General features: G+C 35.3%; 12 protein-coding genes and 3 long non-coding RNA genes across 70 annotated transcripts; 8 read left to right on the forward strand and 7 right to left on the reverse strand.

The window, feature by feature from the left end:
* Positions 1–5,698: 5,698 nt before the first annotated feature.
* Positions 5,699–67,674, forward strand: pde4dip (phosphodiesterase 4D interacting protein). Of its 50 annotated transcripts, none has more exons than XM_073933495.1 (41): positions 5,699–6,007; positions 10,852–10,928; positions 15,560–15,683; positions 15,995–16,158; positions 16,273–16,417; positions 17,290–17,343; positions 23,590–23,727; positions 23,890–24,009; positions 24,326–24,418; positions 24,541–24,909; positions 25,092–25,196; positions 25,834–25,971; positions 26,064–26,243; positions 27,132–27,326; positions 27,756–28,034; positions 28,553–28,672; positions 31,238–31,307; positions 33,506–33,627; positions 35,276–35,445; positions 37,120–37,237; positions 37,316–37,475; positions 38,522–38,638; positions 41,057–41,489; positions 43,301–43,536; positions 43,606–43,660; positions 51,353–51,597; positions 51,705–51,848; positions 53,003–53,191; positions 53,748–54,017; positions 54,110–54,241; positions 54,354–54,479; positions 56,138–56,327; positions 56,417–56,538; positions 57,716–57,844; positions 58,387–58,479; positions 58,562–58,749; positions 60,082–60,213; positions 61,745–61,883; positions 61,963–62,009; positions 62,281–62,371; positions 66,220–67,674. In XM_073933495.1, exons 1-41 carry the CDS (start codon positions 5,864–5,866, stop codon positions 66,318–66,320), a joined length of 6,264 nt encoding a protein of 2,087 aa, XP_073789596.1. In that variant the 5' UTR covers positions 5,699–5,863; the 3' UTR covers positions 66,321–67,674. The 50 variants fall into 50 exon arrangements, with proteins under 50 accessions (XP_073789596.1, XP_073789600.1, XP_073789599.1 ...); XM_073933499.1 differs by having other exon boundaries at positions 58,390–58,479; XM_073933498.1 differs by having other exon boundaries at positions 54,357–54,479.
* A 2,778-nt stretch (positions 67,675–70,452) lies between these two features.
* si:ch211-63o20.10 lies at positions 70,453–73,917 on the reverse strand. Of its 2 annotated transcripts, XR_012395917.1 has the most exons (5): positions 73,872–73,917; positions 73,694–73,742; positions 71,599–71,725; positions 71,117–71,524; positions 70,453–70,760 (listed from the first exon to the last, which is right to left on the reverse strand). It is a non-coding gene; the product is annotated as a si:ch211-63o20.10 (long non-coding RNA). The 2 variants fall into 2 exon arrangements; XR_222732.6 differs by lacking the exon at positions 70,453–70,760 and having other exon boundaries at positions 70,985–71,524.
* A 3,582-nt stretch (positions 73,918–77,499) lies between these two features.
* On the reverse strand, positions 77,500–93,607 carry slc25a24 (solute carrier family 25 member 24). Of its 2 annotated transcripts, NM_001004606.1 has the most exon segments (10): positions 77,500–78,280; positions 79,443–79,593; positions 80,811–80,978; positions 82,139–82,246; positions 84,643–84,795; positions 85,019–85,177; positions 87,720–87,831; positions 89,562–89,649; positions 90,307–90,433; positions 93,378–93,607. In NM_001004606.1, coding segments are annotated over 10 exon segments (1,434 nt in total). In that variant the 5' UTR covers positions 93,564–93,607; the 3' UTR covers positions 77,500–78,098.
* Positions 93,608–94,943: 1,336 nt separating this feature from the next.
* elp3 (elongator acetyltransferase complex subunit 3) lies at positions 94,944–128,317 on the forward strand. 2 transcript variants are annotated; one of them, NM_001014322.2, is given in 15 exon segments: positions 94,954–95,103; positions 96,132–96,231; positions 96,479–96,617; positions 96,717–96,787; positions 98,723–98,786; positions 98,891–98,959; positions 99,142–99,296; positions 110,145–110,306; positions 110,745–110,871; positions 121,733–121,926; positions 122,891–122,981; positions 123,943–124,008; positions 124,099–124,326; positions 126,112–126,193; positions 127,659–128,317. In NM_001014322.2, coding segments are annotated over 15 exon segments (1,647 nt in total). In that variant the 5' UTR covers positions 94,954–95,081; the 3' UTR covers positions 127,736–128,317.
* A 1,761-nt stretch (positions 128,318–130,078) lies between these two features.
* On the reverse strand, positions 130,079–138,757 carry si:ch211-63o20.7. The gene is given in 4 exon segments (NM_001045121.2): positions 130,079–131,137; positions 133,721–133,946; positions 136,468–137,103; positions 138,601–138,757. Coding segments are annotated over 3 exon segments (1,074 nt in total). The 5' UTR covers positions 137,083–137,103; positions 138,601–138,757; the 3' UTR covers positions 130,079–130,904.
* A 7,366-nt stretch (positions 138,758–146,123) lies between these two features.
* On the forward strand, positions 146,124–162,608 carry pnocb (prepronociceptin b). Its single transcript, NM_001015044.1, is given in 3 exon segments — positions 146,124–146,206; positions 156,209–156,388; positions 161,744–162,608. Coding segments are annotated over 2 exon segments (702 nt in total). The 5' UTR covers positions 146,124–146,206; positions 156,209–156,265; the 3' UTR covers positions 162,323–162,608.
* A 3,708-nt stretch (positions 162,609–166,316) lies between these two features.
* znf395b (zinc finger protein 395b) lies at positions 166,317–184,851 on the reverse strand. 2 transcript variants are annotated; one of them, NM_001045115.1, is given in 10 exon segments: positions 166,317–167,436; positions 172,002–172,120; positions 172,218–172,307; positions 175,246–175,468; positions 176,214–176,314; positions 176,429–176,628; positions 178,798–178,904; positions 179,055–179,203; positions 179,318–179,435; positions 184,778–184,851. In NM_001045115.1, coding segments are annotated over 9 exon segments (1,164 nt in total). In that variant the 5' UTR covers positions 179,381–179,435; positions 184,778–184,851; the 3' UTR covers positions 166,317–167,324.
* A 256-nt stretch (positions 184,852–185,107) lies between these two features.
* Positions 185,108–192,947, reverse strand: LOC141379369 (uncharacterized). The gene is made up of 4 exons (XM_073933528.1): positions 192,885–192,947; positions 192,191–192,338; positions 191,762–191,837; positions 185,108–188,054 (listed from the first exon to the last, which is right to left on the reverse strand). The coding sequence occupies exons 2-4, from the start codon at positions 192,319–192,321 to the stop codon at positions 187,650–187,652; spliced, it is 612 nt and encodes a 203-aa protein (XP_073789629.1). The 5' UTR covers positions 192,322–192,338; positions 192,885–192,947; the 3' UTR covers positions 185,108–187,649.
* Positions 189,243–198,572, forward strand: LOC141379370 (uncharacterized). Of its 2 annotated transcripts, none has more exons than XR_012395951.1 (3): positions 189,243–189,352; positions 191,006–192,462; positions 196,904–198,572. It is a non-coding gene; the product is annotated as an uncharacterized lncRNA (long non-coding RNA). The 2 variants fall into 2 exon arrangements; XR_012395952.1 differs by having other exon boundaries at positions 191,951–192,462.
* paqr8 (progestin and adipoQ receptor family member VIII) lies at positions 196,656–198,791 on the reverse strand. Its single transcript, NM_183344.1, is given in 2 exon segments — positions 196,656–197,953; positions 198,638–198,791. A coding segment is annotated over 1 exon segment (1,059 nt). The 5' UTR covers positions 197,945–197,953; positions 198,638–198,791; the 3' UTR covers positions 196,656–196,885.
* A 1,968-nt stretch (positions 198,792–200,759) lies between these two features.
* mcm3 (minichromosome maintenance complex component 3) lies at positions 200,760–214,404 on the forward strand. The gene is given in 17 exon segments (NM_212567.2): positions 200,760–200,867; positions 201,031–201,143; positions 202,377–202,585; positions 202,676–202,806; positions 203,192–203,430; positions 204,235–204,343; positions 205,766–205,919; positions 207,180–207,311; positions 207,400–207,608; positions 208,217–208,391; positions 208,639–208,765; positions 208,982–209,132; positions 209,230–209,370; positions 210,097–210,209; positions 212,387–212,457; positions 213,457–213,532; positions 213,695–214,404. Coding segments are annotated over 17 exon segments (2,424 nt in total). The 5' UTR covers positions 200,760–200,792; the 3' UTR covers positions 213,894–214,404.
* Positions 203,571–231,987, reverse strand: stmn4 (stathmin-like 4). 2 transcript variants are annotated; one of them, NM_213401.1, is given in 7 exon segments: positions 203,571–203,899; positions 226,463–226,560; positions 228,042–228,233; positions 228,310–228,515; positions 228,630–228,725; positions 230,582–230,637; positions 231,895–231,929. In NM_213401.1, coding segments are annotated over 5 exon segments (567 nt in total). In that variant the 5' UTR covers positions 230,595–230,637; positions 231,895–231,929; the 3' UTR covers positions 203,571–203,899; positions 226,463–226,500.
* Positions 222,970–225,267, forward strand: il17a/f3 (interleukin 17a/f3). The gene is given in 3 exon segments (NM_001020790.3): positions 222,970–223,009; positions 223,690–223,919; positions 224,317–225,267. Coding segments are annotated over 3 exon segments (489 nt in total). The 5' UTR covers positions 222,970–222,994; the 3' UTR covers positions 224,561–225,267.
* Positions 231,988–245,013: 13,026 nt separating the features above from the next.
* LOC101884444 (uncharacterized) lies at positions 245,014–252,932 on the forward strand. Its single transcript, XM_073933527.1, has 7 exons — positions 245,014–245,098; positions 245,799–245,868; positions 248,926–249,145; positions 249,773–250,800; positions 250,901–250,970; positions 251,067–251,232; positions 252,315–252,932. The coding sequence occupies exons 3-7, from the start codon at positions 248,938–248,940 to the stop codon at positions 252,475–252,477; spliced, it is 1,635 nt and encodes a 544-aa protein (XP_073789628.1). The 5' UTR covers positions 245,014–245,098; positions 245,799–245,868; positions 248,926–248,937; the 3' UTR covers positions 252,478–252,932.
* Positions 252,933–268,730: 15,798 nt separating this feature from the next.
* On the forward strand, positions 268,731–276,932 carry LOC141379373 (uncharacterized). The gene is made up of 3 exons (XR_012395961.1): positions 268,731–268,901; positions 270,890–270,962; positions 272,122–276,932. It is a non-coding gene; the product is annotated as an uncharacterized lncRNA (long non-coding RNA).
* Positions 276,933–285,405: the final 8,473 nt, after the last annotated feature.

Raw genomic sequence — 285,405 nt, forward strand, 5'->3', positions numbered from 1 at the left:
GTATATATATATATATATATATATATATATATATATATATATATATATATATATATATATATATATATATATATACACACACACACACACAAATCTCTATGCTTTATTTTCTGGATCATTTGTTGCATTTGAAAGATTGATTTTGTTTTTTTTCACGGAAGAAGACACTGACAACGGATTTGCGGATCCAAATGAGGGATTTATCACAAAGAGATTGGTCAGGCAGTTCATGGTCATAATCAGGGGCAAATGGTACTATACAGGCAAATCCAGAAGAGTGGTCAATAACAGGGGAGTGGTCAATTCGGGTGGCAAACAACATAAAACTAACAAACAAAGCAAAACAATCAGCTTACAAGCCTCAGCCACGTGTGTGTTTGTGAGTTGTATAAATAGTCTGTGTAAGTTCTGAACAGCTACAGCAGTGTCTGTTTGCCATCATGGGGGATCTAGGCCAGGTGTGTGAGTGAAGTGCATGATGGGATTTGTAGTGCAGTTGAATGTTACTGTTGTCCAGCAGCCTACAAGAGCAATACTGCTAGTGATCATAACAGATCTATATATTTTTCCAAGTAAATAAGGTAAAAAATAAAAGTTTGGCATCAGTAATTTTTGACATCAGTGATTAATGTATTTTTGTAGTAAATCAAAACTATTAGAGGATTTTACAAGGATCCACGTGCAGTTAATTTAGGAATCATCAGGTAGGCAATGGTCAACCGGTACAAACGGTAGCATAAGGGTATTCCAGAATCATAGTCAAAAACAGGTGAATGGTCGGTACAGGCAGTGAAAACAATGGAAACCATAAAACAAGGCAAAGGGTCAAGGCAAGGCTTTGTAGAGTTACAGGTTAACAAGACTCAAATTGTGTTTGCAAGAGTGGTGTATAAATAGTCTGCGTAATGAGTCTTTGATTAGCTTCCAGCTGTGAGTGTGTAATCATCGAAGAACCGGAACAGGTGCGTATTAGCTGTATGGCGGGATTTGTAGTTCATAAGGTGACAGAATTATGAAAGTGTATATTAACCAGCGATTTGCAAGCCTGGGTTGGGTAATCGTGACAGAATGTAAAATTAATTTTCATTTGCTCATTCATTTATTTTATTTTCAGCTTAGTCCCTTTAGTAATCTGGGGTTGCCACAGTGGAATGAACCGCCAATTGTTACTTGCTGTTTATTTGTAATTGTGATTTTTTAAAGCATTTTCTAAGTGACTTTTTTAAAGATGCTCATCAAGACTGTACATATTTGATAATAACTAAGATTAATAAAAGAGACATTGTGGAAAAATCTCAATTTAGTCTTTAATAGTAAAAATAGTATTTAATCTCAAAAAGTAAAATACCTGCTTGCTATTGTATTATTTGTTTTTAATACTTTTTTTCTAAATTATTTTTATGATCATAAATAATGAAAGAAAAAAGCAGTACTTATTTGAAATAAATTTTGAAACTACATAAAAATTCTTTGTCATATTAAACAATTTAACGGAATGAAATAAAATAAAATGAATAATTTATTTTATACAAAATTTGACTAATCATACAATTTTGAATCCCATTGTAATATCAGACTAGATCTTATATACATCAATTGCATTAATTAATTCATCAATTATTGCCTTTAAAATAATTACAAACTTATATCAAATTTTTTTTCTCTTTTTTGCTGTTGTTTGTAGAGAAAGGCAGCACAATTAAGTCTCCAAGCATTTGCTCTTCACTTAATGTCAATACTGTCTATGTTGAAGAAACAATAGAAGTTATAAAGAGATGTTGTGGCATTTATATATAGTACAAAATGAAAACATTTGCTGTGCAAGTGTGTCTGTTTTGCACCCTGTGTGATCTACTCTCGTTACAATCCTCAATCCATTTGTCAGTGCAATATTTCCCCCCAAAAAACTGCTGGATACTGATAAGACAAAAGAGAAGCAAAGCAGCAGTTGGCACTCTAACACAAGGCGCCATTGCAACATTAAAAGCGTCTACAGAAAATGCAAATGAGGAGACATTCACCAAATCCATTCCTGCAATGAAACACGAGCGGCTTTGGCTTCAGTATTTAGATGCACTTCATTGCATAGAGCTTTTTTTTGCATAGAAACTCTGTTGTATTTTTAAAAGCTCATAATCATAGCTAGACGAATTTGATTAATAAGGCTTGGATCAAAAGCATACTGCGTGTCGGGGAAATATCAGACTAATATTATAGGATCTGCTGACTGAGTTTCTGTTGTTGCTCATTGTTTTAATACATAGTTATTACATTACACTGATTAATGACTCCTAGTAATGACTGATATAGACTTTCATTCCCAATTTTGAACCAAACGTCCATTATACAGTTTGTCATTGCTTTAATGGGAGACAAATCCCTTCATTTACATTTTCTTTGGCATGTGTAATCTTTTAAGGACTGCTCAGTCATAATATCTAAGCTCAAGTATTTAATAAGACTGCAGGTTAATGTATGCGTTTTAATGTCAGCATAGAAGCTCAGTGTCTTTGGCCTCCTAGAGTCAAACCTTTTGCCCCATCAGACAATGATGGAAAGACAGAGTCCAGACGGCCATGTGTCTCTTTACAAACATGTCAAACCTCCCATTTTCCCCAACAACGGAAAACCTCAGACCTGCCGAAGTCAAGTTTCCTTGCTTGACAGACAATCACATCCATGATCGGTGCTAGATGCAGAAAACACTATTGCATTTTAGTAATTCAGCCTCACGGCCTCTAGCAAAGCCGAACGCATTTGTGGGTAAGATTGAGCACAGATTTCCTACATTTGAAGGCAATATTATATGTATGGGCCCCTAATGAGTTTTTAGTGTTCTCCAGTTGTCTTTCCCAATTTTGCTAGGCTTTGAGGATTAGTCTGCCTAAGCTTTTGTGCATTTTATATTTCCTTTTGTAGTGCAATCAATCTTAGTCAGCTTCATTTTTTATGTTAAACATCTATTGATTTTTGATATTGATTCTTTAGATATATTTTTTTTTACAAATTTAATGTATGTTTTAAGCTACAATTGTGTATTGAGAATTGTAAAAATAGCTGTTGCCTGTAATTTTTTGTTGTTGAATCAAAGGAGTTTTTAGTCATCTCAAACTACTGTACATCAAACTAACTACAATTAATTATTAAGTTAAGCTTTGTACAATAAAAAGGTTAATATTAAAGTAACATAAAAAACATTTGTTTTTATGACTTTTTGTTATATTTTTACTGTGAGTTCTGTATGTATTATTTTACTAAAAAGTGTGTTTTGTTTACTATAATTTCTACTATTTAATCAAAACATCAAAGCTAAACAAATCAATAAAGAAATATTTCTAAAATACAATTAAACTGCAAAGTAAAAAGCTAATAATAATAATAACAATAATAATAATAATAATAATGATACATTTAATCATAATAAAAAATGATAAAAAGAAAAAATAAGATTATGTAATAGTTAATTATAAAATAAAATAATGTTAAATTAATATTTATTATTATTATATTTATAATATTATATATAAATAATTTTTTATAAATACACAATTAATATTGTAATAATTTCTATAGTATATACAATTTTAATAATAAATAATTATTAATTATACAAACGGTAGAAATGCAAAACTAAATATATATTATTATATAATACATTTACCGGCCACTTTATTAGGTATACCTTACTAGTACTGGTTTGCCTTTAGAACTGCCTTAATCCATCTTGGCATTCAACAAGGTACTGGCAATATACCTCAGAGATTTTGGTCCATATTGACATGTTACCATCACGCAGTTGCTGCAGATTTGTCGGCTACACATCCATGATGCAAATCTCACGTTCCACCACATCCCGAAGGTGCTTTATTGGATTGAGATCTGGTGACTGAGGAGACCATTTGAATACAGTGAACTCCTTTTCATGTTCAAGAAACCAGTCTGAGATGATTCACGCTTTATGACATGGCACATTATCTTGCTGGAAGTAGCCATCAGAAGATAGGTACACTGGGGTCATAAAGCGATACTCAATTGGTACTAATGGGCCCAAAGTGTCCTCACACTATTATACCACCACCACCAGCCTGAGCCGATGATACAAGGCAGGATGGATCCATGCTGTCATTGTTGACGCCAAATTCGAACCCAGCTATGGTTGTGTGTGAAAATCCCAGTAGATCAGCTGTTTCTGAAATACTCAAACCAGCACCAACAACCATGCCATGTTCAAAGTCACTTAAATCACTTTTCTTCTACATTCTGATGCTGTTTGAACTGCAACAGATCGTCTTGAACATGTCTACATCCCTAAATGCATTAAGTTGCTGCTATGTAATTAGCTGAAATTTGTGTTAACGAGCAGTTGGACTGGTGTACCTAATAAAGTGGCCGTTGAGCATATATACACATTACAAAAAATTTACCTTTATTTTAATGCTAAATTATATCACATTCTCAAGCAATGCTTGTAATAAACGGTTTTTAGTCAACTTGCGACAAACACTGTTCATATACTCGGCAGCAAAGATCATCGCTTGCATTTGACACTTTTATAGGGAAATAGTGAACCGGTCTCTCTCTGTTCTGCTTGTTTATATGTTGGTTAGGGTTTGAGAAGGTTGTCACTGTATGAAGGAGGAATCCCAGGCCAGAATTCCTCAGTAACAGCTGGTACAATTCAGGATACCTTCTAAAAATAACACTAAAAAGTCCTCTCTGTGGAGTTTAGTGCCATACTGCCCTCCTATGGTTAAACACAATAACAAATAAACATAAATAAAATGCACATAATATATGAAAAATGTATAAGTAGGTCATTCCTGGCATGCATTTATGCATTCAAATATGTAATAAAGTATTAAACTCATTCTTCTTTATACAGTAAATGTACAGATATTTTAAAGAAATCCCATATGTGCACAAAAGATACATTTTTTTGATCATCAATAGAGTCAAAAATGTCAATTTTGTGAATTATTACAATTTAAAGTAAGTATTTTCTGTTTACGTTAGAGGTCAAAGCTTAATTTTCAGCAGCCATTGCAATTAATAAGCGTTCAGTTCCAGTTGCTCCTTCAAAAATGTAAATGCTGATTTATTCGCATGTTAAAAAAAGTCTCATTCATCACGAAACTCACACACTTTTAAAAATATATAAGATCATTAACAGACATGCCAATATATCATTTTGTTAATTACAACTTATTCAACTAAATTAATCTTGTAAATTAATCTTCTAACTTTTATGTTTTAAGTTACACATACAGTTTTAAGTAATAGTTTGATACAATTTAAATTAAAACAACTCATAAGGTTAATTTAATACAACTTAAAAATTTAAGGCGATCAGTAATTTTTTTACAATGACAGTTTTTACAATGACAGCAAAAAAAAGCTTGAGGAAAAGTTTGAGCAACAGGTTTAGTTCTGTAAAAACTGCCAGATTAAGGACTGCAGTTGAAAAATCCCTTCACAGAAAGAGGAGTTTGTGATTTTTAACACGTAAGCGTCTACCTCTTTGTCTATCTGAGTTTCTATTTTATTGTCTGGATCAGTTCACACACATCAAGCATGCCTGTGAATTTTAGAATCAAGTGCTACTGGTGGCTGCTGAAGTAAAAAAAGACCCCCATATCACAGTGACAGCCCTCCTCATTTTGCACATACCTCATATGAGGAGGAGGACCCTCAGTGTGTCACTTGCAGTTCACACATTACATGTTGATGTTGTCTTAGAAAACCCACCACATCTGAATCCACTTCTGTAGGACTTCTGTGTAATTGCATTCATTGTGAATGTGTGATTTAGGCAGTATGGTGCAAGTATGAGGGGTCTGAGAACCCCAATGTAAAGCGAGCGGTCATGTTTAACGGCTACCGTACTATTTCACAGCACCTCAATGACCTGAAGAAGGAGAACTTCAGCCTTAAGCTTCGCATCTACTTCCTGGAGGAGCGTTTCCAGCAGACGTTTGAGGACAGCAGCAGCGAGGATGTTCACCGCAGGGTGAGTGTGTCCATTGTTTTCGGCAGGCAGTTATTAGCCACAAACAATCTATAATTATCTTTCAGAAAATAGCAAATGTTTTTTGGCACTCTTAATGATGAAAAGAAAAGACCGGAGCCAGTCCCACATTTTACTGGAGTTTACTGAACATTATGTTGATATTTTGTGACAATATTAAGAGGTGTGCGGTTATTTGTCTATGGTAATATTGTAATAGTTTTACCTTTAAACAATGTGTGAACTAACTATTGCACTCACTTTGCAAAAAAACATACAAAATGTGTTTATTGTCCCATAATATAAACTGTATAATGATGCCTATTAGAATGCTGTTAAATAGCCTCATAATTCAGTATATTAAAGCAGAAAATATCGCTGTATAATTTTGTATTTATTTTATTTATTTATTTATTTTTTATTTTATTTGTTGAACAGTTAAGATTGTTAATATACTCAATTTTTAAATGAAATGGTTAGAATGAACAATTCAGTGAATAAGTCCTAAAGACATCAACCATGACAGGCCTAAACCAGCACAAAAACACTAAACCCACATAAGAACAGTACTTTAATTATTATAAAAACATATATATTTAATATATGAAATAATATATTTAATATATTAAATAATAATAATAAAACAATGTGTGATTATTATACTCCCTTTGCAACCAAATCACAAAATTGTCCTGCATAATGAGGCCTATTAGAAAGGCCTACTAGAAAGCTGTTATGTTTCTAACTAGGCTTATTAGAAAGCTGTTATAATTAAATTAATTCTTTCGTTCATTCATTCATTTTCTTTTCGGCTTAGTCCCTTTATTTATCCGGGGTCGCCACAGCGGAATGAACCGCCAACTTATCCAGCACGTTTTTTAAAGCAGCGGATGCTATTCCATCTCTGGGAAACATCCACACATACTCATTCACACTCATACACTACGGACAATTTTAGCCTACCCAATTCACCTGTACCGCATGTCTTTGGACTGTGAGGGAAACCAGAGCACCTGGAGGAAACCCACGCGAACGCAGGGAGAACATGCAAACTCCACATAGAAACGCCAACTGACCCAGCCAAGGCTCAAACCAGCTACCTTCTTGCTGTGAGGCGACAGCACTACCTACTGCGCCACTGCGTCGCATATATATATATATATATATATTTTTTTTTTTTTTTTCTTTTTTTTCTTGCCATTTAAAATTGTTAAAACACTTGCTTCATTTTTTAATGAAATGATTTGAATGAAAAATTCAGTGCAAAAGTACAAAAGACACCAGCACCGCCTGCAGATTTTTCTGTCATATTTATGTTCAATGAAAGGCCTAAACCACTTTAATTATTATTAATATATATATATATATATATATATATATATATATATATATATATATATATATATATATATATATATATAATATAAATAATTACAATAAAGAGCCCCAAGATTATTGAGATTGTTGTTTTACAATACTTAGAACAATTAAAGACTATTATGTTTTTTTTTTTGTATATTGTTGTATATTGTTTGAATATTGAATATTTTAGGCTTATTGCACAAACCTAATATTATTGTAGGATGTCACAATAAAACCTATCGCTAATCTAATCTATTATTTTTACCACAATTTAAGAGCAATTGTGCAATTAAACAAATAAAAACTGTACCAACAAAATATGTCAGAGAAATATAGCAATTTATAAACTATATAAATATGTTTTGTTTCACTAAATCTGGTAATAAATTGTAAAGTACTTGTTTCCACAAGTGTCTTCTAGTTCTTCAGTATCTGTTTGCTTGCTTGGCAAATGCAAAAACCTAAAATAGCATGAACTGAACCTTCTAAGCTATGCAGTGTACAACAACTGCAGCCAGGACGTGTGGCTTTATTTAAGTAAACAACATTAATTCAGATCAGCAGTCTCCTGCACCTGTCACAAACTGACTATCGGCACGAGAAAAAACTGGATTATGAGTGATAGACTGACTGACTGACTCTGGTTGGGTCTGGTTACTCTGTGGAAGTGAAGGTGACACTCTAGCAGCTGCTGTCCTTATACTATTCCAGCATCCCTATGCATCACTATGTTTAGGCAGAATTTAGTTGCAAATACATGTCCAAAAGTCTGAGATCACAAAAACTGCGATATCACTTTAAAGACCACTGAATGAAATCTTCAAGATCCACATAAAATCTTTCATTAAAATATATTTTCTCAATTAAAGCTTATTATTTTTTACATCATAATTAAGACAATATGCAGATGTACTTAAATCTAGTGGAATACATTGTGTTAATCATAGGTATATGTCATTTATTAGATTTGAGAAAAGGTCTGCAATGGGTTTCCTGGTTGGAGCAACTTCAGTGTTTATTATTTTAGATTTTCTCTTTTCTTCCTGGAAGTGTCAGTTATTTTTTCCTGAAAACATGGAAGGGAAAGAGTTCTACTTATTAAACCAGAAAGGTTCAGTCAAATTCTAATGCTGGGAGAAAAAAAATCTTGCTGCCTTAATTTTTTTGATCAAATGAACTTTTCTAGTCATCTCAACTTTTATCTGTAATGTAAAGTGGATGCTAACAACAGAAGTGTGGATACAAATACAGGGTTTATTATGCAGTGAATGGTCAGGCTAGCAACAGTCAACACAGGAGCAAACAGATGTACACAGGCAAATCCAGAGACGTGGTCTTAAACAGGCAGATGGTCAAAGGTAGGCAGCAGACAACGTAAAACAAATAAAACAAAGCATAGACCAGTACAAGGCAAGGCAAGGCGTTACTTGTAATATATTGTAACATTATAACAAGACTCAGCAACAATGTGTGTGTGTGTGTGTGTGTGTGTGCGTGCGTGCGTGCGTGCGTGCGTGCGTGCGTGCGTGCGTGCGTGTGTGTGTGTGTGTGTGTGTGTGTGTGCTGTCTTCATAGCCCATTTGATTAGTTCTGAACAGCTTCAGCTGTGTGTGTTTGCAATTAAAGGTGAACCGGAACTGGTGTAAGATATGATGGAATTTGTAGTTTAATTGTTGGCAAATGTGTAGTTCTCCAGCAATCTAAATGGGCTAGATCGCTGGTGATTGTGACATTATCAATCAGACTGTCTAAATTATTAAGTTGAACTCTGCATAACTTAAAAAATGTATTTGAAACCAGATTAACTTTTTAAAATAAGTTAAAGTAACAAAAAAACAATTGTAATCCTGACTTTTGGCATATAATGTTTTTACAGTGTACATTGTAAAAAATCCTGGTTGCCTTAAATTTTTAAGCTAAATTTAAAGAATCTTATGAGTCCATTGAACTTATATTTTGTTAAACTGACTTAACTTGCGTAACATAAAACTTAGTCAGAACATGATTAACTTAGTTTAATAAGTTACAATAAGCTAAAAACATGTTGTCATGACTGATTGGTCATATAATTTTTTACAGTGTAGCCAAACAAATATATTAAATGATAAATATGCAAAATAAAATCATGTCTATTAGTGATCTCATACTTTTGGACCCTGTAGTATATTTTTATGAATAACATGTCAGTTAATATATGGAGGCCCATTATTCCTTAGTTGCATTGTTATAATATTTAAACAAGAGGTATTAATATTGTAATGAAAACCACATTTTTATCGCAGAGACTTGATTTGAACCATCTCATTAATTTTGATTAATTAGATGAGCTTGCATTCATGTGCACTTGGTCTTAAAATAGCTTTGCTTAGCTATACTCACTTACAACCAAAATTTATATGTGCTATTTCTGTGTGACCTTGTCATATGAACCCGATAAAACAAACATTAGTCCCACTGACCCATAAAGGCCCCATTAATCATTAAGAACAAACTGATACATGACAGCAGCACCTTCCGACAGTGCTGTCATTCATCAAACACAATTTTACCGGCAAAACTGCATGTCTGAGGACTGTAATGGGATGTGTATCATTTCAGAAACATATCCATATACACACACAAGTACTAGTAGGCACTGATCTCTTGGCAGATACATTGAGTAGCTGGTGGTGAGAGTTAAAAAAAAGTCTCTGTTGCTGTGGCCTGGTGCATTTTGGGAAGGGAAAAGTCGACGGGTCAGGTTTGAGTGCATGTCAGAGAGAGTGAAACAGCAGGTGTCTGGCGTCTCTTCTTCTATTTTAAGGTCTCTCTGTTAGCCACGAGACTGCAGCTGCACGTGCAGAGAGCTCACGCTGCCATATGCAGACTCAGCAGAGGAGATTCATCAAAAATTTACAACTCTCTTTTAATATTTTACATTTTGCATATTAACTATTATTCTAATAGAATATTTATTATGTCCTATTATCTAAATATATATTTAGCATGGAAACTCAACCACTTTACTGCTTGAATGCAATAGATGCAAATGCACTGCAAAGAAAAAATTTTCTTCCAGATCCTACAATTTTTAACTTTAGCTGGAAGAAGAGTTTAAAATGGGACTTTTAAAAATGTAAGAACATTTTAGAGCAATTTTTTTCAGTGAAAAACTGCAAAGGTCTGTTGGTAAAAGTAGTGTTAAAAATAAAGTTTGTGGCATGAATTTCTTAGAGAATATTTATTAAATTCTAATTTGTAAATATAAATTAGATTAAGGATAAGCAAATCAGTATGGTAGAGCAGCATGGAAATTTATGCACTTCAATGCTTCAATTCACGCAAATGCACTACAAAACAAAAACGGTTATCCCGATCCTGAATTATAGGATTTAGCTGGAAGAAGAGTTTAAAGTTTGATTACAATGACCTAAAAAATGTAAAAACACTGAAAAACGGCAAAACTCTCTTCATAAAATTTTTTATTCTTTTTTTTTTTTTTTCAGAACATCGAGCTAAAGGTTGAGGTGGAAAGTTTGAAACAAGACCTCAAGGAAAGACAGGAACAGTTTGACAAGGCACTGTAAGTAAACACCACACACGTCTACAGTATGTTATTAATATATTTTTATATACTTATGGAAGACAAATTATTCATGAACTGTACGGTGCAGTCACCATGTACTTTTACTCTTTGAAATATATGGTCAAAATGCATGTCTAAAAGAAATCCACACATTCAGGTGTTTTGAATGACTATGAAATACATTCACACAGCAGAATATGGTTGTCAATCCTTAGCATTAAATCTAGTTACTTTTACACACCTCAGTTATAAATTTAAGAGTGTATATAAGCCTTGTATATTCAGAAAAACAGTCTGTTTGTTCAGTCTGGAGATCCTCTCTTTCACTCTAAATGCTGGTCAGTGGCCAAATACTATCAGCATAACTGCCTCTATAGGCATATGTGAGTTATCTTGCTGACTTGCCAAATGCAAAAGACCAGAGCCCACCGCCAAGTCCATGTCAGACACTTATCAAGTTTGGGGTAACAGGCAACAATACCCTATGAAATGTCCACATGCCCCCTGTAACCTTTTTGTAACAGGTTTTTCAGTAACATTTTAGTTTAGGTAACAATTCATGGTATTAACAAAGCATTAACTTACTACTACTACTAACTAACTACTAGCTTAATAAACTTTATAATTAGTCAGTAAGGTAGAAGTTGGGTTTAGGTTTTGGGTAGGATTAAGGATGTAGAATAAAATCATACTTTAATACCATAGATATATACACTAGATATCGCATACGGACCCTGAGCATGCGTCAATAGCGCCGCCACATTTGTACAGTGCACCTAGGACAAATGTCATTCAACCGGACTAGTTAAGACCAAAACCAATGTGAAGATGCTGGATTAAGCGCTGTGTACGAGTGTAATTACAAGCAAACAAAGAAAACAAAGCACAAAGGCAGAACATTTCATCGGTAAGATTTCGTTTTTTACGTTTTTGTGTCACAAACTTTTGTGCTAAACAAGTATTGATGATAATACAGTCTCTTACTGCACTGATCACTGATCATAAGGCAAACACCAACTCGCACTAAATACTCAGCTTATGCTAGTTTTGTTGAATAAAATTAGCAAACCAGGTAAATGAAATATGACAACAAGATATTGCTAGAAACTAGAAACTTATCAGCTAAGTGAACGAGTCGTTCATAACGGGAACTTATACACAAATGAATCGCTCCCTCCGTTAGAATAAGAAGTGAAAGCAGTAGAGAGGGTGTGTTTCAAGACACGTATTAGATCAAATTTAACAGAGAGGGTGGATAATACATGCCCGTGCGGTCACTTATCCATCAATGTAGGTAAGTGATGTGAAATTATAATTTTCATAATTAAAAGAAATATTTGCATACTGACCACCGGGAAAATTCCTGATCATATATATATATATATATATATATATATATATATATATATATATATATATATATATATATATATATATATATATATACCATCACTCCGGATCGCCAGTCCTCCACTGTACCTTGGTCCCGCATTCATTTTAAAGAAGCGCTACCCTGTACTAAAATGGCAGCTCTATTGACACATTTCTTTCAATAGACAACAACAGGGTAGGCGACATCTAATGTAAATATCTTTGGTTTATTACTATTAAAGAACAGTTATTATCTTTTTAATAGGTAGGTAATAAGTCAGTAGTAAACCGCATGGATTGTGACATAAACTAAAGTGTTACCGATTTTTCTAAGAGGTATATTTTGCTGCATTTATTTGATTGAATAAGTATATTGAGGTTTTGTAAAATATTTGTCATCTATTTATTATACTTGTATGTTTACATGATGGTAAGACTGAATTTTTAGTCATGCTTCTTAATATGCTAATTTAAAACATTTATTATTAGTAGTATTAATAATGTTGGAAACAGGCTTAGCAGTGCTGCTAAAAGCTTTTTTTAAATTCTTAGATAAAAAAAAGTTCAAATGATTTACTTTTATTTTAATAAATCTTTTGTTTAACAATGTAAAAGTATTTGCTTTCTATACCATCTCAATAAAAGTGTACATATCAAGCCACAAAAACCTTAATTATACAAAACAATGATACCAAAACTGCAAAAAATAAAAAATAATAGTAAAATAAAAGTGCACTTGTCTATAGCAATTAATTCTCAGTAAAACATATAAAGAACTACTTAATCATCACATATGCAGGGTTCTAAATTTTTTACCTGATCGCAGAAGCTTTGCTTGTTCTTGTCTGGTTGGGTGGACAAGTGTCAGTAAAGTTTCAGTTTACAACATTATTCTTTTAGGGATCACCTATAAATGAGACCCCCTTCCTTTGTGTTATTGTTCAGGTGACATCATTGCTCTGCCGTAGTGTCGTTTCCATCACACGCTCTGTATGGCTTTGATGATGTGTTTGCCAATGACCTGAGTCTCAGTCTTTAGCCGTCAAGCGAAAATTCCCCTCGTAATTTCCCCTCAAACCAACATTGGGCTCTCTGGGGACTACAAAACCGAGCAGAACTGTATGATATCACTAACCAAACTAAATGGCATGTCTGTAGGCTGTGATTGCTAACACTAACTGATGCAGAGGCTGACCGGGACGATCATGCAGTAATGGATGTTCTGGCACAGCTTGGTTAAAAACCCAAAGGTGCCATTTGCTCTGGATCAAACAATTACAGTGGGGTCAACGCCGCAGCCATCATCACATTCAAAAACAGACCTGGAAAAGCCGTTATGAGGTGCTCGAAGGGGCTTTAGAGGACTGGGCTGAGTGAGAGGCTCTCAGACACTCCAGAATACTTAAAGTGTCAGAGAAACACCTTTCAAACTCAGAACAAACTATTAAACGCATCTCAAAGGAGGCATGAGCAAAGATGGTTACGACTCACCTTCGCTTCTTTTGCTTTAATAGCCTATGGAGGATTGAAAAATGAAATGAAACTCTTTTTAGAGTGGGAAAGGTATGAACGTGGTCAGGGACAAAGATTAAATAAGTCAAACATGACCAATTGTGGTGAATTCTCACTTTATTTTTTTCCAGTGGACACCAATAAATTAAGCCAAAGCTTGTGAAATGTGTTGTATAATAAAGGAATTAAATATATACATTTACATGTATTATGCTACGCGCTATTCTTTGTTTTTGTTAATTGTCAGCAAGTGGTTTTGTCATTTAATTTAATAATTTAATAAATTGTATTACAATCAGTTGTTGTTTTATGAATTTTAGTTCATGCAGGTCAGAATAAATATGTCATTTCATTATTATACAAATTTATCTGTAACACTTCACTATAAGGTTGTATTAGTTCATCTTAGTTAATGTATGTACAAACATAAATAAACAATGAACATTACCTTTATTGCAAAATTTATTCAACGTTGTTCATATAATTAGGTAATGAAAATAAAATTGTTCTTTGTTAGGTTGTTAACTCACAATGTATTTACAATTTTTAAAGAGCCCCTATTATGCATTTAAAAGGGTTATATTTCGGTTTTGGGGGTCTCCAACAACAGTCTGATATGCATGCAAGGTTTTCAGGGACAAATGTTGGCAGGTATGTGTGTGAGCCCAATGCAGGAGTGCGTCAAAGCAATGCAGTGTAACACCAGTATATTGCTCTATTTTTAACCATAAGTAAACATAAGTAACAGTGACACACATTCAGTGGCAAAAGCTAAACTATTTTGAAACTTGGCCGCCGCACATGTGTAGGAACAGCTGACGGAGGCCGTAGCAACGAGAAACTGCAGTGGATCGCAAGCTCAAAAAACATTTAAATCGGTAAATAAAGCAGCATGCGTCACATTTTCAACGTGGCTTTAGATGGGATATGAGAACATAAAGAGTTAACCAGATACAGTACAACCAGTTACAAGTAACAAAACACAATTAAATACATAATTTGCAAGCTAGAGAATACAAGGAGGCAACCATTATAATCGCACTTAAGCTACTTACACTTGTGAAATGGAGGAAGGAACTGATATATGAACTGTGTACTGTAAAGATCCTGTCAAGCTCTGACAAAGTCCCACACATCAATTGTCTCTTCTGATCCTTCCTTTAACAAACGGCAGAAGAATGCCTCGTTGTACGCCTGTAGATTGCTGTAGCACTCGTCAGAAAAATGACAGGAACACAGCACAAGGATGGGGCTATAATGCTGAGGTATTTTTGCAATAATAAACTTCAACCACTGACTCTTCACAGCCTTGTTTTTGGGTAGGGAAAATAACACTAACTTTCCCTCACACTTCAGAGCACTGCGTATATGCAACTTGATTCAAGCGGGATCTGCTACAGTGTTTGTGGGCGGGACCAGGGGGGTTACATTTTTTCCAGGTCTGCGCACACAGCAAATGGGCAGGCTTGAGTTCTCTATCGACGTCTCACTGGCTCGTTACATCGGCAATTCATTCAAACCACTATGAGTTGACTCTTTTATAGATGAATCAATAGTTTTAAACATGGTGCACTTTCAGATTAAGCCTAAGCTGGATATTTTACTTCAGCATGGCAGTAGTAATAATTTAGATTTAGACTCTCTGCTTTTAAACTCGCAGCTTTCAAAAGCAACTTTTTCTCACTTGTATAAATGGATTTATTTGTTCTTTAAAGCTGTTTTGTTTGTATTGTGTCACTTCACAGAACCACAGCAGAGAGTCTGAGCAGTCAGAATGAGGTGGAGGTCCAGCGCCGCTGTGAGGAACGACAGCAGGAGACCGGACACATACAAGAGATTCTGCAGACTAAGATCCAGCTTCTGCAGGAGGTGCTTCATGCTTACTTACTCTTGAACACCCATGACCACAACTGTTTTTTGTATTTTTTTGTTGTGTTGGATAGCCTTTTAGAATGATTTCTGAAGCATCACGTGCCCTGTAAAAAATCAGTTTTGCAACCACAGGAATAAATTACATTTAAATATATTAATAATTATGCTTCATTACAATTAGCATAACAATTTTTACTGTAATTCTAATCCAATAAATGCAGCTTTTTATTTTTACTCATTGAATTGTACTGTATTTTTTTCATCATCGCATTTTACTTCATTGAGTTTTATTTTATTTTTTTCTTCAGGAGGCTCGATTGGCAAGAGATGAAGCAGAAAAAATGGCTTCTATGGCTGAATCTGAGTCCCAGCGCTGTTTGGACCTAGAAAATAGGATGATGACAGTAATGCAGGATGGAAATGAAAGTTTGCCTGTCATGGCACAGTATGAAGAGATGGCAAAGAAGGACAGGTAAAATATTACAGCAGTGCCATTCAAAACATCATTTTGTTATTCTATGGTTTCTATTATTGAATGAAATTTAATATACATCTTTTAACCCATTCCTCTTTATCTTTCAATTAGGTTGATTGAGGAACTGAACGAAACCGTATGCAGGAAAGAGCGAGAAGCAGCTGATCTGAGTTCACAACGGGACGTCCTTACTGTAAAACTAACTCAACTGGAAGAGCAAGTGCAAAGCCTCCAGCAGAAAGAGAAGCACACACAAGTAAGATCTACGACAGGACGCTCATGCACTAAAACAGATTTCATGCGCTCTGATAATTAATAACATGTCATCACATGATGCTTTTGGGCATATACATACACAACCTTGCACATGAGTCAATATGAGTTATATGTGATCATTCATGCGTGATCTGGATCTACTGTAAATCAACACTCACTATAATTCAGCATCTAAGTAGGTCACTTTGGCCTCTGGCCCCTCTTCAACCCTCATAGAGAAAATAGATTCAGATATCAGACTGTATTTATAAACACACACACACACATACACACACACACACACACAGAGTCATGCCATTTCAAATAGGTCATGGCACCACGGCACATGCAGGAGTGATTCATTACAGTGAGGGTATAAATCACACACACATGGAGATTTCTATTTAGTTTGCCTTGGCTTCATATGAGTTTAAAATGGTTTAACACTGTATAAACACTCTATGATGTTTATAAAACAAGAAAATGAATGCTAATGCAAAGGAAATGGTTGAACCCTGTAAAACATACAGTTTTTGTTTGATACACAAATTAATTTGCTGAAAATCTCTGTCACTGATTGATAGTTTTCACTTAATATTAGTATTATTCTATACATTTCTTTTATATATTTTATAATTCATTTAGATGTTAATGCAATATATTGTTTGTCTGTCACAATTAAGAACTACAGTGCTTTTAACATAAAACTATTTAAATAGCACAGTTAACAAATATTATTGATTGACATGGAGTGCCGACAGATTTATTATTTACCTTAATGTGAGATTTTTTTGGTCTAAAAGTTCAGTAAAATTGTCATTTTTTTGGCATATTTTGTCAAGGCACGGGCTACATCATTTTACTGTTTTTCAGACCCTCAGAGAAGAACTTGTTCATGGAAAAAGCAGCACAGAGCAGGAGATGGAAGTAAGACTCTTTTAATATGTAAAAGTATTAATCTTTAATATGATTAGTTTAAAACGTATGCATAGTGTAGTGTAGATGCATGTCTATGATTATAATAAACGATTGTGTGATTTGAGTGCTGGTCCAATTTTTGTAAAATGTCTGTAAATGCTGAGAGTGACATCTGGTGACAGTGCAGGGTCATAACAAGCTGAAAAGCATTTAAGAAAATACATTTATATCCATTTTAAAACTTAAATAAAGGAATGCTGTATTTAGAAATAGAAGTTGTGATTTTAAATTCAAAAGTTAATACAAGCTATTTTAGTGTAGTTATTTACAATTTTGTGTTTTAAGTTTTTATTAGATTTTTTTAGTGTTGATCCTTAGTCGCCTGTGGTTAATGTTTTTTTTTTCCATGCCACAGGATAAAATATTATGCATATGCAGTATTTGGTTTCATGTTTAACAGGTTGGCAGGGCTATGATGTCTGTTTATAAAATCTCACCACTTTCTGTCTCGATGTTAAAATATTTCAAAGTACTTGGCATCACTCTGGCGTAGTGAGTAGCATGATTGCCTCACAGCAAGAAGGTTGCTGGTTCAAGCTTGGCATTTTTGAATGGAGTTTACATGTTCTCCCTATGTTTGCATGGGTTTCCCCTGGGTGCTCTGGTTTCCCCCACAAGTCCAAAGACGTGTATAGGTGAATTGGATAGGCTAAATTCTCCATAGTGTATTAGTGTGTATGGATGTTTCCCAGTGATGGGTTGCAGCTGGAAGGACATCCGCTGCTTAAAACATATGCTGTATAAGTTGGCGGTTCATTCCTCTGTGGCAACCCCTGATTAATAAAGCCAAAAAGGAAGTAAATGAATGATTTTCAAAGTGGTTTTTAAAAAAATTATTTTTATTATAGTTATTGCAGACATAGAAAAACAATGAACAGAAAGACAAACCCATCATAGAACAATAATCTGTGCGAAATGTTTAAAAAAAAAGCATGAAACAAGGGAAAATGGTGACATACAAGACATATATGACCTACAAAAAGACACAGCAAAGGATGTAAAGAAAGAGAGAAAAAAACGTACAATTCTTCAGAAAATAGAAAAAAAAGGACTGGATCCCTAATTTTCTCACATTTCGCAGAGTTCCCAGAAGTGGTATATTTAATTCTTTCCAAATGTGGAGGTAAGTCCAAGAAACCAATCAGAAAAAGAAGCCTAACATTTTTCTTCCAGAAACAAGAGACTTTTTTTTTTGCTGTGATCATGCCATACTGAACTGGTAACTGTACATTTCGGTTGAGAGTCTTCAGAAAATCTGAGCAGCCAAAAATTGCTACCATTGGGGCAGAGAGTAAAACACAAAGGTAAACTTTAGCAAAGAACTGAAATATTTCTTCAAAGTGATTTTTGCCGTGAATTTAGAGCTCAAAATAAACAATTACATCACGCTGTACACTGAATAATTATGAAAACTTGCAGTTAATCTTACCGTCTCTCCACAATTCCTTGTCGTCACTGTGACTGGCTGACGCAAACAATGAGAAAATGCTACATTTGCCTGATTAGAACAAATAGGTTTTTGATTGAGGCAAGTTTGTGTTTTGGTGTTCTGTCAAGGCTCTGTAAATTATAGAGACATTCAAAAGACAAATCCACTACACAAACTACCAGAACATGCAGATGTCGCTATAAAAACTGACATCATTTAGTTATTTCTTGCTTTAATCAGTAGAATCTGTATTACCTGATAAGAGATGGATCTGACTGTCTTCATAATGTGGGCGTTGATAGCAAATCTGTGTTTTTAAAACTTTGTAAATTATCTGTTGACATTCTTTATTGCTGTCATTTACAATCAGTGCTGAACTACAGTAATTAATAGACCCATTGCAATTACTTATGTATTATTATCAATGTTGATGCTAATGTAAACAAATATTCAAGTTTAACCATGAATATTAGGTCTAATAACAAATCTGTGTGTTTCACACTTTGTAAATTATCAGTTGACAGTCTTTACTGCTGTCATTTACAATCAATGCTGAACCATATTAATTAATGTTCTTATTACAATAACACATGTATTATTATCAATGTTGATATTAATGTAAACAAATATTTATGTTTAACCATGAATATTAATCTGTGATATACTTAACTGGTTTAGTTCAAGTATTTTCTAGCAATCTATAAAGTTAGATTAACAAACAAGCTGTTATTATTAGATTGAAACAAGAAAGAAGCCATGTAAATAAATCACTTTCCCAGCCGCACTTTCTTTGACGAAAATGGAAATAAGTATGTAAAGTAGTGTCATCTTTCGCTTGGCTTGTTCCCATTGTTTGACCGGTACCACTGCACACAGCGAGGGGTGATCGGATAATTTATAAAAACTCCGTTTACGAGCAATGACTGATACAGTTGCGATTTATGGCGTATCCCTAATATCGATGTGTGTTCAGGAGTCAACCGCCGTTCCTGCGCATTAAATTTGTATTATATCTTGTACAAACTGGTATTTTGACACCCCTCTTTGTTCTGGAAATAGTACGCGCCATTTTGTCTCTCTCTCTCTTTTCTTGCCACATCGTCCGCTGCTCAGCTGTGTGTACATTATACACACAAACTGCTGTCAAACCTTCTAGTGTGACGACCCGGGGATAGAATATGATATTATTTCCGTTTATACTCCGGGGTAATGGCGGTTATATAAAATGACACGTTTTTCAAACTGGAGTCGGACGGTGGGATTTAACTGATGTCCTGTCATGTCGGCGTCTTCACAGAAGAGCGAATGAAACGTAATCGGGAACGCGCGGGTGATGGACAAAACACGCGTCTTCATCTCTTCTGACGAGGACGAGCATCTCGACATCAAATTCGAGTTTTGTTTGCTGCTGTAAATCTGCCTAAAGAATGACCTCAGTGACATAATTAAGGACGTTTAATATTACAAGACAGAGGGTTGAATGGAATGAATTAAAGGCCTTATCTCATCTGTGATAAACAACCTGACTTAAAATTATAGTATCTTTAAATCAATAAATAGTAGTACATTTTAAAACCATAGATGTCTTCCTTTTCATTGGTGGACATTAAGGAAGAATTGAAAAGAAGGAACTTTACATGCCATGAGATTTTATTTCACTTTCACTCATGGTTTAAATTTGAAACAATCTTTAGTTTGTTATTCAATTGAATATTTATGATGTTGGACTCAAAGAGTAAGGACGTGTGTCGGATTTGTGCAAGGGAGCTGTATGGTAACCAGCGGCGATGGATCTTTCACCCAACTGCCAAGCTGAGTCTGCAGGTGCTGCTTTCCTATGCTTTGGGCAGAGAAATGACCCGGGATGGCCGAGGAGAGTTCGCCTGCAGCAAGTGTGCCTTCATGCTGGACAGAATGTACCGATTTGACACTGTGATCGCCAGGGTGGAGGCCTTATCCCTGGAGCGGATGCAGAAGCTCTTGTTGGAGAAAGACAGGCTCAGGCAATGCATCAGTGGACTGTACCGCAAAAACAACACTGATGAATTGGGAGTGGATGGAGGTGCCACAGACGCTACTGTGGTGGACTTTGCCAGGTTGGCCGAAGCTGAATACAGTGCCCTCCTGCAGGAAGATCTCACATACTCTGTCTATGAGTCTTGGGCTGAGCAGTGCCCTCAAGAGCAGATTCAAGACCACCAATGCCCTCTTCACCATGCAGATGCCGCTTCAGGTCCACGTCCCAGGAAGTGTAAAGGCTGCGCTGCATTGCGAGTGACCGATTCAGATTATGAGGCTGTCTGCAAGGTTCCCAGAAAAGTAGGTCGGAGCACTTCCTGTGGGCCCTCCACACGGTACTCTGGTAGTGTTCAGGACAACACTGAAGAGACTGTCCCATCCGCTCCTCCACCAGAACCCATCGAGAACAACCAATCATGTGAACTAAAGCCAGTCGGAGTGAGTCCTGCCTCCTCTGTGGAGTCTTTGGACACTGCTGTAGATGTTACCCAAGAATCTTATCTAAAGCTCCCACTTCTAGAGTCTGAGGAGGAACAATCTGTTGTCAGAAGGCCCGAGTCCAAACCTGGTTCTGTGTGTGGCCTTGATGTGGCCCTAAGCCTGCTTAAAAGCTGTGAATATCACCCTCTCCAGAGCCAGAGAGGAAGCCGGATCCCTGTGCTCCTCAAAACTAATACTACACCCATGGAAAGCCCTTACCCTCTGCTGCAAGTGCCTCACATTGAGATGGAGTGTCCACTTTTCCCCCAGCTTCCAGATGTGCCTTCCAGCATTCAGCAGGAGCTTCAGCTGGAGCTGGCAGAAATGGAAGACCAGTGGTTGGATGATTATGTGCAGTGCAAGCCATCAGGCCTTCCGAAGGTACATAAAAGAACCAGAGGATTGTCAGAAAAACGTTCATTACTGAGGAAAGGGAGGAATCATTAATGGTTGTTTGAAACAAATTTCTGCGGACTACATGAAGAATTAGGGAAGATGAATTTATAGAGCACAAATTAGATGAGAGGATGAAAAACTCCCCCGGGCACTTTTCTGTCCCAGAGCTCTTCAGTTCTCTGACTGCTTTTGATTACTAGGTTACTCATCATCCTCTTAGCAACTCTTTCATTGCAGCTGATGTTGTTAGCAACAGTGCATCATTCTAAAAGCTAATTCCAAAAGGATCCTTATTTTTTTGCTTGTCTAATGAATACATGCGAGACAGTATATGCACAAGTTTGAGGTCAGTTAGGTATGCTTTTAACTACATATATATCTTTTTTTAGCTAGGACATGTTAAATTAATCAAAGGTGACTGTCAAGACAATTATAAGGTTACAAAACATTTGTTAACAACAACAAAAAAAAAAACAGAGTTTTGGCTCTGTCACACTTTATAGTCTAGAACATACAGTTGAGGTCAGAATTATTAGCCCCCTGTTAATTTTTTTTCCCCAATTTCTGTTTAACAGAGAGCAGATTTTTTTTTCAACACATTTCTAGACATAATAGTTTTAATACCTCATTTCTAACAACTGATTTATTTTGTCTTCGCCATGATGACAGTAAATAATATTTCACTAGATATATTTCAAGACTAGTATTCACCTTAAAGAGCAATTTAAAGGTTTAACTAGGTTAATTAGGCAGGATAGAATAATTAGGCAAATCGTTATATAACGATTGTTTATTCTGTCGACATAAAAAAAGACTTACACACACACACACACACACACACACACACACACACACACACACACACACACATATATATATATATATATATATATATATATATATATATATATATATATATATATATATATATATATATATATATATATATATTTGCTTTTAAAAAGCTAAAAACTGCTTTTATTTTAGCTGAAATAAAACAAATAAGACTTTCTCCAGAAGAAAAAAGTATTGTCAGAAATACTGTGAAAACTTTACATAATTTGGGAAATATTTAAAATAAGAGAAAAAAAATAAATACAACTTATACACATACACATCTTTTTCAGCTTAATTTAACCCATCAAAAGGCAAATTCTGTTCAAATGAGCCCATGTCATGACAGATAAAGAGACAGGTAGAGCGAGTAATCTGACCCATAGTGCTCACAGGGTGTATTGTGCTGTTCACAACCACTTGTAATCACTGTATGCTACTGTAAACAAGAATAATTATCCTGTAATTGATAGTACCGCTGCTTGTTTATATAGTATTTTTGTCTGTTTATCATGGGTTTTATTAGAAACTCAGGCAACAATGATTAAAACACTTCAGTAACATGCTTTGAGAATCCACAAAAAAAAAGCTATATTAATGTAGCGAATAATTATTACTAATACAAAAATCGGTATATATAGACAGAGAAATGACTAAGTGAAAATGAAAAACAAGGAAATGAACGGCATGCCGCCATGGAAAAATAGGACTTCCTGAGGAAGTTGTAGAGTGCTGTAGAGTTATTGAGCTATAGTCATAACTGTTCGTTCAGCACTTTGTTCTCTCTTATTTACAGTACACTGCTGTATTTATTAGTGAATATAATCATTTAGTAATCACAGACTGCTATATTTTGCAGTTATATATTAAAACTAAAACACAAAACAATATTGCAGTATTTTTAACTTCAGTGCAATGAATATTCAGTCAGACATAATGAAGACTTATTTGAATTAGTAGCAGAAGCAGACAATTTGCATTGCTGTCTTTGAAACAATTGAGTTTTTAAATATTTGTGTGATCTGTCTGTGTTTCAGAGGTTGATTGAGGAGCAGCAATGTCATCTGGCGGAGTATGAAAACGCAGCGGGACAGTGTGTGAATGAGCTGCAGAAGGCCCAACAGCAGGTGCAGTCTCTCCAGACCAAGATCCGAGACAGTGAAGCCAGTAATAAGGTACTGATATTGAATGTATAAGCTTCAGTCATTTGTCTTTTGACTGTTGTGTTTGTATGAGGCACTGTAGCTGCAGATTCTGCTGAGGCTTTTTGTCTCAGCAGGCATGACAGTCATTAAATTGTTGTTGGACTGTGCTCTTTGTTTTGTGTGTGTGTGTAGAAGTTACAGCAGAAGCTTCGGGACATGGAAAATGAACTACGCTCTGTCAGAGAAGCAGCATGTGGTCAGGAGACAACAATACAGACCTTGGGTGACTCACTCAGTACTAAAGACTATGAGGTATGTCTGCAACTAAAGCAGTGATGAGAATTTCAATTAATCCTTACAGATGCATGCCTTGGGCTGCTATATAATGCATGAGGGGGGGAAAGAAAAAAATAATTATAACGTAGTATGACCACTTAGTTTATCAATAACTATTCGTTGTGTTATATGTTGTGATTTTTATTTTACATTTTTTTATTTTTATATATATATATATATTTTATATAATTTATTTTTTCACTGTTACTTTTAATTTCTTTAGGTAATTAAATATATATTTTTTTGTATATTATTTGTATTAATAATATAAAGCAATGCTCCTTTATGTTAGATTACTGATCTCCAGCGGGTCATTGAGGAGCAGAAGGAGCTTCTGTGCTCTCTAAAGCAACAGAACAACCATTACCAGCTTCAGCAGCAGCAGGTTGGAGTCCTTTTTCAATAAAGCTCATTCACATCAGTTCTACTAAATGCATTGCACCTACAGCCACGAGAAAATGAAATAAACCTATTTTGATGACTATATCTGGGTCTGTCTCTTTGCAGGTGTCTGGAGTTACTCCTAGTCATCTGCAGGCTGATCTGCTGGACCTCCAGGGCTCTCTGTTCTCAGCCCAGCTGGAGCTCCAGGGCCTTCAGAGGACACAGCAGCAGAGCCAGAGGAGGGAAGACGACCTGACCCGTGCAAACCAGCGCCTCCAAACTGACCTGCAAGGAGCCGTACAACGACACCGGGAGGCAGAGAAGCACAACCAGGACCTGCTGACTGCTCTAGAGAGCGCTCGAGCCAAACTACTGCAAACAGAGGAAAAATGGAGAGATGAAGGAAGACAGAGAGAGAACGAGGTGGAGGAAAGAGAGAAGACCATCCGAGAACTGAAGACCTCACTGGAACACAAAGAACGTCTGGTACAAGTAAGACGAGCAAACAATTTTTTATTATTATTATTTATTTGTTTATTATTATTATTCAATTACATACAAATACAGCTTTATATAGCGTATTGTCTGAGAGTTTGTGCTGATAGACCTACTGTAAGGAAGTTAATATTTATATAGCCTACTGTTTAATGCTAAATACTCTTCTGTTTAATCAGGACTACAGTGAGCTGGTGGATGGTCAGAAAGAGCCTGCTGGGAATAGAGACAACCTTATTCAAAAGCTCAAACAACGAATTCAGGAAAGAGATCGGGCACTGGAGGTAAATAAACACACAAACGTTATGAAACACTGTATGCGGAAGTACTTAATAGATTATTTATTTTATATTTTTGTTTAAGGATATTAATTAATTAATAATAATTGAAATTTTTTTCTAGTCTTTTATCTGTTGTTATTAAATATTAAACCAGCCTTTAATGCTCATGAATGCAGTTGCATTTATTTATTCAAAAACAGTAATGTTTTGAAATATTATTACAGTTTAATTTTATATTCTATATAAATTTAAAAAAAGTTTATTTAATTTTATAATATTATAATATAATTTTATCAAATATATTTTTTCACATTTATTCCAGTCTTCATTGTCACATGTAATATTAGAAATCACTTTAATGGACTGAGCTGTTGCTTATCATTTTATTATCAAAATAGTAGGCAGTTTTACATTTTTTGCAAACCATTGTATATTTTCTATTTATTTTGTTTTAGTTCCAAATAACAGCAGTTATTTAAAATGGATGGGATTATAAATGTAATTGATCTATTTAACACAACCTTGCTAAATTAAGAAACAATTTCTTGTGGGAAAAAAACCCCAAAACGTTTTGCTTAGGATTACTACTGTTATTGTTTGAAATATGCTCTATTAATAAACTTTGCCTTTTCTGTCTCAGCGTGCTGTAGACGAGAAGTTCACCTGCATGGAGCAGAAGGAAGACGAGATGCGTAAACTGCAGCTGTTGCTGAGAGAGAAGGAGAGAGACCTGGAAAAACTTCGATGTGTGCTGTCCAACAATGAGGAAACCATCATGGTATTATTTTCATCACATTAACCTTCTGTTAAAATGCTGAACACCGCTATTACGATCTGTTCAGAACTGTATTCATGTGCTCATCTGTGCAGAGTCTGGAGATGCTGCTGCGTGGTAAAGGTTTGGAGCTGGAGCAGGTGTGTGAGGCCTGGCGCAGTGCTCAGGGTGTTCACAGTGAAAGAGAAGAGTCATACATGCGCAGCCTGAGGGAAAGAGATGCTTTAATCAGTCAGCTGCAGACTTCACTGCACACTCGCACCAAAGAGGCAGAGGTGAACACATGCTACAGATTGATTGTATACTACAGTGAAGACTTGAGAATATAAAAAAAAATTCTATATACAATACAATTGTAAATAATATTATTACTATGTAAAATAATACTATTTTCTACATTTTAAAACTATTTTCTCTTTTATAATATAATTAAATGCAAGTTATTCCTGTAAAGGTTAAGCTGTTGTATTACACTATTTTTAAATGTCCCATAATCCTTTAGAAATCATTCTTATACAATGATTTTGGAGCACCATGATTAAAAATAATTCTTATTGTTTTCAATAAATTGTTTTCAGGAGTTTAAAAGAACGGCATTTATTTGAAATAAAAGTTTTTGTTACATTCTTAATACAAATATTTGAAGCAGCACATCTGTTTTCAACCTTTTATATTAATAAGAAATATTTCTAGATATATATGATGTATGATATAATATGTCTGAAGGATCATGTGGCACTTTAATTGTACTAATATATCACAATATTGCTATATGTTTAGCAAATAATAATCTAGATAAGACTACAAAGCAAACAAACAAAAACTCCATTGTTCCAATAAAGTCAAGTCAAGCTGAGCTTTATTGAACATACAGTGAAATGAAATGACAGAACCACTGTGCTATATAAAAAAACAAAATCATAAATACTGAATGTAAAACTATTTAATACCCATACAAAACCTATACATAGTTTACATACCGGAGCAGTAATCTAACTATACCAATTACTACCTATGCTTTTACTATAAATACTTAACTATACACATAACCTAAGACAGACTATACAAGTACTTTTACATAATACAGCACAATATTGTGCAAGATTTCTCTGGGATCATTAAATTCCGTTGGCCTCATTTTTATCTCGTTGACTTCTCTGCAGGAAATGACTGCAGTTTTGCTCAGTAAGGTGTCAGTCGGGGCCGGTGAGGTGGCAGAGGAGCTCAAGTCTCGGCTGCAGCTGAAGGAGCGCTTATTCCAGGAGCTTCTTTCAGACCGCAGCAGACAGACTCAAGAGCATCACTCACAGGTCCAGGACCTGCTCAACACCATCAGCTCAAGAGAGCATTACATCAAGGTGACATGCTATCACTCATCTAAAAATAAATATATTTTATACATTTGAAGTCAAAATTATTGGCCCCCCCTATATACTTTCCCCCGATTTTTGTTAAACGGAAATAATTTTTTCAGCACATTTCTAAATGTACTGTGATAGTTTTAATAACTCTCTTTTATCTTTGCCATGATGACAATAAATATTTTATAATTTTTTTTTTAAAATACTAGTACTCAGCTTAAAGTGACATTTAAATGCTTAACTTATAGTATATATCGTGACAAATTCCTTGCTCTTTTAAACATCATTTGGGAAATATTTGACAATAATTTTGACTTCAACCTTATATTTAATAAAATTTATCTTTAATATATATATAAGTTAATCCAATGTGCCTTCTGGACTTTAAATTTCTTTTTTTTTTTTACATCACAATCAATCTCGCAGGATTCGGCAGGGCGTGTAGGTCAGGTTATGGCCGAACAGACAGCTCGATTGCAGGAGCTACGAAAGCAACTCGGGTCAGCAAACCCTGAGTTGACCCAAGAAGACACACAAGCACTTATGGATGAGCTCCAGATGACTCTGCGCAGAGAAAGAGAAGCCCAGACCCAGCTCAGCATCCTGCGTGCCACCTTAGCATCCTACCAAGACCAGCTCCAAACCCAAACCTCAGATCTAGATGCCTTGAGCAGGACAGCGAGCGTCAAAGAGGAAATCATCAAGGTTTGTGTGCTAGTCTTTTACAATGGGGTATATGCACAGCTAGTGTTTTTCACCCACCGATAAACTTCCTGTGAAAGTTTAATGTGACTATTTTCAATTACATACGGTTCCTTTTACAGCATCAATGTTGTAATGTAATTAAAATCCATTCATTTAAATAGACTTAAGCATTCATTTAGTTGTTAAAGAGTACAAAATTTTAAACAGAAGCGCCGTCAGAAGCACCAGACAAGTGCAGGAACCATTGAAAATAACTGTGGTAAAATAAATTTCCATATTTTAAAGACATGGCATGAAACAATGTAGTTTAAAGCAGTGCTTCTTGTACAGTTTGAGACCCTCTTTATATTGTATATCAATCAGGCAGTGAAGGTCACTGATTTTTAAAGAAAACAGACCTTAAACACAGAAATAAACCGGAATTGCTTGTACTGGGTTACTGAAAATTTAAAAGTCCTTGTGCATATAGCCTATAGTCTTTCTTTTTTTGAGATATATTGAACACATTTGTTTATCAGGACCTTCAGATGCAGTTGGTGGAGCCATCTGATTTACCACTGGTAGAGCGACTGACTCAAGAGCTGCAGCTGCTGAGAGAGAAGGTGGAAAGTCAGGAAGCGTCCTGCAATAATCACAAGGTATTTAAAGGGTCACGAAACACCAAAACACATTTTTTGAGCTTTTGACAGTCGTATATGTGTCCCACACTGCTAAAAACACTATTAGGACACCTATATTTCACTAAAAAGTGTAAATTGGTTGTTTTTGCGTTATTTCAAGCAAATGCGTACTTCCTGTTTGAAACGAATTTTTGAAGCTGCGTCACGGTCATGACATAATAGCGTGTATTCCAGCGTGCAGACTGGGCGTCTGTGCCTGAGTGAGTCTTATTACGTCTTACAGTGTGATACATTAATGCATGAGTAAGGCTTGGTTCAAACCAATCAGCGCGCTCTATTGTGCAACTTCATTAATATTCATTTGTGTCACCGTGTTTACACCACAAAGACGCCACGTTGTGTTGGCAAAACAAGCGTGAAGTGTTACTTTTATAGTTTGCTGCCGTTAAGTTTCGTTTTCATTTTCTCTCTGTGAGAGCTTATCTGGATCACGTGTGGATTAACAGTGTACGCAACGCTCGACAACAATAATTTACGTGTCTAAGGAGGATTATTGTTTACCTGAGAGCTGTTCTCATCTGCAAACGCTGAAATCTGGATTTGCTTGTAGTATTCTCTCCATAAAGACGCGGCTCTAGTTGCTGGTGATTGTCCTGTCTCTACAGATTTGGTAAGTGAGCGACCAGTGCTCTTTGTTTATTCAGTTTGCTCGTATCGAATTAAGTTAACTATAGCACTGAGTGCAGAAATGTTAGCACCGCATTTAGTGACCGGAATAACACACGCGGCTTTCTGACGCTACCTGCCGTGTGCATCTAAGTTTCCGGGAAATGCGGAGTTTTTTTTTCTCTCATTTGCCGTGCGGTATCAAACATTGCATGAAAAATACACGCTTAGAGCAGTTCCTCGAATCAAATACCTCGTTTGTCGCGAGGGGCATGAATGAATTCCCTGAATGAAAGAGCCAAACTGCAGTTAAAGTCCAACATTTATTAATTCAGCAAATAATTCGACTACAGATGTCCATGTAGGTTAAACACCATCGCTTTCTCCTGTCTCTCTGTGTGTGTGTGTGTGTGTGTGTGTGTGTGTGTGTGTGTGTGTGTGTGTGTGTGTATTTTGACTCTGAAACTCGCGCGTGCACAAATAGACACTCCCACACCCTCCCACTTTAGTTCCTCCGACACTCCCCCCTAAACAGAGCTGGACACGCCCACTTTTCTGACTTTTTCGAAAGTAGAGGTGTGAAAACACCCTGCTGAAACGAGGGGGTTTCATGGCCCTTTAAGTGTGTCTACACAAGTGATTGAGCCTTAAGTACTATGCACATATATAGTTACACAGATTTCTGTTAAGTCAAACAGTGAAGAGTAAATGTATCAGAATATTATGACTGGCCCAGAGTAGACATCTTACATCGGTGCACTCTGTACGTGTGATGTATTGGTAATGTTACAACTTCTCATACCTGCTAATTGGGTGAGTTAATTGTATTTTTGAAAAGCTCCTGTTTGCACAATATATATTAATGACAGTTTACCAGGATACATGATGTGAAAGGGGTTAATGTCTTTATAGACTCAAAAGCTCCATATATGTTTAGTATTAAGATACATTTTTGACTCTAAATGAGTGTTTTAAAGTGTAAAAATACTTGTTTGTAAACCTGGACCTGGACCTTGTAAACTAGCCATAAATGTCATATTATTATCATATGAAACTAAATAAATAAGATTTCCATTAATTTTCTGATTATTTATTTTAGGATATGCCAATATTTGGCATCTGAGGGTTAATAAAATACTTTAAAAATCACCTTTAAATTTATATAATTAATAGGGTATCCGCAGGCTCTTAAAATGTTTTACATTTTTAAAATCAGAATATTAGTTCTTAAAAAATCTTAAATTCACTGATATATTGTGTTGTAGGTCTGAAATTATTTTAAACGGGTCTTAATTTTCCTACGTCCATGTAAAGCTACCCAATTGGGCCAACAACCATTCAATCACTATCATTCCACCTGAATAAAAGTTTTAACTAAAGTTTTTTTTTAATTATTTACTCTATTTACCAACTCTATTTATATTTATAAACATATATTTTAATTGTCTTCCTTACAAATACATTTGTTTTGATATATTTACAGTAGAGAATTAAAAAAATGTAACAATTGAATATTATCTTTATTTGCTATCCTAATGATTTTTCTCATAAAATAAATGTTTATTGTAATTATATGTAATTTTGTCTTATAATATGTTTTTGTCTATTGCAAGAAATAAGGTTTTGTCAGCCAAGATCACATTTTGTCAAATCTGTTTATACAGGCACAAAAAGCGTACTTCTAACACCACTAAATATGATCAAATCCTGTTGTACATAACATATTACAAGCCTTTTATTGAAAGTAAAAGAAATATTGGTATATTTCTACATTTTTCTGACTATTATTTTGAATGTGAGGATTTCTATGAATTATAGGGTTAACCCTGTATTTTAATATAGGGTTTAATTCCTCATCTAGTACTGTACAATTCCAACTTTTTATGCACATACCATATGATGATTATTTTTTTTAAGCAGGCTCTTTTGGATCCATTGGTGTCCATGGAAACAGGACAGGCAGTTCAACCTCATGCTGATTTTGGAGGTGGGGACGGGCTGCAGTTTGCTCTGTAATCTGGCCTCCCGGGCTGCAGTGGACAAATGAGGCTTTGTGCATTGCATTGTGTTTATAATTGCTAAATAAGCATGTTCTGAGATTAACAATGTGTGAATTAGTAATAACTGAAATCTGAATTGTGCAGTTTTAATTATTTAAAGCCATTAGAGTCTGTCTCGAACAGCGGATGAACTATTGTAATGGATTCTAACAACATAATGTGTAGTTATGTTTCCTTTTGTCTGTGTGCATGAGGTTTTTAACAGTCAATCATTTACATTTTAGTTCATTTAGTTTATTTTAATTTAATTATCACAGAATAAACTAATTTATTAATTTAAAGCGGAAACCTAAAACTTTAATATTTTATTGTTAAGGCTGTAAAATTGTCTTGTTTTACTGTCACAGTTTATTATAAAGAAAAACTTGAGTACCTAAAAAAGCAGTTTCACTGTAAGCACTGATGTGTTCATTTAGAGACATGTAGTAATTCAGTTCAAAGTGTGAAATATAAGTGTGTTTCTGCATGAAACTAATGTGTGTAGCATGTCATATAATTTGCACTTATTATCAAGGTGAATATATCCCATCACTGCCTTTCTGATGCTTTTATAAACATTTAATGTATGTGTTGTGCTGTTCTTTAGCAGTTTTCTTTTTTGTATACATCATGATCATTTTGACTCTTAGTAATTCATTCTATGAAATATACTTGAAGAGAAAAACACTGGATGTATGTGGTGAAAACTTGTCTGTTCTTTCTATACTCTTCTATATCTTTCTTTCTTCTCCATTTTGTCCCATTTCCCAAAGTCACAAAGCACAATCAATGCCCAAGAGGCCGAGCTACACAATAAACGTAATCAAACTCATTCCTATTGTCTGTTTATAACCAATTTAAACAGTATATGCAGTATAAATATATACCAAAAGTCCTGTTTTCAGATATTATACAACAAAAGAGCTTCAGAATCTACAAGGTTTTCAAATCTAATTAGAAGACAATACATTATTTATAGCTAATCTACATTACCAAGTTGTTAACATCATAGTACTTTGTTTATTTATTAGTCAGTTAATGCGAAATCCCTTAACTTCACTCTTGAGTGATCATAAATTTAAACTTCATGTTAGTCTGTTTCATGATGAATATGTTATAAATAAATCAATATAATTAAGTACTGATTTTTTAAATATTAAATAATGCCAGATAGTCGCAAATAATATAAGATTTGTCTTGTAAGAACAACTAAATCTTTGTACTTTATTTATTAGTAAGTTAATGCAAAATCCCTTAACTTCACTAATAAGTGTTCATACATTTATATGGCATATATGTTAGTTTATCCATTTTATGATGAATATGATATAAATCAATATAATTAAGTACTGATCTTATTTTAATATTCAGTTATGCCAGATAGTCGCAAACAAAATAATATTTGTCTTGTAAGAACAGCTAAACCTTTGTACTTTGTTTATTTATTAGTAAGTTGATGAAAAAATCCTTTAACTTCACTCTTGAGTGGTCATAAATTTACAGTGCATATATGTCAGTTTATTCATTTAATGATAAATATAATATAAATCGATCAATATAAATATGTATTGCTCTTATTTTACTACTTAATAGTGTCAGATAGTCGCAATAAAATAATATTTGTCTTTAAAGAACAGCTGAAGGTATTCAGTGTTGATTTACATAGTAGTTTCATTACAAAATGCTAAACATTTTTGACTCCTATTAGTCAGAATTTTTGGTCATATTTTAAGTCCTATTTTAGTCAAAAGGTTACAAATATAAGTATACCACTTATTCTGTTAACTCAAGCAAAATTTGAACTTACAATAATGGAATGAAACCAGAACAGGGCAGTGCTGCCACTCAGGAAATGAATCTTATCTGTTTGCTCTTGCTCTTCCTGTCTTCTGTTGTTGTTTTCTGTGTGTGTCACTGAGATTCAGAATGATCCTGTATTGGATGTATATATGGTGGACTAGCTAAGAGAATATGCTGTGGATGACAGGTTACTCGTAGGTTACTCGCTGTCCGTAAGACGAGCCTCATTCAGAGTATTATGTTCACTAGTCTCTATGGTAACACTTGCAACAGTCGTAGACACTTGCACCGTGTGAGTGTGTTTGAGTGTATTTCTGTACTTACAGTCTAGTTTTCTTTCTGATAGGTTTCACTTCAGATGATGGAGAGGAGGAGGAGGATGAAGAAGACTGCAATAGTGAGTTTGCAGGCAGCGGTGAAGATGAAAAGCGATCCAAACGGACAGCTCAGTCTCTGGTCAGCTTGCAGGTATGAAGGCATGCTAAATACATAATGGCTCTATGTGTTTATGTATTTATATGTTTTACTTTATGTGTGAAGATGCGATATGCAGAGAGCATTTCTCATTATTTGAAATCAAATTAACCACAAACATTAATATCCATGATTACTATGCTACTGTAATAGTGTATTGTACTGTACTATGTTGCACCATATAAAAAGTAAAAAGTAATTTACAATGGAGGAAATGCTATACTATATTTAAAAATAATGTACTATACTAGATTAATGGTAAGGTAGTTTATGTTGCACATTTTAAATACATTTTTAATTCAGAGTGCTTTATGTTTTGAACATTTAAGCTTTATATGTTCTTATTATGGGCGAAACAGTTAATAGTTCGCGTTCGCGTGGGTTTCCTCCGGGTTCTCTGGTTTCCCCCACAGTCCAAAGACATGCAGTACAGGTGAATTGGGCAGGCTACATTGTCCGTAGTGTATGAGTGTGTGGATGTTTTCCAGAGATGGGTTGCGGCTGGAAGGGCATCCGTTGCGTGAAAACTTGCTGGATAAGTTGGCGATTTATCCCGCTGTGGTGACCCCAGATTAATAAAGGGATTAAGCCGACAAGAAAATGAATGAATGTAATTATTATTGTTCATTTTGCTTTAGCTTTAATTTATTTCAGTTCAGTTTTAGTCAGTGTTATCATACTTGCCTACAACTATAAAACATAAATAGGTTATGTTATTTTAAATAAAACAGGCAGGGAAAGTTTTTTTTATATATATTGTACATTTCAACACAATGGTAATTCAAAGTGCTTTATTTAAGCAAGAATATAGGAAACAAGAAAATAAAAATGATTAAAGTAATTAAAAATGATTAAAAACAGATTAAAATGTGTTAAAACAGGTTATAAAAGAATTAAAAAGAAGAGAAAGACATAATAGTGCAATCTGTCGGACGTAGCACAGTGCTCATTCAGTAAAGGCACAGCTAAACAGATGAATTTTCAGTTTTGATTGAAACGTGCCTAATGTTGGAGCACATCTGATCATTTCTGGAAGCTGATTCCAGCAAAGTAGGGTAGGCTGATTCACCCTGCTTTGACTGAATTCTTGGTGTTTCTAATTTACTTGAGCTTAATGATCTGAGTGACCTGTTAGGTTTGTATTCAGTGAGCATATCTGTAATGTATTGAGGTGTTAGGCCATTAAGTGATTTATAGACCAGTAATAATACTTTAAAACGTATTCAGAATGTAACTGGGAGGCAGTTTAAAGACCTGAGGACAAGTGTGATGTGCTCTGATTTTCTGGTTCTGGTCAGAATCCTGGCAGCAGCATTCTGGATGAGCTGCAACTGTCTGACTATCTTTTTGGGAAGACCAGTGAGGAGTCCATTACAGTAATCTACCCTGCTGCTGATAAAAGCATGAACAAGTTTCTCTAAGTCCTCACTAGAAACAAAGCATCTAATTCTTGCAATGTTTTTTGGAGATGATAGTATGCTGATTTTTGTTTTTTGAAAATAAATGTACTGCAATAAATTGTTTTACCGGTCTTCAATTATACATCCTCAGGAAATACAGAATATAAAAATCATTGAGTCAAAAGTATTTATATTGCAGCGTTGCACAGGACGTTCTTCTTATGTTGTTTCTATGTCCACAGAGCTGTGATCAGCACCAGGGTCTCAGAGGCTGTCAGGATGCAGTAGCTGAAGGTCCAGGTCTGGCGGAGGTCAAACAGCTGGTGGAGCAGAAGAGGGCAGTAGAGAGAGAACTGATGGAGCTCAAGTCACAGCTGGAAAAGGCTGGTTTCTCCTCTCTCTCTCAGATGAGGTACAGATGTTCATACAACACTAGGCATATGACTGTATTTAATGACATCAGTATATTGACATAAGCTGCAATGAGGGTAATTTTGACAGGTATAATAACAATAAGTATACTTGTATACATTTTCAGAATAGACAAATGATAAAAACAAATTAAACTACATTCATGAACTAACATCTACAGTGAAAAATAGCATTTGTAACAAGCTGTTACAGAATTTATGCTAATGTTAGTTAGTTAAAATGAGATTTAAATAAGTTATTAAACATTAAGAAATTAAAATCATCAAAGATTAATAAATGCATTAGTTTAATTATAAAGTAAGCAATATATTTTTTAAAACTCTTTTAAACAGTGTCAGACTAAGTCCCAAAACACACTTGTAGCCAATCAGCTGTAAGGGGCATGTCTAGTAACTTTAACAGAGATATAAAAAGGAGGTATTGTTGGGTTATGGGCAAGTTTTTTATGCTTTAAAATATCAACATTGCTTTTGACAAAAAATGCTTAGTGCAGCTAAAATGAACTGGTGTCAACAAATGGACCCTTTTGTAAAGTGTTAAACAAAAGGCGCTTAAAGATTTAGAACTTTTTTTCTGTCAAGATCTCCGGCATCACATAGGCCAGATTAGCAAGTGAAAAAGTTTCAGTTTGAAAACAAATAGCCTATTCAGACCTTAACCATTTTGTAAGGCTTGATGCTTACGCTGCTATTCTGAATCAATAATCGGAAACCGAAAGTAGTTGAAGGATGGCGTGTTTAAATCCATTATTTATCTGACTCCATTGTAATTAATCTGACTCCATTAAAGTTGTTATCATCATTGATAAAGAGAAAGAATCTCTACGTCTTAAAGCAGGCAAAGTTGTTTATTAAGTTAAATGTTTAAATATACAGACAGTAGAATGAAACAAACTAACATACTGTATAAAGAAATTAGCTGTAACATGTGCACTGCTGAGCAACAAAGACAGTGAAACTTCCTTTGTTAGCATATGAGGCTAGGCACTGGTGTGCGGGAGATGCAGAGTAAAAGCCATTCTCCCAGATCAACACTTACCTTTCCTTATTATACCCTGAGCAAAGCATTGTCAAACTTGAGTGAAAACCAACCCCCCCAAACCAGCTGAACATGAGAGCAAAGTTGAGGAGATAAAGTGGGGGAGAAGAACATTAACATACTCTCCTCAGGCCATGACTCAGCAAATATATTGTAGATTGAAATACAATTAATCAATGTCTCTGTTGATTTCATCACTACAACACTGAAGTCATAAACGAAGTTACGTAAGTACTGTAAGCAAATGGCAGAGATGTGTATCGGAGCTGTGAGAAACTCTGCCTCACCAGGAGGATCCCATGCTTGGAATGTCTCAGTAGTCCTTCATTAGCATAGAAGTAAAAGTATATAATATTTTCTCAGCTTACAATTTGTTGCTGTGATGAACATCACTGCCAAAAACAATATTAATATTCTTAAAAGCCACTCTGAACATTTACATTATAAATGATTATTTCTGGTATTTAAAGTGGCCATCATAATAATCTTATACACACGTTCATTATCACAATAACTGTATCACTGAACATCAGCATGTCTATAAACATGCACAGATACAAGAGCCTTCTTTACACATGATAAATGTGCAAAAAATGTGTGTGTGCTCCCGAAACAGGAAAGCATTTTTCACTCTTCGCTCTCAAAACGAGGAACTCAAGGGTTTAATGAATCTTCAAAATGTTGGACAGAAGAGCACGTCCTGCGGGCAGCTGGTGGATACAGTTGGTGCAAAGGTGAGTTTGGCTGGATCTGATGCTACTGTAGCTACTATGTTTTTTTACTGCAGTGTTTCATGTATGCTTGTGTTTTAGGGTAAGGAAAGGGAGTCAGCGAGGGAGCAGACGGTGCAGCTGAAGTCTGACCTTGCACAGGTCCAGCAGGAGAGCAGAGAACTGCAGGAGAGACTCATGGTGTCTGAGGCCACAGTTCAAGCTCAAGCCGAACAGCTCAAAGACTACAGAGAACTCCTCAGTGAGTAAAACTACTAATGCAAATGTCTGTCTAGAGGTTTTGCACAGAAACCCAAGTGTATTTTTGCAAGCCTGTTTTGTTAAATTTAGTTTTATTTATTTATTAAATTTTTTCTTTATAAAAATACAAAATTAGGTTACAAAATGTGGGTTACAAAAACAAATGGGGTTACAAAAAGTGTATTTTTTGAGAAATTGAGATGTATAAATCAACTGAAAGCTGAATAAATAAGCTTTCCATTAATGCATGGTTTGTTTGGATGAACAATATTTGTCAGACATACAAAATTTGTACATAATTACAAAATACATTATTTAAAAAAAATCTTATCTAAGGGTTAAAAAATCTAAATACTGCAAGAGTTGCCTTTAAAGTTGTCTGCATTTTGTGTTTATGTAAAGAATTAAGTTTTAATAAATTTACAGTGGGAAATGTACAAAATCCTTTAATGGATGATTATCTTTACACTGTAAAAAATCTTGCTGCCTTAATTTTTTTGTTGACTCATGCACTTTTCTAGTCATCTCAACTAACATTAACCACACTGTCTATATTAAGTTAATATTAAGTTAAGCTTGCATAACTTAAATTTAGTTGAAACTAAATTGTTATTGTTATACAAATTACTGGCTGTTTTGACTTCTTGTAATTATTTTTTTTTTCAGTGTACTAATGATTTTGGCTTTTTTTTTTTACTCATACAATGTATATTTGGCTATTTCTACAAATATAAAGCTGTGCAATTTTAGACTGGTTTTGTGGTCCAGAGTCAATTATTAAATTAACATATTGTTTTGCTGTTTTTTAAATATTTTGGGTTTTTAAATGCAATTTGTTTTTGTTGATTGTTTGAATTTTAATGAATATATACAATTCTGTGTAATTTGACACTTTCTTGAACCATATATCTACAGAATATGAAGTGCATAAGTACAAATGTATTGTATATAATAAACAAAATTGTATTACAGTAGTGTACTATTATACTACACTTCAGTTTAATGTGCGAGTTTCTAAAACACTAGTTTGTCTTGTCTTTTGTATAGCGGAAACATCGGTACAGCAGGACAGTAAGCAGGTCCAGGTGGACATTCAGGATCTGGGCTATGAGACGTGTGGCCGCAGTGAGAACGAGGCCGAAAGAGAAGACACCAGCAGTCCAGGTGAACACATACACTGTAAACACTAGAGGGCAATACTGACTAAATCCATGCTGTTTAAAGGGATAGCTCATCTAAAAATGAAAAATTATATGGGGACAAAAGAAGTTATTTTGAAGAATGTTAAAACAGGTTTGAAACAAGGGGAGTAAATTATGACAATTTTCATTTTGGGTGAACTATCACTTAAATTTTATGGTTACACCTTAACTATACATGTACAGGGTTCCCACGCTTGAATTTCAGACATACGAATTCGAGGCCTGTATGGTACATAAAACAAACATACAGTGCTCGACATAATTGAGTACACCCCATCTTAAAAATGAATATCTTTATCTATTTCTCAGTGAATATAGGCAAAGTGCATTTAAACAAAACAGATTTATTAAACAGATATATTTATTCAAATAATATTTTAGTTATTAAACATATTTAAAAATAGAAAGATAATACAACTAAATTCAAGCTAAATAAAATAAAAATAAAATTACAACTTACAAAATTTAAACTAAATGTTTACATTTTTTGCTTATTGATTTTTCCTCTTTTTTAAATTTGTATTTAATATTTTTCTAAAACATAGATTTGGGTGTACTAGTTTTTGGACCGTTATTGTAAGTTATTTTGTTAGATAAGCAGGTTTGGCTTAAGTACTGACTAATCTAATTTGCACAAATATAATATTGTATAGCTTCCTGTTAAAAATATGAATTGAAAAGAGAGATCTGTGAGGGGTGTACTTACAGTATATATGCTGAGCACTGTAGGTCCTTGAAAGTGCTTGAAATAAAGTGTATGGTGGTATTTCAACAATTGTACTGTGCTGCTTTCAAAAACTGAATAAAAAAACAAAGAAATTCTTAATTTAAAAATCTTAAATCTAAATCTTGTACATGAACTAAGACAAATAATGCATTTTATCAATACTTAAGGATCCACATTTGAATTTTACCAGTAATGAAGTCAGCTAATTGTATTAAAGTTCATTGAACATAAACAAACGGTCAACATGCTTGAAAATGACACATTCAAAACATCATTATTATGATATTTTATTGTAAATAGTTAGTGTAAATTAAATATTAAGTACAGGAAGGACTTTCATGTTGCTATGCAGTATGCTGAGGGTGTGAATTACAAAGGTGCTTGATTTTAAATTATTAGTGATTTAAAAAGTCATTGAACGTCCTTTAATTTAGTTTCTATGAAAGAGTGGGAACGCTGCATATACAAGTACTGAGAAATATTTTTTGACTGAATGTACTTAATATATGGTTAATGTTAGTTACGAGTGTTGAGAGTTAGTTGCATGCAATTATGCATCCTTTATTACAAAAGTTAGTACATGGAACATGTGAACAGGGACACAGTAAAAAAAATATATATTTTGCCAGTTTAGCTTTTTCCCCTTTATTTATAGGATTTTTCACAAATTACAAAATATCAAACATTTTAAGGCAAGGCAAGGCTAACTTTATTTATAGAGCACAATTTTACACAACCGTAGTTGATCCATAGTGCTTTACAATAAAATAAACTAGACAATAAAACTAAAAATAACTTGTATTTAAAATACAAAGAAATATATTTATAAGTAATACTAAAATACAAATAATAATAAAAAATAATAACAATAAAAAAATAAAAAACACTGTTGTACATTTTGATATATTTAGAAAGAGAAGAAAAATAACCAAATTTCCATGGACCCAAAATGATTGGAACAATTATTGATTGGCAAAATATATATTCATTCATTCATATTCTTTTCGGCTTATTCCCTTTATTAATCTGGGGTCGCAACAGTGGAATAAACCGCCAACTTATCCAGCATATGTGTTACGCAGCGGAAGCCCTTCTAGCTGCAACCTATAAGGAATTACCCATAAACACTCATACACACTCATTGACACTCATTGACACTCATACGCTACAGACAATTTAGCTTTACCAGTTCACCTGTACTACATGTCTTTGGACTTGTGGGAGAAACCAGAGCACCCGGAGGAAACCCACGGGAACACAGGGAGAACATGCAAACTCCACACAGAAATGCCTACTGACCCAGATGAGGCTCAAATCAGTGACCTTCTTGCTGTGAGGCAATCGTGCTACCCACTGCGCCACCGAAAAAAAAAAACTAATTTTTTAAATAAAAACACAGTTGTGCCCACCTAAACAACTGTTTGCACAAAAGCTGAAAGTCTGATAACATGAGCCATTACAGAAGAATGTAAAAAGGATCTTCCAGTATGCAGGGAGTGTACTTTTCCATTTATCCATAGAGAGAATGCTATATTTTATCAAAAGTTCTTAGAAGAAGCTTTCAGTGAGTGTCTAATTCTTTCCAATTTGATGAAGTGTATTAAACTTTGAAGTTTGATTTCATTGACGCAAGCATGTCCTCCTCTGCTGCAGAGTTTGATGATCTGGAGCTCTGCACATCTCTCTCCTATCGGGATGCTGGCTCTCAGTGGTGGGCTGGTCCCGCCACACACAACTCTGGGAAACCTGAACATGATGTGACGTACCTGCAGCAGCTGGTGGAGGATCTGCGTGGTCAACTGTCGCGATCTCAGGCTCTGATTCGCAGCCTGCAAGCCCAGATGCGTGATTGCACTCCAGTCGGCACTCCTCGCAAGGTCAACTGGGGCCTGGATAACTCTGAGACGCAGAGTACAGCTGAAGAGGACGAGGGCTGGCAGTCGTCGGACGGTTTCGGGTCACTGCCACGGCAGCCCAAGCAGGACCGAGAGCTGCAGGAGCTCGTCTCACGTGTGACGTCACTGGAGGAGCAGCTCAGGAAGGGCAAAGGTCATGCAGATGATGGCAAAAATGGAAACTGGCCGGGGTGAGTACATTCATAATATAATATGTAACATGAGTAATATATCAATTTTAATTTTAAGATTTGATATGTTATAAAAGTTTCATATATAATAAATATGTAAGTAAATAAATGTAAGATTAATACATTGCATTACATTGCAATGTGCATTAAGTGTAAGCCAAAAATAGCAATATATTGCTTGTCATTTTTCTAAATATTTTTTAATTAATTTAATGTTTTTTTTATTTATATTTTTTATATTATTCATTTATTATAAAATATTATATAATTATTCACTTTTTGTGTTTATTTAATTCATAATAGGGCTGCACATTAATGGAAATATCTGGCATTGCGATATTTTGTATTTCTGCGATATATATTGCGATAAGAATACTGCTTTATTTGGAAAGAATTTTTCATTTTAGATTGATTTGGGGTGATTTTGTAAAGAAGTGAATCTCGAATAATTTAACAAATAACTTACAAGCATGGATAAATGCAATATAGCAAAGATAAAGTGAATTATAGATTTCTGGAGAGTCTAACAATATTCACGTTCAGATATTGAATAATGAACACTGCATAGTATTTATTCTATATTGTGTAATATTTATTAAAGTAACAAACAATATAGAATTGGATTGTATTGCCTTTACTTCTCTTTTGGCAAGACACTGGATTTTAATCAATTGGAAACAGTAATTTCCCCCTTCTTTTAAACAGTGGGCCAATGATGTGTTGCATTTCCTTAATTTGGAAAAAATAAGACTTAATTTAAATAGTTCTGGGTCCAAGTTCACTGCCATGTGGCATCCTTTCTTAAATGACTTCTAAAGCCAAATGTAATTGTAAGTGGACAAAAGGATGCTGATGCTATCAGGTTTTTCTTGTATTGTACTGATGTTGTCTTCATTTTACACAATGTTAAGGCATTATGTTTATATATGTGTTGTGTTTTAAGTTATGTTGATTAATAAATGTATGTTTTTTGGCTATTTAAATAATTATGAAGGGGGAAAAGTTACAAATGTTTTAAACTTTGAAATGTATACACAGTCACAGGCCTTAAAGGGATAGTTCACTCAAAAATGTACATTTACTCACTATTTAGTTACCCTTAGCTTGTTTTAAACATTTATTTGAGTTATTAAGATATCTTCTTCTTGTGTACAACATAAAAAATAAACTCAAAAAGGCTTGAAACAAGTGAGGGTGAAATGAAAATAGTGAGTAAAGTGAGTTTAGTTTTTGGGTGAACTTTCTCTTTAAAAACACATTCAGATGTTAAACTTTTACTCCATTTTAACTAAACTCTGCACTGATTGTAATCAACTAATCAACATTGCCTATCCTGCGATGTGGCTATTGCAGATGCACACATTGCAAAATTGATGCTGAAACAATATATTGTGCAGCCCTAATTTATAGTTAAGTAAATTAAGTTACATATTACAAGTTTACGTACTCTGTATATGGAAATGTCAATAAAAGTAAATGTAAGATAAAGTTATAATTATATATTTGATTTGCTTTCCATAATAAAATGTTTTTTCTACTTACAGAATTTTTTTTGAATATTAAATGATGTGAAAACATGAAATGTATAAAACATAAAAAATATTTTACATTTAATTTGTTACATTTTTTTATTTGTTTTTTTAAACAATGTTTTAATAATTTATTATATTTGTATATGTTTGTTTACTTATTTATAGTTATATACTGTATGATTCCTTATTAAATCAGCTGTAGGAACTACACATTTCACAGATCTATTTTCACCATTATATCGTTTTACAAACATCACTTTTTTCCCATTCTCCCTGCAGTAAGTTTGACACGCTGATCCAGGCCCAGGCCCGTGAGCTGTCTCACCTGCGGCAGAAGATGCGGGAGGGCCGTGGCATGTGCCACATTCTGACCCAGCACCTCGGAGACACAACCAAGACCTTTGAAGAGCTTCTGCGCTCCAATGACATCGATTACTACATGGGCCAAAGCTTCAGAGACCAGCTCTCTCAAAGCATCTCGCTCGCACAGAGAGTCAGCACCAAGATCAGCGGTCGTAAGTCACAAACATACATATCTCAATTCTCGTACAAAAACATTGCACTGAATTATTTCATCCTCGCAGGAGATCACTCTGAAGTCCCAGATGATAAATCAGGCCATGAGCTGCTTGCAATACGGTGAGTCAGCTGAACACTTTATTGATCAGAGCTTGTCGTTAAATCAGGTTTCCCTTTGCTGTCAGTAAACCAAATCAGCCAGAACATGTGATGAGTACAGCACACAGGCCATATTGATTGGTTGATATTTCTTTCCCATTGAGCGACTGGACTGACACAGTTAAACCCCCAATGAAGAGGTTCTAAGAAATGTCTTAGCTCAGCTTTTTAACTAAGTATAATTGGCTGCATTGTTTTGCTTGTTCACAAAGCAGGGCAGATTCTTATGTAATGATTAGTTTGGTTGTGTGTGTATTTGGTGGATGTTTTGGTGTCCTATTGACTTGGACACCAGCTGTCATGAGTTTTCCACACAGTGAGCATCATGGAAATGTTTGTCTGCGCTGGATGGGTCAATGTGAAAGATTATTTTAGTAATTAGACATGGTCAAGTCATTGACAAGTATCTTAATTCTGCAAACATCCTTAGGCTGACATTTTGACTGCAAAGTATACCTTATAATAGGGCTGCATGATATTGTAAAAAACATTGAGATATTTTGTTATTCTGCGATTATAGATCGCGATATAAATACGATTTCACCAGTAGTCTTTATAATAGCTTCATTTGGAAAGAATTTATCATTTTAGATTGATTTGAATGATTCTGTAGGAAAGTGCTTCTGCATAAAGTACAATAAACTAATTAAACACATAGATAAATACAATTAAGAAAAAGATACATTTGAAATAAGCAGTGTTTTACTGTTTTCCAAGACTAAGTGTTTAGGGACAGTGATTGAATAATAATTCAGTAAAATAAATAATTTATTAAAGCTACAAACACAAGTGACAAACAGAGTTTCTTATGCCGGAATGCTTTTAAAAAACCTCATACAGTCAAAGGCCTCATAAAACACAGGCAAATAATAAATTAATATTTATTATCCTTTATTATTGCATATCCTGCGATGTGACTATTGTGAATGGTGACATTGCGAAATCGATATGTTTTCAGCCCTACTATATAAACACATTCATGAAATACTGTGAATATAAACACCAATTGGAAAACATGAGATCAATTGGAATTTCTCTGTTTGTGTGGATTTATAATTTATAGTTAGGGGTTGAGTAATGTTTTTGAGTTTATGTTTTTTGTTTTATTTTTTGAACAACTGATGGCATTTCTTCACATTTAAAACAAAAAAGGTTCGTCTATTAGAGAATTTTGTATTTATTTTTAGATAACACAATAACATTTGGTGGAATTGTCCTGATTTTCAATCTATACAAATGGAAGGATTTCTTATTTTGACAAATTGTCATTTTCTGAAGAAAAATACAACAACAATATAATACATTTAATAATATAATATAACATGATACATATGAAAATATATTTTTTAATTTGATAGAAGCATTATAAAATATATAAAAAAATATAGTATATTTATATTAAAAATATAGTTATTTTAGAATAACACAAAAGTTAACACAAATGTAAAACCCATACATAGTAAATCCAGATCATTTCTGGTCTTTTAATTTGTCCATAGCTGAATGTGTGTATATACAGTTGAAGTCAAAAGAATACAAGAAATCAGTTACTAGAAATTAGATATTAAATTATTATGTTTAGTAATGTGTTGCGAAAAATCTCTTCTTTCCATTCAACAGAAATTGGGGAATAAATATACAGCGGGGCTTATAATTCAGGAAGGCTAATAATTCTGACTTCAACTGTATTTATTATCCAGAACACGACTGCCAGGCTTTCAGCTACTTTGCCCCCCACTGCTGAAATCAGCTTCCAGAAATGATCAGATGTGCTCCAACATTAGGCACATTTAAATCAAGACTGAAAATTCATCTGTTTAGCTGTGCCTTTACTGAATGAGCACTGTGCTACGTCCGACAGATCACACTATTATGTCTTTTTTTTTTTCATTCTTTTATAACCTGTTTTAACACATTTTAATCCGTTTTTAATACATTTTATTTTCTAGGTTTCTTTTATTTTCTATCTTTAGGTTTCTTTTATTCTTTCGTATGTAAAGCACTTTGAATTACCATTGTGTATGAAATGTGCTATATAAGTACACTTGTCTTGCCTTGCCTTTATACAGTATATGTTGATAAAGTGAGAATGGCAATTTTTCCATAATCTTATCCTCTACACCTCCATCTGTAACTCACTTACTTCAGTCTACCCTTTCGTGAGCACTGAACTGGACTTATTTGACTTTGCCTGCAGGCGCGGTTGAACGATGCTATACGCTAATGCTAATGTGAACTGTCAGAGGCTTGCTACATAATGTCACCGCTGGTTCTAGGGCGTCTCTGGGAGTTTAGGGACTCATGGGACATTTTAACGGAATTCATGGCCTCGTTCTGTATGCTGTCAGATCCCCTACAGGAGATGACCCTTATTTTTCTTTCCCCTACACCATTATGCATTGTGTTGAGCCAGCGCTAGTCAGTGAGTAAGAGTTCAGGAGCTGGGAGAATCTGTTTTTACAGTTTTTTTATGTAGATCAGAGATGGGATTCTTCATATATTTTTCAATATTTTAATATTTTTGAAGCATCTAATCATATTATACTGATTATGAGAAGCATCTGGACTCATTGTTGCACTCATATTTGGTGGAATTGAACTCTTCCACTTCCTTTTTTTTATGTGTGTCCATGTGTAGTACACTGTGTCTACAAGCACTCTGAGTCATCCAGAGCTGGGTTGGATTAGTTTGCTGGATGGGTTAGTTGAACGGAGGGTCTAATTTTGTAGAGAATAAAGAGAGAAAAACTCGAAATAGAGGTGCATTATTTATCTTTGAGAGAAATTTATTGTGTTTAAATTTATTTAGAGATTAACAGGTTTTAGACATGCAGTTTTACACTGATACATGTAAAACGATTAAACTAAATTAAAACTGATTAAACCAACATAGGCTCATTCTGAAAACGTAGCCCTATATAAATTTCTAGAGATCGCTAATTATGTAGCCAGAGGTATGTATGGCTGCATTTTATCTTCAAAATGAATGCTATGGGGTGGTATGCTGCTGTTTCTTTTTGCTGCTTACCAGCTGACTGCTTATCTCCGTATGGACAGCTTTCCTGTTGTTTCTAGTTTGTCAGGTAGCTTGACATGTACGTCGGCGGTCTTGAGACACAGAGCCTGTCGGACCACATCAACAGGGTTCAAGTCTGGTGAAGACAGTTCCAGAAAGCGGATAAGACAAAAACAAAAGCCAAAAAATAATAAACAAGTAAATAACAGGGTGAGAATGTGGTCAAATCTGTGGTAAAAATCAGGCAAGGGTTTTTCTTTTTCTGGATTGCTTTTTAAAACACTGCAGTTGGGTTTAGGGAACGGGGTGGATGGGTCAATCAGTGCTTTTGAAAACACTATTAGGGGTGGGGGGTGGGGGGGTTCGGTCGACCGGTCGTTTGGTCAGTCAGTCAGTTGACAGCAGCCTCTGATGGATTTATGTGAGAAGAGCAGGTGCTACTGGGACTTGCGAGAGAAATTTGAGATCTGAAAAAGCGTACACAGCGACCTCTGGTGGATTCGTGTAAACAAAAACTGCAAAAAAACATAGCTCTTGGGACGTATTTTGCTTTCTCCAGAAATGTATAAAGGGGTACATAATCATTAAACTGTTTTAAATGACTAAACTAAACTGATTATGTTCACAGCTACTGAGGGTATGCAGACATAACAAGGATCTTTACTAATAGCCAAATGTTTTTTATGCTGTTGGAACATTATTTACATGACAATAGTTAGGTTTCCATCACCCTATAATTGGATGAGAAACACGTGATGGTAACAACCAAATAAAAATTTGCAAAAAAATATTTTACTATTATAAAATATTAATAAAAATATTTATTAATGAAGCTGTTGAGGAACCAAAACCGTTGTGCGGAACCTAAATCGGAACCACTTTTTTTATTTAATGATATTTCATCCGTACCGCACCAAAGCATGAATAGTTTCCAAGGGATCATTTATTCAATAATATAATTAGCTTCTTACATCAGAGTGAGTCTGTCTTCACCCTAATGGCTTTAATTGCAGTTTAGAGTCATCTTTTTCGATCTGGTCATGCACATCACCTCCTTGTCCCGGATTTTCTTCATAGCTGTGTTTTGGACGCTCACAGCCAGAAAAGGATGATTTCCAGTGTGTAATCTCCTTCTGGAAATGTCTCTAATATCGCAGCCTTTAATGAGGTAAAAGAGAGTGAAAGGGTGCGCAGATGGCCAACCAGATGCACAGACTTAACCGTATTTGGTTGCCAGTCAGCTCATTTAGCCGGAGCTTGTAATTGAGTGAAAACGCAGGGGGATTTGCATAGGTTTGATGTCCTAAGTGTTTTCTGTATGTTTTCGTGTTCTCTCGAGAACATTTGCCCTGGGACAGAGCTGTCACATGGTTGGTAGCTGTGCTGTGACCAGCCGGCTCTGGATTGGGTGTTGACTTCAGCGCTAATCAGGTTAAGTTATTAAAACCTCATGAGTGAAATAGGTCAGAGGCAGCTAAAGCTGACAGAGAAAGACAGCGGCGTAAAGATGTGAAAACGGTGGAAGAAGAAGACCACATGCCAGGCCATGTGAAAGAAGACTGTGACTGAATGCCGGAAAAGGAGGAAACGCAGAACAAATATCATCCGTTTTTTTTTTCTGATCAATATCTTCATTTGGAATACAACACTATTCAGGAATAAGAAGAAACTTTTACCATAAACAACAAGGACATGTTTTGTTTCATGAAGATTTACAAAAGAATTTATTAGGGTCGTCTGATTTTACAAGCATGTAATGGTGTGGATATGCTTTATGTTTGTTAACTGGAACACAGATGTGTCTCTTTTGACTGAAGCACACTGTTTATGCACAGTGGAACACATCAGCCCAAAGGCAAGGACCTCATATACAGTACACTCACACACACCACCATGAGGGTTTGTTGTGTTTGAGAGCTCATGGGGAAGGACGTTACGTTTCAGGAAGACACTCTGATTACCCCTTTCCTCCTTTGGGAATAAATAGAAAAGCACAAAGGAACTGGTCTCTGAGTACAAGGACTGGCTGAGCATCACAAGCTTTTGTTTCTTCGAAATCCAGACTTTCAGCTTGGTTTTGCGAATTCTTGTGTTACGCTGGATATTATCAACCAACAGGGACTTGAAAAGAAGTTTGGATACAACCGACCACGTTGGATGTCACTACAGTAGGCTTACTATTGTTTCCGCTCTATGTGGATGCAGTAAAACTCTCCGTTGTGCTTGGGAATAAACAGATCAGTGTAATCTCGGGATTTGTGTCGCGCCCAACTGCCTGCTGGAGATTCCCAACTCCTCCCCCACCACTACTCACAATTCGGCAAACCCCGCTTGTTTCGTCATACAAATGATTGCAGCCCCATTACCACGGAGACCCAGTTGACAGGCGCTGCGTCGGATGCTGGTCCTGCGGGCCCTGACCTGCTCCCCTGTGTATCCCAGCCAGCCGTGAGTTCAGGGAGTCAGGATGAAGAGGCTGTGACCGGGTCTCAAGGGAGCGCTGGGGGTCAGGCAGGTCAAGGCGTCATGGCTCCGCTGTGGAGGTCCATGCTGTCCAAAAGCAGCCCCCTGTACCGCGACTCGCTCTTTTCCTTTTCTCTGTGGGAATGGCAGGTGCAGAAGAGAGAGCTGGCTATTCTAACCAAGCAGACAGAAAGGGAGAGGAGAACTTTGCACAGTCAGATTGAGAAGTAAGAGCTTCAAGGTGCTTTATGTGCGTAGGTTTTTAAAACAACTTGAGTATTTAAACCAATATTTGTGTTTTTACTGTGCTTTTTAAATTTTGAGACAGTAAGACATTTAAAATGTGTTTTAAAGTCTCTATTTGATAAAAAAAAATACTGTAAAAATAGTAATATTGTGAATTACTTTACTTTTTTCATATATTTTCACATGTAATTTATTTATGTGATGGCAAAGCCAAACAAGAGTAGTCCTTAGTGTCACATGATCATTCAGATTATTTGAAACATTATTATAAATGTTTTAATAACATTTATTATATTGTTATAATCAGTTGTTATCGTATAGAGGTTTTTTTAAATGTGCAAATTAATTTATAGCATTGAAAAATGCCTTTTAAAATTCTAAACAAATCATTTAAAGTATGTTTCTCAACCACGTTCCTGGAGGACCACCAGCACTGCATGTTTTGGATGTCTCTTTTGTCTGTCACACCCATTACAGGTCTTTCAGTCTCTGCTAATGAGCTGATGATCTGAATAAGGTGTGTCTGGTTAAGGAGACATGGAAAATGTGCAAAGCTGGTAGTCTTTCAGGAACGTGGTTGAGAAACACTGATTTAATAAATATACAGTATTCATTTTCTTTTTGGCTTAGTCCCTTTATTCATCAGGGGTTGCCACAGTGGAAAGAACCACCAACTTATCCAGCATATGTTTTTCACAGCGGATACCCTTCCAGCTGCAACCCAGCACTGGGAAACCCATACACTCTTGCATTCACATACATACACTATGGACGATTTAGCTTACCCAATTCGCCTTTAGCGCCTGTTTTTGAACTTGTGGGGGAAACCGGAGCACCCTGAGGAAATCCATGTGAACACAGGGAGAACATGCAAACTCCACACAGAAATACAAACTGACTTAGTCGGGACTCGAACCAGCAATCTTCTTGCTGTGAGGTGATCTTGCTACCCACTGCGCCACCGTGCTGCTATATATATACAATATATATTTTATTTTTACATTTCACATGATAGACCTTTGCAAAATAATGTCAGCTTAAAAGATTGTTAAAGTTGTCATATGTGCAACAGAATAAAGAACGACACTGTACTGAAGAACAACACTGTATTTTGTTAGTGCACAGCCCATGGCATTTTGTGGGTTATAACTTGTTGTTGGTGTTGTGGAATTATGGTGCATATGACTGTGTTTTCAGTTGATTATTTCCAGAAGGAGCACATGATGTGAGAGACATGACACAGATTTCTAGGATGCTACTGTGTGTGTTTTGGCTCAGACAGAACAAAAACAGGTCCTAATTAATCCAGCTTGGAACAAACAGTGGGTACAAAATTAGCCTAATGCCCTGCATGCGGGACACACCTGGCATTTGCCAAACAAAATATGGTGACAATTTGCATGTACAGCACACTTAATTTGGATCCACATAAGCATAATAAACCCAAAATTCACTTTTATCACAACCTGACATTTGCATTTATTTGGTCGACAGATTTGACTTGCAGGAGAGGAGAGTCCTCATCGTCAATTTCTTCATCAACAAGTTTTTGCTTCTACAGTATTTTGTGAATGTATTGTGTTCAATAAATGTGAGAGTGTTTATTTTATCTAGAAAGAAAATCAAGACCTCCTATTTGACCATGTTTATACAGTAATCTAACTATCATTTTAGGTAGAGATGTCATGTGTTTGCAGATTGTGGGAACATTTATTGTGTTCATGCAGTAAAATAAACGAAATCTCTCATTTCCCACCAAACAACAGTACATTTTGTTGATCACTATGTTCTGCAGCTGTGTGGCCCCATCACTCTAGTATCTGATTGGTCCAAACCCACTGTTCCTAATAAATGTTCATTTAACATGGCAGATGATTAGCTTTATTGGAATCCTCACTATGCTAAATGCCATTTTCCTCTGTTTACAGGCTGAGCAAGGAGCTTCAACAGAAAGACAAACTCATCGAGTCTCTACGGTCCAAACTTGACCAGCAACAACCCCGGTCAGATACACCTACAAGCAGTCATGCTTTCTCTGTAGCCACAGACCAATCGGATAGGACATCCTTTGTGTCAGATGACCACGGCTCAACCAATGAGGATCTAGAATTATGCTCTGAACTGGATGCTGCCAGTGAATATGGCCAAGAAGAGGCAGCAAGAAGTGCCACAGGTTTTTGATTTTATTACTATCATCATGGTTATCGGTTTTCCTTCTGTAATCACATCCAGGTTAGCTTCTCATCCACATTTCTTCATTGTTCATCTGTTTTGTTTCAGACCCACGCAATAATAGAGGCTCAGTCTTGTCACATCCATCCAATCCTCCATCTATCACTTCCTCTCACAGCCACAAGTCCACCAACACCTGTCCTAGCATACACTGCACACCACGTAGACCATTGGAAACCCAGGAACAAACAGGTAGGAAGAGTAAGAGACTATCAGTTCAATCATAGCAATGGCATTCTATCACAAAGTACACTATCATTCAGAAGGTTAGGATCACCAACAAATGTAAACTTTTGTTCAGGAAACATTCATTAAATTGGTCAAAGTGGCAGTAAAGACATGAATAAATAGACACAATAATAATGAATTAATAATAATAATAATAATAAATAATAAAAAAAAAATAATAATAAATGAAAACATTCAGTTTTAAATGTTAATGCTGATGTCTCAAACTTTGTTTTGATAGTTTTTATTACTTTAGCATTAAATAATCATGTTAGAATAATTTCTAAAGGATCATGTGATGCTGAAAACATCATGAAATGTCAGCTGAAAATTCATCATAAGTGTTAATAATATTTTAAAATATATGAATGAAAGGTATTTTTAACAATGTAAATATTTTTTTTGAAAATATTTTAAATGTTGTGGTGATCCCAGACTTCTGAGTGCTAGTGTATGTATGTATGTTATTCATATTTCAATAGATGTACAGCTGCAATCAGAATTATTAAATCCCCTTTATTATTTGTCCCTTTTTATTTTTTCCCCCAATTTCTGTTTAACCGATAGAAGTCTCAACACATTTCTAAACATAATAGTTTTAATAACTAATTTCTCATAACTGATTTATTTTATCTTTGCCATGATGACAGTAAATAATATTTTACTAGATAATTTTTAAGACACTAGTATTTAGCTTAAAGCGCAATTTAAAGGCTTAACTTGGTAAATTCGGCAGGTTAAAGTAATTAGGCAAGTTATTGTATAATGATGGTTTGTTCTGTAGACTGTCGAAAAAAATATAGCTTAAAGAGGCTAATAATTTTGACCTTAAAAAGGCTTTAAAAAAATAATAATTGCTTTTATTTTAGCCGAATTAAATCAAATAAGACTTTTTTCAGAAGAAAAAATATCAAATAAACTGTGGAATTTCCTTGCTCTGTTAAACATTGTTTGGAAATAATTAAAAAAAGAAAAACAATTTCAAAGGGGGTTTAATAATTCTGATTGCAACTGTAGTTTATTCCAGTGTAGTCTGTTCTAGACATAGGCAGTCAACATACCCAATGAAGTTAATAGCCGTGAGTCAGTAGCTCTTTCTCTCTGTGCCCTACCATCAGGCCTCACTACTGTACCTCTGTCCAACTCCATTCCTTTCTCCGCCTCCCTCCACTGTCCTCAAATGTGCTCTCAGCCTGTGTTTGACCCTCATGTTCACCCCTTGAGAACCCGTCACCCTTATGGTGGGGGATTCTCACTGGCAGAGGTTCACCAAGAGCTTCAGATGCTCCAAAGACAGCTTGGAAACAGTGAGCCTGCATCTAAGTGTGTGTGGCACAGAATGATTCATACTAACTATGACACTAAATCACTATTGGCAAGATGTTATCGCCAAAGAGAAAATCAGAAAGGAGACCAAAACATGCAATACATTTTTTTGTATCAAGCTTTGATAACTCAATAATCATTGATGCATTATGCAGTCGTTGATTGTGGAATCACTAACATGCATGCAAATCTTTTTCTTTATCTGTATTTTTCCAGTAAAAATAGTAAAACATCACAAAGACTAAATGCAAAAAATTATGTAAAAGTCTTACCTTACTAACAAGATTTTTTCTCGTGTTGGTTTGTATTTCTCAGAAATGATTTACTAGAAAATTAGATTGCATACAATTGTTTATTTATTGCACATAAATTTACATCAATCACTTTGTTATAGCTTCACTTACATACTGTATATCGAGCCTTCTTGCACCTTCTTGATTCATGCTACTACTATTATATTTTTGTTTACACTAACATTTGAAAGTTTGATGTTACTTAATGAAGAACTTAATGTATTTAATAATTGTCACATTACAGGTTATCATGGTCCTCAGATGAAACCTCTTCCTGCATTTCCACTGGGACCCCATGCTCAACCTGACCATAGCAGTTTACATCCACTATCCCATCATGCCTTTGAACAGTCACCTCTCAACAGCCAGCACACAAGTCCTGCTATGAAATCAGGGTCAAGCCTTCTGGAGAGCAGTGCAATGTGGGATATGATGTATAGCCCAAGACCTTTAAGACCAGGCCCATATGGAGATGTGTCCTCTGGTTCTTCTGGATATCAGTCAGGACACACAGGTCAGATCTTGGAGTTTTCATTTTAATGCAAATAGTTGGTGTTATATACTGTTATATCAAACTTATTCAGCTCTTTCTATGCTAAAATTTAGGGACAGACTTAATGGAGGAGCACCTTAGGGAAATTCGTACTCTCCGACGGCGTCTTGAAGACTCCATCCAGACCAATGACCGCCTGAGACAACAGCTGGAGGAGAGACTGGCCGCTTCTGCAAGAAACGGAGGTCGGAGACACACACAGTCATAATAAGTCACAGCACTGTGCTTAAGCTACTTTACAATGCTTATGTTTCACATTTTAAATATACTTGTACATTTTCTCTTATCTTCAACTAGCAGGAGCAGCGCCCACTAACATCTATATTCAAGGCCTTGATTCTGTCAGTCAGCTGTCCAATGAGATTCGAGTGCTGAAAGAGGAAAATCACACTCTGCAGAACCAACTCCAGCAGGCCAGGACAGGTAAGATCTTAAGGCTGATTTATACTTCTGCGTCAAACGCCGGCGTATGCTACGGCGCTGACGCATAGCCCTTCGCCGTGGCCGTCGGCGTCGCTGACGTGCACCTCTCAAAAATTGTAACTACACGTCGCAACGACACGTAGCACAAGCTCTGTGATTGGTCGGCTTGGTAGCGCTGACGAGTCTGAGTGGGACCGAGAGCCATGCGAATGGCGCGAGCTGGACGCGAGCCCAATGTAGCGATTGTTTACAAGTGTGGAGTTCCATGAAGGAGCTCCTGATGGAAAGTTTTGTTTTGTGTTTACCTCATAGTTAAAGTTGTTGCACGTCCGCCGGTTCCTGCCTCAAAATGAGCGAGTTTGAGTCAATTGTACATCCCGGAAGTGTTTAGGAAAAGCAAAACAGCAGAGAAGAAACTCGACACAGAGAAACATTAACACCTCACTGCCCACTAGCGTTTCGGAAGTGTTAATGCAGACCAACAGAGACAGTGTGCAGAAGTATAAATGCACAGCTACGCGCGTTGCATGCGCTGTGGGTAACGCCGGTCACTTGACGCAGAAGTATAAACCAGGCTTTAGTCATTCCATGTTTTTAAGGAAAGGAATGTTAGCAGTTGTGCTCAATTCCAGCTTTTATATAGATTACGTGTAAATGAGCAAGCATAATTCTTGTCAGTGTTTGCATAATAGTAGAATATTTAGTTGCTCAGTATTGGCATTTTTACTCAAAAAGTTTTACTTAGTTACTATCTTGGATTAAAAATTGTTAGTTTGTATCTCTATTATCACTGTGTACTGCCAAACCAATGTTATTTTAGTATTTGTGACACAAATTAAACATTATTTTGTTAGTCCTTTCAGTCCAAATGTAGTAATTTTGTTGTTTGTTATTGTCATTCTTATTTCCTTCTTATATCTCTCTCTCTATGTGAAGTTTATTAATAAACTAAGTCTCCATATTACTAATTCCTAAGTCTCCATAAAAAACCTAAGTTCATACCTTAGTCATCTTCGTTCTGAAGAACCCCCCCCCCTTTCTTCCCTACTTTTCCTCCTTTTTCTAGATGAGCGGCATAGCTGCCCCGTGGTTAACACTGTTGCCACACAGCAAGATCGTTACTGGTTCTATTCTTTACCAAGCCAGTCTTCTGTGTAGAGTTCACGTTCTACCTGTGTTCGCGTAGGTTTCCATCAAAAAAACATGGAACTTAAGTTAATTGGCTAATCCAAATTTGCGCTGTAGAAATGCTCCTAGTAAGTAGTTATATCTTCATAACAATCCCTAATTGCTCACTAGTTTTAAATGGCAGGGGAGTTTCGAGATCTACTTGAGCTCAAACTCCCCTCTCACCCTGCAAACAGGAGGGAGCCCCGGGCTTGAGGATCTTATGAGCTCAGGGCTCTCTACTGGGACAGCATGCCAAACACGGTTAATAATCATTCATCAGCTAAGTGTGAACTCTTGAAATATAGTTTATTTGAGGTGTTTTGTAATTTAAGTTTTTTATAATGTTTATATTGGTTCATTTTTGGTTTTTGTTACTTTAGTAAATCCAGTTAAAATGAGATGAAACTAACCCTTATTTCAGTTTATAATAAAGTAACTATTGTAGCCAATCTGCCCTGAGTCCTGATACGTATTGCATTTGCATGCAGATGGCAGTAAAGAGATGGAGCGATTGAGAGAGGCGGTTCTTTCTGTACGTGGCCAGTTAAAGCAGGCGGAGCTTGAGGCAGACAAGTGGGCGGATCAGTGCAGGCGAATGCAGGCTCAGATTAGAGATCAAACTCAGACTGTACTGCAGCTTAAAGAAGAGAAACAGAACAGCCTGGACAACAGCACCAGGTACAGAGGCAATCTTGAGAAAAAACTGCATTCTGGAAAAAACTGTGACAGGGTGCATTGAATATTCATGTGTAATCTTCTGTGAACAGGCTACAGCAGGAGGTGAATGTTCTCCAGCAGCAGTTGAGTGAGTGTCAGTGTCTAGTACACACACTGCAGTGTGAACTTCAAGTGTACAAGAGAGTCTGTGGCACTGCTGAGAGCAATGCAGGTAAGAAACAAATGCACCTGTCCGAAACTCTTCATCAGACATTGCTAACTGCAATTTTTTTTTTAATTACTGGAATTTGTGTAGAATGTGCATCCAGCATTAGATTAAGAATAGGTCTACCAAACTAATGATTCTGTCAAAATGGTTGCATTAAAAACACTACTGCTGCGGCCCAATTCGCATATTATCTGTCCTAAGTAGTATTTCGAAAATAGAATTAGCATGTCCCAAACCGTGTTATGGTGAAGAGTATGTCAAAGGTTCCTGGATGGTGTATGATGCTTCCATTAGAAATTCAAAGTGTAGAACTGTACGTACTCTAACCACAAATATTGCCCATGTTACATTGCACAGTAGATGTTGATTCGATCAGTACTATAACTATAAAAATATCTACTAAAATGGCAGACATTTGAGACCAACCATTATGTAGAGAGGCTTCAGTAAAGTTATTTAAATGACTATTAATTGATATATAACCAGCTGGCAAATATTTAAATCACATTTTCCATGTTATAAGTCATCTGCAACAACAACGTGAACTTATGAAGATGTGTTTGTACTTAAGTATGCATAATTATCCAAAGACCTATGAAGATTTTTCTGCATGAAAGACTTGTGAATGGCATATTAACCTTTCACTGAATCTCTAATAAGGTAGGTAATTAAATAATAAAAAGAAATGTGGATGATGTGTAGAGATGAGTGATAGGATGTAACTAAGAAATCTTAGGGTCTATTAATGAGGCAGTAGTATATCCCAAATTGCGTACTTTTCTGTTGAACTATTAAAAGTACAGAGTGTACCTTTTCTTCACACAAAGTAGTTTATTTTATTAGTATAAGTAGGCGAATTGAAACGCAGCGTACTTCTAATTTTCTATTTTGGTACACTTTTATCAACTGTGACCCTGTGATTAATAGAATTTTCCGGACAGCATTATGGGTAATGTAGTTTTTCTATGTGAATTTGGCTATTAAACCAAACTGTTTTAATCTAAGTTGAAATAATACAAACAAATGGGTTAAGAAAAAGCACATACAATTGATTAACAAACTCTGTGCTCAAAACAGGTCTGTCTTTGAAATTGTAATGTAGAAAATAAAATGAGCTTTTACTTTCAAAACCCCATTATTAGCACTGATGCACTATATTTTGCATCCTTTACTGCTTTAGGTTCAGGACTGACTTTGACCCTTGACCTGCGTGAGCGAGAGTCAAACATACAGTTGCTGGAACAACAGTTGAGAGAGAGGCTAGACCTTTGTATGCCTCACCCCTCAGCCAGAAAACAGCTCTTTCATGGTGAGATAATAATCATAATCAATAATTGTAAATAAGTTCATCTTGGCTTCAGGATACACATTTGTAACCCTAAACTACAAAACCAGTCATATTGGTCAATTTTTGGAAATTGGGATTGAAAAACAAAATCTCAAAGCTGAATAAATATTCTGACCATTGATGTGTAGTTTGTGAGGACAAAGAAGAAACAAATAAAGAACAAATAAATTCAGAATCACAATTAAATTTGTTTAAATTAGGCATGTTAATAATCAAAATTAAGTTTATATATGTTTATGAAGGAAAATTGACAAAATATCTTAATGAAACGTGGTTTTTACTTGATATACTAATAATTTTTGGTTCTTTTACGTTATTTTAATAAACTTTTACATTATATCTTTACAATATATTCACGCAAATATATCCCTATGCAACATTAGACAAAAGGCCTTGTGCTCCAGGGTCACATTTGATTCACAAATATTAATTGTGACATTCATAATATAATACACCCTTATATTTTAACATATATTTCTATTGACTCTGGTCTCTGTTTGCAGTAGACCAATCACCATCTCCTCCTGTTCGGGATACAGGGTTCTCCAGCCCTGCTTCACCAGCCATCAAACAGCATGACCCGAAGCCTTATAAGTGTAAGAGTCTTATATGAAACAGTCAATGCATAACAGTCGAACCACAGCAAACTGTTTCATCACTGCATGTCTTCTGATTTAGATTCTGGTGCTGAAGGTCTGGAGGGTGAGGCACCTGACGGCTCCTTCGCCTGCAGGACAGGGCGCCATATGATCAGTCACGTGGACGACTTCAGTGTCCTTCAACAGCAGTTACTGGAAGGAAAAGCAGTTATACGAAAAATGGAAGCAGCACTGCAGGCCAGCACAGAATCTCATGATCTACCAGAGGTCAGCAAGAAAAGATACTAATAATAATAATGGATGAATAGAAATGTGTTTAGAAGGGCTGTCAAACAATTGAAAATAGGTTAAGTCAGAATAAAATTTTGTTTTACGTGGCTTTACTTGTTTTCTAGCAGATAGTCCTGAAAACAATCCATGTTTATAATCCATGAAATATTATTCAAGTAATTCCAACAAAGTTTCTGGAGCGCCAAATAAAAGATGAGAATGAATGGATGGAGTAATCCTAATCCATAGTAATGTTCTGTAATTATTTGTATGTAAGCATCACTATATATATATATATATATATATATATATATATATATATATATATATATATATATATATATATATACACACACACACACACACACACACACACACACACATACAGTTGAAGTCAGAATTATTAGCCCCCCTGTATATTTTTTTCCCCAATTTCTGTCTAACAGAGAGAAGATTTTCTCTACACATTTCTAGACATAATAGTTTTAATAACTTATTTCTAAAAACGGATGTATTGTATCTTTGCCATGATGACAGTAAATAATATTTTACTGGAAAATTTTCAAGACACTTCTGTACAGCTTAAAGTGACGGTTAAAGGCTTAACTAGGTTAATTCCGTTAACTAGACAGGATGGGGTATTTAGGTAAGTTATTGTATAAAGAGGTTTTTTTTTGTAGACGATAGAAAAAATAAATTCCTTAAAGGGGCTAATAATTTTGACCCTAAAAACGCTTTTAAAAATTTTAAACTGCTTTTATTCTAGCGAAATAAAACAAATAAGACTTTCTCCAGAAGAAAAAATATTATCAGACATACTGTGAAAATTTCCTTGCTCTGTTAAACATCATTTAGGAAATATTTATAAAGGACAAAAACATTTAAAAGGGGCTAATTATTCTGACTTCAAGTGTGTGTGTGTGTGTGTGTGTGTGTGTGTGTGTGTGTGTGTGTGTATAATATTATCATTACTCTACACATTCATTCTCATATCCTATATATGGTTTATGGGTAACTAAAAAATAAAAAAGTTTATTTGTTGACTTATATTAAGTTTATTGATAAAAGTATTTAAATGTAACTTTTTGTGTATTATTTTACGTGTTGACTATTCCTTCTGTGGTATTTTTAAAATTGGATTTAAAATGATTAATTATAATTTAAACAATAAATCAAACAGCCTTTAAGTTTTTTTTTTTTTTGCTTTATCAATACTTCCTTTTATTTTCAAAACCTCTTTTTATTTTACATTTATTTAAATTAAACACATTTATTTAAAATGAAAAAAAAAAAACTTACTAAAAGTTTAAACACATTTGTTCTCTGCAGGGTTATGTAAGGAACTTGCAGGTCAGCACTAAGACGCTGAAGCAGATCCTGGAGGAGACGAGCTCTCTTTTAAGAATGTTCTGGAGGGCTGCTCTGCCCAGCACTGAGACTTCAGCCCAGCAGCTGAAAAAGGTCAGAGGGCATTTACCATCTGAACTTTTCAGTTATCACAATATTTCTCAGAAGTGCTACAAAGTTGTGTGCTCAAAACTAAACATGTCACAATTAAAGATGTCACAACTAAACCTTGGTGTGCACCAAAAGAAGCTGACTGAGACCTCATAAAACGTCAGTCTCTGTACCCTAAATGAACCAGGGGTTGGTTCTTCGCAAGTGGAAAACTCAATTAGCTGCATCTTTTTATTGACGATTTGACGCGATCCAGGATCGTTTCGATCTTTAACTCATCCGAGAGTTGTTGTTATAGTAGTCGGGTAGCTTAAACCTGTTCAGGAGCAGGCTTATTTCATATAAATAAGATTAGATTGGGTCTTATTTAACCAAAGGTATTACTGAAAGTATGTACCAAATGCTGATACTTTCTAACAGTACACTGCAAAAAATGCTTTTCTTACTTTCTTTTTTTGTCTTGTTTCTAGTCTAAATATCTAAAATTTCTTACACCAAGAAGCATTTTTTAGACAAGCAAAACATATTGCCTTGTTTTGAGAAATAATATGCCAATATTAAGTCAGTTTTTCCTTAAAACAAGCAAAATAATCTGCCAATAAGGTAAGCAAATTAATCTTGTTTTTTCTTTTGACGTAAGATTATTTTGCTTACCCCGTTGGCAGATTATTTTGCTTGTTTAAAGGAAAAACTGACTTAATATTGGCATAATATTTCTCAAAACAAGGCAATATGTTTTGCTTGTTTAGAAATTCTTCTTGATTTAGGAACTTTTAGATATTTGGACTAGAAACAAGACAAAAAATCTAAGTAAGAAAAGCATTTTTTGCAGTGTAATAGTAGTATACACTTGGGAAAATAATTTAAAAAAATGATAAATAAAACTTATGCAATCTGCACTCAGAAATAAAAGTACAAAGACTGTCATGGGGTGTTCCCTCCCCAAGGAGTTCTTTTTAGATACAAACGCGTGCTATTTTACGGTACCAGCTTATAGCATTGTATGATAATAGACACGGCCAATATTTGACTGTTTTTTTAAATCCTCTCTTAATGTAAAACTAAATAAATTGCTAAATACTTTTGACATGTGAAAGTGTAAAGCCTGTAACCCACAACAAATGTGGAAAATTACTGCATATTTAACAAGCCGTTTACTACGAATTTTGTGTTATTTTGCTCATATGAATAATTGAATATTAATCAGGTGATGTCATTACGCTGCTGTGCCATCAGCCAATTGTTGCATTGCTGATCATGATTTTGGGGATCGTTAGATCTGTCCTTCACAACACACGTAGCCATCTCAGATCAGTTCATCCAGACAATTTAATCTGATTCGCGAACTAGCCAGATATCAGTTATCCAGATTAAAAGATCCTGGATCTGTCAAATCTGTAAAGATTATTTATGAGGTATAAAGATTGGACCTCAGGACAAATCAAGGGAACCTAAATATAAATGTAAGAATGAATTCAGGAATGCGCCTTTACTTCATTAAACCACAATGAATGTTTTTTATGTTTATATGTAGGAGCAGTCTTTGAGAAAGGAGGTCATCGCATTGAGGTGCAAGTTGTCAGAACAAGAGCAGCTTCTCAGGGACACGATGGAGAATCTGAGGGCCTCCAGTCAGACTAAAGACAGCATGGAGCAGTTCATCGTCAATCAACGTACGCAACTCTCTTGTTTTTTTTTTTTCTTTTTCACGTTTAGCGTTCTTTTGTTCACTTGAGGTATATTTATTTCCAGTCTCAAGAACCCGAGACGTGTTGAAACAGGCTCGCTCAAATCTAGAGGTGAGTCCATCATTTTTGCATGCGTCTTTTTACAACCCAACCACAAGCAGGCTTCTTTTTCTGAAACAAGTTTCCTCAGTCGCACACCCAAATATGTGTAGCCCAAATTGATTTTGAATAGTTTTCAGCGGAATAGTTTGCACCACTGGATTGAAACCAAAAGGACTTCATCAAAAAATTGGCAACTACTAATAGCTCTATCTATCTGCGGCTCTATCTCACTGGGTTATTTTCCCTCTCCTTTTTATCTCTGTCTTCTGAGTTATTCCAGAAGAATGAACTCAAGATTGCCTCTCTAGGTTTCACCCCTCTCCCTTCATCCTCCTTTTCGGTTTCCTCCACTCCCTCCTGGTCTGAGAGAGGTACTGCACTCTGGGTATATGTGTGTGTGCGTGTTAGGAGCCATTCACAGAGAACGTGTGTTCTAAAATGGAATGTTTTTTTAAACAGAGCTCCCCCATTTAATATCAGATAAACAGTTGTCATACCAACTTGCTACTGTAAACAGAAGTTTGCAGTACTTGCCCATTCTCAGAGGTCTTCTGATTGGTCCACTGCTTTGGAACTGCTATTGCTGAGTGGAGCGTCATGTACAAGCTGAAAGCGTCTCAAAAATACGATGCTCATGTTTGAGGTGCTGCAAAGACACGAGTGTAAAGGTTGTGCACATTTATGTTGAAAAAGTATTGCTTCGAATTGGAAAAACACGTTCTGTGTGAATGGCACCTTTGTGTGTATGTGTTTCTTTTTTTGACCTAATATAACTTAAAATCCGACTTTTGACCAACCGCATGGTGTTTCACAGCTGTTTTTCATCATTTGTTTTGCACAATCGAATTCTATTTTGAAAGTTTGATAAAAATAACACATGAAAAACAATCTCTCAAACCTGTTTATTAAAGGTTCCATGTTATTAAAATAAAAAGTTTTTAGTTGTCTGTTTCAGTCTGTTAGTTTTAAGGACTTTATATGTTGGTGTGCTCCAAAACACCGAAAAAATATGCTTTGAGGAGATATAAATGACATCCTCATACTTCAGTTTCTCATCAAATCTTGACCAATCAAATGCTCTCTAGTGTCCTACGTGTCCCGCCCCCTTCAGTGCTGTGTTCAGTTTGCATACTTACACTACGCCCTAAAAGCATGTACTTTTTTTGTGAAGAAAAAATATATACTTTTGATTGTGTAACAAGAGCATATAATCTTTGGGACATACTACTTCCTCTTTAAAAGATCATTGTGCTGCTTAATCTTAGTTATGAGCAATTTCTGACCACGTTGGAGAAGCAGCAGCAGGATAATCTCCCATCCATTCCCTGAATTCACATCCATGCACAATGTACTGTGGGCAATATCAGCAGTTAGAGTATGGACGGATCTACACTTAACATTTTTACCGGAAATAGTAAACCATCCGGGAACCTTTGACATACTTTTTTCAATATACTACGATTTATGACATACTAACTCTGTTTTAAAATACTATTTAGGATGGATAGTTTGCGAATTGGGACCCAGTATTGCTTTTTATTTGATGGGTTTGAGCTCCACCATCTCACTGGCAGAACTGTGATAAAAACCAAACGCTATTGGCTGCTTTTTTAACAGGGGAGGGGCTACTCTACGTCCCACTCTCTCTGTATTTTAAAGTTGAGATTACATCAAACATTGAATTAAAATGCACATTTCTAAGCACTTCACGGGGCCTTTAACAATGTAGATCTGCTAACAAAAGTGACCATAAAATCAAAATTTGGAATTAGGTAAGACACATGCACACTAAAGATTCATTCTTGTATAGTATGAAGTTTTTTCTGAGGTTATGATCAATACAAATGTTTTGATATACAGTATCTATTCAGACACTTGTACAGCATCTATTCAGTTGTTTGCTTTATTTCTGACCAAGAAAAAAAATGGCCGGTTCAGTGTTGCCATCTTGTGGGCAAACTGAGTAGTGCCAAAACTATTCAGAGCACTTGTGCAAGCTGCCTTATGGGGGGTGCTCATGGCCAAAAGTCTTATGTTAATGTATGTTATGTTAATTTTAACCATGTTTGACAGCCAAATAAGCTGCTGTATTTGATTCTTAGGATGCAATGAGACCCCACTATATACATATGCAAATGTCATGTTTATTTGTGAAAAATATCGTAATACTACGCTGGCATGTACATGCTGGAAACAACAGATGTTTTAAAGCCTTTAATAAAAAATGCAGTCTCAACACTATCTTTGCGTATTACAGAAACGTGCACAATTGTCACAGAAATAGTCGAACTGTGTGCTGACCTACTTGACAATTGAATTTAATTTATTTTATTAAAGAATGGGTGGTTAAGTGGTTACTCTGTTTGCTTTACAGCAGTGTTAGTTTTGACAGCAAATTTTGATTTAGTTTCAGTCTTAGTCTTTTGACTAAAATTGCATTTTAGTTTTGGCTATATTTTAGTCTTCTGGATCATTTTAGTTTAGTTTTAGTTTTAACTCCAGATTTAGTTGACTAAAATATATTTGGATTTAATTTAAGTGTAATTTAATTAAATATCGTATACATTTATTTATATAAAGTATTCTAGCATAAATTAAATAAAACTGTGTCATTAAAATATGGTATATATCTTTTCCATCGAAGACCAAATATTAGATATGCAGAGTTTATTTATATGATAAGTAATGTGTTAAGTGATGTGTCGGCAAGAACAACAGACTACTAAAAATCCAGGATTGAGCTATTATTTAGCAAACCATTTTTTAACATGGTAAACTACTAGTCTTTTTGACCAGTCTGTTGAACAGTTTTAAGCCATTAAATCTTTGAAAGGGCTTAAAATAGTTTAAGTCCACTTTCCAATGTCAGTCTTTAGCAAACTTTACTGTTATAGTTGCTGTTACAGTGCATGGTGCTCAGCTGTATACCACTGAGTAAACAAATAGAGTAATGACATAAGACTGGCAAATGTCAAATGCACACACTCGGGTAAATAAAGAAGATAGAGTTTACCTCTGCTGAATTTCAGGATGATTTTCTAGCATGGTGATGTCGCTTTAGAGTTGTTGTTTTTATCAGCTATTTCCTCCCCATACGGTTTACCGTGTTTTTGTCTTGACATCAAATATGAATCTTCTTTTCTCTCAGCCTGTTGTCATCTCATTATATATAGTTTAATCCGACAGACGCCCCTATGGAAGATGATGTAATCGCATCCCGCGTCTACTGTAGATCAGTTACTTTTCAAATGTGTGTGAAAAGTGTATTTTCAGATTATTCTGATTGGATGTTTACCAAAAACATCCCTCAATCACATTCTCATGTCGTTTTTATTAGTCAACGAAAATGTCAGTATATTTTTATTATAGTTGTCGTCATCATCACTTAATTTTTTAGTTTTCGTCAGTTGAAACTTGCTCGTCACCGAAATTAACACTGATCACAGCAAGAACATTGCTGATTCGAGTCCCAACTGGTGTCTCAAAAACATGCGTTGTACGGGAATTGGATAAACTAAATTGGCCGTAGTGTGTAATTGGGAGTGTGTATGGGTGTTTCCCAGCACTGGGGATTATACTGTCAGTGCTGGGTTGTGGCTGGAAGGGTATTAGTTGTGTAAAACATATGCCAGAGTAACTGGCAGTTCATTCCACTGTGGTGACCCCTGGTAAAAAAAAATGGAATAAGCTGTAGGAAAGCGATTATTTAATAATTTTTGGCCCTATACGGTGACGCAGTGGGTAGCGCTCTCGCCTCACAGCAAGAAGGTTGCTGGTCCGAGCCTCACCTGGGTCAGTTGGCATTTCTGTGTGGAGTTTGCATGTTCTCCTCGTGTTTGTGTGGGTTTTCTCCGGGTGCTCCGGTTTCCCCCACAGTCCAAAGACATGCGGTACAGGTGAATTGGGTAGGCCAAATTGTCCATAGTGTGAATGAGTGTGTATGGATGTTTCCCAGTAATGGGTTGCAGCTGGAAGGGCATCCACTGTGTAAAACATATGCTGGATAAGTTGGCAGTTCATTCGGCTGTGGCGACTCCAGATTAATAAAGGGACTAAGCCGACAAGAAAATGAATGAATGAATTTTGGCCCTAATTGCCCTCCATACAGCATGCATACTGTACTAGTGACTAAATTTTGTGCATGGACTTTGTATAGATAATTCAGCTTATGCCAAAAAAATATATTTATAATGACTCTTCCTTGTCACTTTTGGTTCAGATGCGGTCTCAGGAGTCTCCCTCAAACATGCCTCCTCTCCTGGTTGGAATTTCGTGAAGCCTCACCTTCAGGATCAACACAAAATGATGACAGCCTCGTGACAGACATCATGTGCTGCAGAAAAGACTCCAGACTGAGAGTGCTGCCATCTCATATTAAAAGATCTCCAAGATCATGTAGAGATCTGTTTTATTTACAACATAACAGCCACCAAAAAGCTCTCAAAGTTGCTTTTGAGTAGATGAGTATTATGGACTTATTATTTGGATTTGCTGTCATGTCTTTAACCAAAGTGGCATCTCATGGGTTTATGTTTGGGTTTGTTTTGAACCAGCAACACTATTAATGTGCAATTATAATACTACTGTGCTACCAGCCAGACCTGCTACACTGTAAATGAAAGTCAACCCAGGGATGAACTGAAGACCGATGGTGCAATAATAGTTCAGTCAGCCTGCTACTGTAGTTTTGAAATTGGTATGTCCCAATACAGGATCTGTTCGTTTGTTATTTGCTGTTGCCAAAGTATGAGTCTGTTGCTTTTTATGAACTAACCCTTTGCTGTTTTTTTTGTCTCTGTAAATTTGAATCCCCCCATTTTGTTCCTATTTTTTTCTTGAACTGAAGAGTATCTATGTTTTGTTTTGTTTTGTTTTTTTTGGTTTTGTCCAAAAAATAATCCGTGTTTTATATTTCTATCTGCTGTATCAGCTCTTTTTGATGGACCATTTAGTTTTATTTTATTTGTTTATTTTTGTTTTGTTTCAGATTAAATTTTTGTTTAATTAATTTTTTTTTATTTGTTTTGTTTAATTTTGTCATTTTTTTAATGTTAGACTTGCAACGTCTTTAACTAGGCTCCCATGAGATAAAAGAGACTAACTCAAAGCCATTATTTTTAAGATACTAAGGTTACATTATTAAATTATTATCTTTGTTAGACACTGCTGATCATTTTGCGGATGTGTGTAGCTTTTCTGTTTAATGTGGATTTAAAAGGAAGTCTGTTGCTCTTGCATGAACTGCACAACTTTATGCTCTCACTGACAGTATTTCAGTTTTACTGCTGTATTAAGACACATCCTGCGGTTTCTGCTGTATGTATGAACTGATCTGGTGCCATTTGCTTTGTATCTTGTTTGTATATGAGATGGCTGTTTGCTGCTCTTATAAGGTGAGGCGTGCACTGCACACATTATGATTATCTTATGAGAGAAAGGAGAGCTGTGGGTCATTTCAAGTCAACTTGCACTCGTTTTATGACAATCAAATATCTCTCAAATGTTTGTAACTTTTGGAAAATATTGGTAGCAATGCAGTTTGATTCACCTTTGTAAATTAATGTAAATTGAGTGAGGTTTGTTTTTGAGAGGAATGCATGTGTACTTCAGGAAAATGTGTGTGAAGAAAACAAAAAAGGGACATTTTAATAAAAAGGGAAAAACACCTGTTGAATATTTGTGTCTATATTCTTTGATTAAATCAACATCAGTTTAAATTAGTTATGTCTTACTAGCAAAAACACACCTAAAATAGTTTTTGATTTTTTTTTTTGAAAAATGTCAATTTTATTAATGTATTTTTCATAATTTCTTGGTATATTTACACCTTCGTAACAACAGATGGCACAGTAATGTTACTCCACATTAATTCACAATTAATTAATACGTTTACAATTAACATTGCCCTTCTGTCATTCAAAACACTTATGTTCATCATCAGTTATGTTCATCATCAGAACACAAAGGAGGAAATCTAATCAAATCAGAGATTTCTGTTCTTCACTGAGTGTATATCCACCCAAAAATGCCATATACCCAAATAACAAGTCATATATGAATCCAATCAATAGGGTATATGCCGAAGTATTCTAAAGGACTTTTAGTTTGTCGGTAAACTGAATTAAGCGCTTCCGGTGAACTGTATACCATTGCAAAATCGGCAAATTTAACGTCTGTTTTCTTTTAAAAATTGGCAATCTCCAATGGTGATATCCGATATAAAGTGGATCTCAGATTATAGAAGAAGCACTGCATTAAATTACACTTTCCCCGCCATGTCTTTAAAATATGAACATTTATTTTACCCCAATATATTCAATGGCGCTTCTGCGCTAGCCTGTTGATTCTGACGAGCGCGTGCGAGTAAATGGCTTTTTGTCTCGTTTTACACTTGAGTTAAATAAAGGACAAAGTCTATTTAACTGATTGTATTTTATTATTATTACAACATTGATGCTGTAAAAGGAACCGTATAAAATGGAAAAAGTCACATTAACCATTCACCTGAAGTTTACCATTATGGAAAGAAACAATAGCTCCGCTTATAACCTATTCATTTTTCAAGAACAGACAATCGCATTAAGTTATGAATAGATTTAATTATTGTATAACTATACATATATAGTTTATAACTTTTAACAAAGTTCAATAGGCTATGTGCACACAGACTTTTAATTTTCAGCTAAGCAGCCCAATGGCTTCCGGTGAACTCTTTCCATTACAAAATTGTCACGTTTAAGATCTGATTATTTCTTTTAAAATCAGTGATCTTCACTGCCTGTTAGATTTACAATATGAAGTAGTTATCAGACCAAACATAAAGCCCTGCATAAAATTCCGCCGCCATGTCTTTAAAATATGAGTTTTATTTTACTCAAGTACTTTCACTGGAATTTCTGTGCTAGCATGTTGCTACTGATGGCGCTAGCGGTTCCAACGGTCTTTCCAACTCGTTTTATGCTTAAACAACTAAATGAATGCTTAAGTATTTTTAACTGAATGTATTGCAGTCACATTACAGCATCGATTCTGTAAAAACAACCTTGTGAAATTGAAAATAGTCACATTAAAGCTTTCACCGGAAGTTTATCGTTGGCTTGAAAACTCGAGTGGTGCCTAGTAGAGCGCGTGATTTTTTTTCCCAAACCAGTTCAGCGCAAACCACGCCCCCTACGCGAAAACCCCACCCCGCTGCTGTGACTCACGTCCGTGGCTCGATTTCATTGGTCCAGCAGCTCCAGCTTTATCACAATGGCAGCGAACACAAACTATTTTTTAATAAAAGACCTAAAATACGAAAGGTTAACAAAGTGCGTGTATGAAATAAAACGTAGTACAAACAACCTACAGCTTATATAAAAAGCTGTGTTTAATGAATAAAAATAGTGCCAAAAATACATGAAGTAAACACACACACAACAGCATCTTAACAATGAGAAAACTTTACTCAAGTACAAAAACCAGCAAAAAACACACAAACATAATATTTATTTAAAAAACATTTTTATATATTATTAATTTAACACAGCCCCTGCATGCAAACATAACCTCTTCATCTTTCGCTGTCTAGTATAAAATAGTTAAATTGAAAGATTTATTCTTACAATATCTTGTATTAATTCAGAGAAGTGGGATATGAATGTGTATAATTTGTTGTCAAAATTTAGATATTTTGCAAAATAACCCATTTTTTTATTAAAGAATGTTACATTTGTGGTATCAAATTTGAAAATATTTGAAATATATAATGTTTAATGAAACTAAAAGGTCCTGTTAGACTCAAATTTAAAGAATTAAATTATTTATTTATATTGTCTATGCTTTGGGATTTGTGGATATTTCTTTTATAATATTGAGTAATAAATGATTTACTGAGTAATTAAGTTTTTAATTAAATTGAATAAAAAAGTAATTTAAAATACAATTGTATTTATTTTTAAATTATAACTAGTAATAATCAATAATGAATTACGTTTTCAGAGTAACTTACCCAACACTGCACATAATCTGCATATCAGATGAAAATCAACTGAAGCACAAATACATTGAACTATACCTGTTTCTATACAGAGTTTGAATGTTTAATAACTGCAAATGAGACCAACATATGTTCTGCAGGCCTTTCAAATAAGGCTTTCATTTAATGCTGAAAACAAGTTAAAATTGATCATATGATTCCTCTCACAGTGCCTATTGTTTTACCTTTAATGACCCGAAAATGAGAATAATCAGTTGGACAGCAATAATATTCATTGTTAGAGCCCTCCCATAAAAAATAAATAAACAATACCCATTTTGGTAACACTTTATAATAACTACACGCTAATAATGTATTAAGCATTAGCAAATTTAATTCATCATTTGTTAAGCATTAACTCTACATTAACAGAAGTTAGTAAGCAGTTTGTAACTACAGATACAAATGCTCTATTCTTGATTTATAAGCACATCTATAATGTGCTTAATGATTGTATTTTCATACTTTGTTAATAATATTTTTTTTCAATACTTAAGTATTGTATCATTTACAAACCAATTTTTTGAGAGTACTTTGTGGCTTTTAAAGATCATTTAGAACGCATAAGTAAATAATAAACCATTCAAATTAACATTTATATATCTTATTATTCAGGCATTTACTAATAATTAATTTGTATGTTAATAAATGCTTTAGTATTTTAACTTCATCCAGTTTTGTGACCTAATCTAAAGTGAGGACTATTTATGCTTTATAAATCCCTTATAAATAACAATTAAAGGCTCAGTTATCTTCTAAACAGGGGAAAAAACACGACTTGATTTATTTCTTATCATTTGAAGATACATAAATGAATCTGTATCAAATAAAAAATACATTTTTGCAATCTTAACTAAAATAAAGTTACCGTACAGTTTAAACTTCGCTAAATAACATTATAATGTTGTATCATAATATATTGTTAAATTATTATATTGTTGTTGTTTTTTTTATCCAATTTTATGTCGTATTTTGACACTCCTGTTATTCGGCAATGTTTAAACTTTACAGTAATTTTATTTTTTAGATAGGATTACAAAGATGTACTGTTCATTTGACACTGAGCCTTTAATTGTCATTTATTAGGCATTTATAAAGCATAAATTGTCCTCACTTTAGAAATAGGTAGAGTGGCTCTGATAGGCTAGTTGGCTTTGCAGAGGTGGCCAATCCTGGAGCTTAGTTGGTGGCATCAGTGGCTCTGGAAGCGTTGGCTATGGCAGCAGCAGATCTGCCAGCTCTAGCACCACGGGCTCTGGCAGTTTTGCTGGAATGGGTCTGAATGTGGTTGAGGCTTTGTGAGCGGTTCTGTTGACAGTAACTCTGGTGAATCTGGCATCAATAGCTCTGGTGGCAACTGGCAGCTCAGGCTCTGACATGGTGGCATCTCAACAGCGTTAACTCTTGCAGTGGTGGCAACTACAGTGACCCCTACAACCTTGTGCCTCAATGCACATTGTACAAGCGCACAGAGGTTGATTAAGTGGGAATATGGGGTTCATTGTTCCTGAAAAATAAAAATAAATTACACAAAGAAACTTAAAAAAAAATATTTGTACAATTTTGACATTTCTAACTCACCTACTTGATCCTCCCCTTTTGTCTACAGTCTTTACCAAAGTGCAAACCCTTTTTGCCCCACAGCATATTTTTGGACAGCCGTTGTTGACAAGCCATGCCTGATCGAACATGAACATTGTGCTGGCACCTTTAATGAGCCCACAGAAAAAAATATAAATGTTTAAATGTTTAAGTGTGCAGAAATGTTAGATATTTTTATTTTACATTTAGAAATTTCAAACGTTTACAACAATGATGCAGCAATATTCTAAATGATCTGTCAACAAAACATACAGGAAATCTGTAGGACATGTATGTAGCATTTGTTTTGAGATTCATTCGTTATTTTAATGAAGCATTTTTACCTAAAGATCACCTCAGATGAGATAAGTGAGTGAAAGTTTACTTTGTTCTATAAAAGCAAGGTTTTGTTGTTTTTGTGAGTATCCACAAATAAAAAAAAAAACAGTTGCTGCTTTGAATGGTCATTCTCTTATCTTAATGACCAAAATGACAGAATATTTGAAGATTTACACTGCCATTAGAAAAAAAATACACACACACACACACAAACACACACACAAACACACACACAAACACACACACACACACACACACACACACACACACACACATATACAAGCATACCTGCAAGTTTGTCAATATCGTGAGTTAAAGCTTTTATGCAGTGAATATTGGATACTTTTAATTATTTAGCATTTAAATCAAATGAATAAATGCCCATCATCACAGACAAGCATGCAGGCAGTAAATCACTAAATGTCTCAGAAAGTTATATGTTTATTAATAAGGACTGTCATCAATATAACCATTGCAGCTATTTTATCTGCACAGACTTGTTTCTAGGTGGTCTGTCAACTCACAGAAATCATGTATATTTAAACTAATCAGAGGACGACTGAGGATCTTTAAAAAGGTTTCCAGAAAAGTGTGCCATATGCATCAGAAGTTGCTTGGCATGATGTCTGAGGCTGAGACTATATGATTTCAGAATCACTGTGGCTGTGCATATGAAAATCTGTCTATCCAGTCATCTATCCATATGACCTGTCCTAAGTTTATACAAATACTGGAGCCATCACAAGGGTAAAAATCTCACTGGACAATTACAAACCATTAACCAAGTCAATGTTAACTGAGATTTCTAACTGGCACACTAAAGCAAAATATATTAATAAACATCTCAATTTGTGTGAAGAATCTAAAATGTTTTGAACAGTAGAACTATGTATGTTTACAATATTTACTGTAAAGTTATTTTCAGTGTGTTACATATATATAATGTAACAAAGAATGAACTGATTTGACATTGTCCCTTTTTAGGTTTTGTCACTGCCACTCTCCAACTTACTCAAGACTCACTAAGTTTTTTTATCCATTCCTTTACTCCCCAAATCTCTCAATGCATTTTTTAGAATTGCTTCAAAACATGTGTGGCCCAAATGTGATTTACTGTTTGTACGGCCTAAGCGATATTCTCGAGGCAACCAGTTCTGTAAAAGTAGAAATAATTTACCTGAAAGAGTGTTCACCCATAAACATTTTAACTGAGAAATCCCAAAATTTTACAGTAAGCCAAGTTTATTACAATAAAAGTAATAATAATAATTTATATTATTTATAAATCTTTTAATGTTGTTCAAACGTTTGAGATCAATATTAGCTTTTTTTGCTCATCAAGGCTGCATTCACTTTAATAAAAATACAGAAAGTTGCATTATTGTGAAATGTTAATGAAATTTAAAGTAATATTTATATTTTGATGTAAATCGATCATTTATTCCTGCGATGTGAAAGCTGAATTATCAACATTATCACTCTAGTCTTAAGTGTCACACCATAGTTCAGAAATCATTATAAATGCTAATTTATTATCATTGTTGGAAACAGTTTAATTAAATTAGTTTTCAGTCAATAAGAAACACATTATTTTAACTTCAGCATTTATTTAATTCTGTATTTTGGATTAATTGAAGCATCCTTCTATAAACAAAATTACAATCCTTGCTGATCCCAAATTTTTGAAAGACTGTGTGTACTAAATTTGTAATTTGTGTGTTAAATAATAAAAAAAAAAAAACTATGTATTTTTTACCTTTAGATCCGCAGCTTGGTCTTTGGGACTACAATCGTAACTTACTCTCCTGAGGGCGATCGAAAATGATAAAATAAAGATAAAATAAATAAAATGAACACTATAAAAAAAAACATACAACTCACATCTCCATGAAAAAATTATTAATATTAAACATTATTAAGCAAGAAGTGTTTACCGTTTGTCAACGATAGATCCATTAGAGACGAACTTGATTGATGTGCACTCTGAACTTCTTTCTCAGACGACAAGTAACAACGTTGCCCAATGAAATCGCGCGTGTCACAGCTGCGGGGAGGGGTTTTAGCGTAGGGGCGTGGTTTGCGCTGAACTGGTTTGGGAAAAAAAATCACGCTAGTAGAGCCCATTAGCAAACATACCTGCTTGGCGTGAGGAGGACAAACCTCATTGGTTCAAACGTGCCGCGTGACACCAAAGGATGAACCTCATTGGTTCTGAACTGTCATGCACGTTTAAGCTTCCATGTCATTAGGTGCGTTCGACTTCATGCAGCGCTGCGCAGATCGATCGAAATCTGTCTTAAAGCGGTGCATTCTGGTTAGAAATCTTGTTCGGATTGATGCTGCGCTGACGCCACGTGACTGTCACATGTGGCATCAAAGTACCGCGACAGCGCTCCGAGATCAGACGGCAAACTCAGACCGTGCAGCTTCTGAAGAGCGACTGCAGGAGCTTTGATGACGACACGGATATTGCACGATTGGCCAAGTTCACCACATGACAACAAACACGTGTATTTCAGGTTTATAATTGGACAAATTCCGATTCAAAAGTTTCAAAACAAACAATTCACTTTTCACACCCTCTCTATCCTGTACACATCTTGCTTATTAAAAGACTACAAATATTTTACTGCAGTAATCATCTTTTGTTAAATAATCTGGTTATAAAGGTTGGCTTGTTTGCACAGGTTTATTTTTAACTTTTTTATACAGACTATTTACTGCATTCATCTCCATAAACGATTTAAATGATATATTTTAGTGTATATTTTAGTGAATAACCTAAATATGAACTCAAATAAGTCTTACAGACTTGAAATAAAAAAATCATCCTCATCTTACAGACTTGAAATAAAATAATCATCATCATTGATCCTGCCACCCTAAAGCTCTCTTAACAAATTAAAGTAAAGAACTATTTTATTAAATAATTATAAAATGGTTTTATTATTATAATATAAATATATATTTTATTTCCTGTCTAGTAGTTTAAAGGCTACCTGCTCTTTCTGGGAAACTTCTACATAGCTCACTTATTTTACCTTTTGTTCTTTTCAACACAATCTTTTTGGATTAAAATACTTTTTTGAAAATTCATCCATTATCCAAAATAATCTCATTTATTAAGACCTAATCAAAACACCTTGTTTTGCTTTTTACATTGGAAATTTTTTTATCTATAAATGTACATATATGCAAACCCCTTTTTTAGCATATTCAAACAAGAAGTATTAGCCTAAAGATTGATGTTTAACTCCTAGAATTTATGCTTATTGCTTTGTATGTAATAGACCTGTTCGTTTTAATGTTTATATTAACCTCTCATTTCCTCTTATTTCTCTCATGCATTTGTTATATATGTTATTCATAATTCTCTCTTATTGTTTAAAAAGGAACTACAGTTTGTAGTGACTGTATTCTGTTTTATTTGTAAATGTTTTGTTGTTATAAATAAAAATAACAAAAAAATATGATGACGCCATGTGATCGGTCATCATGACTGCAGCAACTTTGAGCCCCGAAGTGTCCAGCTGTCCGTCTTGACGGCTCCGTTTTCAACTCCGCCCCCACCTGCACTCGGCTAATCTCGTTGATCACCGGCTGCAGCTGAGCTTCATGTCGAACGCACCTATTATCTGAAAGCATTTAATACAGTTTGCTTATCAATATAAATATGTGAATTAAAGCCTAAATTAAATATATTATATTATAACAGAAAAGTGTAAAGGCTACTCAGGTGGTCTCTTTATAAACATTTTGAGTTTGGAGAGAACAGTCTTGGAGGGCATTTCGTTTTTTATTGCTGAATATGAACGAAAGAGGTTTGGGGAGGATGTGATGGTGAGTGAATTACATTTACATTTAGTCATTTAGCAGACGCTTTTATCCAAAGCGACTTACAAATGAGGACAAGGAAGCAATTTACACAACTAAGAGCAACAATGAATAAGTACTAAAGGCAAGTTTCAGGTCTGTAAAGTCTAAGAAGGGAAGTGTTAGTAGTTTTTTTTTGTGTACAGTTAGTGTGATATTCAAAGAGGCAATTGCAGATTAGGAAGTGAAGTGGAGACTAAATAGTTGAGTTTTTAGTCGTTTCTTGAAAATAGCGAGTGACTCTGCTGTTCTGATGCAGTTAGGGAGTTCATTCCACCAACTGGGCAGATTGAGCGTGAGCGTTCGCGAAAGTGATTTTTTCCCTCTTTGGGATGGAACCACGAGGCGACGTTCATTCACAGAACGCAAGTTTCTGGAGGGCACATAGATCTGCAGAAGTGAGTGCAGATAAGAAGGTGCTAGGCCAGAAGTCACTTTGTAGGCAAACATCAGAGTTTTGAATTTGATGCGAGCAGCAACTGGCAGCCAGTGCAAACGGACTAGCAGCGGAGTGACATGTGCTCGTTTAGGTTCATTGAAGACAACTCGTGCTGCTGCATTCTGGAGCAGTTGAAGAGGCTTGATAGAGTTAGCTGGAAGCCCAGCTAGTAGAGAGTTGCAGTAATCCAGTTTGGAGAGAACAAGAGCTTGAACAAGGAGTTGAGCTGCATGTTCAGATAAGAAGGGTCGGATCTTTCTGATGTTATAGAGTGCAAATCTGCACGATCGAGCAGTTCTAGAAATGTGGTCAGAGAAGTTTAGTTGGTCATCAATCGTTACTCCAAGGCTTTTCACCATTTTGGATGCAGTAATGGTTGCCCCATCCATCTGGATTGAAAAGTTATGGTGTAGAGTCGGGTTGGCAGAAACTACAAGCATTTCCGTTTTTGCGAGGAATTATGACGGAATGTTTGTTTTCATAGTCAAAAACAATAACCCTATCTCATTCATCTGTTTTGTCCAGTAGAAAACATGCATTATCTTACGGAGAACAATGGCAGGCTTAACATCCTGACTAATATTCAAATATGGGTATATATGATATTCAGAAGTATTGAAAATAATATGAGCTATTAGTAAACTGTTAAAAATGTAGATTTCCGAACTTGCTGCATTTGTTTGACCGAAAAAAGTTAAATGGTACTGCAAAATAATACTGCATTAAACAAAAAAATTTTTATATATTTTAGTCAAGAAGCTGAACTTTCCCCCGGAAGTGGTCCATTCTTAAAGAGATAGATGTCCCAAAATTTTTGATTTACTAAATAAAAATTTTTTTTTCTAACACAAGTGTTTCCAAACCTTTAAGATTTTGTTTATTCTGATGAACACTTTAAGATATTTTGAAGAAAATCTGTAACCATTGACTTCTATAGTAGGAAAAACTAATTTTATGCAAGTCGGTGGTTACAGGTTTCCTGCTTTCATTAAAATATATTTTTTTTGTTCAACAGATTAAAGAAAAGCAGAGTTAGAAAACATTCTAAAAGCAAATGTCCCATTTAACATTTTTGTTATATTTTTAAAACTGTTCAGGATTCGCCGATACAAGTATTATTTACAAAATTTATTTGAAATAGTCATAAAAGTTTGTGTAACATATGTCTTTACTGCCTCTTTACTGTTAAATGCGTCTTTCATAAATTAATTTATTGTAATAAAAATTTAATAAAACACATCACAACAAACTATTAAAATACAACCTTTAATGTAAACAGGAGTTTCTAAAATAACAAAACAATGGGGATCAAAAGGCAACACAAGTTCAATAACATTGATCTTTCCAGGTCAGGAATTAGTGAGACCCTCACAAAGACTGAACTAATGATATAAGGCACACTAAGCTCTTGTCATTGCGTGGCTCCCCGATTTGCATTGATTCTGTTTTTCTCATTTTTTAAATGTGGATATATATATTTTTCTGCATAGTGTAAAGACTCGACTGTGGCCCATCCTAATTCACCTAAACATTTATATTCATTTATATATATACACACATTTATATAGTGCACAATGGCTTCATCGTTTGCTCAGATATTACATGAATATCAAGACAAAATCATACAAATTGTAAAACATGTCATAAATGTATCGATTACATATAAAGGTGCAGTTATACATCAGTGTAAACAAGAATTAGGTTGGGCCCTGACCACAATGCAAGACACCATCGTGGCTTCTTTTTTTTTTACTTTGGTAAGTGAACAAAACATTTTGTCCCATCATGGAGGGTGTTTTCAAAGAGAAGTGAATGAAATTTGTGCGTGTAAAAACATGCAAGACATTCATCATTTAGAGATGCCTAACCCAGACCTCATATACTCATACACCACATAACTAATGCTGACAGCGGGGATCACTTTCATGAAGTTGGGCAGGATCCCACGATAGAGACCAAAAAAGCCCTCCTTCTGCATGATCTTCTTCACTAATTTGGACATAGACACCTGCTCTGATCCTTCCATTGACGCTGAGAAGAATAAAAGAAAAACATCAGGAAATCACATTCGCAAAAAGTGTTGATCACCAAAAAATTCAGGATCAGTAGGAATTTGTAAGGTTTTTAAAATAAGCATATTGTGCTCATCAAGGCTCAAAAACATTGAAAAAAACTTTACATTTAAAGTAATTGTTTTATTATTGAATTTAATATAAACTGTAAATTATTCTTTTGCGATTTAATCTGAATTTTCAGCATCATTACTCGAGTTTCCAATATTCTATTGTTTCAATAATGGGCGGCACGGTGGCTCAGTGGCCACTGGTTCGAGTTCACACTGGGTCAGATGGCATTTTTGTGTGGAGCTTGCATGTTCTCCCTGTGTTGGCATGGGTTTCCTCTGGATCAAAGACATGCGGTAAAGCTGAATTGAATAAACTAAATTGGCTGTAGTGTATGTGTGTGAATGAGTGTATGAGTGTTTCCCAGCACTTGGCTGCAGCTGGAAGGGCATCTGCTGCATAAAACATATGTCGGAATAGTTGGCGGTTCATTCCGCTGTGGTGACCTCTGATAAATGAGCCAGTAAGCCGAAGGGAATTGAATGAATGAATGTTAAAATGATCATTAGCACTCATTCATTAATTATTATATAGTACTTATAATTCCTGCTTACATCTTTTTATATCACTTTTTACAATTTTACTTACTATTTTTTGATGAAAATAATATCAGAATACAAAATAACAGAATCTACTTAAAACATAACCTGTTGTTGTGTTTTTAAATTAAAATCTCTTTACTTTCACTCTTGAAAAATGTAATATGTCCTTGATAAATATTAGAGAATAGTTTTTGAACAAGACTGTATCACAGTTTACACAATAATATGCAGCCACCAAATAGTTGTCAGAATCAGAATCTCAAAGATTTCTTGAGAAGATGGTACTTGAATGATTTCTGATGGCTCGTGTGACACTGAAGACTAGAATAATTATTTTAAAAATGATTTGAAAATACATTACCTAAGAAAATATTAACTTGTAATAATATGTCTGTAATAATTGTACCATTGTACCTATTTTTGTACCTCTTACTGTATTTCTGATCAAATAAACACAGCATGGATGAGCAGAATATTCTTTTTTTTTAAAACAGCAGTGTGTACTGTGTAGATTGTTAATGTGTTTACCCATGGCCTGCATGCGTGTGCGGATCAGAGCGAGAGGGTAACTGGCCAACTGTCCGCATGTGCTGGAAATGGTCCCACAGCCGAGGAGAACCAGCACTCCTGGGTTAGCAGTGTCTTTAGCATAGTGAGACAACCAGGTGTTCTTCAAGGTCTGTGGAGAGAGTCAAATTATACATCTTCATGCTTTACAATAAACACTCATGTTGCCATATAAGAGGACACCAGCACAGATGCATCTGGCACACAATGCAGATTTTCTATTTGAAATAGGATTACCAGTTTTTGTGCTTGATTATCTGAATTTATAAAAATACACAAAGGAAAACTAGTTACCCATTTATTAAAACTAATAGAAAACATGGCTAAAATGTTCTGTATTTCAAATAAAGCAAAATCCTAAACCGAAGTAAAGTTATATCTATAAATGAATGAAATGCTTCATTTTTTTCTAGCAAGTTTAATTTTTAATTTATTTATTTTTCTTTCACAATTTAACAACCTATACAAAGAGATATATTTTTCGACTAATTGCAGAACAAACCACTGTAGTCCAATTACTTGCCTAATTAACCAAATATGCTGAGTTAACCTATTTAACCTAGATAAGCCTTTAAATTGCACTTTAAACTGAATAAAAAAACTTCCAAAAGAAGTTGTAAAATACTATGTAGTCATCATAGTAAAGATAAACAAAATTAGTTATTAGAAAATATTTTTTAAGCAAATCATGAAAATATCATAATCATGAAAATAGTTATTAAAAAACATGTTTTTAAGCAAATCATGAGCCTGAAAAACTTGAAAATTCCCCAGAGGTGAGAACAGGTCTGAAAAAATGAAGCTGAAATATTCAAACACTGGATGTAGGCATGGTACGATAACCATTTTCAAGGTATACTGCGGTTTGGAAAAGTCAAAGTTTTAAAACTGCAAAATGTTCTGCAATACCCTTTCTAAGGTATGTGTACAACCTTTTTTTGTTTTTTAGGACAACAATATCTTCAGCAGAAAAGATATCAAAAGATGCCGTTTTAAATTGTAAAAAAAAAGTTTTTGAAACTAATAAAGACAGCAGAAGTCAATAATTCATTTGAATGATTTAGCCTGAAAATTTTACTATTCCAAAATATTTTAAATGTTTCTTAAAATTAAATATATTGTGTTTAAAAGGAAAAATATTTTTGTTTTTTACTCAGACATTTAAAAAGAATATATTTTAGAGCAGTAATTACAATACCGTGAAACTGATATTTTTATCCAAGGTTATCATACCGTCAGAGTCTTACACTGGCCCATGCCTAACTGGATGTGTAGTCTACCAAAAAAAAATTGAGGTATTTTAAACAGTGTTCCACAGTTTGTGCTCACCTCATACACCGCTAAATCTATTCCAGCATAAGGAATAATTCCCAGAATATTGGGCACATAGCCTTTATAAAAGGCTTTCACTCCTTCCTTCCTCAGGATCTTTTTGGCACAGTCAAACATCCCAGAGTACTGACCAGTCTTCCTCAGAGTAAGCCTGGTCTTCATTACCTACAATATAAAAGACAATATGATATAAAATAAAGAACTTTAAGGCAAGACACCTGCAGATACATAGGGTAAAAAAATTATTAGGATTACATTAGAAATTGAGTACATTTTTGTATTTAAGTTTTCTAAAAAGTAAATTTTTTCTCCAAAAATATTTTTATTGGTTTTTTTTATTCCTTCCTAATTCAGAAAATACTGCGGTCGACTGCCTGATCAAAAATAAAAAAAAACTCTGAAACTTCAAGAACAAATCCCTGAGTAAAGACCTTCAAAATGCAAATATGAATAGAATTTTGATGCATGTGTTGAATGTATGGCTGAGTGCAGGAGATAAAAACTCTTTGAGAAAACCGAAAAACCTTTTAAAATAAGTATTGTGATTGAAATCTATTGAACTTTTTCTGCAATGCAGAAGTGCGCTCATTTTTTGCGATTAAGTAATATGTGAAGAATAAGGTCAATAGACACAAATAGATCAAGTGTAACTTGACTGTAAGCAAAGATCAGCCTGAAACAAAGAATACACTATGAAAAGCAAAAATACATTATTGTTACTGGGAGTTCAAGCTCTTTTAAATGGACAATATTGAACTACTAAATTAATTCATGTACAGTGCTCAGCATATACAAGTACAACCCACACAAATCTATATTTTAAATTCATATTTTTAACAAGAAGCTATGTGTGCATTTACATTAGATTAGTCAGTAATGAATCTAAATCTGGAGCTTATCTAACAAAGTAACTTATAATAACGGTCCAAAAACTAGTACACCCAAATTCATATGTTATAGAAAAATATTAAATAGAAATTTTAAAAAGAGGAAAAAATCAACAACCAAAAAAATTGAAATTGTGTAGGTTGTAATTGTTTTTGCAATATTTTGTTTGAATTTAATTGTATTATCTTTTCATTTTTATATATGTTTGGTGACTAAAATGTTTTTATAAATCTGTCTGTTCAATAAACCTGTTTAAATACACCAAATACACTTAATAGTTTAAATGCACCAAAATACATTGCCTATATTCACTGAGAAATGGATAAAAATATTAATTTTCAAAATAGGGTGTACTCAATTATGCTGAGCACTGTACTTTAGATGTTTCCTACTTATTCTTCCATGAATAATCCACATCCGTGGGTCTCATTTCTCACCTCCATGGGGTAGATGGCTGTCTGAGCAGTAGCTCCAGCCAGAGAACCAGCCATGAACCTCTCGTGGGACTGGACTTTTCCTCCGTCTTTGCTCAGGAGCTTCTTATACTGTCCCAAAACACAGACACACACACACACAACAAAACATTATGCAAGAGTGATTTAATGTGCGAAAGCTTACAGATGGCTTTAAAACAATCTGTCCTCTTTTCATTAAGTAAAGGAAATGCGATCATCTTCATTTCAATTATACACTGTCCTCCACACCGGATTACAAATCCAGGCTTTTGTGAATGACTGCTGTTAAAATAGCTCTCTCTGACACGCTGCTTGTGTAAGACACTTAAGCAGTATCACATGAGCAGTCGGATTTACAGCTATGTTGATATTCAATGAAATAATTGCATAATGCGAACACTGAGTGAATGATGTTTTTCACACAATATGGCCAGTTGAAGGGAAAAAGTAGCTCAGAGATTTAGATTGTGGTAAGGGAAAATGCAAAAGAGGAAGTGGTTTTCAGTGTTTGTGGGTTTCTTGGTAACGCTGGTGTCTCAGCGTCAAATACACGAAGCATCCATCTCATCAAAAATGCAGGCCAGGCTAGTATTTGTCAATTTCAGATATACATGAGGTTTGTAGTCAACCAGTGTTGTTTTTGGTTGTCAGGAGCTCAAACATGCCAGACATCTGCATGAATAGGGAACATTTTTACTAAGCTGCATTTTTGTAATTTAAACAGAAAGCTGTAGGGGAAACCAACAGTTTTAACCCAAAATGAGCAGTCTGTCAGATGAAGAAGAGCCAGAGTCAGAGATTCAATTGAATAAAAAGTTTACTGAAGATAGTTTGCAGTTTCATCAGCAGGAGGCAGCTTCAACACTTGCAAAGAGTTTATAGGCCTTTCTGCTTACAATTTCAAAAAAACAACAATTATATTGTAGTGATGCAGCACATTCCTTTGTATTAAAAATCAAAACCACATGAAAATATTATACATGCTAGTGCAACCTGGAGCGGACATCCATCAGAAAAGCCACGCCTTCAAAGCACTTTTTAAAATAGGTGCCGATAGTTTTGTTGTTAAGTGTATTGACATACAGCCTCATTGTGCTCACAGCAATCTGAGTTCTATTCCCTGTTTGAGATCATTTGCTGATCCTCCCCCAGAGTGTTTGCGGGGTCTTAAAATGTCTTCAATTTCAAAGAAAAAATCTTAGGCCTTAAAAAGTCTAAAATTCACTGAAATTTTGTGTTTTATGTCTTAAATAGTTTTGAACAGGTCTTCATTTTCCTCTGTCCATGTAAAGTTACCCAATTACATTTGTTTATAATGTTTTTATAATATTTTAACTGGGACATTAGAAAAAATATTTAGCGTTTAGCCCTTTGTAAGTCTTCATTCATAATTAGAGTCATGTAATATGAGAAAAATATCTAATGGCTCGTTTCCACTGACTGGTACAGTACGGTATGGTTTGGGTCGGTACGGGTCACCTTTATTAGGCTTGCGTTTCCACTACCAAGGGTACCCTTTTGGTGGGCGTTGTGTATGACAAAGTTTCAGTCGCATCATTCTCGCTCGAGGAAATGTCTACAATTAAGCTGTACGGGTCGCTCACATATCATTTGAAAAGCACTTTTCACAAAACAGACACTTTATACACATAAATACTTCTGTATAAATGTTTATTACTAACTTTTCTATGAACAGGATTTGATTATAACTGTAGATCAATGACAGCGCGAAATAGCCTACTGTGACGTCTGTAATTATATTAAATAAATAAATAAATGAACATTTAATTGCTATTTTTTTATTGCGATTTTGATTTTAATTAATTTTCATTTATTTTGTAGTGAAACTTCAGCTCAATAATCTGTATTGTACTTCGTATTGCTAAAATGCAATGAGTGTTAGTTAAAAAAAGGAACTGAAAAGATATTAACTTACTCTAAGGTGCTGGTTGTTGTATTACCTCGTGCTGTAGCAACAATTCTGTGACAGCTCTTACAAATGACCTGGTTTTGTTTGGTGTCTGTGACTTTGAAACCAAGATATTCCCAGATTACTGACGTGCTGTTTTTCTTTAATATGAATTTGTCTGTTAATGCTTTTGAAGTGGCAGACGCCATCATCCCACTCATTCGCGCTTTCCTGTTTGTTTGTTTTATCGTGGGCTTTCCGCTTAGTTCAAATTTAAATGGGAAGAACAAAAATCTGCTCACTCATTTGGATAGTAAGACTATCACACACAGACGGCAGTCACGCATTTTCTCTGGGTGGGGAAATTATATAATACATATATATTCCATATTGCACCCTCTTGCGATTAGCTGATCAAATTTGTGATTCGATTTAAATTAATCGCACAGTCTATTCATAATGGTCTCAAAAAATCTTGATTAAACCTGCAGACCAATTGCCCATTAATGAATCAGTGTCTATGCATAAAATGTTTTCCAATTTTAGGTAAAAAAAAAAAAAAGACAGTTTGTCTCACCTGCTCATAAGCCATGAACTTGATTGCAGTTTCTGGGGCGATTTTTATAACGTTGACTCCGTTACCCCTCCACAGAGAGGCCACGCCCCCTTCTTTAATCATCTGCTTGAACCCGTTCACCAGACTGATTTTGTTGGTTTTTGAGGAATGAACCTGTAAGTACAGATTTACTCACTCGTAATGACGTTCAAGAATATATGAAGTAACTGAAATTCATTATATTGTATTATTTATCAGCCACTTTCCACTTTCAGTGTAGTATAAAATCATTAAATCCATTTCCACACAAAATATTTTTCTCAATTAACAAACATTTTTATAGAAATAAATATTGTGTGAAAATATTTGTGATTTTGTGTTCTAGAAAACCTTGTACCTGCATGAAGACTTTCATTCTGTCAAGGGGGGCGGTGCCTGTTCGAGAGACTGCCCCTGCCACACCACCAGCAGCAAGCTGTTTCCACCACATGCCGGTGGTCTTCTCCTCCTCGGTGAACTCATCTGGTATAGTCAGACTGTCACCTATGTCCAACACCTAACCCACAACAAAGGTGAAGTTAGTTCAGAGCCAACTACAGTATACTAAATGTCAGACTATAAGGCTCGTGTTTGAACTCTGTGCTACAAAAAGCTTCTTTGTTTTAGGTTTGGATAAAAATAATAAAACAGTACCCTGATAATGTTTTCTTACTGTAATTATGCAAATAATATGATAAAGAACAAACACCAGGCATGCAGTGTTACAGTGTTTTTGTGAAAGTTAGGTTTTGATATACTGTAGGTTTTTAATATAAGTGACATATATAAAACTGGCCGTTTTAAGTATATATAGTCAACATTTAAAGTGGATCAAAAACCTTTCATAAAAGTGGTCCTTAAACTAGTGAATAGTACCCATTCTTGTCTTAGGACGATTTTAACTAAAAACACATTATCCAAGTTTGTACTCAATTGCAACCTTGCTCCTAATCCAAGTGTAATCTAAAGTCATCATTGGCATTATCTTATGTAACATACAGTATCTGGACTGCATCAGGGACTAAAACAAGCAATCCTAATTTATTACTAATGGGAAAGTAATGACATTATTTTGCTCACGTCATTCTAAACCTTTAACACCTTCTTTTTTTTCTGCAGGAGAAATAAAATATATTATTTAATGTATAGATTATTGTTAAAAGCGTCAGTTTCCATTGACATTCATATTTGTCTATGAAATAGAGATCAGTGGAGCACAAAACAATGTTCAAATTATCCTCATTTGTGTTTGACAGGTTTGGAACATCATGAAAGTAAGTAAATGTAAAAGTAAACCAAATATTTACTAAACAATTTTACAATTGTTGGAAAACTGAGGGATAAGTGATCCAAAATATTTTATTCTGCTATCATTAACTTACTCTTCACTAGTCACAATCCTGTTTGAGTTGAACACAAAGGAAGATATTTTGAAAAATGTTGGAAATGGGTTATCATTGACTTCTGTTGTGTTTGTTTTTCCTACAATGGATGTTAATGGCTGCCGGTTTCCAACATTTTTCAAATACCTTCAACTGTGTTCAACAAAAAAGAAACTGGTAGGTTTGCAACTACTTTAGTGACTATTTTTTTCTTTTTTTGAGTGAACTGTCCCTTTATGTACTCTCAGTATCTTAGTATAACCTTTATATATATATATATATATATATATATATATATATATATATATATATATATATATATATATATAAGTTTATTATGCCATTTTGAATTTAATAAGGCTTTTAAAAAATCTCAACAACAAAGAGAATTTCTATAACCTGCCAATTTCTTATTATACATTTTTTTTATCTTTAAATCTTAAGATAGAGGCTAGAGCTTATTGGGCCAAAGCTGCGTTGGCCTCAATGAAATAATGCAGATCAGTTGACCTACCATATCTATATCCATCACATACACAGCCTCTTCGTCCTCAAAATCAATGATGAACCACTCTCCCCTGTGCTCCTGCAGTAAAGCCATGCTGACCGTCTGCTGCCAGCTCGTCTGATGCCACCGTTAGATCCTGACAACCGCAACCAAGACCTATTGCTCCTGCTCTCGTCGCAATGATACTATAACAATTCACTCCATCACTGCCCAACCTCAGCGCACTTCCATCAGTGCAGCAGTCAGATGACGAGCACATCCAGGGCTAATCCCTGTACAGGACAGTCTTAAATTAACCTTGCTGCAATTGGCTGTGACGACTAACCCTGACAGCTCAAAAATCACAAAATCGGTGAGTGGTTTTTGGCCCCAATTCTTCAGTTAAGCCAAAAGGACTTAAGATCAGATGAGCCCAAAATTTTCTATAATTTTAACCTTCTACTTATTTCATACACTCAATCATAGTGTTTATAATTAGCTTTATTTTAAAAACTATGTAATTATATGATATATCACCTTATTTGTATAGCTAAAGTGTGTAAGGGGGTAGTTCACCAAAGCATTCGAATTTACTCAGCATGTACTTTCTTTAAAGAGTTTTAAATTAGAGTTTCTTTCTTCTGTTGAACACAAAACAAAGTATTATTGATAATGTTGGAAAATGGTAGCATATTAAATTATTTTGGGGGAAGAAAAAAAACTGAAAGTTAATGAATTCAAATTTTTTTCAAAATATCTATTTTTGTATTTCATGGCAGAAAAAAAAATCTAATTTTATTTGGGACAAGTGGAAAATGTTATTAGATGATGACACAATTTTCTTTTGGGGGTGAACTTTCTAGTTGTCTTGCACTTTGAACAGTGTTCGTGTTAACATTTGACACTTAATCAGTTAAGAGACTTCTTATCCTTCCTGCTCTCAGCACTTTTCTAGTCATTCCCCAATCCTGCCCACTGACAGGAGGATATAAATGGCTGGCCAAGCTGATTACTGGACTACCTAACCATGCGCTAGCCAACAATGTGACTAGACAACTGAATGGAGGATTCATTGACCAATGACATGACCATAATATTGCATCTTGTGTTTATAACTGATATACAATTCAGATTTGATTGATCATGGATGTACAGTATGTTATATGTAATATCTCTGGTGTGGAACTTACAGTTGATTTTTTCCAGTAGCGTATGATCTGCTGAAGATCTTCTGCAGGGTTAAAGAGGAAATGCTCCCTCCATTCATTCCAGTCCAGAGTCATGGTTCCATCCACATCAATGCTGGAGGATAAAGGGTCAAAGGTCAAATCAGAACAATTTCCTGTGTGATCAATCTATACTTGAGTTTAATCTGTGAATCTGCAGAAAAGGTTAATGATATTTCTTCCTTGACCTCATATACAGTACACCGTTAAAGACATAAATATTAGCCCTTCTCTAAAACTTTAAAGTCCATGTCAAATCTAAATCTTGAATTTGCTAGCTCACATTGTTATTTGTAAAGTTCATAATTAATCTGTGCCAGTTAATCCTCAGGGAAAAATAAGTTTGTTCTGGTTATTTTTAATCGAAGTTTCTTTGGAGCAGGGAGGTCAAAACCCGGGGGCTTCCATACCAACTGCACAGTATATCAATAACCTTAGCCATGCCTCTCTTACCATTACTTTGCTATGAGAGAATGATGTGCCAAAAGAAAGTCCCACGCCATAATCAATATTCCATTTGAGTTGAAAGTACATCAACATACTGAAATAAAAGTCTCAGCAACTTCCGGTTGAATTGAAGTAATGTTTAAAAAGGCATTTTTCAAAGTATTTCCTATTGTTTTTTCTTACTGGGAAAAGACTTGTTTAGTTTATTTGGCTGGAATAAAAAATGTTAAAAGGTCAATATTATTCGATTAGCCTCAATATTATTATTAATATTAGCGCTAGGGCTGCACTTTATATAATTTCAGCATTGATAGCGCAATTTGGGCATCTGCGGTAGTCACATCGCAAGATATGCAATGTTGAGTCTGAATTATAGTTGACCAAGAGCCACAGAAAACCTGTGATTTGTAGAGTTTGCATGTCTTTTTAAGGCCTGTGACTGAGCATTTCAAGTAAGTTTAGAACATTTGAGCTTGAGTTTGGACTGGAAGTGTAACAAAGATTTATTTTATATAATTATTTAGACAGAATTGATGCGATTTATGCAACAAAAAAGCTCATTTTTAAAATTTTTGTCTTGTTTTTAGTCTAAATATCTACATTTTAAAGTGAAAACAAGATTATTTTACTTGCTACATTGGCAGATGATTTAGCTTGTTTTAAAGGGAAAAAAATATTAATTTCTTCTTCAGGTGAAAACTAAATATTTTTACTTGATCAAAGCATTTTTAGATATTTGGACTCGAAACTACAAACCATCTTTTCATATCGCAATTTTTCTCGCAGAACAATAAAATTCAGCAAAATCAGATTTTTTTTTTTTAAGTGTTGGCAAACAGTTCTGTTCTGTTTAACTGCACTTTAAGTGTGGGTAAACTAGTCAACTTTAGTATGGGTAAACTAGTCAAATGTTACAATTATTTTATTTTTTTCCAAATTTAAAATAAAAATAATGCCAGTTAAAACACTTTTATATCAAAATATGTCAGAATAATAACTTTTAATTAGCTGTGTCTGAAAGTTAGGGTTATTCCGGTAAATACTGCTTTCTTAACTCATCTGAAATGAAAACATTGGTATCGTGTTCTCTTGAAATTAAAGAGAGCTGGTGAAAATCTGAACAGAAGCATACAGTGTATTTCACTCATGATTGTTTTGCAAGTACATAAATATTTAAACTCTTGATCACAATCCCTACAATAAAGCATGAAAAAAATGTTATAATCTGTAATATTTATTAATTAAAGAGAGAGTTGTTAACTGTTTTGCTATAAATTAAGTATTGGATGACTTCTGATTTTGCTGTGATTAGGCCTTTAATATCAATTGTCACTCTTGGTGTCAGAAGGCCCAGAGTACCTGTGGAGGATCTTCTCAGCGTCTTTATCTGACAAGTTAATCCCGAGGTCTTTTAGTGACTGTTGAATCTCTTTGGCATCGACGCGACCTGCGTACAGAATTAATTAAAGTTCATTTAGTAATAAACAAAAGCAGAAAGTTACTTAACGACTGCCTCAATTGGACTCTCTAGGGTGTGTGCATATTTGCCAGGTTTGCTCTTATTAACACAAACTCTGGTGGGATTGCTGTTAGTGCAGTTCATTTAAAGAAGAGGAATCGCAGACATCTGAACCTCGATGTGCACCAAACAAATTAGATGTAATAGAACTGAATAAAAACACAACATCTCAACCAGGGGTGTCCAAACTCGGTCTGGGAGGGCTGGTGTCCTGGAGAGTTTAGCTTAAACCCAAATCAAACACACCTTAACCAGCTAATCAATCTATTACTAGTTATACTAAAACCTTTCTGGTAGGTGTGTTGAGGCAAGTTGAAGCTAAACTCAGTAGGACACCAGCCCTCCAGGAGCGAGTTTGGACATCCCTTATCTATACAAACTGGCATTGGTCATGGCGTCGCGATTAGTTACTGTGTTCATACTATGTCAATTGTGTCTCAAATGCGCAGCATTAATGTGCAACATTACAGAAATTCATAGTGTTGTTTCAATAATTCTTTAGTGCATATTGGGAATTGTGGAATGAATGATCCTATGAATGGTTAAAAGGAGGAGAGCAAAACACACACTGTACTTTAATCTTACCATCTTCATTTTTGTCCAGACTCTTAAAGGTCAGCCTGAGTTTTTTCTCATGTTCTTTCAGATACTTTGAAAACTCCTCAAAGTCCAGCCCTTCATCCTTATCGGTATCCCCTGAGGTAACGATTTTCTGAAAAAAAAAAAAAACAACAACACAGGAACATGAGCTTTCTGGTAAATGTGCCTTGCTGAGTACGAGTACAAGAAAACCCCTAAATATATTTACAGCTATGGAGAACATTAATAGGCCACTTGAAATCATTATTGGTTATTTGAATTATAGTTTGAATAAAATTTTGCTTTATTTGTAAAATGCTGATGACAATTATTCCAAATGTAAAATATCAATATCATAATTTTTTGTTTGTATATATATATATATATATATATATATATATATATATATATATATATATATATATATATATATATATAGGGTGATACAGTGGCGCAGTAGGTAGTGCTGTCGCCTCACAGCAAAATCGTCTCTGGTTTGAGCCTCGGCTGGTTCAGTTGGCGCTTCTGTGTGGTGAAGCCACAGGTGAATTGGGTAAGCTAAATTGTCCATAGTTTATAAAAACAGTGTGTATATGGATGTTTCCCAGAGATGGGTTGGAAGGGCATCCGCTGCGTAAAACATGTGCTGGATAAGTTGGTTGTTCATTCCGCTGTGACGACCCCAGATTATTAAAGGACTAAGCCGAAAAAATGAAAATGAATGAATATATATGATATTTGAAAGAAATGTTATGAGACCTTTATATAATAAAACATATAGAACATTTAGTTCAAACCCACACCTGCTGTAATAAATCCAAAATCCAGAGAAACTGGGATCTCTTAACTGGTCTATTAATCCTTTCATAACTGTACATTTCTGCACATTGTGATGTTCTAATGAAGACCCTATAATTATTTTATATAACAACAAATTTTTAGCCCATCACTAATTCTGTTTATTTACTTGAGTAAATGTGTGTAAATCTATATGTACAATGCAGTTTGTACAGTAATATTTTCTGTGTTTTACTAGATATATGACAAACTTGCTTTATTTACCAAATAAAGTGAATCTGATTGGATTTGCATTTTAAACACTACATACCAGTTAAAGAGATATAATTTTTTATTTCATATATTAAGGTTTTAGTTGATACTACCAAAAATTTTACCAAAATTTTTACCAAAATTCTCTGCAGATTGCAGAAATAGCAAAAAACGTCTGCAGATTCCGTCTGACCCTACCTATAATTTATCAACCTAATACTGACTTGAGCTAAAAAAAAATACTCACTACATTCTCGCCATATGTAAAACTGCTGAATTAAACCTGTTTCACAATGAAGAATTTCACTTTATCACTGATCTGAACTAATAGCTGAACCTAAATTATCTCCAAAGTTTAGTCTCCATAATTGATTTTGCTGTTTCCCAATGATATCTGTGATGATACTTTAACAATCTGTATTGAATGAACATATATTTAGAAAAATGTTGACCCGCAAAAAGTCTTTCATAATGATTCCTTAACTTTTTTCTAAAGTTTGCTCATCCATTGTTGTCATCTGGGTACAGAAATAATTGTCGATCATGGGCTGTTGAATTATTCGAAAAATAAGGCGCTAAATAAAACAGAGATTTTATATTTCCAGACATTTCTCAGGTTTTTGTCCTCAAACAGCTCCTGCGTATGTGTGGTATATTGAGTTTATTATGCATCTCATATTAAACCTTCAGTTTTGAGTTGATCTGTAGTAGGCTGTGAACTACCTGAAATCATTCAGCATAGTAGTGAGTGACATGGAACTGTAATGCAGTCAAGATTGTCTGGAACAACTTCAGCTAGACCTGTGTGTTTATCTGACAGTAATTGCACACCTTAGAGAATGTTCATCAGCCAATCAGGATCAAGCATTTAATAGCCCAATCCACAGCACACAACTCAGTAAACTGAAAAGCATATACAGTAGGCCTTGTAAAACAAATACGCAACAAAAGATCACACAAAACAACACAACTATTATAAATCTTCTGTCTGTGAGCTGATGAGTTTGCTGGCACATTCTGTGTTTGAACTTTGAGTCTCATTTGCTTAAGCGAGGTGGGGTTATCAGCTGTTTTAGTGAATGTCAGTGGATAAAGGAATGTGGGTTTACACAAGCAGCTACAGGAGTGTCTATACCCACCCTTCTGCATTATGTGCACTTCCTGAAACCAAATGGGAAAACTCTATTTTAACAGCCATTTTAAAGACAAATGATCTGTCATTTTCTGTATTCAAAGTTTGGTGACTTTGATATGTGCAGGAGTCACCAAGTGATTGAGGTCAAGTTGGTTTCATTTTGGCACATTCATTCATTTTAATGCTCCCTATATTGTTTAACACTTTGAATATTCTGTCTGAAATAGCATGCATTCAAAACAACATCAGCACTATTTAATTGACTGTGAACAAGATACTTTAGCAGTCATTGGTTGTTAATATAATTCCCTTATTTATACTTTGCAAATAATACTTTTTTGAAATTGTATTAAGAAGAAAGTCTGAATATGTGAATATAAAATCCTCAATCACTAAGTGTGGGTATGTTAGGAAAATTCTAAGGGTCCATGCAATTTGTGGCCCCCAAATGAGCTGTCTTTTTTTTTTTTTACTATTAACAGTACTTGCAGGGGCCCTAAGCTGACATTTTCCTTCATAGGGACCAAAATTGCTAGCAGCGCGCCTGAATATGTGCATTATGACTATAATAAATAGTACAATAGATGAAGAAGTGGAGGAGAAGAAGGATGTGGGCTGCTGGCACTCATGCATCATTTACCATCATTTCTTTGAACTACTGCTTATAGTATTTAAATGGTTCAGCTCATAGCCATTTTTTATATCTCTGCGTTTTTACATCAAACAAAATGGTGGATTTTCCTTAGTAGAACAGTAAATTCCCCTTGCATGCGAACAATATGAGAGCCTGTCAGCGTAGTTTATTGGTTACTGCGGTTTTTACAGAACCCAATGCGCTGATGTAAAACTAAAGCGCGTCAACAACAGCAGAAATGCAGTGAACTGGAAATACCTGCGCTTCTCCTTTGCCCATAGAGAAGCCCATGGCAGCCAGGCCCGTCTTGAGCTCGGAAACATCCACTTTTCCATCTTTATTCACATCCAACTTCTCAAACAACTCCGCGAAACTTTTCGTGTTGTCCTCCTCCTCCAAACAATGCGACTCGGTGAAGACGAATTTCCTTATAAGCTGATGCATGATGAATGTATATGCTGTATTTATGTATTTCTTTTGACCGATCCAAAGGTTGGAGCTGCGGAAGAGCACAGATGTTTATCCTGGGACGGAAGAAAAAAAAACAGACCCTCCCTAAACTATCTATGTTAGACAATCGTAGTCATGGTTTTATTGCCACCGTCTATTGAAACTCAGCACTGTTTCGGGTTTAATGTGTAGACCTGCAGGCTAGGCTGGGCTGAGCTGAGCTGAGCTGAAGGAGGGACTACATTACTTGCTTATTTTTCTGCGGTGCCTCCTCATTTCAGACGGACACACCCTAAAATGTACACAAGCCATTTTTTATACTACGTGAGTGACTCACTGGCGAGAGTTACTCAACTCAACAGAGGATTCATTTACTAATTTAGTTCCTTCCTTTATCATGGTATAATTTGAGCTCATATAATATAATATAATATAATATAATATAATATAATATAATATAATATAATATAATCCTTAAGATAAATTATTAGTAAATCTGTCTATCTTATATAAAATCTTTAGAAAGATTTAATTATATTTTATTATATTATATATTCATATGACTCACAACCTAGATAGACAGACAGAAAGACTGACACAGATAGATTTGCTAATGATATATATTCTTCTTATTTATTTATTATTATTAATAGTATTTTTTAGCTTGCATGTTACAGTTTGCTAAATGCACCGAACAGCTGTGTTCTATAAATGATCAAACTTTTAGTTTAATTTTGCACTAAGCCTGTTGTAGAAACAAATCTTTCTAAATATAGCAAGTTACTAAGATGTTCAGTTATGAATCGTGTAAATATAGCTTCAAAAGACTGCACAGCAATTATTATGACTGTTGTACAACAGCCTGTTACTTTCCTGTCATTTAAATTTCATCTAGTTTAGTTCATCTTATTGTGTTTGTTTTACTCAAATTATTATTTATTTATTGTTTTTACCACATTTTGAGTCATTAATTTATTCACATTTAATTATTTTTATTTTTCAAATAAGTATTGTATTAGTCATTGTAGCTACTAGAATATTTGATTTGGTTGTTTCATTATAACAATGTGTGCTTGTATATATCATAATAAAATGTACGTTTACTAATATTAATTTTAAATTTAATAAATATTTTATGATTAAAATATGTATTTTTTAATCAATATACTTTTTGTTGTTTTTAATTATTTAATTTTATATGTATTATTTTATTTCTTTGGTTTATACAATGATTTTATTATGAATGTTCTCACTATTCTTGAATGTCTCTACTATACACCTCATCTGAACACTAGAGGTCCTCAAGTATGTACTTCAGATCTGTGGTAAAGTGCTTGACAACTTTACGACAACAGTGCAGTGTTTCTTTACGACACACGTTTTCGTTTTACGGAAGAGTGTAGCATGTTAACAAATGTTGACAATATTATCTGCGAGTTCATGAAGTAAATAACTGCGCGTTTTAGTCTTTATCTGGTACGAGAGCTGGAGTGTTTGTAGATTGTGTATAAGATGGGAAAGCCAAAAAAGAAGAGTAAGTATTATTTGCTCATTTTTAGCTGGGCGTATTCTGTTACGTTGCTGCTGAAAGCATGTTGTAAAAACTAATCTTCCATCATATATTAACAGCTTTGTGTTTGATTTAATATTTAAGAGAATGTTACGTTATATAGTTACGATAAAAACTTGTTGATCTGGCAATGTTCGTCAGTATTAAAATAACAGATTGACAAAAAGTTGGAGGGATTAAATGCACATGTTTGCTTACTAAATGTACCTTTCTTATGGGTATGTTTTGTTGAGGAGATATAAATGCAGAACTACCATGATTTTATTATAGTAAAACTGTAGTAAGCAGCCATGTGGTTATTGTGTAGCAAAGCCTTATAGGCTATTGTGATTTTTGGTTAGCCTACCATGAGATTACCAAACCTCAGTAACCATGATTTTTTGGTTTATTTGTAGTAAAATTCTGGTTAGTTATCATCAAAGTATAATAATGCTTGCTGTTTTACTCAAAATAAGCAAGCCAAATGTCTGCCAGGGTGTTTATTTAAAGCATTTGGGGTTAAACCTTAAGTTAATGTTAATAGTTAAAGCTGTCAGTCTATTTAAAGTAATTCTATACTTTAATTCCTTACCATTGTGACAGGTATCTTGACACTTTATTGAGGTAAAGGTGGTTTTATATTCACACATTAGTTCATTTTTGAAGAGTTACAACTTGTGACACGGCCCCTATATTCTTTACCATGCTACTTTGAATATTCGGTCTGAAATCGCATGTAAGAATGACTTCAAAACAACATGAGCACCATCTAACTGACTGTGAATAATGTTGTTTTTTGATTGTCATTGACTGTTAATATGACTTCCCTATTTAGAAATGGCAAATAATACATTTTTGAAATTATATTATTAGGTAGAAAGTTTAAATGTGCAAATATAAATCCAACTTAACATCAATTGATGCTTTCTTCTGAGGCCGAGAAGAGCACAGAGTTTGGCGTTTTTCCCAATATGACTTGTCTGTTTAATTTAATGGTTTGTTTTATACGTCAGGTGACTTGAGTCGTGCAGAACTGATGATGATGACAATAGCAGACGTCATCAAGCAGTTGGTTGAGGCCCATGAAGAAGGAAAGGATATTAATCTGAACAAGTCAGTGCATTTTAAAAGATGTACTAATTCTATTGCTGTGTCACAGTTTGCATACTTGTACTACGTCCTAAAAGTATGTACTTTTCGTGTGAAGAAAGTATATATTTTTGAGTGTGCAACAGAAGAGTATGCAAGTTTTCCTACTTCTATACTAATAGTATGCAAATTGGGATGCAGCTTATGTTTCAAAAGCACAATTGTAAGTGTTTATTTAAAGACATTGACAGATAAAATCATGTCTTTATAGGGTCAAGACAAAGACCTCAGCTAAATATGGCCTCTCCGCACAGCCACGGCTGGTGGACATCATTGCTGCAGTACCACCACACTATCGCAGAGCATTGGTACCAAAGTTGAAAGCCAAACCCATCCGCACAGCCAGTGGGGTAATGATGGCTTGATGTTTATTTTTTGGGAGGTGATGTAAATTGTAATGTAGAAATAATTTTAGTATTTTTATATGTTTTAAAATATTTCTTTTGTAGATTGCAGTCGTTGCTGTGATGTGCAAGCCTCATCGCTGTCCTCACATTAGTTTCACTGGCAACATCTGTGTGTGAGTATGTCTAGCATAACATGTCTTATGTCAGACTTCCCACATTTCTTGTAAGACTTTCATTTCAGACATATTGATTCAAGCACTGGAAAGTACTTAAAAACAAGCTTGGGTCCTTGAAAGTGCTTGAATTAAATTTGAAATTAAATTTATGGTTTTATTTTAAACAATTGCACTCAATTTCAAGTTGGCTTTTAGTACTTAATTGTATCTGCACTAGTTGTGTACACTTTTTATGTTTTTCTTGTTCTCTTATTGCTTTTGTTTTATTGTACAGTGTCCTTAAGTTGCCGCAAAGGCAAAAAAATGTATTATTATTATTATTTTTATTATTATCGTCAAAGACAAAAAGAATAAAATATAAAATTCCTAAATGAAAAATCTTACATTTAAATCTTGCACAATAACAATGGCAACGTATGCACATTTGATCAATATTTCAGAAACCATATTTGAACATTACCAGTATTGAATTCTACATTTTTATTTAAGTTCCTTGAACATGACTTTTTAAATCAGTCAGTTTCTGAAAATTCCTCATTTTTAATGTAAATATTAAGTGTAATGTTAAGTACAAGAAGGACGTTTATGCCACTACATTTGCTGGGTATGAATAATAAAGGTGCTTGATTTAAACTTAATGGTGCTTTAAAAATTCATGAAAAGTCTTTGAATTTGCTGTTCATGAAAGAGTAAAAACCCTGCCTTGTGTTGCTTTTATGTAACTGTTTAAAAGATTGTCTTTTTAAAATGAATTATTATTTGGAATTAACACCAGGAGAAAAATACATTATCAGTTTTAAGCAATAAACATTAAATAATTAAAAAATGTGTCCTGGTTTTGCCAAACTGTCTGTGATTATAGTGAATATTTTGTAGAATTCCAATATATATATATATATATATATATATATATATATATATATATATATATATATATATATATATATATATATATATATATATATATATATATATATATATATCTTTCTCAGCGCTAAGGATTTTCTTGTTTTAAAAAAATGGGAGGAAAAGCAATATACTATGGAAGAATTTTTATGAGTGATTTATCCATGTAATACTAAACACAGACACATTCTAAATTAGCATGCAGCTATTTTAATGCAAAATACGCAGACTCCGTATAATAATGCACATCTACTTTCTTTCTCAGATGTTTATATTCACTAAAGGCACCATCACCTGTTGCTTGTACAAACCAAGATGCTTATATTGGCAAAATGTGTTTACATATTTAATGTAAAACAAATGTTAAAAGCATACTTTTTGTTACATTGAAGACAACACACAAAACCTAAATTCCGGGACATAAATTCTTGCACATGAAAAAAAAATGTGCTTAAAGTGTTTAAAATAATGATACATTGATTTTGACAATGTAGCTGTGCTTTAATTAGGTCGGTGAGTGATCCATCAACTTTCCCAAGTGTGTTGCCCAATACCCTTACTTAGTAATTATTGTGGAGCCCTACTACCAGATCAGTATATTAGAAGAATTTTTGAAGGATCACCTGCCACTAAAGACTGGAACAAATTATTTGCATAAAAAGTACATTTAATCTGGAAACCGTTAATACAAAAGAGTTATTTTACTGTAAAGCGGTATATTTCAGTTTTTCAAAAACAGTAAAACAAAAATCCGACCCTGCACTTTTAAACAGTAGTGAACATGTATTCATTCAGCCCATTATTGTGTACAAAATGACTAAAAAATGAGCAAACCCACAACACAAGCTGTTCATCCCAAATATCTGCATCATGAATATTTTACAGTACATATTGAAAATGATGTCCTGCATCTGGTTCAAGCACTAAACATTGTGTTCCAGTTGTAGTGGAGACATTTATGACCTTAATGATAAACCTGGCCTCACTTTTGATGTTTGTTGTTTTTGTTTTCATGTCCTCAAACAGCTATTGCCCTGGGGGTCCAGACTCCGATTTTGAATATTCCACACAGTCATACACAGGATACGAGGTAATTGTCCTTCTGTTTCCCAAAGCAATACTATCACAGATGTTTTTATGAGTTTTGCACTGGTGTCATTCAGTACGCTTGGTTTTGATCATCTATTCACTCAGCCCACATCAATGAGAGCCATCCGTGCACGATACGATCCCTACCTCCAGACTAGGCACCGAGTAGAACAGGTGAGTCATCTTCACAGTTCATAATTCATCAGCGCTGTACAGTGAAAATCGTAAGGCATCATAAAAGCTACTTAATGGTTTTGGTTTTTACGGTGTAGATCTGCAGGTTTGATGATCCTCTCAGCTTTTCCGCTCATTTAAATGCTGTTAATGTCATTGCGCTGCTGTGTTTGCACATCTAGCTCAAGCAGCTGGGACACAGCGTGGATAAAGTGGAGTTCATTGTGATGGGAGGCACATTCATGGCTCTGCCGGAGGAGTACAGGGACTATTTCATCCGTAACCTCCATGACGCGCTGTCAGGACACACGTCTAACAACGTCACCGAAGCTGTCAGGTACCAGCAGCCCATGATAAACTTTGTTTGAGTGATAGAATCAGGCCAGTCTTAATTATGAGCTTCGTGGCACAAATTCTCAGGGCCAGGAGAGGGCAACGAACAGTCAATCACCAGCTGGTGTTGTGCCTTGGGAAAGACAACACTGTTTGAGACATGATGCGCTTGTCTTCGTGAGAATTAGTTGGGGTGATTTCTGTTATCTATCATCAAATGTTTGTTTGGAGTCAACTTTAAAGGGCTGTGTATGGAATTCAGTAACCCTTGTTATTGTGATGACGAGAGCTATTAAGTGAGCTGCGGCCATAAAACTTATAGCTTGTTCTTAAAATCTTGCACACATATAAAAGATGGATCATGTTTTGATTCTCCAAGACACTAATGGCAAAGAGCTAATGCCTGTCCCATTCTCAAAATAAGAGTCCCATATACATAGTAAATATAATAAGCTGTGTTAAACTTAAAATAAGATTTAAATATTATAATTGTTTTAATGTCGCTAGGAAATCTTGTGGCCAATCAAACTCTGCCTGGAACATGCATATTAATGATGCCATGAGTAACATCAGTTGTTGTTTTTTTCTCAGATTGGCTTGTTTTTACGCAACGATTTTACACTAATCATATTTGCATGAGAATGAGGAAACGGTGGTGTTTGCAGCTCAATGTCTGCCATTTCCACATACTCAACTCTTGTTTAGCTTTGTCTTTGTATATCCATTTTTTTCTTTCTATAGCACCTTTAAAAAAAACTTTTAATCATAGCATTGTGGATGTTTGCATTCACTCCTAATTTCACTGGCCTCATGTAGTCAAACGTCATATTCTTTCAAGAGTTCACACTTAGCTGATGATTGATAATAAAGTGTAGTTAGTATGCTGTCCTGGGAGAGGGCCCTGAGCTCAGAATATCCTCGAACCCCGGGCTCCCCTCTCGTCCTTCAAACGAAAGGAAGTGTAAGCTCAGGTGGGTCTCGAACTCCCTTGCTTGTGAACGTGCTGAGATATAGCTGGCTAAGAGTTTGTCTTAGAATGCTACTTTTGAATAGTCAATTTACTTAAGGTGTATGTCTTTGGACGGTGGGAGAAAACCAGGAAACCCGTGGAAAAGAGCATGTGGAGAACATGCAAACTCTAAACAGAAACCGGCCCGGTGAAGATGCCGAACCATTGGCGTTCTTGCTGTAAGGCAACAGTGCTAACCACTGGGCTGCCGTGCTGCCCTATCAGGAAAAGGGGAGGCGTAGGGGTGGAAGGGAGGATTCTTCAAGACGAAGATGACTGGAGTGGAAAACTCTGGTTATAGTGTGTCAGTATTCGTCTGATTGGTGCAATAAACGAAGCTGAGGCAGTACCAGATGTGTTCCATCATAAGCACATGATCCTCTCAAAATAAGTATATAAACCACACTTAAATTTTCCCAGCAAAAGCAAGTGCCAGTATTTTAAATATATATATATTAGCGGTGTAACGATTTATCGTTGTACGATTTATTGCGATGCAAAAATGTCTCTATGCATCTTGGCGTTATGACGATCTGATTACGATATGACGTCCGTTTTCTCTTATTAGTTGAGCTGTTTGCACGTAAGCTACGTTCCACCTGCTGTCGCACGTGAGTTCAGATTGCAGCAGCAGTAATGTTAGCAGACCAAGATGAGTGGAGTTGAAATAGAGGATGGCCCATCCTCTCAAAATCAGACGTCTGGCAACATTTCGGTTGTACAGTCATTGCTTAAGACTCGTCCGCTTTTTGACACGCATACTGGGTCAAACATCCTAAGTTTTAAAGTCTTCACAGTGATTTACATACTTTGCACAGCGACATGGATACCTCCTAATGGTGTTGAAAGAGTCACATACTGTATTTATAAGGTACAATTCACCCTAAAATATCATTCATCAAAATCAAAATCACACATGACGTGAGCTGTTACTACAGAGGGCGGACTATGATAGACGCGCGCGTATGGCAAGCCGTTTTAGCATTTAAACCTTTGATCTGACTATCCATAAATATATTTAGAGATATCTCTAATTATATTTTGACTAGTCATAATTATAATTCGACTAGTCAAAATATAATTAGAGATATCTCTAAATGAATTTAATTAAATATGAATTAATATATTTATGGATAGTCAGAACAAAGGTTTAAATGCTAAAACGGCTTGCCATACGCGCGCGTCTGCTTCAGTGAACAAAACCTGCAGGTTGTGACTAATAAAGTAGTAAACAACATTCAGTTTGTGGAACAGAGTGATCTTTCAGGAGCCCGCGTGGGAAGTATGAACAGCACTTAGCAGTGGAAATGAAACTGAAAACGTACACCTTATTTAAACAATCATATCGCATTTTAGAGTTATGATTACGACGAGCATTAACCCTTTTGAGTACAGAGGTACACAAAAATGCACGTCAACATGATACACTTGATAGCGCCGACATCAGCGACGCCGAGGAAATAGTAAACCTGCCAAAACTGCTGAAAAGAGCCACGACTGTCCTGTGTAATGAAAAGACGGCCACACTGTCACTCATCATGCCCAACATGAAGACAGCCATCCATAAAAACCTCTCAGACAGATACACATAAGTTCAGGATTATCTTATAGAACTGCTGATTACCTGGAAATGTGGATTTTTTTTTGCACACACAAAAAACGCAAGTGACCAAGCAAAGCCTTAAGCTCTTACTGTTAAATTCAGTTGAATAGAAAGCTTTTTTTTGCACCTTTACTTAAATTGTTCCTTAATTTTGTCTCTGTCATTTCAATAATATTTTTAAAGAAGTTTTTAAATTGTTTTATTTTCCAGAGACAGGCCTGTTTAATTTATTTTCTTAAAGAAGGTTCAGTTTAACAAGTTGAAACAAAAGAAATACATAAAAAATAGTTCACTTGGTAAAATTTGCATTTCAGTTAAATTTTCAATTTTTATTCGAAATATCGTGATACATATCGAATCGTGAACATTATATCGTGATACACATCGTATCGTGAGCTGAGTGTATCGTTACACCCCTAATATATATATATATATATATATATATATATATATTTACAGGCTTCAAGTTATTATAAATTTTTGTTACGACTTCTCAATGTTAATCTAGGGACTGAAGTATGTAACATTTTTATTGTGACCATTCTGTGTGATTCGAAACTGTGCATCAACCAATAATACTGCAAAAAAAGAATAATTTATAATTTGTAAAAAAAAAATAATAATAATAATATATTAAACAAAACCAAAGATAAACAGAAAATAATAATAATAAAGATGAATAATATAGATAACAACAAAAACCATTTATTCATTCATTCATTCATTCATTTTCTATTTAGTCTCTTTATTAATCTGGTGTCGCCACAGCGGAATGAACCGCCTACTTATCCAGCATATGTTTTTCGCTGCGGATGCCCTTCCAGCTGCAACCCATCACTGTGAAACATCCATACACACTTATTCACACACAAACACTACATACAATTTAGCTTACCTACATAGCATGTCTTTAGACTTGTGGGGGAAACCAGAGCAACATGCAAACTTTTTACAGAAATGCTAACTGACCCAGCCGAGACTTGAACAAGTGTCCTTTTTGCTGTGAAGCAATTTTTCTACCCACTGAGCCACCGTGACACCCACAACAACTGACATCAAAAGGTAAATTATATACAATTTTTACACCATCAAAAATAATCCAAAAACTAAATCCCACAGGAAGAGGACAAAAGTGGTGCTGAAAAAAAAGAAAATAACAAAATCAAAAATCAAACTAACTCAGTATAACTCTTTGCCCTACCTGAAAACAATAATCGAAAGCAAGTCTTCCGCATTTGCGCGCCCTAACTTAGCTACTCTAATCTAACCAAGTAGAAAAATACAAAATACACTCCTAAACCTGGTGTGTCTTTACACAGGTTCACTAAGTGTTGTATCTCAAATCTCAAATTGAAAAAACAACAAAAAAAATATAGAGGGAAAAAGAGAGAGAGACACGCAGAAGTTTATGTATAACATATTTAGATTTGAGAAAAAAAAATAGAAGAATGCAGTTACAGACAGTCGTTTAGTAGTGTTACTAAATTATTAACGAGCATTTAATGAAAGCAGATAGCACTGTTGAAATGGGGTGATTCATTTATTTATCAGGGGTCGCCACAGCGGAATGAACCAACTTATGCAGCTTATGTTTTATAGCTTATGCCCTTCCAGCTGCAACCCAGTACTGGGAAACATCCATACACACTCATTCACACACACTCATACACTACGGACATATTTAGTTTATTCAATTCACCTATACTGCATGTGTTTTGTAATGTAATGTAATGTAATGTGTATTTATATAGCGCATTTATTGTGTATGGCCATACACCCAAAGCGCTTCACAATCATGAGGGGGGGTCTCTCCACACCACCACCAGTGTGCAGCATCCACTTGGATGATGCGACGGCTGCCACAGGACAACGGCGCCAGTGCGCTCACCACACACCAGCTATTGGTGGAGTAGAGGGACAGTGATAGAGCCAATTCGGTAGAGAGGGGATGATTGGGAGGCCATGATGTTAAGGGCCGATAGAGGGACTTTGGCCAGGACACCGGGGTTACACCCCTGCTCTTTCACGAGAAGTGCCATGGGATTTTTAATGACCACAGAGAGTCAGGACCTCGGTTTAACGTCTCATCCGAAAGACGGCGCCCACTGACAGTATAGTGTCCCCTTCACTTTTACTGGGGCATTAGGACTCACACAGACCACAGGTTGAGCGCCCCCTGCTGGCCTCACTAACACCACTTCCAACAGCAACCTAGTGTTCCCTAGTGGTCTCCCATCCAGGTACTGACCAGGCTCAGCCCTGCTTAGCTTCAGTGAGTAACCGGTCTTGGGCTGCAGGGTGACATGGCTGTGGTTTTGACCAAGTGTGCCGCAAGCCTGCGTTTGAGTGAAAGGATTTAGGCCGTTAGATCGCCCCCTGGGGGCTGGCTGCAGTACAAGTCATAAAGCCCGCCTCCTCCGTGTTAATGAAGGAGATTTGAACCCAAATAAAAAAAAATTATTACACTTGCAATAAAATGGTTCTGGTCGATTAAGGCACTGGTTATTGTGCTGAAATAGGTGCAGATCTTCATTTTTGTAAACAGTTTGTTTTTAGCAGTAATTTAATGCTGGGCGTGTCATCGTGATTGACAGCGGTGATTGACAGTTTCTCAAAGCAGCGCGTCTGAGCTTCGGCAGGAGACTGAAGTGTTATTACTCGATTTCTGTGTTATTTTACCATGACAAAATGAGTTAGGCAGTAAACTATAGTTTCTGACATACATGATCCTGGTGGAACACTGTTTATTCGCTAAGGTCAGGGCTTTTTTCGGGCTTTATTTTCTGATACGCGCCTAACCACCCAGATAGCAAAATACACTCGAGCCAGTTCCGGCTAGATTCTCGCCTGCCGGAGACTTAACCCTTTAGACTGACTACCTCTGCTGGACCTACTCCGGATGCCTGGACTCACTGCCCGATTCCAGCCCGAGTCAATCGAGCCAGATGCGGCGGCCGAGCGAGCCGGCGCTGCCGCATGCAAGCCGGAATCAGCCCGCGACGCCGCGAGTAGGTTATGCGCTGCAGCCCGGAGCTGGCGCGAATGAATATATAAAACCCTCATATTTGTTAACGTTATTACATCCATTTGTGTTGATATGACAGCAAACGCATGCTGAGAAGTTCGGGGGGGGGCGTGGTTGATTTTACATAAAGCTCGACTCCGCTCATTTTCGCGGCTCCTCCTCTGGCTCCATCAGACAGTCCTTCTGCTCATGTCTGGCTCCAATTTCAGCAGTCTTTTGCGACAGTTTGTGCCCGTCAAGCAGGCGTTTTGCCCTCAAGGCGTTCAATGGGAAAAGGGGCTGTCGCGTCGTCCATATTTTTTACAGTCATTGGTTTTGACTTGTGGGGGAAACCGAAGCATCCAGAGGAATCACACACGAACACGTGGAGAACATGCAAACCTTCATTCAGAAATACCAACAGACCCAGCCGGGACTTGAACCAGCGACCAGGGGACAGGTGTAACCACTGAGCCACTGTGTTGCCCGAAATGGTGTGATTCATATATAAAATTAATTTGGCTGAAATTTGAACTTGAACTAATGAGAAAAAAAAAGATGTTGAGTCCTCCTGACTTCCTTTTCTCATTCACCCCTCCCTCCCTTTAATCACTTTTTATGTTTTTATTCTCTCTGCTATCACATCTCAATAAAAAGAGCAAATTTCATAAATACCTGCTCACGTTTGCTTCAGTAGTAATTATACATAAATGCACTTGTTTTCAAGCCATTAAACAACTGGTCTGAGATCAGCCGTTACGTGCAGGAATTAAAGTGCGGGAGTTAAATGGAGCAGTTAGAAGGGAATTGAGCAGCTGTGTTGTCTTATGTCCGTCTGAGGAAATTCACCACTTAATAAGCTCTGATCTGGAATCAGTGCTTTTTGTTGTTGGATCATTTAAGTCCATATTGGCAGAATTAACAAATACTGGTCTTGGATCAGTTACAGCACGGTGCCAACCCCCCCTGTTGGGCAGATGTAGCAGCATGTCAGTGTTTAGAAGAATAACTGGTGTTTTTGAGCAGTCTGAGCAGCTGCATTGGCTCTGTTTTCTGACTAGTCACAGAACAATGAGACAGAAGGTGGCATTTAAACTCTTTGCTTAAATGATCACGACAAGATAAAGTCAGTTATTAGCCACATCTCCTGATATCTCATTTAACAGTTAGGCTGACATTAACTCAACTAACCAAGCAAATAAATTATTTTTTTGCATTTAAATGAATAACTGAATTCTGTTTACACACCTTTTACATGTTCCAAACCTGTTTAAGTTTCTTTCTGCTGTTAAGAAGTTATTTTTGAGAAATCTGGAAACCTGTAACCATTGACTTCCATAATATTTGTTTTCTCTACTATGGAATTCAATGGTTACAGGTTTTCAGCTTTCTTCAAAATATCTACTTTTTAAAGAGCCCATATTATGGGTTTTTGAAAATTCCCCTTCATGTAGTGTGTAACACAGCTCTAAGTGAAGTGAAGTATCCAGCTAAGGCTTAAATCTGTAAGAATACAGTGTTTAAAACGGTTGATTCATCTATAAAAGAGTCGACTCATGGTGTTTCAAACGAGTCGCCTTGATACCGATTCATTAGGTGTTTCGCCATGACGTACGAATGAAACCAAGTTATTCACGTGCACGCGCAAACCCGGGAGATTTCAAACCTGAGGCCCCGCCCTCTGACGCAGAAACCCAGACACACACACACACACACACACACGCACACAAACATGCCGGTCGTCGTGAAGTCACACTGCAGATGGACATTATATTGAGTCTCTACCCAAAGATGAAACACCAGCATTATAACCAAGCAGTTGGAAACTACTGGAAACCACTGGAAGCTACATGCTACAAAGAATACTTCATCTGAGTTTGTTAAAGGAAGGATCAGTAAAGAGTAACTTACTGATGGACGTCAGGATGGGTTTCTTCCTACCTTTCTCAAGTGTAAGTATGTGTGGTTAAAGTTGTTGCCTCGTTGACTCTAGCTTGCAAATGTATTTAGTTATGTTTTGTTACTTGTAACCGCGTGTACTGTATCAGGTTAACTGGCTATATTCTCTAATCGCGTGCAAAGTCACGTTAAAAACGCGACGCGTGCTGCTTTGTTTATGGAGCTCCGTGGTAGAGTTCTGCATTCCCGCGGCTGTCCCCGCGCCAGATTTCTGCGGCGCGGGAATAAATTTCAGAATAAATCGCGGGAGAGGTCGGTAACGGTTAGTCGGTTTTTATTTGGGACGGGAGCGGGCTGTCTAGCAATATCACGGATATTGCTATGCGAATGAGAAAGAGAGAGTCTGCTTGGTGCTTGTGTGTGTATGTTAGTGCGCACGCACGCGTATGAGAGAGAGAGAGAGATAGAGAGAGAGATAGAGCGCGAGCTTTGTGTGCTTGGTGCTGTGTGTGTGTTTATACAGACAGCTTGGCTGTCTGGACTGTATAGCTGGGTGTTTTTTGGTTGCGGGATCGGGCGCGGCGGGCAGAAAACGGAGCGGGTTCTCAGACTGGCGGGTGCGGGCGGAAGCGTTGTCGTCCGGAGGTGTGTGTGTGTGTTTTTGTGTGTGTGTGTGGCAGCTAAAATCCACGCCTACACTATCGATTGTGTATGAACTGTGATTACTTTTTATATTGCTGATTAGCTATTGGCCATTTCACTCTCTGACTGAAGGCAGTCGACCAATCGCAACAGACTGTCATCGGTCCAATCAGCACAGATTAGCTTCGCGCTAAGGAGGGGTTTGGGAACAAATGAATCACTGGACGATTCATACGGGAGTCGCTGGAATAATTAGGTAAAATAAATGCAGATTATAAGACCATGAAAGTGTTTTTTGACCTTACATGCATATTAGACTGTTGTTGGAGACCCTTAGAACCAAGATATGACCCTATTTCATGTATAATATGGGCTCTTTAAATATCTTACAGAACTTGAGGGTGAGTAAATGAGCAAAATAAACATTTTTAGTGAACTGTCCCTTTAAATATTTTTACACTAGCCTCTGTGACACTAGCCAAATGATTTTTAGAAAGGCATCAGTTTGGGCTAAGTGGTGACGCTATTGTGATGCTGTTGACCTCCAAAGTAAAATTATTTCCGTAAGGAAGGCCAATGTTTTGACGTAAAACTGATTGTAAGATTGTGATAGACTGCCACTGCAGGGCGCTGTTAGTTTATTCCTGAGGTTTTTTATTATATTTATTTTCTTGATAAGAGTGTGTATGTGTTTGTGTGAGTGTGTATATAGACAGGCGTCCACAGGATTGTCGGCACACCACAGCTTATCAGCGGGTTTGTTAAGATGACACGATTGCCATAATTGTTCCGGCAGCTAATCAGCCAGAGATGGGGGAGACAACAGTTCGATTTCAGGCACATTGCTTATCTCGGCGGAGGATGTGTGTGTGTGTGTCTGTGTGGGAGAAAAAAATAAAGAGAAGAAGTAGAAATGAGAAACACTCCATTGGTTTCATAACTGCGTTGTCTGAAATCTGGACAAAGAAACAAGAGCTGAGCGGACAGAAAGAGTTTTTGGGTTATTAAACGTCCATTAAATTTTCAGAACAATGTCAGGCGTGACAGGAAGCTAAAAACCACATAGTTCAGAATTAGTGTTAAATTTATGCAAGTATATTCAGTCGGCCAGATGACGCCAATTCAGTCGTGATATGGTTTCATTTCAACACCAGATACTTTAGAAAGGTTTTAGTTAAGTTTATCTGTTATTAATAATATGTATTCATTATTATATATAAGTAAGTATTCATTATTCAATATTATGTACATTTTGTAGATTGCTTCTATCATATATGGGAGTTTATGTATAATCATCAGTAACTGTAATGCATACGAAAAAGTTTCTTGTGTTTGCTAATTAACATTTAATTGATTTAAAAATACATTAAAAGAGAATTATTAAAAAATAAGGAAAAAATGTATGACCATTTAAATGTATTATTATTGTGATCCATTATAAAATGTAATTTATTCATTTCAGCATTAATATTATTAATTTATAGCATACCTGAATTGTTTAGCAGTCGTTACTCTTTGGCGTCAAATGATTCTTCCGAAGTATAAGCTGATTTGTTCAAGTAATAATCAGTTGTGCTGCTAATTTATGATAGAACTGTGATACATTTATCGTGATTCAGAACTGGAATTTCAGCAATTATTTAAAATTTGAATTGTTGTGACCTCTTTTAATTCCATTAAAAGATGTCATTATTAATCAATGGGCCCTATCATGCACCCGGTGCAATAAGGCACAAGACGTGTATGGCATGATTTGTTGCTATTTTCAGACCAGTGCAGCATGCACTTGCGTTTTGCGCCAGGTTGTTTAAATAGCAAATCCATTTGCACCTCTTTGTGGACTCATGGGTGTGCTGGAAAAAAATTTCTACATAAATATAAAAACCACTGTCAGTTTATTCATGGCAATTTGCATTTGTGTAATGTTAATTATAGTATTAATATTATTTATTATATGTATTTTTATATTTGTTTTAATAAAAACAAATTTAGATTTGTCTTCCTGTCAGGTTTTGGATATGTATACATCACTCAGTTTTTTGACCACACTCCGTTTTTATTGTTCATTTATTTGTTTGCTCAGAACTGAATTTAGAAATAGTTTTTAAATCTTTGCGCTTAACAAACTAAATTAAATATGTAGGTTATGGAGGTCTTCAGTGGAGTGCATGGAACACCGTTTCCTTATCCACAAAAATAATGGAGTAAAGTAGGAAGCAAAGAGGCCAAATGGTGAAGGCTCATTCTTTCTTCTTGTGCTGCAGATGCTCTGTTTTCTTGCTAGTTAAGCATTCAGTTTTTCCACTTTCAAAGTCCACAATGTAAATAGCAAATGCATAGCATAGCACAACGCAACTGACTCTTAAAGGGAATGTGAGATGAGACTCTGATTGTTTTAATGCATGTTATGCTCAAAACACACCCATAACTCATTAGGAGAATAAGCACAACCCTGTTAGACCATGCGCCGGGGCGCAAACCGTATTTTTCCCACCTTAAAATAGCAAACGTGGAATCTGATACGCCCTTAATGCTTTCGCACCATGCGCTTTAGACTTTGCGCTTAGATCATTAAAATAGAGCCCTATGTATTCTTAATTTGTCTGTTTTAGTTTTATAACACTTGCATTTGATAAAAATGCATCAAATGTATAACATAGCATCAGAGTTTCTAAGTTAATATTTATTTCATCAGGTACTCCGAGCGCAGTAACACCAAATGTGTGGGCATCACGATTGAGACCAGACCCGACTACTGTCTGAAGAGACACTTGAGTGACATGCTGGGCTACGGTTGCACCAGACTGGAGATCGGCGTACAGAGTGTTTATGAGGATGTTGCTCGGGATACCAACAGGTCAGCGTCTAATGCTTTTAACATCAAGGACTTTATTAGGAGAAGCCATAGAGTAAGATAAGTGGTGTTAAGACTTCAAGTGAGTCATTTTATTTGAGCAGTTTCTGCTCATGTTGGTAATTGCAGTTTACTTACTTGATTATGTGTCATTTAGGAATCGCCACAAGGCATCAGGAGACTTTGATAATCACTGTGCTATTAATTACACTGCCTTTATACCCTTTGGTCATCAATGTGCTTTGAAGGACGGTGGAATTTAACCTGTGCATAGATCCTTAACTTATAGCCAATAAAGAGGTATTTTTAATTCATCACCGAACAATGTGTATTGTTCTTGTTAGATTTAATTTCAGTGTTTCAGTCAAAACTTTGGGTGATTATATTTTTTGGAGATGCATGTGTCTTATGTTATTTTGCATGTGTATGTTCCTTTTCCAGAGGACACACAGTTCGGGCTGTGTGTGAGTCTTTCCACCTTGCTAAGGATGCTGGATTTAAAGTTGTTGCTCACATGATGCCAGACTTACCCAATGTTGGCATGGAAAGAGATGTGGAGCAGTTTATAGTGAGTACTTCCTGGATTAGTATAACAATGTAAAAATGGCATAAATTGTAAAAGGGATGGTCAACCCCCCACCACAAAAAAAAACATTCTTAAACATCTTATAAAACCCTTATGAGATTGTTATAAACCACTGAACCAAAAAGAAGATCTTTTTAGAAAGTTATAGATTACATTAGATTAGATTCAACTTTATTGTCATTACACATGTACAAGGCAATAAAATGCAGTTTAGGTCTAACCAGGAGTGCAATAGCAGCAAGTGCAGGATACAGGTAAAAGTTATAAAGTGTAAATAAAGAAAAGCTATGGTGATATTTACCGTTGGATGAACAGATTTATAAGAGATGAATATATGTACAGTTTGCTATTAATAACCAGAGGTATGTAGATGGATATTAAATATTATACATGCTTTTCGCTACATTCATTCTTCCATGGTGGGGCACCACGACAAACTTCATCCCTACATAGCTACATTACAGCTTCTCATTCAAAACATTTAATTTTTTTAATAGCGGGTAATATCGCACCTAAACATATTAAAAGATGAATGAATTAAAACAGTGCAAACTTCTCTGTAACCGTAGTAGTGCTGTGCATTTTTTGTTTACCTCGTAAAGGTTACATGCTGACTGGCTGACTGATAGGTGCATGTTGCGTGAGGCCAGCAAACACGACATTTAGCCGTTTCACTTTACTTCAGGACACATTAATATGGCTCTGTGGGTCTATTAGAGACATTCATAAAAATATTCCTTGCAAATCTATTAAATGCTGGAGACATACTTGTTACATAAACACACTAAATCGCACTTCAGCAGCGTTTATTTGAGAGCACACAAGAAGATCTGCGAGCTCTTGAAGCAGCTTATATTTGAGGGGACGTGCAAGAAGTTTTGTGCACGAGCAGAGAAAATTGGCGCGCAAGCAAAGAGATCCGCATGCTGTAGGCTATTACATAAATGTGATCTCGAATTGTAATACTGCGCTCACGACATTTGTCACTGAAATAACGCCACAGGTAGGTGGTAGATCTGTGTAAAAAAAAAAAAAAAATAGGAATGCTGCTATAGTTGGAAAAAAATCCTAGAGGAAACACTGTTATAGTATAGCCATTTATATCCATAGTGAGAAACAAACAAACTGTGGAAGTCAATGGCTACCAACTCCAGACATATTTCAGAGTTCTTGTGGTGTGTTCGACATAAGAATGAAAGTCAAACATGTTTAATTTGGACAGTGGAGGATGAGTAAAAGATGACAGAATTTTTTTTACTTAATACTTTTGAGATTTAGCTCATTTAAGGTATCATATTTTTTTTTGTGTGTGTGGAATGTTCTTACTGGTCATCCTACTGGATATTTTTATGTGAAAATGAGAAAATTCATGATTGTTCACTTAACGTTGAACCTGTTCTCATCATTTACAATATTTCATTTTGTTCCATAGACTTTTTTCTTTTGTTTAGCAAAATGTAGACTTGAGAAATAACAGAACCATTGAACCATTGAAATATCATCAAATTAGCAAAAAGAACTCATAGACTGATATATATATTTTTGTTGCGAAGTAAAAATTAATGGTGTTCTTTTGAACTTTCTATTCATCAAAAATATTAAGAGCCACAATTATTTTCATTATTGATAAAGTAAGAAATATTTCATGCTCACCAAATCAGCATATTAGTATGATTTCTGAAGCATCTTGTGACACTGAAGACTGGAAAAGTGATTGCTAAATATTCAGCTTTACCACGACAGGAATAAATCACATTTAAAACATAAATAGGAAGCTTGTTTTGGATTCCAATACTGTTTCACACTATTACACTATAAATATTGTTTCACAGAATTTTCAGATTTTTGCATCCAAGTTTTTATTTTTTATTTTTTGATCACATAAATGCAGCCTTGGTGAGCAGAAGACACTTTTCAAACGGTGCAAAAACGTTTTGATAATCTTTCCGACCTAAACTTCTATGTACAACAAATATTAGCCTCTGGTTTTTGTGTGTCTCATAACTGTGTTAAACCTGATTTATTTATTTATTTTTTTTAACAGTCAAACAGATTCATTTATAGTGAATAACAATTTAAAGGGTTCACCAATAAATGATCATTCTGTCATTATTTACTCATCCTTTACTTGTTTCAAACCTTTGAGTTTCTTCGTTTGAACCGAAAATAAGATATTTTGAAGCAAGAATATACACAAAAAATATATTTTTAAACTATGTAAACAATTGACTTTCATTGTAGGAAAATAAAATACTATGCAAGTCAATGGTTTCCATGGTTTAAACTTTCTTAAAAATATATTTTTTGTGTGTATATTCTTGCTTCAAAATATCTTATTTCCTTTTCAAACGAAGAAACTCAAAGGTTTGAGTCTTTTGTGGTCAACAGAAAATAGAAACTCAAAGGTATGGAAAAACTTGTGACTGAGTAAATTGTGAGAAAACTTTTGTATGTCTTCAGAGTACTTGCACTATACCACAATGATATTTTATGGTGTGTTTTTTTTTCTTTTCTTTAGGAAGACAATACTTAACATTCTTAAAGTTTCTTTTGGTGTTCCCTTGAATACAATAACAATGCAAGGGTGAGGAAATAATGACGCAGTTTTCACTTTCATAAGTGTCACTTCAGTAATCACGCTTAAAACCGTTTCTTCAAATAAGACTTAACCATAAGCTTCAAAAGGATTATGCGTAGTAGTACATTGTAATTCAAGGCCTTGCTGCTTATAACTGTTTATTTTGTAAGCTCTTTTAATGTAAATGAAGTGAGGAGCTGAGCGGCAGGCAGCCCAATCCTCATGCATTTGGTTATTTAAATGCACAGAGTTATCTCTGTAAACCTCACAGGATATGCAGGTGGTTTACAAAATGTCACTTTCATCAGCTGAAGGAGTTCAATTAATCAACGTTTCTGTGAAAAGGCTGTCGGGATATCCGAAATTTCCATTTAGCTTTCAGATGCTCTATTAACTTTGACACTGGAAGTAACTGCTGAGCCATTTTCGTCATCACTGCCCACAGGCATCCGCGTTAGAAATGAAACTAGAAAATATCTTTAGAAGGTATAAAGTGGAGAAATGTAAAGCAAAATGAAATGGTTTTCTAAATCACACAGCCCTAGAGGTAACACTTTACTTGAAGGTTCATATGACTGTCATTAAACTTTTAGAATGATGACATGGCATATGGATTTTATATATGTTATAACAGGTGTCATTCGCTCAGTTATGAGATTTTAATTGCTAAGATGATATTGTTTATGACAACTTGACATCAACAAATACATCACAATCTGTTTTTGTCTGTCGTGACAACTTGACATTATCAAGACTTAACTTGTCATAAGTCTGTCATAAACATGATGGAATCGTCATGAAGTCATTACACTCAAACAACTTTTGCTGCTCGTTCAAACTACTTATTTAAAATAAGTTAAAACAACACAATTCTTAAGGTTTTTTTAAGACAACTTAATTGTTTTATGTTCAATCTACTACAATTTGTAAAAACGATTAAGTTAAATTAATTGATTTGTGTTTGGACAACATTAAGGAATTGTGTAGAATTGTGTTTTTACAGTGCACAGATATTTAAGGAATTTAATAACACCGTCATTACTACTACTAACTACAGTGGTACAGGCTGATTTTGTAATTAAAATAACATTTAAATTTTAATGATACTGTTAAAAATCTTCAATAATGTGACTAAAATTGACATACTCCGCATGTCTTCATTCGATTTCTGTTTTGTTCGATTATTACTCTATTCAGATTAAGGTAATCAAAAATCACTGTTCACATGGTAGACTCTTAATCAGAGTTTTGTCTTTATCATATTAAAATTGGATTATTGGTGTCCATGTAAACGTACTTAATGTCATCTTTGGAATTTAAAGGGCACCTATGGTAAAAAATCTACTTTTCAAGCTGTTTGGACAGATCTGTGTGTTGGTATAGTGTATAGACCGTCATACTGGGGTGATATGAACACACCCAGTCCTTTTTTTTTCAATTTAACTACAAAAAAAAGGGTCGGCCAATTGGAGCTGTTTTCAAATCAATCGAACCATTATGTAGGTGTGCGATTCCCCCCGCCCACCGAATTGATTGACAGCTGCGCGCATTAACATGTTCCGGTAGTCGCGTGTATATGTCAACAAGACCAGGCAGACATACGCAAAGCAACCGGGAATAAAAGGTCTGTTCTGTTCGCTAGGATCAGCAATCATCATCAAATGTGATTAAGAGTAAGTTTCACATGTTTAAAGTGTTTTAAAACTAAATTACTGCGTTTTACTTCAGCTTTACTTCATCAGCACAGCCGCGTGTCAGAACAATTATAAAAGAAGACGCTTCAATCCCGGTTTGTGGAAGTTAAATCAGGTTTATTTTGTACATTAGCATAACAGATATCCACACTTGAGGTTAGCCTCAACTAGGCTAAGCGCGCTCTGTCTGTCTGCCTGCCTGCGTGTGTGTGTGTATCATCTGCGGTGTGTGTGTGTGTGTTTGTGCGCGCGCGTTAACTTTGTAACGATATTGTGTGTGACTCATCAATGCAACTTCACAATACTGATTATTAAAGGTTAGTTCTTACTGTAGTATCTCACAAACGCTACGTGAGACCTCCTTCCTTTAAGTCTGTCTGTTGTCTGACGCAGCTGAGGGAGGAGGCATGTAGAAACAGTGGGCGGGAAAGAAAAAGCTTAAAGGCGCAGTACGACAAAACCACCCCCTGCTGGAAATCAGTATAAAACAGCATCTTGTAAAAGGTATAATGAAAAATCTGATGGGTATTTTGATCTGAAACTTTATATACACATTCTAGAGACGCAAAAGACTTATATTAAATCTAAAAAAAGGGGTAACCTAGGTGCCCTTTAAAATGACATGACTGAGCGAATATCTGTGCTAGGGTTGGACGATATTGGAAAAATTTGATATTGCGATATTTTATTTTAATGCAATATGAATACAGTTTCACAAGATGGTTTGAATAACACTATTTGACAGTTTTCTAAAGAGTCCAACAGTATTCAGGTACAGAAATGGAATAATCACAATGCAAAAAATGCTTGTCTTTGTCTCATTTCTAGTCCAAATATCAAGTAAAAATATTGTTTTCAGAAGAAATAAGTCAAAATTAAGAGTTTTTCCTTAAAACAAGCAAAATGATCTGCCAGTGGGGTTAGGGATATTATTTCGTTTGCACTTTAAAATGTAGATATTTGAACTAGAAACAAGACAAAAAAGAAAGAATGTATATATATATATTTTTCATAAATTCAATAAATTTTGTTTAAATACAGTAATTAAATGCAGTTCTGTAGCTCCTGGTCCACTATAATTTACACTCAACATTGCAGATCTTGTGATGTGACTATTTCAGATGCGCAAATTTTGATATTAATGCTGAAACAATATGTTGTGCAGCAATAATCTGTGCATAAAATTTCCTTCACATTAATGACATGTCATGATTATAAAAATTTCATGATCGTCTTATGAACACCCCCTTCAAGTAAAGTGTTACCGCCCTGGATTATAATGTAAAGATTCAAACAGAGGTTGTACAGTACAAAAACACCGTAACCACAACAATTATCCTGAGGAGCATTCCTCTTTTATCGGGTGCAGTAGCTAATTGTTACGTAGCTGGAATGATGGGTGAATGTAAATGAAGTGGTGAAGTGATGTGCCATGGCAGGCTGCTCTTTTATGGCCTCTGTCAGTGTCCAGCTGTGACGCATTGGTTCACATTATCGGGGGCTTCATTATGTGAAGTGAATGGAGCATTCATTATGGTGGGTTTCATTACCGAGGCATGGAGATCCAATCAGCAACCCTGCTTTGGAAGCCATTCAAAGTGCTTCTCTCTGAAAGACTGTATTAAACACCAACCGGGAGCAAAATTCAGGTGCCAACAGGTTTCTTTGATGTTTTTTTAAGCGAAGGCTGTCGGTGCACAATCTCAGGAGTTTAGCCATTTTAAAGCTGGTGATTATTTCCCATTAGGAGGACAAAAGAGACCAGAATGAAGCGAGTGACGTTAATGTTGCATAAGAAACAGCGTGATTCAATGAGTACAATTATATAAATAATATTTTCCGCTAACGGTCACATAAATGCCACTTAACTGTAGAAGAGAGCCATTAACTTTTTATTGCAGTCATCCAGTCTCTGAAGGCATGTGTCTCTGAAGCAAAAAGTCTTCACTTTAGTTTTTGCATTGGTGTAACAAGGCCACTTTACACCTACCTCATTTCCCCTTGGGAGGCTCTTACTCGCCTCCCACACTGCTACAATCTACTGATGGCTCCCAAATATTTGGACAGCAACACCCTTTTTAAGCTGCGTTTCTACAAATTATCATTGCAATTAGAGGCTAATAGTACAAACAATCCATTTTATTAATGTTTATCAAAGTTTCTTTTAGAATCAGACATAGCCAAATATTGTTTTTTGGCTGTATGGTTGATCAATTTTATAGTGTTAACTCATAAATTACTGACATTAAAATTGTGGCTGATACCAATAATTGTTATTTTCAGTGGTATTTAAAAAGTCAGTATTAAAATTCTCGCTCACAGTGATTTTATTCTGATTACATTAGTCGTTACCAACTAGATAACTGATGTTGTAATCTGATTGATACAGAGAAAAGCTCAATATTTTCATCATTAATTTAACCAAGTTAGTTGTTATCCGATATTTACCTTTATTTTTGTATATTACACAGTATTTAACTGTAATATGAACTGTATTCGACAGTTATGCTGTATGTTACTCTATTTTAAAGTTGCATTGTGAAAACTGCTGTACATTTTACAGCAAAGTAACATACTGTAAAAACATATAGAGCCAGATAAATGGTGCTGTAAATGTGAATACAGTTTTTTTGCTGTAATTGATTTAAAGTAAATTAGCAGCTAACTGCTGCCAGTAAAATACTGTAGATTCTACAGGAAATTGTTAACAGTGTAACAGTTCACATTAATCTTGTTAACTGATAAAAAATCTGTTGTCAGTGATGGGAGACAATTAATTGTCATGTTGTGGTCATTAACTAAGAAATAGTGAAAACTAAGACTTAAATCTAGCAGTAAAATCTGTCTGATACAGATAATATTATTATTTATTATTGCTATGTTACTCAATAATTAATTGATATTAAAATACTAGCTAAAATTATGAGTTATTATAATTTAGGCAAATAACTGATATATGATGCACACAAAAATATAAATTCTAATGACAAATAAATTTAAAATCAGGGTGTGAATTAATATTGGGGTTGGGGTGTTTGCTGGCGGATTGACCCCTCACTAATTAGGACATCAAAACAAGATGTATGGGGGGGATATTTCTTACTCTTCATAGTAAGAAATATCATTCTTTAATATCAGCTTTCTTAAATAATAATAATTAGAATTGTGTAATATAAATATACATTTGATTAATAATTTGATCTAATTTAAATGCATTCATAAAGTTGATTTACTGAAGCATGTATTACCAAACTACTACCAAAACGGTTGACTCCCCCTCCCCCGTACTGTATATATAATATACCTAATACTGTATATATAATCATGACCACATCTCAGCAAACTGAAAATGGGTATTTGTCAGCATAAAGCGCCTACCATTTTTCTCCTTCCTGACCGTGTTTGCTTCATGCTTATTCTTGAAATAGTCACTTTGTACAGTTTTCTTTTTGAAGATAATCGGCTCATTGCCTTACTACTTTAATACCTTCAGCATATTATTCATACAAAAGTGTGAGTGTTTAATAATTCATCTCTCTCCACACCTGTTGCGATATCTCCATGATAGAAAGCCATAAGGAGTGTGTATGTGTGTGTGTGTCAGAGCGAGAGAGAGGGAGATTAATGGCTCTGGAAGGTGGTCTCTGACCGCGGCGCTATCAGCTCTCCTCCTGCACCACCACATGCCCACACAACCTCACCTGTGTCACCCACCGGCAGCGCTCGCCTGCTTTATCTCCCCTAACCTGCTTTCCCAAGTGCTCGTGTTCTCCTCTTCCCCTCCCACTTCCACATCGGCCCACTTGCTCTCCCTCACGCCTCCCTCCACCTTTGGAGAAGGGACCTGTCGCTGCTATCTCAGGACGAGTATGCGGAGGAAAAAAGCGTAGCTCTCTGATAATGAATCCCATTACTGACTCATCCGACTCCCCTCTCACTTATCAGACTGTGTGCAGACTCCACTCCCTACACAAAAAATAACACTCAGCGTAAATATATCACACAAACACTCACTTAGAGTACGGAGGAGCTCTAGTCGTGACTCGTAATCCGTGATTTCGGTTTGCATTTGAAAGGCAACTATTTATGTTTGTTTGCACTATTTAGAGCCACTGTTCGGTTTGTACTCATGCGATCTTTGGTTGAATACACTAGTGTCCGATCTGATGATTCACTTGGGTGTCAGGAAGTTGGACAGTGCCAATTAAATGACCACTGGGATTGTCTCTTTGATTGTAATGGTTTTGTTTCTGAATGTGCTCTGTGACCCCTGAGGTTTTTCAGAGTGACAAGGGTAAAATAAGTTTCTGCACAATTACACATTACTTGGAAGACGCAAGCTGGAATCTTTAAATAGCAGCTTGTCAAGTGAATTCATGAATGGGGCCGTTTTACAATTACATTTGATTCGTTAGGTTTATTTGAGGTGAAATGGATCAGCAGACATTTCATAACATGTTTTAATACAAAATCATTGGTAACACTTTATTTTGGTGGTCCATTTGAGAATTAGTAGACTGTCTGCTCAATATCTGTTGATACTGCTCCTTCAACAGACAACTTTTCAAGTACATGTCAACTTGCACTAACCCCAAACTAACAGTCTATCTGTAATCTAAAGAGAATTAGTTGGCATGTAGATGAATTGTAACTTAAATTTAACAAATGGAAAATCAAAATAAAGTGGACCCAAAACTTACAGCATACAATGAGCCACAGCTACCTTTTGTACTACAGTATGTGATCAATACATTGTGTACTACAGTATATGTGATCAATACATTTCTTCTAATTTAACTTGGTACTGTTGTGCTAGCTTAAAAAAATTGACATTTTGTCAAAATTGTCACCAAAATTTATACCGATTCCTGCAACTTTAAAAATCTTATTTAACAAAATGCACCGTTAAAGGGCACTTATTTTACTGCTTTTACTTTTTAGAATGTGTCTGTAAAGTTTCAGCTCAAAATACCCATCATTTCTTATAGCCTCCAAAATCTGCCCATTTTGGTGTCTGATCACAATATAGCTGTTTTTGTAGCCCATGGCTTTAAATTCAAATGAGCTTCATCTCCCTGCCCACCGCTTTGACGTGTGTGTCTGCTTTTCCTGTGTCGCATTAGATAAACAGCCGTCAGTGATTAAGACAGACGCGGAGACTGAAATAAGGTCAAGAATACCAAGTAAGTTTATTTAATGCATTCGCGGTGGAGTTTATTCAAGCCTTTCTGAAATGATGAGTCTCACACAAATGCCGTTGCAGTATACACCCACACAAACAAACGCACGTTTACTGTCATCATGTGGCTGTAGTAATTATAGCGGTTAAGAATTGCAAACCGATTTTACTCTTTATTACAAACATGCACTGTTTCAAAAATGTTATAAACTTGCGGGTGATCACAGAGACTTGTAAAATATGTTTTAATCCCAGGTTCTTTGCAAAAAAATGTTCTGTGGACATGTGTATACATGTAATAATGGAGACATGGCACGTGTGAATCAATTCAGTGGGGAAAACCGCACTCCTACGTCATGTTGAGGTGGGCCTCAAAATCACTGGGATTTGGATCTTATTTTAACGTCAGGAAATTTTAAAAAAGAAACTTATTGTGTTTATATCACTCCAATATGACTGTGGACACGCTATACCTACACACAGTTCTGTCCAAACAGCTTACTAAAGATGACTTTCATCATAGGTGCCCTTGAAAGATTTTATTAAAGCATTATTAAGCAGCATACTTAAATGTTTTGTTTTGTTGTTGTTTGTTTTTTCCAAATTGCAATGATTGCAACCATGATATTGATTTTATACAGATGTACAATAAAAAAGATGTTGATATTTAAGAACATTTACATTTTAGGCCTATTTTATAAACCATTATCCTCTTTTATCATTGAAAATAGTTCTAAACAAATTTAGATCAAAACTGTTGGCATTTCTCTTTCTAGTTTTTAAACAATCACCAGTTTTGAAGTAATCAGTTATGAAGTAATATCTTTGGCAATGTCTTGATATCAACACACTACTGTGGTCTTGGTTTAGGCAGTGTTGCCTAGAGCTGGGCAATTTGTCCTAAAATCAAAATCTTGATTACGATTAATGAACGATTATTTTATTTTTTTATTTAATATTTTTTTCCTTCATAGTTCACTGACAAGTTTTAATATGTCGTCTCAAGGCATCTCTGGCTCAGCTTTCAATCATCGTCAATGTAGTGCAAAGTAAGGCTCAAGAATGAGTCCATCGTCCTACTTGACCAGAGATCAGATGTGACTGCAAAGTGGCGGCAGAAGTGGAAATTAGCCACAGCCTTTTAACAGAGTAGGCTCACGTGATTCCACACACGGTAGGGAAAGTAATTGAAAAAATCGTCCTAGAAGAATTCGATTATAGGTTCTGAAAGTCGACTTTGATTACCTTTCAATTACTTGCTCAGCCCTAGTGTTGCCTACAAATTTAGTGTTGAATGTGGATAAGAAAATAATATAATCATTATCGGTCATAGTTGGCTCTAAGTCTCATGTTTGCGCTGCTTTTTCAAACGTCATTTGTCTCTGTCTGCAGGAGTTTTTTGAGAACCCTGCCTTCAGGCCAGACGGGCTCAAGCTTTACCCTACACTGGTGATACGAGGCACTGGACTGTATGAGCTGTGGAAAACAGGCCGTTATAAGAGCTACTCTCCCAGTGCCTTGGTGGACTTGGTAGCAAGAATACTAGCGCTGGTTCCACCATGGACTCGTGTGTATCGTGTACAGAGGTAAGATGAATGTAATGATGCTGTTACTGCACATACAACCTCTCATTGTATGCTCACAGATGAGTTTAGACCTACGTTTTTCTTGATCCAATCTCAAGTGGACCTGAAATGGGCTCTGAAGTGTTTTGAACTTGTCCACTTTCAGAGGTAGTCAAAAACACAACTGACTTTATTGATTTCACAGTATAGATGCTCAGGTAATAGAGAGTGTTCAATCAGCCACAAAACACTGTCCCATTCTTTGCCCACTGACTTTGACATCATGAACTTTAAGGAATGAATGTAGTGTTGAAGTGATGTAGCCAGACAAAATTTTAATGTGATTCCTTCATTTGTTAGTTTTAATTGGGGTTGGAACTAAAATATGCAAAACACCGGCCCTCCAGGACCGATTTTGGGCACCCATGTCCTAAACTCTGGGACCCGGTACTGGGTCCATGACATCATTTACTTCTGCATTCTTTAAATTTTAAAGGTCCGTACTGGCCCAATACTTCTATAAGTGGTTCCGTTTTCTCATCAGTTGGAATAGAAAAACTTTTGCATAGATTATGATTGAGACATTTTGGTTTTTTCCTATGATTACTGACATGTGCAGGAACCAACAAAATTAATTACAGCAATCTAGACCACACAGAACCTAAAAAGGTACGCTTTCAAATTTGAGCTTACAAAAAAAGCACCTCTTTTTTTGGAGGGGTTTACAGTATTATAAAACAGACAATATACACAATTATTTTAATCATTTTCAACAGTGTTTTTGAAAATGCAAAGGGTTTTCTTTAAAATGATACCAAACCTTTACTTTTTTCACCTTTGCGTATTGATTTGGAAAGCTTTTAAATTTGGGTAGGCAAAATCCAGGCAGAAACCCCAAAATAGCACTTGACTTAGAGGTTAAACAAATTTGCTCGTTTAACAGTGTTGAAAGGCTTACAATCTGATCTTCTGATCAATCTTTCAGGGATATCCCAATGCCACTGGTGAGCTCTGGAGTGGAACATGGCAATCTGAGAGAACTGGCACTGGCCAGAATGAAGGACATGGGCACTGAGGTAACATTCAGTTTACAGTTACTCATTTTATCCAAAGGGACTTCCAAGTGAGAATAAAAGAAGCACTTCAAATTATCAGGGATTATAGGTATTAAAATGCTGTGACAAGTCTTATTTTTTATAACTTTTTTAGTGTTCAATTCATCTTTGTTTCTATTGCACTTGTACAATGTAGATTGTGCAGCTTAACATAGAAGTTCTAGTAAATTGAAACTGCCTCAGTTCAGTTTTCAGAGATTAAGTTCTGTTTAGTTGAAATTTGACTGCTGAAAGTCCAAACACTGAAGAGCAAATCCATTAATGTGCAGCTCCACAATCGTCTCCTTAGAATTATGAGGTTCTATCTGACATTTTTGTCAAAATTGAGTTATTGACATGTATTCTTGTTAAATGACAACTTAAAGGGATGTCTTTTATATGTTGTTTACATTTTACAAAAACCCAAATGTTACACACATACTGAAGCAAACTTTGAACCTCAATATCTCAAAATCATTCAGAACGCAGATAGAACCTTATTATTCCAAGGTGACAAAGTCCCAAGCAAGCCAGTGGCGAAGAAAAAACTTTACCAATTGACGAAAGTGAAAGAATAAAATTCTAGAGAGAAACCAGGCTCATTTGAGCATGACCATTTTTTATCTGGCCAAACATGTGCAGAGCTGCAGTACTGATAAGAAAGTGTCTATGGGACTGGAGAGAGTGTCACCTACAGGTGGTTTGCCAAGCCCACTCACCTGTGTGAAGCACACTCAGAATTGCACAATGTTTTCATAAACCTGGAGTGTTAGTGTCTGTTTGTATGGAGAGGAGAGAGTGCCACCTACAAATGGTTTGTCAAGCACACTCAGAATTGCACAGTGTCTTCATTAACATAGAGTGTTAATGAGAAAGATCATCACTCATTTTATTTTCTGTATGAATTAAGTTAATGACAATGCCATGTTGTTGACTCCTACAGTGTAGAGATGTAAGAACCAGAGAAGTGGGCATCCAAGAGATTCATCACAAAGTTCGACCATATCAGGTAGCTCATGTTCGGCATCAGTGATCAGGAGGGTCTTGCTGTTAAACAGGGTACAGTGAAAGACGAAAAGAGTTTCTGTGCTTCTCGTAGGTCGAGCTGATCCGCAGAGACTATGTGGCTAATGGAGGCTGGGAGACCTTTCTGTCTTATGAGGACCCCGAGCAGGATATTTTAATTGGTCTCCTGCGTCTCCGCCGATGCTCTCCGCAGTCCTTCCGGCCTGAGTTGAAGGGTGGTGTATCCATAGTTCGGGAGCTGCATGTCTACGGAAGTGTGGTTCCTGTCAGCAGCCGAGATCCCAGCAAGTTCCAGCATCAGGTAATAAAAAAATCTTGGTTCCACTGGTAACACATGGAGAGTGTGGAAGCTCTTCTCTTTTTTTATTCTCTAACCAGAGAATAAAAAAATTATTTCATCTCAACTCTGCTTTACAGTTCTGATTTTTTTTTATAAGATTGAGTTTACAAATTAGTCACTTTTATTTCTCAAAATACTGATTAAATTTTTCAGTGTGTACTTTTTCTTCAGAATTCCATTTGCATTTACATCTCACATTTCTACTTTAGAATTCTGTTTACAACTAAAAGTTTTGACTTTTACTCAGATTTCTGTTTACAACTAAAAGTTTTGACTTTTACTCAGATTTCTGAGTTTATATATTTAAATTCATTTTGTTTTCTGATAAGATTGTTAAAAGTTCAATTGGGATATTTTTACCTCAGAAGTCAGACTTTACATTTCACATTTCTGACTATTCTCAGAATTATTTAGTATGTATTTAGCAGTTTTCACTTTTTAACTCTAAATTTTGGTTTTATAGCTCTAGTCTTATACACTCGCCGGCCACTTTATTAGATAAACCTTACTAGTATCGGGTTGGGCCCTCTTTTGCCTTCAGGACTGCCTTAATCCTTCGGGGCATAGATTCTACAAGATACTGGGTATATTCCTCAGAGATTTTGGTCCATATTGAATGATAGCCTCACGCAGTTGCTACACATTTGTCGGCTGCACATCCATGATGCAAATCTCCCGTTTCACCACATCCTGAAAGTGCTCTATTGGATTGAGATCTGGTGACTGTGGAGACCATTTGAGTACAGTGAACTCACTATCATGTTTAAGAAGCCAGTCTGAGAGGATTCACGACTTATGATATGGCGCATTATCCTGCTGGAATTAGGCATCAGAAGATGGAAGAGGGTTCACTCTGGACATAAAGGAATGGACATGGTCAGCAACAATACTCAGGTAGGCTATGATGTTGACTTGATGCTCAATTGGTACCAATGGGCCCAAAATGTGCCAAGAAAATGTCCCACACACAATTACAACGTCACCAGCCTGAACCGTTGATACAAGGCAGGATGGATCCATGCATTCATGTTGTTGATGGCAAATTCTGACTCTACCATCCGAATGTTACAGCAGAAATCGAGACTCGTCAGACCAGGCAACGTTTCAATTTTCTATCGTCCAATTTTGGTGAGTCTGTGTGAATTGTAGCCTCAGTTTCCTGTTCTTAGCTGACAGGGGTGGCACCCGTCGTGGTCTTCTGCTGTAGCCCATCCGCCTTGAGGTTGGACGTGTTGTTCATTCAGAGATGGTCTTCTGCATACCTCGGTTGTAACGAGTGGTTATTTGAGTTACTGTTGAACTGCAGCAGATCGTCTTGACCATGTCCACATGCCTAAATGCATTGAGTTGCAGCCATATATGATTGGCTGATTAGAAATTAGCTTTAACTAGCAGTTGGACAGGTGTGCCTAATAAAGTGGCCGTTGAGTGTGACTAATAATTCTGACGTTTCTCCTCAAAAAAGTTAATATTTTGTGATTCTGACTTATTTTTTGACAATTCTTAATAAGAATAGTTATGTTTAGTCTCCACCACAGAAAAAAATGCCACAAAATATAAAAAGGAGGAGATACTGTGTAAATTGCCTATGTTTCATGGCTTGTTTTCTATGTATTTTCCATGGAGATACAGATAATTGGGTAAAATATCCAGAGTATTAGAGTATTTTTCTGTCTTTTATCATTTCATGTATAGTCTTGCTGTCCAGCATTCTCATGTTCTCTTTCTCCTCTTGTGCATTTCCAGGGTTTTGGAATGATGTTGATGGAGGAGGCCGAGAGGATAGCCAGAGATGAGCACGGCTCCAGCAAATTGGCTGTTATCTCAGGTATCAAAAATATTCCCGGCCTTAACGGAAATGGCGTATTCATTTTGTTGGTTCCTCTCTTGCACTCGCTTGAAAAGAATGAATATGAAATTTTCACCTGCACCTCCCCAAATCAGCTGTAGGAAGGAGATAACGGCAATTGGAGAATAAATGAAAATCTGCATTCATATTACTCCAGCTCAGGGATGTTAGAGAGAAGATATGACACCTTTCTACTCGCGTCCATCAAACCAAGCAAATCAACAACAGTAGAGCATACAAGAAAATACAATAGGTTGTAAAAGGCTAAGACCGCATTAAGTATCTGGTATTGAGAATTTGATTTATTATTATATTTCATGCTTAAAATATTAAAAAACTTTATTGAAAAATGGCTGAAAATATGGATCCACTCAAACCTTCTTTTATGTTATTATTCAGAGTTTGGGGTTATATGTACTAGTGGTGTAACAGATCACAAATCTCACGGTTCATATCATCATTATGATTTTTCAGTCACGAACTGAACCGTTTTTATGATCAGCAGAAAAGGGGAGACAAATGTTATTTCCTTTCCATTTATAACAAAAACATATAAAAATATTACAGATAAAAAGAAGAAATGATCAGCTAAATAAAAATAAATTGTAAAATATTCAATACTGTGACAAATTCACTGTTACTACTGTTGCTGATAATAACGCTAAATGTAGAAATCTGACATTATAATTTGTACAACCCATATTTATTTTTAGTCTCATCTTCAATAAATGATTCAGTTTTTCACTCAAAAAACTTCATGTTTCATTGTTAGATATGTCGTTTTTGAAGAATTATTCAGTGGCATATTTTTGATGGCTGATTGTCGCCACCTACTGGTTCTATGATGTAATTGCTGCCTACAACTTACATTTTAAGCATCAAGTTAAATGCATATGATGGTGATTGTAATCTTTACCGTAAACATCAGTGGTTATATCGAAACTATAAACTGTTATCCCAGTCTTGCTGTGTAACTGATTTTTGCATTTTTCAAACACAGAAATGAATGCAGCAGTTCGAAAGATTAATAAACATATGCAAATCACCATCATTTATAATTTATGTCGCATGGGTGTTGAGATCCCGATCTTTTAATGAATAATCATGCACCTTACACTAAATACATTAATGCAGGCTAAACAAGTAGTGGCAGAAAACACCTTAAATAACCCACAAATGAATAACCATCACCTTCTCAAAAACCTGAATAACCCACCACAACTTCTTTTGTCATCATTATATTTAACAGGAAGGCCTAAATGCTTTCATACATGTGATTTAAATGACGCAAAAGGCCAACTTACAAATTTAGTTACAAATTTAGGATAAATCTACCAGTAAAAAAAAGTATTAATCCACGGGTCATGTGTTCAGGACCACTGGTTGTAATCCGTACAAATCATGGATCAACCACTACACCCCTAATATGTACTGTATTTTTCAGGTGTTGGAACGAGGAATTACTACAGAAAAATGGGTTATGAACTGGAGGGGCCATATATGGTGAAAAACCTTTACTGAAGCAAAGAGGAATCCTACCAAGATGCGTCATATTCCCTGGAGAATATCATCAGACATGCAGGACACTGATTTTAAGGGGGATCTTTACATCCCACCTGTAATTGGGCATGGCTTTGGGACTAGTGTGTGTGTGTGGTCAGCACAAAGCAAATGACAACTATTCAGTTACATGCCAGCCAAAGAGTGTATTCTGTACAAGTATTAGTGCTTGTTAGAAAGGTACACTATTATTTTACCAAGGTTTTCTCTTATATACATGCCAATGCATGTAATGCTTTGGAATAACTCTCATTTTTTTGGTCACATTATTTTTGGTTTCTATTGACAACATTGGGCATAATGGAAGAAAAGAGACTGCATAGACTCTCAGTTATCCCGTTATGGAAGCACATTTTTCATGTGGATTTGCAAGGAAGAAATTATTCATGCTTTCAGCTTGGCACATTTGACTAATCCATCGTTTATCCTGTCCGGTTAATTCTGAAGTTGGATTAATTGCATTTTTATGTTTTCTTGGCTTTGCATGAAAAAACGTTCATTTGGTCATTTTTATTGTTGTTAATAAAAGATATTTATCCAGGATTTCTCTTATCGCCTGATTCTACATTGTCATAAATCGCGGATTGGCACCAAGGCAGGCAATTTGGATGGAGTTGAATAGACATAATACAGCCATCACCGAACATTCAGCGGAATTAATGGGTAAGAAATCATCCACGGCGATCTCCTGTCCGGCTCCGATATGAAAAACTGTCGCCAAAATGATTGAAATTCAATTGCTTCTATTTCTGACAGAATGAAAAGTTCAGTGAACTACTCTGCCGAGGTTTAGTGCCTGTCACCACACCACCAATTTCTGAGAAACGCCGTCCGGCATGGCGAGAGCTCTCCTCCGTGGAAGACCTCATGATATGACTGCTGATGGGTTTTTACTGCTTCATTTGACATCGCAATACCCGATTATATCGCTATCTCTGCCTGTGAGTCAAGGTGTCAGGCGAATGATGACCGACCACCCTTTAAAGCCCAGCTCAAGTCCGATCGCACTTGTAAGGGGTTTGTCATCACTGAAATGGCTTCCAATAAATGGCAAGATGTTGTTTTGCCACCCCCCGCAATAAAGTGATGACTTAACAATCACTGAGCTCATAATTTCCTGGCACAGAACCTTTGTTATGACGTTTATGGCTCAATAACGACAATGAACAGAGGCACTGTCGTTTTGCAAACCAATCAGCAGCTTTCACTCAATCTCCAGAAGTTTTAACGACAATTCCAGATTGAATGTTGCTAATTTCCCTCGCTCATTACGGCCATCGTTGCTCGTGAGTAAAATCTTACCAATGCAGGATTAATTCTGATGATGACCTCAGTGAGAGGAAGACAGAGTGCCGTGTTTAGATGATGTGCATATTTGGCCATCGAGGTCAAGATGAGCCATCGCAGCGTTTCATTTGCAAACCAGCCAAGCGTGAGGTAAAGGGCAAAGTGTCTCCTGAGATGGAAATGTCACAGATGAGATCCACTTAGGAGGATTCACAGACGCTTTATATTATTGCCGGAGAGGCTGTAAGGTTTTGAAACCTTTAGCCATCTTGAAAGCCATTAATATTCAACTTTGACATTATTATTGGCCTTCATCAACTCAGCGCTGCAGTTAACTGCTTGATCCCGGAGATCTGTTTAAAAAACTGCACTTTTCATTCTGAAAACTCCTGAACACAAATACTTCAGGTTCAGCCAGATATCATTTATATCCATCACAAAAGGAGACTTTCATTTCCTTTAGAAGATGGAGCACTTTCTCAAACCAGAAAGCCATTTGAGTCATCCTTCCTTGGGCAAAACCAAATACAAGGCTGGCCACTAAAGCGTCAGATCCGGCTGGTGGAAATCAGGCGATCTGGATGATTGATACATGTGCCATTTTTCACAGATGCGCATTAGGGGGAAACCGACTGATTTGGCCTTCCGATCTAGATGTTGAAAATGCGCCACCAGCTGTGAAACTTCAAAGGTTTCAGTCATTTTGACTTTCTATAATTACACTGTCGCTTCAAGGTGGCGATTTGTGGTGTGACCGTTGTGAATGCTCTTTCTCCTGTCTGACAACACCACAGACACCGATTATGACGGGCTATCTTTATAAACATGAAGGCTTTGAAGCAAGTTTGAACTTGTTTTATATTGTTCTTTAATAGTCTACTCTATAGATACATAAAAATTATTGAAAATACCAGACATTTCTGAAAGTTATATACTAATTAGCCTGCATTGTTTAAAAAAAAAAAAACAGTGATATTGATCATTCTTTAAAATTTAATTCACATTTACAAATTAAAATGATGTAACCAGCATGTTTATGTAAAAGGAAAACAGCAGTGTTAACTGTGGCATTTTATAAATTAGTTTTAGCATTAAAAACAAACAACATCGAAAATATTCCACTAACTTTTTCACTGTCACAAGCCACTGTGAAATGCATATCACCATTTGCAATTGTTCAGACCTAAAGCTATGGACAAAATTAGGAGACCACTTGAAAATGTATTACTAGCTATAAGTCTGAGTAAAATGTAAACAAGTTTTTGTTCTAATAACATGTTTTAAATAAGAAAATCATATTATATTCCATCTCCCCCCTTGAAAATGCCAATTGGACAAAATCAGTATATAAAATGTTATTCCCATCGCTGATTTCTTAACTTTGTTAAAATGAATATAAATGTCTGAAGTTATTTTATACATTTTTTAATGTTCTAAATTATTTATTTTTAAATTAAGTCATGAGTAGTTAGTAGAACAAAACCAACATTTCATTTTACTCAAACACGTAAATATAAATTGTAAATTCAGAGAAACTAAAAGACAAACTATTTCCAATTGGAAATTCTCAGTTCATTCTCTTATTCCCATAGCTTTATTAGCAAATGTCATCCTTTTATCATATTTCAACACATATTTCTCTTTTTAAATATCAGTTTTCAAATAAATGAACAGTACCCAGGCTGTTCTGTTCTGTTCAATAACTTCCCTCTGCTTTATTTTCAAGTTTTTCAGTACATTAAGTAGTCTGGTGTTGATTTCTCCCTGTTTTGTGGTGTACAATTTAGCAAAAATTAAAAAAAAAAAATTTGTAATAGTCTGTTTGTTTAGCCTGATGTTTAGATCAGTGCAGCTTTAAAGCACACTGGACCCTCTCCTCCAGCTGGTCCGCGGTGGGCCGGGCGTCTGGGTCAACGTCCAGCATGTCCAGCAGAAGCTCACACATGGAAGGGTTTGGAGGAGGGGGCAGTGGAGGAGCCCGTCGAGTCCTCATAGGGATGATCAGCTGCAGGTCTGGATTCTCACACAGAGCTTCTGCTAATGGGGAGAGCCAGCGGCCCCGCATCACATATGCACCTACACACAATAAAAAGGAAACACATGTTATGCTTAATTCATTTTCAAGCATTTGGTGAAACAGGTCCTTCATTCACTGTTGTTACCTTTGATCTACCGAATACTGCATTTGAATTTGCCCTCTTCTTTATAGTCCAACACTAAAAAGCTGTGACTAAAATAGGTCAATTCATTTCTTCAAAGTATATTTTGGGGTTTTATGAGAATACTGGGGGCGGCAAGGTAGCACAATCACCTCACAGCAAGAACATCGCTGGGTCAGTTAGCATTTCTGTGTGGAGTTTGCATGTTCTCCATGTTTTGGCGTGGGTTGCCTCCGGGTGTTCTGATTTCCCCCACAAGTCCAAAGACATGCACTATAGGTGAATTGGGTAAGCTAAATAGGCTGTAGTGTATGGATGTTTCCCAGTGATGGGTTGCAGCTGGAAGGGCATCTGCTGCGTAAAACATGCTGGATAAGTTGGTGGTTCATTCCGCTGTGGTGACCTAAGTATTAGTAAGCTATGAGAATACTTTTGTGTGTACATAAAACAAAAATAATGACTTAATTCAATAATCACACACTCCCATTAATGTGCGCCCTATACTGACACTGAGGAGGAAAAAAATGTTGAATGAACTATTTTTGTTTTATGTGCATACAAAAGTACTCTTGTAACTGAAGACATGTTTATTTTTTAGTGGATGTTTATTAGGTGTTTTTCTGGAATTTGAACGAGTCAGGACTGCTGATGTCTATGGAGAATGAGGGTGATTTTGGATTTAATTTAAAATATCTTAATTTGTGTTATGAATACTATCAAAATTCTCAGATGTTTGGAATAACATGACAGGGAGTAATTAATAACATAAATTTCATTTTTGGAGAACTAGGAAGAGTAATAGGAACTATTCACTACTTCCCCTTTAAGTAACTTGCACTTTAAAGGAGCTGTATGTACGTTTTTGACTTTTCTAAAGCAAAATACCATAATATGTTTGCAGACATTGAAGAAAGATGCAAAGTGAACATTCTTGTTTATCTGAAAAAAAATGTTGAAGTCAGATATTCTGCTTTTAACCAATTATGTTTCAACACTTCAGGTTGCCTTGGTGAAAAACAGCATATTTCATTTATTCAGTCAGGAAGGCCCTCAAAGTGTGCATCAGTAACTGAAATGAGACGCAGATTCAGAGTTCCACATGAGGTGGTTATTAGCCATTCAGAAGCACAGAATATATATGCACTCTCTGCACTCCAACGAAACGGTAAGGTTTTTAATCTAATTAATACATATTAAACCTCTTTATCATTATCATCACAGCTATAAAGTTTAATATCAAACGGTTTATTTTTAAGATCTGAGGTGAACTCTATGCTGCTGCTTTCAGTAGTATGGCAATAAATGTCATGTAAAATGGCATTCAAACTCACATTATTAGCGTTTAACACTGAATAAAGCATATGACATGTACTTGAGGAGAGCATTGTCAGTTTCCTGTTGTTCAGCTGCAAAAAAAGAAAGTTTCTAAAATATAAATTTCAGGTGTTGGTTAGGACAAAAACTCCCATCACGTGCCTTTGCTTTTATTTAGAACACGATTTAAACCAGCTTTTATTGATGTTGTCAATCTAACAACCTACTCTTGCATGTGTTTTAAACCAGGGGTGCAATACCTAGTTTAACCACTAGGTATCAAACTTACTGCACCTTTAATCCTTTTCCTGGTGGCATTCACAAAATATTTATTGAATGGAACACTTGATGTTGCATTCAGCTGGCTTTCTATTGACTTTGTAATTGCGACCAGACTTTTGATCAGAGGGGTAAATTCCATTTTTGGGATAGTTCTTGTAAATACCAAATGTGCATGTCACAATTTAGCTTTCAGAAGGTGTTTGAAAGCCTCTGACAAAGTGTGGAAAAAAATCAGCAAGGATTTAGGGTGCAATCCCAAGTATTCTTTGGGTTTAAGAAATATGCCTAGCACAAATTCATTCTAATTCACAAAACTCTAAGACGAACACACCATACAGAGAGGTTAATAAGTGGAAGGATGCTAATTGCCCTTATATAAATAAGCTACAACATTTGACCTTTTAGTTTGCCTGCTCTCAGTTAAGCAAATCGCTGGGCTCCAGTAATTACTGAGGACTGCCTGAATAGCTTATGCACTCCATCCAAACCTCGCGTCCTCAGACCACTTTACATTATCTCAGCTATTACACATTAAGTTAATGGGCTGCTGTGTCAAGCACTCAACAACAAAGCTTTCTCACCAATCTAAAGTGGTCTGTATGAAGGTAACTAGTGAGAGGGGTAACCAAAATAGCCACCTGCCTGCCAGTGCCAGGGATGTGAGGCTCTGAAAACTTTTCTCTTCCATTCCTATTTCTGTTCCTTTTCTGTGACAATCACAGTATGATGGGTTTTATATTAATCCGCTATCATGAGACCTCATTTAACTGCCTATGCAAGTTCCTACTTTGTTTTAATCATAAAAATGCATGCATCGCGGATCGAGATTGATTAAATAACAAAGACATTAAAAACATTAAATGGCTGATGCTAAATGAGCCAAAGTATTTTCGACTCGACTAACCCAGCTGTTCTTGATTGGTGCCGTCTTCTAAGAAAGTGATTCTCTCCAGCACAGCCCAGAAAAGCACACCCAGAGAGAAGATGTCAGCCTGAGCTGTATAACTACGGCCTGCCCAAACTTCTGGAGCCATGTAAAAGTCTGAGCCGCATGTAGAGGACAGAGCCAGTCTGCTCTGAACACCATCTGTAGGATTGTCCACCATCTTACTGAGGCCAAAGTCTGCCACCTGGAATACATGAGGAGGTCATTAACATACACATTGTAGATGTGGGACTTGAAACAGACTTGTTGTATACAGGTTTCACATTTAATTTAAAGGGACAGTTCACCTGAAAATGAATATGTCATAATTTATTCATCCTTGTTACAAACCTTTACGAGTTTCTTCCATCTTTTGAACACAAAAGAAGATGCTGGAAACCTGTAACCGTAAACTTCTACAGTATTTATTTCCCTACTATGGAAGTCAGTGGTTACAGTCTTCATCTACTTTTGCGTTCTATGGAGAAAAGAACCTTTTACACCACAGGTGTCAAACTCAGTTCCAAACGGGCCGCAGCTCTGCACAGTTTATTTCCAACCCTAATTAAACACACCTGATCAAACTAATTGAGTCCTTCAGGCTTGTTTGAAACCTACAGGTAAGTGTGTTGGAGCAGGGTTGGAACTAAACTGTGCAGGGCTTCGGCCCTCCAGGAATTGAGTTTGACACCCCTGCTTTACACTTTAGGGTGACTTAATAGTGAGTAAATTTTAACATTTGGTTGAATGATCCATTTAACTAGCCAATGTCAAAAAATGTTCATGTATTAATAGCTTTTTTTCCCCCAATTTGTGAACATCTTATAAAGAAACCTAAAAAACAAGTTAAATTTTTGGTCAATGAAAGCCTGTAGACTGATTTTTTATGTAAAACGCTTAGGACATTTTGTTTTCTTTGGGTGAAATGTTTTCTTCTAATTAAAAAAGCTGAACTTTCAGTCTATCATACATTATTGATTTAAGAGCAAATCACACAGCAGAAACATTGGGAATCTAAAAGTGTGATGATGTTAGAAATGTACCAAATTTGAGCCGAAAATTCTTGCTGTAAGGTGACAGTGTTAACCACTGAGCCTCATTTATAATTATTTATTAAAGAGCAGTTTATTAGAGCGTTAAATAATCATGTCTAGGGCTGGGTAAATCTTTTTAATCACTTTTCCTACTGTTTGTGGAGTCACGTGACCCTGATCTGTTACGGCTAATTTATACTTATTATATTTTGATTTATACTTATTATATTAATCTGATATTATACTTCTGCCACATGTACGATCGGGTGCAGCCTTCGCATGTCCACGCACCTCTCAAAAACAATTTAACTGCACGTCACAATGACATGTAGTGCAAGCTTTGAGATTGGTCAGTTTGATAGGGGTGATGAGGGTGGGTGGCTTGGACATCCGTGTTTTAGGCAATGTATGTTTTAATTTCAGTAGTTCAGCGTTGATGTTAAATAAATATTGATAGATAATAGATAGTGTGTGTTTACTTCAATTATTTTAAAACCAATTCAAATTAATTAATTCAACTTAAACTTCATTCAAAAATCACTCGTAATATTTGAGCATATTTACTGTACAAAACTTGTCTGTAAACTATAAAGGCAAAAATAAATAAATAAAAGTAGCGTTAAGCAATTGTAATGGACTTAAATGTTCAATCAAATGAGACTTTGGTTTTAGGTCAAATCGCCCAGCCCTATTAACGTCTACAAAGACATTATGCATCATTCTTTGTCTCTGCAATAGAAAATATGTATATTTTAATACAGCATTTATAAATAGAATATTTATATAATTACATCTACAAAACCCGTTATACAATTTAAATAATTTTTTTGTTTCAGTATATAGGTTCCACTTAGAAAAAAAATACAGTCTAATATTATTAAAAATATTCAGTAAGAATTTGTCTAAAATAAAGCTTCAGTATGCTTGTTGGGGATAAGTTAACTACAAAAGCACAAATTTTTAACAACTGCAGATAACTCCGATTCAAGATAAGCCCAAGGCAACTTCCCATCCATATTTGTGCTTTGGATGGGCAATATTTGACTGGAATAAAGAGAATCAGTCTCTTCAAAGCACACTACACTGACTGTCTTTGAATGCAGTCAAATGTTTAAAAACCCTTATTATTTGAAAACATATGCAAGCTGATTCTCTTGCCAACCTTTTTGCTGTGGGAATGACATACACTGTCTTTGTAATGATTCAAGAAACAGATCAAAGTGTTCAGACACATTTTGTTACTATACAAATGACAATAACCCAAACGTATAACAACATAAATGGTCATTTACTCTTCCCCCTTCCATCTTAAAAAGTATTCCTATGCACTTTAAGTTGTGAACAGCGTCTTTAGTTTAGGGCACCACCCAAATCTGTCTACGTCTGTCATGCAAATACAACCTCAAAAGAACTTTTGTATTGCTTTGCTATATAATCACAACTGTAAGTGGAACATTAGCTATGCCTTAAGACTACAAAAAATATACATACATATCAAAAAGAAAAAAAAAGCTGCATAAGAAGTGGGCTATTTCAAAAAGCAACATGAAAGCTTGAAAATGCAAATCAAGCCCATGACAATTGCACTTAGCTTGACTCCAAATACGCCATGAGCAACCGGTTTTACTGTTTGTTAGAAGTAGCTGCTTGTAACACCATGATCTGTGAAATACTAACGTATGCAATTTGTACCTTCATGACTGGTCCCTCTTTAGTAAGACAGACGAGAACATTATCTGGCTTTAGATCCCGGTGCACTATCCCATGCTCATGCAGGAACGCAATGGCACTGCAGATCTGCCGAACCACGGTATTATTGCATTCAGCGTCCGGTGGCCTGGACAGAATATACTGGCCTAAATCTCCACCCTCACAGTACTCCATCACCAACCATAGCGCAAAGCAGCGCCTGGGAACCTCCTCTTTAGAAATCAGTCTCCTCTTTGACCTGGAGGCATTTCTCGTTTGGGTTTTGGAGTCTTTGTCCACAACTCTCCCTTTGAGAGCACTCTCCACCAGATCCAAAGGCAGCCTGCTCGATCTGAGGGGCTGCAGTGTTCGAGGGCCGGTCTGTAAGAGGCAGTTGTAGAGAGCGATGACATTGGGGTGGTTTCGTGCTGTGATTCTCATAGCCCATAGTTCCTGCAGGTAGAGCTCTATGCTCTCTGGACTACAGCATGGCAGGCGTTTGATGGCTACTGTGTCGCCCTTTGCACCCCACCAGCCAGTCTCAGTCACGCGCCCCTTGAAGACCACTCCATAGCTTCCCCGGCCCACTTCCTGCTGCAGTGTGTAGATATCATCCATCCTAGCAGGATCTGTTGTTTACTGCATGAGAATTTGCTGGTTAGTTTTTTTTTATTTTATAGTTCTGATATTGCATGCCAACCAAGTGTTATAAAATTACTTTTATTCAATTATCTTGTGTATATATATAATGTATATATAATTTATGTCCTATATTTGTGTCTGCATAAAGTTAAACTTATTAAAAGATTTCACAAACTTTGAAACATATTAAAGTAAAATAAAATATCAAATGAAAGTAAAGCGTCTAATATAATATTTCAATATTTTGTAAAAAATAATTTTATATGAATATTATTATACTTTAACATACAAAAGTATAATAATATTATACATATTATTATACTTTTGTAAAAATAAAATGACTAAATATGGGTGCAATTAAGCATGGGCTGGTATAAGATTCTGACGGTATGATAACCTATCAGTGTATCACGGTATTTTGATTACTGCTCTAAAATGTTCTTGTAAAATGTCTGAGTAAAAAATAAAACTTTTTTTCTCTTCTTTGAACACAAAATATTTTATTTTGAGAAACATTTATAATATTTTGGAGCAGTAAACATGCCAGGCTTAAGTATTCAAATGAAGCATTGACTTCTGCTGTCGTCGATTGTGTCAAAAACACAGATTTGTTTACTATTTTAAATGGCTTCGTTTATTCTTTGTATATCTAGAGATAAAAGAACGTAGATAAAAACATCTTACACATATCTTAGGGAAACTATAGCAGAAAATTGTGGGAGTTTTAAAACCTTAACTTTTCTAAACCGCGGTATATTTAGAAAACGGCATCGTCCCATGCTTATGTGCAATACTATATTGTTGCTTTACAATTCAATGTGACAAATACATATTTATTTAAAAAGGTTACATTTTATTCTGACCTGTATTCAAATAATATATAAGAGTTTATAAATAAAGTTTATTTTAAATGATTTACAATTTTTGCTGACATAAAAGCCAAACATAGTGTTTTAAAGAACAGCTCAAAGTGTATACAATTTTACATTACAATTAATAATAATTTAGTGTAATCGAACAATTTATATGGAGAACGAAACCTGCAAAAACAATAAATATGCAAATAAATGAATACAAATTCCTGCATAAATGAAAACTATAAATAAATATACAATTAAATAAATAAATGTATATAGAAATATCTTATTTATGCATAACTAAATGTATAAGTAATAAATAATGCATTTTTTGCATAAATAGTGCATTTTTATATGCACTATTTTTATATATATTTATTTATTGGATTTGCAGGTTTTGTCTTTATAGATTTAGTTTTAGTATGTAAATGACTGCAATACTTTAAAACATGGCAAAAAAATTATGAACTCTATATATATATATATATATATATATATATATATATATATATATATATATATATATATATATATATATATATATATATGGGCTTCGACAACAAAGACGTATCCCCCAACTTGACTTCTCCACTTCTGCTGCTTTTTGTATTTGATACAATAATATGAATAAACTTACCCATTAAATCGCAGTCACAGTCAAAGTTTCTTTGCTTTCTTGTTCACTTATATGTATATTAACGCGTATTTATAGCGTGCGATCTAAACGCACTCATAATACAACTCAAACGTAAACAGCATTTCCGTCATAACACTTCCGTATTTTTCAGATCTTCGCGCGTCGGGTGCTGTTCAGCGTTTCTATTGGTCAATGCAATCGCAGTCGATCGCATTCACCAATAAGAAACGAGAACATCATCGCCTATTCGAAAACTGGCCAATGAAATGCTGAGTACTCTTTTCCGTAATGGCCGTTTTAATAAATATCTTACAGAGGCGTTTTTTTTAAATGTTCAAGTATGTAGTTTGTCTACTGTTTTCTAATACTTTTATGATTTGATACATTTCCTCAACTGCGACGAAATCTACGCAACTTCGAGTTACAAGCTTAACGTTAGTCTAACGTTATTCATGTCTAACAAAACTTTTATATAAATTTCTAATTGTATCATTTTTGTTATTGTTTGGTTAATAAAACCTAACGCTAATTCAGACAAGCAGCAACTATTTATAATATGACGGTAGGTAAAAGTTCAGTTGTGCAATCAATCAGTCATATCAAGTACTTGACACGTCACGTTTTAAATGTTTGAACCGTTTATGTTGTGTTGTCTAATCAAGTGTAGGATAAATATCAGATCACATCTGTTTTAAATGTTAAACTTTGTGAATTTTTGGATCAAAATAAGACACGTTCAATACATTTCCTGACAATATGCAGTTTAATAGCATGTTTCATTGTGATAACTTACCTCACACTGGACATGTTGTAACAATTGCATTTCCTCTGGGCAAAAATGAACACGTCCAATAGTTTTGTGTTACTTTTACTTATTTTATTGGTTCAAAGCTTCTTCCTTTTTTTCTTTCTTTGTTTTCTATATATTAAAAACTTAACACCAGTGTCCCCATATATCTTGTCATAATCAAGAATTCCCTGTTGAAAAAAAAAATGCTGGTTTTAACTGTTCGACCAGCCTGATATTAGAGGGGTTTTGGTCATTTGGCCATTAGTCGTTGCTGATCAGGCAGGCATATGACCAGCTAAAACAAGCTTGACCAGCCTAGCCAGGCTGGGAGCTCAGCCAAAACCAGCTATGTTCAGCTTAAACCAGGCTGGTCAAGCTGGTTTTGGCTGTTCGACCAGCCTGGTTTTAAAGGGTTTTTGGCCATTTCCAGGCTGGTCTTAGCTGGTCAGGCTGACAGATGACCAGCTAAAACGAGCTTGAACAGCTTAGCCAGGCTCTGAGCCCAGCCGAAACCTGCCATGTCTAGCTTAAACCACGTTGGTCAAGCTTGACCTGTTAAAACCTGGCTGGAAATGACTGAAACCAACCCGGAAATGGCCAAAACCCCTCTAAATGCAGGCTGGTTGAACAACTAAAACCAGCCAACCAGCTTAGCCTAGGTTAAGCTGCTTTTTTCAGCAGAGTTATTCAACGTTAAAGGGATAGTTTACCCAAATCCTAAAATGTTGTCATCATTTACTCTCCCTGCACTTGTTACAAACCTTTATGAGGTTCATTATTCTGATAAAAACAAAATAAGATATTTTGAAGAAAGCTGAAAACCTGTAACCACTGACATGCATACTACACTGTAAAACCCAACAGTGAACTTTATCAAATTAAGTCTTGTTAACTCAAAATTTACAGAAAGTTAATCCTACTCATTTGAAAAGAGATTTGAACTCAGTATTAAAGCTAAGTTAATTAAATACCTCATTACTTCAACTTAAATGGAGTAAGTTTACAATACCCGTACAGATTAGTTTTTAACTCAAATTGTTTGTAGCAATCAGTTTCCTCAAACAGTTTATGTTACCTTAACTTATTGGGTTTTACAGTCCTCAGTTGGTTTGAGTTTTCTTTATTTATCGAGTTTTACTCTGCTCAAACTGCTTTATTTACTCAAATGGATTAAGTTCACAGTACTCAATAAGCTTAGCTTTTGAGCTTAAATGATTTGTTGCAATCAGTTTCCTCAAACAGTTTGAGTTACCTTAACTTATTGGGTTTTACAGTGCAGAAAAAACAAATACAATAGAAGTCAATGGTTTAAGGTTTTCAGCTTTCTTCAAAATATCTTATTTTGTGTTCAGCAGAATTAAGAACCTCATAAAGGATTGAGGGTGAGCAAATAGTGAGTAAACTTTCATTTTTGGGTGAACTATGCCTTTAAATGTGAGATTGAACTGCTATTTTATAGCATTTTGGTATTAAAAGCACTAAAAATCCCTCACAAAAATCTTTTCAACTTTTTAAAAGTGATAAAAAAAACCAATGACACAGGTGACTCTTTAATGCTTTTCTAAAGTTATCTTAAATGTCAGACAGAGATAAGGAAGCCTCCATGATAACACAAGAACATCCCTTGACTGTCTGAACAGGCTGTCACTCCCATATAATACTAGGGGGGAAAACTCAACCAATTATTTCTTTTATTTGACTTCTCAGCTAACTATAGCAGTATGAAAATGGCTGAAGAATTTCTTGTTCCTCTTGCAGTTGCCATCCTGAAATGCATTTCAACTCGATTTCTGAGTCTCATTAAAACTAGATTGTTTTTCTATTTATTTTAGTCAAATAAATGTACAAAATGTGAGAAGGCACTTTTCCTTGATTTTCTATAGCCTTGATTAAAACTTTCTTCAATATTTTTTTTCTCTCCCTTTCTCTCTCTCTCTCTCTCTCTCTCTCTCTCTCTCTCTCTCTCTCTCTCTCTTTCACCCACAGGCTTTGTATTCCTCTTATTTTGTTGCATTAAGTCGTGTCTTTAGGTTATTCTGGTGAAATCAATTAAGCTTCTAGTATTAATAGTCATCACTGAAAATTATTGCCAAGGGCTTCCCATAAAACATAGGGATGTGGGCATGCCTCAGTGCTCTTCATTGCCTCATATAACGATAAAACTTTGCCATGGAATGATGAAGGGAATGAAACAACATTGACCAGAGAGGCTCGCAATCATTCTGCGTCACGGAGGTGAATAAGCCCTCTCATATAATTGCATATCTTGCGTGGAACTGACTTCAATTTTACTCAGAGGTGGTAAAAACACACACACAGCTCATTCTGTGATTCAGCCACTGCTGTAATATGATGTGGCACAGAATCTGATGGGTTTCTCTGTAGCGGCAAGACGCATTGTTGTTTGTCTTTGTATAATATCTAATTCCAGGCTTACTGTATTGAACAGTATGCAAATCTATGGGAGCGGGACTCAGGTGATGGGTTATTTAGGTTGTTTATGATTTGACTATCGGACGCCTCAGATTAATAACTGGTTCATTTCCTCTGAGGCACAAATGCAGGACACATGGTTTTTTATATAGATGATCACTATGCACATTTAGAGATTAATTACAAATCAGGATTGGTGTTTATTTTTGTGTCCAATCCATGTTATTTAACAGCCTCTGAAATGGCGTGATTAGGGAGATCAAAGCAAGCTATTGTTAATTAAAATGTGCTTTTTTGTCAGACCTATATTAACTACTGGGCTTTTTCCAACGGGCTTTTCCGAATGCTGAACCACTTACATTTATTATGCGTCATTCAAAGTAATTACCAGCTAGGACACAATGTTACAGTATTTCAATTTTCCTGAAAGCTTTGGCTCAAGCATTTTTTGTGCGTGTTCTCTGTGTTTTCTATATAACTTGCATTCTTATAATATATTAATTAACTAAGATTGTAAGTAACGTGTCTGTTGGAAAGACCAGGTGTATGCTGATTTATGCTAGTTTGGTGCTGGTCTACACAGTAAAAAAAGATCTGTGCAATTTATGGTAAATAATTCACAACAGCTGTGGTTGTCTGATCTGCACCATAAAATATTATATGTAAATTAAAAAGTAACGATAATAGAAGATGTTTTTATTATAAATTATAAACTGATAATGCTAATATACCAATCTAATTAAGCACTAAATTATCGTTTGCACATTTGTAAAAACCAGTGTTTGGGAAAGTTACTTTTTTTTTTTTTTTTTTTTTTTAATATTGGTTTTAATGAACATACAAACGTAAACAAAAAAGGGCAAAGACAAATATATCAGTAGACAAATATAGCAGCAAAAGGCAAAGAGAAAAAAAAATCTATAATTAAATTATTTCAAAATAATAATAATAAAGAAATAAATAAACATACCAACAAAATACAAAAAAGAATACAAATAAAACATAATACACAAAGTTATGCAGTGATTAAGGTCACACATATTGTGAAAATACATCAGATGTGTTCATAGAGTCAGAGGATCATTAGAGGCATCCATATTTTTTGAAAGGCATCCCCTTTGTTTTTTAAGTAGTATGTATATTGTTCCAAGGGCATTGTTTCATTCAAGAGTTTTATAAAGAGTTCAAATGTTGGAGGTTTTTGTTGGTTCCAGTTGAGCAAAATGCATTTTTTTGCTAGATAGGAGATGATGCCGAGTCTCTTTATAGAAATAGGATCAAGTGTCTTGTTCAGTTCTGTACCAAAGAGGTATAGTGTTGGTGTGTTGTCCAATGGAACTTGCAAAGCTTTGGCTGTAAAGTCCTGTACTGCTTTCCAGAAAGATTTTAGCTTTTTGCATTCCCAAAAAACATGCATGATTGATCCTAAATAGGCTTTACATCTGTGACACCTGGATGATACATTAGGGTACATTTTGCTCAAACGAAGTGGGGTCAGATACATCCTATGTATAAATTTATAATTTTGTTCAGTTATTCTGTTATTGGAAAGGGGAATGAAAGTATTCTGGCATATAGCCTCCCACTGATCGTCATTAAAATTATATCCCAAATCTCTTTGCCACACGTTTTTGAGTGATCCCAGTGAAGAGTTGTAATATTCTAATAGTGCAGAATATATCTCCGAGATTTTTCCTTTTAAAGATTCAGAGTTCACCAAAATCTCCTCTATATTGGACAGCTTTAGGGATAGTTGACCTCTCTTTTCGTGACTAATTATCAAATGGCGAATTTGCAGATATTTATAAAAATCCTGTCTTGGTATCTTGAACTCTTGCCTTAAGTCTATGAAGGATTTAAGGGTATCATTGATAAACAGATCTCGGAACTGACATATACCATGTTCTTTCCACTTTATAAACAAAGATTTCCCAAGCGAAGGTGGCAAATCTGGGTTAGGGGACAGAGGGGCTAGCATAGATATTTTAGCAGAGAAACCACAAAACCTTTTTGCATCTTGCCAGGCCCGAAGAATGTTGTGGATAACATAGGTTCTTGTCACTGGGGGTAATTTTCCCATATTGTTAATGAAAGGAAGAGATGTCAGAGGTATAGGTGAGCAAAGAGCTTCTTCAATATCTGGAAAGTTACTTTTTAAAAGTAATGCATTACAATATTGAGTTACTCCCCAAAAAAGTAACTATGTGTTACTTAGTTAGTTATGCATTATGTTACATTATGCTTTTTCAGACCCGGCTGAGGCTTGATCTCTTTTAGAACAATTTTTTTATTTATTTATTTTTTAATAGAGGAGCTCTGCAATTAACAACACACTGTATAACACAAATATTTCCCTTAAAAAAAACAAATAAAAAATATTTTAAGATAATGTTATCTGAGAACTTCCTGACCCCAGAGCTATATGTGTCGTATATACAGATTATTGAAAGTTTTAAGCAATGTGTTTGCTACATTTGTACTATTTGTCTTAAGTAATATCATCGTCTATAGAGATAATCCCCTTTTCTTTTTCTTCGATGCTTTCAAAATAATGAGCACATTCTCTTATTAAGTGCGTGATTCATTATGACTGCATTCATTTTAATTTAGCAATTTATTTTTTAAAAGCTAATTAATTAAACTAAAAAGGAACCTGCATTACATTATCAAAAAAGATATTAGATATTATTCACTCAGATATTATGACTTTTTTTTTTTAAGTGATGCGGTTATTTAACAGCCCCAACACTGGTAATAACCATTGTAAAGAAGTTAAGATCTAATCACAAAAAAATTTAAAATAATGTAATAGACACTATTTAAAAAATAAAATGTGACATTAAACTTGGGCTGCACTATGTTGGAAAAACATGACATTGTGATATTTTGTTTTGCTGCAATATATTGTGATATGAATTCAATTTCACCAGATGAAATGAATGTGCTCTATTTGGAAAGATTTCATTAACTTAGTTCAGGATGATCAAGTCTTGTTCTATGCATTTCATCTGCGTCAATTCTAATAAACAACAATCAAAAATAAATAAATAAACATTGCTTTATGGATTGTCTAAATAATTTAAAAATAATAATATTTAATAATATATTTATCTTCTAATGTGACTATTGCAGGTACACACATACACACAAAAACTAAGAAACAGCAATATATTGTTTAATGAAAAACGTCAAAGTGAAATCTCAGGTAGGGGATACTGGGATGTTTATGTTTTATTTTACTATAAAACTACATAAAATGCAGTGTTGGATCTATTACAATAGGTTTAGTAAACTTATTGGTAACCAGTTAACATGTTTTAATATTAACATTTTTATTCGAATTGAAATGAGCTAACAGGATGCACAATTACATTGTAAATTTGAAAATGTCAGTAATGTAGAACAGTAATTTAGATCTGGAAAAGCAAATTTGGTTTATACAGATTTTGAATATTGATTTTATTAAGCCTTGTTTGTTTTTTGATCATATTTTTTAAAAGGTATTATCACATTAAAATTTGAACACTTAATTTCCCCAAATGCTCTAACTCTTTCTGCCATTTCTACTTAATTTCCAGTTCAAACTCCCAAGAGGTGTGAGGTTGAGGAGGAACTAATGTAGTCTGTTTTAAGACTGAGGTATGACCCACAATTTGAACACACATCAAATACAATTACCTTAAATGCTATACAAAAAATTCAGTTTATTCTTAGTAGCACAAGTCAACTCTTTTCAGCATCTTTCCTTCAGGCAAGTTTGTGTTGTCCTCATATACAACCCTTTGTTGCGGATGTGAAGTGTCAGCGTCCACCGAGACTTCCCTTTGCCTCTGGGAGATTTTGTTTTTCTTCTGTATGCACGGCTCAACTCTAAATTGCATTTCGGGCTTAATTTGCGAGCGCCGCTCCCAGGCCTGCATTCAGCTTGTTAAAGGCTCCTTATTCAAGTTTCAGATCATTACGTAATTGATAGGAACTATGTTTGGATGTATACAGTAAATATGTTACTGGATGAAACCAATCGATTTTGAGTTCCTTACAAGAAGTATGGGTATATGGGAATTAAACAAAGCGTATTTTTAGTTCAAGTCATATCTTCTGGGGTGGAGAAAGAGGTGACGTTGGTTGTGTCTTGTACGTCAGCATTGACTAAGGGTTGTATGGCTGTCCAGGTTGTGCGTAATACCCTGTAATACCCTGCCTTGGTGTAGCCCCATCCACAGACACTGGGGAGGCTGAACCACTGGAAGGGGTGTGTCGTTATAAGAGGGGAGAGAAAGGGAGCAGGCAAGCAGTTGAACAAACCCAGAAGCTGAAGATTGGACATATCCACCACACCTCAAGACTGAAAGTGACAGAGAGACCCCTTATCACCGACGGCAGGTAAAAAAAGGTGTCATTCTGATGCCTTTTGTATTTACAGTCTAGATTATAGGTGTTTTATTAGGTTAGTGGGTCAAATATTTTGTGAGTTTTTGAGATTGCTAGGTTCTTAATGTTAATATTTGTCTTGGCAGAAATGAAAGCAGTTGCCAACACAGTCATTGTTTTCTTATGGGAGTGTGATTGGGGTAATATTAATGTGTTGATTCCCTCAGTGACGTTTTAATAATTAGTGCTGCTCTTTAAGCAGTCTTTTTTCCATTACTCATGGATTTTACCTGTTATTCCTCTTCATGGCTACCAATTAACCTACATTAACCCAGTTGTTGCAGGAACCTTTTTTATTCTGTTACTTGTAAAGTTCTGTTAAGTTTCTGTATTTGTAGATACGTTTTTTACAGTTTAGTTTTGAAAATGATTATAGGTTTTATTAAAATAAGTTAAAAATAAGTAAAGGAAAAAATATATGTTTTTTAAATGAAGAATTTTTGTGTAAGATTAGAATACAAATGTATAAGTCCTCTTAAAATTTGACCCTTCTTACAATAGATGCTTACACTGCACAATGCAAATTTAGCAATTTCATTTAAAATTGCATATAATGATCGCATTTTAGACAGTACTATACAAATAAATTTAATTAAAAGCTTTAACGACTGAAACTCGAATGTGTGCACTGGGTTTTGAAGTCAGTCAAGAGGGAAGAGTGATATATTTTGGCTAGTAAATTTTGTAGCTGTAATTAAGCTAGATTTAATACAATGCATCCTCTTAGACTCCCTCTAATTACTAACAGAGCATTTTGTGCATATTTTTTTCAGTTTGATTATGTCTATAATTGCTGCCTGACAAACAGAAGTGCAACAAGTGTGCGACTCATTTATACTAATATTCCTGTTTCTTTAGTGACAGTCAATTTATGCTTATTAAATATCATCGATTGTAAGAAGACAGGTAAAATGATTGTGATCAATGCGAATGTGTGTTAATTATTTATTTATATTTTATAAAATACACAATGTGTTGTGCAGCAATGCAAATAAAAATTATAGTCAAATAGTAGCTTAATTAGTTAACATTTTGTAATCAATAAAATTTTTTTGACAAACTTTATTGTGTTTTTAGTAAACATGATTATCAACAACGGTAATAGCAGAAATCCTTAACATTGACTTGGTTCAATGTGTAAAGCATGGTTGATAACAATCATATATATATATGCATACAGAAACCTGTAAATAAGTAAAAAAAAAAAAAGGTAGAAAAAAACTATATACATAATTTCAGAGAAGTACATAAATGGAAAAAACGTGCCTAAGAAAGTTATTGTAAAACAGATCAAACAGAAAGTGTGAAAGTGTGTATAGTGTTGTCACCTATATCTTAAGGCATCTTAATCAAAGATTTAAGCGCCAGAATGAACCACCAGATTTAAACAATCTTAACAAATTTTTGTTCTGTTAATTAAGGCAGTGAACTGTTCTAACCAAACAATGTCTATAAAATAGTATACTGAATTGACAGGATATTAGGAGGGAACCAGGAATAATGATTGTTTCCTTTGCAGCTGTTAATCCTGAGACAAAAAGTTTTTTTTTTTTTTATAATTTTAATTTTTAATATTTTTAATATTTCAAATGTAAATTATTTGCCCTACATTAAGGAGAATAACAGAATAACAGTATAAGAGAATACCATATATCTATATAAATTAGATGTATTTGATTTATATTTTCTTTCAGATGTTTATCATCACTATTTTCATATTCCCAATGACAACTCTGACTCTTTTAAAGCAATCAGAATATCTCAAATGCGTCATTCATATAATTTAATTAGTGTATTTATTCAGAGAATAACACATTACAATTAGGTTGTATTAGTTAATGTTACTTAATGAATTTACTAACATGAACGAACAACGTACAAAACATTTATTAAAGCATATGTTCATGTTAGTTAATGAAAATACAGTTATTCATCATTAGTTCATGTTAACTGACAGTGCATTAATGTTAACAAGCATGAATTTGGATGTTAATAATGCATTAGTAAATGCTGAACTATGATTTATAAATGCTCTACAAGTAATGTTCATTATTGAATTATGTTAGTAAATAAAGTAACTAATGAATGTCATAAAGTGTGACCGAATAACTAGATGTTTGCAAAAACGGCTAACATAAGACATACACCAAGTCTAAATAAATCATCCAAATTGCACAGATTATGCCTCCCATCATAAATTCATGCAACAGTCCACTATAAATTTAAAGCCGCTTGTCTAATTTACTGCAATTATTTCAAAATTTTGTACTGCATTAGGGAGAGACTAGTTTTGCTCAGATTAATTACCTGCGCCATGTTAAATTGATTTTTACCCTAAAATCCATTAGAGCAGAAGTGTTGCATGCATAATTACATACATCTATCAATTAGAGTTGTTCTCTCTTACACAGGGAAGAGTAAATCTATTAAATCAGTTAATGCTCTCAATGAATTTGCAACATTTAAGCTCGAGCAACATTTTCAATATTAATTGCAATGATTAAAAAACAACTTTACAGGATAAAGAGATCGCTCAGATAGAACTCGTATAAGGTCAAACCTCCATACCTGATGTTCAGTTGTCAAACTATTTGTAAGTATGCATAATCATGACACCTAAATGATTGTAATTTGACTCATTTACTTATTTCAGATGCTCTTGAACTCACTAAATGCATCAAAGTTTTTACCATACTCATAAAAAATGCAGGTTTCCACACAATTCATTCAGGTTGTTCCAACACAAATCGATTAAGGTAACTTAAATTTAAGTCGATTGAACATAAAACAAATAAATTGTCCAAATAATACCTCAATAATTGTGTTGTTTAAGTTAATTTTATGTAAGTAGTTTGAACAAGCAGCAGAATAATTATTTTGAGTGTAGCCATCCAAAAAACTGCATTCTTATGTGGACTCTAAAGGGTCAGTTCACCCAAAACTGATCATTTTCTCACCCTTCTCTTGAATCCTTGACTTTCTTTGTTTCTGCTGAACACAAAAGATATTTTGAAAATTGTTAGAAACCAGTTACCATTTACATCCACAGTATTTGTTTTTCCATGGACGTCAATGGTTACTAAATTTTTTCAAAATATCTTCTTTTGTGAAAAGGTTTGGGACCACTTTAGAGTTAAAATCTCACATTAGGGTGAACAATCCATTTTCTCTTTTCCTGAAGCTTGCCTTGTTTAGATATTTGCCTTGAAATTGCAGACATTGCAATTGAAATTGTGACTTTCCATGAGTCACAGCGTGTAATGTATGCAATCTGCCAGTTTACCTTCACCTTTGCTTTTACATTTAAGTGGAGGTGACGGTGGCTTTTATCTTATTTTCTTCTCGCCAATTGAAATTGCATGCCTATAGTCTTTCAGAAATAAAGAGAGAAACTTTTTCGCTCCCTCCCCCTTCTCTTTATGGTAAATTCTGTGCTCATTGTCATGGCCACGGGGAGGATAATGCAATGATTGCTGCCAGTGTGTGTGTGGAGGGGAACCATGATCATCTGTAACGGGACCGCAGACTCTCAGCCCTCTGGCAGTTGCTGTGCTCTCAATTAAAGTAACCATGCGAATCCCCCTATTCCTCAACGGAAATGGTTATGACAATGAGAAGAGCTTAGATTATTTTGATACGATGCTTCTTGCGAAGGAAAGGGGGAAAAAAGAGCTAGATGTAGCAAACAGGTGAGCTATCATTTACTGCGTAATAAATCCGAGATGAAGTGCATTCGTCGTATAGTATTAATGTGGATGAGAAATGTGAACGAGGTCATGTTGCTCCTTCCTCCATCTGCTGTGGAACAAACAAACAAAAGTAATTGTTATTTGCCGATTCTTGACATGTCATGACACAGTTGGCTGGCAAGAATGGAAACGGGGGAACAAAAAACAGCCAAAGCTGAAGAAAAGCTTGCAGACTTGATTTCACAGAATCTGGGGGTGACTCAGTTGAGGCGTTTGTGTTTCAGGAATGGCGCAAGGACAGAATGAGAATAGGGTTTGGTGTTTACCGTGGAGGAGATACGATCAGGTGGCTGTAAGAGAGGGCGAGCAGGCTGGTCAAATCAGATTAGTCACATTCCCATAGATTAGTCAAAGCATGGACAGAGCATCCTCTCTGTGAGGAAACATGTTTGGGCTCACAATTCACATTTACTCAGTAGCAGCATGTCATTGTGAACCGTTTTAATCCATGCAGTGAAAGTCAACAGCGCAAAAAAAAAAAATATATATATATATATATATTGTGTTTTACAGAGGAAAGAGGCCTACGTTTGGCATGTGTAATCATATGTAATATAGCATATGTAATATATAATATTTCAAACAGGGTCCAGGTAGTTTACTGATTGGGGTGACAAGAGAGTGCTAGGGGTCTGAGAAATGGTTGGGGGGGAGGGGCAGCTGGGGTGGAAGCATACAGCACCTTGGGAAACCTGATGTAGAAAGGTACTATATAAATAAAGTTGATTGATTTATAAAATGTTAATAATATTAATAGGCAGCACGGTGGCTCAGTGCTCGCCTCACCGCAAAAAGGTTGCTGGCTTGAGTCCTGGCTGGGCCAGTTTGTATTTCTATGTAAAGTTTGCATGTTTTCCCCGTTCATATGGGTTGTCTCCGGGTACTCCGGAGGAACAGTCCAAAGAATGCTCTATAAGTAAACTGGATGAACTAAATTGTCTGTTGTGTAAGAGTGTGTGTGTGTGTGAATGAGTGTGTATGGGTGTTTTCCAATACTGGGTTGCAGCTGGAACGGCATCCGCTGTGTTAAACATATGGCGAAATAGTTGGTTGTTCATTTTGCTGTGGCGACCTCTAAAACAGAGACTATGCTGAAGGAAAATATATGAATGAATAATAATATTAATAAATAGTTTGAATAAAATTAATAAAATATGAAATATATAAATAATACACTTTAGTTTAACATATAAACAAACAAATAACTAGAAATAAGATTTAGATTATTTAAAAAATATTAAATAAAACACATATGATTAAATTAAATTTAAACAAATACTAAATAACAAATAAATAAATAATTGAAGTAAATCTAACAAAAATTACTTATTAGACTGAAAATAATAATGCAGTTAGGTTAAAATAAATGATAAAACTGAAAAAAAGGCTGAATATGAAGTTTAAACCCATTTATAACACTTATTATACACAGTATAAATTGAGTCTTTGGATAAAAAGCTATATACTGTGATTTCTAGATTGGGCCTTGAACAATATTTGATTTAAAAAATCCTACAAGTTAAATTAAATCCTGCAGGATGTCAATTAAACCCTCCACACACAGGTTGTCAATATGATGTCATATTGACGTTGTACCCCAACGTCGTGGTGATGTTGGAAATGAAATTCAGGTTGACGTTAGAACCCAACATCGGGCCAATGTCCAACCTAAAATCAACCTAAAATTAACCTAAAATTAACCAAATGTCAGCGTTGAATTGTTTTACACCTTGATGTTGTGTGGACATTACTACTATGACATCTATCAGATTTTGGTCACTTTCCAACACAAAATCAACTAAATATCAACATCATTTGACGTCGCTATTTGGATGTCAAAATAATGTTGTCCTTAGACACAGGCTAGACATTGAATTTTGGTCACCTGACGTCATGACCTAAATCTAACCTAATATTAACATCGTATGATGTTGTATGATGATGTGTGTTGGGAAAATAAAACTCTGGAAAATCTGGAAAGAAAAGAAATACTTATTACAAATATTTATTTATTCACTCACAAGAAATAAAATATACAGTGACTTCAGATAAGTTATCAATATTTCATTCTCCCTTGTATTTGTTTAGCAGCTTTTATTCTGCACATATCTTACGAAGGAAACAATTAAACTGCAGAGACCAGAGGTTTTACACTCTTAAGCACAACTCCAGAATATTCTTAGAAAATCTACATCAACAAAACATCAATATGTTTTTAAAAAGGCGGGGTAGAATATAAAACCCAACCGTCATTCTGGGATAAGCAAATTCAAACTAAATTCATACGAATTACCCACTAAATCAAAAATTTACAAATTGCCGTGAGATTGTGTTGGACTTTCCTCCAAATGTAATCATTGTCGTGACTCGTGAGAGGAACCCTCATCCTAAAAATGTAAAACAGATCTACTGAAGTGGCCAAAAGTGATTCTGGGCACTTCAGTAGATTCCTTTTACATTTTTTAGGATGAGGGTCTCTCTCACGTTTCATGGCATGTTAAAGATTGTATCAAGAAAGACAATTTACTCTCATTCTCTCTGCAAAATAACACATTCTCAGTATATCAGTACTGCAGATGACGGTCGATGCTTTCGCACTTTCCCTCCAGCTGTTCTCGTGTTTTCCATTATCTCGGAAAAAGACTTTTAATAAGAGATTATAGCAGGGGATGATCATAAAAAAAGTACCATCAAATCACTTTCCAAATTGAACTGTATTAACGATGCAATGGATTTAATTGGCCGGAAACTTTTCTTTTTTTTGGCATCCCTTTTCTTTTAGAGTGCTCTGGATACCCATGTCCGTGCAAAGGTCTGTAATTATATGCAGTCTTCTTGTTCATTGAGCACAGACATCTCAAGATGCTTTTATTGTCAACTTTTCATCACTGCTTTGGAGTTGGGCTAAAGAATTTTGTTGGCTTTCATCAAAGAAAGCTTTTAGAGGTGCGCTCATATGTGCGTTTCTCTCCTAATGCAGTCGTGACTAATGTGTGCTGGCGCAGTGCGTGAGTCAGAGTTTGATGGAAACTGCATTCCCGCTCTTTCTCTCCCGCACTCATTTCCTTCTCATTACGCCACACACACACACACACACTAATTCAGACATTAATTAGGGCCTATGATGAGTTTCCTTAATGAACTTCAGTATGTGTGGGGGAAAGAAAAAAAAACAGATGGTGGCTTCCAAATTTTGACATGTTTCAGTGGTGGTGATCCACATCATTATGTTAGACTTTCATGTGTGAATTTGAGTCACTTTGAGGATTCATTGTCATTGTCATCAAGTGATCTTATCTCCAGGGAGACATGTGTTTATCTTCGAGGAAAACTGGACCCATGTTTGGGTTTATCCTTAAAATACCAGGTTATCAGTCTCAATATCTGGGATTAGCAGGAATTCGTTAAGGTGATTGCTGGCAAGGGTGGAAAACATGTTTCTAGAGCTGATTAGCTACAGATTGACTTCTGATGTTCACATTCAAACATGTGAATGTCCTTGTGAAATAAGGAGCTTTAGAGCAGCCACCAGGATCAACAAATTACACTACCTTACCTACTGTAATGAGGAAAAACATGCTTTTCAAGAACTGTTCACTAGTAGGATTTTCAGGGAACAATTTTTGGCTCTTCATAGACATTGTTTTGTGATTTTCCCTTTTGGGATCGTTATTTTCTAGTTGGAATGTTACTTGCTTAGATAATTAGCTTAATGTTCATTCAGATGTTTACCTTCCTATTTGGTGTTCAAGAAACATTTATTAATTTTCCTTCGGCTTAGTTCCTTATTTGCCACAGCCGAACAAACCACCAACTATTACAGCATATGTTTTACACAGTGGATACCTTTCTACTGGGAAATGCCCATACACACTCACATTGACAAACACACTCATGCATTACGGCCAATTTAGTTTAACCAATTCACCTATAGCGCATGTCTTTGATTGTGGGGGAAACCGTAGGAAACCCAACGCCAACACGCAGAGAACAAACTCCACACAGAAATGCCAACTGGCCCACCTGGGACTCAAACCAGCGACCTTTTTGCTGTGAGGCAAAAAAATTATTATTATCATCAATGTTGAATGCCGTGCTGCTTAAAATGTCTGTGTACAACTCTGATTCTATGACTAGAAAGTACAAAAGAGCAGAATCATATTTGCAACATTTAACTTTTTTTTTTTTGTTAAACTTAATGCATTCTTGCTAATTTAATAAAACATGACTTCAATCATTTAAAAAGCAGTGTAGTCAGAAATCATAGTTTACTTAAAGCAAATAATTCAATAAAATAAATTTTTGGGGGTTCATGTGGCAATGAAGATTTAATTAATGATGCTTAAAATTCAGCTTAATGACATTAAATTATATTTATGTATGAATAAAAGACACAAACAATGTATAAATAAATGACATTTTAGCAGCACAGTAGTGCAGTGGGTAGCGAGCGAACTCGCCTCACAGCAAGAAGGTCACTGGTTCCAGCCTTGGCTGGGTCAGTCGGCATTTCTGTGGAGAGTTTGAATGTTCTCCCCGTGTTGGCGTGGGTTTTCTTCGGGTGCTCCAGTTTCCCCCACAAGTCCAAAGACATGCGGTATAGGTGAGTTGGATAAGCTAAAATTGTCTGTAGCGTATGTGTGTGAATGATAGTGTATGGGTGTTTCCCAGTGATGGGTTGCAGCTGGATAAGTTGGTGGTTCATTCTGCTGTAGCAACCCCTGATTAATAAAGGGACTAAGCCCAAAAGAAAATGAATAAATTAATGAATGAATGACATTTAAAAAAACGTTCACATAGAACAGTGGTTCTCAAAGTGGGGGTCGGAACATCCAGAGGGGTCGCGGGACAATGAAGGGGGGGTCGCCTGGTGATTTCCAAAAATCTATTTATTTTTATTAAACCATAAGAATTAACATTTTAATCCATAACCTATTAAAAAAATTGTCGTTTACAGTTACTATATACACTTCTGTAAATAGTAACTTTATAAGCTTATAGTTACTAGTTCTATTGGATTGCGACCCCTCGGGTAATAACATTATATTAAAGACTCAGTAATAGCGTCAGATGCAGCAGATTGATTTTATAAGACCAGGTTAAACTTTCTGGCACATTTAAAGCACCGACATACATTTAAAAAAAAAAAAAATAAAATGAAGAATAGACTTTGGTTTATTGGTGTGTGTGCGCCATTGCATGCAAGGTTTCTGTATTTATAACCACCTCAGAGGATATTGGGGGTCGCGAGTCACTGGCATTGTTATTTTGGGGGTCGCAAGCTGAAAAGTTTGGGAACCCCTGACATAGAAGACAGTTATTTTAAATAAATTTGAAAGCAAAATTGGTGGCAGCATGGTGGCTCAGTGATTAGCACTGTCGCCTCACAGCAAGAGAGTACCGACTTGGTCAGTTGGCATTTCAGTGTGGAGTTTGCATGTTCTCCAGGCGTGGGTTTCCTCCGAGTGCTCCAGTTTTCCCCACAGTCCAAAGACATGCGGTACAGGTGAATTGAATAAACTAAATTGGTCATTGTGTATGAGTGAGTGTGTGAATGTGAGGGTTTGTGGGTGTTTCCCAATAGTGGGTTGCGGCTGGAAGGACTTCAGATGCATAAAACATGCTGGAATAGTTGGCAGATCATTCCGCTGTGGCGGCCTCTGAAATAGAGACTTAGCTGAAGGAAAATGAATGAAAGTGAAATGATTTTTCTCAATATAGCTGTTTAAACTGTTCAAATAACATTCAGACCTGGAGAGAAGAAGAGACTTTCAAAATCACTTAAAGCTACCTTATTAATCCCAAACATATAATATTGTATATATACATTTAAAGAAATGTCATATAAATGTTAGAATCATCTTAGCAGAGCCACTAGAGTAGCTTTTTACACCTTGGTTGAAAACCCTGGAACTGGAGCCATAAAATGAGTACGAAGAAGCAGCCAAGGGGCAAACATGACTAAATTGGAATCCTGGAGCCAAATTGCTTAGCAAAAGAGTTTTTCAGAATATGTCTTGGAAGAGCTTCCATTACTTCCTGAACTTTCACTGTTTTAGCCACTTCAAAGTGCTTATTGAATCTGGAGAATCATTTGGTTGTTCTTCACTAGATCATTTACAGGAAACAAAATGTAAATTGCACTAGTTTTATGCTTGAGTTGATTACTAATCAGATCCCTCTGTTCTTGTCTCTCCTTCATCAGAGAGCCCAGTGTCTGATCTGAAGTTCCTGCCTCATTCCTTTGTTCTGTGAAGAAGTCATGAAGACTCCATTTTGGACCCTGCTGCTCTTATGCTTGTGCGCTTCAAGTCACAGCGACTGCCAAGGGGACTGCTTAACCTGTGGACTCATCCTGCCTGAACACCAAGCTTTTAATACACTGGTAGGTCTAACTAATTAAAAAAGGTTTCGTCATTTAAATTGAGAAGATTTCAATAGTCATTTTTGACCACTGTTTTTTTTCACTGTTTTGTCATAATAACGTACATGTTTTACAATATCATAGTGTTCACTATAGGTTGCACAGACTAATTGACTTAAAAATTCATGTGGAAATCAAAATGTTTATTTTGCTAGTCACATTGTTATTCTTTACATCAGGAGTTCCCAAACTTTCTCGAATCCCTCAGAGGTGGTTATAAATATATAAACCTTGCACACAACGGCGCACACATACCAATAGGCCAAGTCTCTTCATCATTTATCTTTGAAGAACACTTCTCAGAGACCATCCTCCATGTTTAGGTGTGGCCTGAAATGATTTTTAATGTATGTGAGTGCCGTAAAGGGGTCATAAGTTTAACCTGGTGCTATAAAATCAATCTGCTGCATCTGACGCTATTGCTGTGTCTTTAATATAACATAATCACCACAGGGGTCGCAAAAAATGAAAGATTGATGGTTTGATGATTGATGATTTTATTTGCATTTTTTTAATGTAACTATGATTTTCTTCTGTAGGTTAATTCTATTAGTTTAATAAAATGAATTAGATTTTTGCAAATCACCAAGCGACCCCCCTTCAATGTCTGTCTTCAATGTTTAAAGGTGAACAATTATTCTGTGCAAGTTAATCCACCGTTTGTTTTGTAATCTTCAATCTAATGTGACTATTTGCTTCTATGTGATGGCCCTTAGCCATGCCCCTCTTACCATTAGTTTGCTACAAGTACATGAAGTGCTGTACAGACCATGTGATTTTGATATGAACAACAAAGCAGCTTTTCTCACAGAATGTATTTTCCCTTTCCAATGTGCTATTTTTTCTTGATGGAAGTTAAAGGAGACCTATTATGCAAAATCACTATTATAAGTGGTTTAATCACAGATGTGAGGGTAGAGTGTGTGAATATAGGTAGCCTCTAATGGTAAAAATTAATTCATTCTATTTTTATAATCACACTTTATAAAAACAGAAAAAACACTTTGATTGACATTCTCCCTTTGTATGTGTCATCAGAGGGGGAAAGCTCTGCCCATTAGTGACAATGGGCCCTATCATACACCCGGCACAAGGCGGGACGCAATTGTTGTTTGCTAGTTTCAGCTTGACGTAAGTGTCATTTTGACGTGTAGCACCACGCTGTTTAAATAGCAAATGCATTTGCGCTCATATGTTTGCCCATATGTGTTCTAGTCTAAAAAAGGAGGTGCGTTATAGTGCATTGCTGGCTCGTTGCTATTTTGAGGATCTAAAATAGACTGCTCCATAGCGCAGAGAGGAGGTCTAAAGTCCAGCGCAGAGTGCATAAGTTGTGCGCCTCCCTTACACATTGCTTAATACACAATAGGATATACAGCAATAAACAAATATCTTTACAGATGAAAAATAATTAAAGGATTAAAATATTACAAAAATGTTTAATTTCTACATAAATATAAAAACCACCGCCATATGGGGCACAGCATGTGTGTTTGGATATAACTCAGTTTTTGACTACCCTTCATTATTATTGTTCATTTATTTGTTTGCTGGAAATTAGAACTGAATTTAGAAATAGTTTTGAAACAAATCTTTGTGCTTAACAAACAAAATAATTATGTAGGCTAATAGATGTCTGTGCGTACAACACGTTTCCTTATCCACGGAAGAGAGTAAAAGTGAAAGTAAAGAATAAGGAGGCTCATCACTTAATCTCGCGCTGCAGATGCTCTGTTTAACTGTTTTCTTGCAAGTGAAGCGCTCAGTTCAGTCCACTTATAAGTCCGTCATGTAAATAGTAAATGTGCTATAGCGCCACGCAACTGACTCTTAAAAGGAATGGGAGATTGGTTTATTCTCAAAACACACCTATAACTCATTAGGAGAATAAGCTTAACCCTGTTAGACCATGCGCTGTGGCGCAAAGTGGATTTTTCCGTCCTTAAAATAGCAAAAGTGGATTCTGACACACAATGCTTTTGAGCCCTGTGCTTTTGACTTTGCGCTAAGATCGTTAAAATAGAGCCCAATGTCTCCCTCATTAGCAGAAGACATTATTTTTGGTTTCATTTTCAATCTGCCACTATTCTGACCCACAGATATTTGTAGATCCAGAGGACCAATCAGAAAAACTCATATGCAGGGCAAGCATTGTGAGCTTCTGTTTACAGTAGCAAGCTGGCATGACAACTGTGTTATTAGATGGCAATCTGACATAGAAGGCTCTTTAAAAAACAAAAACGTTTCCTAGTGCTGAGTCTCACATTTTTAAACACAAAGATGCGTCCTGTGTAAATAAAGTTACAGACACAGTCAGATGCCGCAGTCACGCTAGAGTTTGAGGATGCAAAATTACATGCATACAGCGCTGCAAAATGAGGCAGTATTGACCAAGATGATTAGACATTTTAAAAAAAAAGAGCGATTGGTCCATATTTTCTATTTCTGTACACTGAGGTTATCTTCGATTGGTCTCACACAGTCACATGATGCGATTTTACAGGTCAGAGTTTACCAAGCTTAAACTGTGCAACACAGCGAACTGCAAAATTTGTCAGCTACATTAGCTAGCAGCAGCAACTTTTATCACAGAAATGTCGACTTAGTCGTCTCTGTATTTTTGGTATCCCAGACAGCAATATTTAAACAATTCATAAAAGTTGAAAAATATAAATGTTGACTGACTTTCTGAGATTAATCGTCAATTTAAACATTAAAATCATTTTTCTCAATAGTATTACTGTGCAGTGTAAACAGATATCAGTGCCATTTGTTTGCATCTGAAGAAGTGTATGGAGCAAGAAACTGTCAGATTAAACAAGTAGATTCCCATTCATGGTCTTGAAATCAAATTCATAACAAGAACACATGAATGGAGTGTTCACAACTGCAATACATTAAAAGATGTCTACAGCATGTTTTGCAGCAGGACTGGATTAGCAAACTACAACAGATCAACTATGTCAAAGTTGGTCACTGTCACAATAGTGGCTGTAATGAAGTTGCTAATGGCTTTGCAGAGCAAACAGCTGTGACTGCGGTGATTGGGTTATGTCTGCCTGTAATTGGCTGCCATTGTGTCATCAGCTGCTGATGTTGTGATTGACATTTGGTGAGTCCCAGTGGGCAAGATTTTCCTCTGACACCACAATGTTGTCAGAACCTTGAACATTCATCAACAGATTCATGCATAGTCAGTATTAACACTCACATACAGTACGCAGCCATACAGAAACATATGAAAATCTTAATATACAGTGCTTAGCATAAACAAGTTCACCCCATTTGAAAATAATATTTTTATCCATTTCTCAGTGAATATAGGTCATATATTTTGGCGCATTTAAACAAAGCAGATTTATTGAACAGATATATTTATTAAAATATTTTAGTCACCAAACATCTTTAGAAATAGATAGATCATACATTTAAGCAGGCATGTGAATTATTGCAAAAATATTACAAAACAAAGTTTTAAATGTTTTTTTCTTCTTTTTTTTCCACTTTTGTATTTTAATTTTTACATTTTCCTTAAAATATATATCTTCGGGCTACTAATATATGGACTGTTATAGTAAGTTATTTTTTTAGATTAGCTCCAGATTTGGCTTCAGTACCTACTAATCCAATGTATATGCACCATGGAAAAATGTCCATTTTTCTCAGAAAACATATTTTTAAAGGTGACGTTGAGTTAAATTTTTTACCAGATGTTGATAGCAACCCAAAAAATCCATATATAAAAATAAAACAAATCTAATTAGTTTACAATTTAAGTTATGTGTAATATAATGAAATGACGCAGGGAAATGTATTAAACACATAAAGATAAGGAAGTGTAGAAAGACGAATCTCATAGTGGTTCTTCAGCAACCCTCTGCCCTTTGTTATTGTAAATGAATATTAGCTGCTTCAGTTTAACATCCACATTACCAGGAAGATGAAGATGAAACTAGGGTGGACATTTCAGCAAGACTATGATTCAAACCACAGCCAAGTAAACTTTCAAATGCTTTCAGAGCAAGAAAATCAAGCCGTAGAATGGCCCAACCAATCACCTGACTTGAATCCAATAGAAAATACAAAATAAAATTCAGTTTGCATAGATGAGACCCACAGAAACATGAAGATTTTCACACTGTTGAAATTTGTGAAAAACTCACACCTGAGCAGTGCATGTGACTTCATTCTCCATATGAGAGGCGTCTTTAGGCTGCCATTAATTTTTTCCCATTTGGCATCAACATTTCATTTGCAAGGCCAAATACTTTCCATGCATGCAACTTCTTGTTTCACTTGAATGTTCTATGCTGCTACACGCTTTATGATTAGTTTTCTCCCTATTAATGCGAGATCATAAAACAGGCTTGCTTTCTAGATAATCCTCTTTAAAGAGGGCATCTTTAGAAAGAACATGCATTTGTCTACAGCTGAGCTCTGCTGATCACATACAAAATGAAGGTTTTTATCCCATTCTAGTCAGTCAATTATCATATCATTTCTTGCACCAATGCCACATATCATTTCACATCTCATTGCACTGGTAAGATGGCTTGCATGCAGCATTGTGCCATTAGGATTTTTTTATATGTACTTTTTATTACAAAGGGCAAATTCAAAAAAAAAAAAAAAAAAAAATTTCATAAAATCTACCAAATAGCGAAAAAAGACTGTTTTCCTAATAAGACACACACATATATTGTGGTCATCTATCTATCTACCAGGATATCCAGGACCACACAGTGGGTAGCACTGTAGCCGTACAGCAAGAAGGTCGCTGATTCGAGCCTCGGCTGGGTCAGTAGGCATTTTTGTGTGGAGTTTTTCTCCCCGTGTTGGCATGGGTTTCCTGCTGGTGCTCCGGTTTCCCCCACAGTCCAAAGACATGCACTATAGGTGAATTGAATAAGCTAAATAGGCCGTAGTGTATGTGTGTGAATGAGTGTATGGCTGTTTCCTAGTACTGGGTTGCAGCTGGAAGAGCATCCGCTGTGTAAATCATAAGCTGGATGAGTTGGTGGGTTATTCTACTGTGGCGACCGCTGAAGAATAAAGGGACTAAGTCGAAAAAGAAAATGAATGAATAATTGTTTAAAATCGTTTCTTTAAAACATTATGTTATAGAATTTAGTTTTTTTAATGATAAATGGTAACTGCTCTCCCTTACTTATCATACAGTGATTTCCAAATGATCACAGAACACTGAAGACTCAAGACATGACTGCTGAAAATTTGCCTTTGGCATTATCTTTCACTTTAAAAAGTAAACAAAGATTTACTTCATGCCATCACCCCCAAAAAATTTTTGTTTTGCAGGTGTGTATCCTGGAATGTGAAGCACAGGCGTCTCCGGCACTGACCTGGGATCTGTGTTACCAAGCAGCGGGTTTGAAGCATCTCCCACTGCCCTTGCAGGACGAGGAAACATCAAAGCGCTCGGATGATGAAGCGGAGCCTGTGGCTACAGTCAGCATAGAGAATGACAACGGTGTCGAATACACGGAGGCTTTAGAGCGCTTTCGACACGCTCTGCAGCCTTCAGAAGAGCTGGAGAAACTCACGGCTTCATATGACCCAGACCTCGACCCGCGGACACAGGAAGACCAGGATGATTTAGGAGACGAGAAGAGCGACGACGCAGCCGTAAGCGTGTCCAAACGATTCGGGGGCTTCATGAAAGGTCGTCACGGTTTACGTAAGCTGGTGAGCTCCGGAAGGCCTTTGCAGAAGCGCTACGGAGGCTTCATAGGGATCAGAAAGTCTGCCCGTAAGTGGAACAACCAAAAGCGCGTGAGTCAGCTCCTGCGCCAGTACCTGAGTTTAACGGGCCGGTCAGGTCGCTCGGGTCACATCAACAGCCTCTCCACCAGAATCCGGAGACAGAGCGAGGTGTAGGTGGCTGTTAACACAGGCCACGGTCACTTACCTCATCAGTAACTGTGAACATCTCCATCATGACATGCACCGCGACCCCAGAACTAACGTTAGATGTAAATCTGTGTTTAATCAAAGAAGAGGAATATTTTGTATAGCTGGGTTTTTAATCATTGACATTTCCATGGTGGCGACATCCCCCCAAAAAAGCATCTGTTAGGACGAATGTTGCTGATGATGAGAACTGATTGTTCATTTATCTGAAACTCCGTCAATTAACCTTTGAAGCATTGTGAATACAAAATAATAAAAGGCAAATCAGTGAAACTTGAATGAGCACGTGAATCCGTTACAGATGAGAGAGAGCGAATAGGCTGTGGAGGAGTTTGCTTCTGTTTGAGGTAAAAACAAAAAAAACAAAAGCACTTTATATTCTTACCTTGCACACTGCTTTGTGCTATGATTGGTTGTTTTGCACAGATTTGTGTTGAATGGAAGTGTCTTCGAAGACCTTGGAGCAATCAGACTTGGTTAAATTCAAAAATCAATAGGTGATTATGTTTGGCTCACCATTACAGGAGTGATGTAATTCGGAAGCTGTTAGATGTTTTTGTCGGGTCACTGCTGCCCCCTAGAGTTTATAGTCCAGATTATTGTTGGTAATATGTGGAATGCCAAGCATTAAAGCAGGGGTGCTCAACCCTGTTCCTAGAGACCTACCTTCCTGCAGAGTTTTGCTCCAACCCTGATCAAACTCAACTAAACCAACTGAGTAGGATCTAATGGAGTGCTTACTAATTAAAGACAGGTGTGTTTGATCAACGTTACAGCTAAACTCTGCAGGAACTCCAATAACAGGGTAGGGCACCCTTGCATTAAAGGGCTAGTTCACCAAAAAACAAAAAGAAAAAAATCCTTTAAATAGTTTCTTTTTTTTCTGTTGAACTGCCAGCCACCATTGACTTCCAAAGTAACTTAATGGGTGCCAGCAACCAGCATTCTTCAAAACATCTTCCTGAAAATGAAGGGTGGGTTAAAAAAAGGCAGAATTAAAAATTTTGGTTCAATTATCTCTAAACTAGGGCTGTGCGATTTGGGCGATTTATTTTATTATTATTTTTTTTTAGATATTGCGATTTGATTTATGATTTAATCCAAGCTGATTTTAATGTAATTCAAGCTTCAGCTCAATAATCTGTAAGTCGTGGCAACAGTTCTGCTCTTAAAAATTTCCTTGGTGTAGGTTGTTGTGGGGAGTCGTAAGCGACAAATGGGCGTCGTGACAAGATCGTTTCTTCTTGTGTAATGGCATAGTTCACGACAACCGATATCATGTATGCGAACCCTCACGACACCATTGCAGAAAGTCTAGCGTGTTTAATTTTCAGATGCATAGTGGATTTGTTTTGAAGCACGTCACCTCAGTTGTTATTCGTTATTTTTGTTTATATATACACATATATATTTTATATTGCAGTTACATGCGATTATATAATTGCAACGTTCCAAATTGCGATTCGATTTCGATTAATTGCACAGCCCTACTTTAAACCCTGACTGATGCTGCAGAAATAGTATGGCAAGCTGTTTTAACATTTTATCTATATACCAAACTAGCATCTTTCATGCTACTGGTGCTTGTTTTGTAGACACCTGTATCTTTCCTGTACAGTATGTAGTAGTACTTTTTCTTTAGAAACTAATACAAGTATATTTAAAAAGCAAGGTTTACAAATCTGGTAGCGCAATGTCCTGAGGCTATTGTTTTTTTTAGTCAGGCTACTAAAATCTATCTACACCGTGCCTGATTCTGCTCATAGATATCCTGCAAGGGCATGGTGTAGATAGATTATGGTAGCCCAACTAAAAATAGCCCCGGGATGTCAGGCTACCAGATTTTGCGAGCCCTGAAAGATACTAATACTAGCACTCATTTAAGAGTCTAGTAGTAATTTATTTGGTACTAGTACTTATTTATTAGACACTAGTATTGTAGTAGTGTAGATATCCTAATAACATCCTTAGTGAAGTCAATGGCAAGCATTTGCACTAGTGTCAAAACTGTAAAAATGTAATGACAAAAAGTCAAGACAGCTAATATTTTTATGTTGCTTTAACTTATTTTAATACGTCAATTACAATTTTTGAAGTTATACAAAGTTTAACTTAATATTTTTAGTCAGTTTGATTAATAAAGTTTAACTTAATATTTTCAGTCAGTTTGATTGGTAAAGTTGAGATGATTAAAAAAGTTCATTTGATTCGACAAAAAGATGTAAGATAAGAATTTTTTTATGTGTATGTAATTACTTATAATGTAAAATAATGTTAAAAAAAGTGTTAAATAACGTTAAAAAGTCGTTTGGTAAATTACTACTCTCTAATAGCTAGAATGTACTAAGATTATATTAAAAATTGACTAGTAAGTAGAGAATAAGAACTAGTGCTTAATGAAAAAGATAGTAGTACCTGGAAAAAAAAGTGTACTGCACTGGTAGCATGAAGATAGATGCTAATGCAGTTTATAGATTAAATGTTAATTGCCATTAACTAGGCAACAATACTAAACAAAACCAAATCTTACGGTGGCCTGTCCAAGTTAGCAATCAGAAAACTTGGGTGGTCTTCTCGGGCCAGTGGAGTGAGATTACCTGTTCATCCTAACCACGACAAAAAAAACCTTTTCAACTTCAATTTTGTTTTTCTGTTCAGTTTAGTGTAGCAGAAATATGACATTTAAAGCGATACTCCACTCAAAAAAAACTATATTTACTCACCCTCAAGTGGTTCCAAAACCTTTGTAACTTTCTTTCTTTTGTTGAACACAAAAGAAGATCATTTGAAGAAAGCTGAAAACCTGTAAACACTGACTTCTATAGAATGAAAGGAAGTGAATGGTTTTCAGCTTTTTTCAAAACATTTTCTTTTGTGTTCAACAGAGGAAAGTAAACCCAGCTGGCACAACATGTCAACATAACATAAGATTGACATTCTACTCCAACATCGTCAGATGTTGCATTTTGTTTGGATTTAAAAATTGGGTTGACGTCAAAACCGGACCTCAGTGTCCAACTACAGACGACGTTGCATTTTAGTCACTTTCCAACACAACAAAACATCAATGTCTATTAATGTTACAGATTGACGTTATCAAATGACGTCCATCAGATGTTGCATTTTGGTTGCCGTACCTGACGAATAAATGTCAGTTTTGACGTCAATATGACATTGGTTTAAGATAATGAGTTGAAGTTGGATTTTGTCCATTTTCCAACGTAACCTATAAACAACTAAATATTAATGTCTAATAATGTTACAGCTTGATATTGTGTGGACATTACCAATATGACGTCTATCAGATGTTGGACATTGGTTGGCGTACCTGACCAATAAATGTCAGTTTTGACGTCAATATGATGTTGGTTCTACGTTGGATTTTGATCACTTTTCAACGCAACCTACAAACAACACTAATGATAGAGCCTGACATTGTGTGGACGTTACCACTATGACATCTATCAGTTGTTGGATTTTGGCTGCCATACCTGATAAATAAATGTCAGTATTTGACGTCAATATGATGTTGGCTTAAGATGTTGGTTCGACGTTGGATTTTGGTCACTTTTTAACACAACCTAAAATCAACAAAATATCAACATCGTTATTGGACATCAAAATAACATTGTCCTTAGATGCTGGCGACCTAAACTTAACCTAATATTAACGTCTTATAATGTTGTGCGTCTGCTTGTAAGGTTGAGTAAATGATGACAGAATCGTTCCCTTATATTGTTTGGTTTAACCTGGTGGCTATTTAGCACGTGTTCCTGCTTTCTGCAACTGCATGAACGTAAACAAACGACATCATCATAGTCCTCGACAGACCCTTACACACTGGAAAATGTCAAGGAATGGGTTCACTAGCAAACAGTCTTTCTGGACAGTGTTCTGCATATAAATGTTCATTTGTGTCTGTGTCGACTCTTTGTGAAGAATAACGTTCATTTCAGACACATTTTTTTGGAAAGTGATTTTTTTTTTATTGTTTCAATCCTTTCCACTTGTACATGAAATGCACACAACAGGCCAATAAAATAATTTGACGATTATTCCTGTTATTTGTCATGCACAAATGACAAGCGTTTGAAATTTGCATATTCAATCTTGTGTCTTTTTAATTATACAGTACATAATATCTCTTTGTTTTTTATCTGATGTTACACTTTGAAATCCTTTTAAATGTTCCCAAAGGAATGATCCAGTATTGTACAAGACCTAAACACATTTTTTTTGTTAGTTTTTTTTTTTTGGAAGGATGACAAGAAACATAGAAAAGGAAACAAGCCCGATCTATAACTCGGGACAGTATTCAGTCTAGCTCCCTTTAAACTCTTTGCAATAGCACTTTGGTATTCAATCAAAAGGTTATAGCTGCACTTTTTTTTCTCCATCAGACAACACACCGTGACCACCCGTGTGGCCGACGACAACATTCACTTCATCTTTCACTCAACACCACTGTAGCTTTATATCTGGCAGTTTAGATTGATTAGGAAGCGCTATGGCAAACGACCTTAGTCAAACCTTTGCGAAACAAAGTAAATACGTAGAAAAAAAAAGACAATACGTGACAATACACAAAAAAAACAGCAATAGAAAAACATCATGAAAATGCTTAAAGCAATACATTGTCCACAGTATACAAAAAATAAAATCAACAATCACTTAAATATCTGGGCTATGGTTGAAGAAGTGCAGGAGTAGGGTTAAAAACACCTTGTTCAGATACAGGATTACACTTTAGACTTGTGCGAGAGGGCAGAATTCACCTTCGAAGGGTCGGGATCCTACAACTCCACAGTCTTGACAGCTAGTACCAGCGTTCACTTTGTGGAAAAACAGAACCAAAACACGCACAAAAAAAAGGTAGAAAAGTGAAAAGAGGGGTCCTCTACAGTGCAGGAAGTAATTGGAGGACAGAAAGAAAGTAGAGATTCTTTCTCATCTCCTCAAGTCTTTTTGTTTAGTCTGGAAACCGCTGACAAGCTTTCTTCCAGCGGCAGGCGGTGCACCATTGGTCCCTGCGCTCCACGCCATACACTTTTCGGCACTTTTTGGCCTCGCCGCGCCCCTTCCTGAGCACACAGAAAGAATGCATGCAGACTGAGAAATTGTAAACATCAAGTGAAGTCAAAATTGTTAGCCCTCCTGTGATTTTTTTTTCTGATGATGATGATGTTACAGAGCAAGGAATTTTTCACGGTATTTCCTATAATATTTTTTTCTTCTGGAGAAAGTTTTTATTTGTTTTATTTCGGCTAGAATAGCAGCAATTAATAAAAAAAAACATGTTAAGGGTAATAGGGGGGGTGTCAAGACGCTTACTCCATCAGACGAGACGTGAGGTTGGGTTCATGTGAACAAGACAAGATTTTTACCCTATTTTTAAGAAATCTTCAATGATGAAATTGACTCTTATTTAATTATTTTAGTCTCTTATTCTCTTATATTCTTATTTTAGTCTCTTATTTAACTGCAGGAAAAAACAAAACTATTTAGCTTTTTTAAAATGAACTTGTAATGAATGATATTTTTCTTCTATTTTAATGAGTTCTAGGCCTATGCTAAAATGGACTTGCAAACATAGCTAAATATTTAGCTATAAACTCTACTGACTGGCTTCTCCCCAGTACAATTTCACATAAGAAATCAAACTTTTTTTCCACAAATGGAACTTTTTAGCGTGTGTTCTGTGATGATGACGATGGGTGTTTGTGTCTCCAGGAGTTTACTGTGTCTGTGGTGCGCACTCAGAGAAGATGTGTGTCTGTGGTCCATTACTGACTCTATAGGTGCAGAACACAGTGTCAAACAGCTGTGTGTGTATGCCTTTTTGCAAAAATGCGGCTAAAAGTCCTACACGACGGTTATAGTTTGATTACAGCGTTTTCGTGTTTGTCCTGCACTTGGCCTCAATTCGAATAAAATAGGAATACTCCACATGTCTTATTTCCATTTGTGTTTATGACGATTATGACTTTCAGCATACCTAAAGTGCTTTTCCATCGCATGGTTATGAGCCGTGGTAAATTTGTGTCGCAGCAGTTCTTTTTGGATGCGACAACCTTTGAACTCCGCTGAAAAAGGCGGTTATGTCACACCCGCCCAAGCAAAGGAGTGACCCGCAACACCGAGGCAGCCCGGGTTGCTAGGTGTGTGCAAAGCACTTGATGTGCAGTTTAAATCCAATCCTGCATCCAAGCTTCAGTGCTAAATTCACCCTTACACTCAGATAACATCAGATAACATCAGATCACAACTCACGTGACTCGCAAGATTTCACACCTCAACGCCGCAAAACAAACCACTGTCGTACAATGACTTGCCCAATTACCCTAACTAACCTAATTAACCTAGTTTAGCCTTTAAATATCACTGTAAGCTGAATACTAGTATGTTGAAAAATATTATGACATTAAAAAGTATTAAAAGGTGATAAATCAATTATGAGAAAAGGAAGGCCCTTAAAAGCTATTAAAGTCTTAATCACATTTTTACAAGGTCTTACATTTTGTTCAAGTGTTGTTTAAAGTGTTTGACTCCAAAAAAGCATAAATATATTTGTTTTCCTCCTAATATTAACAACGGCGTGCTTGATTTACGCAACTGGTTCATGCTGAGGCGCATTCGGCTAAGCTCCTCCGTCCGGGTGATGTTACGTAATTTGCGACAAATTCGGGAAGGTGATGAGACGCTCTCCACATGTAGCGAAACCATAGAGCGAAATAGACGGCAAAATGGGAAAGTTTGTGTGCTCCTGGTAGGAGAAAGACGAGTTTAAACAGTGGCTGAAGCCTGTCGCTGAAAACAACAACGTAGTTTATTACGTAGCTTTGTTTCTTCTGAGCTTTTGTTTCTCCATTCATTTATTTAACTACAACTGCTTATTAAGTTAAAGGTTTGACACTGATTAGATCTTGAAGTGGCGACGAGATCTTAAAATATTCTGAGAAAAGTCTTTAAAAAGTCTTAAAAAGGTATTGAATTTACCTTTAGGATTCTTGCATATACCCTGTATTATGTACTGTCATCATGGCAAAGATAAAAGAAATCAGTTATTAAAACTTATGTTTGGAAATGTGTTTCACATTTCACAGAAATTGGGGGAAAATATACAGGGGGGCTCGTAATTCAGGAGGGCTAATAATTCAGACTGTAAAGTATATAAAGTGCCCACTTATCCTACTTTTAGGTTGCTGATTTAGCTTTGAATGTGTCAAAAAACTAAATTTGCACTAATACAAAGACTGTGGCCCATGCTGCACAGATAGCGCTTTATATTTGTAAGCCGCTAAATGATTTTTAGGCTAATAAATACAAATCAAAACCCTCATGCAATACATATAGAAGTGGACCAACTGCCCACTGCTACCAACTGATAACATTGTAAAAAGAAGACATTTTCAATTTGATCACCAATATTTTATGCGTCACTAATTTGGTCAATGCAGAATCAGCTCTTTTTTCCCAGTGTCTGAAATGGGGATTTCAAGATCCCTTTATATCTCTCCTTTTTGAGAGCCCACTCTGCTGTGACTGGTCTATCATTTACATTTACATTTACATTTAGTCATTTAGCAGACGCTTTTATCCAAAGCGACTTACAAATGAGGACAATGAAGCAATTTACACAACTAAGAGCAACAATGAATAAGTGCTATAGGCAAGTTTCAGGTCTGTAAAGTCTAAGAAGGAAAGTATTAGTAGTATTAGTATTTTATTTTATTTTTATTTTTTTTGGGTACAGTTAGTGTGATATTCAGAGAGGCAATTGCAGATTAGGGAGTGAAGTGGAGACTAAATAGTTGAGTTTTTAGTCGTTTCTTGAAAATAGCGAGTGACTCTGCTGTTCTGATGCAGTTAGGGAGTTCATTCCACCAACTGGGCAGATTGAGTGTGAGCGTTCGCCAAAGTGATTTCTTCCCCCTTTGGGATGGAACCATGAGGCGACGTTCATTCACAGAACGCAAGTTTTTGGAGGGCACATATATCTGCAGAAGTGAGAGCAGATAAGAAGGAGCAAGGCCAGAAGTCACTTTGTAGGCAAACATCAGAGCTTTGAATTTGATGCGAGCAGCAACTGGCAGCCAGTGCAAACGGACTAGCAGCGGAGTGACATGTGCTCGTTTAGGTTCATTGAAGACAACTCGTGCTGCTGCATTCTGGAGCAGTTGAAGAGGCTTGATAGAGTTAGCTGGAAGCCCAGCTAGTAGAGAGTTGCAGTAATACAGTTTGGAGAGAACAAGAGCTTGAACAAGGAGTTGAGCTGCATGTTCAGATAAGAAGGGTCGGATCTTTCTGATGTTATAGAGTGCGAATCTGCACGATCGAGCAGTTCTAGAAATGTGGTCAGAGAAGTTTAGTTGGTCATTTACACAGTGTCCACAACACAGTCAAGCAACCCGACGTGACTAAAAACAATGAAACTCATTATAAACAGTTGTTCAGACTTCACTTGATTTGACAGTTAAATGACTTGCAATGGGCGCTTTATTGTACAACCTTTGTAGCCTAATAGGCTTTATGCACAGTAAGTGTTTTTCAGGCATTGATACACTTCTGGTGAAAGGTTGATTCCTTTTAAAGCATCGATAATGTAACTTCATTAAAATACAATCAGTTAAATAGACTTAAGCATTCCTTTAGTTGTCCAAGTGTAAAATGAGGTGAAAGACGGTTTAAGGAGCGTGGTCAGGAGCATCATTGAACCCCATTGAAAACACTGTGGTAAAATAAATCTCCATATTTTAAAGACATGGCAGTACACAAAGCAATGTAATGCAGTGTTTCTTGTCTGGTGTGAGACTCATTTTATATTTTATGTCAATCAGGCAGTAAAGTTCATTAAATTGTTAAAGAAATCAGATCATAAATGTGGCGATTTTATAATGGCATCATCGTAAATGCTTGAGCTGGCTTACTGAAAAGTAAAAGCCCCTGTGCATACAGCCCATTATTAGACTACGCTATTCTATGACATTAGCGATGTCATTTTTCATTCATTTGTTTCTTCATCTATTTGGCCACATTGTTTTAAACTATGCTTTATAGCTGTGTGTTGTGATCAGACTGTCAAAACTAGTTTGCTTTTAATTCTTTAAATAATGCCATTCCATCATTTGAATTATTTTGATTCACTGAGAAAATACTATAGATTATTTTATGTATTTATTGTATTAGATCAGATAAATGTTTAAGCTATCATATGGTCATGTACAATGTGCCTAATGTTGCCACATTTAACTCTCCCGATCTTATGACGTATATGCTCTAATAAATAAATTAAAAGCACATATTTGGACTTGATAATTTTGAGATAATTAAATGTTTATTCACAAAAATCTGAGAAATTCAAAAGTGTTTTTGTTTTGTTTGTGGGTTTTGCTCTGCTCTCACCTACTAACTACAAGAAATGTTTTATCTAAAAAAACCAAAAAGGCATACAGAAGGCCCTATTCTTATAATAACAAGAATACAGTATATATATATATATATATATATATATATATATATATATATATATATATATATATATATATATATATATATATATTATTATTTATTTTTTATTTTTTATGCTTTAAGCCCTAATAGGATTTTTTCACGCTGTTCCTCTAGAGGGCAGCATCGTGTGCAGTACCTGAATGAGCAGTGTCCTCTGGATGGAGATGCACTGATGGTGTGTGATCTGGTGGAGGTGCTGTTCCTCTGGAGCCACTGCTCTCCCACACTCACCGACCGGCTGCGAGGGGCTGGAATCTACACATCAATACAGTGACAAAAGGCCAGATGCCATAAGTGATTCAGGTTCTTAATACACTTTAAGATGCGGAGTGCTTGTGGATATCAGACTAACCTGAGGTTTCTGCTGGACGTCTCCAGGCGGAGTCCAGCTGCAAAATGTGGGGGAGCCCGGAGAGAGCGTCACCTGAATGGGTGAACAGGCCTGCAGGGAATGACACAAGTAAACACACTATTGACACAACTATAGTGTATATTACTTGGACAAGATTTTAGACTAGGCAGAAACGATATACTTAAGATGCTGAAAATCATACCCAGAAATGACTTTGTTTATTTTAGTAATTATTTTGGAAAATTGTAATGAGATTTTACCTAAACAATATACTTATTATAGAAGTTATTTATTATCATCACGTAATTATATTGAATTAAACAAACAAAACTGATTTGTACCAAAAATTAATTGAAATGAAAAAATGAAAATTTAATATTTCCATTTTACTTTGTCGGTAAAATATTTAAACAATGGCTGTAATAATTTGTTGTAAAATTTATTCAAAGACTGTTGATAGTAAAATGATTGCCCTCCTGTGATTTTTTATTATTATTTTTTTTTTAAATATATTTCCTAAGTGACAATTAACAGAGCAAAGACAATATTTTGCACAGTGTTTCCTGGGCAGGGCTGATAAAACGATATCTGTATTTATTGACCAAACACCTTTGTCAATATCGATTAAAAAATGGTGAATAAAACCATGCTCCGTGCACTTTCCACACACTTTTAGATGCGATGTGTGAACAGATTTCAGGTTGGTTGAGGCATCGCTACCTCAGAATAACAGACATGAAAATGAGTGCCATGACTAGCAGCAGTAAGGAGATTGTAAATAAAAAAGGATACAAGGATGTGGCTTTTTGGTTTCTTTTCTTGTGCATCCCAGCCACTAGTAGCACCCCATCTGAAAGATTGTTTAACTTCACAATTTGTAATGTTGCAATATGTATTTGAATAATGATGATTGGCTCCTTTCCTTAAAAGAGTTTGAGGTTTACTGTATAATTATTATCTTAAGCCTGATTTATACTTCTGCGACAAGTGATCTGCGTAACCCACGGCACATGCAATGCACGTAGCCATGCATTTAAACTTCTGCGTGCTGTTTTGTGTTCCTCTGCAATAACACTTCCGAAACACTAGCTGGCAGTATGTGTTAATGTTTCTCTGTGTCAAGTTTCTTCACTGGTGTTTTGTTTTTTCTGAACGCTACCTTAATGTAAAAGTGGCTCAAATTCGCTCATTTTAAGGCTGGAATCTGCGAACGTGCAACAACTTTAATCATAAAATAAACACAAAACTACGGTGTCCATCTGGAGCTCCTTCACGAGACTCCACACTTGTAAACACTCGCTGCATCAGGCTCACACGGCTCTCACCTCCGCCCACACTCCTCAGAACTATCAAGTCGACAAATAACAGAGCTTGCGATAAGCGTTGTTGCGACGTGTAGTTACATTTTTTGAGAGGTACGCGTCAATGTTGTCGACGGCTACAGCAAATGCTATGCATCCACGCGTAGGTTACGCTGTAGCATAAGTGTGCGCTTGACACAGAAGTATGAATCTACCTTTACAGATGTTGATCAACTTTAAAGTTTGCTTTGAAGTTTAAGAGTCTCCTTAACACTTATTTACTTAGTTTTGATTGATTTATTTAAATTAGAATAAAGTGATTGAATAAAAAAATCCTAATATTCCTAAATGGATTTTAAAAAAATATTTAATTATTAATACCAATATCGATATATGAAACATTATATAGTGATCTTTTTTTTTTTTTTTTGCTGTATCGCCCAGCCCTATTTCCAAATATATATTTTTTCTTTTGAAGAAAGTCAGTTTTCATTTAGTTTTGGCAAAAAACCTTGCCTAATCAACCAAACCTATCTAGTTAACCTAATTTGTTCTCTAAGCTTAATACAAAAATCTTGCAAAAATAAGTTATTTGAACTATAATTTCTAAAAATGTGCAGAAAAAAACTGTGAAAACTCTCAATGAAACAACATAGGAAATATTTTTTAAGGAATCAAAATTTCACATGAGGCTAATAATGTTACCTTCAACTGTACATTTAAGGATGTAAATGCCACTAACAGGTTGAGTAAGAGTATATGAATGCATAATAAAGAGCAGAGAGAGAATAATCTCAGTATTTTTTATAACAGCTGTTAACCTGAATGTAGGCCTGACAGTAGCTTAATTTACATTACTTAACGATAAACTGTAAACTAGGGTTGCACGGTTTACCGGTACTATGGTAGTATCGTGACACTCTGGCACCGAAATACTGGTGGTGCCATTGCAGATTGTAAATGATAATCATCATCATTAATGGTTTATCTACAACAGATAATGTTGCATATGGAAAAGCCACTAAAATACTCAGGTTTGTGCAACAATAAACCACTTTATTTTAAAAGTCTGTGGAGCCCTTTAAGGTTGCACATTTTCTGATGTTTGCTCATGTCAATCGCACATCTGAATGGGTTGATTTCTGTTCCTCTTAATATGAACTTGTTTACTGGTTGAATCTACAACAACCGCAACAATCTCTTAAAAAGAACGACTCACAAAGTGAAATTTTGAATTACTTTGGATTGTTACCTGATAGGACTGATTAAAAAACACTGGATGAAAAACCCAAAATAGCATCAGGAAACATTGAAACAATTTTTTGGCCACTTCATTTAGCCTGATTTTATTGGAAAATTAGACAAATTTAATTTGGTATAATTTGTATCATTATTTTAATGTATGTTTGTTGGCCAGTTATCTACAAAATAAACAAAAAAAGAATGAATAATTGTAGGTGAAGTGACATGCAAATAATACTTTTTTTCAATAATAAGGGAATTATGAATTAAATTCAAGTAGACCTATTATAACATGTAATATAGTATTTCTGACAATTTTCTTTATAATTTGAGTTATAAATTACTGTAATAATTGCAATACTATTTGCTATTGTGATACATCAGCTGGTATTGTATTGTAAGATGAATTAATGGTATCGCGACAACCCTACTGTAAACCTAAAAAAAAAGAGCAGAATTCAGCAGCTATCTTAGCGGACCTGTACCTGATAGAGGTGTTCAGTGTGGATCTGCCAGACACTGCTGGGAGCGGATTGGCTGAGAGGACTGGACAGGACTGTTGTATCCTGGCTTTGTGTGGAGCTGCAGGATGTCCAGGCTCCACTGGAGAAGGAAGGCGCGGGAGATGAAGGTGCAGTGTCTTCATCTTCAGAGGAGACCTCTGTGTAGTAGAAGTCTTCCTCTCTGTGGGACTGCTCTGAGCCTCCACTGTTTGACAGAAAACAAAATCATGCCAATAAAAACAATATTTCTAGCTTATTCTTAGAGGGTCTCCTAAATAATTTCTCTTTCTAATTTGTGCTTAAAGAGAGAGATGCACATGAGTATTTTTAAATAGAGTTCACATACACCAAAATAAAGCCATTTTTGTGCCAAAATAAAACATTCTGGACAGAAATCATAAAATGTACATCCAAATTGGTCTTTACAAAAATGCATTTGCTAAAAAAAAATCAGAAATGGCTCATTGCTGATAAAAGGTTCCTGACCCCTGCATTAGGTGGTGTAAATACAGCTTATACTGGCTTTTCCAACCATGATTAAACAAAAAAAAGATGTTTAACACAAGCAGTCAAGCCGCTGCTAAACAATTGGGTCGTTTAGTGTGTGTGCACATGAATTGTGAGTTTTGACTTTATATCACCTGCAATTTACCCATACAATATGAGCTGGTACCTAGCTGAAATGACATGAAAATCGCAAAGAAATAGCCATCAACCTCGTTTTAGTCACACAACTCTCCTTCCCACCAACACTCATCACTGATAGGAAGCCAAACAATTATAGATTTTTCCCTCCATGCTGTTCCGACATGTAATTTTATTTTTTAAAAGCTGCAAGTCAGGGTACTGTGAACGGTATGCGACCCTAATCCTACCATAAGCATGCAGAAGTATAAACTGGCCTTTAGGTGTTAAAGATGTATCATTTGGGTTTGCGCAAGCAAACTCACCCGAGGTGAAGAATGCGAATGTGCCGCTTCATGCCGACACGCGATGTCAGCACTTTTCCACAGCCCGGCCACAAACACCTGTATGCTCCCCGGCTCAAGCTCTGAGAGCAAGAAAGTAAAACAACAAGTGAGTCACACAAATTTTGAAAGCATCAGCTTAAAGTGCTGCATGTTTGCCCTCTGGGTCAGCAATCTGACAGTCGTCTCTTTCTCACCTTGCACCTCCGGGCCTCAGGCTCCTCACATGCACCTTGGTCCAGCTCCATGTGCAGGCCCTCGTCTGTGGGTCGGCCGGGGCTCCTGTCCATCTCATTGACCGATGGAGACGGGGCTGGGCTTACATTTCCATGGTCCCAACTCCAGTAACCACTGCTGCCACTGTCAGATAGATCACCTCCACAACACTCCATGTCCCCTACAGTTACAGAAGCAGAGAGTCAACAACACAGGTGTAAACAGTGGGATTACTCAAATTCATGGTTGGGTTGTGCATTACACTGTTTAATAAGATAATACGATTTAATAGTCATATAATTCAATAAGTGCACAGTCAAAAATAGAAATTCATAAAATTATATCTGGTGAATAAACCATACAATTATAGAAACGAATTGTTGGGATTTATGTAAAAAAACAGCGTAAAATAATAATTTAATATTTAGAAAATCAAATATATTTATAATAAAAAAGCAACATAATGTATGATTGTTGCGTTGTGTTACAATGTTTTTTCAAAATATTACATAATGATCAAATACGTAACCCTGGACCACAAAACCAGTCTTAAACCTGGTTTATACTTCTGCGTCGAGTCATGCATTTATACTTCTTCATGCTGTTTGTGTTGCTCTGCAAAAACACGTCTGAAAGGCTAGCTGGGAGTAGGTTTTTATGTTCCTCTGTGTCGAGTTTCTTTGCTGGTGTTTTGTTTTTTCTGAATGCTATCTTAATGTACAAGGGGCACAAACTGGCTCATTTTGAGGTAGGAACTGGCGGACATGCAATAACATTAATCATAAGGTAAACACAAAACAAAACTTTCCACTTGGAGCTCCTTCACAGGACTCAACACTTGTAAACACTCGCTGCAATGAATTTGCGCGGCTCTCAGTCCTGCCCACACTCGTCAGCGCTACCAACCAGACCAAAAACAGAGCTTGAGCTATGCATCGTTGCAACATGTAGTTACAGTTTTTGTGAGGTGAGCATCGGCAACGGTCCCGGCGAGGGCGACCACACGAAGGCTGCGCTGGAGCATATACGTGCACTTGATGCAGAAGAATAAATCAGCCTTTAGGTTGCATGCATATATTTGTAGCCAAAATTTATTGTACGAGTCAAAATTATTGATTGTAGTTTCATGCCAAAAATATTAAGTAAAAATTATCTTCCATGAAGAAATTTTGTATTGTTTGTTTGTTACAGGAACGCACCACTTTTTTGTAGAACTGGACTCATTTTACAACTCTCCAAGTTAAACAGTTGATCTTTAGCATTTTTTAATCGATTCAGCAAAGGGCGTAGAATTGGCATGGATGTGTCCCCACCAATATCCACCAATACCTGAAATGTCCCTACTAATAATTTTATCAACTTCAAAATCAAGTAATGCTCCTTTAACTCTTAACCTACACGTGCACAAAGTCAAGTACGGGTTCACCGTAATACTATCAACCAAGGCTGTGCACTTAAGCAAAATTCAGTTTCGATTATGGCCTCGATGATTATGAAAAACAAGAATCAGGATAAAACTATTAAACTGATTCACACACCTCTCTAAATTACTCGACATTCATACCTCCACAAAGCCCAGCTGCAGTAAAATCATGTAAATTGACTTTTGCAGCATGGGACATGATTGTTATTTTTAATATTAAGTGTTTATTTTATTTTATTAAGTATTTTATTTATGTTTTTAAAAGCGCAAAACAGATTTTGTGCTGTTCAATGCATGAGCTCAAGGGATGTATGTCCCCACCAATGCCAAGAGCGAATTTACGCCCATAGATTCAGCTGATCTTCAGGTCTGGCAGGAGCATTTTTAGCTTAGCTTAGCATAAATGACTAAAATGGATTAGACCATTAGCATCTCACTCAAAAATGTCCTATTTAAAACTTGACTCTTCTGTTGTTACATCATGTAATGATACAGACTGAACATCACTGCCGATATTATGCTGCACTGTTACTTTGTTAGCTAATGGGAACTATTTTCAGGTGCTGCAGAATATCACTGCACCTGCTGCAGCCAATGGAATGGCAGCAAACCTCCTTGATTATTATGCCAGAATGAGAGTATAGTTCCACAAAACACCATATCAACCCAATAACCAAATAACCCGTCAGTCTTAGTACCGGCTGCAACAGCAGAATAGTCAAGCTTTTAAAAGGAAAATTGCCTAAACTCCATATAGACATTTTTGAGCGAGATGCTAATGGTCTAATCCAATTCAATGATTTATGCTAAGCTAAGCTAAAAGTGCTCCTGTCAGACCCGGAGAGCAACTGAGTGGATTTAAAAATGCCTAGGGGAGTTGCAAAATTAGCCTTTGTTCTTTTAAGATTTCCAAAAAGTGAAATTCACCTGGTAGGAGGTCTTTTTGCGGGGGGCTTTGGACCACTGGACTGCAGGACAGACTGGTGAGCACCATCGCAGCCATGATCTCATCCATCTCCACTGATTCAGGACTTCTGAGCCATGGCAGTAAAAAACACAACAGTTCATGAAAACAGAGCAATACTCATCAGACAGAGCTAAAAAATTAAACGTTTTAGAAAATGAATCGTTTTTGCCTTGGTAAGACAACATACTACAGAGATTAAATGGATGTGCATGTTAACCTGTAAGGTAAGTCCATGCCGGAAGACCTTGGGAAGGACATTAGGTTTGTTTGCTGTGTGTTGGCATCGACAGACCAGTCTGTGGTGGCAGATCCTGCATTCAGCTTCTTCTGCACCCCTTCTCCTTGCCCACAACACTGCATGTAGACCTACAGGATTAAAAACAACCACTTAACGCGAACATACACACTAGCTACCCTTTTCTCATTTAACTTGTAACTTAAAAGAGCATATTTCGACAATTGAATGAAATTCACACATACCAGTCCATCCTGGCCGTCAATGCCCATCGTGTCAAGTCCTGCTCGGGATCCTACCGCTGCCATACTGTGTCCTCTCAGCTAAAACAGACGGCTTTGACTGAGTCCGCACAAAAAACAGCTACAAAGAAGGTAAACTTGTTTAAAACAGTGTTATTGTGAGGATTGAAACAACACGCGAGCTCTGCGACAGCGCCATGAGGCCACGAGAACGTGCTACAATATTAACTAAATAAATATATTTACAAACAACATCATCTAAGGCAAACCAATCCGCTTAAATATGTGAGAAATTAATTACTTAACCTATTGTATTCACATGAAAACGCCAATAATGTAATGGAAAAAATATTAAAATACCTTTGTCAAACACGCGATAGATTTTTTTTGCAAACAGTCAAGCAGCGCAGTCGGATATTGCTTTACTTTTTTTTTAGGGCAACACACCCCCTGACGGAGAGCCTCTCACATACTGTAACTCTGGATTTATGGAGTGAAATCATGGAGATGGCGAAAACACGGAGAGGAGTTCGGATTCATTTTAGTGATTCAAGTGTTTTGCTAAAAGTATTCGTCCAGAGGTTATTTATCTTGCATATTAAATCATTATTTGTGCATATATATATTTTATACTTTATAGTACGACAGTCCTAAATGTCACTGCTTGGTGTAGGCTATATATTATATTTACCGAATGCGAAAAATAAAAATCGCAAGTTTTAACTCAAGTGTTTACAATCCACAGGCCACAAAATATGATCATCCTAGTGCAAGGGTCCAACATCCGAAACATTTAAAAGGTATCTGTATTATTTCTTTCACAAAGAGCCTTTTTTACGAATATTATAAATGGGTCTAAATTATTATCAGGAAAATGTTTTGTTTTGTGGCGAGGCAGTGGCGCAGTAGGTAGTGCTGTCGCCTCACAGCAAAAAGGTCGATGGTTCGAATCTCGGCTCAGTTGCCTTTTCTGTGTGGAGTTTGCATGTTCTCCCTGCCTTCGCGTGGGTTTCCTCCGGGTGCTCCGGTTTACCCCACAGTCCAAAGACACACGGTACAGGTGAATTGGGTTGGCTAAATTGTCCGTAGTGTGTGAATGTGTGTGTGGATGTTTCCCAGAGATGGGTTGCGACTGGAAGGGCATATGCTGCGTAAAAACTTGCTGGATAAGTTGGCGGTTCATTCCGCTGTGGCGACCCCGGATTAATAAAGGGACTAAGCCGACAAGAAAATGAACAAATGAATGAATGAATGAATGTTTTGTTGTTATGCAGCATTATTCGTTTCTGCTCATAATTATTTTAAGCTGCTAAAATATTTTAGTCATTCATTCATTTTCAGCGTAGTCCCTTTATCAGGGGTCGCCACAGTGAAATGAACTGCCTTAAATATGTTATAATTATTTTTTTTGCGTTTTTTACCTTTATTGATAGGACAGAGGAGATTTACAGACAGGAAAGTGTGGGACAAGATATAAGGGGAAGGACAGGCAAAGAACCTCGAGATGGGAATCGAACTCTGGTCGCCATGAGCACCTTGGTGCTATGTGTCAACTTACTAACTACTAGGCTTTTATATATTTCCAATTTGATTTAAATGTGTTACTATTTTTTATTGACTTGTTTTAATCTAATGGGCAGCACGGTAGCTCAATGGTTAGTGCTGACACCTCACAGCAAGAAGGTCGCTGGTTTGAGTCCTGACTGAACCAGGAGGTCTTTCTATATATATATATATATATATATATATATATATATATATATATATATATGTAATATATATATTGCACCAGGTCAGTAGTACCAGGATGGGAGACAGCATGGGAAAGCTAGGTTCCTGCTGGAAGTGTTGTTAGTGAGGCCAACAGGGGGCGCTCTCCTTCTGAAAAAAAAGTAGGGGTTTAACCTTGGAATCCTGGCCAAATTTGCCCACTGGCCTCTATCAATCATGGCCTCCTAACCATCCCTATATCACAATTGGTTTCATCCCTCTGTCTCCTCTCCACCAATCAGCGGGTGTGTGGTCTGGCGCAATATTGCTGCCGTCACATTATCTAGGTGGATACTGCACACTGGTGGTGGATGAGGAGATTCCCCCTTGTGTAAAGCGCTTTGAGTATCTAGAAAAGCACTATATAAAATGTGCTCATTTTAATAGGTGAATAGGTTATGGGTGAATGAGAGAGTGTATGAGTGTTTCACAGCACTGGGGGTTCAGGAGTTGTGGCTGGAGGCCATCTGCTGCATACAAACATATGCCAAAGTCACTGGTGGTCCATTCTGCTGTGGTGACCCCTGATAAAGCATGGAGTAAGCTACAAGTAAAAGAGTGCCTACTTTTAAATTATTTTAGCACAATTTTATTTACTTTACAATCATTTTTATTTTATAATACCTTTTTTATAATGATTACTTTATTATTTATAATAGTTTGATATATGATTGTTTATTATTTAAGCTTTTTAATTTTTTTTTTTACAAATGTTTGTATTTATTATTTTTATTTTTTTAACATTCTCTTTATTATATATATATATATATATATATATATATATATATATATATATATATATATATATATATATATATATATATATATATATATATATATATTTACATCAGTACAAATTATAACTTACATATACGTTTTTTCTTTTAAGCAAGAAGTTTTAACATCTTATTAATATTTTATGAATACAAGAACTTTTATGTATACAATATTTTATGTATACAAGTTAACTTTTCTTTTTCTCTAGTAAGAGGCATCCCTAGACCTCCTAGTGCTCTCTTGAGGTCTCCAAGTATCCTCAGACCACATCTCTAAGTTACATCATTTCATTGGTATTTTTGTATACACAAATGAGCAGAGAGACCTGCGGGTATTTTTTATTGTGTCTTGTGACTCAATGAATCATTCACTCATTCTGTTGGTTAAAAACAAACAAGTGGTGACTTTTTTTTTTCATCTGTTTCATCAGTGTTCATTCGTTCTTCTACATTTATTTGAGCGTATATGGCAGTTTTTTCATCTTTCAACCATCATTCAAGTTTTAATCATTTATCATTATTTTGTCATCTCAATCACAGCAGACAGAAAGTAATTTAGTTTACAGTAGTGTACAGTATTTCTCTTAAAACATAACACCATTCATTTGCTGCCTTTCCAACACTAGCATTTTAGCCAGAAAACCCAACTCTAGTTTAAAGATTTGATAAAAGTTAGTTTTTCTCAGTGGCTGTTGCATTTCTCACAACACTAATTACATCTGCACAACAGTTAATGCATTTCTCAATACAATTAGTGCAAACTGCAAAACTTAGTTGATAACTTGCAAACGTGCGTCACTTGCTCAAAACGGATAGGTCATTCCTCAAAAGCAAGTATTCATGCTAATAAAAGTGTCGGTGTCAAGATGAAAAGTCCTGACACTATTGTTTATAAACCAGATGTTCAAATGGCTGTCATGTTTTTATCAAGACAGTTTACTCTGGACATTATTTCCAATGCAAAAAAAAGTCAGATTTTGGTGACACTTCCAGAAAATGCTCAAGACAGCACTTTATGCTATTTGCACAGCCATTTGAAAACTACAGTAAATTAGACATCACTGCATTTAATGAGGTTTCCGAGTACAAGACACTGAATATGTATGTTTCACATTTTTACTGCATTTGCTCTTTGTAATTCTAATTTATTCACAGCATTGTGCAAAATAATAAACACACCCTTATTTACAACAAACATATACTCCCTTTGGGTGAAGCTGTGCACAACTGTAAACAATAGCCCCTTTCACACATACAGACCTTTCCGGAAAATTACCGGCAATTTTCCGGAAAGGTTGTATGTGTGAACAGGTCCTTTTTGAAAATACCGGTAAATTCGTTCTGGCTATTTTCCGGAAAGAGAAGTTGTAACATTACCGGCAATTTGCCGGAATGCTGCGCTGTGTGAACGCAGAAGGAAGATTTCCGGAATAAGCTCGTGCACGTCTAGAACGTGCTGACGTAAGACTTCTGCTTTAGCCAATCACAACAGTCAGACGCATTTACGTCCACGCGGTTTGTGAGAATAAAAGCCTTTGAATATTTTTCCAGACACATTTAGCTGCTAGAAGTTAGTCAGATCACGTTTATATGTTCTTCTTAATGCCAACTGTGCAAATAATCATCGATAAGATGCTTATGATAAGCCGTTGTTTGTTTACCTTCAAGCTTTGCGTGTGCCCATGAAACAGCCTGTGAGCGTCAGCACACGCACATATTATGAACATCTCGACATGCGAATATGATCCTGTGAAAGTTGTTTACAATATTGATCATCAAAAGAGTTTGTAATTTAGTCAAATGTTTACAAATACAAGCGCAGCCGTTTAAAGCTCATTTGTGGTGAATGATGTCAGAATTTACCGGTATTTTGGAATGGATGTGTGAATGCTCTTTTCCGGAAAATTTCCGTAACGTCCTCGCCTGTGTGAACAGCGCTTTTTTGAATATACCGGTAAAGTCGTTCCGGAAATTTTCCAGATATTTACCGGTATCACTGTGTGAAAGGGGCTAATGTTGCAGTACATATTGGAACTGAACTTACAACATACACAGGTCTGCAAATCATTCATGAAATTGTTCAATTTAGAAGACATTTAGGGAAGAAAACTAGTACAACATTTTTGCATGTAATGACTCAAGAAATGAAATGAGGACTGTTAGTTTTATATGGAATGACTATTCAGCTTTCACAAGATTAGTTAATTTTGACTGACACGACATAAGCAAATGGTAATGTTGTGAAAAAACAGAGAGTTGAATGAAAGCAATTGATGCATGTCTAAAAGCATTTGCAATTTGTTGGAAGGAATTAGAAACTGCTACTATGCGCGCAAAGACTAATTGTATTGAGAAATGCCTTAACAGTTGTGCAAATGTAAATAGTGTTGTGAGAAATGCACCAAAGCCGCTGAGAAAAACTGTAATACACAAACCCAGCAAAAATCCAGATCCACAGTTTATCTGCGACGCTTCTAATGGGCGTTCACAACAAGCGAAAAACAACCTTCCCACTGGGGCAAAAGCTGCACTCTGATTGGCTGACGCGCTTGCTCAAAGGACACACCTTTATCCAGCAACGTGTGCGTACACGAGTTTCTGCTCAGCCCCCATTAATGTACACAATCCAGTAGAAAAAACAACAAACAGTTGCAATACAATAAATCACATTAGCGCATATTTTTCACGAAAACGCAACCTTTAAAAGCCACATACAGTACACATCCCCGCCAAACAGCTCATTTTACACAGCGCATTCAATCGAAACGACCGCGGTAGGATTAAAATCACAACAGTTCGTATAAACACCGGCTACGTGATTGTAACAAGAAGAAAATACGCAAGCACGCACGAATATAAAACTAGCCCAGTGTTTGCAGTATTGTCAGTGAAAAACCGGCGCGTTTACTGGATTTACCTCGGTTGCTTTGGTGGAGATGCCGCCGCTCCGCTGCTGCTCTACCGTCAGTCAGTCATCAGTGAGGGGAGGGGGGGACTTTACGTCGCGCTTACGTGCTCTCATATCGCTCAGCTATGCCGAATGACAGCTGCTTACAGCAACATGCCACAGCCGTGTTAATAGAGCTTAACGCGGTGCTACACAAAGAATGATTCGTGTTATTGTGCATGTCACTATTCGTGATATTATACCACTATTCCTGAATCACGCGGGGTTTGTATATTTTATGTGTTTACTGTGGTGGATGATGCTGCTATATGCATGAAAATTACAGTTTGTAACTCTTGTGAATTCAATAATATATTTAATTCTATTTTCCACTTTTATTTTCAATGCAATGTATACATTAGCCTATGCAGAACACATTATAAATATGCATAACATGCAGAACACTATTATTTCATTAACATAGGACAGACAGACAGACAGACAGACAGACAGACAGACAGACAGACAGACAGACAGATAGATATATAGATAGATAGATAGATAGATAGATAGATAGATAGATAGATAGATAGATAGATAGATAGATAGATAGATAGATAGATAGATAGATAGATAGATAGATCAAGTCAAACTACTTTTATTTTTAATGTAATGTAGATTAACAAGTACAACCAGGAGCGGATTTACTAATATGAGGGCCCTTAGCAATTCCAGATATGGGGCCCTAGCATTGAAACTCAAATCATTCTCTTTCTCTGTAGATTATTGTTATTATTTATTAATTTTGGTAAATAAACTGCATGTTTTAAAAATATTTCAGTGGAATCTTTATCTTCCTAATGTGAAATTAAATGTAATAAATTCACAAATAAAAAAGCAAGTTCGCAAACTAAGCAATTAATAAGCCATATTTGTGATTAGATTTTAATATTTTGAACATGAATACTTTAAAGACTTTAACCTGCTGTATTTTCTTAATGTAAAATGAAATCAAATTTAATCCCCAATCAATCAAACAAATCTTTTCACGATTTTTTCATATGAACTGAACAATTGCTTTTTGTGAATCTGCAATAATCACTGTTCACTGGGAAATTATTTTTTATTTGAGCAGGCCCTCTCTTAACAAACTCACAGTGCTCATCATCTGACAGGTGTTTGAAAGAGACGGTTGAAAAGAAGCAATAATGTTAAAATCTTAATGGTTATAGACAGATTTTACAACATTTATTTGTTTATTAATTTATAAATGAGCGATCTGATTAATATAGGCTTCCTGGCATTGGTCGGGGTCCCCTAATTCTCCGAGGCCCGAAGCGGCTGCTTACCTCACTTATTGGTTAAGTCAGCCCCTGAGTAAAACAAACATTCCACATTATTTTTTATATTTAGAAAGATACACAAACATACATTCATTCATTTTCTTTTCGGCTTAGTCCCTTTATTAATCTGGGGCCGCCACAGCACAATGAACCGCCAACTTATCCAGCATATGTTTTACGCAGCAGATGCTCTTCCAGCTGCAACCCATCTCTGGGAAACATCCATACACGCTCATTCACACACAAAAACAACAAACAATTTAGCCTACCCAATTCACCTGTATCGTATGTCTTTGGACTTTGTGGGAAACCGGAGTGCCCGGAGGAAACCCACGCGAACGCAGGGAGAACATGCAAACTCCACACAAAAACATCAAGGCTCGAGCCAGCGACCTTCTTGCTGTGAGGCATCAGCACTACTTACTGCGCCACCGTGTTGCCCACACAAACAGTCATATAGACAAAATAGATAGATGGATAGATTGATAGATAGATGGATGGATGGATGGATGGATGGATGGATGGATGGACAGACAGGCAGAGAAACAGATAGATAGACAGACAGACAGACGGACGGACGGACGGACGGACGGACGGACGGACGGACGGACAGACAGACAGACAGATAGAGACAGGCAGAGAGACAGATAGACAGACAGACATAGAAAAGATAGGCTGATAGACAGAGACAGATAAAAATAGAGACAGACAGACAGACAGACAGACAGGCAGAGAACAGATAGATAGATAGATAGATAGATAGATAGATAGATAGATAGATAGATAGATAGATAGATAGATAGATAGATAGATAGATAGATAGATAGATAGATAGATAGATAGACAGACAGACAAACAGACAGACAGACAGACAGACAGAATGATAGATATATAGACAGACAGACAAGTAGATAGACTGATTTACAATTAAAATTCTGAATTAAAATGAAATTTTATGTACAAATATCAGCATCTATCTTATATCTGTCCAGATTCATATACAAACAACATATGTATGACAACAAAAGAAGTATACAGTGCAGAATGAATGCATAACATTTGTCATGTACAGTGAAAAGTCCAGTTTAGCCAGCGATCTGCAGTTTGCACTGGCGCATCACCTTTCACCTACATTGTTTGCTCCATTTGCTAAATATTCAGCTTTGTCTATTTGCAAACAGAGATTTGGAAGAAACCGCTCATCATGTAATGATGTCTAGGGATTATAAGCTTTCTTCTGTCGGCAGCCGTGGCCGACGGACTTCATCCTCCAAAAGGGGATTTTAGGTCTGGACAGCAAAAGCATGTTGGGTTTCAGTCTCTCAATCCAGTCTGGGTATTGGCTGGAGGCATCATGTCATGTGACTCACGCTGACCTACAATAACCCAGACACGCTTGGCTTCCTTTAAACAGTTTTACATCAAGTCGCGGTGTATTTGGAACAGATATATTTATTATTCCAAATGATTTAGATAAGCATTAAATACATTATTTGTGTTTGTCTTTTAACAAAATATGAATTTAAAAATATGTAAATTTAAATTAAGCTATATTAAAACTAGAAATGTTTGTCTGGAATGGGAGGAAGAGCCTCACAAACAGTTCCCCTCATATCGAGTTCAGTATCTGCATAACACAGAGGTGTAATGCTCTTCTGGCTCTTGGTTTTCCAGTTGACTGAGGCGTAAACAGCACTGGGCTGTGAGTGGCTCTGGCTGTCAGCTGAAGTGAGAGGCTTGTTTACTGGTCTGCTGAAGGCTGAGATGGAGTGATTATCATCAGGCTTTGTCATTGCTGGGGAAGGGCTCTTATTCTGCTCTTCAGCGTTGTCAGGCTGTAATGGAGGCTCGCTGATGCATTCATAAGGATTTTCCTCATTCAGTTCAGCCTCCAGGATTGGGAATGTATGATCAGGTCGATCTGTGGCAGATGGCATGCATTCGGCACTCTGCGACAAAGCTATCTGCAAAAAAAGATACATTTGTGAGAATCTAGCTGTCTGTCTGTCTGACTGACTATATATCAGTCTGATTATCTGGATGTTTGTCTCTGTCTGTCTGTCTGTCTGTCTGTCTGTCTGTCTGTCTGTCTGTCTATCTATCTATCTATCTATTTCTCTGCCTGTCTGTCCATCCATCCATCCATCCGTCCGTCCGTCTATCTGTCTGTCTGTCTGTCTATCTATCTATCTATCTATCTATCTATCTATCTATCTATCTATCTATCTATCTATCTATCTATCTATCTATCTATCTATCTATCTATCTATCTATCTATCTATCTGTTTCTCTGCCTGTCTGTCCATCCATCCATCCGTCCGTCCTGGACAGATATAAGATAGATGCTGATATTTGTACATAAAATTTCATTTTAATTCAGAATTTTAATTGTAAATCAGTCTATCTACTTGTCTGTCTGTCTATATATCTATCATTCTGTCTGTCTGTCTGTCTGTCTGTCTGTCTATCTATCTATCTATCTATCTATCTATCTATCTATCTATCTATCTATCTATCTATCTATCTATCTATCTATCTATCTATCTATCTATCTATCTATCTATCTATCTATCTATCTATCTATCTATCTATCTATCTATCTGTTTATCTGTGTGTCTGTCTCTGTCTATAATTTCATATCAAATAATAATGTTTGTTTTTTTTGATAACTTTTCCTCCATTCCATGACTTATATGTCAGTCTTGAAAAACACACTTTTTTTGCATCAGTAGCTTTCTGTGCTCTCCATTACAGTGTCATTTCCTTTAGAAGATTAATCCAGTAACTCTATGGAAATTGCTTGTCCTCTCTTGCTGATTCACTGCAATTTATTACTAAATGATTTTAATTGACCATAATAGGATGGATACGGTTCAGCAGTCTCAAAGCATGAAAAATAAATTCTTCTCCAAGCAATCTGTCATCAGTAAAGGGCTGCATGACATTGCAATATTTTTTGCAATATGCATTGTGATATGAAATATACAATAGTATCTGGATGCAGCCTTTATGATGCAAGCTGAGATCGCATCACTCAGCGATGCAATGCCAGACACAATGCACTCAATGGAGTGAGTGACATCACTGTGACGGGTAGGGTTAGGGGTGGGGTTAAGTGAGTGCATTAAAAAGCATTGGATGCACCTCAGACTGCTCTGCACCAGGTCTGCATTCAGACCCCGCTCGAAATATATACACCAGATGGATTGAGTAACTCTATATAGAATTTATTATTTCAGAATTGTTGGGGAGGATTTCATAGGTGAGTGCATCTTCATTAATAATTGTCGACTGATTAAAATTAGAAACCATAAACTATATTAAAAACTTACAAACGAAATAAATAGTGCTTTATGTTTCTGGGAAGATTTGATGGCAGTCAGGTATATATATGAAATAAAAATATAGAATATCAATATTTTAATGTAAAATAACAGTTTTCAGTGTTTGCTATGTAAATTACGTTTAATTAATCTTTGTTAAATGTTATTTTTCTTTTGTCTGGATGCTTTAAACTCATTTAATGTTTAACAGAAAATAATGCAAATTCATTCATTCGTTTTCCTTAGGCTTTTTTTGCTAATGTGATTTTGATATCGAAGATCCTGCAATGTGACCATTGAAGATGTGTTCATTGCATTATCAGTGCTGAAACTATTGTTGAAATTATTGCTGACAATGCCTTAACCAGTAGTCATACACGATTCAACATAAGGTTTGTGTACAGTATTTGTTAGGGGTCAAATTAAAAATAAACTTTATTTATTGTATCTACAATTCCTTGAAGAGGCTTTAACATTATAGACACTTGAATAGTGGTTCATTGTGGAAACAAAAATTGTGGATTTGGAGCATTTTTTTATTTTTAAAGGGACAGTTTAAAAAAATCCTCAATTGTTAACTTTTTTTTCCCTTCAGTATTAAAGAAGATGATGCAATTTATTGGCTTTAAGGACATTGAGTGTCAACAAAAAATACAGTTAAAACAAAATTAATACATATGGCTCTTGACAATACAGTAAAGCAAAATGATAATTATAAATCAAAAGAGTGCAGTCTACAATCATCTTATCTTTAATCCACAGTCCTGCATTTATGACAGTCTAGAACCCAAACCTGTTCAGTTCCTCATTCACAAGATCTCAATGTATCATGAGACATCATGGGTATTCATTTTGTTTAGCCTGAAATTGTTTATTTATTAATTTTACTCTCAAAGTGCTGGAACCCATTGACCTGCAGTTTTATGAATCAACATGGACCACAGATTTAGCTAAAAATCTCATTTAGATTCTCTTGAAACAAGAGTAAATTTTCAGTTTTGACTAAATAACCCATATGTTAGACAAGACTAAGAGTGTATATGTCGTTAACTAGATAAATGATTTCTGCATTATCTAACTCTTGCACCCTAATGAATGTAACAGGATTAGTTTTTAAGATAGATAATAATTTGATTTGAACAAAATAAGGTGATTTAAGTAGACACCCATGACATGGGTTCAATTCTGGCACCTCTCCTATTCAACCTGTACATGCTCCTTCTGAGCCAAATAATGAGAAAGAACCAAATCTCCTACCACAGCTAGCTGACTAAACTCAGATCTACATAGCCCTATTGTAAAATGACTACACCCCCATTGGCACCTTCTGCCAATGCATGTATGAAATAAACAGTTGGATGAGCCAAATCTTTCTTAGGTTAAACAAAGAGAAAACTGAAGTCATTGCGTTTGGGAACGGAGATAAGGCTCTTAAGGTCAATGCGTACCTTGGCTCTAAGGGTCAAACAACAAAGTCATGTCAAAGCAGTCAGTAAATCAGCAAATATCATCTTAAAAACTTTACAAGAGACTAATGGCTTTGTTTCCAGTAAAGACTTAGAGAAACTTGTATATGCTTTTATCGCCAGCAGGATGGATTACTGTAATGGACTCCTCACTGGCCTTTGGAAAAAGCTCATCCAGAACGCTGCTGCTTGGATACTGATCAGAACAAGAAAATCAGAGCGCATCACACTTGTCCTCAGGTCTTTAAACTGGCTCTCAGTTACGTTCAGAATAGGTTTGAAAGTATTACTACTAGTTTATAAATCACTGAATGGTCTAGGACCTCAATATATTACAGATATGCTCACTAAATACAAACCTAACAGGTCACTCAGATCATTAGGATCAAGTAAATTAGAAATTTTAAGAGTTCAGTCGATGCAGGGTGAATCTGCCTTCAGCAACTACGCCCCTGAAACTCAACTTCCAGAAATGATCAGATGTGCTCCAACATTAGTCACGTTCAAATAAAGACTGAAAATCCATCTGTTTAGCTCTGCCTTTACTGAATGAGCACTGTGCAACGTGTGACAGATCACACTATTATGTCTTTCTTCTCTTTTTCATTCTTTTATAACCTGTTTTAACACATTTTAATCTGTTTTTAATTATTTTTATTTTCTTATTTCTTCTATTCTTGCTCATGTAAAGCACTTTAAATTCCCATTGTGTGTGAAATGTGCTTTATAAATAAACTTGCCTTGCCTGAGAAAAATCACATTATTTACAAATCATTGTACAGTGCACTTCAATACTGAATGATACTCCATCGTATCAAGAGCCAGTATAATACTGATATATCTAAATTTAAGCATTAATGGTGTCTAATGTCAGCCTCTTACGTTTTGAGGAACTGCAGATGGGATATTTGTACTTTCTCTCCTTTCCAAATGCCTGGAGGGTGCACTATCGGACAAACTGAAAAACATAAAAAGAAAAATTCACTATTTCACATGTCCCATTTGTTTACATAGTTTTGCATGTTGTGATGTTATCAGTCCATATAATTTTTCCCTGATTTACATTGACAGAAAGTGTGCTGGAGTCGACAAACAGGTCTCTGCTTTTACTACATTAACACAAACATTAATGTTACTCATTGTGTGTGACATGACATCTGAACCTGCCATTGCACATTCCACCCATTTACTCACAGCATTCCGTCTCAATCACTCCCTTCTCCTGGGTGTGTGTTTCAGATCAGCACAAGATGTGATAACGAATAATACACCTGTAAATATATGAGAGAGAGAAAAAATAAAAAGCCTTACTTGTAACAGCTTGCACAAAGGCTGTGGAGTGTGACATAAATGATGATGAAGAGAGCTGACACAACGCTGATCTGAAGGGAGGAAGAAAAGCTTGATAACCAGGTGATCAGACCCTCCTCCGCTGGAGCCATCGCTCTTCATCCAGAGTCTGTATTAATGAAAAGACAAGAACTGAAGAAGCTAAAAGTTTATATTATATAAAAATATTGAGTTGGATGAAAGGAAAGCAAATATAACCTCTTGTGCTTCTCAGAAACACGACGATTACACAGGTGAGTACTTGTACAAGTCACACCTCTATTTCATGTTAACATAAACAGTCAAGAGATACTTCAATTTCACGTATAACCATTTTAAAAATGCTATCAGTGTAATTATTTTTTTATATTATAACAATAAACTGTTAAAATACTTCGATGAATTAATTACACTGTAAAAAATGCTGGGTCAAACATGGACAATTATGTTCAAAAGTGTCACTTAACTTTAGTTGATAAAATGAATCCAACATTGGGTTTGATCAGATTTGTCCCATTGTTGCTTGGGTTATAAAAGCCCAGCAATTTTTGCGTGTAAACTTTAAAATAAATATAAAAATTAATCATTAAAGTCACTAGCACATTTTTTTAGGAATTAAAGAGTCTATAAACAATTAAAACAATAATAATATTAATAAAAGAGAATATATCCTTACCTTTGATCTCAGATAGAGGATCCAAGTTAATTTGTCATCATCTTGTCTTTACCGCAACACACTGATCCTACATGGATTTGACAAGTCACACTTCCTCATACTGGATTCCAGCCTTTCCAGTGCCTGATCCATGTCTCCATATAAATCCCTCAATACAATTCACTTCATTTGCATTTAACTTCTAGTTCTAGTTTTTCTTTGCATACTGTAGAATTAGGGGGAACTTGTTGAGCATGAGATTTAAAAATAATGATAGTGAAAAAAATAAATATACTTCAGTTTTGAACGGAACGCTGCTGCCCACTAATGGACAAAAAAGGCGTAACTGGCTGAAGTTTAACTGAAGTGTTTGGTCTTCCTGCAAATACTACTGGGTTATTTCACACGACGAAGCTTTAATAACTAAGAAAACACTACAAACTTGTTTGTCATCAAATACAATCAAAACTCACCAAAGATTTGTTGGAATACATTGATCGTAATGTTAACATTTATTGAAATACAAATCAGTCAAATGTACAAAGCAGAAACGTGCAAAGGCACATTTGTGTTAATGGTTAGTTCACCCCAAATTGAATTGAATTAACATTTTAATTGTTCCCCACTGAGGTAGAAATGATTTATAAGGCGAAATAAATGCAGTCTTACATAGAAAGGGGACAGAATACATTTCAGTACTTGTGAATTAGTAGAGACTATAGACTCAATGTGGCTGGCCCATTGCTTGTTACCCATTGTATCCTGCTTGTTACCCAACTTTTTCATAACTGAAACAAGAGGCACTTTTATTTATATTAATTTTAAAATGGCTGCCATAACATAATTTATCAATATGTGAACTGTTTTAGATTCTTAATGTAAACCCGTCGGTCCCACACCACCCAACGCTCTCTGAGCTGGGATCGAACTGGCGACCTTCTGCATGAAAGTCAGTTCCTCTAACAAGGAAGCTAAAGACAATGGTCTCTAGCATTTGTCGCTAGAGCACTTTTAGAGATCAGAGAAGCTGCACAGCACAAAATGTAATACAGGAAACACATTATGACTGATGTAAATTGTTTACATCCATCAAAATGGTCCATAAAAAGTTCTAAAATATGTGCTAATAATGAGATAATCAGCAATATTTTATGTCACAATGTTTTATTGGGATTTGGAATGCCAGATTTCCATTGTTCCATGTTTGGATAGATATTTTTTTCTATTAGTTCTGTGTAAATGTTCTTGAGCAAACAAGAGTCTATTCGTTCCTGAACCACAACAACACTGCCCCGACTACGCTGTGTGCAAATAAAAGTAGCCTCTTTGTTCCTCTGCCCCTCCAACTCTCCCTCTTTCTAATTTGGGCCAAATCCAGCTCTGCTCCTTCATTTGAATGTTTTTTTTTTTTTGCCTTATGCTGCACTCTCAAAACTGTTTTCAAGTAAATAGGCCAGTTATGCAAAGACATACAGTACTGGATCTCAGAGGAATGTCGGCTAAGTGGTAGATTATCCTCAGCAGCGAATTCATTTGTGGGAAAAACCCACTTAGTATTTGTGTTCAGGACCATTAGTAAACGTATTTGATACTCAAAAAGTAAGATGCTTTTCTGAGGCTGATGTCTTTCACTTTTATCCTTTTAAAAGACACAACTAAGAGTTATTACTAGGACCTTAAACTAACCATGAAATCAGAATAGACTATGACTATTTTCTTAGTTTATAATGGTCAGCTGACATTAAATGAGTTTCTGGAAGAAATGATATATCTGCCTCCAGACTCTTTAAATGGGTAAGTACCTTATTGCGCTTAGTGAAATAATAATAATAATAATAATAATAATAATAATAATACATTTTATTTGTTATGTGTTTTTCTCAAGCTCAAAGCGCTACAAGGCAAAAAAACAATAAATAACAGTATAACAAAAAGTAAGATAACAATAGATCACGCATTAAAAACACTACTAAAAAGGTGAGTCTTAAGAAGCTTCTTAAAACAGTCCAGTGACAAGGCATTCCTGTAGCGTGGCTGGAACAGAGTAAGACCCGAAACACGAAGACAGTGAGCAGGAGTAGAAAGTGTCAAAAGATCACAGATGTAATCAGGAGCTAGCCAATGGACTGCTTTATAAGTTAAAATCAGAGTCTTAAAACCACTATGTGACCTAACCGATAGCCAATGAAGTTGCTGGAGAACAGGTATATACTGTATGGTTAACCCCTTTCACATTCCAGTACACTAAGTTATAAAAATGTAAATTAGTATTTTCCTTCTTATTGTGAAAAAAGTAAATAAACCGAAAAAAATGCTGAGTGAGAAGCTTGATTTTGTTCATAATGAATTGATTGCAATGTCAGAGTATTGTGGTTTGTTATTGGTTAATCAAGTTGTCCCACCCTCGTGCCAGTGTACATGAGATGAAGTTATTTGACTAAAGGCACATTAATTAGAACACAGTTTGTATGGATAAGTAATTTACAATAGTGCAATACCGCGTTATTGTCCTCGTCACAGAATAGTCTTGGTTTACACCTGGTATCAATATGCAATCTGGTCAATCAGATCACAAGCAAATGCAAAATATAAATGGACATTACTTACAAGTGTACAAGGGAGACACATTCTCATTTACACCTGGAGATTTAATGCATTATTGTGATCACTTTGCTGATTTGTTGAGGGGAGGGTGATTATGGTCAAATTTACAGGCACGTTTAAATCCCATCTTGCTATCCTGTTTCAACAACACATCTGGTAATGTTTAATAGGGCTGCATGATATTGGAAAAATCTAGCATTGTGATATTTGTTTACTTTGCGATATATATTGCAATATGAATACAATTTCACCAGATGACTCAATATCTCTGGAAATCAGTTCAGATGATTATGCATCTCCATAAAATCTAATAAACAATCTATTAATTTCCTGTGCTATTTGCAGTGCATTTCCATATATGCATGTGTTGTGAGTATTTTCATGCATGTGGTTAGGATGAATTGATGTTTACTAGCATCTCCATAAAATCTAATAAACGATATATAAACGTTTTGGGGTCCCCTGACACATTTTCACTGTGGTCTGTGCTATTTGCAGTGCATTTCCGTATATGCATGTGTTGTGAGTATTTTCATGCATGTGGTTAGGATGAATTGATGTTTACTAGCATCTTCATTAAATCTAATAAACGATATATATAAATGTTTTGGGGTCCCGTGACACATTTTTATTGTGGTCTGTGCTATTTGCAGTGCATTTCTGTATTTGCATGTGTTGTGTTGTCATGCATACCAACCAATCTATAAACACAATCAAGAAAAAGATACAACAAAAATAATTTATCATTCCAAGTCTAAAGTATACAAGTACAGTAGTGAATGATAAAATTAAAAATAATTCAATAAAATTAATCGTAGTTTAGGCCACAAATGGTACAATTTCTTATGCCTGACTGCTTTTAAAATCATTATACAGTTCCAGGCATCTAAAACACATGCAAATGATAAATAATAACAAACTCAACTTTGCAAATCCTCCGATGTGTCTATTGCGGATGATCACATTGCAATATTGATGCTGAAATGATATATTGTACACCTAATGTTTAAAAATGAGTTCAGCAAGTGGAGAGTAGATGTCTTTTGTGGCTTTTCCAATGCATTTGACTCCATGAGCATCAACACTATGAATTTTGACTAGCTCTGGATGTGTATTTTAATCCCATTTGGCACCATTTTCTTGTAATTAGACAAGAAATTCCACAAACAAAATGTGTAAACAGTGCCTGAATGGTACATATAAATAACTTTTAATATGCAACAACTTTTGTGCTATTTTTCAGGAGCAGGTGTGGGATTTCAACATGACACTTGGACTTTTAAGATTTAAAATAAAATCAAACAGACATCCCATCACAATTCTCATAATGAATGCACTTCTATAAAGACAATTCAAAATGGATATCAATAAATACCTTTTGGTACTTCATAACTAACCTAATCTTCAGACATGTTTGTTCACTCTTTTTTCCTCAGCTGTCTTTGCACGGCTCCCCTCATCAGAACTGCAGTCAGAATGCTGCACAACACCAACAAGAAGAAGGATCCTCCGGCCAGTAAGATGAAGTGCTCTCCGTGCGCATCTACAACAGACTGCTGATGTACTAGGAAGTCTCTAAACATTGCCTCCAGCTGGCACATGGTGCACAAGACCAGGAAGATGTGAAAGATCTGATGTCCGTGGCCTACAATATCACACCTTCCTGGAAAGAAGCGCTCAGGAACAGGGCACGAGAAAAACAGAGCTGCCAAGAGGAAAAACGCCACTTGCATAGCGTGAAACACCAACACCGGCTCATCCCAAGATTTGGTGAGCAGGCGGTGCGCTACAGGGCTTATGTCAAGCAAGTATGCCAAGCTGGTGGGAATGATCTGGCAGATCTTCCGGTGAAATGGGTAAGGACGGCGGTAACGGAATTTGGAGTAGCAGCAACTGGCACAGGACAACCAGGCCAGCATGGCAGCACCAGGAAGAAACAATACACCAACTAGACTGTGTCTCCATTCTGGCTCAGAACAGTAAAAATAGTGGCCCATTGAGCAGCCATATTGGTAAACAGCCACACCAACGTAGTCTACAAAGAAGAGGGAGTAATGGGCCAGTTCAGAGTGAGACTGCAGCAAGTGGGCGGCCACACTGAAACTGAGGTAGGTAAGTGATGACAGCACATACAAGAACAGAGGCAGAGAGGCCAGATTGAGCTTCAGCCCCCACGCCCCTGCGAAAAAAGAGAACTGCAGTAGAACGGCAGGGATGGCCAGCAGGTGTGTCCACACATTCAGCAGCTCGTTGTGACATTGGAAGAGGCTACAGAAGTAGCTCCGCCATTCCTGATGCACTGGACGATAACCAGACAAGATGTAGGGCTCACGAAACAGGCTCGGCACTTCAGAAGCGTGTACTGTGGCTTGACATCTAGGCAGACGAGGCAACCAGTTCGACAAGTGTGGTAACTGACCCAGCTGCTGCAGACTTAAAGTCAGTGTACTCAAACGACCCAAAACTCCACTTGACATGTTGAAACTCTGGTGAGATGGAAAAAAAAGAGCTGTAAGAAGGAGAAAACAGCACGTGGGTAGATCCTATTGACAAATCAGTATGTCGTGATTCATACCTCTGCCTGACAAAGAGCCAGTTCTTGCTGAACTAAACCTCTTAGACTTGATAAGTTAATAACTGGCCTGGTTCAGCTGACCATTGTGTTTACCAAGCGCTCACAATATGCTCTGCTTTATATTGCTCCAAGACCTCTTAGTTTTATGTTTGTTTGTTTTTTTGGAGCACTTTCTGTCTCTTGAAACTTTGGCATGTATTCCTAGAAAGCATTGCTAGAATACATAGTCTTTGATTCGCTTATTATTGTTGTCTGGGCATGGAGCTCACTTTGACACACTAGTTATCGATAATGTGTGCATTAGGATTAGGGTTTTGTTTTAAAATATACCCTGTTTTAAAATATACCCCTAAACACTTTTAGCCTACTTGCCTATTTAAGGCAAAAGCATGAATTAACACGTTCAGTCAAACAAATAATAAACAAAACAATGTATCCTAATAAACAAATGTGCCTTAAGCTGTAAAATGAAACATTTATGTGACATTTTGCACACCAATGAAATACAAAACACCAGAAACTGTGTATGTAACAATAAAAGAGAAAAACAAGAATCGTTCCTATCGTTTTTATACACATTAGTATTATTTCTTACCTATGCAGAAAGTAGCTCTTCGTTCTTCTCAGTTACTTTTTAAAAGTTATAAGTGGTTTCATATCATCTGAAGGATTAAGTCTAGTTTTCAATCTTGAGCATTTTAACCTTGGTAACAGCGCTGAGCATGCCAGAGTTTCTACCGAGGGACCTGTTGTGCAGGCTCGTCAATCCGGGCGGGGTTTCAAATGACTCAGTTCAGATTCAAAACTCAGTTCAGTTCAGACAACAGACTCAGTTCAGACAACGAGCGAAAATCTAAAAAAGGTATATGACATATAAAAGGCACCACAGTAAAACATGTTTACATAATTATAAGATAATACCATTATATATCCAAATACTTATTTTTATTACAGTTTTTTTCAGTCTTATGTGCATTTCTCACAACACTTTGCACTGCACCGAGTCTGCAGCAAAACCCCTCTCATTAGCCCCTCTAAAAATGAAAAATGCTTTTGGACATGCATCAATTGCTTTCATACAACTTTCTGCTGTTTTATAACATTATCGTTTGCTTATGTCATGTCAGTCAAAATTAACTAAACTTGTGAATGCTGCTGAATAGTCATTCCATATAAAACTAACAGTCCTCATTTCATTTTTTGAGTCATTACATACAAAAATGTGGAACTAGTGGTCAAAAATTTTCAAACGTAAATTTTATAAACAATTATATATATATATATATATATATATATATATATATATATATATATATATATATATATATATATATATATATATATATATATATATTTTTTTTTTTTTTCCCCTGATAATGTCTTCTAAATTGAACAATTTCATGAACGATTTACAGACCTGTATGTTGTAGGTTCAGTTCCAATATGTACTGTAATTTTATTGACAGTTGTTCACATCTCCAAAGGGAGTTTGTTTGTTGTAAATAAGGGTGTATTTATTATTTCTAACAATGCTGTGAATAAATTAGAATTACAAAGAGCAAATGCAGTAAAAATGTGAAACATACATATTCAGTGTCTTGTACTTGGATACCTTACTAAATGCAGTGATTTCGAAATTTACAGTAGTTATTTTACACGAGTAAACTGTCATAATTAAAACATGACAAAGCCATCTTGTTCATAAATAATGGTGTCAGGACTTTTCATTTCGATGACACTCACACTTTCATTGATATGAATAGAATACTTGCTTTTGAGGAATGACCTATACGTTTTGAGCAAGTGACACGCTTTTGCAGGTTATCAACTAGATCTTGCAGTTTGCACTAATTGTTTTGAGAAATGCATTAACTGTTGTGCAAATGTAAATAATGTTGTGAAAAATGCACCAAAGCCACTGAGAAAAACTAGTTGAGAGAGATAAAGAGAGATCAACCACGAGATGGCGGTAAAGCAGATACATCTACTCTTTGTATAATACAATTACTTGTTCTTAAACGCAAAAATATCGACATGATCAGGAAATGTATTCAATAAAAGTGCTGAAAAGGTAAAGAAAACATTTTGTTAGGCTTACAATTTTTCAGTCATCACTATCATTACATTTTCTTTATTCAGTGAAAGCGAATGGTGACTGAAGCTATCATTACGTTTTAAACCATTTGGTACGGAGATAGGACAAGTTCTTCACCTGCAGTCAAACATCCATATTCTGCAATAGGCCCGTATTTTAATTGTGAATGAATAAGCCCTATATTGGTCATAAGCGATAAAAAGAAATCAAGCCTATCTTGTACTTTAATTATATTCAGTATCATTAATTGTAGCAAACAAAGTTTGTTCTCTCATTCTGTATATCATAGGGAAGTAAAATTCTTGATTTGAGAATTAATAAACGAATTTACAGGCAAAGGACAAAAAATGTCTGCATCCATTAGCTCTCAGATCTGCTGCATCTCTGGCTGTGCGCGCATGCGCAAAACCGCCTCACTTTTCGCGCGAAATACTCGAGTGGGTTGGGAAAAATCTTCCTTCCGAGGATTTGATTGGACGCCGCAACCCAAGAGGCAGAATATGTTACTGAGTCACTGGTGTGTTGGCCAATCAGTGCTCAGTTTTAACTGCGAGAGAAGTCTGGTGGCGCGAAAAGGCACACAACAGTGCTGCGACAGACACGAGGTGTTCTGCACTGAACTTTTCTTCATACTTTAAAAAGATCTGTAGCAAAAATGGCTGCTGAAGTTGTGGACGATCAGGAAATGAGGGAGGCTCAGAGGGATTACTTGGATTTTCTTGACGACGACGTAAGCATAAATAAGTTATTATATGTTTATTAGAGGTTGAATTGCTGTAGTAAAGGTGCCTTATAGGAACAAAGGCCCACACCCACGTAACATTTTTCGTAGAATTTTTAAAGCATATTTTGCCTGTTTACAACTTTATTCTTGCGTTTTTACTCTTTTCCAGCAAGACCAGGGCATCTACCAGAGCAAAGTACGGCAGATGATCAGCGAAAACAAATCCAGGCTCATTGTAAACCTCAACGACCTGCGACGACGAAATGAAAAGCGAGCAGCAAAGTATGTCTAGTTTGTTCCCCTTCACTACTACACCATGTGCACATGTATGATCAGGTCATGCTATTATAATTTGCAAGTATATTTCCACGCGTAATAACATCATAACTACACGCATTTTATATTGTACCGAAATTGAAGGGGTAGTTCACCCATAAAATGAACATGTACTGATGTACTCTCCCTCAAGGGGTTCCAAACGGTTTTTGGTTTACTTTTTCTGGCAAACAAAAGGAGATATTTAGAAAAATGTTTGAAACCTATGATCCTTTACTCGTAGGAAAACAATAAATACCATGTAAGTCAATTACATGTTTTCACAATTTTATAAATAAGTTGATTTATGTTCAACAGAAGAAAAGAAACTTAAACAGGTTTGAGACAATAAAGGGTGAGTAAATGATGATGAAAATTTCAGTTTTCGGTGAGCTATCCCTTAGTTAGTTGATCTCACAATTAAATTGTCACCATTATGTTGTTTTAGATGCAAAAGATGAGATACTGAGATACTGGTTTGAAAGTATATTAACATAAAACTTGTCATAAAGATAGTAAATAAAACAGTCCACATGAATTAAGCCGTTTAATTCAAGTATTCTAAAAACACAATTGTTTTTTTTTTCAAGGAACAAATTTGAACACATAAATATCTTACCATAAACAGAAGCAACCTTGCTTGATTAACACTGGAAAGCGTTGGTTCTTGTGGAAGCCACAATGTGTCATGTGACATGTACGAATGAACCCTACTGGTCCTTATACATCAAGCATGCTTGAGCGTCTGTGACCAAATCTCAACAGGACAGAAATCAAATCAAAGTCCAAATTTAAACCAGTCGGAGACAAAGTATTCAATATGTAAATGTAAAACACGTCCCTCTGCAATAGAAGTCTATCTATATCCCCGCCCCTTCTCGGAACCTTCATTTGTTCAATGCCAGCATATCGTAAAATCGAATAGTTATGTTTCAGTGCATTAAAATGAACAGAACTAGGACTTCATTGATAATTTAATGGTAAATTCTGTGTTCAGAAATTCGTGGTTTAGCTTACATCGGTGAAACAACACATCGTTTTTCCTGATTATTATTATTTTGTTTACTGGCTTGTTGGTTGATTGGTGTGGTTTTTGTGTTCTTGGTGTGAGGTGTAAAGCTTGACTATTTGTTATTTAAGACTTTAACATTATTAAGTGTGACCGTGTTTTCATTGACACGAGCATTCTCTTTCCCTCAGGCTGTTGAATAACGCTTTTGAAGAGCTCCTGGCATTCCAGCGAGCCCTGAAAGATCTGGTGGCTTCAATAGATGCCACTTACGCCAAGCAATGTGAGGAGTTCTTCATTGGTTTGGAGGGCAGCTTTGGGAGCAAACATGTCTCCCCTCGAACCCTGACCTCTCGCCTGCTGGGCAGCATGGTGTGTTTGGAGGGCATCGTCACTAAATGTATGTCCAGCAATATTTATAGGAATTTTATTGATTTGGTATGTTGGATGCTATGGATGGTAAACTGATTCTTTCTCATTGAAACAACAGGCTCTTTGGTGCGTCCCAAAGTAGTACGCAGTGTGCACTACTGTCCAGCCACTAAAAAGACCATGGAGCGCAAATACACCGATCTGACTTCTCTGGATGCCTTCCCTTCAAGTGCTATTTACCCCACCAAGGTATAGAATTTGTCACAGTTGATCACATTGATTAGTAAAATCATGCAAACATATTTAGGACTAAGGCCATATATAGGCTGCTATATACCATTTCAATTTGTTTGGGTAAATAATATTACTATTATTAGAATGAGTTAATGATTAATGATGATAAATAGTTTTTTTTTACCACTGTTATTGAAGTAGTCTTTTAAATATCACTCTAATTTCACAGTATAAATGTAGAAACTATTTTATTAGTGCATTTCTAATATTTTTATCAGAATTTTTGGATTTTGCCCCCTCTTAACAGCTGTTATGAGCTCCTGTTTGATAATCCCTAATAATGATGGTTCAAAAATAGTTTAAAAGTATTGAAAGTCCTCTCTTCATTTGATCCATTCAGGATGAAGAGAACAATCCATTGGAGACAGAGTTTGGTCTGTCCGTCTATAAGGACCACCAAACCATCACTATACAGGAGATGCCGGAGAAGGCCCCTGCTGGTCAGCTGCCCCGCTCTGTGGACATCATCCTGGACAATGACCTGGTGGACGCCGTGAAGCCTGGAGACCGAACACAGGTGATCGGCACCTACCGCTGCCTGCCGGGCAAGAAGGGTGGCTTCACCTCGGGCACCTTCAGGTACAGCTGCTTCATAATGTCATCATCGTAAAACCTACAGGTGTAATGGTTTACTGAAGTCACGGTTCAGCACGTACCTCAGAATTGGGGTCACCGTTGGATACGGTTATGGTACAAAAGGAATAATAACAAATCCCCAGTGCTTGCTTTTCCTCTTTATTTTAAACAGGCTATGTCACAATCAGCTACCGAACTGAAAAGCTACCAGAAGTACAAAATATATAGAAATATGAATTATTAAACTTTATAATTAAGACTTTTAAACTTTTAAAAGTTCAGCCCGACCATTTAATAACAACAAAAGCACAGTAAGTGTGCAGAGATTCAGTAAGCTTCAATCTCTGAAAATGCTAGCACTGACTGGAGGTTTGTTCATAACAGTGGGTGCAGCGGACAACATCTGTTCAATCTTGTGTGTGTGAAGAGACAGGACTTGGACGTAAGTGACCATTCACGTCTTCTGCAGCACCTAGCACACAAAAAGCACCAGGTTTGTTAGACAGCGTGTCAAGATAAGTGTCAAAACCTTCATAGCAGTGTTCATTAATGTTAGTTACACAGCAGTGAGCCTGTCAGATGAACTCGGAAGGTGGGGAAAGCATCAAGACTGTCTGTTTACAAGTCCCAAGTTGACATGACAACGACAAAATGGCAAAACCACTTATGAGAGCTGCATCTTGCATTTTCAGGCATGAAGTTGTTGCACTGCTGTGGTCTTTTCTCTTGTTAAAACAGTGTTCTGGAATTCTTATACGAAATGTATTGATATTCATAGTATAATTTGTCCCTTGTGTGTTTCTTCAGGACCATCATGATTGCCTGCCATGTCAAACAGATGAGCAAAGAAATTTCCCACTACTTCTCTGCGGATGATGTGGCCAAAATCAAGAGCTTCTGCAGGTCTCGCTCTAAGGTTAGCCGATGGAAATCATCATACAGTCTGGTTAAAATTATTGGCACCTTTGTTAAATATGAGTAACAAAAATTGAAATAAATTTGAAAAATAATTTATCTTTTTTCTTTAATTAAAAAAATCTTTTTATCTTTCTTAAAGATGAAAATATATACACTTCGGATATGTTTGACTCATAGGAATATTTTTGGGGTGCCTTTAAATTTGGCTACTGAATATTGGCAAAACCTACTTTTAATGAGACCCCCCTCCCATTTTAATTGATTAATTTCCATGAAAGTTTAGGTTTTTTAATGAAACAAAAAAAATCAACAGAGCAGATTTATTACAAATATTCTTTGCTTAAATTTACCAAGTGTGCCAATAATTTCGAACATGACTACTATTTTTATTAGTTTCAGTTGAGTTTAACTGGTTAAATATAAACAGATATCCATATTAGAGTTGGGTCGATAGACAATGCCATCATCCATCACCGATGGCCGATAGACATCACAATGCTGAGACTACAATGCGTTCGCCGTCTCGCCCCTGTCGCAGCAGCAAACCACTCACGAATGGTCCTGTTTACATTAATACAGCTTAGTTTTAAAATGGCATTTTAGAACGAAACGATCCACGGCGACACTGGCGTTTCATCTAGCATTTCTGAAAAGCCCTGCTTTCACACTATACCGCTAAAAACACACATCACGTGACCACATACACACAGGAACTCTGTCATGCTGCAGCGTAGACGCACGTCTGAGCTCCAGCAGTAAGCGGGTGCTTTGAGCAAAACCAGAGTTTTTATCAAGCATGTATCGCTGGGTTGCATCTCACTATAGTTATTAAAACGTGATATTTATTTAATCTTATCACTAATTAACGATACTTCGGTCTTTTGAGTCTATCAGGTAACTTGTCACAGCGTCAGTACACAGCTTCAATCTATCACTTTCATGCTTATACTTAGTAATTTTAACGAAAACCTGAGATACTGTTGATTGTTCACCTTTTTTACCAACCAAGTTTGTCAACGCCATTATAACAACACATCACTCTGCCTATTCATGCCAGAGGCCTGTGGAAAAAGTGATTGTGTGTGGTAATTTGTGTGTAACTTATCTATCTTTATTCATGATTTGCTTATGGGTAAAACAAAGACTATGTGGGTCAGGTAGTTGAAACGGTAGGCTACAAATTAGTTCGTTATGAGTTAATTAATTATTCATAAATAATTAATTCACTGCAGATGATGCCATCGTCCATCACGATTTTTCACTTTCGACATCGCCCAACCCTAATACAAATGCACACGCACTTGCAAACATTTTTGTGCATATATTCAGTGCATTACAGATTTGCTCATGTAACAGTTTTGTGATCTTGTTTGTGTGTGTTTCTCTAATGTGAATGCTGTATTTGTCTGTTTTCCTGCAGAATGTGTTTGATCAGTTGGCTCGCTCTCTGGCCCCCAGTATTCACGGTCATGAGTACATAAAGAAGGCCATCCTGTGCATGCTTCTAGGAGGAGTGGAGAAGGTGCTGGAGAACGGTTCGCGTATTCGAGGAGACATTAACGTGCTTCTCATAGGTAATTGCCTGCGTTTTAATTGCACAAACAATGTTGCACAATATTGAGACACACTTAGGGTGAAATGACTGGTTGTGAACATGGTGATAGCTTTTTTGTAATTATAAGTTGTAAGTAGGGCCAAATTAAGTATCATTTATTTTGGAATTTTCTGTATTGGGTAAAGATTTAAAGATTTCGGTATATTAAACAACGTGACAAATATAAAGCTGTATAAACTAAGTTTGATGTTTGTAAGATTATAAAATGAACTAGTTCCCTGAATAACAACAGTAAATTTTGTTTTATTTTTATTACTAAAATATATATTTTGAATTTTAATATTATATTTAATAATATTGTTAAGACAATATCATAAGCAGTAGTGTTAAATTAAATTTTATTCCCTGATTTTTAATTGTTTTGTTCTGAATTATTACAATAGTGGAGTTAATGTATTGCATTAGAGTTTTGTCTCTTTGCTAACATCTGATTGTAGATATCCATTTTGATACCAGGCGAACCAGATAAACCAGCTTAGTAAAAGTAGTTCCGTACTGCTGTTATTCTTTGACCCACCAGATGGCGCCATTTATCAGTTTCCTGTATTATAAATATGACAACATGTCATGACGAACAGAGCTCATTCATTCACGACTTAGTCCCTTTATTAATTCTGGTCTCCACAGCGGAATGAAATGAATACAACTATTGGAATATTTCTTAATCTTCAGATATGGAGGGAATAAATATATACAAAAATGTATTAGTGGAAGATCATTATTGAGAGTAGTATACTCTAATAGTAGTTTAAAGGTGCCATGAAATTAAATGTAAGTTTTATAGATGTTAATTTGTCTGTTTAAATCTATAAGCGAGTGTGCTCCAAAACAGTGACAAAATTTGTGTTTAGAAGATATAAACTGATATAAACATACAATTGCAGTTTGTAACCTCCGCCTAAATGGATCAACACATTTTTATGTTACAACATCAGTATCTCATCTAATCTTGACCAATCAAAGGCTTTCTAGTATCTGACGTGCCTCATCCCCTTTAAAACCCTTGACATTTGCTTTTTGTTTGATGCATTTGAGCTCAACCATTTTCACTAGCAGAGCTGTGATGAAAACAATATTGATTGGCAGTTTTTTTTAGGGTGGGGGGAGCTACTCTATGTTCCACCCTCTATTCATTTTTCAGTTGAGATTATGTCAAACATTGAATAAAAAAATCCTTTAGATCAATTTAACGGAAATACTAAATATCTGTTCTTCTCAGGTGACCCATCAGTGGCCAAGTCTCAGTTGCTCCGGTACGTTCTTCACACTGCTCCTCGGGCCATTCCCACAACAGGCCGTGGTTCATCAGGTGTGGGTCTGACCGCAGCCGTCACCACTGACCAGGAGACAGGTACTGCCGCTCATACACTAACACACACAGTAAAATCAGCTTTGTGGACTCTGCGTCAGTGTTAAAGCTGCGTCTGTCTGTCTCCCAGGCGAGCGGCGTCTGGAAGCTGGGGCCATGGTTTTGGGGGATCGAGGCGTTGTCTGCATTGACGAGTTCGACAAAATGTCAGATATGGACCGCACTGCTATACATGAAGTCATGGAGCAGGGCCGAGTCACCATCGCTAAAGCTGGCATCCACGCTAGACTTAATGCCCGCTGCAGCGTCCTGGCAGCTGCCAACCCCGTCTACGGCAGAGTGAGTTCTGTGTTAATAAATTAATTATTAGGGCTGCACAATATATTGTTTCAGCATCGATATCGCAATGTGTGTGTCTGTAATAGTCACATCGCAGGATGTTCAATGTTGAGTTGGGATTATAGTTGATAAGCACAACATATGTGACATTTGTGTAGTCTTTGCTTTATATAACCATACCAGAGTGAAGTTTGATTATTTGCTTGCGTTTTAAAAGCATTCCAATAGAGTTTAAAGAATTTGGGCACAAAAAAATTTATCTGTAACTTTAATGAAGAATAATTTTACTGAATTAATACAATGAAGACTATATAGAGGTATTTTACATACTAAATTAAACTGCTTAACAGAAAACGAACAAACATCTTTAGCGTCTGCACGGCATATCTAGACTACGCTTCTTTTCAAAAATGTGGGAAAAACTTACAGCGAGTGGTGGTTGTGTACTGGAACATGACAATTTAACATACATCTCGGGTGGTGGTTAGAGCAATGATCTGAATTATAGTTGTTTTAAATAGCAGTTCAACATTGCTAGTCTTTTCTGTACAGGTGATGTTTCTGAATCTGTGTGTGTGTTTTGATGACGTGTCTGTGTTGGTCTGCAGTATGATCAGTATAAGACACCCATGGAGAACATCGGTCTGCAGGACTCTCTGCTGTCTCGTTTTGATCTGCTCTTCATTATGCTGGATCAGATGGACCCTGAGCAGGACCGCGAGATCTCGGACCACGTGCTGCGTATGCACCGCTACAGAGATCCACATGAGCAGGACGGGACAGGTATAAACTCACACACTACTGTTTGACTGAAGAGCAGTGTCTTCAGATACAGAAGTATAATTGATATAAGGTGGCTCAGTGGGTAGCACTTTCGCCTTGGAGATACACTATGCAGAGCTGTGAGTTTGAGACCACTGGTTTAAACAATGATTGATCATGGAAATTAGTACAAACTGACATCCCCACTAGGAATTAATCATGTTGCAGTTTGTGTTTATTGGACTCATCATGCGTTTGTGTGTTTCAGCTCTTGCTCTTGGTGGTACAATCGATGCTTTGGCCACAGAAGACCCTGATGCTACGCAGGAGGAGGAAGAGGAGCTCCAGGTGTACGAGAAACACAATCCACTCCTCCACGGCAGCAAAAAAAACAAGTATGTGAACACGTATTTCATTAGCTCGACCTTCTGTGTTTTCTGTCTCTAACGCAAATCACAATGGCTAATTCGGCTCTGACTGGTTCACTTACCAAATGAAATGAAGCTTTTTAGTTGGCTTAAAATGTTTTGTTTTTCTTTGATATAAAATGTTTTAATCTTTTGTTTCGCATACTTGAACGTCCATTATTAAAAACACTTTCTTTTTTTTAGGGATCGAGTAGTGAGCAAAGCCTTCATGAGGAAGTACATCCACGTCGCCAAAGCCATTTCTCCAGTTTTGACCCAAGATGCAGCCAATCACATCGCAGAGGAATATTCACGACTGCGCAACCAGGAGCAGCTGGGCTCTGACATCGCACGGGTAAATACAGGCGCTTTCACAAAGTGTTGCCAGTCATGTATTAGTAGATCAATTTTTGGTTGCTAACCTGATGAATCTGCTTTGTTTTGTTACTCAGACGTCACCGGTCACTGCCCGAACCCTGGAGACTTTGATCCGTCTGTCCACGGCTCACGCTAAAGCCCGCATGAGTAAAGCTGTGGAGCTGGTGGACACTGAAGTCGCCGTGGAGCTCGTGCAGTTCGCTTATTTCAAAAAGGTCTGTTTGCACATACTGTAGCCCATTAATCATAACAAGTCAGTTAAAGATGGACGGCATTCAGTGGAGCATTTAAAAATATATACAATCAAAACTTGACAATTTGAGGGTTTTTACTTTAAATAATTATGTTTTGTACACATATTAAGGAAGGCATTTAGTAAGTCATTCTTGTCAATAGACTACTAATTTTAGAAAGGGAAAAATGACATAAAGCTGAATTACAGGATTTGTACTGTGTACATATGGCAGCATTTCCACCAAAGTGTCTTTTCCTGAGCTGAGCATTTGTTTTCTGTTGTTTTCATTGGTAGCACTGTTTTTTGAGTGCATAGAAGTGTAGCAAGCCACTGAATTTTACAGTCATCGCTCTGAGCAAAGCGCAGCGCCAATCAGTGTCACTTTTGAGCTAGCCAACCAATCACAATGGAGGAGGGCTGGGACAATACCACACAACTGTCAACAAATAAAGACTAAAGACTTTCAACTTGTTCACAAAATCTTGCATTTTTCTAAAAACTAGGGCATATAGAGGAATATCTAGCGAACATTTATCTAAAACTATACTTTTATTAGTTTCATCCATAACACATTCAACAAAAACACCACTTCTTTCTGGCACCTTGCTTTGTTTATTTGTACATTCTCCCTTATTGGCTGATTTTAATTCAATAAAACATTTCCTGTACATGATTTGTTGAAATTAATTGTTTTCCCTCCCTTTAGGTTTTGGAGAAGGAACGTAAACGCTCTAGAAATGGACAGCAGGACGCTGCTTCAGAAGATGAAGAAGAAGAGGAAGATGAAGCTCAAGACACACCACGACCACCCAGAAAAAGGTCTGGTGTTATTCCAGAATAACAAAATCTTTAATCTTTATCATTCTTTACAGGTGATGACAAAATGATTAGCCCTCATGTGAAATAGTAATTCTTTCAACTCATTTTTAAACACAATAGATTTAATGAATAATTTCTAATCGCTTAAATGTCTTTGTCATGATGACAGTACATGCTATTTTACTAATTAATGATAACAGATGGATGGGGCAACCATTACTGCATCCAAATGCATCCAAAATGGTGAAAAGCCTTGGAGTAACGATTGATGACCAACTAAACTTTTCTGACCACATTTCTAGAACTGCTCGATCGTGCAGATTCGCACTCTATAACATCAGAAAGATCCGACCCTTCTTATCTGAACATGCAGCTCAACTCCTTGTTCAAGCTCTTGTTCTCTCCAAACTGGATTACTGCAACTCTCTACTAGCTGGGCTTCCAGCTAGCTCTATCAAGCCTCTTCAACTGCTCCAGAATGCAGCAGCACGAGTTGTCTTCAATGAACCTAAACGAGCACATGTCACTCCGCTGCTAGTCCGTTTGCACTGGCTGCCAGTTGCTGCTCGCATCAAATTCAAAACTCTGATGTTTGCCTACAAAGTGACTTCTGGCCTAGCACCTTCTTATCTGCACTCACTTCTGCAGATCTATGTGCCCTCCAGAAACTTGCGTTCTGTGAATGAACGTCGCCTCGTGGTTCCATCCCAAAGAGGGAAGAAATCACTTTCGCGAACGCTCACGCTCAATCTGCCCAGTTGGTGGAATGAACTCCCTAACTGCATCAGAACAGCAGAGTCACTCGCTATTTTCAAGAAACGACTAAAAACCCAACTATTTAGTCTCCACTACACTTCCTAATCTGCAATTGCCTCTCTGAATATCACACTAACTGTACACAAAAAAAAAAAAAAAAACTAATACTACTAATACTTCCCTTCTTTGACTTTACAGACCTGAAACTTGCCTATAGCACTTATTCATTGTTGCTCTTATAGTTCTGTAAATTGCTTCCTTGTCCTCATTTGTAAGTCGCTTTGGATAAAAGCGTCTGCTAAATGACTAAATGTAAATGTAATTATTTTGCAAGATATTAGTATTCTTAGATTGCAATTGAAAGGCTTACCTAGGTTAATTATATTAACCAGTTAAGTCATTTGACAACTGTGGTTGGTTCTGTAGCCAATCAAAAAAGTTCTTAGAAGGGCTAATAATATTGATCTGAGCAGTTTTTACATTTAAAAAAAATATATTTGTTTAGCCAAGCAAAAAAATATATGAATTTTGCAAAAGAAAGTAAAATAGGAAATACTGTGAAAATGTGCTCTGGTAAATATTTCTCTTTGGAAAATTTTGAAAAATAAATAAACATTTCACAGGAGGGCTAATAAATTCCTCTTCCACTTTATGTTTTGAGATCAAAAGATACAAGTTTAAACATTTGAGGTGGGTAAGGTATGTTAATGTTTTTGAAAGAAGAGTCTTACTCTCACCAAAGCTACAATTATAAAACAAAAGAAATGCAGTAAAGTCAGTCATATTGTCAAGAATTATTAGAATTAACACAAATATTTCTACTGTGATTTATTAATGTGATGAATTTTCAGCATCATTTCTGCCGTCGTCAGCATCATGTAATCCTAATTTGCTAATTTCTTTGCTCTAGAAAAAGATGTCTGCTTAATCAAGGGTTAAAAAACAGCATCAATTTGAAATAGATTATTTTGTAGTGCTGTTTATTTCTTGAATGAACTCAGATGTTTGACCAGTGCTGTTTCTGGTCATGTTAAAATTCTGACAAAAAGTTATAACAATTTTTTGTCACCTTAGCTTATTTTCATAAGGTTTTAACTAAATATTTCAAGTTATACAAACTTCAGCTTAATATTTTAAGTCAGTTTGAGTGAAGTTTAGATGACTAGAAGATTTAATTTGATAAATAAATGAAGGCAACAAGATTTTTATTTTCTTTTTTTACATTATTGAGATCATGAAGTGATGATTCATTCATAAAACTCTTATTACACCGTGCTGTATGACCTTATGAAATAAAACTCAGTCCAAGTTCAGTGAATACAGGTCTTTACCCTTTGTCATATATGTAAGTGATGATTATTGATGTGTGTGAGAACTCAGCTGAGATTTGACCACTGACCATGTTTTCCTTTGTCCTGTAGGCGCAGGGGATCTCAGGGAAGCGAGTCTTATGACCCCTATGACTTTGACACTGAGACTGATATTCCACAGAGTAAGGCAAACACACAAACATTTCCTTTGCATTATTTTAAAGAAAATTATTTTGTCAGTTTCATAAAGTTTGTCAGATTAATGACAAGAATCAAAACTTAACATTAAAATGTTTCTTTTATAGCACTTCAGCAGTGTCTGTAGATTCAATACTTAGTTTTGAAAGTTCTTTCCCAGAATTGGTTTGTCTGTTCTGTGCCATAAATCTCACCAACACGTCTTCTGCATTTTGAAGGTCTCACTTGGAGATGTGCTCATACATCATTTGCCTGATTATAAACAACATTTTATTATTAAAAAAGAAATGCAAACATATATGTATATACTGGCTATTTGCCCTATTTTCTGAATTATGGAGTGATAAAAAGAGTGACTGAAATGTCAACAAAACGAAACAAGAATTTGGAGCCTGACTTAATCTAAAGCGTAGATAAAATGCAAATGCTGGAGATGCAAATTAGTTCACATTAAAAAAAAAAAAAACAATAACTCCCTTTATATAGTTAACATGACAATTCAGAAAACTTAATACAAAAAGTTTACTGTTTTTAATATAATAATTGAACTGGGAAAGTAAAGTGATAACTAATAGTTCTTATCCTATTCACATGCAGTCTATTTAAAATACAATTTTTAACATTATAAAGGAAATTGTATAATTGTATATAAGTAACTAACATTTATCATCTAAAATATTAAGTTACTTTGATAATAATTAATTTATATATTAAGATATTGTAATTGTAATTAAGTAATCTTATTTTATAGTAAATAATTTACATAGTAGGATAATTTGATTGTAATTAAATAATCACATTTGATTGTAATTGTTAATTGTAATTTTGTAAAATTAAATCATATTGTAAATATACAGCAAATCACTATTTGTTTAAAACTATTTATTTTAAATATTTAGAATATTGATTTGTATCTTAATTAAACTATTGTGTTTAACTATAAAATACATGCTCATTTGTGTGTGTGTGTGTGTTTTTCTCAGTTCAGTCTCCGGCTCCTGCGAGGCAGGGTGATGAAGAGCCTGATCAGAATGGCCACACAGAGTTGTCTGAGGACAGGTAAGCTTTCAGGATTTTCGGTTTTATTTATTGTTTTCATTTTCAGAGGACTGCTGAATTGGTTTAAACTCTTGTTTCTTAATAAGAAACTGCTGAGTGTTTGAGATGCTCTAATAAGAACATGATAAGTGTAATAAGAGTGTATGTGTGTGTTTGCTGTAGGTTTAAGGAGTTTAAAGCGGCTCTGCATAAGGTTTTCCGCTCTTCTCACGCTCAGTCGGTGGGTTTGATTGCTCTGATGGAGAGCATCAACAAGTCTTGCCCATCAGCGTTTAATGAAACAGACTTCCGGGCTGCTCTCGCGCGCATGCAGGACGACAACCAGGTCATGCTGGCTGATGACATCATCTTCCTGATTTAAACATCTTTTCTGGACAATATCAGTGATCCTCCTGTTCTTGCATTCATCTGTTTCAGAAGATCTGCAATATGTTTGCTTATACTGTTGCAAGCATTTCTAAAACTAACTCTCTTCAACATTGAAAGTAAATTGTTTGCTGTCTATTATTTTTCGCATGCTCATCTATGCGTATATTGGCATTCAATGAAAAAATAACTAGGTTGTATTTTTGCCAAGAAATGATAGTTTCTTTTTATTTCTAAACAGGCATGTTTCATGTTTTTCAACATACTCAAACCTGGCTTATGTTCTACAGAAATGAGCTTTCTGGTTGTATTTCTTCCTTTATTAAATGGTTGTTTTTTGTTTTATTAATGGCTTGTAAATACAGATGTTTTTAAATACAGATGTTCCAAACTAAGAAAAAATACAAATTCAGAAAAATGATAATGGTCAACATTTGTTTTCTGTACTTATTCCAATATTTCTTGTCTAGTCTGTTGCCTTTGTCAATAAAATTGTCAAAAATGAAGAAGGGGTGAAGAGTATATTTTTTTAACTACTTTCTTAGCAGCTTTATTTTTCAACTGACATACAATTAAACATTTAATACTATAGTTTTACTTATTTTGCTGTTTTAAATTGAAAGTTGTACTTTTTGCCACTTATATTATTTTATTTTTAGATATCAAGTTTTCTGTTTTTATTTAAATTTCATACTTGCTTTCCACTATGAAGCCAAACAAAATGAAAATCATAAATGCTACACTGGTAACATTTGTATGTTTATATGATCTCAAGCAACGTAATTGACTTGATTTTTTTGTGTTAATTTTAATTCATTTTATTTTTATATTTAATGGGCTGTGAATATTTCATCACACTTTAGAATAAGATTTCATTGTTAACATAAAGTAAATATGAACAATACCTGTACAGCATTTCTTAATCACGTTTTAACATTTACTAATGCTTTTTAACATTCAAGTTCATGCCAACATTAGTTAATGCACCGTAGGAACAACTATTTTCATTTATGAATGTAATGTAATGAATGTATCGTTTATTTTTTTATGTTAATAAATGCACTAGGTAACAACCTAATACAGGGGTCGGCAACCTGTTTTCCTGGAAAGAGTCATTTCTGATATTTTTTGGCAAATGCACTTTTTTGGGGTATATATACACCCCAATGTATACTACTACTATAAATAATACAGGTTTTAATAAAACCACAACTCAAAAATAAACACATGAAGCATCATGTGCATGTTGAGCAAAGGACAATTTATTTAAATTCTGGTAAATATTTTTTTTTTTCTGAAAAGCAACATAATTTAAAATAAACATTTTACAAAAAATAAAATAAATAAACAGTTACTTCTTATAATACAAAATAAAGTATGCAGCAATAATTTTGGCTAGTTTTGAGGAACATATATTAATTTCGGCTAGTTTTGAGAAACAAAAATTATATTTTACTATTGAGAAAAATAAAGGGTAAATGACAAATTTCTATAGTAACCACACGTACGCGTTTGCCCTTTATTGGTGTCGCAATTCAATTTTATCCACTGCACTACACGTGCATTGGTTGAAAGGTCCTTTCATTGTAAGCTACATTTTTATTCATTTTGCTTTAAAAAATACAATGAAAAGGGAATTGTAAATGCATTTTCAATAGGAAACTGATTTCTAATGATGGCTATAATTTTTTAAACTGTAAATAATTATTGAAGGGAGACAGCTGGAGAGCCATGAACTGTATTTTTGGTCAAAGAGCCATGTGGTGCGTGAGCCATAGGTTCCCTATACCAATGACCTAATACCCTAATGCCCTACTGTCAATTGTTACTGAATATTTTGATACCAATAAAACACAAAATAGCTAAAATTTCAATACATCATTTTACAATTTTTGCCATATTCATTAATGATAATTAAATTTTATAACCTAAGCTAAACAAAAATGCAACTAGAATTTAACTTGGTGTATTTCATTTCAAGTAGGCTAACACATTTTTTTCTGGATTTATTTTTACCTAACTATAACAACTTCATATATGACTACAACATACAAGATGACTAATGATCCTTATCTAGGGTCTGATAAATCTCTGCACATTTACCTAACACCAGAAAGCCGCATAACCTCAAGGCAGTTGTGCATTGGCAGTCATCTGAGCTGTTTTCTTTCATTGTGTGATGTGGCCAGAGTCTGTCTCTTCTCTTATGACTGTCACCGTCTCAGATGTAGAGCAAATATAATCATCTAAATGCAAAAGTGCAGCTTCTCGCTTCAATAAAGCTTTCAACTTATTTTGCTGCTCTTCAGCGTCTTCAAAACCGGTTGTCGAAACTTTTATGTTTTGTGTGGGAGATCGAGGAGCTTTTATAATCATTGATGTAAAACTGACAGAAAATATTCAGTCTTATTTCCCACGTAATTCTGTGTCAAGTATATTAAGACATAGCCTAGATAGTTCACCCAAAATTTTAAATTTAGGGGGAAAGTGGAGACCGTTGGAACATGGGGCAGTTGAAACAAGACTTATCAGCCATATGTGACCATTCATTCAGTATAAAACTCATTTATAGGGGGTTATGTTTAGAAAAGTATCATACTGTCTAATCTATTTTAGTGAAACATTATTCGTTCATACAATTTAAATCACTGTTTGCAATACCTAGCTTCAAATAGGAATAGCTATGAAGTGTTAAAGCTATTGTATCTCCCTATAGCATAGAAGATTTAATCAGGGTTGACAGAGGTGAGACAGTTGCATTATGCTGTTACAATTACACAATTGGTTTTAATGCTTGTCATATTAACAATGTACAACTTGAATTTTATTACAGTTTAATGTAATTTAATTTGAAAAAAAAAAAGTAGTTTACTCTCAGAAAAAAGTACATGGTGGTACAAATAAAGTTCCTTAAAGAACAGTTTTGTACCTTTGTAAAAGTTGTTCTTTATGTGGTACGGAAAACATTTCTTATAAGACTGTTCTGTATAGTACAATTGAAATGTAGGTTCACAATTGTTCTCATAAAAAGGTACATGTTGGACAACTCCTTTATTGCAACATCTATGAAAATAATTAAAACTGGAAAGACAAAGTGATTTATGAATTAAACAAGAATCACCATTTAAAAGCATATGTTTAAAGAAACTCATAAACATTCATTATTAAGTTCTATAATACAAAACAAATGGTAAAACCAAACTATAGGTATTGTAAACTAAACATTTAAGACATTTTTAATAATTGTTAGAAGCATTTTCTTATAAAGAGTTTCATTTTTGATATCTGCACCTTTTGGCGTTTTCTTTCCACTACACACGAGCTGGCAAAAGTCCTGCATAAGCAAAATGCAGACATGCAGACATTTTAGTATTGTAAAACTCAATCAAACATCTTGTTACAATACTTTTGCATAATTCTATTTCTATTTTAAAATAAGTAAATTAAATGTACTTTAAAGTGATTTCAAAGGTATTGTGTGAAAATTGGAGAAAAAAATGTTTTATTTTGTACATGGGAGAATTTACAGTGTTTCTGTAACATTTTTGTGGAAAGTGTTGTGAAATGTTTAGCAAAAACAGATCTTTTAATTTATGTTAAATTATTTTTCATTCTTTATTGTAAATGGAAAAGGTGCATTTACACAATAAGAAACATTACAAAAAATGTTGTTTAAAACTATTTGATGTTTTATGTTTACTGAAAATGAACACATTTTTGATATACAGAAGCAAAATGCCTTTAAATAGTTCTTGTAGGAACACATTTGACACTGTTAAGATACAAACTGTCTTGTCACTGTAGTGGTACCTTCATGGATCAGATCTGTACCTTTGATGAAGGTACACTATTGTATCTGCAGGTTTTAAACACTAAAGGTACATTTTGGTTTCCCATGGTACAAATAATGTCCTTAATGGTACAAACTGCAATGGCACAAGTTTGTTTGTTTGCCTTAAGGTACAATTTTCCCCATGAAAAGATACTGCCCCGTGACAAGGGTTTTCTTTTGTTACAACATTGTACCAGAGTTTAGTAAATATTCAGTCTAGATTTTTAGTAAAATATTGTTTGTTCAGATTTTTTGTTGGTCTAATAACTCATAACTCTAATAACTCAACCAAAACATGGTTGTTGCTTGTTCTTTTAGTATTTTGTATTTTTATGGCCAATGTATTTCATTTAACATTTTAACCTATTCACATTTAGTCTGTTTAAAATAAATAAATAAATAGATAAATAAATAAACAAATACATAATAAATAAATAGATAAATAAATAAATAAATAAATAAATAAATAAATAAATAAATAAATAAATTTCCAACATGTTGTTTTAGATTTTTTTTTCTTATTACATTTTAATGAATTTGCAACTTTGTTCGAGTTTAAATCCTGAATATATGTACACATATTATAGCAATGTGGGGTGGGGGATGTCTGATAGATGTCGGTTTATTATATTAAAATTTTGGGTTTCCACAAAAAATTGTCCAAAAAAAAAAAAAAAAAACACAAGAAACTAAAGAAAATGCAAAAAGTTTTGTGACTGTCCCCACTCTCGCCTCTTATTTACTTTCCCTCAAGTTGTTCCAGGCCTTTATGAGTTTCATTACAATGTTGAGCATTGTTGACTTCCATAGTATTGGTTTTTCCTACTATGAATGATGTCAATGGTTACAGGTTTTTAGCTTGCTTTGTGTGAAACAGAATAAAATAACTCAAACAGAGCAAGGGTGGGTAAATGACAGATTAAAAAATTTGGGGTGAACTAACCCTTTTATAGGCATAGTCTTCCATAGAGCACCTCAGAAAGATGTCATATTTAAATTGAATCTTGTCTTTCTGCATTTGCTTTTGTGCTCTGCTACCGTAACAGAGCATTGTTGTTTTAATCATCATGTGATGTCATTTCTTGTAATGACTTTACCATCTGCTTGTGGCCGTGTTTATTTTTTGCTGTTTCAAGAACTCAGTCAGCACTTCTGTGACCTCAATACCTACTGAAATAAAGGGGGAGAACGAGCATTGTGCAGTGTTACAAGTTTGTACCTGCGGCAAACTGAACTCTGAATTGCCAATGTTGAGTTTCATTAATTGTTGGCTGATGAAATATTTAACACCAAGTAATTCTTAAAACATTAATGGTAACACTTTACAATAAGATTGTATAATGTCAGTAATGCACTTACTAACATGAACGAGCAATACATCTAATAATGTTTTGTGATGATGCAAAGAGCAATACATTTATCACAGGACCGTAGCCAGCCGGGTGAAATGGGTGCTTCTTATTTCTCAGAAGACAGTTATTCTCCACACTTTTCTATTTAATTAGGAGATTTAAATACTGAATTTAGGTTTAGACATTTTAAGCACTATTTTTGCTGGATTCGCGTGTCGGAGGGTCATCATAACCACACTTTTTGATGTACCAAATATATTTCCTAAACATTTAGAATAAAGAAATATGACAAATATATATATTTTTTTTAAATACAAAAATAAATACATCTTATATTATTAGAAAATGAGTTTTAAATTAAAGGCTGTAGCCCTATTGTAATTTAAAGCAGAGCTTCACACTTTTGTAGCCTCTATTGTAAAAATAAAAGCACATTTGAAAATTCATGAATAACAACAATAGCCAAAATAGTATTCAAATTAATTTTAATATTGGGTGCTTCACACTTTTTTAATGGTCATTTTTTTCCAAGAATAAGGTCCAAGTTTTAGAAAAAAGTTGCTTGACAAATGTTCTCTCTATTAAAAACAATACAGTAGCGAAAGATGACCACTTATGTCAGATGTTTTCTTGCACAGCTGGATGTTGGACTCCTGGATTCCGCTTCGTCTTAAAACCTTTTTTGATAGGTTATTTTTACGATGGAATAGCAGTCGAAATAGGATAAATGAGCTCATGTATGGGACAAATTCTGGACTTTTGTCAGTGAGGGATGGGTCTTCCGAACCACCTGAACCCCTCTGGCTACAGGCCTGTATTACAATATTTGTTCATGTTACTTTACATTAGTTATTGAAAACACAGTTGTTTATTGTTTAACCACGATGGATTATCCAATGTTAACAAGCATGAAATTGCATTTTAATAAGGCGTTAGCAAATATTAAACTATAATTAATAAATGCTCTGCAAGTTTTTTCATACCTGATTCATGTTAGTAAATACATTAGCTGATAAAAACCTTATTGTAAAGTGCGAAAACATTTATTAATGATGAATACCACTACATGTATTTAATTTTGGGGTTGTCGTCGTCTTGTAAAATCAACCAGTTACATCTATCAAACACATATAAATACACATTGAAAAAAACTGAGATAACCTTGTAATTCCGAGGTGATGAGTTATTAAAAATTCGACAAATATTCGAAAAATATTGATGTTTTCATTTATATTTATTTCTTTTTTAACAAAGTCAAACTAAATTGGATGTTGCATTAATAACAAGGTGTCTGCAGTTAGCACTAATTCTGATGCAGGTCTTTTTAAGACCATTAGGAATAAAATTTAGGACCTATCACACCATCTTAAAAAAAAATAATAAAAAAAAATAAAATAAAAATAAAATAAAAATAAATAAATAAATAAATAAATAAATAAAAAAATCAATACATTTGAATAAATTACTGAAAACAATACTATAGAGCAGTGGTCACCAAACTTGTTCCTGGAGGTCCGGTGTCCTGCAGATTTTAACTCCAACCCTAATCAAACACACCTGAACAAGCTAATCAAGGTCTTACTAGGTATACTTGAAACACCCAGGCAGGTGTGTTGAGCCAAGTTGAAGCTTAACCCTGTCGGGCACCGGACCTCCAGGAAGGAGATTAGTGACCCCAGCTATAGAGCATTTTTAGAACTTTAAATTAGAGACAGTTTATTTATAGTGAAAAGTAGGGCTGCAGGATACTAGAAAATTACACATTACAATATTTTTATTCTGCAATATGTATTGTGATATGAATAAAACTTCACTAGATGAGTTGAATAAACGTCTGTAAAAAATCTATAATTTTAGATTGATTGGGAAGATTCTGTAGGGGAGTCCATAAAATATAATTTGAGTAGTCTTGTATAATAAACATAATATTTATATTATTAAGCACAATATTTCTATAATAAAACATCTGCAAGCATAGATACATTAAATAAAGAAAAATATGCTAATTAAATATACAGAGTTTTATTGTTTTCCAAACAGTCCAAATGTATTCAGGTGTACAGTAGTTGAATTATCAAATGTAAAATAATCCTGCATATAATCTTCGTTTATATACAGTTTCATGAAATAATTGTTATTAATTGTTTAAAGTAACAAACAGTACATTTTCTTATGCCTGAATGCTTTTAAAACCCTCACACAGCCACAGGCCTCAAAACACACTTGCAAAAAGATCAATTATAATCCAGACTCAACATTGCTTATTCTTGCGGTGTGATTATTGCGAATGATCACACTGCGATATCGAAATATATAACGAAAATAACAAAATATTGTGCAGTCCTAACAGAAAGCTTTTTTCTTTAAAATATTAAAATGCTATCCAGACACACACACACACACACACACACACACACACACACACACACACACACACACACACGCACGCACGCACGCACGCACGCACGCACACACACACACACACACACACACACACACACACACACACACACACACACACACACACACACACACACACACACACATACACACAAACACACAAACACACATACACACACACACACACTTTTTTCCAGAAAATATTTTTAAAAATTATTTAATAATATTTCACATACTTTTAAGATTTTTGAAATTCTCTGTCACATTTTACATGCCAGAGGTTACGACATGCCATGGTAATATACGTAAAGGCATAGAAATGTTTTCCTTAATCCCCACTTAGACCTTTCAGAGTAGTTGAGTAGTTATTAGTGATAATCTGAAGAATGCTGAAAACCAGTAGCCATTGATACCATAGTAATTTTTTTACCATGGATGTCAATGGGTACCGGTTTACAACATTCTTCAAAGTATCTTCTTTTTTTACCGACCTAGCACTACTTTCATTTAACTGTGGGAACCTTTTCGCAAACATGTCCTAACTCTTCAGCTTGACCCTGTTACTTCTTATTGAGTCAACCCCCAACTCCCAGCTTACTACCTCAGCACATTGTAGACCTGTATTTTCTGCATGTAAGATTGCACTAGTGTTTTTCATTTATTTTTTTTGTTGTATGGCGCAAATCCTCTTCAGTGTATCTGCTTATTGTTAAATGTTTGTGTTGTCATTTTTGTATGTTTTTGTAATGTATTTTTTACAATGTATAAATACAACATTCTTAAAAATCTTCTTTTGTGTTTCTTTACGGAAAAAAAGAAACTCTGAAAGGTTTGGAACCATTTGAGTGTGCGTAAATAAGTACATGATATTTATTTTTTGGGTGAACTATCGTTAAAGCTCTTCATGGAACCATTAATACCAATATAGAGCCTTTATTTTTAAGAGCCTATTGCTACTTGCGCTTCAAGATCAGCTAAAGACTCGGCTTAGGCTGCTAAGTTTTTTATGTGCATGGCGATAATCAATGTGATGTGCATTTGTGGGTGACTGTCTCATATTATCAGTAAAAAGTCTTTCAGAAGCTGTGAACATATCCTGTAAAAGCAGGTGACCCATATAAAGTGCATCTCAGTGCATGAAGATGTGAATCAGACGTCTGCTCATGTGTATGTGGGTGAAACGTGTAATTGTGGGAGAGTGCAGTTAAGTGTTAAACCCATAAGGGGGTTAAGGTGAAATTTCTACCCCACCAGAACACATTAGTTTTTGCTGAGGGGGACCAAAAGCTGAAATATATAAATGCATAAGGACAGAAACCCAATGCCACTGTTTGTGAATGAGGAAAAATAATTACGAACCAATTTGCATATCGGTCTTCATTGTCAGTTGAGTGATCTCAGACAACGGTCTGTACGTGACAGTTTGTACATCAAGATCAGGAAGCTGAAGACTTTCTCATAAGCCCATACAAACAGAAGCAGGACGCAAAGCTCAGCAAACTGACGGTGGAGATGCGGCTCTCACGGGTGAGTTTCTCACAAGTTAATAAAACTGTTGATTAATTTAGTTAAATGTAATGTTTTTTGCATTCTCACGAGAGGGAAGAAGTATCAGGTGCAAAAGTTCATGCAGGTTTTTTTTTTTTTTTTGCTGAGTTCTTGAGATCTGCATCATTTATTATAAAGATTTATTTTAGCAAAAGAAAAACATGCAATGCAGTTTTATTCTTTTCTACTTGAATGTCTCCTGTTATTTGTATTGTTTATAATATATGTTGATATATGATATATTTTTACCATGCAACAATATACCAAAAAAATACTGACATGTTAAAAATACACACTTTTCTTCAGGTGTTATCCTTTTGTCAGCAACTATAACAACTTAAAATATATATGACAATTCAAAATCAATCCATTGCTCTTTTATATATTTTAATGAAGTCCAGACAGAATAGAATTTAACCAAATTTGACATTTTATTTTCACAAAAAGTTATTTTAAACAATAAAGCTGATATACTTTACTTTTATTTTGCTTTCCATGTACATAAAAGGACTTTTGTCAATTTAATTGGATGGGATTTCACTGTTGGAAGCTGTCTGAGGAAATCCTTTAAGATTGTATCATCTTAATTGCTCAAACAAATCGTTTTTGTATGTTTTTGGAGTTTAACCCTCATGAATTCTTTGTTTTGGTCTTGTCAGGTTTTCAGAGCTGTGCTGCTGCTGTTTCTGCTCATGCTTTTGTTAGATGCTGCTCTCTCTGAGAATAGGACTAAAAGAAAAAGATGTTCTGGTGTGAAGAAGTGTACTAGTGCTGGATGTAAATCAAGATGTCAAAGAAAGACAGCTTGGGTCATTCTAAACTCAGCTTGGGACAATATAATGAGTGACACTCCGTCTCCAGACAGATCTCTGTCGCCTTGGACATACACGTGAGTCTAATATTAATCTTCTTCATTTAATCTTCAAATACATGTGTGAAATGTGGAGCTCTTGTAATTATTTTTTTTAAATCTTGCAGTTAAATTTTTATCTACATTTAAGTTGTAAATAATAACAATTAAAAATACAAGAAAATACTAAAAATGTTAAATAAATGCACTGATTCAAATACTGAGTTGGTTTAATCCATTGTTTAGTCAAGAATGATCAAACACAATTTTAACCTAATGGTTGTGTTTGTTTATACAGTATTCAACCCCGTGTTTGTTAAAAACAGCCCAGCAGTTTTCAAAGTGTAAATCAAATATATTCAAGCAATTTCTGAGTGAAAACGTTTTGAAAAATGTGATTAAAGGCTGCTTTGTACATTTTTGTTTTCATTTTCAGAACTTCTGTTGATGAGTCACGAATCCCATCAACAATCTCAGAGGCAAAATGTGAAAAAAGAGGCTGTTTAACAAAAGACGGTGAGGAGGACCTGGGTCTGGAGTCCCAACCCATTTACTACCAGATCAACATCCTGAGAAGAGTGAAGAAAAAAAATTCTACATTTTACGCTCTTAAACTGGAGACGAAAAAAGTTAGTGTTGGCTGCACATGTGTTTTACCAGTTGTTTTGCCTCAGAACTAGTTTGTTTGATGTGCTTCTAAGCACATTCTGCTTTATTGTAATATTAATCTGCTTATAGTTATAGTTCTGTATACTTTAGATGAGGTTTGCATTAATTAAAGCTGTTGTACATTACTTTGTATTTATTATATCAGTTAATAAAAGAATATACAGCGCCTATAGAAATAATCACTCCATTTTTCATACAGCCTGAAAACGAATCACATTGTGTTTTTGTAGCCCTCTCCTTTCTACAACTTTATCCCAAAGGTCTTTTGAAAGCAGGGTGAAATGTGAGTAAAGGTGTAGATTTTCACAAAGTATGATGACTTTCTATAGGCACTGTGTATATGCATTATTGAAACATGGTGTTGATATTATTGTAACACCCTGAAGATCATGTAGCACTCCAGTAAAGATGTTTATTGCTGTTCAAGATTTGATTATTTCACTTCTTCATTGTGTTGTACCTCAAATTAAAACACATGTAGTTCAGTTAAATGCAAAAAAAAAAAAAGTTTTTAATCGGTAACTATCATGAATAATTGTGATTAGCATAACATTTTCCAAAGTGGTTGACTGAAAGTTTGTAATTCAAGCTAAAGTACAAGTTTAATAAAGCAGGTTGTCTACTATAGATAGCTATTTTAGCATCTTATTTAGAAAAGTTCAGCCGTTTTTATGAAAGTATCCATGTTTTATTCAAAATAAAAGTTTAATTTTATTGATATGTGAACTATTGTTACACTGAATTATATTTTAATGGTGTATATCATAGTAAAAATGTCTGATGTTCATTATTTTGTACACAAAACAAACAGAAAAACAAAGTGAAAGTTGTATTTTTCGTATTTTTTGGAATCTTTGACCCATAAATAAACTCACTGCAAAGAAAGACTTTGGATTTAGTTAAGAGAAGCATTTATTGAACTGTTAAACTAGAGAATTTAGTCATTGGGAAATTACAAACACAGAAAGCATAGACGTTTCATTTTCTTACTCGTCGATTAACATCACTTGTCACCATTGCACAAACAACGGCTCATTTTTTTTTGCTTTTGACGCTGCATGTACAACATCAAACTCCTTTATCTTTGTTTCTGATAAGTAAAATAAACAGAAAAAAGCTCAGTGTCATGCCAAAGCAAAGTGCACTATTCACATCCAAACCATTTCCCAAATCCAAACAGGATCTATTGTTTTTCCTCACAGCTTAATACATTCATTTCCGAGATGCTGCTATGTGTTTTCCTACTCATAATACAAAATACTATGGATGAAAAAGCTAAATGTGCTTCTGAGTTGTGCTTAAAGTGTCACTGTGCTCCACTTTTCATTTGTGACAGGGATATGAGCTTTCAGATTTACAAACATCTTCTCATATATTATTAATTAGATCATATTTGCATCCTCATAGCGGGGAATGTGATACTATACTAATTGCCTGATTATTGTGTAAGCATGCGTCAGATTTCATGAATCTCTGAATATTAATATCAAAAGATAGTTAAAGAAGAATGAGACAATGTCACAGTAGATGGTGCGTGTTTTAGGAGTTAGACTGCAAAGATATTGCCATTAGTAAAGGATGACTTTAAGATTTATGTTAATGCATTCATCTGAAGCATCTCTTCAATGATTCCACTTCCTGTCCTACTTTCAGGTCATTTCAAAAAGATCAGTTTGGTATAATATATATACGCATATTTACGTATATCTCCTCTGAATCAACCTTTTGTCCTGCACCAAGCGACATACAACCCTCTCAGTGCACCTTGCATTGCCATCTGGACAATACTTGTCCTGTTTTTAATAATATGAAGTAGTTCGGATGTTGTTAAACCCCACAAAAGCTTGGTGTGTTGCAAATTGTCGTTGTCAATATCCAATAAGTCCCCCTTTTTTTTGAGATGTATTGGCTACCGTTTGCTTGGTTTTCATCAGCTGAAGTGCTCGCTTCTCTACCGACAGGCCTCCTCCTTCAGCTCTTTGTTCTTCCTCACCTCCTCTGCGTGTTTGTCCTGAAGAGACGCACAAAAGGAAACTTTCCTCAGTCTGTGTACATGCATGTATTAGGGTGCCTGAGGGAAACTAAATGCAGCCGCATAAACAAAGTAGAAAAACAAACCAACCCCTTTCTAATGCAATATTCATAGCCATTTTATATTTAGACCAGGAAGGGACTTAGATGCACAAAGGCCAGGAACTCAATGAATATGCAATCATACAAAATTCTGGGAGTTTTTGTAAACTTTTTTCTTTCTATTTTTTAAAATAACTTATACATTTTTTGTTTTCATTTGAAATAGAAAATCATTATATAAACTTATTCTTTTTTAATATATATATATTAAACTATATATATATATATATATATATATATATATATATATATATATATATATATATATATATATATATATATATATATATATATATATATATATATATACATATATAGTTTAAAATGGTTAGTGTAAAAAAACAGGAAAAGATTAAATGTATTTTCTGTTTCAAACTAATTTTAAAAATATTTTTATTGTTTACATTTTTGTATTTATAGTAAAACAATAGCAAAAAATCCATGTTTTTTGTTTGAATAATTATTAATAATTTAATAAATAAAGCAAAATAAAAAGTATAATAACTATGCATTTTATTCATTTATTAATTTTCTTTTCAGCGTAGTCTCTTTATTATTCAGGGGTCGCCACAGCGGAATGAACCGCCAACATATCCAGCATATGTTTTACACAGCAGATGCCCTTCCAGCTGCAACCCATCACTGGGAAACACCCATACACACTCATACTCTATAGACAATTTAGCTTATCCAATTCACCTATAAGGCATGTCTTTGGACTTGTGGGGGAAATCGGGGCACCCGGAGGAAACCCACGCAAACACGGGGAGAACATGAAGACTTCACACAGAAATGCCAACTGAACCAGCTGAGGCTAAACCAGTGAACTTCTTGCTGTGAGGCGACAGTGCTACCCACTGCACCACCCATAATAAATATTATATTAAATAAAAATATATAAAAATATTAACTTTTACTAAAGTTTGGATCAAACAAATGCAGCCTTGGGGACTGTGATTTCCATATTATTTTCCATAATTGATTGTAATTTTTAGGCTAAATTCCATTTAAAGTTGTCAATATACATTGTAATACTGTAGCTGAATATATTCTAACAAAATACCTCATTAAGTATCGAGTTCTACTTTGAAATGTACATTGAAAATAAAGAGTTCAGATGCAAAAACATATAAGTGCAGTCTGAAAATGTCAGCCTCCTGTGTTTATGATCAGATATTTCACTATAAATAAGATAAAACTAATATTTGCCAAAAAAGTGAAATGACTGAACCTAAACAAACACAAATCATTTTACAAAACAATTTAGATAGCACTTTGCATCTGAACTCTTCAAATATAAGTAAAATGCAAACAACATGTAAACAACAATTTCTTTACACCCTGTCAGTAAGTTTGTACCTTTTCCTGTAGCCTCTCCAGCATGGCAGCAAGCAAAGCCTCGCGGTTCTCTTTGTTGGCCTCCATCCTCTGCTCCAGCTTTTCTTTAGCATTCTTAATGAAGTTGTTGTTCTCCTCAAAGGCCTTCTGAATGACCTCTCGCTCATGCTCTCTCTTCTCAGCAAGATGCTTCAACATCTCGGCCTCCTGGAACTAGAGAAAACAGTACAATTTCAGCAACAGAATCAGACCACAGACAGACACAGATAGATTGTGTTTAATATCCAACCTTCCGCCTCTCCTCGGCTGCTTCCAGTTTCTTTTGGATCTCCTCCAGCGACGGGTCTTTACGCTGGGGCATGGATGTGTTAAGCTCGGGTGCAACATCAAAGGAAGGGGGTTTCAGGATCACCTCAAAAGCCTGACCCGAGGTCCGCTTGTTCAGCTCAATGACCTCCATCTCTTTGATCACACACCAGTTGAGATCCACCGCATCTTCAAGTAGGATCAATTACAGTCAATATCCTCATTATATTTATGCTCATTACACTGTAGTGTTTGAGAGACATTTATGAAATATGAACACAGACTGAGAAATGTGTTATTTACCCTCGGCCTTGTATGTGGGGTTTTCTGCACGGTTTGAGTTGATGCAGGAGCACAGAAGTGACACTAGAGGGAGCTCCTTCACCTTGTCTCGATATGCTGTGCAGAGAAACGTCAGGTGTAGAGAATATCGGACATAAATATAAACATAATTTTTTATTACACATAAGGCTAAAAATATATCATTTTAATTATTTCATAGAGTTTATCCTACAAAAATATTTATACAAAAAATTTAAATTGATATTGAGTTAGAATGCTGTTTTTGTGACAGCTTTAATGGAACTATTTCACATTTATTTTAGTCTTGCCAATTTACTCGACTTTTTTGGATTAATGTTGAAGATTTTATGGCTCATAATATTTTAAAATCATTTTACTTATCTTATAAACATGTGATTTAGGATTATTATGTTAAGGATCGCTCTTTAAAAGATGCTGGTTTTATTATAAACTTTATTTTATTATTATGTGAACTTCACATACATAAATCCAAGTTTGCCAAAAGCAAACCTTTCTACATGGTGCTGGAAAAAGAGATTCAAATTGATATAAAATTTATGTCTAAGTCTGAACATAGAAAAGCAATTAAAACAGTTAATATATGCTCCTCCTTTAACATTTTTGCATTAAAATGTTTGTATATATGCATTTTCTGTAGTAAAAGTGCATTTAATAACTAAAATTGGAAAAATGTGTGTAATATTTGTATGTAATTTGATAATTATGTACCCTCTCCTCTGTGTGTGTGTTTTTGTATTTATTTATTTTTTCCCCTTATTTATTGTATTCTTGTTAAGAAATGTAAAGTGAATTTGTTGTATAAGAAAACTGTACATGCTGGTTTTTGTTAATAAAAAATATAAATAAATAAATAATAAAGAAAGAAAGAGAAATAAATAAATAAATAAATAAATATAAACAGAATCAAAAATCATATTCTGCTTGGAGAAAAAGATGCATTTAAAAGTAATCTGCAAAAAAGTAAGATATAAGAAATATAAGCAATTTTTAGCAAATGAACATGTGTTACCTGTAGATTATTTTTTTCTTCAGTCAAACATTAAAGAAGATTTTTAGCTATAGTCATTACATAATTCATAGCAAAAAAAAAAAAAAAAAACAAATTATTAAATACAAATTAAATAGCAAAACTCCTGACAATACATTAAAGGAATAGTTTACCCAAAAAATTAATTTCTGTCATCATTTAATCACCCTTTGGGGGACTGACAATTTTTTTTTGGTAATAATAGTTTGTGTAACACATCCTTCAGTCATTTATGTATTATTGCATCTAATTTATTAATAAAACATATTTAAGTTTTCAGTGTTTTGAGGGGGATTTAGTGTATTCTGACCTACAATATCCTCTGATTAGCTATTCTATTACAATGTGATGATGCCATTGGCCCATGAACATTTCCTGTCAAACTATTTCATAACTGTATCAAGGGGCAATTCAATAATATCTTAATGTTAAAACAGTTGCCATAACATTATTGATCGATAAGTGGACCTTTTTGGATTTTCTGAAGCCATAGCAATTAAAAATGTAAAACAGGAAATAGGTTAGCACCATTGGTATTGTTTACATCTCTCAAAATGGCCTATACAAACTATGCGTCTAATTTGACATTACTTACAGGCTATATGTAGAAACAAACACCTATTTTATTATAAAACAGTCTTGTAAACACCATGTCTATCGGTGCTCTGCAGTTTCAAACTGTTGAATACATTTTCTTCCTTGCATAGGCTGATTAGTGCGATTATGCATTCACAATGGTATGAACCATAATAGGGGTGGTCAAATGTATATTTATATAATCTATTATTTTAATCATTAACATTACATTATTATTTGAAAAACAGATAAGAGTGAGCTCTTTCTCAGTATTAAAGGGCTGTAAATAAATAGTTTGAGTATCAGGTCAGGGCTGACTATATCTTACCTGCCAAGGTCATGTTTAAGCAGAATTGTGTTAAGTTAAGAAGTCTTCACTCTGTCCTGTTCAGAGAAAAAAAAAAGAGCAAGAGATGATTAGGAAAGAGTGTGGGCTTTTAGCTAATTGACCACATTTTCAAATCAATCTGTAAATGTTTTAAAACAATTATGTGTATTAATACAGCAATTAATATACTTCTTAAAGGAAAATCTGAAATGCATCTATTGTGGTTGAGATAAGTCTGAAAGACGCTTGTTTTATTGTGGCGGGACACTTGGGGAGAGAGAGAAAGGAGCATGAATTCGGATGAGGATCAGCAGGGAGTGTCACGCACAATCTCTGTATTGTTGCCCTCCCTGAAAGCTGCCTCTTATCAGAACACAAAACAAATGCATCCTTGAAAAATTACACAAATCCTAAAACAAAAACACTGCATATGATTTTAAACACCCAGACCGATGCCCGCCCTAATGCCATCTCACAGCAGGTATAAGAGCATAATGAAAGGGCACGGCCAATGCTTTGTTTAGCTTGGGGAGAAATAAAAGCTAAAGACGATCACCTGCTGATGTCTGTCTGTCTCAACCTATAATCATGAAGAAAAACTGACACGGACCCCTGTGGAGAGACCATACTGAGAGAGAAGCATTGCCCTGCCCTGATCGCCACACAATACTTTTGTACACACACTCAATGGCATTAGGATCAGTGGTCACTTACTGTTTATTTACAGCATGTTATCTGTAAATGAAGTAGATATCGGTATAAACTTTTAATTTAATACCACCATATTCTCACAAATTGAACATAACTCCCTTAAATAAATATTACCTCATTTGGCATATATAAATAATATGAGGCTAATCATAAGTTAAATACACCCTTAAGATGCTGTTTAAGTAATAATAAGTTACAAAATCCTTCTGAAAACAATCATAAATGCTGCAGCAAATGCGTATGTGTGTGTGAAAGGTTGTTTACAACGTTGTTCTTACGTTTGAATGACATAATCTAGTAGTGCATTAGAATTATGTCATCTTTTAACACACTGATGCACATCTATACACATAGATTTATGCCGTTTTAATATTTTTATGTGCAACAAATATTTTATTGCACATAAAAGATGCTTTACATACATTATTGATGGCAGACACAGCATGTTGTAAGAACACCGAGTTCCCTGTAGATGTCTGCTGCGGTATGTTTAATCTCAAACATAAGATTTTTGCTTTTAATTATCAATGCAAGGTAAGTCAGTGAAAACATCGGAGCACATGCAGTGACCTTTATTTTAATTTTGTGATGCCCACACTTACCTTTTCTCTTTGATGAGGTGTTGTCCCGATCTCCCCCTTTCTCTCTCTCTCTCTCTCTTTTTCTCTTTCCCTGGTATCCTCTCTTCTGCTCCTCAGATACAAGAGCTCAGCAGCATCAGCAGCAGCTCCCTCCTACCGCATGACATCATCTTTCAGGGCTGTGATTGGTTGAGGTGGAGCAGAGCACGGTGGGCCAGCGTTTCTCCATCACACTGAAGGACGGGTGGTGTTAACTCTTTGAGCCTCACTGCAGGTGTCCCTGGAAAACAGAGGATGGGTGTATTCCAGCATATACTGGAGATGACAAAAACATTGACCAAAGAGTAAAGGTTTGCTATTATTACTTTACTATCATAAAGGATGGCATAATAACTAAGTTAGAAAAAGTATTAGTAATATTAATACAGCAAATAAAAAAATCAAAACCCTTTTCGGAATCAGATTGTTAAATTGTATTATATTATATTATATTATATTATATTATATTATATTATATTATATTATATTATATTATATTACATTACATTATATTATATTATATTATATTATATTATATTATATTATATTATATTATATTATATTATATTATATCATATTATATTATATTATATTATATTATATTATATTATATTATATTATATTATATTATATTATATGAACTGTGGATAAGTGATTAGGGAAAGGATTGTTATTCCATTCTGTTCTATTATTTTATATTTATTCCCCAGACTTTGGACAAATTATTTGGAAATATATGGCTATTTTATTTCTATTCTATTCTATATTCTTTTCTATTCTGTTATTGTTTAATTCTAGTTTTATATTCTATTATGTTCTTGTGTTTTCTATTCTATTACCTACATGAAAGTATGGATATTATAAAAAATACAAAAATATATAATATGAAAAAAATAAATTCTTTAAAATGTATTTAGATTACACATAGTTCTATTTTATATTTCTTTGTATTTTATTGTGCATAACTAATCAATGCAATAAACTTAGTCTGTCCTATAGGCTATGTAATGCACTACTCAGTGTTGCCAGGTCTGTATAACAACACTAGCCCAATGGGTAACTCAAACAGCCTAAAACAAGTCCAGTGATCATATCTCCCCAAAATAAAAATAAAAATAAAAATTTAATCTGTCACTCCTACACCTAATATACAGTTGAAGTCAGAATTATTAGCCCCCCTAAATTATTAGTCACCCTGTATACCCCCCCCCCCCAATTTCTGTTTAACGAAGGGATTTTTTAAACAGATTTTTAAACATAGTTTTAATAACTAATTTCTAATAACTGATTTATTTTTATTGTTGCCATGATGACAGTAAATAATGTTTTTACTAGATATTTTTCAAGACACTTCTATACAGCTTAAAGTGACATTTAAAGGCTTAAATAGGTTAATTAGGTTAACTAGGCAGGTTAGGGTAATTATTAGAAAAAATTATTGTATAATGATGATTTGTTCTGTAGACTATTGAAAAAATACAGCTCAAAGCAGCTAATAAATTTCACATTAACATGATTTTTTTAAAAATAAAAACTTCTTTTAATCTAACTAAAATAAAACAAATAAGACTTTCTTGAGAAGAAAAAATATGGTAACACTTTATTTTGAAGGTCCATTTGAGTATTAGTAGACAGTCTGCTTAATATCTGCTGATACCACTCCTCCAAAACACATTTAACTGACTATAAGAAACTTTGCAACTACGTACATGTAAACTTACACTAACCCATACCCCAACCCTAACCCCAACCTAGTCTACTTATAATCTAATGAGAATTAGTTGGCATGTAGATGCAATGTAACTTAATTCAACAAACGAACCATGAAAATAAAGTGTGAACAAAAAAATTATCAGACTTACTGTGAAAATGTTCTTGCTCTGTTAAACATAATATTTCTAAAAAGAAAAAAAAATCAAAGGTGGGCTAATAATAGTATAAATTCAATGCAGCATGTCCAACAATATTTACAGCAGAAAATTAAATAAATAAATAATAACAATTGCACAGCAACAGTTTACAAATTATGCGGTTTACACAGACTTGGCAACCCTGCCACCGCCCCTTCTTACAGTACTCCACAACATAACCTGTATGATGTCATTCAGAACTATGTCCACTTGCAGCACAACATCAGAGGAAGAGAAAACAAAATTAAAGGATATCAGGAAGCTAAAAGGTTGTTAGTTAGGGACGGATACTCAAGTATGGGCTTTGTCTCAGTACTGTGCTGCAATGCAATACAGATAGATCGTTTTGATAACAGGAAAGATCTTTGGTCAGCCACAGTTAATCATCTAATGACCTTAAGACTGCCTGGAAAGAGAGAGGGACATCATCACAGTATAGGAGATCAGATGAAATAATACAGCCTTCAGTAGCCAGTGTATTACAGTGTATCCTGGATGTGTAGACAGTTTTCAAAGGAGTGGCTTCCGGTGTCATTTGTTTTAAGCTATTTTAGCTGCTTGACATTACAAGCTGTAATTATATTTTATAAACTCACAAATTTGTAGGATGATTCGTTTTACCATTTGTGACCTGGACTGAAATGAACTGAATTGAATTTTTATTTGACAGATTTTAGACAAGCTGTACAAAAATACAGTATCCCATACATTTTGAAATAAAAACTGTCGAGGATAAAAACAAAATAAAGCCCTAGGCTTGTTTAGCTTGTGGACCACAAAACCAGTCTAAATTTAAATTTTTTTAAAGTTAAGTTTTACACAGCACATAAAAGCTGAATAAATACACTGTTCGGTATAAGACTTTAAAATAATGGTCCATTAGTTAATTTTAGTTAATGTATTTTCTAATACATTTCCTATGGTATTAATTCATTGTTGTTAACATTAGTTAATGCTATTTAAGTTAATGTTAGCTAATATAATAAAATAAAAATAAAAAGTGCATTAACTAATATAATACAGGAGTCTGGATTTTAATAACACATTAGTAAGTGTTGAACTATTAATAATAAATGCTTTACAAGATAATTCATACTTTGTTAATATTAGCAATAGCATTAACTAACATTAACCAACGCACCATTATTCTAAAGTGTTACCTGATGTATGGTTTGTTAGGATAGGTTTATATTTGACTGAGAAATTGAAACTGTAATTTGAGAGTTAAAAAAAAATCTAAATATTGAGAAAATCACCTTTAAAGTTGTCCAAATGAAGTTCTCAGCAATGCATAATACTCATCAACAATGAAGTTTTGGTATATTTATGGAAGGAAACTTACAACATGCCTTTATGGAAAACGATCTTTACTCAATATCCTGATGAATTTTGGCATAGAATGAAAAAAAAAAAATAATAATTTTGACCCATACAGTGCCTTTTTGACTTTTGTGGTCCATATCACATCAAAGACTATAAAATACACACTCTTTTTGAGTTGAGAAAAGTGTAACTGTCAATATGGTAAATAAAACCATGCCTATAGTATAGGAGCCAATCACCGATTGCTATATGGTGAAAAAAGCCTGCCTTCTAGTACAGGAGCCAATCATCGATTGCTATAGAATATAGATGATACTCTGAGGGAGGGGCTTGGACAAGATGTGAGATTCTGCAGAAGTTGTTTGATTTGGATTTTTAGAAATGAAACTAAAGACTCAGTTGTTGTTTAATTTTATTGGTGATTCCTAATATAAAGTTTAATCGTAAGCTTGGAAAGCAATTTTTGAGAAGTTGATGTTTCCCCAATCAAACAGAATGCCTGAGCATATGCCGAGAGGTGTTTCAAAGATGGCCACTGAGTGAAATGACCTGCCTTAAAGGGACTTTGGTCACATTCAGTAGTTATTCTTTCATTTTATTCGACAACTAATGCAACTGAATTCTTTTATATTCACTAATTGTGCTAAATCATTAGATAACATTAACGGCACTAAAACAGTAAAGAATTTAACACATTTCTGATAATCTATAACATATACATTTTTATTAATGACAAAAACAGTGGTCTATTTGGACCACACTGAATACCTTTTTAACATCTGCCAAGCCCCAGAGACATACTGTAAGCACCAAGACGTGACTTTGCAGTGTCCCCAGGTGCTGTCTGTGTATTGATCTTAGGGGAAGGGAATAGTTGAAGCATAATGAATAAGAATCCTAATTAAATCCCACTGAGGTGTGACAGAAATTAGACAGTTACTGGAAGCACACATTCACTAAATCTGCTTTTTTTGGTAGCAATATGCAATATTCATCCTAGAAGCTTGTAGCACACATCTCCTGATATACTCCAGCACAAAGCATGACTCACTAAGCTAGAGCTGCGAATATGTAATCTGACATCATCCTGAGCCTTCTGATGACTTCATCCACAGATATTGATTCTACTTCAACAATAAGATCGCTTCTTTAAACCTATAACAGCAGTAAACGATTCTAATAGTCGGCCAAATCTAATTTATCTGACCCACTTCAAAAGTGTAATCAGCCTTTGTTAGATCTTTGACAGCTTGGTTATTTCCTCTGGTTTTATCTTCCTTTTCGCTGCAGTATTTAGGCTGAGATTTCTAATCAGAGGAATGACAACAGTGATGTAATGACACTGGACAGCAGTGGACATCGAGAGAGAAAGAGAGAGAGAGACTGATGGGACGAGATTAAAAGGGCAGGAAATGGATTTTTTATTTCCGTGGAGATTTGTAATTAAAACGAGAGATCTTAGTGCATACTAAATGCGCCTGTTTCTTTTGATCTTTACGCAGGCATTTATGCAAAACAGTTAGTCTAGCACTGCACTGAAAACTGCCATTTTTGTCTCAAGTAGAGATAATGACTCATCCATCTGAACAGAAATCGAATCAAAATAACTGTAATTCAAATATATTTATGTGTTATAAAAAAAACACACTTGTTTTATTCATACAATGTAAAAATGCAAAAAATGTAAAAAAAAGTGAAGCCAAAATGCACCAGGTATGGCCACTCTCATTGTGTTTGACCTACGTATGATGTCATTTGAAGTCCAAGTCTTACAGTAGAGATCATGAGTTGGAGCTGCAAACTCAATTATACAGTTGAGGTCAGAATTATTATTCCCCTGTTATATTTTGTCTTTATTTCTGATTAACGGAGAGAAGATTTTTTTTTCAACACATTTCTAAACATAATAGTTTTAATAACTAATCTCTAATAACTGATTTATTTTATATTTGCCATGATGACAGTAAATCATATTTTACTAGTTTTTTTTTTTTTTTTTCAAGACACTAGTATTTTGCTTAAAGGGCAATTTAAAGGCTAAACTAAGTTTATTAGATTAGGCAGGTTTAGGTAATTGGGCAAGTGAAACAAATAAGACTTGCTCCAGAAGAAAAAATATTATCAGACATACTGTGAAATTTTCCTTGCTCTATTAAACATCATTTAGGAAATATTTAAAAAGAAAAAATTCAAAGGGGGGCTAATAATTCTGACTTCAACTGTATTCACTCATATAATTTGGACACAACACTCCATTTTTACAGCATTGATTACCTAAAAACGGGGTCTTTTTTAATTCTTGAACAAATTAACGGACAAATTTTTTGGACAAATTTATTTACATATTCTGCTCATCTCAACCCACTGGCGTTCATTTTCATTTAAAGTGTTAAGTTACTTTCTAAAGGTGATTTATTTTATTGATTGTTGCCATAAACATTAGTGTTTATATCCTAAATATAAACTTTTATCTCAGTACTTTATTTTAATTTAGTGAAAAAGAAATTAGACTGAAATTAAAGACACAAAACTAGTCTTATGCTGCACTTGGATATTCATTTAATAAAAAATAAATAAAAATCTTTAGAAGTAAATATCAAAATCCATGTTTGTACATCCCAATTTTGTACATATACACATTTTATAAATTCCAGGTGAAATAGTTGTATGTCAGATTAATCATAGCAATGAAAATATATCTCATTTTACAAAAAAATTACCCTTTTGACTGGTTTTGTGGTCTAGCCAAACTATATAGGACAACTGTTTTCAGTGGATGTGGCAAAAAAAACAACAACATCTGAATGTTCGCTGTGATCAAACTTTGAAATGTTTAAGACACAGTGTAAAGAATTTTAAGGCCAAAAAAAAAAAAAAAACAATTCTTATTTCTTTTCACTTTTTCTTGTTTATTCAACTTTTGAAAACTTCAGCTGCACTAACCTCAAATTATTTGTCAGTAATACAAAAAACATTTAGTTGGGTATAACAACAGAGTATTCATACGTGAACTTCTCTACCAACTAACAATTTTTTGTCTGCAGAACTGGAATGCCTGAAAATGAGACAAAAAAAAAAAAAAAAAAAAATCCTTATTTCCTTTAGTTTTTTTATGTGTTCTCAACATCTTAGTAACAATTTCCAAAAGAGTTTTTTGTTCACTCAATTTCAGACATTTTATGTCAGTGCAGCTAATGTTTTCAAAAGTTAAGTACACATTGGCGCCAACGGTGTAGTTAGTGTGTCGACACATGGGGCTCTGATGTTCAAGGCAACCCAAGCTGAATTCCACCTTGAGGTCCTATACTGATACTTCCCCTCTTTCTTCTTCACACACTTTCCTGTCTACTGTCCTATCAATTACAGGTAAAAAAAAAAAAAAAGTTGAGTACACGAGAAAAAACTAAAGAAAATAAGGACTATAAAATATTTCTGTTCTTACCTCTCCAGAAAACGAATAATCTTATGTTAACCCAACTAAATGTTTTTTGTATTACTGAAAAATAATTTGAGTTCAGTGCAGCTGATGTTTTCAAAAGCTGAGTGAACAAAAAAAAGCTAAAGAAAATAAGGATTATGTTTTTTTGTTGTTTGACTGACTTTTACAGTGTTGTCAAATTGCTGTCAAATAGGAATAAAATCAAATCATATTTAGCCATAAAATTATAAAAATTACAAACACTATATATAAGAGTGCATTGCCTGGCCTCTTTTTCAGCAGAAATGGTTTCAGTTTATTCCAATTCTTTTTCCCAAAGGAATTTTATCCTCTGAGGATAAAATGAATAGAGATTTTACTTTGCAACCCAACAGTTGCACCTTTTAGCAAATTCTGGGACTCCAAGGAATGTTTACACTATAGTTTCTAAAGTCCCTCCCATTCATCCTCCCTTTTTGACCACTCTTGGACCCGTGGACAAGCCAGATGCTCCCTTCTCTCGTCTCAGGCTCGTTGCCATGGACACAGTTTTTCACCATCTACAACTGTCTGGATATTGTTGACAGCTTTGAATTAATGGCAGCTTTGCTACAGAGCTTCAAATGTCTGAAATCATTAAACCGACCGGAAACTTCTCCAAGGTAATTTCAGGGCCAACACAAACATCAGGCTATCCGTTTCAGTTGCGGGTAAACCCAATATTTTAATGAAAAATCTGATTGCAAAGGTCATATTAAATTCAATCCATTCAGTTAATGAGTGGTTAACCTCAGAGAAAGTGAAATTCTTTGGTCTTTCTTTTCTCCCTGTGTGGACCTAAAGATCAATTCTGTAGCAATAGAAAACATTTTATGTCAAATATCTCATCTGATTCCACTGACCAATGTAATTTCTGAAAAATACAAAACAATGAAATGCCATGAATTCCTAAAGTCTCCCAACGCTTTTTCCAGATGTTCCTTATGACTTCCTCCTGTCAGTGACCTTAGCAGGTAAAATACAAAAAGGTGAATTTGCTACTTGCATAAAACGGCTTTCATGGGAATTAAGTTATGATGGGTCACTGCCGGAGGTCACGGTTTATGGGTGAATTGAACTGAACTTTAGAATGCAGTGTTTATGGACAGGATCTCCTCAAGTTCCATCAGATTCTCCTGCTCTTTCAGATTGAATACAGACGGTGAAGGTCTGATGCTAAACTCACACTTTAGTTTTTTTGTTGTTCACAGAGTTTTAGTTTAGTATGCTCAGAACTGGAAATAGTTTGTGGGAGAGGATGATGGGTAATCCAGCAGATTGTGTCTCATGTCAGATAGCAGACGGGCAGGAGATTTGCAGATTGCAGGCATCATCATGTTCAGCACAGGCCGTGATGCTGCCACTGCCAGCTTGGATCACAGATTCGCCTTCTCCCTCTCTATCTCACTGTAGACACAGACGTCTGGACAAACATCTGTGTACATTGTTAAATCCGTTATTTAAAGTTATTTTTTTTCGGCAGCTGGGGTGCCAGGTCATTTATTAAAATATTGTTGGGTGTTTTACAGGCTTTTACATAAATATAACACAAAAATATACTGTGAATTCAAAAGTAACTTCTGTAATTACTATAAATAAATAGATTAAAACTATTGAGTGGTGTCCAAAAATCTGGAGTATCAAGTGTAAGTATGAAAAAAGAAATCAGCAATGCTTCTAATAAAGCCTCCCTCTAGTGGAAACAAATGAACATTGCATCTCTGACTATCTATTATAATAGTTCAAGAGTTTGGTTTGTTGAGTTGAGAGTAACAAATTCATTAAAACAATCCTGTCCATGTCACCATTCAGTGATTTATTTGATATTTTAATGCATATGTAAAGTAGAGCTCTCTGACAAAAAGCACTGGAGCTCTATTGAAAGGACCTGAGTGACTTGAGCAGATTGAAATGTTACAGAGGTGGGTCACTGTGGACAATGTGCTACCCTGTGACTCTCTGACCTCTGTGTGTGTTTGACTGAAGGATGTCAAGATGCTCTTGCCACTAAAGGTCCTCCTTACAACTCAATTTCAGCACCTGTCATTTTCTCTTCTCATTATTGTCCGTTAAAAGCACATTATTACATGTAAGAACTGTGTATATAAATAATTGTCACACTGAAATACAATTATTGTTTGCAAAAATAAATTAATAATTGCATTGTAATGTATGAATCAACAGCATTTAACAAACTTTAAATCATCACTGACACTTTGTAACACCTGAATGCATGCGTTATGAATACAATTTCACGCTTGCATTTCAGTTATTTGTATTTTCTCAGTTTAAGCAGAAAGAGAAGCAGATCATACTGTTAGTTGTCTCAAGCGCTGTGTTATGGCCTTCAGGTAGCTCAGTTCACCCTTAAGACTTGTGCTACTGGCCTCTTGAAGAGGGTTAATAGAAACCAGGTCTTGTGCTTCATTCCAAGACCTCTGTGTGGAACTTGATCATTTCAGCCTGAGGTCTAGAATGTGTGCTACGTGTGTGTTTTTTTTTTTTGGTGTAACAAGACTCCAGTGCACTAAATCAAATAAGATGTAACCCTCCTGCATTGTCCGGGTTGTGGCCCAGAAAAGAAAAGCAAGGGAAAACCAAAGACACCAGAAGAAGAGCTAAAATAAACAAACTGTCTGTCTCCTCTGTCCAAAAGAACATTTCTTTCACTGTTTGTGGAAACCGGTCATCCTCACTTAAGAATTCTGAAGGAAGTCATAGGAAAGAGGAAGTTTTTCAAAACAAATATTAAATAAACTAAAAGGTAAAAATGAATTAAGAGAATTTAATTAATGGTATATATCAAAAATCTGCATTTGCATAATAATACAAGGTTTACAATTTATTTAATTATTTATTTTAACTTGGACAGTGCTCATTAATCAACAGTGAAATTTGTAAATAAGCCATAAGAGCTAACTTTTGAGGTATACTTTTTAAATTTAAACTATTTATTTTACTATACTACTTTAACCTATATTAAGTAATTACATGTTTGTACTTACTACACACATTTATGTGTGTAGTAAGTATGTATAGGCATTATATATACACACAACAGTTCTGTCTGGTCTTGAATCTGATTGGCCGATTGTCGTGTGACATTCTGCAATATCAGCACTTATACAGTCTCTTCATCCTTGTGTTTGACTCCGCCCACATGACAAACAGAGAAATAAAAATAAACTCACTACAGTTTGACAAACATTACAGCTGTTGGACAACATAATGTACTTTTGAGGGTTTTTTAGGTGAGGTTGTAGTTGTCTAGATTACAACTTTGCAGTTTATTTATAAGAATAGTGCCTTTTAAAAATATTTATTATTATTGAATGTTATTAATTTTCAATAGTACCTGGATGCAGCCTTTATGATGCACGCTGAGATCGCATCACTCAGTGATGCAATGTCAGACACAATGCACTCAATGGAGTGAGAGACGTCACTGTGATGGGTAGGGTTAGGGGTGGGGTTAGCTGAGTGCATTAAAAAGCATTGGATGCAGCTCAGATTGCACTGCACCAAGTCTGCATCCAGACACCGCTTATAATTTCTGAGATTCAGCATGTTGGCGGCCATTAGCAGAGCAAAGAAATTGACAGTTGACAATCCACCACAAGATGCATAATAAGCCCTAAGGGAGAAAAACTCTGAGAAAATGTCTAACTATAGCTGATCAAATTATTATAATCTATATTATATTCTAAGTCGATTGCTCTCTTTTGATTTTTGTAGTGTTATATTTATACATAGTAATCTGGTAGTGTTTGCTGTGCTTTGCTTTGGCTTTATTGTTGTTAACTATTGTGAACTGCCGATTGCAACAGAGAAATACTGAGACTTTTCTGTAGACTGATGACATTTCATGCCGTTCAGCCTTATTATAATCTTAAACGGTTTTGTCACCACGTTAGACATTATGCTAGACAATCATTAAAATGCCTAATACTAAAGTGACATTTATTAAGTAGCAACGGTTTCTGCCGTTCTGACGTCAGCTGCAGATGTGAATGAATAGCGAAAGAAAGTAGTTTCTCATACAAAAGGGTTTTTAGACTCATGTTTGATTTTTTTTTTTTAAACACACAATTATGGTGTCAAACTGTTGTATAAATGCAATATCACACTCGTAGCAGTGCGATATGGCTGTGTATCGTCACTGGTGGGACATTAAGGAACTTTGCCTGCGGCCTTGAGCCAACGCACACCTCCCAACACCTCCCTCCAGTGCCGATAAAGCCATATCGCACTGCTACTCTTGGGATATTGCTCATAAATATTCAATTATTCTATTACATAGAACTTCACGGCATAGTTCAATAATATATTGCCTAAAAGTGTAATATTTCATTTAAAAAAAGTAAATGAAATATTTTATGTAACAATTTATTATTTATAATAACGTTGTAAGTGCACATTATGCAACTTTTCATTGATTGTTATAATGAGCACTAAGTTATAACAGCAGTTTTATCCCCTTGTAGTTTAATTGGCTTGTGTTATAAATGTCACGGTTAACAGCCTGCTAATATACCTGAAATATCATTGGAATAAATAAGGCAGTAGCTAAAAGCATAGCAATTATCCCTGTTCTACCCTGCTTGCTGCTTGAAAGAGCATCACCAAACATCCCTCTACTTGTTAAAGAACTTTGATAATTGAAGCTGTTATGAATAATAGATGAAGCAAAGTGACTGCTGAGTTCACTGTAAACTAGGCTACAGAAAAACGCTGAGTACACTGTAAACCAAGAAGAGCTCGGCACGGCTTATCTCACACAGCAGAGATATCCTACTATAATTCACTCAGATGAATATCATTTTGCCGGCAGGCCTGCTGTACAAACTCATATTTATGGCTGAAATGCTGGAATCCCAAACTCAGTCCAATCTATAAACCGATGTCTTCAGGGAAAATCCAGTCCACTTTTTTTCAGAGTCAACTGTGTGCTATACTGGATTTGATAAGACAGGAACTCCCTAATTGAGATAGTGAGTAAATTGGTCAGCTTATTAGCACTGTATGCCGTGCAGGCTGTTGAGAAAGGTTCTCAATGACTCGATCTGAGAGCAAACTAAGCTGTTTAGACATTATAGGGAGGGACAGGAAATTTGTGGAGTACAGGAACCATGAGCTGGTATCTTTAAAACAATTTGAACTATCTATGACATGCAGAAGTTACATACAATAGTCTAATACTGCTAAATGAATAAACCACAGTGTAAGAAAAACTTGTATTTGCATTGTGCTTTATTTCAGCTGTGAGCTTATTTCAGCTTTAATCACAATATATCATGCCTTGAGTATCTTATTGCTTTTATTAAACTACATACAAATATTAAAATATTTTTATTGTTAATGTGTTGATTTTTAATAGATGGTGCATCCAAATTGATGCCTGCACTGTCCATTAAAAAAAACTAGAGCAAAGTTGTGTTTCCTCCGATAGAGTATGTTTTTTAAATACCAAGATGATGCATTTATTTATCCAAAAACTAATTGTGGAATGTTTTACACTTAGTTTTTTATTTGCAATGTGGAGTACTCACACTTTTTCTTAGATACTAAATAATGCATGCGGTCACACTTTGACAGAAAAGTGTTTTCTCATCAGCAATACTCTGATTATTTCATTTTTGAAAAATTCTTTCACAGCTTAAAAGTTTAGCCGAATCAGGTTATTTCTCTAATAACTACATTAAACTGTATATCAGTGGCTTAGCCTTCAACACTAGCTCTGAAAACAACAATTTGGTATTAGCAACCATGCAAGGCCTAGGATGAGATTCATAAGAGACTAGTCAAAGTGTTTTATGGACAAAACATTTGACAAATGTTTGAAAATACAACATCTAAAATGTGTGTTTATGTGTATTGACATTAGTATGAAAAGAATATATAATATTAATTAAATAGTTGACCCCGGTCTGTTTAATTTTTAGAAAATAGTTTACTCCAAGGACTCATTGTCATTTATTTGCAAAAAAAGATTGTGATTGAGACTGTGCTCTTTTCAAAAGAGGGCGGAGCTACAAATGAGAATACGTCAGCATAGTGGCAGATTCAAAATAGGACTATTATTTTCTAAAAACAAAAATGTCAAACAAAAGGGTCTCAGAAGGAAGCAGTTCATGGAGACAACGGTGTTGATTTTTCTGCATCCTAAAACTCCACATTTTTAACCCTACACTGTAACAAATTGCTGTAGTTTTTACAGCAAAATTATACAGGAATTTATTGTTTTAACATTTCACAAGTTATTATTGTAATTCGCAATGCATTATGGGTTAAACCAAGAGTTACAGTTGTTAACTGCAAATTTCTACGGGGACTGTAAATTAATATACAGGTAGGAGGTGTGTCAATGTAGATTCTGCGTTTTTACAACAACATGTTGTAGTGTGGAATTATGGGATTTCGCGGGCTGATGCAGATTTGAAATATGGTGAACTGGACAAGCGGGAGAAAACAGAAGGCATTATTCGTTAATTTCAAGGTAAGTTCATCATATTAACGTCTATAAATGATAAACATATCTTCTTTTGTTTATTTCATGCTAGCGATTCATTAAACATGTAACAATTGTTAACGTAATGATTTGTCACACTGATATCACGGCATTTTAATTATATGTAAAAGTTCCAATCGTTTTAAACTTACTTGTTTAGTGAAGCATAGTGTCGTTAAATTAAAATGTCTTCTTTAGTCGGCAAATAAAGCCGTGCATGATGCTAGTTAGGTTGCAGGATGCGGTACGAACCCAAACGACAAAGGCAAGTGACTAAAAACATAAGTCATTAATGCTGATGAATAATCGTATTGTTTTAATACCATGTTTTTCACCTGTCGTCAAGTGTTTTTTTTTATTCGAGCATGCCTTAAGTTAGCAGTTTGGCTAGCGCAACGTGAGAGTTTGTAAGGCTAACGTTAAGTTACATTAATGTTACATTATGCGGGCAGTCAGATTCGAAAAACAAACAAATATAACGTTAATGTTTTTATAGCTGGCTGCTGGATTTTGTTGGATCGATCATTTAAATGTAATTTGCATGTTTCGATTTATTGATGTGATTTGATTTGTGTACAACGTGATATCAGTGCATTTAGTTGCATGTAAAAGTTCCGATGTTTTAAGCTAGTTTGTTTTGCTAGTACGTTAAAGGAGATTGTAACTCAAATGCAATATCTTGTTTCAGGAACTTTGGTGAAAAAATCAAGACGTGGTGAATTAGGTTGTTGGAGGTGACTCGAATCTGATCGATAAAGGTAAAACAAACACATTAAAACATTATAGCCCAAGTCTAATGCTAATGAACTCAACGTATTGCCACCGTGTTATCGTGTTTTTGTCGTCATGTTGTTAACGTTAGTGTATTAACAGTTTGAAAAGCGCCACATTTTTCGAAGGGCTTGTGGCTAAACATAATAAACAAAAGTTTTGTTTTCGCATCACAAATATAATGTTTTCATAAATTGGATGCTGGATTCACATGTTGGATTTTTCCATTTAATTTTACTGTTTCAATTTCTGTTTTGAATTTGCAGAAGGAACGTTAACAAAGCTCTGTGGCGTAACAAAATTTAACTTAAAGCAGAAAATTGCAGCGATAAGATAATAGGCTATTGGTCCAAATAATTATTCACTTACTACACTTAATTCAGATGAATATAGACGAATAATGTATCTCTGTAAATTATGTCAGCACGAGAGCAAAACCATTCTTGGTTATACTCAGCATATGAAAGTGCACAGCAATTTTCCATACTGCTCCTTCACCTGTGGTGTACCTGACTGTTGCCGTGTGTTTACAAAATTTGCAGCATTCAAATCTCATCTATATAGAGACCATAAGGGGTATCAAAAGTCACATAGAGGTGGCAGATTTAACCAGTCAGACATAACTTTAATCTGCCAGATTGAATATTGTCTTTACAAATGTACAAGTCTGAAGGATTTGATTAGGCATTTAAAAGATCATATAGATGAAGGAAGGGAAATAAAATGCCCTTTTAAAAGCTGTGTGAGGACATTTAGCGTAAAATCCACTTTTGCTTCCCATATCTCAAGAACACACAAAAATGATCAACCTGAGCACCTGCATGATGCAGTTTTAGCAAACCCATCACAGCTTGAGTGTCAACCCTGTACATCTTTAGATGAAAGTGAAGAGCCTGAGCCAGGTGAGATTTTTGAAAGCGTAGATGAAGATTTATTTCTGAAGAATTTGACTTTGTTTTATTTGAAACTTCAAGCAAAACTTCTATTACCTTCATCTGTAATTCAAACAATAATTGAGGAAGTCCAAGGAATACATGATTTAGCTCAGGCACATGTTTTTCTAAAACTTAAGGATAAATTGTCTGAACATGGTGTTTGTACTGACACAATAATAAATGTAATTGAAGAACTAAAAAAAAATGACATGCTGAAAGCAGGCAATTCTGTTTTGCGTACAGATCAATGTCGCAAAACAGTCTTTAAAAACAACTTCAATTATATTGAGCCAGTTCCTGTGTATTTGGGTACTAATGACTTGGGGAAGGATTGCTTTGCACAGTACGTGCCTATAAAAGAAACTCTCAATGCCCTTTTTAAATCAGAGGAATTCAAAAGGCAATATGAACTATCTCATTCTCGCTTACCAAAAATGGATTTGTTTGAGGACATATGGGATGGACAAAATATTGCTAATAGTGCCTTATTCAAAATGGACAGTTCATCTATAGCATTGATCCTTTATCAAGATGCTTTCGAAGTTGTAAATCCTCTGGGATCAGGTCGAAAAAAACACAAGATTTTTGCAGTTTATTTAACACTTGGTGATATTTTACCACATAACAGATCAAATATCGATCAGATGCAGCTTGTTCTTCTCTGCAGGGAACAGGATTTTAAGTGTTTTGGACAGGAAATAGTTTTTAATCGATTGATTAAAGACCTAAAAGACCTAGAGGACAGTGGCATTGTACTGAAGGATGGCAAAGTTATTAAAGGGGCTCTGTGTGCAATAGCAGGAGACAACCTTGGGTCGCACGGTATTGGTGGTTTCCTGGAGAACTTCAGCAGAAGTACTTATTTTTGTAGATTTTGTGATGTAGACAGACAAACATTTGAGTGCAGTCCATTGTCAGAGGGTTCAAAAAGAACAAAGCTGTCATATCAGCAAATTATAAAAGACCTAAGAGAAACCAACTCTGAATCTGTATTTGGTATCAAATTTGACTCTGTATTCAACCAACTGCTTTATTTTCATGTTTGTGGGCCTGGTCTTCCACCATGTCTAGGTCATGATCTTTTTGAGGGTGTTGTTTCCAGTGACTTGGCATTATGTATCAACCACCTGGTAAACAAAGGGAAGCATTTCACTTTTGAAGAACTGAACAGAAGAATAAGTCAGTTTACCTATCTTGGTAGTGAAGCAAATGACAAACCTCCGGAGTTTTGTCCAAATAGTGAGAAGTTAGGTGGGCACGCAGTCCAAAATTGGTGCCTGTTGAGAGTCCTTCCTTTGTTGGTTGGTGACAGGATAAAAAACCCAACCGAATGTAGTGCATGGAACATGATTTTGCTTTTAAGAGAAATAGTTGTCCATGTGTGTTCACCAACTATTACAGCTGATCAGGTTGCTTATTTGGGTGTCCTCATAGAAGAATACATCCAGTCTAGAGTGGAACTATTTCCAGGTTTTCCCCTTAAACCTAAACATCACTATCTCTGTCACTATCCAGAGCTCATAATCCAGTTTGGCCCTCTGATTCGTCTTTGGACGATGAGATTTGAAAGTAAGCACACTTACTTCAAACAGTGTGCAAGAAAATTGCACAACTTTAAGAACCTGTGTGCTACTTTAGCAGAGAGACATCAACTTTTACAATCATACTTAAGTGCTGGGAATCTTTTTCCACCTGTAATTCAGGTAGGAAGAGGAAATGAGTTTTATACCAGTGACTACAATGACAACATCAAGGCAGCTACTTCAGCATTCAGTTTCACTCATGAATCCACTGTAGCTGCAAATGAAGTCATTTACAAAGGCACAAAGTACAAAAGAAACATGTACGTTGTACTAAATCAAGATGAAAAAGGTCTACACATAGGTGAGATTCAACTGATTTTAATTCATTGCAATGAATCTGTCTTCTTTGTTGTGAGGAGGCAGCAGGCTGTGCAACTTGTTGATATGGGTGTCCATTGCATAGTAGAGAAAGTTGAAGATTCTAACTACCTGTGTGTAAAACAAGAGAATCTCCTTGATTATTATCCATTAGCACAGTACACGATGAACGACTTACCAGTGATTGTTTTCCATCACTCTTTTCCAGATTTATAAAGGCATGTCCACGTTGGATGAGGACGTACGAGATGCTGTATTGGCAGTCCTACCTGGGCTATCAGAGGAGAAACTAGTGTCTCTTTTGAACAAATTGGCAAGCATAGGAGTTGAATCCAAATCTGACTTGCAGTTTGTTAAAGAGGACGATCTTCCTGATCACATCACACCAATACAGTGTCGTCGGCTCCTCAATGCATGGAATATAGAAGGTATGCCATAGTCATCTTTATGATGACTGGTGCAAAATTGCTTGACATTACAGATTGATTGGTATACTTTGCATAGATACAATTTTCTCACCTACATGTTGTCTCAAACACATTCAACATTTCCTTTTTTATGTGTGGAGCAGTAACAAAGTTTTATTTATTTATTTTTTTAATGGAGAAATATGATTTTGTTTATACAGTGCATGTCAATGTGGCCCAATTCATCCCAAGTTAAATAATAAGAAATTAGTCATCATAAAGGTAATTAAAAGCATCCATGTAACATAATAGAATATTTTACTGAAGACAGTTTAAACTGTTTAAACTTAGTTTAATAATACGTGATTAAATTGGATTCAGATAAATAACCTTCATGCTTTTATTTCTTATTTGAAACTGAACAGTTTAAGAGCCCAAGTAAGGACCCTATTGACTTGCACTGTATGGATGTAAATCACAGTTATTTTAAATTTATTTGTGTTCCACTGAAGTAAGTTGTGTCTGAGACAACATAAGGGTAAATAATAAATAGCTTGAACTATGTCATTGTTCATAGTTGATAGGTCCTGAACTGTATTAAGATATTAAGGGCAAATGTTTATTTTTTTTTGTGTTTTTTTTTTTCAGACAAAACAGTTTGTGCCAAAGTATCACCTTTAGAATCCACAAACATAGTCTTTGATGTATCACCAGTAAACTCACCATCTTCAAATTTCAGTTCCTCGTGTACACCAAGTGTCTCTAGCACAAACAGCTCCAGTTCAACTGTCGATTTAACTGTATGGCCTGAAAACTTTGAAGTTCCATGGAATCGGATGTCTTCTGGTATTAAAACTGCCACTGCACTGGGTAGACGCCCCACAGCTAAAGAACGCAGAGAAATGGTGAGAATCATTGTTGATGAGATGAGACAGACAGAGTTAAATCCATCAAAATCACAATGTCTGATTGTTGCAAAGAAGATTGTTAAACAGTACCCACAAAGCTTTGCTGATGTTTTGAAAGATGGCACAAGAATTGGGACTGGCTATGGATCCCTTTTGATACAGCTAAAAACAAGAGTGGAGCATGTTAATCGTGGCTGCTCATTTTCGAGACGCAGGAAACAAAAAAAGACCTCAAATTCACCACCCGAGGACACTGGACCAGGGCCTACTGACCAGTATGGATGTGTAAGGTGGCAGCCTGAGTGTCCTGTTGATGATACTGAAGAAAGTCTCCAAGAAAAGCAGGAAGAAATGAAGGACCTCTATAGTTGTGAGGGGCCAGCTGGAGCTCAAAAAGGACATCTAAGTCAATTAATGAAAGCTACATACTACCTCCAACGTAAATCGATTAATGCCTGTCCACCACCATCCATTGCTGAGTTGAAAAATGAGTGGCCATATCTTTTTACACCCAAAGAACTGTATAGCCACTTTAAGTCACTTACCAACATCAGCATTTTGGAAAGACTTGAGAAGTCCATGGAAGAAAAAGGAAAGATGATTCTTCAGTTTTTCCGTCAAAAGCCAGCAGGGACCAAAACAGATGAGATTCAGCGAATACTTCTGAAGTTTGATGATAGTGGAGCTTCAAGTTTCATTCCATGTGTGGTCCTTGTGCTTCTGTCACACTTTAAAGAAAAAAACGATGCACTGATTCTTCAGACGGATGTAAGTCTTATAGTGTATTTTTAAAGTACATATTTTGTTCTTATAACCGAAAAGTAAATGCATTTTAATCAAACCCCCCCATCTCACTTTTTTCTTGTAGGTGTCAGCAACAGCAGGTGATGTGGAGAAAAGCTTGGTGCTTCCAGACTCTCCAAGACTAATTGTCTTAGGTAATGTACAATGTCCTGTAATAAATCTGTAAATTTATTAAATAAACTTTGCAAGCATTTTTGTGTAAGTGTTGCTTATATATTTATTAATTTTAGGGGACATTCTCACTGCAACTCAGTGGATGCTGAGCATCGAGGGACAAGTAGTTGTTGGTCCACACCCCAATTTCATAGCTGGATTTGCAGCTTTGTTTTCAAGCTACTACAACTTCAATCTGGTGTACCAGGAGCAGGCGTCTTGCACACTCGAATTTGTTCAAAGGTAAGAAAATGACTTAAATAGAAGTTCTGTCATCATTTACTCTTCCTCACTTGTCATAAACATCTTTTAGTTCTCTTTGCTTTTGTTGAACACAAAAGAATATATTTTGATGAAAGAAAAACACTTCTAATCATTCACTTCCAGAGTTTTTAGGTTGAACTACACCTTTAATACAACTCAAATGCATTTTTTATTCATTTATTTACCCTCAGGCTATCCAATATTTAGGTGACTTAATGATTTATTATAGTCTCATGCAAAAGTTAAATTATCAGTCTTTGCAAGAAACTAATTATGATGATAACTATTCTACTTTTAAACCATGTACAGGATAAGCCAGACAACTCTGGAGCTTGAGTTTTCTTTCACAGAAAGACATGTTAATTGTAAATCTTGTGTGAACCAAAATTATTCTTATTTACACACATTGTACCTCTGTTGTAAATAATAAATTCAGTTCATTTATGTTTCTGGTTGCGTGTTCCATCATATGACAGAAAGCTTGAGCTCTGGATTAGTTTGTTATGGCAGTGCTGTACAAACATTTTTTTGTACAAACTGATTGTTTCCCTTCATATGACCACAATATATCTGTTATATCTATCTTTTTATGGTAGTCATTTACTTTCATTATAAAACTCACAACAGACCACAGTATCAGTTAAAACCTTAATTTTCAACTGAAGGAAACTACACTGCAAAAAATGCTTTTCTTGCTTAGATTTTTGGTCTTGTTTCTAGTCTAAATATCTAAAATTTCTTAAATCAAGAAGCAATTTCTAGACAAGCAAAACATATTGTCTTGTTTTGAGAAATAAAATGCCAATATTAAGTTAGTTTTTATCTGCCAATGGGGTAAGCAAAATAATCTTGTTTTTTCTTTTGACGTGTAAGATTATTTTGCTTACCCCATTGGCAGATTATTTTGCTTGTTTTAAGGAAAAATGTAAAATTTAGGAATTTTAAGATATTTGGACTAGAAACAAGACAAAAAAAAATCTAAGTAAGAAAAGCATTTTTGCAGTGTAGTTTTATTTTATTGTAAAGCTCCTGTCTTTATTTTATGACTGGTCTTTGTGCAGATGCTTTGTTGGAATCAATCCACCCACTGGGACCAAGGCAGCCACAGCAAAGATTGGAGGAAAAAAAGGTGGAAAGGTGTCAGAGAAGAGGAACCACACAGTCAATCCTCATGTTTGTACTCTTCTCAGAAAGCTAATGGACTTTGAATGGTTAAGCATGTAAGTGAGTTCAAAGTTCAAATACAGGACTTCTGCAAAATGAACAAACTTGTTATAGACACACATTTATAATATTTTGATTGTTCAAGAACATCTTAAAGCTATTTGTACTTTATTTTTTGAAATTTTGAGAATGTTTTTCAGCAATGTTCAGCAACAGAAATGTTATTTTACAAGTTGAACTCTTAGAGTGCTCTGCTGTCAGTTTTAAAAAAATAGTTTATTACAATTGTTTGTATAGACACGTGATGTTGTAACATTTGGGATATCTTTGGGATATCAAAATATCTTATTTACTGCCACTTTTGACACTTTGTGAATATAGATAATTTTGTTAAAAGAAATTGTTTAAATGTGGTAAAGTGTTTTGGCATAGCTGATTCACTTTATTGAGTTTTAATCAACCCAGAATATTGCTTCAAATTTAAAGTCTTTAATAAAAAATAAATACTGTTATTACAATAATTTTGCATTTGTTTTTTTTTCTTATTATTAAAAATGTATAGTGTATGTTTGGTGTATAGTGTAATGCATTTAAAACAACAAGTAATAGATTTGCTTACTGTAAAAAAATCATGATTTACAGCATTTTCAAGGTAAAACTATTACAACAACATCTTGGGTTTTGGGGTATTTACAAGATTTTATTGGCAACTTTAGTTGCCAGGTAAATACTGTAATGTAGTGGAATTACAAGAAAGTACTGTAATGTAAAATACAAGTTAATTTTGTATTGCTGTAAAAAACACAAGAAAATAATGTATTTCAAATACAATTATTAGCTGTAAATGGATTTACAGTATTTTACTGTAATCTATTTTACAGCAATTTACAACATTTTTACAAGACATTATTGGCAACTTTTTTGCCAGGTATTTCCTGTAAATTCTACAGTAAATTTTTTACAGTGTATGATTGGGGCTTTTCCCCTCTGATGACACGTATGAAGGGAGAATGTCAATCAAAGTGTTTCTGCAGACTGTTTTTATCAACTGTGATTATAAAAAATAGAATGAATTCATTATTACCATTAGAGGCTGGCTATATTCACACACCATTGACACACAATTGAGTTTAAAGTCCCAAGAAATCAAAACTAACCATATGATTTTGTTGGCTCCAATTGTCCGTTTTGTGGTGAACCATTCATCTGTGCATGTCATTAAGAAAAAAAAAAAATTGTAACCTTTCATTGAAATCTGAAAATTCACTTCCTGTTTGTTTAACATACTTAACCATGCTGGTTCAACTGTCAGTTTTGACAACAAACAGAAATGGTGAGCAGGGGAAGTCTTTTAGGTTGTAATGACTCTTTTAAAACCCCTTTCCTGATCTTTCTGAATAAAATGCCTATTTACTACATCTATTCAGCCCGCGGTAGAAAAAACAAGCCACGCTCACTGTTTGCTCATTTAAAATTCCAGTTCTAAGAACTGCCTCACAATACAAAACAAAAATAAATAAATAAAAAACAAACGATGGCAGCATCCGGTTTATTGGGACTTTAAAGCTCTTATAAAATAGATTTTTGCAGATAAGGTCCCCTTTCATATTTCTTGAGCGTTAAATCAGCATTTGAGAATAATTTCTAAAGCGCCACGTGACTCCGAAGAATGACATAATGACTGCAAAAATGTAACTAAATGCCACCTCCGGTATTTTTAAATATATTACTTTACTATATAATTATAATATCCTGTCTTTACAGTATTTTGATCAAATACTTGGGTTACAGGCTTTGATTTAAAGTAAATGCCGAAACTAAAACCTGTAATCATTTTACACTGAACCAAACCCCTGATTCATTAGATTTACAACTTGTTTTAGTGGTTGCAAATAATTTTTATGGGCTCAATTTAAACAAACAAATTAAGTTGAACATTACAAAATATTTTTTTTTGTTTAAATCCAGTCATTTTTCAGTATATGGGAACATTACAGTGAGGTATTCAGATTTAAAGCTTTATTTGGACTATATATAACATGCTGTGTAAATGCCAAGGACATGCCAAAAGTTGTGTATATTTGTGTTTTTGTTATAAACTAAAATTAATTTGTGATAATTTGTATATTAATTTGTTATAAACTCATAATATAATGTGACATTTAATTTCAAAGCAGAAAATGCAATGTTGAATTGTTGGATGTTATGGGTTTTAAAAGAAAGAGTTGCTATTGGAGCATAACAGATCACGTTTAAGTTAAGTGAAGTGCGGGACCATTGCATTATGGGTAAAACTGACATGGTGGCAGAAAGAAGCTAAAGATACAGAACCTGAGAAAGAGTTCATTAATCTGCATGGTCTAAGAGGGTGCACATGGTAATTTATATTTAATTTTACATTTTGTGTATAGTGTTGTATTATGTTACTTTACATGAAAATTGTTGTGTGTAAAGACTGATGTTACTGGATTCAGAGCAAAAACATCAGTATGAAGAGTGACTATCGTTTTATTTAGACCAGTGCAGCTACATGCTGCATAGATACACCAACCTAGAATGATTGAAAAATGGGAGTGTAACTGCAACTCATGTAAAAAAAATAAAATAATAATAATAATAATAATATTAATAATAATAATAATAATACCAATAATAGTTTATAAGTTTTATATTTCTTATCTTCCATGCTTATCCTGGGAATCTGCAGCTAAAGACATTATGGATCATAACTAAGAGCACATGAGCTTCATAAAGGCCTTTATATCAACTGATGAGCCTGTATGGAATGTATGGTGCAGGATTAAGAGGAACCCGAAAGGGAAAGACAGATGGAAGGACAGAAAGAAAGCGACTGAAGATGATGTGTGACGGAGGGAAAAGTGCTGATCAGGGTCTTCAGAGTCATACAGGAAAAGGAATGTCCAACACTGAACAAAGACTCCACTGTTCTGCTGCCTTTCATCATTTTTATCTCCCCTCTCTCCCACAAATGCACTCTAAACCAAACCTCATTAATTACAGACAGCCTGCAAAACCAAGAAAACAGAATTGAATAATATTACGGTTTTGCCTGCACATGGCTTCATTATCACAGCAGAGCTCCAGACAATACAACTGGCTGGAGAATTGCTGGCTCTTAACATTTAGCTAATTTTTTTTAGTTGACAAATAAAGTGGTTGTTCAGAAGACTTCAGGTCATTAAGGGCAAAGCTACTGCTTTTGCATTTAACATCTGTACATAGTCATAATAATAATATTATTGAAATTATTCTAAAAATATTTTTAAAAATGTAAAAGAAAAACACATGGGGATAACACAACTACAACAAATATAGGATAGGATAGAGAGGATAGAGAAGAAAATTCGTAATATAATTATTTTCACAATGATTTATTTTTCCTGAATCTAACCAGTTAGGACTATGTTGTTTTGATTTGTGTCTTTGTATCTTTTTTTGTCTGTTATAGGTTGGGGTGTGACTTCAGCACACCTGATGATCGCCATCGCTCTTATTTAAAACGAAGTGCAAGAGTTTGTCAGGGCCACTGTTCTTTTATTGTTTAGCCAATTGGCCAGAGCTGCGCTCCAATTTTGGCATTAAGTTTTGCTTTGCATCCACACAATAGCACTGACAACACTTACCACATCCATTCACTTGCCCTTTACATTGATTGATTGTCACATTGATTGATCCTGATGATGTTTCGATTGTTATTTTTAATTGTGTTAGAGTAAATATTATGTTTGACTTTATTTCGCCGTGTCATCTCCCTTAAACCTTTGAGCCATGTAGGTGTAACAAACCAGTTTGAAAGCATTTAAAGCAGCACATGAAAAAACTACAGTGCATGCTTACTGTACTGTATATAATCAAGGCAATATTTTGCACTGGTGTGGTGTGGATGAAAATATATTTATCATTACAACTTTTTAGTGTATCACTTTATTTTGATGGTCCATTTAGCACATTTTGTTGACTACAAGTAAAATTCCAACTACATGCCAACTAATTTTCATTAATTTAGGAAAGAATTAGTAGATTGTCTGCTGACACTGCTCCACAAACACATTTTATGACTATAAGAACCATTGCATGTACATGTCACCTAACACTAACTCTAAACCTTACAGTCAAATAATACTCTTATGAGATTTAGCTTCCATGTAGTTGTAATGCAAAAAAATGTGTTAAATGGACACATAAAAAAACCTTAGAATAGACAGACAGACAGACAGATATTTATCATTTTAAAGAATATCTTCTTTTGTGTCCAACAGAAGTAAGAAACTCAAGGTTTAAAACCACTTGAGGAAGAAATGGTGAGTACATTTTTATTTTCGGCTAAACTATTTCTTTAACTGCATGCTTTGGGCTCTATTTAAAGATCTAGGCGCAAAGTGTAAAAGCATTAGGGCTATTTTAAGGAAGTAAAAATACAGTTTGCACCACAGCGCATGGTCTAACAGGGCTTGTTAAGAGGTAGAATAGGTCACCTTTAAAAAAATAATCCAAAGGGATTTTTGAAATAACTTGTGTTTCTACTTTATATTTCATTGAGACATGATTTACGTTATTTCAAGCTATACAAGTCTTGATGAGTTTTGAATATTTTTAATAAGCTCTGTCATGTTTTAAAATACTGAACCATTTTATTTTAAATCTTTTAACTCATTAACTTCTTTATATATTAGGTCACTTTGTATTAAAGCTTTTGAAGTTTTCAAACAGGCTCTACAGTTCCAGAGATTTAGATCTCAAAGTTAAACTGCTTATATTAGGCCTTGACTAAACGTCATTGCATGGGCCTAGTTTTAAAGGAATGCTGGATTAAGCGTGCGCTTAGCAAAGTGCCCACAAAGAGAGTTCTTTATTTGACAGACCCTCAGTGCTTGATGCACAACTCCACCCAAAACATTTCATATTTCTTTCCATCGACACATTCTCTTTTTTTGGTTTGGAAGTAACGTTCGGAGTTGGCATTGATGCCGTGCTGCAAAGTTTATGTTTCCTATACCCTTTCCGCCTCCAAATGAGTGTGAATCAGTTTTTCAAGCACATTTTTGGAAAGGTTCAGTGTTTAACAGACAATCAGCTAGTCAATAAAACCCTCTGTCTAAATAAAAGCGATGTAAGGATATGGGACTCACTCCAATGTTGGCATCGAATCACGAGTGCCCACTTACTGGCAATCATAAAGAGGATGATTGTTATTGGATGTATTTTTCCTTTCCCGGTGACCTTAGTTGTGGTCGTGACTGTGGTCAGATGAGAATCAGTTTATCCACAGTCAAATCATTTAGCCTCTCAGAGCCGACTGCTCATATTCAGCCACACAGCGCTGTATAATTAACAGCTCAAATTGAGAGAGTTTGACAAGAGCAGGCCTGTTCTCTTTCAATGTGAAGCATTCAAAGCTTTCTTTTACTACACAACAGCATCGCTGCATCGTCTGCGGCTGATAAACATGTCCTCGTAAAGGAGAACGTTAAGAGGACAAGAGACGTAAATCTAAATGTGCTTCCCAATCTGAGTGGCAGTTCATTATTTTAGAATTGAGACATTGCCTTAAAAGTACAGCTTTAAGCCCGTTCCCTTTATTGGCTAGGAGAAGCAGAATCCGTTCAGTGTTTTGTTTGACCTTCTAGGACATAAAATACAAAAGAATTAATACCGGTTCAATGTGCTCCAGCAACTGTCACTTGCGCTCTAACAAACCATAAAGCACTTCAATACACAAACGTTCTGTCATGCTTTTAAAGTGCATGTTCAGGGTTCTTCAGGACTGACCTGTTAGAGCTGCATTTTTCAGACTTTCAAAGACAATCACAGACTCTAAATAACAAACCCATAAGCATGATTTAATGAATATGAGGGGGTTTCAATTCGAAATACTCACGTCACATATATTTAATTTTTTTTTTTATGTTTTAAACGTCTGTATTAGTTTAGATTATTTTTAGAGAACTCCATCCTATTTTTCTCTTAGTCAAGTTTTAGTCAGCTAAAAGGCTTTGCATTTCAGTCTTTTTCAGTTTTAGTTAGAGTAAAACTCTAGTATTTTAGTTAAAAAACCTAAGTGTTTTATTGTTAGTTAGTATATTCCTATCTTAGCATTAAGATTATTACTAATTAAACTTGCAGTCAAGCTACTCTGTACAAAACTAGATTTTACCCCAACCTCATTCTGAAAACGTACCCCTTTATAAATAACTGAATAGCCAAATACATCCCTGGAGGTAATTTTTATTGCAGTTTTTGTTTTCGCGAATCCACCAGAGGCCGCTGCGTATGCTTTTTGAGATCTCAAATTTCTCTCGCGAGTGACATTCGGGTCTGGGGCCTCATGTATCAACGCTGCGTACGCACAAAAACTTTGCGTACTCCAGGTTTCACGCTCAGAATCGCTCACGTTTGGATTTACTAACAATGAACTGAACGTGGGAATGTGCGCAGCTTCACGGCAGCTTTCCGGCAGGCGTACGCACATTTTTTGTGCGTGTCTGTTTTATTTCCATTGGCGACTCCTAGAGGTAGTTGTGTTAAATTCCTCTCTACAAAGTGTCTGAGCCTTGCAATGGCAGCTGTATGAGACAGGTTCAGCAGGTATATAAGGTTTCCATACCATACATTTGACCAGCTAAACATTAAAGCACAATTTGCAGCAGTCGCCTGTTTTCCCAATGTAATCTGAGCAATCTACCGCACGCACATTGCTATAAAGACACTATCTGAAGATGAATTTGCATGCGTGAATCAGAAACATTTCCATTCAATAAATGTGCAAATAAAATATGATGCTTATTGATATGAACTTATTGATGATTCCTACTTGTCTTTCTCGTGATAAATAGTTGGCAAAATCTGATATGTAGCGGGGGAAAAACAAGAAAGAGTTCATCAGACGCTGGATTCGAGCCGAGTCCATGCTCGAACGTATCAATTCATGATCACATGTGTCTTACGAGTAGCGCCACTGAGACTGTTAAGCGTACTGCAACACTTTACAGATATAAACCACACTATTTCTTTTTTTTAATGCACTCAGTGCGATGTTCAGACCCAACTGTGTTGACCGCATCAGCTAAACTCTCCCACTCTATTTTTTTCTTTTGTTGTTAATTCCGGAGAACAAACTTGCAAATAACACCGCTTTTCTCCGGTCTACCTCCGAAAGCAGCACCTCCAATTCACATTCTGTTCAAAGTTTCTCTTTTTGCTTGCTTTTGACATTGCTTTTTCGTTGGGTTTTGTCATTAGCATAGTTATTAGCATATTCATACGGGGGAGGAGGCAGGGAGGGGTTTTGTGCTCGTGCATGTTGCGCTCAGTTTCATGTTCATTCAGATGTACAAAAGAATATGCGTGAGATTCGGCGTACGCAGTGTTTCATACATCTGAAATTTTTTCTGCGTACGCACATTTACAGCTTTGTGCGTACGCAATGTTTTAGTAAGATTTCCACGCAAGTCTTCGTACATGAGGCCCCTGGTCTTCTCATGTTAATTCACCAGAGGCCACTGCTGACTGACTGTTTGACTGACTGAATAACTGACTGACTGTATGACTAATCCACCCTCCTCCTTTCCTAAACTCAACCAATAGTGTTTTCAAAAGCACAGCTTGATCCTGCAACCCACTTCCCTAAACCCCATCAACAGTGCTTTCAAAAGCAATCCAGAAAAAGAAAAGCCCTTGCAGCAGCCTGATGACATGCGCAGTGAGCCACTGGACAATCTGGTAACAGTGGGAAAGCCGTCCATAGGGAGATAAGCGGTCAGCTGGTAAGCGTAAAAAGGGACGGCATTATACCGGCCAATAACATTTGTTTAAAAGATGAAATGCAGCCATACATACCTCTGGCTACATAAATGTATATAGGGCTATGCTTTCAGAATGCGCTGTTGTTGTTTTTTCCCCTCCCATTAGTTTCACCTTCTGATTACAATTGATCTGTACATTAAAGTATTTGTTAGAATAGCAAAGTCCACTAAAGGAGATCGGGCTTTCTCATTTATGGCCCCTAAACTCTGGAATAGCCTTCCTGAATATGTCCGAGGCTGACACACAATCTCTCAATTCAAAACAAGATTAAAACCTATTTTTTTTAGTAAATCATACACATAATGCATCACATAACGGCATGAGTGTGCTTGATGCAGGTGAGTGGGCTTGACAGCCACCTATAGACACACTTTTCCTGTCTTAATGCTATGTGTGAACATTAGGACTTATTTTAAGTAATATAAGCTCTCATTTTCTTTATTTTGAACAGTTTAATTTAAAATAGTAATTTATTATGTCAAAGTGTATGTTCAATGGGATGGTAAATTAGATAAAAAATATTTTCAAGTCGACACTACGTTGTTGCTGGCCACTTTTTTCTAACTTTGCTTTTGAAAACATTATTGTTCGGATTTTGGGAAGAGTTTATAGTTATGGATATGTGGTTTGCTAGGTAATCTGTACAATAAGCCCGTCCTTCTTATGGACTTGTACAACAAAACAATCCCAAGCAATCTTTTTCTGATTAAAAAATGTAGACAGTACCCTCTAGTGTAATTGTCATCTGAAACATGAGACGAAATGTACCCAGAGCAATGCATTTCTTATAGGCTAAGGAACATATTTCCAATAAACTTGGATATTTTTTCAGATTATTATTAATTTAGTATTTTCATTTAAATCAGTTAACTGCACTTATATTAATTGTTAATATTTTTAATATGATCTTGATAACTGTCCGCAGGAATCAGTTCAGGAGGGCTTGATGGCAGGGTAAACAACTGGTGAGTATGAAGGTTTTTGAATAGTCTAGAAATGACTGTGTGTTTGCAGAAACAGATGGTTGATGAAGGGAACTGACTAGAGGAAGATGATGATGAGGAAATCTGCATACGATTAGAGAGTCGGGACGACTTGTAACCTTGAGAGCAGACGCTGGAGTGAGGCATGTGCAGTATTTATATGAGGTGAAATAATGAGGGAGTCCAGGTGTGTGTCGTAAGAAGTCAGGTGATTGTGATTGGTCAGAGTGGATGGTTAATTAGTAGAGGCTGTTGTGTCAGTGTCATTTCTAAATGTACTTTTCTAAATCTACTTCCATCTGTCTGGTCTAATAATATCTCGTAAGGTATGGTAAGGTAAAACAGCATAAATGTGCCATATTCAAGTCTTTTATGTGCATAAATGGAAAAGGGCATATAAAGTATTTTTGTTTACTAGGTATGTTTCTGCAAGAAACCAAGTAGAAATATAATAACAATATGGATCATATATCTCTGCTACAAAGTGGAGAAAAGGAGAGAGATATTTTAACTTAACACAGCTGGTCACAATTATGAGTGTATGCAGTACATGTTCAGATACAATATGAAAATGAAAATGGATATGCATTTTAAGATAAAATAATTTACTTTTTGAAAGAGTGTCTATGTAGTTTGGCTGAGCTCCAGAAAATCAATAGAATCGTCAATTACAGATTTGAAAAACAAACAAGTGAAAAATAAAGAAACAAACTCTCTACACAAAGAACCATCCTCAAAGAAATCCTCAGGACTTTCCTAAATAGAACTAATAAACAGATTCATTTTTTATGTGACGAAAAAGTCACAGAGGGGCAATAAAACAGAATATTTTGCATTTCAATTATTGTATCCTATTTTAAAGCTTGTTTTGTCTTAAGTCATTTTATGTCATCTTAGCTGAGAACCACTGTTCAGATTATTATATAGTTTTAAATGCTTATGTTAGACTTTTCTGATTATTTTTCATAGAATTTAGAAGTCTAAAAAATATGCTTCTCAGTTTGTTCTTGTATAGTTTGTGTTTAGTATAAATATTTATTTAAAACATATAAATATTTATTTGAACACACACACACACACACACATATATATATATATATATATACATATATATATATATATATATATATATATATATATATATATATACATATACATATATATATATATATATATATATATATATATATATATATATATATATATATATATATATATATATATAATTGTATTCATTTTTTTCATTCATTTTCTTTTCGACTTAGTCCCTTTTATTAATCAGGGGTTGCCACAGTGGAATAAACTGCCAACTCCAAATCCAGGAGGAATCGGTGGAAACCCACACGAATACAGGGAGAACATGCAAACTCCACACACAAATCAAACCAGCGACCTTCTTGCTGTGAGGCAACAGCGCTTCCCACTGCATCACCTTGCCGCCCCATATAACTGTATAGTATATACAGTTATATATATATTAATCTATGTATGAAACCTACATATTTATTTCTAATATTGAAACATCATAAAGATTATGCTGAAAGTTTTCAACTTTTTAAATTTCAAAATTCAGTTCCAAACATGTGCGATATCCAGAAAAGGCTAAATAGATTTAACAAAATCCTAAAGCTTAGGAGTGTTATTCATTTTAACAAATGCATTAACTAATGCAACCTTATTGTAAAGTGTTACCAATATAACGATAGCTAGCTTAAAACAAAAAGTTTTTGACACCTTTTTGAAAAGTATTCCAAAATGACCCAATTTGATGATTATATCTTATATAAAAAATATGAATGAATGAATGAATAATTGAATTAATGATTGAATGAATGATCAAAGTCATTTTGTCATTTGGGGACAAATGTAAGCGTTACACAAGAAAATTAGAATAATAAGGTATTTGTTAGTTTTTAAATTAAAAAAAACCCGGACATGCCTCTGATTGGAATATGATAAATGAATGTTACGGCTGTGTTGTTAATTCTCTGATTGCATCTGTCTTTTCTCACCAAACCCGTGTTCACCAGCTCCCCCAAGTTCAACCCTCTGAGATGGAGCTGTGAGAATGTCCATCTGTGTGTGTTTTCCCTTGGCAAACGGAGAGCATTTCTTAGTGAAGGTCTTGCCCTGCTTCTCTGGAGTAATTGGTTATTTAGTCAAGATGAATTATAAGCGTCTCTGTTTTCCAGAGAATGTCTGTGTTATCTTATGTTGTTGTGGGATGAGCCAGCAGTTTCGCAGAAACAGGGATGCATGTTGTTGCTAAATGTAAGTGAATTTTGACTTCTTTAGACTTCTTTTGTAAATACTGTAGAATGACCGGATAGGATGCTCCATTAAGCCAGTCTGTCATAAAAATATAATTGAAATATCCCCTTTTTATGTTGATAACAGAGCTAATAGAGGTTTAGGTTTGTAAAATGTTCAAAAACTGTACAACCAAGACACTGTATCATCCATGAATTCAATCCCGGACAATGTGGGTGTGCAAAAAAAAAAAAAAAAAAAAAAAAAAGGTGACACATGTTTCCTTTGGTGCATCTTTATAAATTGTGGCAAGTGGAAGTGGGAAGGTCAAGGGCTGCATTCCCATTTCACAAGGGAGCAACAAAGAGATTAAAGCTAAAGCCGGAACTCTGAGTCATGTGTTCACCTTAGCAGACCAAGCAAAAATGCATTAGTCGAAACCTTTACACTACATTAAGATATTGTTGTTTTCAAAATTGCATTGAAAAACACCGTTACAAAGCATAAAAATAGCTAAGGCAGCCTCTTCTCATTCATTTATTTTCTTGTCGGCTTAGTCCCTTTATTAATCCGGGGTCGCCACAGCAGAATGAACCGCCAACTTATCCAGCAAGTTTTTACGCAGTGGATGCTCTTCCAGCCACAACCCATCTCTGGGAATCATCCACACACACATTCATACACAAACTCATACACCACGGACAATTTAGCCTACCCATATCACCTGTACCACTTGTCTTTGGACTGTGGAGGAAACCCACGCGAAGGCAGGGAGAACATGCAAACTCCACACAGAAACGCCAACTGAGCTGAGGTTCGAACCAGCCACCCAGCGACCTTCTTGCTGTGAGACGACAGCACTACCAACTGCGCCACTGCCTTGCCCGGCAGCCTCTTCTATTTTTTGATAATGATGATGTCAGAGATGAGGAAACGCTGTTCGGAAATTATTATATTGAAGCGTTATTAGATTATAAATTATATGCTTTCAAATGTTTTAATATTTTGAATTCATTACTATGATGGTAAAGGTGAGTCTTTAGCAGCCATACTGTACTGCATTTTTTTTTATTGCATTATAACACAATTACAATAAGGCAAACATCGAATAACAACTATCATCTACATTTATAGAGCACAAATTATAAAGTAAATAAAATAGTGTTACAAAAAGATACACTTAAACCATAGAATAGACACACAAACACAAAAAAGAAAGAACAAAAAAAAGAAAGAAGGACACTGGGTCTTCTATTAATTTAAATGTATCTTCTTCCACATTTTGATTGTATCAACTTTAAAGATTTACAGTATATCCAAAATTCCTTTTGGAAAAATAAAACAGTGGTTTTGTTTTCAGCCACTTGCATTTATGAATATAATATTTCCCCAAAATTAGAATATTGTTCAATACAAATAGAATATTATTATCTTTCCCTAATAAACCAAAGAAAATATCACTTCTAGAAATTGGGAGGACAACTTGAGAAAAATCTTTAACCACTCGAATGAATAGGTTCTGCTATATAAACATTTAAAAAAGAAATGTGCAGTTGTTTCAATGTCAACCTCACAGAATGTACGATTGTTGTGATCAAAATTAAATCTATGTCTAAGAAACTCTAAGGATGGGTAAATATCTTTTTTTTTTTAATGTACTTCTTTAGCTTTGGGAGGTATTGGGAAGGAAAGAAACATTGTTCTTAATTCTATAATAGAGCTCTTGGACAAAAGAAAAAATGTATTTCTTTTAGCTTGTATGGGAAATTTATCTTGGGTTAATATTGATCTTGCTATTTTCTTAGGTATTTCACTCAGAATAAAATCTTGTCCATTTATACTGTAAACTACATGCAGAAGTAAAAAAAAGGTTGATGCCATGTTTTCAGACATGTTTATTACTCATATATCAGATGCGTTTTAAAAAAGTCTATATTTTGAGGAATAATCCTGATTTTAAATGAATATATATTCATTATTTGTTATTATGACCATTTGCCATTTTCTGGGAGAATAAAAGTGACAAGAACAATATTTGTGTTTGAAATGTTATATAAATGTTATAAAGCAAAGGCTTACTGATAAGTAAATAATAGAGTATATATAATATATATATATATATTTGAGGAATGTGCAATAACATCTACTGTCACTTTTACTCAATTAATGCATTTGTGATTAATAACATCTTACTCGCAGACATTGCTCTCACAACACTGTATGACAGATAACTCAATATAATATCTTAAATATTTATCAGCGAAGACACCAGCGATGCAAAAGTTAGCAGTTTTGCTGGATATGAGAATCAAACAAACCTTAAATCTTGTAAAAACAGACAGAACAACATTCTGTTTTTACATTTGTAACTTAAAAAATCTTTTCCAACAATATATATTTTCCCTATAACAAAATCTGTGCTCCTTTACATTATTAATGTAGGCTGTCTGACTGCAATGCTGTTTGGGTTGAAAAAAAAATATTAGCAGAGCTGTTATACAAAAATAATTGGTCTTTAATCAGCCGTAAAATACACAGAGCTCATAAGCAAAACATATGCCCACTGCCAAGATCGTCCATCAAAACGCCAATGTTTACAAGAATTGACAGGAAAAATGGCAGAATACTTCCACAATCAACATAGGCTCATTCTGAAAACGTAGCCCTATATACACTTCTGGAGATTGCGAATTATGTAGCCAGAAGTACGCATGGCTGCATTTCATCTTTAAAACCAATGCTACGGGGTGGTATGATGCTGTTCCTTTTCTTGCTGACCAGCTGACCGCTTATCTCCGTATGCATGTTTTTTCAGTTTGTCCAGTTAGCTCGCCATGTACGCCGGTGGACATGAGACGCAGAGGAGATGACCACAATGACAGGGTTCGAGTCTGGCGAAGAACGGTTCCAGAAAGCAGGCAAGACAAAAACAGAAGCTAAAAAAATAAAATGAACAAGTGAATACCAGGATGAGAATGTAGTAAAACGTGGTAAAAATCAAACAAGGGCTTTTCCTTTTCTGGACTGCTTTTTAAATTTGTCGGTTAGGTTTACGAAAGTGGGTGTTTAGGGCAATCTGTGCTTTTTAAAACACAGATTAGATTTTTAGAACAGCAGGCGCGAATGGCACTCGCGAGAGAAATTGGTGGATTCTCAAAAACAAACTGCAAAAAAAAAAAACATAGCTTCTGGGATGTATTTGGTGCTCTCCAGAAATGTATATAAAAGTAAGTTTTCAGAATAAGCCTGGGTTATCCACTGTAATTTACCACTCTGACCCTATATTGCATAATAAAATAAACTGATTATCCTCAATTAGTCCTGGTCACTCATAACAAAGAAGTCAGAAAAAAGTACTGTCACTTTTACTCAATTAATGCATTTGTGATTAATAACATCTTACTCGCAGACATTGCTCTCACAACACTGTATGACAGATAACTCAATATAATATCTTAAATATTTATCAGCGAAGACACCAGCGATGCAAAAGTTAGCAGTTTTGCTGGATATGAGAATCAAACAAACCTTAAATCTTGTAAAAACAGACAGAACAACATTCTGTTTTTACATTTGTAACTTAAAAAATCTTTTCCAACAATAATATTTTCCCTATAACAAAATCTGTGCTCCTTTACATTATTAATGTAGGCTGTCTGACTGCAATGCTGTTTGGGTTGAAAAAAAAATATTAGCAGAGCTGTTATACAAAAATAATTGGTCTTTAATCAGCCGTAAAATACACAGAGCTCATAAGCAAAACATATGCCCACTGCCAAGATCGTCCATCAAAACGCCAATGTTTACAAGAATTGAATTAAAAAATAAGCTCTCACTTTGACACACTTTAAATAAAGCTGGGTTTCACACAATCAATTTGTGTTGGCTTAACATGAAGGAATTAAGTTAATTGATTCATTTTTTCAAATTTAGGTATATTGAAATAAAACAATTAAGTGCCCCCCCCCCCCAAAAGAAACAAAATATTTGTGCTGTTTCAGCTCATTTAAAAAAAGTAGTTTGAACAAACAGCAAACGTAATTTTTTTTAGAGTGCAGGACAGTACAGGAAAAATGGCAGAATACTTCCACAATCAACATAGGCTCATTCTGAAAACGTAGCCCTATATACACTTCTGGAGATTGCGAATTATGTAGCCAGAAGTACGCATGGCTGCATTTCATCTTTAAAACCAATGCTACGGGGTGGTATGATGCTGTTCCTTTTCTTGCTGACCAGCTGACCGCTTATCTCCGTATGCATGTTTTTTCAGTTTGTCCAGTTAGCTCGCCATGTACGCCGGTGGACATGAGACGCAGAGGAGATGACCACAATGACAGGGTTCGAGTCTGGCGAAGAACGGTTCCAGAAAGCAGGCAAGACAAAAACAGAAGCTAAAAAAATAAAATGAACAAGTGAATACCAGGATGAGAATGTAGTAAAACGTGGTAAAAATCAAACAAGGGCTTTTCCTTTTCTGGACTGCTTTTTAAATTTGTCGGTTAGGTTTACGAAAGTGGGTGTTTAGGGCAATCTGTGCTTTTTAAAACACAGATTAGATTTTTAGAACAGCAGGCGCGAATGGCACTCGCGAGAGAAATTGGTGGATTCTCAAAAACAAACTGCAAAAAAAAAAAACATAGCTTCTGGGATGTATTTGGTGCTCTCCAGAAATGTATATAAAAGTAAGTTTTCAGAATAAGCCTGGGTTATCCACTGTAATTTACCACTCTGACCCTATATTGCATAATAAAATAAACTGATTATCCTCAATTAGTCCTGGTCACTCATAACAAAGAAGTCAGAAAAAAAGTACTGTTTCCTGTGCCAGATCTGACCACCCCAACGTCCATAAAGCAGCTCCAGCCAAGATAAAGTCTTTGATCTTTTCCCTTCTAGATAAACTGCAGCCAATTCATCACCCTGCTAATGTTTAAAGCCTAGTTTAGCTCCGTTTCTATGATAAAAGTAGAGGAAAGACCACAGCATTCCAGGCACAAGTCATCAATTTAAAACAGGCCACAGGGACCTGCGAGAGGTGCAGAGAACCCATAAACCATCCGAAGCATGACATTTGGTGGAAATGAGGTTTACTTGCTGGTTAGAAAGTCATGAGGGTATTTTTTTTTTGAGAGGGGGACAATGAATCTGGAAGCGTGCCTTATAGAATTAACCCCAGCATCGACCCAAAGGGACACATGTCAGGGTGATCTAATGGGGTTAAAGCTCACTACAAAAAGTGGCCGGAGTACGTTTACAAAGACAAAGTATCAGAAGATGAGAGGCAGTCACTTGACAGGCACTTTTTAAGCTTCTCAGTTGGATACTGAGGATTTCGAAGGCAAACATAAGAGAGTGGGTGCTCTACAAACAGAAGCCAAAGCAACAAGAGTGTAAGAGCAAAACAAGTGCCAAAAGCAACAAAAGGTGAGCAGCCCGGCTAAAAATGCACTAAGGAATCTAACTGTCTGAGATGGAGGAAAAGGGGCTCCTAAGTAAACATTAAAGCCATTACATTTGATTGCACACATTACATAAATATTTGAATTGCTAAAAACTTGGTTTGACTGACTGTAGGTTAAAGCCAGCATATTTAAATACAGGCCATAATGTTAACACTTACCATGGGAACAATGCATGTGAAAAAAATGTGGCGCTGATGAATATATTATTATGCTACTTGTTTGTATTGTGTTATGTTTTGCAGATGCAGTTTAGCTAAATTATGCATTGTAAAGACTGTACTGTAATTACATGACTAATTACATGTCGCCACTGCCGAATGAACCGCCAACAATCTGATATGGGACAAATAGGGAGGCAAATAATTCAGGGGGGTCAATAATTCTAGTTTTCCGTATTTTGTGACTCATATATTTTATTTTATTTTTCTTCATTTATTTATGCTTTTGAGTTGTATTACAGGTCCTTGATCTTTATTGTAACAACTTTAAACCTTTAAAGTTTGAAAAAGTGACTTTTATTAAATTTTTTAATCGTTGAAATTGATATATTGTCTGGATTTGTGTTATATATTACGAGACAAAAACCTGGTAATAAACTGCCATTACATTGTCTGTTATATTACAGATTTATTTATCTTATTATTTCTTGTAATATTTCTTTTTTAATATGACCTTTCATTCACTTTTAATATAACTTTTCAACACCAAAAGTCAACAGAACAGAGTTCAAGGTTCTATAATGCTATTCACAACCATAAATAAATCAAAAACACTTTTGAATCAAAATACGGAAACTGTTACCTGTTTTATACAGTATTTTTTTAGATAAATAAATACACAAGCAAATAAATAAAGACATCAAGCATTCATATGAATAATAATAATAATAATAATAATAATAATAATAATAATAATAATAATAATAATAATAATAATAATAATAACAATAACAATAACATAACTTGCAATTGAATGTGCTTCACCAGTTTGTTCTGCCTATTTTCAATGAAATTATGCACATTTCATTTAATGGACAATACATTTCCTCAAGTCATCTGCCATAACCACCTTTTCAAGGCAGCAATTTAGTGGTTTGGTTTGCTTTATAACCTAAACTTATTGCCCAAATTTATAATTTGTGCCTAGTTTAACATTTTGAAAAGCGTCATATTAAACATACTGTGGTTTAAAACATATTATTTTCAAATCCAACCCCTGCCAACTGAAATGTCTGATTAATCTGCTTTGCTGAGCCCTAAAAGCTGCAGGATGGAGGGCGCAATAGGAATGTTCTCAATCTTATATTCGTCATGCTGATTTGTGTGATGGGAGTGAGAACATTTTAGACAATAAATGAGAAAAGCTCACCTGATTCATTTTTGAGGTGTTGCAAAGTGTTTGTCAGTCCTCAGAAATTAAGCACTCGAGACCGTTTGAGCCCATTAGTAGCTCTCATTCTCTGTCTGAGGAGTTCAACCTACTCCCTTTGGGTCAAAGGTTTCAGATGCTTTTTAGTAGGACAAAACTTTACAGGAGCAACTTTGTCCCATAATCTATTATTGTTCTGAATAAATTGTATGTTTATAATAATTTAAAATGTAATGTAATTTCAAATGTGTATATGTGAGTATGTATATGTGTGATTTAATTGTTTGTATCAAACGCCCCACTTTGCAGCAAAAAGATCTACCTACGGGTACCAATAAAGTCAACTGAACTGAACTGAACTTTAGATTAGTTATGAAACATTTTAGCTGAACAATAAATGTCTTATTTTAAAAATTGAGGTCGACAAATTAAATACAGATTTGTGCGCCTGCCATAGTGGACATCATTCATGTGCAGCCAATGAAGCATATGTGCATTTGTAAAAGCTCAAATACAGCATTATTATAGTTCGTTGAACAGTTATGGAAGAAAATTAATTTACAGTTTTATTATTTTTTTTAGGGGCAGCATGTTGGCACAGTGGATAGCACAATCACCTCACAGCAAGAAGGTTGCTGGTTTGAGCCCCGGCTAGGTCAGTTGGCATTTCTGTGTAAATTTTGCATGTTCTCCCCGTGTTCGTGTGGGTTTCCTCCAGGTGCTCTGGTTTCCCCCTCAAGCCCAAAAATGTGGTACAGGTGAATTAGGAAGGCTAAATTGTCCGTAGTGTATGTGTGTGAATGACTGTCTATGGATGTTTCCCAGTGATGGGTTGCAGCTGGAAGGGCATTCGCTGCGTAAAACATATGCTGGATAGGTTAGGTCCATTCTGCTGTGGTGACATAATAATAAAGGGTAATAAAGGTACTAAGCCGAAAAGAAAATGAATGAATGAATGAATTATTTTTTAGGACCCAATAATATTTTTGTACACCTTGACTTTTTACATTTACAAATAACTAGACTACACACTGCATCAGAGGAAATGTTTAGAAAGGAACAACAGGGCGATGCAATGACATGTCAATTCATAACTTTTTGATTTAGTGTCTAATTGGTATTGGAGTTTGTATGATCTCATTTATTATAGTATGATTTTCTCATCCTCCAATGATGGTTGGGTTTAGGGGTGGGGTTTGGGGGACCTTCTAAAAATCATACATTTTCATAAAAATTAATCCACTTTTCTGAGAATAAATAAAATAGTTACTTTCCTTGTGAGATCAGGCTGAATAAGGACACTTGAATTCTACAAATTAAACCAATACATCATTTGTTAGTGGAATTCATTAATAAAAACTGATTTCAGAAAACTCTAAAACTCTATTTCAGACAGTCGTGCACAGGCAAACTATGCAAAGAATCTCAGGTTTAATCAGAGGTGCTTTTAGAGCTTTCAGCTTACTTTAGTAAAGGCCAGCTGTAAATATAGCTCTCAGGTTGGCTGCAGATATCACGCAGACCTCTGGATATCTACTGATAAGCAGGAATAGTCAAAGCTGAGCGGACTTTGACAAAGAACATGACAAGCCCTGTGACCTACTATAAAATGCTTATTTGTCTACATGACCTTTGCAAAAGCTAAATACATCCTATGATACATAATCACATCAAATAAATTAGCAATGGCTATAATACAGGTAATGCCAAATATGGTGAAAAAAAGTAACAAAGTTTGAGATGTCAGTGGTTGAAATTTATCTCCAAATTTGCTTACAAGGCCATTTTATTTTAGCCACTTTTTCTTTCCACAGTCGATATATTGATTTGATGCTGGAATGCTGTCAGGAACATATCAAACATGAAGGTGCACAGCTCCTCCGGTTCACAAGGCTGAATGTGCCATTCCTTGGCAGAACGCCCGACTCGGAGGATAAGAACAGATAAATCCAGACACACTCCTCTCCCTTTGGGAATGTTCATAAATATGTGGGACAGAACTTGCTAGTGTGCAGTTTGTGTGAAGTTTCTGACTGAATATCATCAAAATCATAATAAAACCAGTGTAATAATAAGATTGCAAATTAAAGTTGATATAATTGTAGATTTAATTAAATTTAAACAAATATTTAACTTTAAGCGGAATCCATTAACCACCTTCATCACCCATTACCTTAAAGAGCACCTATGGGGAGGTGGGGGGGTGAAGGGATGTTTGGGTGGAGGTGTTGTCGCAGACAAGAGGGTTGGGGATTTGCACAAGAAAGTGAAAGTGAACAGCGAACAGGGGAGGATAAAAAAATAAAATAAAACTGTTTATTTTACAAGGGCACATTGTTATATTTTAGGAGAACAATTAATGTAATTAGATTTTTTTCACTGAAAAAAAATTGTTTGGTGATTTTCAGTAAAGGTTTGACCATTTGCTTCTGAATTTAGAGTATAATTTCCTTCTCTATTGATGTCATTTTGACGGCTTCAACCAAAATATTCTTAACCACAGCCCTCTTACCGCTAGTTTGCTGTAAAAGAATGATATGCTAATGCCCCACTCCCTACTTAATATTTATTATCAGATGGAATTACATTAATGATCAAGGTATAGATATACACACTAGATATTGTATAGGGACCCTGAGCATGCGTCAATAGTGCTGCCACATTTGTACAGTGCTCCCAGGACAAAAGTCATTCAACCGCATTAGTCAAGACTAAAGCCAATGTGAAGATGCTGGACTTCAGCATTGTGTATGGGTGTAATGGGCGGGAGCAAACAAAAGCAACAAAGCATAAAGACATCACATTTCATAGGTAAGATTTCATTTTGTACATTTTGTATGTCACAAACTTTTGTGTTAAACAAGTACTTATGATAATACAGTCACTTATTGCACTGACCATAAGGAAAAGTAGCACCGACTCACATTAACTACACGGCTAAGGCTAGTTGTTGATTAAAATAAGCAAACAATATAAATGAAATATGAAATCAAGATGCTGCGGTGCTAGAAACTTGTATTAAGTGAACGAGTCGTTCATAATGGGCATTCACAATTCATTCACAAAAGAATGAAAAGTGAAAGTTGGAGAGGGTGTGTGTTGCAGGACATGGACTAGATCAAATTTAACAGGTAGTGAGGATAATACATTTCCATGCACACAAACACACACTCTTTGTCGGCAATGCCCATGCGGTCACTTAATCTCTGGCACTGGATGGCCAGTCCTCCACTGCACCTTGGTTGCACATTTAATTCAAAGGAGCGCTACTCTGTACCAAAATGGCGGCTCTATTGACGCATTCTTTCCAATAGACTACAATAGTGTAGGCAACATCTAACATAAATATCTATGTGATCAAGGTACTGAAAAAAGTCTCAACAACTTCCACTTTATGCAGACCTATAAATAGCTATATGGAAGAGTTTTGTGTGAAATGTGTCATTCAAAGAAAAGGGCTTTACTCATACAGTCTATTTTTTTTAGACCTATCCTTTCAAACAAACTTAAAAATCAAACCATTACAACAATGCAAGAGCTACAAAACATTTTATATATTTATCCAAGCACAACCCTCCACAGGATTGACAGCACTGCAGTATATTATTGTATATGTATTACCAACGTCTTCATTAGTAAACAAATGAACTATGCTGTAAGTATATTGTGGTATCACGTTCAGTCTTTTGTGCATTACATGCACACAACTGCCATCAGGAGCGATAATTAGCCAGCTGCAGTTCAGGTGCTGGCCACCAGTGTCGCTAAAAACAGATATTTAAGATTTCTACACACAGCACATAAGAAGAAAGTCAAACGTGGCTTGAGTTAGCAGTGAGTAAAACACTTCATATTCATGAAACACACTGGCTACAGTTACTCTCACTTTCACACCCAATATTATGCATTATTTTGTCAGGATGTTGACACTCCTTGACAGTCTGTGTGTGTGTGAGCTTATGAATACTGGCCTTTATGCCAGCTATGCAGTGGAGTACAGCCAACTCCCACCTTTTAATTTAAGGTGGAGGAAAAAAGAAAACAAAGTATCACATGCTCTTTGTGACTTCAGTGTCCAAGTCTTTTTATTTAATGGTTTAGTTCGGGTCCCTCTGAAAGAAACTACCATGCATGTGCTACAGTGTAATACATTTTAATGTACTTTCTGGGACTGTACTGGACTCGCATTTACACTGGAGTTGTTTTCTTTAATCTACAACTTTTAAATGAACCCCATGTTTGGCTTGTATCGGGTTTCATTGCTCATTTCTCTGTTGATTTGGTGGTTGGTTGGTTTAGTTAGTTGAGTAACTATCAGAAGCTTGTAGAAAAGTGAGCGCTGGTGTTGGGGCGGGGGTGGAAGCAGAAGGTCGTGGATGGTCTCTCCCCTCATCCACTTGCACAAAGGAGGGCTTTCTTTCCTCGTCCCTTTGCTTTCTTAACTCCTGTCGCCATTAAACCCCCAGCCCTCCACGGTTCATTGGGAAAACAGTACCTAACGAGTGGAGCACCGCTGCATGAGTTGGTTTAAAAACACAGTAGGAGGACTAGACCACACCAAAACCTTCTCAGATCTGATCCCTCTAGGAAGGGTAACCAGAGATTTTTACCTCCAGCCATGTCAAAGGAAAGGGGTCAGGTTTAAACTGGGGGCATGTTTATACCACAACAATGTATTGCAAAAGGAAGAGGTTATGTTTTTGAAAAAAATTGTAATACCCGTTTGCATGACGTCACCATTTTTACAATATTGCATTTATTGTCTAGTTTACCTATAAAGATGACAACTGAATTGGCTTCAAACAATGGCATCTTACAACCCATTTAAAAAATTTGGCATTTTCAGCCTCTCATAATGTGTTTTTAGTTTTTGGTTGAAAGTTGAAAACGGTGTCATGTAAATATCCCTCGAATCATTCTGCCGTGTACATTTATCATGGTATTTATAAATTATAAACATCATTTAAAACTCTCACATTTTTTTAACCATTGCTCATCATTTTAAAAAGGTTATTTAAAAGAAGACCAAAACTTCAGTCAGTGTCTAGAAACATCATAAATATATTCTTCTTTACTATATTATAAAAAAACACTTTCACTGACTTTACTAGCATTAGTCCTGATGATATTTTCAGTGAGCAAAGGACAAGGGTGCAAGACTTAACCGAACTACCGTCATCTCCGATCAATCAGGCAACGCTGCATCAAGAATTCTTATTCATTTATAAGTGATATCACAACATGGGCTCAGGACAACTTTGGCAAACCTTTGTCAAGTAGCCCATTATGTAGTTACATCCACAAATGCCAGTGAAACTGTACTGTGCCAAAAGGAAGCCCTATGTTAACAGTGTCCAGAAGCGCTGTTGACTTCTCTGGGCTCGGAGGCATCTGGGATTAACCATTTCACAGTGAAAATGTGTATAGTGGTCAGATGAATCAGGTATTTTTTTGGGAGAAATGTACGCAGTATGCTCCGGACTAAAGAAGAAATAGATCATCCAGAGCAAAAGTTCAAAAGCAAAGATCTGTCATGTTATTGGGTTGTGTCAGTGCATACAGTACATGCTCAAGTACACAGAGATTTTGGAGCACAAAAATGCTGCCTTCTTTTTCAGGGACACTCATGCATATTTTAACATGACAATGCAAAATCACATTCTGTACACATGACAAAGTCCTTTTCTGTGGAGAAAGAGGATACAGATACTTGACTGGCCTGCCTGCAGCCCCGACCTGTCTCCAATAAAGAATGTGTGGTGCGCTTTGAAGAAAAAAATGCAACAACATATGATTCTTTTGCTTTAATGTCACAAAAATAATGAAATGTTGCCATTTCACTGGGACATTTTTGCCCTGTTGGTCCTGAAAGGAAGTATTATAGTACCTAGTGTACAAATGTAGCTACCTATCGATCTACCTAAATAAATAAATTATTTTGCCAAAAATATCCATGACAATGATTGAGATCCTAAGATATATTTGTAAAAATATCTTTCTGTTAACAAAGATAAACTGTTATTTTTCTTTCAAATTCTTTAAATGTGCTCCTCTAACCTAATAAAAAATGTATTAGCAAGATATTATTGTAACTTTATCCTCACATTTTATGTCAAGTATAGATTGAACCCTTTCACTCATTACTAACACTGTTTTTGTTTGTGGTGATTTTGACCCTAGTAAAAACGCACTATGGAAAAACACAGCGAAAGACCCCCAAACATGAAAGCTATTAAGATTTTTACAGCCGAATATCAACATTATCTAGTGTTTTGCAGTTTTATTAAGTTCCAAGTTCAACACAGTTGTAATATGTTTTATTTTCTCGGGATCATTAAAAGGTCGTAAGCACAAGCCACAAAATGTTTTGCTTTGCATTTCCAAAATTAATAGAAAACCATGCTAAAGTCAAGGTTTGCTTTTCCCACATAAGAACAATGCCAACAACCAACATTGGAGACCACGGACTGCGTGACTGCTCCTGAGTGCAGATGGTAAACATTAAAAGCAATATAGCATTCTCATAAACAAGAAGAGTTGTTTTTCTCACAGCGGTTTTCTATTAAGTCCTCAGATGTAAACCATGCAGTGTATGTAATTGGCAATTAAACAGAGGTTAACGTGGACCTTGGTGCATGTGTGTGGTTGGATACAGCACGCATATGTTGCAGGTGGCTCTTGTTTTTGCTTTGAAGTAGCAGTGCACAAAATGAGGATCACTGCCATCATGCATCTCTGGAAGTCTTAAAGGGACACGGTTAGGTTAGGTGGTTGTAAATTATCCTGCTTATTAAACCGCTACTCACCAAGTAAATAAATACATGCAATACTGCTCTGAATTCAATTTATTCATAACTTTTGCTCCACTAACAAGAAAAACTTTCCATTTTAGTCAATTAATATCCAACCACAATGTTCAAAACATTTAGCCTATGAACACAGACAAACGCTACAATAACAATATGCAGGTATAAAAAAAGCAAGTCTTTAAGTAATTCAATCTCTAAATGAGTTTAATTAGTGGTGCTTTTTTGTTTTGAATTTGGTTTGGACCTTGGTTTAAAGTGCCAGATGGCATTGATCTAGTAAATGAGTGTATATATGGTTTTAACTGGTATTTAAATGTTTTTAAATTGATTGAACACTTTTTCATTCATACAAATAAGGTCATGTATTTGCTTCTTACTGACCTAGTTAAGCCCAGCCTAATTAACAAACAAAACACAAGTGATTCACTCGATCTGGATCACTGAATCAGTTGCTTACTGCTACAACAGAGTGCAGAGTGCATGCAGAGTGCCCAGCCATATACACAAAAGTACTTTCCCATACATTTATCAATGCTAATATGCTATAAGCCATGATTCAAGCAAGCAACAATGTGTAGCACATTACAAACATTGATTCGAAACAGTAAAAGTAACTGAAAATGACACAATGACTGCAAAATAAAAAAAACAACTCTTTGTTGGTATAAGCTGTTGTAAATATTAATATGAATAAAATGATTTTACATCTAGGACCTGACTGTTGCACTCCTTTGGATAAGTCAATTTTACAAATGAATCGTGCAATGCAACTTCATTAAAAAAATCAGCTCGAAAATCACAAACCAGAAAATGACGGTTTATTTCAATAGCACAATTAAATACAACCCAAGTGGACCAATGTGCTTCACAATAACTAAAAAGCACAAACAACAAGAATAAGTCAAAACAAAAGCAAGTTTAAAAAATAAAATTCAAAGAATAATAATGATAATAATAAAATGACAAAAAAAAAAGAAAACATTTACTGTACCTGCTCAAAAACCAGTAAAAACAGGATATAAAATCCAGTTTATGTGTTACAAGTTGGGCCAGACGGAATCTGTGGATGTTTAGATGTTTTTTGCTATTTCTGTGAAGAATTTTGGTAAAAATCTGCAGAATTATCTTGGGAGTATCATAACTAAAACCTTAATATGTGAAATAAAAAATAAAAAATGTTTAACTTTTATTTAATGTTTCAAATGCAAATACAATTAGATTCACTTTATTTGTTAAATAAAGCAAGTATCTCATATAATATATCTACTAAAAGACAGAAATTTTTACTTTACAAACTGTATTGTACATATATCAGATGAACATTTCCATATTAGTCAATACTATTACTGTAATTAATTTAAAAACAAAATAAATTACACACATTTACTCAAGTACTGTAAATAAACAGAATTAATGATGGGCTAAAAATCTGCAGAAAATCTGCGTGCGCAGATTCCATGTTAAAGGTTTTAACTTAATTTAATTTACAAAACAAACAGAGATAGTGCCAATCTAATCGAAAGGGAAAAATCATTCCAAAGTTTAGGAGTAGCTACAAAGAAGGCTTGATCACCCCGACATTTGAGCCTAGATCAAGGAATCAACAAAAGTCTCTGATTTGATGAGCAAGTGATCTGGATGGATGGTGCTCAGTCAAAGGGACTGAAAGGTAAGATGAACATCACTATATTGAGCCTTGCATGGCGCTGATCAGTATTTAATTGTTGTTAAATAAGTTAACAACAAATAAAGAGGTAAGATTTAGTTTTTAATATATTCATTAATCAGGATAATTCGCCCAAAAAGGAATATTAACTAACTATTTATTCTCCCTCAAGTGGTTTCAAATCTTTTAAAAAAATTTATTTATTTATTTATTTATTTTTTCTTGGAAAACTGTTACCATTGACTTCAGTAATAGGAAAAACTATAGAAGTCAGTGGTTTCAGTTTCCAATATTTTTTCTAAATATTTTTTTGTTTTCAACGGAAGAGAGAAACTCAAACAGGTTTGTGACGAGTGAAGGCCTAATAAACGACGACAGAATTTTCTGTTTTGAGTGAACTATCCCTTTACATGGAAAAATAATTTTTAAGCTAAAGATTAGTGAAAATAAATAGTATGATTTAGAACTATTCTGATATTGACAGAAAACAGAATTACAAGATAAGTTAACTGTGTTTAAGAAACACTTTAAGGTCACTTAAATCATGAGTTGAGGATTATCCCTTTTTGGTAAAGTCAGACACGGTGACAGTGCTAATCTCAAAGGTTAACAAGTCAAATCCTAGAGATTGGTTTTAACGGGACTGTGTTTTTTGTGGGAGTGCGGCTGTCATTGAGCTTGATTGAATGTATTTACATTAACATTGGGAGAATGTGTGTAGGAACTCTAGCAGCGAGAACAGGGCATTGAGCTGTGGTTTAATGCCTCTCCATGACTCCTATTAAACTAAACCAGCCATGAATTCAAGCTGAATCTTAGCTTTTTAAATAGTGCAACTCTTGTGATCTTGCAAAACATATGCTGATGGTGGGCGGCAATCAATGGCATTCTTGGGTTGTTTCTAAGTGTAAAATAACAACATACAGAGAACACACACAACTAAATCAAACAAGACACCATGACCCACTGGTGTTAGGATGGCAGGTCAAGACAGAAAGAATGTAAACAAACTTGAACTCCAGAAAAGGCAGATTCAGGGTAAGGGAGCTGCTGTAGCATTCACACTCTTTTGATTTATGAGGGTTTGCGAAAGATTAGTTACAGGAACCGTTCAACCATTCATTCATAAATTAAACTGATCGGATTCGCGAGATGACCCAATTGTAATCTTCGATTCACATCTCAAAAGCAGACAGTATTTTATTTCATAATGCTTTACATCACTTTTGCAGGTGTTGTCAGTACAATGCACAAGAATTATTATAAATGAACAAACCCATGTGCTTATGTAAAGTATAGTGAACGAAAGGATGTAAATAACAGCTATCACTTTGGTTGTATTTTTTGTGCTTTAGTTGAATGCAGTGATGTATGAATAACTTGTTTTGCTTTTTTTACCACGTCTTCTTAACGATCTTATTTTTGGTCAGAAGGCGGAGAGTAGGTGGGTCTTTTGTGGCGGTTTGAATACATTCGGTCACTTCTTTTTTTGCCAGGGTCATGATTTTCCCGCATAATTGGGTTATTTTAAATGCAGCCGTGGGAAAAAAATTTAAAAGCTGCATGGATGTGTTTTTTTTTTTGAAAAGTGAAAATAAATTATTTTAACTATTGGAGTCAGTACCTGCCAACCTAAGTATTTCTGAAAGAGTGAGTAATGGAGAAGGGTTATAAGGGGCTTGTTTGATGTTGGTTCACAACTTGAACGATTCGCCTACAAGATCAGTTGTGTTTGACAATGTAACTGCATACTAACGCCTGTATACAGACAAAATAAGTACATCTATGATTTAAAATGTTAAAAACTATGTAAAAGTCTTGATTGACATCAGAAAATACTTTTTTTTCTTTTTTGTAGAATACAAATTTGAGAACTTGGAAAATGAAGGTGCAATGCAAAGCAATTTTATTGACATGGCAAATCTCTTAACCACATCATAATCTTCTGTAAATCTGTGTAATATAAATAGCCAAACGTTGATAACATTTATGGATATAACAAAATAAACAATAAATTAGTGTTCTTTTTTTTGTGTGTGTGAGGTTTAAGACAAATTTAGGTTGGATATTATTACCTTACACTTACCTTAGGCCCTGTTTACACTAATACTTTTTCAAACACCAAAAACTGAGCATTTTGGAAACGCTGAAGAGGCTGTGTTAGTGTGAATGGAAAAAACAGAGACATCTGAAAACAGAGGCAGGGATGCAGACATTCACCTTTGTGATTGGGGCCTTTTCTCAATATTAGGTACACAAAGTTCAGTCTTGCACTCTCACCTTGTAAGTTTGCAAGTTTGATACGGAAAACAAACTCCCGAGGACATGTCAGGTAAATCTTTAAAGGGAACATTGTAGGCTACTTTATAACGTCATTCGCATCACCCCCACTATGTTGTTTTACTATCTTAACAATAAAATGAAAACATAATATAAGGAACTGCCTATTTTCATAATGATATTAACAACTTTACAGACACAAAAAATGTTGAGGCGTCGTGTAGCTACATATTTATATGACCGTCATCTCCACTGTACGCATATTTATTACAGAACGGAGCCTGTAACATAACTGCCTCCTTTCATTTTCGTAAAAAATTATGAAACATACCCTGTCACTTTTGCTGAATATCAGTTTTAATAATCAATAATGGCCATTATAAAAGTATAACGTACTATAAGTTTATACAATATAGGAAATAAAGGGAAGCAATCAGTCTAATGTGCAAAATTTGTGTATGTGGTTACATTAATTAATATATTAACTTATCTTTGGTTACCTGAAAAACAGGTTACCTGAGAAGATTTAAAAGACAAAAGAGTCGTTGGATAAAGACAAGATGAATTTAGCAGTGCATGCTAGAGTGTGTGTATGATCACGTGATGTGCTTTTTCAACAGTGTAGTGTTGATGGAGAGCTGTTCAGAAATGCTAGGTGAAACGCCAGTGTGGACGTGGATCATTTTTGTTCTAAAACACCATTTTAAAGCGTGTTAGTGTAAACAGGGCCTTAATCAAACATGCATAAATAAACTAATCAAGGTATTGTGAATTAGAAAGTTACAATCACAAGCGAGTTTAATCATTGTTGGAGCTAAAAATCTGGATCTGAAGGGTCCACTCAACAATATGAAAACAATCTGATCATCAAATGGGTTTCAACTACACCTCTTTTTTGCACATACAGTAGCCCCATTTTACATGTCACCAGTTAAAGAGTTGAAATTTACCATTTTACTTTCATTCTGTTAATCTCCAGACCTGTTGGGAGCACTTTAGCTTAGCTTAACACAAATCTTTGAATTGGATTATACCATTAGCACCTCACTCAAATAAATTTAAAAAAAGCTTGCTTCCTATTCTGTATTTAAGCTTGGCTCCTCTAAGAGTATAGTAAGGTATCTCGGCTTGAAAACAGCAAACATCTTTCTTAGTACAAAATGGAAAAGAAGAGTCAAGGGTCTAAACTCTTTTTTGAGTGAGATGCTAATGGTCTAATCTGAGTCAATGATTTATGCTAAGCTAAGCTAAAAGTGCTTCCACCAGACCTAGTGTCTAGGGCAGAGATGCCCAAAGTAGGGCCCGTGGGTCAAAGTTGGCCCATGGTAACCTTTGATTTGGCCCAAAATCCCATTTGAAAAAACAGGGAGAATGTTGGGAAGGTGGTTGGGGCGAATGCCTTTGACAGATATTGTTATTTTGGTTTTATTTGGTTTCATTGCTTAGCTACAAAAATGACATCTGAAATTAAATGTTTCAATTAAATGTTGTGAATGAATCAGACTATTAAAATGTAAAAACTCACTTGATAAAAAGTGACGCACAAGATATCTGAGAGCAAATCAAGGCAAAGGCAGGAGCAGGTCGACTACTGTTTTCAGCATTGAACTCCATTGTGTTATAATATATACTAATATTACTAATATTGTAATATTACTTAAATAAGTTCATTATAAAATGTAAAAAAATCTACTGCAGTCCTTAATATAATTTTAAGCAACAATTTTCTAGTTATTTTTAAATATTTTCAAATAAATTTGAAAATTACCCATGGCAAATTTTATGTAATACAGTGTGATATATTCAATTTGGTGTATATTTGACCCACATCCCTCAATCAAGTTTGATTTTTGGCCTTTTACAAGAAAAGGTTTAGGCACTTCTGGTCTAGGTATTGTAGTGCCCATCATATATGGCTGTATGTAAAGTCAGAATACAACTTTGACGAGTAGATGATGAAAGAATTAACCTTTTTGGCTATTCCCTATTTTTTTTTACTTCAGCATTTCTCAGAAATCTCTGTGAATCCTCTGAGAAGAATGTGACTCCCACAGCACCCCCAGAATGTGACGAGTTGTGTACCACAGCTTTTGTTCACTGATTGCAAATAAACTGTCCCCTCAGGAATTTTAATCTGTTGTACAAAGTCCAGGGATTTAACAGTGCTTTCAGTTTCAAAATGAAAGTCGGGAAGATCCAGTTTTGGCTAAAGTCTGAAACAAGTTTGAAGGAAAATCTAAGCATGTAATGCAGACTACAGTCAAACAAAAACTGAAAAATGCTGCCTGTGGTTGCATGACATTAAAACGCAATGAATATTAGCAGTACTCTGAAAGTGAGTTCATAAGTGTGTCCAGCTTTTGGTGGTAGACAGACATGGATAAAGAGTGATTTCAATCTGTCTGAGTTTGTTAAAAATAAAATATTACTATAATTTGTTGTGTTACAAAATACAGAGATCAAACTGTGGAAGCGAGTTCAAAACGCACCACTAAATGCATTCACACGCTTTTTCCTCATGTCTGGCCAAGAATAAAGACCTTACTCAAATTAAGCTTGAATATCTGATCTGCTGTTTGTTTGAGTTCTTACATAACCATCATAATAATCGAGACATCTACTAAATGTCCTAAAAGTTCATAAGACTTGACTGACTAGTAATACTACTAGCCCCCCCCTTTTTTTTTTTTTGCTGAGACTGTTTTTCTGGTCTAGTAGAGTGAAACACTCTTTGATGGTTAGGGTAGGTTTTAGGCTAGGTTAGGTCATGTCTCTTAGCAGATTTGATCCTCCCTTCGGCATTGCTTTAAGATCACAGCAATTAGATGCGATGCTATCTCAGCAACCTTGAGATCAGAGGAAACTGTCCAGTGAAGATCTGGCACAGCTTGAGTTTCCTCTTCCCCTTGGTGTATTTTAGAAGTTTTTAGACCAATATCAGAAACTTATTTTTTCTATGTGTATTTTTATGGTTATAATATTAAAATATTAAAAAAAACATCCTTTCTTATACACATTTTACTCATGGCATCTATATACAAATAAACAGATACATTTATTAAAATAATATTTTAGTCACCAAACATTTTTAGAAATTGAAAGATAATACAGTTAAACTCAAGCAAAATATTGCAAAAGAAATTACAACCAACAAAAATTCAACAATTTTTTTTTTTGCTTTTCTTGATTTTTCCTTTTTTTTAAATTTGTATTTAATATTTTTTCTATACCATATAAATGTTGGTGTACTAGTTTTTGGACCTTTATCTTAAGTTATTTTGTTAGAAAAGCTCCAGATTTTGCTTCAGTACTGACTAATCTAATGTATATTCACAGATAAAATATTGTATAGCTTTCTATTAAAAATATGAATTTAAAAGATAGATTTGTGAGGGGTGTACTTGTATATGCTGAGCACTGTATATTGCATACATATAATTGTTTAAATAACATAATAAAATAAATATTGATTAATAAAATATTCAATAGTGGCCTAGCCATTTATTAAAAGTTACAATTTTACTTTTATGTATTTTAGGGGTTCTAGTGTATGCTTTTTCTTTTGTATGTATTTATTAGGGTTTTCAATCTAGGAGTAGAATTATTTTTTTTATAAAATAAATAAGATTTTTGGAGAGCCTCAAAATGATGAAGTGTAAAGGTAATAAGAAAAAACAGCTGGAAAGACAACAATAAAAGGTCATAATATAATATAATATAATATAATATAATATAATATAATATAATATAATATAATATAATATAATATAATATAATATAGGCGACGCAGTGGCGCAGTAGGTAGGTATAGTACTGTAGCCTCACAGCAATGGTGGGTTTCCTCTGGGTGATCCGGTTTATTTATATGACAAGTAACTTTGTATTGTAGTATAACACATTTCTTACATTCAAATACATCAAGGCACATTTTTGCACCTGTAATCTTTAACAGATGCAGTTGAAGTAATTTTTTGCCCTCCCATTAATTTAAAATAATGTTTTCCAATTGATCTTTAACAAACCAAGAACATTTGCACAGTCATAAAATTATTTCTTGAATAAAAGCAGTTTTTTGTTGTTTAAAAAAAACTATTTTAAGGTCAGTGGTATTATTCTTCTTAAGAAATATTTACTGTAAAGGTATTTTGTTTTTATTTTGATTGTCTACACAACAAACCAGTTATACAATAACTTGACTAATTATTCTAACACACAAGGAAAAGATAAAAAAGTAGTCATTAGAAATTAGTTAGTTAAACTATTATGTTTAAAAACGTGTTGTAAAAAAGTGTAGAATTTATAATGAATGAATGAATGAATGAATGAATGAATGAATGAGTCTG

Source organism: Danio rerio, chromosome 20, assembly GCF_049306965.1.
Source record: "Danio rerio strain Tuebingen ecotype United States chromosome 20, GRCz12tu, whole genome shotgun sequence".
Taxonomy (NCBI): domain Eukaryota; kingdom Metazoa; phylum Chordata; class Actinopteri; order Cypriniformes; family Danionidae; genus Danio; species Danio rerio.

Bases quoted from the DNA above. Each gene is read 5' to 3' on its own strand.
- pde4dip (XM_005160795.5), top strand. From the start codon at position 20,540: ATGATGTTGGACTCAAAGAGTAAGGACGTGTGTCGGATTTGTGCAAGG. The intron at 28,673-31,237 runs GTATTTAAAGGG...ATTTTTTTTAAG, and splicing joins CGTCCTGCAATAATCACAAG to CAGGCTCTTTTGGATCCATT. The intron at 61,884-61,962 runs GTACGCAACTCT...ATTTATTTCCAG, and splicing joins GCAGTTCATCGTCAATCAAC to TCTCAAGAACCCGAGACGTG.
- slc25a24 (XM_073932379.1), bottom strand. From the start codon at position 86,643: ATGGCTTTACTGCAGGAGCACAGGGGAGAGTGGTTCATCATTGATTTT. The intron at 85,178-86,556 runs GTAGGTCAACTG...GTTGTGGGTTAG, and splicing joins ATGTGATGGATATAGATATG to GTGTTGGACATAGGTGACAG. The intron at 82,247-84,642 runs GTGAGACAAACT...GTTTTGGGACAG, and splicing joins AGTTCATGGCTTATGAGCAG to TATAAGAAGCTCCTGAGCAA.
- elp3 (XM_073932453.1), top strand. From the start codon at position 95,082: ATGGGAAAGCCAAAAAAGAAGA. The intron at 96,618-96,716 runs GTAATGATGGCT...TTTCTTTTGTAG, and splicing joins CCATCCGCACAGCCAGTGGG to ATTGCAGTCGTTGCTGTGAT. The intron at 98,787-98,890 runs GTAATTGTCCTT...CTATTCACTCAG, and splicing joins AGTCATACACAGGATACGAG to CCCACATCAATGAGAGCCAT.
- znf395b (XM_009294770.5), bottom strand. From the start codon at position 179,380: ATGGCAGCGGTAGGATCCCGAGCAGGACTTGACACGATGGGCATTGAC. The intron at 178,905-179,054 runs GTTAACATGCAC...GCCATGGCTCAG, and splicing joins GGCATGGACTTACCTTACAG to AAGTCCTGAATCAGTGGAGA. The intron at 176,315-176,428 runs GTGAGAAAGAGA...TCTTGCTCTCAG, and splicing joins CTGAGGCCCGGAGGTGCAAG to AGCTTGAGCCGGGGAGCATA.
- LOC141379369 (XM_073933528.1), bottom strand. From the start codon at position 192,321: ATGGCTCCAGCGGAGGAGGGTCTGATCACCTGGTTATCAAGCTTTTCT. The intron at 191,838-192,190 runs GTAAGGCTTTTT...TATGTTTTTCAG, and splicing joins CTTTGTGCAAGCTGTTACAA to TTTGTCCGATAGTGCACCCT. The intron at 188,055-191,761 runs GTAAGAGGCTGA...CTTTTTTTGCAG, and splicing joins CATCTGCAGTTCCTCAAAAC to ATAGCTTTGTCGCAGAGTGC.
- stmn4 (XM_009294703.4), bottom strand. The intron at 228,516-228,629 runs GTAAATAACACA...TCCTACTTGAAG, and splicing joins CCCCACATACAAGGCCGAGG to ATGCGGTGGATCTCAACTGG. The intron at 226,561-228,041 runs GTACAAACTTAC...GCGTCTCTTCAG, and splicing joins TGGAGAGGCTACAGGAAAAG to GACAAACACGCAGAGGAGGT.
- LOC101884444 (XM_073933527.1), top strand. From the start codon at position 248,938: ATGTCCACGTTGGATGAGGACGTACGAGATGCTGTATTGGCAGTCCTA. The intron at 250,801-250,900 runs GTAAGTCTTATA...TTTTTCTTGTAG, and splicing joins CACTGATTCTTCAGACGGAT to GTGTCAGCAACAGCAGGTGA. The intron at 251,233-252,314 runs GTAAGAAAATGA...GTCTTTGTGCAG, and splicing joins ACACTCGAATTTGTTCAAAG to ATGCTTTGTTGGAATCAATC.